Source organism: Pseudophryne corroboree, chromosome 4 (assembly GCF_028390025.1).
Source record: "Pseudophryne corroboree isolate aPseCor3 chromosome 4, aPseCor3.hap2, whole genome shotgun sequence".
In the NCBI taxonomy this organism is placed as follows: domain Eukaryota; kingdom Metazoa; phylum Chordata; class Amphibia; order Anura; family Myobatrachidae; genus Pseudophryne; species Pseudophryne corroboree.
In genome coordinates this window covers 812,156,176-812,444,533 of record NC_086447.1, presented here as the reverse complement: position 1 = coordinate 812,444,533, position 288,358 = coordinate 812,156,176, and the positions used below count along the sequence as shown (strand labels likewise).

At 46.2% G+C, this 288,358-nt stretch overlaps 2 protein-coding genes across 3 annotated transcripts; one reads left to right on the top strand and one right to left on the bottom strand.

Annotated features, from left to right (window-relative positions):
• Positions 1-69,476: 69,476 nt before the first annotated feature.
• On the bottom strand, positions 69,477-95,867 carry SYS1 (SYS1 golgi trafficking protein). Its single transcript, XM_063918436.1, has 3 exons — positions 95,481-95,867; positions 92,163-92,204; positions 69,477-72,648 (listed from the first exon to the last, which is right to left on the bottom strand). Exon 3 carries the CDS (start codon positions 72,596-72,598, stop codon positions 72,122-72,124), a length of 477 nt encoding a protein of 158 aa, XP_063774506.1. The 5' UTR covers positions 72,599-72,648; positions 92,163-92,204; positions 95,481-95,867; the 3' UTR covers positions 69,477-72,121.
• Positions 95,868-95,910: 43 nt separating this feature from the next.
• Positions 95,911-226,927, top strand: AFTPH (aftiphilin). 2 transcript variants are annotated; one of them, XM_063918433.1, is made up of 10 exons: positions 95,911-96,270; positions 161,994-163,729; positions 178,648-178,796; positions 180,171-180,306; positions 181,077-181,133; positions 191,853-191,975; positions 194,240-194,300; positions 196,441-196,524; positions 201,163-201,286; positions 225,736-226,927. In XM_063918433.1, the coding sequence occupies exons 2-10, from the start codon at positions 162,029-162,031 to the stop codon at positions 225,878-225,880; spliced, it is 2,580 nt and encodes an 859-aa protein (XP_063774503.1). In that variant the 5' UTR covers positions 95,911-96,270; positions 161,994-162,028; the 3' UTR covers positions 225,881-226,927. The 2 variants fall into 2 exon arrangements, with proteins under 2 accessions (XP_063774503.1, XP_063774504.1); XM_063918434.1 differs by lacking the exon at positions 196,441-196,524.
• The last annotated feature ends 61,431 nt before the right edge of the window (positions 226,928-288,358 follow it).

The window sequence follows — 288,358 nt, the reverse complement described above, 5'->3', positions numbered from 1 at the left end:
CTACAACATTACCTGCTTCCAGCTCAGCTTCCAGCAGAGTACAGCTTCCCTTAAAGGGCCGGTGTCCTTTCTACACTTTACCACTCTCCACCAGTATTATTATTTCTCCGCTCTCAAGTTCTACATTTCAGTTCATATTTCATCGCTCCCAAGTTCATTTATTATTTAACTGGTTCCAGCCAGTATCCACTCCGTGCTAACAACAGTCTGGTTCCAGCCAGTATCCACAGCAGCTGTTTTATCTTCAGCAACCCAGCTTTTCCTGGAACACCAGCTGGCACAATCCTGGGTTATCTCCATTGCTACAGTCGGGCCTGGTAAGGACTTTCCATCTAGAAGATCATAAGAACTATCTCACACTACCAGTGCCCTGTGGCTCCTGCCATCCTGTAGTACCCAGGAACTGTATTTATTCTTTGCTGACTTTTACGTTTTCTTTTACTGCTGCTGTGTTGCGGAGTTGTCATAATAAACATCATTGACTTTTATCCAAGTTGTCGTGGTCACGCCTTCGGGCAGTTATTATTCATGTTACTTACATGTCCAGGGGTCTGATACAACCTCCCAGGTTCCGGTACATCTCAGCCCCTACAACTGAGGCTGCCTCCCGTCAGCTCAGGCCCTCAGTTGTGACAGTAAGCACTGACCTAATGAATCCAGCCGGAGACCAGGATCAAGCGGCCAGGCCGATGCAAGAACTGGCAGCCCGACTAGAACATCAGGAGGCTGCACAGGGCCACATCATCCGCTGTCTCCAGGATCTCTCTACTCGGCTGGATGGGATTCAGACAACTCTCCGTGGATCAGGCGCGTCTGGTGCGTCAACCACAGTGACTCCAGCTATAACCCCACCCACCTTACCCATTTCTGCTCCACGTCTTCATCTTCCAACGCCAGCAAAATTTGACGGATCTCCAAGATTCTGCAGGGGATTTCTCAACCAGTGTGAGATTCAGTTTGAGCTACAACCTGGCAATTTTCCCAGTGACCGTACAAAAATTGCCTACATTATTTCTCTTCTCAGTGGCTCAGCCCTTGATTGGGCATCACCGTTATGGGAGAGGTCCGACACCCTGCTATCTTCCTACACTGCCTTCGTGTCAACATTCAGGCGCATCTTCGACGAGCCAGGCCGGGTAACCTCAGCTTCATCCGAGATTCTCCGTTTACGCCAGGGGCCACGTACTGTAGGACAATATCTGATACAGTTCCAGATCCTGGCATCCGAACTGGCATGGAACGACGAGGCCCTGTATGCTGCATTCTGGCATGGCTTATCTGAGCGTATTAAAGATGAGTTAGCTACCAGAGACTTACCTTCTAAGTTAGATGAGCTAATCTCACTCTGCACGAAAGTTGATTTACGTTTCAGAGAGAGAGCAACTGAGCGTGGAAGATCATCTGCTCCAAAATCTTCTGCTCCTCCTCCTCGTCAGCTGTCACCATCTAAAGATGAGCCCATGCAACTTGGCCGTTCCCGTTTAACTCCTGCTGAGCGCCGAAGACGTCTCTCCGAGTTTCTCTGTCTCTATTGTGCAGCTCCGTCTCACACCATTAATGCCTGTCCCAAACGTCCGGGAAACTCCAAATCCTAGCTCGCCAAGGAGAGGGCCGGCTAGGAGTAATGATCTCCTCTCCATCTCCTCAAGATTGTAATCTCCCAGTCTCGCTTCAAGTTGCTCAACGTTATCGGAACGTCATTGCCCTCCTTGATTCCGGAGCAGCTGGGAACTTTATTACCGAAGCCTATGTTAAACGGTGGTCCCTACCCACCGAGAGACTTCCTTCGTCCATTTCTTTAACTGCCGTGGATGGCAGCAAAATTTTTGATGCAGTTATTTCTTTAAGGACTCTACCAGTTCGTCTGAGAGTGGGAGTTCTTCATTCCGAACTTATTTCTTTTTTAGTGATTCCAAGAGCCACACATCCTGTGGTCCTGGGCCTTCCATGGCTCCGTCTTCACAATCCTACAATTGATTGGACGACTACGCAAATCCTGGCATGGGGTTCCTCCTGTGCTGAGACATGTTTGTTTAAAGTATTGCCTGTCTGTTCTTCCTCCCCCGGGTCGTCTGATGTTCCACCTCCTCCATATCAAGATTTCACGGATGTGTTCAGTAAAGCTTCTGCTGATATCCTTCCTCCTCATAGAGAATGGGACTGTCCGATTGATCTCGTTCCAGGGAAGGTTCCACCTCGAGGCCGAACTTATCCGTTGTCTCTGCCTGAGACGCATTCTATGGAGGAATATATTAAAGAGAACCTAGCAAAGGGGTTCATTCGACCTTCTTCTTCTCCAGCCGGCGCAGGCTTCTTTTTTGTAAAAAAGAAAGATGGTGGTCTGCGGCCGTGCATCGACTACAGAGGTTTGAACGACATTACCATCAAGAACCGTTATCCTTTACCCCTGATTACTGAGCACTTTGACAGAGTTAGCGGAGCTACCATCTTTACAAAGCTGGACTTGCGAGGTGCATACAATCTCATCCGGATCCGTGAGGGTGACGAGTGGAAGACCGCCTTTAACACCCGTGACGGACATTATGAGTACCTCGTCATGCCCTTCGGATTGAGCAATGCTCCAGCTGTCTTCCAGCATTTTGTCAATGAGATCTTCAGAGACATTCTATACCGTCATGTCGTGGTCTATCTAGACGATATCCTCATTTTTGCCAACGATTTAGAGGAACATCGTTTTTGGGTTAAAGAGGTTCTGTCCCGTCTCCGTGTCAATCATCTCTATTGCAAATTAGAAAAATGCGTCTTTGAAGTCAAATCCATTCCGTTTCTAGGGTACATTGTGTCCGGTTCCGGACTAGAGATGGATCCTGAGAAACTACAAGCAATCCAAAATTGGCCGGTACCCTTAACCCTCAAAGGGGTCCAGAGGTTCTTAGGGTTCGCCAACTATTACCGAAAGTTTATACGAGACTTTTCCACCATTGTGGCGCCTATTACTGCTTTCACTAAGAAGGGTGCTAACCCGTCCAAGTGGTCTGAAGAAGCCATGCAAGCATTTCATCTTTTAAAACAAAGGTTCATCTCTGCGCCTGTTCTGAAACAGCCTGACATCGACTCTCCTTTCATCTTAGAGGTGGATGCCTCCTCCGTTGGAGTAGGAGCGGTGTTATCTCAGAGGGCTAAAGATGGCCATTTACACCCTTGCAGTTTCTTCTCCCGGAAGTTCTCCCCAGCTGAGCGCAACTATGCCATTGGCGACCAGGAGTTGCTAGCCATCAAGCTCGCTCTAGAAGAGTGGAGGTATCTGTTGGAGGGAGCTTCTCATTCAATCACCATACTTACAGACCACAAGAACCTTTTATACCTGAAGGGCGCACAATGTCTCAACCCTCGTCAGGCCAGATGGGCACTTTTCTTTTCCAGGTTCGACTTTAAACTCCAGTTCTGTCCGGGCTCTCAGAATCGCAAGGCCGATGCCCTTTCCCGCTCATGGGAGCAAGAAAATGAGTCAGAGTCTTCAGACAAGCATCCTATTATAAATCCGTTGGCATTCTCCACGGTAGGGATGGACTCTACGCCCCCATCAGGGAAAAGTTTTGTGAAGCCGATGCTAAGGAAGAAGCTCATGCATTGGGCCCATGCTTCCCGTTTTGCCGGACATACAGGTATCCAAAAAACCCTGGAGTTTATCTCTAGGTCCTATTGGTGGCCAACTCTGAAAAAGGACGTCTTGGAGTTTATTGCATCTTGCCCAAAGTGTGCCCAACATAAAGTATCCCGCCAGTCGCCTGCGGGGCAACTGGTTCCACTATCCGTTCCCCGTCGACCATGGACCCACTTGTCGATGGATTTCATTACAGACTTACCCATGTGCAACAAGTTCAATACCATCTGGGTGGTAGTTGACCGGTTCACCAAGATGGCACACTTCATTCCTCTCACCGGTCTTCCGTCAGCTTCCAAGTTGGCTCAAGTATTCATACAAGAGATCTTCCGACTCCACGGTCTTCCTGAAGAAATTATCTCAGATCGAGGAGTTCAATTCACAGCCAAATTCTGGCGAAGTTTATGTCAAGTCCTCCAAGTCAAGCTAAAGTTTTCCACGGCTTACCATCCTCAGACCAATGGTCAAACGAGAGGGTGAATCAGGACTTGGAGGCCTTCCTCCGCATCTATGTGTCCTCCTCTCAAGATGACTGGGTTCAATTACTTCCCTGGGCCGAGTTCTGTCATAACAACCAGTATCATTCTTCATCTGCTTCAACACCATTCTTCACTAACTTTGGATTCCACCCTAAAGTCCCTGAGTTCCAACCGCTTCCAGCAACTTCTGTTCCCGCAGTGGATATCACCTTGCATCAGTTTGCCAATATCTGGAAGAGCGTACGATCAGCTCTGCTCAAGGCATCGTTCAGGTACAAGAAGTTTGCGGATAAGAAGCGTCGAGCAGTTCCTGCTCTCAAGGTGGGTGATCGGGTATGGTTATCCACGAAGAATTTGAGGTTAAGAGTTCCCAGTATGAAGTTTGCACCTCGCTATATCGGTCCTTTCAAGATTGAACAAGTCATCAATCCTGTTGCTTACAGACTCCAGTTGCCTCCCTTCTTAAAAATACCCAGGACATTCCATGTTTCCCTGTTGAAACCGCTGATCTTGAATCGGTTTCATTCCTCACTTCCTCCAACTCCGAAAGTCCAAACTCAACGAGGCGTTGAGTATGAAGTGGCCAAGATCCTGGACTCACGTCACCGTTACGGTCAACTACAATATCTTATTGACTGGAAGGGTTATGGTCCTGAGGAACGTTCATGGACCAATGCTTCTGATGTCCATGCTCCTGCCTTGGTCCGGAGATTCCATTCCAAGTTTCCTCAAAAGCCAAAGAAGTGTCCTGGGGCCACTCCTAAAGGGGGGGGTGCTGTCACGATCCGGGTATCTGGACGCCATTTCTTACCCATCAGATGCCTCCTAAGGCTGGCTCAGCGCTCCAGGACCGGATCCCATCTGTTATCCTGATGTGTACATTCCTGTATCCTCTCCTGTCACTCTGGGACGCTGTCACAGTAAACGCCATATTACACCTGGCATGGCGTCTCCCGCGGCCTCCGCCGCCGTCCCTGAACTTCTGCATGCAGAGTGTCTGAGTGGCGATTACGTCAGCCGCGGCCTCCGCTGTGTCCGCGTGGTTGGATGTGCATCTGTCAGCCTGGCGCCTCCTGTCTCCGGTGGCCGGCGCCGCCATTACTGTTTTCATTACCACATGGATTACAAACCAAACTTCCCTCCAAGTGTCTGCATGGGCGCAGCCATCTTGAATTCTGTCAGCTGATCATTTCCACCAATCTGTTCTCAGTATTGATAATCTGCATAATTGCCTAGCCAATCCCTTCCTTGCTGCAGGTATAAATACACTGTGCCTGAGCAAGGAAGGCGTCAGTGCTTTGGTTGTCAAACCTAGTTCCTGTTTGTCTCTCTCCTGTGATTGTCTTCCAGGTTCCAGCTCCTGTCTCAAGACTTCCACCATAGAGACCCGCACCAGCATTCCACCTGCGGTGTAGCCTGACTCTCCAATCCATTGTGGATTCATCTGTTTCCAGCTACAACATTACCTGCTTCCAGCTCAGCTTCCAGCAGAGTACAGCTTCCCTTAAAGGGCCGGTGTCCTTTCTACACTTTACCACTCTCCACCAGTATTATTATTTCTCCGCTCTCAAGTTCTACATTTCAGTTCATATTTCATCGCTCCCAAGTTCATTTATTATTTAACTGGTTCCAGCCAGTATCCACTCCGTGCTAACAACAGTCTGGTTCCAGCCAGTATCCACAGCAGCTGTTTTATCTTCAGCAACCCAGCTTTTCCTGGAACACCAGCTGGCACAATCCTGGGTTATCTCCATTGCTACAGTCGGGCCTGGTAAGGACTTTCCATCTAGAAGATCATAAGAACTATCTCACACTACCAGTGCCCTGTGGCTCCTGCCATCCTGTAGTACCCAGGAACTGTATTTATTCTTTGCTGACTTTTACGTTTTCTTTTACTGCTGCTGTGTTGCGGAGTTGTCATAATAAACATCATTGACTTTTATCCAAGTTGTCGTAGTCACGCCTTCGGGCAGTTATTATTCATGTTACTTACATGTCCAGGGGTCTGATACAACCTCCCAGGTTCCGGTACATCTCAGCCCCTACAACTGAGGCTGCCTCCCGTCAGCTCAGGCCCTCAGTTGTGACACACAGAAGTGATTTGTGTAAAGTAGAAGGAATTTTTCACTGACTTTCTCTCAGGAAATATTCCTGGTGGAAGTCCATAGGAAGGCTTGGTGACGTTTCCGAGGCGGAATTCCTGTGGGAAGAAACCACAAAGAACAGGCTGATTTTTAACCTCCACTGAAAAAGGTGGCATATTGATTTATTGCTGTTAATACGTCAATACTTACAGTGCAGAGGGGCCTGGTAGGGATCCTCACTGGGTACGCGGTGGTCACTATTGGAGTGAGTCGTGGTACTGCCAGCGGAAAAGTAGTTGGTGAGAGAACTCAGAGGACTTTCACCGTTTGCTCGCTTTGTCCATTTGGTGATCATGTAAAAGAAAGCCCATGATGGGAGCCAAGTGTACAAGCGAGAAACGTTCGGTAGCCAGGGTGGAGAGTTGAGACCAAGTGGGTCCGCTCGGTTGATAATGTGTGGAAAGTATGGTCCACACGGAGAGGCTTTTTGTGATGAATGGGTGCGAATGACAGTGGATGATAGGGCATCATTTCCTAGAGTTGGTGGTTTTGATCCTGAGGTATTGCAAGTAGCATGTTTAAACAAAGTCATATAAGACAAGAACGAAAATAAGAACTGTTTGAACTTGTAGCAACAATAAATAAGTAGAAAAGAGAGAAAGCAAGTACACCGCCATATTTATTTATTTATTTATTTATTAACAGTTTCTTATATAGCGCAGCATATTCCGTTGCGCTTTACAATTGGAACAGTAATAGAACAAAACTGGGTAAAAACAGACAGAGGTAGGAAGGCCCTGCTCGCAAGCTTACAATCTATAGGGAAATAGTGGATGTGGAAGCAGTTACAGTCAGCATACAAACTATAGAATATAACAGGATTTTAATACCTACCAGTAAATCCTTTTCTCCTAGTCCGTAGAGGATGCTGGGGTCCACTTATTGACCATGGGGTATAGACAGTTCCGCAGGAGCCATGGGCACTCACAAGACTTTCAATGGGTGTGAACTGGCTCCTCCCTCTATGCCCCTCCTCCAGACTTCAGTTAGGAACTGTGCCCAGGGAGACGGACATTTCGAGGAAAGGATTTACTATAATACTAGTGGTGAGATACATACCAGCTCGCATCTCAACCATGCCGCACACATGGCAATCAACATAACACACGCCAACAGGCACGAATCAATTGCAGCAACAAGCTGAAACTAACATAACACAACTTGTGTATAACTAAACTGCAGGTAAAGTACGCACTGGGACGGGCAACCAGCATCCTCTACGGACCAGAAGAAAAGGATTTACCGGTAGGTATTAAAATCCTGTTTTCTCATACAACCTAGAGGATGCTGGAGTCAACTTATTGACCATGAGGTTTATTTCAATGCTCCAGTACGGGCGGGAGAGTGCGGATGACCCTGCAGCACCGATTGACCAAACTTGAGGTTTTCATCGGCCAAGGTATCAAACTTGTAGAATTTTGCAAACGTGTTTGACCCCGACCAAGTAGCTGCTCGGCAAAGTTGTAATGCCGAGACCCCCCGGGCAGCCACCCAGGATGAGCCCACCTGCAACGGCAATCCAGCCATAGTATGAGCTTGCTGAATCGTACTTCTGGTCCAACATGCAATAGTCTGCTTGGAAGCAGGACACCCAATCTTGTTGGGAGCATACAGGACAAACAAAGACTCTGTTTTCCGAATTCGAGCTGTTCTAGCGACATAAATAATCAAAGCTCTAACCACATCTAGAGACTTTCTGGGGTATTCAATTTGGCCCGGGTGCCGGGTGCTAAGTATCGGCCGGCGGGGTCTATTTAATTGGCCCCGATAAGCCGGCGCGTGCCGCGGCTTATCGGGGGTTTTGCTTCACCTGCCTCCGGCAGGCGAAGCAAAATGCCCGATAACAGCCCCGTTTTCATCCGAAAACGGGGCTATTTCACCCGAAAACACACAGGTTTCACTGAACCGGTGTGTTTTCGGGTGTTAGAAGACTTGTTACCAGCCGAGCAAATTAAATAGCCCGACCGCAGCACCCGAAGAAACATCGGGGGTTTTTACTCCCGATGTCTCTTTGGGCCAAATTTAATATCCCCCTTTGACTCAGTGAACGTGTCAGTAACCACTGGCACCACAATAGGTTGGTTTATGTGGAAAGAAGAAACCACCTTTGGAAGAAAATGTTGGCGAGTTCGCAACTTTGCCCTATCTTCATCTTGAGACAAGGCCCCCAATTCAGACACCCGCCGTGCGGATGCCAATGCCAAAAAGCATCACCACTTTCCAAGAGAGAAACTTCAACTCTATCTCTCGTAGAGGCTCAAACCAATCCGATTTAAGGAACTGCAACACCACATTAAGGTCCCATGGTGACACTGGAGGCACAAAAGGAGGCTGGATGTGCAGAACGCCTTTCACGAAGGTCTGAACCTCTGGAAGAGAGGCCAATTGTTTTTGGAAGAACACTGACAAGGCCGAAATCTGGACCTTGATTGACCCCAATCGGAGGCCCGCCTCCACACCAGCCTGCAGAAAATGGAGAAAACGTCCCAAGTGAAACTCTTCCGTAGGAGCCTTCTTGGATTCACACCAAGACACATACTTTCTCCAAATACGGTGGTAATGTTTCGATGTTACTCCTTTCCTGGCCTGAATAAGTGTGGGAATGACTTCTTTCGGAATACCCTTACAGGCTAGGATCCGGCGCTCAACAGCCATGCCGTCAAACGTAGCCGCGGTAAGTCCTGATACACGCACGGCCCCTGCTGCAGCAGGTCCTCGCAAAGAGGAAGAGGTCGAGGATCTTCTATGAGCAACTCCTGAAGATCTGGGTACCAAGCCCTCCTTGGCCAGTCTGGGGCAATGAAGATTGCTCGAACCCTTGTTCTTCTTAGGATCCTGAGAACTTTTGAGATCAGCGGAAGTGGAGGGAAGACATACACTGACTGGAATACCCACTGGGTCACTAACGCATCCACTGCTATTGCTTGAGGGTCTCTTGTCCTGGAATAATATTTCTGAAGCTTCTTGTTGAGACGAGATGCCATCATGTCTTCTTGAGGAACTCCCCAAAGACTTGTCACCTCTGCGAAGACTTCTTGGTGGAGGGCCCACTCTCCTGGATGGAGATCGTGTCTGCTGAGGAAGTCTGCTTCCCAATTGTCCACTCCCGGAATGAAAATTGCTGACCGAGCTTTTGCATGCCTTTCTGCCCAGAGGAGGATCTTTGTCACCTCTGCCATTGTTGCTCTGCTTTTCGTTCCACCCTGCCTGTTTATGTACGCGACTGCTGTTACATTGTCCGACTGGATCTGCATGGGATGATCTTGAAGATGTACCGCTTGTCGGAGGCCGTTGTAAATGCTCTCAATTCCAGCACGTTTATGTGAAGGCAGGCTTCCTGACTTGACCATTTTCCTTGGAAGCTTTCCCCCTGAGTGACAGCTCCCCAGCCTCGGAGACTTGCATCCGTGGTTACCAGGACCCAGTCCCGAATCCCGAATCTGCGTCCCTCTAGTAGGTGCGGACTGTGTAGCCACCACAGGAGTGAAATCCTGGCTTTTGACGACAGGACTATTTTTCGGTGCATGTGAAGGTGGGATCCCGACCACTTGTCCAACAGGCCCCACTGGAATACTCTGGCATGGAACCTGCCAAACTGTATGGCCTCGTAGGCCGCCACCATCTTCCCCAACAACCGAATGCACTGATGGATCGACACACTGGATGGTTTCAATAATTGTTTTACCATTTTCTGGATTTCCAGAGCCTTTTCCACCGGAAGAAATACTCTCTGAACTTCCGTGTCCAGAATCATCCAGAGAAAAAACAGTCTTGTCGTTGGTTCCAATTGTGACTTTGGATAATTTATGATCCAACCGTGTTGTTGGAGTATCGACAGGGAGAGCGTGATGTTTTGTAACAGCTGCTCCCTGGATCTCGCCTTTATCAGGAGATCATCCAGATAAGGAATTATATTGACTCCTTTTTGACGAAGGAGGACCATCATCTCCGCCATCACCTTGATGAATACCCTCGGCGCCGTGGAGAGACCGAAAGGTAACTTCTGGAACTGGTAATGGCAATCCTGAAGCGCAAATCTCAGATAGGCCTGGTGAGGAGGATAAATGGGAACATGCAGGTAAGCATCCTTGATGTCTACCGACACCATATAATCCCCCCTCCTCCAGACTGGAAACCACTGCCCGGAGTGATTCCATCTTGAACTTGAATCGTTTCAAGTAGAGATTCAAATTTTTTAGGTTCAGGATCGGTGTGACTGAGCCGTCCGGCTTCGGAACTACAAAGAGGCTTGAATAAAACCCCTCCCCTTGTTGTGGCAAAGGCACCAGGACTACGACCTGGTCCTGACATAATTTTTGGATTGCTGCTGTTACTGCTTCTCTTTCTGGAAGAGAAGCTGGCAAGGTTGATTTGAAAAATCGGCATGGGGGAACGTCTTGAATCTCCAGCTTGTATCCCTGGGATACTATTTGCAATACCCAGGGATCCAGGCCAGACAGAATCCAACCTTGGCTGAACAGTTTGAGACGTGCCCCCACCCGAGCGGCCTCCCGCAAGGGAGTTCCAGCGTCATGCTGAAGATTTGACAGAAGTAGGGGTAGACCTCTGCTCCTGGGAACCTGGAGCAGCTGTGGGCTTCTTTCCCCTTCCTCTTCCCCTTCCTGCAAAGAAGGGGGAACCTCTCGCTCTTTTGTATTTATTGGGCCGAAAGGTCTGCATGTGTGTGTGATAGGTCTTTTTGCCGGTGCAGGTGCAGAGGGCAAAAACGTTGACTTACCTGCGGTAGCCGCCGAGACTAACGCATCCAGACCATTGCCAAATAAGGTCTCATCTTTATATGGGAGAGCCTCCATGTTTCTTTTGGAATCCGCATCTGCGTTCCACTGGCGAATCCACAATGCCTGCCTAGCTGATACCGCCATGGTAGCGGCTTGTGAACTCAAGAGTCCAATATCTTTCATCGCTTCTAGCATGTAGGCGGCAGCGTCTTTGATATACCCTAACTTAAGGAGTATCTCATCTTTATCAACCGTGTCAATTTCTGATGACACGCTGTCTGACCATTTTTCAATAGCGCAACTGACCCACACGCAGGCAATAGTGGGTCTGAGCAGTGTACCATTGGCAACATAAATGGATTTCAATGTAGTTTCCATCTTACAGTCAGCCAGCTCTTTTAGTGAAGCCGTGCCAGGTGCAGGGAGAATAACCTTCTTTGTCAACCTGGATAGTGCACTGTCTAACACAGGGGGCGAGTCCCATTTTTTCCTGTCCTCTGCTGGGTAAGGGTAAGCTACCTGAATCCGCTTAGGAATATGAAATTTTTCCTCAGGATTCACCCACATCCCTGCAAAGAGAGCATTTAGCTCATGGGAAGGAGGGAACGTGACTTTGGATTTCTTTTCCTTACATAAATAAGCCTTCTCCTGAGGTACAGGTGAGGCTTCTGTAACTTCCAACACGTCCCTTATAGCCACAATCATATATTGTATATTTCTCTAACGTCCTAGAGGATGCTGGGACTCCGTAAGGACCATGGGGATAGACGGGCTCCGCAGGAGACATGGGCACTTTAAGAAAGACTTTGACTCTGGGTGTGCACTGGCTCCTCCCTCTATGCTCCTCCTCCAGACCTCAGTTTGATACTGTGCCCAGTGGAGACTGGGTGCATTTCAGGAGCTCTCCTGAGTTTCCTGTAAGAAAACATTTTTGTTAGTTTTTTTATTTTCAGGGAGCCTGCTGGCAACAGACTCCCTGCATCGAGGGACTGAGGAGAGAGAAACAGACCCACTTCTCTGAGTTTCAGGGCTCTGTTTCTTAGGCTACTGGACACCACTAGCTCCAGAGGGATCGGTACGCAGGTCTCACCCTCGCCGTCCATCCCAGAGCCGCGCCGCCGTCCTCCTCGCAGAGCCGGAAGAAAAAAGCCGGGTGAGTATGTGAGGAAAAGACCATCTGAGGCGGCAGAAGACATTTGAATCTTCACTGAGGTAGCGCACAGCACTGCAGCTGTGCGCCATTGCTCCCCTTCACCTCACACACTTCGGTCACTGTAAGGGTGCAGGGCGCAGGGGGGGGCGCCCTGGGCAGCAATATAAACCTCTCTTATGGCAAAGATAGATATATACATGTACAGCTGGGCACTGTACATGTATATAAAGAGCCCCCGCCATGTATTGAAAAATTTGAGCGGGACAGAAGCCCGCCGCCGAGGGGGCGGGGCTTCTCCCTCAGCACTCACCAGCACCATTTTTCTCCACAGCACCGCTGAGAGGAAGCTCCCCGGACTCTCCCCTGCTTGACACACGGTGACAGAGGGTTTTAAAGTAGAAGGGGGGGCACATAATTGGCGCATATACACAAAACAGCGCTACTGGGTAAACATACGGTGTTTTTTCCAGGGTCATATAGCACTGGGGTGTGTGCTGGCATACTCTCTCTCTGTCTCTCCAAAGGGCCTGGTGGGGAACCTGTCTTCAGAAAAGAGCTTCCCTGTGTATGTGTGGTGTGTCGGTACGTGTGTGTCGACATGTCTGAGGTTGAGGGCTCACCTAAGGAGGAGGGGGAGTTTATGAATGTTAGATCTCCGTCGGCGGTGCCGACGCCGGACTGGATGGATATGTGGAATGTTTTAAGTGCAAATGTTAATTTATTGCACAAAAGGCTAGACAAAGCCGAAGCTGGGGCACAGTCAGGGAGTCAACCCATGCCTGTCCCTATGTTGCCGGGACCTTCGGGGTCTCAGAAGCGCCCACTATCCCAAATAGTTGACACAGATACCAACACGGATTCAGACTCCAGTGTCGATTACGATGTGTCACACGCCATAGGCGGCGTTCACCGCGCTTACCCCTGCGTGCCTGCTGGTCTGTGTTGCGGGGAGCAGGTGACGTCATCAGACTGTTCCGCCAATCCAGCGGAGGCGGGAGATTCAAAGGCAGACGCCGGGGAGAGCCTCGGCGCCTGAGTATCGTCTTTTCCCCTGAAGTGGATGCCAGTGCTCTTGTTCCCGGCGAATCTCTCTGCAGTCGTACCACAGTGTCTCCGGCACTTCCAGGTGCCAGTTGCTGCACAGTTCCAGCGTATACAGCGGCTGGTGTGTTCCTCTGCAATCCAGTCAACAGTGCTTCTTGGAGTCAGCGTGGGCTGCGGGCTAAACACCGCTCTCAAGTTCTACAAGTCATCAGTGTCTTTAAACACCGCTCTCAAGTTCTACAAGTCATCAGTGTCTTTAAACACCGTTCTCAAATTCTAAAAGTCATCAGTGTCTTTAACCACCGCTCCCAAGTTTTGCAAGTTACCAGTGTCTTTAACCACCGCTCCCAAGTTTTGCAAGTTACCAGTGTCTTTAACCACCGCTCTCAAATCATACAAGTCATCAGTGTCTTTAACCACCGCTCTCAAATTCTATAAATCATCAGTATCTTTAGTCACCGCTCTCAAGTCATACAAATCATCAGAGTCTTTAACCACCGTTCACCAGTTCTTCAAATCATCAGTATCTTTAAAAACATCACTCCCAAGTTCTTCAGTCACTATTATCTTGTACCAACACTCACAAGTACTTCTTTTCCCGGAATCTTTAACATTGCTTACAAGTTCTCCTATAGGCCTGGACATTCCCCCCATACGTTCCTTCTCTGCTTTGTGACATTGTGTTGCTCCCTTCCTGCAATAAAGTTCTTTAATATTTTCACCAAGCTTTACTGTCTGAGTCCTGTATGAGGAAGACCTATATCAAGCCATCCCTGTTCCGACCCAACTGTGGTTCCTCTCCCCTACCATCGGGAGAACCCCCGAGTTCACAACACCCCCAACCTAGGTCAGTGACAGTATACTCAGGCCTCATGGACCCGGGGGATCGGAGCCCAGAGGCAAGTACCATCCAGGGGCAATATTTACTAATATTCGTGTTTGAGTCGGTTTGTGTAGTGTTTAAACTCGTTTTGTATCGGGTGCATTTTCATGCAACTTTTTGAATCCATATACGCAAAGTTACGAAGCAGTCGACTTTATGGTTGTCGTGTTTTCCGATGTCGATGGCAGTCGTTTTTTTTTGCCACATTTACGGCCGTCATTGTCGTTTGCGTACGTGTTTTTGTTGTATTTGCTGTTTTTTTTCCTAAGTTAAACGCGGCAGGGTTTTTTTTTTCCCGCGGCCGCATTTTCACTTTCAGTTTCGATTTTCATCCCCGTTCGTGATTGGTTGTGTTTCAGATGGTAGGAGTGTCTGTGCGCAACCATATGAATATGCCCCAAACCGTCCGCACCTCGTGGGTTTAGTTAGTGGTGAGGAGGAGGGAGGTTGCGCTGTGGAGGTAGGTGAATTTGTTGTTTGGTGAGGAGTGTTGGTAGCGATTTCTGAGTGTGGTATTGTGTTTGAAAGTCGTCTTGTCATTCTTGTTGTCTAGTATTTTGTGGTTTTGTCTCATTTTTAGTCCAAGTTATTTTTCTTTATAGTCCCTTGTCAGTGTGTGTGTGTGTGTGTGTGTGTGTGTGTGTGTGTGAGTTGTGTAGTGGTAGTGGAGGAGTGTGTTTGTCTTTTTTTCCCCCTGTGTTAACTGTTTAGACACACAATGATGTGTGACTCAGAAGTGGGTGAGGTGGAGGGTGTGAGTGAGCGGGAGGAGGTTGGTCAGGTGGAGGAGGTGAGTGTTAGTGAGGTTAGTGAGGTGGAGGAGGTGGGTGAGGTTGCTGCAGCAGCCTCAAGTGATAGTGACAGTCAGAGTGCTCCGCAGCCACGCACCACTACTAAGACTGGGCGGAATGTAAAGTTTAGTTTTGCTGAAAATGTGGCATTGGTGCGTGAGCTGATGAAGTATCAGAGGCAGCTATTTGGCCCTGAGTCCGCCAAGGTGCCAACACGGAGGAAGACGGTGTTGTGGGCGAAAGTTGTTGCTGCTGTCAATAGTGAGGGGGTGGTCAAGCGGACAGAGGACACGTGCCGCAAATGGTACTATGACATAAAGCGACGTGTCAAGTCCAAAATGGCCAAGGAGGTTCGGAAAACCGGTGGTGGGCAGCCCTATATTGCAAGATATCTATAGTATGAGGAGCCCATGCGGAGTGTAATCCCTCCAGAAGTTGTCTCTGCAACCCATGTCCGGGATTCAGATAGGAAGAATGGTGAGCATGTGTATTTGCATTTACATTCTATGCTTTTTTTTTTTAAATGTGTGTCATGTGACGTTGCATATTACTCCCATCTTCAAGTGTGTGTCAGCAAATACATTGTTTTGGTTAATGTTTTATACAAAAGCCAATGTAACATCTTACTTTATTGTATGTCATGTGTTTTTCTGACAGATATTTTGCATGTGTAGTTTGGACTTAGCGTGTCTCTGAATTGTCCTGCAATAATGTTTTCCTTTTGGCCGTTTTTTAATTTAAAATTGTGACTATGTTTTATATTTAAGTGATCCATGTCCAATGTTTTAAAAACAGTGGTTGTCATGTTAGAGGCTGGAGTACTGGAAAGTGGTTTGGAAACCACTTACATGTGTAATGTCATTATTAGATAATGTTAATTATTTAATTAAAATAACACTTTTTTTGTTATTTTTTTGCTTGTATTTGTACCGTGACACCACACTGCAGTGTAATTTTTTTTTAAATTGCTACATTTTGTTTTGGCTCATATAGTGGTAATGTGTCTTTGGAGTGCCACATCACAGAGCAATTTATATATTGCATCTGTAATATTTATCCTTTCAATACAAAATTAAGTTGTGTGTGTTTTTCTTTTTGTTTTTTTTTCTTTAACTTGTGGCCTATGTCAGTGTCCTGTACATGTTTTCCTGTGTTTTTGTTGCCATAGTGCATGTGTGTTTTGGTCAATGTTTTTAGTTTTTAGTTTTTTATTTTTGTATTTCTGGTCCTTATGTTTTTTTATAAATAAAAACCAAGCATTTCTAAAAGAATAAATGTTTATAAGCATAATGGGTGGATGTATACACAATAGCATGATACATTTTTTTTTATTAATTTTATACAGTCTTAGAAAAAAGCAGTACTACTCGTCGGCCAGTAACTCCTATCACATCTGATGATGATGACGCTGCGGAAGCAGGTAAAGTGTCCATTGTAGTATAGGGTATGCTTGTAAAGGAATGGCCATAACAAAATTGCACTTTCATTAAAAGGTCCATCAAAAGAAGTATGGAGCAGCAGAAGTGGCACTTCTGTAAGACATCACCACAAAAAACCTGTGGCCGAAAAGAAAGCAAGGTCGTATGTCCCGGGCCAAACACAGCAGGCTACCCCGCCACGAAGATTATCGTCCGTATATTCTGTCCCCCCACTCCAAATTTTGGATACACCTCCAAGACGTCATCCACACTCCCCTCATCTTGACTGTGAGTATCAAACTGAAATAAATGTGTAAAATTTCAGAACGTAATCAAAATATTTCATAACCGCATTAAGTCAAAACATATCAAAAACTTAAATACTTACCGCAGTAAGTAAAAGCTGAAATGGAATCCAAGCTAAATGGCCTTGTCCACATCCAGTAAAGATATGTATGTCCACTTGAGCCATACAGTATGACATTGTGTGTAAGATGCTGCAACAAAAAAGCATGTTGGTTTTTTAGCAAAAAGTAAGGTTGTTTTTCCAAATTTCACATGTGTGTTTGAGGTAACATTGCAAAATACATATAAAAACATTACTATGTTTGTTTGAACAAAGCTATAAGGTAACACATTATGTATTCCAATGTGTTTTTATGATGGAGTATGTGTGAGCTACAATAAAACTAAAGTGTTTGCTTTCACAATTAAGTAACCAGACACATTTGCCACAAACAGGCATATGTATGTATTTAAGCTATGAGTGATGATGTTGCTAGGCAGAATAGTTGAAAGCAACAGTGAATGACATGTGTTCCATGTGTAGTGATTTGTTTACATTTCTCAAACATATGGATAGCTAACGGAGATTTGTTTAACATTTCAGCTTCGGGTCCTGGGAACAGCATCCCTCCGCAACAGCAACACAGTGACATGGAGGAGACAAACATCTTAGAAATGCAGCCATTAATGCAAGGAATGACCCCCCCAGCACCTGTGAGTACACCACCACAGCAAAGCACACCACCACCACAACACAGCCCAACAACACCAGGAACAGAAGGCCCTGATCAGGTGTTTTGGTCTATTTGGGCTAGACAGCAGGCCACTAATGAAGATTGCCTGCGTAAGCAGACACAAATGTTTGCAAGCCTACCATCTCACCTCAGAAGAATATCAAGAAATCTGAGTAGACAAAATGAACAAACAACCAGAATAGGCAATACCATGGAACTCATGCGTACAGACATTACACAGGTCATGGGCAACTTACAGCGCATAATGGAAGAACAGCACAGACAACAGCAAAGTTATATGAGCATTTTTCAAAACAACCAAAAGATTAATGAAAGTTTATTCCGAATAGTAGACAATCAAAATGCTGCTACACGTGAACTCAATGCCACCCTCACTAACCTGAATGAAACACTCAGATGCATGCACCAACAGCAAACAAGCAGCAGTTCTGGTACAACTACTCCAAATATCACGCCAGTCCCATCACCACCAAGACGCTCCACCAGAGCACGACAACATGACAGTGCTAAAGGCAAAGGGCAGGACAAGCAGACACCAAAAAAAAACGTGAAAAAAATACAAGTTAGACATTTGTGATAAGTAACTCAAAATAGTTAGTAGGTGTATTTTTGGCAAAAAATATATAACACTTAGCTCCTTGACACATTTTTCAACATCATTAATTATAAGTGGTACAAACAAAACCATAAAATTTGTACGCACATTTATTCTTTACCATTTTTTTTGGTATTGGAGGAGGGAAATGTTGAAGGAGCCACACATACATGTTAGCAGGAAGTAAACGGACCACTTGATTTTTTTCTAATCATTACGCTTTCTAGATTCCAATCATTCTCTTTTCCTGCAGACAATCCAAATTACAATGTTATTGATACATATTTTAGCTTTCTTCTCTATACAACATTACAAGAAAAACACAATTGAGTTGCGTAAAAAGCTTGTAATATGTTGGCTTTGTTTTGTTTTAAAAACATTGTCAAAATGAATGTCAGTATTGTTGGGACATGTTTGTGTGTGTTAAAAATTAGTAAGAATGTTTTTACACATGATGCTGAAACAAACAAATATGTACTTTTACTACAAAAATCAAAGAATGTGTATAATAATGTATATGTGTGGCAAACTGTGTATTTACTTACACATCATCAAGTTTACAGCATCAAACATTCGGAAATAAATTATTCCTGATTACAGTAAGTTTGTGTGTCTTAAATATGATGGTGCATCACACATAGGGACACATGTATTCCTCAAGGCTAACATATCATATGTTGAGGAGTGTTTTTTGGGAACACAGGTTCTCAAACTCGGCCCTCAGGAACCCACACAGTGCATGTTTTGCAGGTCTCCTCACAGAATCACAAGTGACATAATTAGCTCCACCTGTGAACCTTTTAACATATGTCTGTGAGTAATTCATACACCTGTGCTTCTACTGGGTTACGTGAAAAACATGCACTGTGTGTGGTCCTGAGGGCCGAGTTTGTGAACCTGTGCATTAGGACGTTACACACAATGATAAAGTGAAATACTAAATGGATTATGTGGGCTTGTAAGAAATTAGCACTGCAAGTTTACGATCACTTATCCAGACTTAATGCATGCCACTCATAATCTGTTGTTTTGAGAATAAAAAGACACACAATACACATGCGACATTTGTTTTTCATAAAGCGAGGGTATGTTTGTATGTGTCAAGGAGACAGACACATTCTGAGTAATGGTTTTGGGGAAAAAAAAGCAAAACATCTATTTATGATTACACAACAAATGAAATAAGCAAACCAAACTTACCTTAGAAATAGCGATTGATGATCTCTTGCCTAACCTGCCTCCCTACACCTGTACTCCAAGTATCACCAGATGTCTCTAATTCCTCTGCTTGCTGGCTGCTTTCTTCCTCCTCCTCCTCCTCAACATGTGGCAGATGTTGTTGCAAACACATGTTATGAAGAAAGCAGCAGCAGAACACAGTTTGAGTCACCTTGGAGGGACTATACAACAAAAGGCCACCAGACTTATCCAGACACCGAAACCTAGATTTCAGCACACCAAAACATCTTTCTATCACATTCCGCGTGGACTTATGTGCATGATTGTAATTGTGTTCAGCAGGGGTATCAGGTTGGGACAATGGAGTTAGAAGCCAAGAGAAACGGCCATATCCTCCATCACCTAAAAGACAGATATAGTAACGTGATTCATGTTAAGATACAGCAAAACATAAGTAACACACTGTGGGGTAGATGTATTAACCTGTAGAAGGCATAAGGAAGTGAAAAACCAGTGATATGTGCAAGGTAATAAAGGCAGCAGACAATCTGTTCCTAAATGTTCATTTACATATTGGAGCTGATTGGCTGGTGCCTTTATCATCTTGCACATATCACTGGTTTCTCCCTTCCTTATGCCTTCTACAGGTTAATACATCTGCACCTGTATTTGGACAAAGTATACGCAGTAACAAGAAAAAAGAACCAAAACGTGCGCAAAGGGAAGAGCCAAACAAAAAAATATAAAATCGGATTAATCAATTTTGTTTTTATTATATATTAATTAATTGTAATTATTAGCAAATAATTTAATTGTAAATATGTTCCTTGGAGTGATCACAATAAAATATTGAAAATAATATTAAAAATGAATAAAATAACATAATCATGAAATATATAACCATCTAATTAATTACTCATATATATGGTTAGTATTCCAAAAGACCAATAATGGATACAAATATATAAAATCCTGAAGAACACTGGCTGGCCAGCCTTAATTAATACTAAATAAATTGTGCACAAACAGAATGTAACAAAAAGATCAATAGAATATACAGATGGAAGATAAATTGTCTATAGGATATCATATGATTGCATAGACAATAAGAGCTCAGGATTCTTCCAACAACGATCTTAAACTAATAGTGGTTAACCATTATACATGTATCCAAAAAGTCTCGTATAGCTCATTAGCACCTAACCTCGTACGGCTGCTGATGTAAATGCTAAATGTTGGAGCAAATGAATAGACACCAATCCCGTCCTTTTGACCAAATACTATTAAAAAGTCTCGATAAAGGCACCTAGCCTTAGGCAGCCGTTAGTGTGGGCAGCCAATGCCGTAGTATTACTGTCCCGTAACAAGATGATTGATATGAATAAATAAAATTACTAATACTGAAACATAGTCCCGAATGGCTCAAATAGCCCCTAGCCTAATGAGGCCATAGATGTGGGTGGCTATAATGACGGGATAATGTATGAATGAATAAAACCCCGTCTTACTCGTAGCAATCTCACCCGTGCCAGTGAATGCAATAGCCGTCCGTCCGGCCGGATGTTCACCGGACCTCCGCCGTTTCCAATCCACAAGCCGTTCTGTGCTGCGCTGCCTGGGTGCTCCTCCGACAGTGCAGCTGGATAATCCTTTAGGCTGGGATGTAAAAGGTGGAAATAGCTGTGGCGGTTTGAGGCGGGTTAGGGCTGTCGGTGATGTCCGTTCGTCTCCAAATAGCAGAGAGATGCACTTCCTCTGATGAAACGACCAGTGCCTACGGTCGAGAAACGCGTTAGGTTGAACGGCTCTGGAGTGATCCACGGATATATACCATCTCTCTGCTATTTGGAGACGAACGGACATCACCGACAGCCCTAACCCGCCTCAAACCGCCACAGCTATTTCCACCTTTTACATCCCAGCCTAAAGGATTATCCAGCTGCACTGTCGGAGGAGCACCCAGGCAGCGCAGCACAGAACGGCTTGTGGATTGGAAACGGCGGAGGTCCGGTGAACATCCGGCCGGACGGACGGCTATTGCATTCACTGGCACGGGTGAGATTGCTACGAGTAAGACGGGGTTTTATTCATTCATACATTATCCCGTCATTATAGCCACCCACATCTATGGCCTCATTAGGCTAGGGGCTATTTGAGCCATTCGGGACTATGTTTCAGTATTAGTAATTTTATTTATTCATATCAATCATCTTGTTACGGGACAGTAATACTACGGCATTGGCTGCCCACACTAACGGCTGCCTAAGGCTAGGTGCCTTTATCGAGACTTTTTAATAGTATTTGGTCAAAAGGACGGGATTGGTGTCTATTCATTTGCTCCAACATTTAGCATTTACATCAGCAGCCGTACGAGGTTAGGTGCTAATGAGCTATACGAGACTTTTTGGATACATGTATAACGGTTAACCACTATTAGTTTAAGATCGTTGTTGGAAGAATCCTGAGCTCTTATTGTCTATGCAATCATATGATATCCTATAGACAATTTATCTTCCATCTGTATATTCTATTGATCTTTTTGTTACATTCTGTTTGTGCACAATTTATTTAGTATTAATTAAGGCTGGCCAGCCAGTGTTCTTCAGGATTTTATATATTTGTATCCATTATTGGTCTTTTGGAATACTAACCATATATATGAGTAATTAATTAGATGGTTATATATTTCATGATTATGTTATTTTATTCATTTTTAATATTATTTTCAATATTTTATTGTGATCACTCCAAGGAACATATTTACAATTAAATTATTTGCTAATAATTACAATTAATTAATATATAATAAAAACAAAATTGATTAATCCGATTTTATATTTTTTTGTTTGGCTCTTCCCTTTGCGCACGTTTTGGTTCTTTTTTCTTGTTACTGTTATTTTTTGGGGATTGACAGCTTCCCCATTTTTCCATATTGTGCGGCATCTGGAAGTTCCCCAAGGTTGTAAGGTACGGGCGCCTCTCCTTCTTCTTTTTTCGTGAAAGTATACGCAGGCCTACACATATCAAATTACATACCCAGCAGCCATCCATCTGGCATTTGTCCATCCTCAAACTTATCAAAGAGGGATGACTGACTGAGGATGAAGGAGTCATGGCAGCCCCCAGGGTAACCAGCAACAACACTCATTATTTTGAGATTTGCATCACAAACCACCTGCACATTTGTGGAGTGTTCGAAATGGCGGTTTGTATATATGTGCTGCCTGCCCCTAGGTGGTCTCAGCTGAATGTGTGTGCAATCTATGACTCCAAGCACATTGGGCATGCCAGCCAGCTCATAGAAATCTACCCTGACGGCATGCCACTGAGACTCCTGGGTAGGGAAGCAGATTGAGGCCTCGATGTGGGGCTGCAAAACAACCAACACCTGTGTGTATATTTTAAAGAACAATAAACATGAGATTTTAGGACAGAACTGGCCACCGAGAAATTAAAACAAACACAAAACAGAAGAGGTAGTTAGGTATACATCACCTGTGTAAAGATTCTGGAAAATGAGGGCTGTGAGATTCCTATGACATCCCCAGACACAGCCTGAAAGCTGCCAGTAGCCAGAAAGTGCAACACAGCCAGGAGTTTGTGCAGGCCTGAGACAGAGCGAGAGCGTGCTGGCTCAGGGTCTAGGCCCAGTTTGACAAGGTCATACAGACGGAAAATGTTGTTACGATTTAGACAGAACATCTGTATGACCTTATCATCGGACAATGCGTTCAAGTTTAAATGCCCCCTAAAAAAACGAGGCCTGCGCAGCCTCCGCGGAACCTGTACAACCTGCTGACCATGTTCAGTTTCTTGGCCCTGGTTACTTACAGGCTGATGTCTGAGTCTGAGGAATCCCACAGCACACAAAAGATCACTGGCCCACAGTCCTGCTGCCATTTCTGAGTGTAGGTGTATTGAAATGGGCCTAACATCCTTTTATAGGCATCCTAATTCAGGTGTGAGTGATTTTTTAATTGCAACACATGTAAACACAACTGAAAAAAGCAGGTCTATTTTTTTGCAGCTTTTTTTTACAAATCGCAAAAAAATACGACCGCATTTGAGCACTCAGAGACTAACACCCAAATTCGAATGAATAGTGAATTCCCGTATTCTATGTAATAACAGCCGCATTTGACCGATGGTCTATTCATTCGTATTTGTGAACGTTGTCATTCAAACCATTACGAATAGTCCAAACACTGCCGAAATTTGTGCTTAGTGAATTCCCGGATTGGGACTTAGAAAAAAAACACAAATCGGACAAACTCGGATTCTTAGTAAATACTGGCCCAGGACTTGATTTCTCGAGTACAAAGTCAGGAAGCAGCACAGGGACAGGTGATGCATTATCTCCAGGAATTATCTGGCCGGCTGGATCAAATTCAGACTTCTCTGGCTTCAGTAGTACCGGCCCCAGCTCCAGTACCCGCTCCAGTGGTTGTCTCTAGTAATGTTCCATCCTCCTCTGGAACCAGGTCACGCCTTCAGCTCCCTAATCCAAAGAATTGCCGTGGTTTTCTCAATCAGTGCGAGGTACATTTTGAACTTCTTTCACATAACTTCCCTACTGATCGGTCCAAGGTGGCATACATTATTTCTTTGCTCGAGGGTTCAGCGTTGGATTGGGTGTCTCCGTTATGGGAGCGATCTGATCCATTGGTTTCTAGTTACACCAATTTCATTACGTCATTCCGGAGGATCTTTGATGAGCCCGGCAGGACGACCGCTGCCTCTGCAGACTTGCTTCGTGTCCGACAAGGCTCTCGTTCAGTGGGACAGTATGTGATTAATTTTCAGACCATAGCCTCAGAACTGCGCTGGAATAATGATGCTCTTCGGGATGCCTTTTGGAACGGGCTCTCCGATCGTCTAAAGGACGAGTTGGTCACTAGAGATTTGCCGGATTCTTTAGAACAGTTGATCTCGCTCTGTGTAAAGGTGGATCTTCGCATGCAGGAACGAGGTAGCGAACGTAGTCGGTCAGATCGATCAAGGATCTGATCTCTTCCGTCTAAGCAAACGGTTATTCCAAGTCCTGATGAACCCATGCAGATTAATCGTTCTCGGCTGTCCCCAGAAGAAAGTCAGCGTCGTCGTGAGGGTAGACTCTGCCTCTACTGTGGAGCCGCGGATCACTTTCTCAAGTTTTGCAAGTCTCGCCCGGGAAACGGGCAGTCCTAGCTTGTTCCGGAGGAGTCGAGCTAGGGGTTTCTTCTAAACCTTCTCCGCCAGTGGACTGTTTACTCTCCGTGTCTCTGTTCTCCGAGTCAATAGCCAAACCCGTTAAGGCTCTGCTGGACTCGGGGGCTGCAGGGAATTTTATTTCCCTTTCCTGTGCCCAGGATCTGGGTTTTCGTCGGTCGAACGACCTATTACGTTGACTGCTATCAATGGCACCCAAATTTCTAACGGTCTGATTTCAAGTTGTACAGTACCAATCAAACTGCAAGTGGGAGCTCTGCATCAAGAACACCTGGAGTTCCTAGTGATTCGGGAGATGCCCCATGATCTGGTTCTTGGCCTTCCTTGGCTTAAACTTCACAACCCTCACGTCGACTGGAGTTCGACACAAATAACATCTTGGAGTTCTTTTTGTCATTCAAATTGTCTCACCCCTGTCTATACGCTACGTGTATCTTCCAAGTCAGATGAAGGGCTCATTCCGGAGGCCTCTCGGGAGTTTTCTGACGTGTTCTCGGAGCAAGCGGCCAATCAGCTACCACCGCATAGACCCTGGGACTGCCCCATTGAGCTCATTCCGGGGAAAATGCCACCTCGGGGTCGCACTTATCCCTTAGCATTGCCCGAGACCCAAGCTATGTCGGACTATATCAAGTCTAATCTGCAGAAAGGATTCATCCGCCCCTCTACCTCCCCGGCGGGGGCGGGTTTCTTTTTTGTGAAGAAGGACGGAGGGCAGAGACCATGTATTGACTATCGTGGTCTAAATGATGTCACCATTAAGAATAAGTATCCTTTGCCGCTCATTACGGAGCTTTTTGATAGAGTTCGCGGAGCCCGAGTTTTCACCAAGCTTAATTTAAGGGGAGCTTAAAATTTGATACGTATCCGACAGGGGGACGAATGGAAGACAGCCTTCAATACCAGGGACGGGCATTACGAGTATCTGGTAATGCCGTTTGGCCTCAGCAACGCCCCTGCCGTCTTCCAGGAATTCATTAACGAAGTCTTTCGGGATATGCTATAGCTAAGTGTAGTGGTATATTTGGATGACATTCTGATATTTTCTAAAAATCTCACAGAGCACAGAATACAGGTCAAAGAGGTACTTCTTCGATTGCGAGAGAATCATCTTTATGGCAAAATTTCCAAATGTACTTTTGAGGTTCCTACTATTCCATTTCTTGGTTACATCATTTCCGGCAACGAGCTTCGTATGGATCCAGAGAAACTCACTGCTATCCGGGACTGGACTCAGCCTCTTTCTTTGAAAGCGGTACAACGATTTCTGGGTTTTGCAAATTACTACCGGAAATTCATAAAGGGATTCTCTACCATCGTGGCACCTATTACTGCCCTAACCAAGAAGGGTTCTGACCCAAGTCATTGGTCCTCCGAAGCTGTAGCAGCATTCGCTCAGTTAAAGGCAGCCTTTATGTCCGCTCCAGTACTTCAACAACCAAATTTTTCAAAACCATTCTTTTTGGAGGTTGATGCTTCCACGGTAGGCATAGGTGCCGTGCTTTCGCAGTACGCTCCAGATGGGAAGTTACATTCATGTGGTTTCCATTCTCGCAAATTCTCTCCTGCGGAACATAATTACACCATTGGAGACAAAGAGCTTTTGGCAATAAAATCTGCCTTGGAGGAATGGAGATATCTTTTGGAAGGTGCTAAACACCTAATTACAATTTTCACTGATCATAAGAATTTGCTGTACCTCAAGACGGCCCAGTGCTTGAATCCCCGTCAAGCTAGATGGGCGCTCTTCTTTACTCGGTTTTCGTTTGTTATTAAGTACCGGGCTGGGACTTTTAACACCAAGGCTGATGCTTTATCCCGTTCCTTAACAGCTTCGGATGAGGAGAATTCCGTTGAGAAGGCTTTGATTCTCAGTCCAGTTTCTATGTCAGCGGCTACCACCGCTCTGGGTCCTCCTCCTGGGAGAATGTCTGTGCCAGCTAAATTTCGACCAAGGTTGTTGCAGTGGGCTCATATTTCCAAGTTTTCCGGTCATCCTGGAGTTCAAAAGATGTGGGAGTTTCTACGAAGGTCTTACTGGTGGGACACAATGAAGAAGGATATTCAAGATTATGTCAACTCATGTCCTCAGTGTGCTCAGCACAAAATTCTTCGTTTGCCTCCTGCGGGGTTGTTGCATCCACTGTCCATTCCTCAGAGGCCTTGGACCCATATCTCTATGGACTTTGTCACCGAATTGCCCCTCTCCAAGGGTCACAATACTGTCTGGGTAATTATCGCCTGTTTCTCTAAGATGGCACATTTTGTACCTTTGACCGGGTTACCATCAGCTCCCAAGTTGGCTTTGTTATTTATCCGAGAACATTTCCGCCTGCACGGCTTACCTCAGGAAATCGTCTCTGACCGGGGGGTACAATTCACTGCAAGATTCTGGAGAGCTCTCTGTACGGCCTTACAAATAAAACTCAAGTTTTCATCCTCTTACCATCCACAAACCAATAGGCAAACTGAACGTGTCAATCAAGATTTAGAGACTATTCTCCGTGTTTATCTTTCTCCCTCGCAAGATGATTGGGTGGAACTGTTGCCATGGGCCGAGTTTGCCCATAAGCAACTGTACCACTCTTCGACTGGTGAGTCTCCATTTTTCATTAATTATGGGTTCCATCCTCAAGTTCCTGAATTACCCATTTGTCCTCCGGAGGATGTTCCTGCTGCAGCCTCTACTCTTCGGCACTTCAGCCAAATTTGGAGTCGAGTTCATGCTAATCTCAAGAGAGTCTCCGGCCGCTATAAGTTCTTTGCGGATAGGAAGCGACGAGCAGCTCCCCAATACAAGGTTGGTGACAGGGTATGGCTTTCCACCCGCAACCTCCGGTTAAGGGTGCCCACTATGAAGTTCGCCCCAAAGTTTATTGGTCCTTATCCAGTGTTACAAGTCCTGAACCCGGTTGTCTGCAAATTGGGATTGCCTTCCCACCTCCGGAAACCAAACTCTTTTCATGTCTCTCTCCTTCGCCCCCTTATTTTAAACCGGTTCCATTTAAAGTCCCCGAGGCCAACCTCTGCAGAGTCTGAAGCTGGAACGGACTTTGAAATCAAAGCTATTCTTGACTCTCGTTATCTTCACAAGAATCTACAGTATTTGGTGGAGTGGAAAGGTTTTGGCCCCGAGGAGAGGAGCTGGGTCAAGGCTACTGAAGTTATGGCTCCCCGACTGGTGCGGATTTTCCATTCCAGACATCCAACAAAACCTGGAAAGTGTCCGGGGGCCACTCCTGGAGGAGGGGGTACTGTCACACGCCATAGGCGGCGTTCACCGCGCTTACCCCTGCGTGCCTGCTGGTCTGTGTTGCGGCCTCCGCCTTCGATGGTCCACGGGCTCCAGCGTCTGGCTGGCGCGGCTCCCGGCGGTTCCCCGGGGCAGGGGCGCCGCCATGACACCCGGCATCACGTGGGCGGGGAGCAGGTGACGTCATCAGACTGTTCCGCCAATCCAGCGGAGGTGGGAGATTCAAAGGCAGACGCCGGGCAGGGCCTCGGCGCCTGAGTATCATCTTTTCCCCTGAAGTGGATGCCAGTGCTCTTGTTCCCAGCGAATCTCTCTGCAGTCGTACCCCAGTGTCTCCGGGACTTCCAGGTGCCAGTTGCTGCACAGTTCCAGCGTATACAGCGGCTGGTGTGTTCCTCTGCAATCCAGTCACCAGTGCTTCTTGGAGTCAGCGTGGGCTGCGGGCTAAACACCGCTCTCAAGTTCTACAAGTCATCAGTGTCTTTAAACACCGCTCTCAAGTTCTACAAGTTACCAGTGTCTTTAACCACCGCTCCCAAGTTTTGCAAGTTACCAGTGTCTTTAACCACCGCTCTCAAGTCATACAAATCATCAGTGTCTTTAACCACCGCTCTCAAGTTCTATAAATCATCAGTATCTTTAGTCACCGCTCTCAAGTGTTTCAAATCATCAGTCTTTAACCACCGTTCACCAGTTCTTCAAATCATCAGTATCTTTAAAAACATCACTCACAAGTTCTTCAGTCACTATTATCTTGTACCAACACTCACAAGTACTTCTTTTCCCGGAATCTTTAACATTGCTTACAAGTTCTCCTATAGGCCTGGACATTCCCCCCATATGTTCCTTCTCTGCTATGTGACATTGTGTTGCTCCCTTCCTGCAATAAAGTTCTTTAATATTTTCACCAAGCTTTACTGTCAGAGTCCTGTATGAGGAAGACCTATATCAAGCCATCCCTGTTCCGACCCAACTGTGGTTCCTCTCCCCTACCATCGGGAGAACCCCCGAGTTCACAACACCCCCAACCTAGGTCAGTGACACGATGATACAAAATTACAGCCAAAGGTGGCTAAATGTATTCGATATATGATTATCTCAATAAAAGATGTGTTGCATATCACTGAGGAACCCCCTGTCCCTGACACGATGGTACACATGTATAAGGGAAAGAAACCTGAGGTCTCCTTTACCTCCTCACATGAGCTGAACGAATTATGTGAAAAGGCGTAGGCGTGGGAAACTCCAGACAAAAAACTGCAGATTCCCAAAAGGATCCTAACAGCGTATCCTTTCCCGTCGCAGGACAGGATACGGTGGGAATCCTCCCCTAGGGTGGACAAGGCCTTGACGCGCTTATCAAAAAAGATAGCGCTTCCATCCCAAGATACGGCTACCCTCAAGGATTCTGCTGACCGCAAGCAGGAGGTTACCTTGAAGTCCATTTACACACATTCTGGTACGTTACTCAGACCAGCTATTGCGTCGGCCTGGGTTTGTAGTGCTGTAGCAGCATGGACAGATTCCTTATCAACGGATATTGAGACTCTTGATAAGGATACCATTTTACTGACCCTAGGGAATATAAGAGATGCTGTCTTGTATATGAGGGATGCTCAAAGAGACATTAGTTTACTGGGTTCCAGGATAAACGCTATGTCTATTTCTGCTAGGCGTGTCTTATGGACCCGACAGTGGTCTGGTGATGCCGACTCCAAGAGACATATGGAGTTGTTGCCTTACAAGTGTGAGGAATAGTTTGGAGAGGGACTCTCATACCTAGTCTCCACGGCTACGGCAGGTAAATCAAATTTTTTGCCATATATTCCCTCACAATCTAAGTAAGCGCCTCATTATCAAATGCAATCCTTTCGTTCCAATAAAAGCAAGAGAGCACGTGGATCGTCCTTTCTTGCCAGAGGTAAGGGCAGAGGGAAAAAGCTGCACAACACAGCTAGTTCCCAGGAACAGAAGTCCTCCCCGGCCTCTGCAAAATCCACCGCATGACGCTGGGGCTCCCCTGAGGAAGTCCACTCCTGTGGGGGCACGTCTTCGACTGTTCAGCCACGTCTGGGTCCACTCACAGGTGGATCCATGGGCAATAGAAATTGTTTCCCAGGGTTACAAGCTGGAATTCGAAGAGGTGCCTCCTCGCCGGTTTTTCAAATCGGCCCTACCGAAACACCCCCTGGAAAGGGAGATAGTGTTACATGCGATTCACAAATTGTGTCTTCAACAAGTGGTGGTAGAGGTTCCCCTGCTTCAAAGAGGGCAGGGGTACTACTCAACTCTGTTTGTGGTCCCGAAACCGGACAGTTCGGTCAGACCCATTTTAAATTTAAAATCCCTGAACCTTTACTTAAAACGGTTCAAGTTCAAGATGGAATCGCTCAGGGCGGTCATCGCCAGCCTAGAAGGGGGAGATTTTGTGGTATCTCTGGACATAAAGGATGCATACCTGTATGTTCCCATATATCCTCCTCATCAGGCGTACCTGAGATTTGCGGTACAGGATTGTCATTACCAATTTCAGACGTTGCCGTTTGGGCTTTCCACGGCCCCGAGAATTTTCACCAAGGTAATGGCAGAAATGATGGTGCTCCTACGCAAGCAGGGTGTCACAATTATCCCGTACTTGGACGATCTCCTCATAAAAGCGAGATCACGGGAGAAGTTGCTGAACAGCGTATCACTTTCACTGAATGTGTTACAGCGACACGGCTGGATTCTCAATATTCCAAAGTCGCAGCTGAATCCTACAACTCGTCTGCCCTTCTTGGGCATGATTCTGGACACAGACCAGAAGAGGGTTTTTCTTCCGACGGAAAAAGCGCAGGAACTCATGACTCTAGTCATGAACCTGTTGAAACCAAAACAAGTGTCAGTACATCATTGCACTCAAGTTCTGGGAAAGATGGTGGCAACATTCGAAGCCATTCCATACGGCAGATTCCATGCAAGGACCTTCCAATGGGACCTATTGGACAAATGGTCCGGGTCGCATCTGCACCTGCATCAGCGGATCACCCTGTCCCCCAGGGCAAGAGTATCTCTCCTGTGGTGGCTAAACAGTGCTCACCTTCTAGAGGGCCGCAGGTTCGGCATTCAGGACTGGATCCTGGTGACCACGGACGCGAGCCTCCGAGGTTGGGGAGCAGTCACACAGGGAAGAAATTTCCAAGGACTTTGGTCAAGTCAAGAGACTTGTCTTCACATCAACATCCTGGAACTAAAGGCCATATACAACGCCCTACATCAAGCGGAGATCTTACTTCGCAATCGACCAGTTCTGATCCAGTCAGACAACATCACTACAGTAGCTTATGTAAACCTCCAAGGCGGCACAAGGAGCAGAGTGGCAATGGCGGAAGCCACCAGAATTCTTTGCTGGGCGGAGAATCATGTAAGCACTCTGTCAGCAGTGTTCATTCCGGGAGTGGACAACTGGGAAGCAGACTTCCTCAGCAGACACGATCTGCATCCGGGAGAGTGGGGACTTCATCAGGAAGTCTTCGCGCAGATTGCAAGTCGGTGGTGACTACCCCAAATAGACATGATGGCATCCAGTCTCTACAAAAAGCTACAAAGGTATTGCGCCAGGTCAAGAGACCCTCAGGCGGTAGCTGTGGACACCCTAGTGACACCGTGGGTGTTCCAGGCGATATATGTGATTCCTCATCTTCCTCTCATACCCAAGGTGTTGAGGATAATAAGAGAAAGAGGAGTGAGAACAATTCTCATTGTTCCAGATTGGCCACGGATATCCGGATCTGCAAGAAATGCTCACAGAAGATCCGTGGCCTCTTCCTCTAAGGCTGGACCTGTTACAACAAGGTCCCTGTCTGTTCCAAGACTTACCGCGGCTGCGTTTGACGGCATGGCGGTTAAACGCCGGATCCTAGCGGAAAATGGTATTCCGGATGAGGTCATTCCTACGCTAATAAAGGCTAGGAAGGCAGTGACGTCTAAACATTATCACCAAATATGGCGAAATTATGTTTCTTGGTGTGAGGCCAGGAATGCTCCTACGGAGGAATTCCATCTAGGCCGTTTTCTTCACTTCCTACAAACTGGAGTGAATTTGGGCCTAAAATTAGGCTCCATTAAAGTTCAAATTTCGGCCTTATCCATTTTCTTTCAAAAGGAATTGGCCTCTTTACCTGAAGTACAGACTTTTGTGAAGGGATTACTGCATATTTAGCCTCCTTTTGTACCTCCGGTGGCGCCTTGGGACCTTAACGTGGTGTTAAGTTTCCTTAAGTCTCATTTGTGTGAACCACTGAAAACAGTGGAGTTGAAATATCTCACTTGGTAGGTATTCATGTTGTTGTCCTTGGCTTCGGCTAGGCGAGTTTCGGAATTGGCGGCTTTATCACATAAAAGCCCCTATCTGGCTTTCCATATGGATAGAGCGGAGTTGCGGACCCGTCCTCAATTCCTGCCTAAGGTGGTCTCATCCTTTCATATGAACCAATCTATTGTCGTGCCTGTGGCTACTCGTAACTTGGAGGATTCCGAGTCCCTTGATGTGGTCAGGGCTTTGAAAATTTACGTGGCCAGAACGGCTAGGATCAGAAAAACAGAAGCGCTGTTTGTCCTGTATGCAGCCAACAAAGTTGGCGGACCTGCTTCAAAGCAGACTATTGCTCGCTGGATCTGTAACACGATCCAGCAGGCACATTCTACGGCTGGATTGCCGTTGCCAAAATCGGTTAAGGCCCATTCCACTAGGAAGGTGGGCTCGTCTTGGGCGGCTGCCCGAGGGGTCTCGGCACTACAGCTGTGTCGAGCTGCTACTTGGTCGGGGTCAAACACCTTTGCAAAGTTTTATAAGTTTGATACCCTGGCTGAGGAGGACCTCCTGTTTGCTCAATCGGTGCTGCAGAGTCATCCGCACTCTCCCGCCCGTTTGGGAGCTTTGGTATAATCCCCATGGTCCTTACGGAGTCCCAGCATCCTCTAGGACGTTAGAGAAAATAAGATTTTAAACCTACCGGTAAATCTTTTTCTCGTAGTCCGTAGAGGATGCTGGGCGCCCGTCCCAAGTGCGGACTACTTCTGCAAGACTTGTATATAGTTATTGCTTACATAAGGGTTATGTTATAGTTTCATCGGTCTTGGACTGATGCTATGTTGGTTTTTCATGCTGTTAACTGGGTAGTATATCACAAGTTATACGGTGTGATTGGTGTGGCTGGTATGAATCTTGCCCATGGATTACAAAAATCCTTTCCTTGTACTGTCCATCTCCTCTGGGCACAGTTTCTCTAACTGAGGTCTGGAGGAGGGGCATAAAGGGAGGAGCCAGTGCACACCCAGAGTCAAAGTCTTTCTTAAAGTGCACATGTCTCCTGCGGAGCCCGTCTATCCCCATGGTCCTTACGGAGTCCCAGCATCCTCTACGGACTACGAGAAAAAGATTTACCGGTAGGTTTAAAATCTTATTTTCTCTAGAGTCACTATCGTCGACACAAGAATCAGAGTCTGTGTCGGTATCAGTATTCACAAATGGTCTCTTATGTGACCCAGAGGGGCTGCCTGCAGAAGGAAGAACTGAGTCCTGAAAAATCACATCTTCCACAGATTTTCTCCAGCATTCAGCCTGAGATTCAGACTTATCTAACCTCCTGTTAATAAGATGCATACTGTCACGTATTTCTTTCACCCATGCAGGCTCTTGGTGTGCCGGCAGCACCACCACATTACAACTCTGTGTCCCTAAAATGCCTTCCTCCGGGGAGGAACTCCCTGCTTCAGACATGCCTTACACGTGTACCGCACACACTCACAGACACACTGGGACTTATAAGGGGACAGATCCACAGCAAAATCTGTCAGAGGGACACAGTATAGGAGCAGCCAGTTCACAACCCCAGCGCCAGTATGTAATGTCTGTGAACAAAGAATGCCCACAGACAACAGCGCTTTTACACAGTAATTCACACTAGTAATGAACCACCAAACGCTTTGTGCCCCCCTTATTTGCACCCTGTACTTGTTGCCAGAAGTGAAGGAAAGGACCAGCGTTGTCTCTGCAGCTGAAGAGAGAGGAAATGGCGCTGGGCAGTGTGCTGGCTGCCTGAGGAAGAAGCTCCGTCCCCGCAAATGGCGCATTTTTCACTCAGCAAGGTCTGTTAATATTTATATTGGCGGGGGTAGGGCTGTGCCAGCGGCATCTTATGCCCCCTTTGCGCCAGTTTAAGGTAATATTTTGCTGCCCAGGGCGCCCCCACGCACCCTGCAGTGCTGTGTGTGAGCAGCAATGGCGCACTGCGCTCACACCAGCTGTGCTGTACCTCAGCCATCACTTTAGTTGCTAGAAGATCTATCTTCTCATACTCACCTGTCTTCAGACTTCTGGCTCTGCGAGGGGGGTGAGGGCGTGCTGTGGGAGTGAGCACCTAGGCACAGGGCCGGTGCAAGGTTTCTCGGCACCCTAGGCAAAATTTCTGCATACTGCCCCTTCCCCCTACCAGCCCTTCAGGTGAAAGGCATGCTGCTGCTCTCCCGCACCCCCAGTCTGTTGCATGGCTGCTCTCTTCTCCCCATCTCCTCAGTCTGTATGGGTGCCTGCTACTCTCACCCCCCCTACACTCTGTTAAATGTCTGCTGTTCTATCTCCCCCACCATCTGTGTGCATGCCCCCCCCCCCCCCCCCCCAGACTGCTGCTCTCCCCCTCTTTCCTTATCAAATGCAGAAAGTGCGCTGTACAGCCACCTTACCTGCAAGCTGCGATGCAGAGTGGTCTGTGAAAGAGCCTGAAATGAAGAGCAGCACCACATGTCAACCCCAGCCAGGACATCAGGAGCTGTCAAAGTTACTGCCTGTGCCAGGTGAAGACAGAGCTGGAGGCTGCAATACGGGAGCTTGGCAGTTGCGGCTACTGTAAGATATGAGTGCCGGGGGGATTGTGGCGGCTGTGAGAGGTAGGACCACGCTACTTTTTCCAGGCAGCTTTAGCAGGCCGCCCCCTCAGGTTCCGGCGCCCCTAGGCAGCTGCCTAAAGCTGCCTAGTGGAAGCTCCGGCCCTGCCTAGGCACAGCTAGCATTCAGTACCCTTCAGGAGCTAATGGTGTCCTGTCAGCCAGAAGCAGAGCCATGAAACTCTTCAGGAAGTTGGTTCTGCTTCTGCCCCATCAGTCCCACGAAGCAGGGAGTCTGTTGCCAGCAGTTCTCCCTGAAAATAAAAAACCTAACATAAATCTTTTTCAGAGAAACTCAGTAGAGCTCCTCAGAGTGCATCCAGTCTCCTGGGCACATTTCTAAAACTGAAGTCTGGAGGAGGGGCATAGAGGGAGGAGCCAGTTCACAACCATTGAAAAGTCTTGAGAGTGCCCATGGCTCATCGTCTATACCCCATGGTCAATAAGCGGACCCCAGCATCCTCTAGGACGTATGAGAAAATAAAAATATGAAAAATGTGAATGTAACCTATATATGTACTAATGAATGTCAAAGTTTTATTTAGGAGGAGAAGGCAACCTGATTTGTTTCAGCCATTTCTCATGCACTCAGAGGAGTATCCAACCGGTAAAAGAGGAGCAGTAGCCTGCAGGGGAAGTGGCTGAGACCAGTGGAACTGGTAAGTATGGAGTCATTCATGTACATATATAGTAAACCCCCCCCAAAAAAAACACAAGAAAGTAACGTCATAAATGGAGAATATCCTGTCCGCACATTAGTATTTACCAGTAGGAAAGCGGACAGAGATAGGGTAGCCCCCGGGTATTTATTTTAGTTACCACATGAGAAGTATTCATTTCTAGTAATGCCCCTAGTCAAGATAAGCTCGGAAATGTTTGTTGGACCATGTACAGACCCTTAATACAGGATGAGAAGGATTGAATGAATACTTCGCATGACCTAGAAGCTTGTTGTTTTTTTCTTTTCTTTTGCAGTACTAGAAAATTCTGTCTGGATAAGATCACTGGTAAACACTAATTCGGCAAATGGGAGGAACGAGAGAAGTGCAACATTACTCTTTGACAAAACCTGCTGAAGTTACGATTGGGCCACCATGATGCCAAACCCTTTCTTTTTTTTTCCTAGCAGCAGTGGCCCCTGACTAACTTAATCGACAGAGATTTTGTTATGTAAATTGAAATGTGAAATACATATATTGTACTCCCGCTCAGGAAGTACAAGGTATGTTAGATACCATCAAAGACTAATGTTGCATTCCACTGTTCTAGATTCAGGTCCATCACAGGTAGAGGAAATTATCTCACAGATACCGGATTCCCTATTAACTTAGGATGGACAGGACACTGGATTGATGGCTGAGGTAGTCCCAGTAGTGACACAGCAAGCACAAGCTTTAAGGGGGGTAGACCAAGTAGTTAATCAATTCCCCGTAGTGCCCAATCCAGTTGTCATTTTAATAAAATCCTCTCCACCTCTACAAACTTATCTGTCACCAACCTCTGTTCTGTTTTTCTTCACAGTTTCCTCTTCATCTTTTGCGTCCCGAAAGGGAGTACAATACATGAACCCGACTCTCCCAAGGTTTCGAGTGACAGCCTGAGTATTGTCTCCCAAGCCCTACATGACTGTTCACAGTCCTTTCAGCCTGAGAATGGGTCGGTGCTGATACAATATGTTGATGACTTGTTGTTGTGCGCTGATTCATTTGAGTCGTCCCTGGCAGATACTAAATAGTTTGTTTTATCTTTTCCAGACAGGACACCAGGTCTCAAGTGATAAACTACAGTTGTGTGGGACAAGGGTCAAATACCTGGGACATAGTACTGGTACTTGATTTGACAGTTCATACACCACATGCCGTATTGGTCCTTCAAAGTTCTGCCCGAACTCGGTATGTCTCATCAGCACGATGGCACCAGTATTACTGCAGTGTGCCTTGTCATGCACAAAGGGTGGAGGATGAGAATACTGGTGAAGGGACATTTTGTATAGACACTTATATGCATGATGGTATGGAATATCTGAATCAGACCTTTACTACGAGACCAGTCATAAGTGACAGCCCGTTGGTGAATTGGTGAATGCAGACCTGATATTTTTCTTCTTCGTTTTCTCCTCTAGAGATGTTTTTTTTTTTTTTTTTTTCGAGTGATGCTCATTGAGATGCAAATTTGTGTTCCCTACAGGACAAGGAGGTCTGGAAGGTGAAGGGGTATGGTCAGGAGTCCTCAGGACTCTGGAGAGATGGACAAGGTAAGCCAGGGGCCCCCGGGACGTATCTCCCTGGCCTAGCTGAAGCGGCACATGGTCTGACTCACCTAGGGTAGGGAAGGTATGTGCAAATTGGAAAAACTTACTGGCGTGCACCAGGGTTCTCTTCTCAGGCAAGCAGGAAAGCAATGACCTGTCTCACTTGCATGAGGAAGAACATTTGGTAAGGTAGTACCAACAGAGCCTTCCCATACTCCTTCTGCAGACGGACCTTTTTCAGGTAACACAAATCGACTTCGTACAGTTAACACCCTGCAGGAATTTGAATTATGTATTGGTGTGCACTGATGTTTTCTCAAACTGGGTAGAGGCATTTCCTGCTGCCACAAATACTGCCTTGTTTACCGCAAAGAAAATTGTGCAGAAATTTGTGTGTAGATATGGTATCCTTAGGAGTAGGAGCAAAGTGATAGCTTGAAACTGGACTATTGTGGTCATAGACACTGCCACTATTGTTACGTCGCATCGGAACCACTCCCAGATCCCCACTTAATGAATCACCCTCTTTGAAAAAATGTTTTGTTTTTTTGGAAGACAACCTCATGTCATGATCGATCCGCACAATGATCAGAAATACACCAATGAAATGACAGTATAGTACCTTATTGAGATGAGCCAGCATTTGAGAACTTAACAAAAGAACTTGAAACTGTTGATTCCTGGTATGCCAACTACTAACTGTCTTGATTTTGAACCAAGAGACTGTGTGATTGTTCTTACGCTCAGGTTGCCTAATAGACAGGTGGAAAGGACCGTACCAAATTTTGTTGACAGCACAATCCCAGTGAAAGTAGCCGAGAGAGACTTGGGTCCACGATTCCCATCGCAGGAAAGTCTGTAGTCTGGAAAGAACTCGTAAATGGAGTGAGATCGCAGAAGTATCCGAGAGTCTGTCCCGTGAAGACTGAGAGGCGGCACTGTTGAACACTACCTGAGCATACTAAATGATTACAGAAAGACCAGTCGTTGTAATTAATTTGCTATGGACAAGATTTGTTTTGTTCTTTCTTTTTTTCCCGTTGACAAACACTTTTTTTCAGTACATTCAATTTTTGTGAGGTTTTTCATGATGAGTCGAGTGTGGGACTGGAACTGGTTCTGAAGAAAGGAGTGATGTCTTTATAGGATCCCAGGATCAGCCTATCACTTTGTTAAAGCCAGAGAAAATCAAAGGTCCAGTAGTTACGGAGTTCGGAGGTAACGTGATAGGCTATTGTCTGAGGAATACTGTATTTTTGTAGTTATTGTGACCCCATAATTGAAGATTAGTGCATTCAGAGATGTCAGTCTAGCAATAAGGCAGCATTTGACATACATCCCTTGAGTGATTACCACTCGCTAGTGGGTAAGGTCTTAAACCAAATGGAATGTTGGATGTGCTCACAGGTACCTCTAAGACCAAATAATGCAGGATTAGTGCCATATTCTTTAGAGTTAGATGAGGTACTTGAATGACACGAAAGGGGGGGGACGACCGGTGGACAAGGAATATAATACAATTAGACCCCCTAGTCTTAAGATCCACCAGTACCATAGATAAATCCCTGGTATGTTTAAATCTCACCAATTTCAGGAAACCAGGAAATTGGGAGATAATCAGGAACAATCAGACAATGGCTATTCACATATAGCAGATAAAGAGCTCATTAATATAGGTGGAAGAAAGGTTTATGAATGGCTCTCACCGAACTCCGAAGGTTCATGTTATTTAGGAAGGACACTACTAATAACCCTTGTTCAATGATGAAACAGACCTAGCATACGTTCCAGAAATGGAAACAATGTTCAGAGAGTGATAGGAATATATACCATGAAAATTTTATATGTCTCTTTCACGATTTGTTTGTGTTTTCTCCCTCTACCCAGAAAAACCTCTATCGAATCCGAACATCAGTGTGCAAAGTCGTAGGTACATGTATGTGTGAAACGTTCGTTCAAATCAGACATCATAGGCCATAGCACTGTCCCAGCATACTCTATAGGTTGAATGTTGTCCCACACCCAACCAGTGGTCCCGTGCATATAGACGATGTCTCGTCCTCCTCCCTGTCTTCCCCAAATATAGTCAATGTCTGATTTGCAAAATGAAAACATACGTGTGTCTAGGTCCCCGATTATTGTTTGAAATATTTTTCTTCTGTTAATAATTTATGGCAGTTATTGTTTACTGCCAAAGGGTGGACTGTCAAAGTCAAAAATATTACATATAGAAAACATACAAACTCCACACGGGTGAGTTGCTGTGCGTGCGAATACGCGCAGCGATATATGGTAGCATACGCACTCACACAGACACGCCACAAAGATATATTCAACACATATTTCATACCACACATAAATTAAACATGTCAAACACCAGACATTATGTTTTAAATTATATAATGGAGTATAACATCATGTATAGGTTTTAATGGAACGGAACAAGATAAACATGTCATGCTTGGTGTCAAAATAATCAGAGGACTGAGTAAGTTAGTTTGATACCTGTGAATAGATTGTAGCACATTGTAATGAGTAGTTCTGATTGAATGTAGGAATATGAAGCCACGATTCGAATGACAACAAAGAACTTCCTGGAAGACAGCATGCATGCAGAAAGGATCCAGTTAGCCTGTAATTACACCATCAAATTGGACGTTGCTTGCATATGAACTGACCAATAACACATCATGAATGAGAAAGTTCCCTCCCCTGGACCAATAACAGAAGGCTCAGTCACAGACCTGTACTCCCCCAATATACATAGTATATAGGTGATTCGAGTGAGACAAGAAGCTCTGTTTTGCAAGGTTGAAGTTCCGGTTGCTGTTTGTTTTTGCTGAGATATAGAGATATGGGGGTAATTCCAAGTTGATCGCAGCAGGAAAGATTTTAGCAGTTGGGCAAAACCATGGCCCTCATTCCGAGTTGTTCGCTCGCAAGCGGATTTTAGCAGATTTGCTCATGCTAAGCCGCCGCCTACTGGGAGTGAATCTTAGCATCTTAAAAATGCGAACGATGTATTCGCAATATTGCGATTACACACCTCGTAGCAGTTTCTGAGTAGCTCCAGACTTACTCGGCATCTGCGATCAGTTCAGTGCTTGTCGTCCCTGGTTTGACGTCACAAACACACCCAGCGTTCACCCAGACACTCCTCCGTTTCTCCGGCCACTCCTGCGTTTTTTCCGGAAACGGTAGCGTTTTTTCCCACACGCCCATAAAACGGCCTGTTTCCGCCCAGTAACACCCATTTCCTGTCAATCACATTACGATCGCCAGAATGATGAAAAAACCGTAGGTAAAAATCCTAACTGCATAGCAAATTTACTTGGCGCAGTCGCAGTGCGGACATTGCGCATGCGCATTAAGCGGAAAATCGCTGTGATGCGAAGATTTTTACCGAGCGAACAACTCGGAATGAGGGCCCATGGCCCTCATTCCGAGTTGTTCGCTCGCAAGCGGATTTTAGCAGATTTGCTCATGCTAAGCCGCCGCCTACTGGGAGTGAATCTTAGCATCTTAAAATTGCGAACGATGTATTCGCAATATTGCGATTACACACCTCGTAGCAGTTTCTGAGTAGCTCCAGACTTACTCGGCATCTGCGATCATTTCAGTGCTTGTCGTTCCTGGTTTGACGTCACAAACACACCCAGCGTTCGCCCAGACACTCCTCCGTTTCTCCGGCCACTCCTGCGTTTTTTCCGGAAATGGTAGCGTTTTTTCCCACACGCCCATAAAACGGCCTGTTTCCGCCCAGTAACACCCATTTCCTGTCAATCACATTACGATCGCCAGAACGATGAAAAAGCCGTGAGTAAAATTACTAACTGCATAGCAAATTTACTTGGCGCAGTGCGGACATTGCGCATGCGCATTAAGCGGAAAATCGCTGCGATGCGAAGATTTTTACCGAGCGAACAACTCGGAATGAGGGCCCATGTGCACTGCAGGGGGGGCAGATATAACATGTGCAGAGAGAGATAGAATTGGGTGTGGTGAGTTCAATCTGCAATCTAAATTGCAATGTAAAAATAAAGCAGCCAGTATTTACCCTGCACAGAAACAAAATAACCCACCCAAATCTAACTCTCTGCAAATGTTATATCTGCTAAAAACAAAAACACAGAGGACTCGTGGACACTTGCTCAGGTCCCGCACAAGCTCTGTGTATTGTCCCCTTATATATTTGTAGATGTTGATCATGTCCCCTCTTAGTCTCTCTTTTCCAGTGTAGACATGCCTAGTCTTGCAAGCCTTTCCTCATATTCCAGCGTCTCCATGCCCTTAGGTTTGGTCGCCCGCCTCTGAACATTTTCTAGCTCCAGGATATCCTTTTCGTAGTATGGTGCCCAGAATTGCACACAGTATTCAAGGTGTGGCCTCACTAGTGATTTATATAACGGGAGTATAACACCTTCGTCCCTTGCATCAATTCCCCGTTTTATGCATGCTAATATCTTATTAGCCTTCTTTGCTGCAATCCTACATTGGGTACTACTGCTTAGTTTGCTATCTATGAGAACACCCAAGTCCTTTTCCAGTACAGCATCCCCTAATTTTACCCCATTCAGTATGTAGGTGTTATTTTTGTTCTTGCTACCACAGTCCATTACCTTACACTTGTCTGTATTGAAGCGCATTCTCTATTTGGCTGCCCATGCTTCTAATTTAACGAAGTCGTTCTGAAGAGACTCAGCATCCTCCTCCGTATTTATAGCCTTCCACAATTTGGTATCATCTGCAAAAATTTGACACCATGCTCTTTAGACCTTCTGTTAGGTCATTAATGAAAATGTTGAACAATAGCGGTCCTAATACCGAGCCTTGTGGCATACCACTTAACACTTCAGTCCAATTTGAAAAAGATCCATTTACCACAACGCGCTGCTCCCTATTATCTAACCAATTTCTGACCCAAGTGCATATTGTGCTTCCTAGCTCTATTTCTTGTAGCTTGTAGATAAGTCGCATGTGTGGTACTGTGTTGAAAGCTTTGGCAAAGTCTAAAAAGATTACATCCACCTCTTTACCCTGATCGAGGTTTGCACTTACTGTTTCATAAAAGCCAAGTAAGTTGGTTTGACAGGATCTGTCCTTCAAAAATCCATGTTGATTCCTTTTAATGACTTTATTGGCTTCAAGGAACTTCTGAATACTATCCCTTAGAATACCTTCCAGTACTTTCCCCACTATAGATGTAAGACTAACTGGTCTATAATTACCCGGTTCAGCTTTACTTCCCTTTTTGAATATAGGCACTACTTCCGCTATACGCCAGTCTTTGGTAACCATACCTGATATAACTGAAACCTTAAAAGATCAAAAATAGCGGTTTTGCAAGTTCAGAGTGAAGCTCCATTAGAACCCATGGGTGAATTCCATCAGGACCCAGTGACTTATTAATCTTTAAATGTTTTAATCAGTCACAGACTACCTCCTCACTTAAATAAGTACCTATCAGTGGGATATTCTCATTATTGAGATTGTGTGTTAGTCCCTGAATTGGGTCCTCTCTAGTAAATACTGTTGAAAAAAATGAATTTAGTGTGTCTGCTATGTCATTATCATTTTTGATTAAGACTCCCAACTTGTGTTTTAAAGGGCCTATACTCTCCTTTAATCTCTTGCTATTAATGTAATTAAAGAATTTTTTGGGATTCGCTTTGCTTTCTTTTGCTACTAGTTTTTCAGTTTCTACTTTAGCCGCTCTTATTTATTTTTTGCATATTTTGTTACAGTCCTTATAGTGCTGGAATGATTCCTCATTCCCGTCAGATTTGTATTTTTTAAATGCTCGCCTTTTCTTGCCCATAAAGTTCCTTTATCTTTTTACTAAGCCACATCGGTTTATGATTTTTATTCCTTTTTTTGCTGCTAGTAGGAACAAATTAGAGTATTTTTAGCTAGCAGTGATTTTAATACATCCCATTTCACTGTAGTATTTTTTCTTAGAAACAAACCTTCCGGGGGGCGTGGCTTGGACGTTGCACTGGGAGGACGTGCTGTGCAAGAGCTCTTGCATATTCAGGGTTAAAGCCTCCACTAACTGCTTTACCCTGCAATTAAACCAGCCCTACCAGACTCTACCCACGGCCGTGGGCAACACCCTGGGCGCGGGGATCCCGCCGGGAGGCAGCTGCATTATTTATGAGCTTGGGGCCTACAACAGCACCTGAGACCGGGGCCTCGAGTTTCCTGTCTGCCCGATTTTGAGCTCCGGCCCGGACCGCGGCCGGAACGGGACCCGTAGCGCCGTCAGTCTCCGCCTGTCTCTTACCACATCGCTCCCCAGCCTGCCCCAGGGCACCCACTGGACGAGGTACCGCTGCTCCTAGACCACGGGAGCTGTACTTATCGTGCACTTCCCCAGCCTATGCACCCGCCGGCGGCCATCTTGGGGCCTCCGGCTGAACTACTGTGAGCCTCCCAGGAAGATTGCCGAGTGCCCCGCTGGGAGCCCAGACGAGATGGGGGAGACAGGGACCCCGGAACTCACGGCCCACACCCGCTGACACCACCAATGATCTCAGGGTACTCGAGGCACCAATATACCAGAGGCCTGTGACTGGAAGCTGGAGGCGCCATCTTGATTGCTGGCAAATAGCCAGTACTGCGGTCTTACCTATATCTCACACCTTTTCTGCAAAATAAACCGGCATCTCTGTGCCTCTACATATGAGGTAGGCCCGGTGCACACTCACTCCCTGATGCTCAAATCTGCCTACACAGGGAAAAGTCAGACATACTTATAAGAACAGTTCATCCCCGCTGATACCCGGTAACTGGATGCCGTGGGGAGATTTACCTCTTGCCAAGCCGTTCTGATGTGATCTCCAGCGCGATGTATGGAACTCCCCCCCGCTCCTGAAGAAGTAAAGCTGCCTGGGCATGCATATTGAGCCGACATAGGCTTATCTCTCCCCCTCCTGGGTCCGATTTCTCTTGTCTACGACAACCGTGAGAGGGTTCTTACATTGGAACTATGCCGCCTAAACGCCAGAAAGACCCGACTCCAACCCGCCAGGTCGCCTTTTTTAAACAGTCCCCATCTTCCCAAAGCCGGAAACACTCTGTCATACTGGACTCCTTGACTAAACAACCCCGGAGTGGCGATGACATATCCGTGACCTCTCGGGTGAATCAAACAAAACTCTCTCCTCAACTCAATGATGATGCACCCCTCACACTAGGGTCTATGCGGCAACTTCTGGCTTCCTTTAAAGATGATATCACGATGGAAGTTAAGACAGCGCTTCAAAGCTGCCAACAGTCGGTCGACGCTATAGGCCAACGCACGGATCATCTTGAAAATAAGTGTGAGGAGGTGGTGAAGTCACATAACGAGGTGATTACCCAACTTGAAGAGCTACAGGCCGAAGTCGCGGATCTACGGCGGAAGACCTGTGACCTTGAGGACAGGTCACGCCGTAATAATATAAAGCTCCGGGGCATCCCAGAAACCGTCACCAACGCAGAGCTCACCCAATTTGCGACGGATCTCTTCATGGTGCTTCTCCCAACCAACTCTATTGATGACTTTCTTATCGACCGCATCCATCGCCTACCGAAGGCTAGAAATGCCCCAAAGGACGCTCCGAGAGACACTCTAATGAGGATGCATTACTTCCATATCAAGGAACAAATCCTGCGGGCGGCGATGCGCCCGGACCTACCAGCCAGGACCCTGGGAGATGTACAAGTCTACGGAGACCTCTCGGCAGCCACCCTAGCCATGAGACGTTCGTTCTACCCGGTGACTTCAGCGCTCAGGAAAGCCGATATCCTATACCGATGGGGGTTCCCGACGAAATTGTTGGTTAGACGTAACGGTGTTATGCACGCGATAATCACACCAGAAGCGGGTCAGAAATTACTGGATTCCTGGAGGAGAGAAGATACATCTGAAAAGGCACCGGCAACTCTCAAGCTGACCCAGGAGTGGACATTAGAGACTGATTTCCTCAACCAGGTTGTATGTCATTATCGAGCATGATCTTGTTTTTCCTGCATCCCTTTATGTCACTGCGTGCCGCTGCTATGCCCACCCGGATAAGCATGAAGTAGTAATTTTTCCCTATCCATTTGGGCGGCACCAGTTTAACTAAGGATGTTTATTGTGTAATGTATTCACTATATTCCTGTTGACCATGCTTAACCTTGCACCTCTAAACGGGACAATTCTGCTCCTCTTGATGTTATATATGTTATTAGTGGAGTTCCCTGAGAGGAGGCATGTGCCCTGTGGCCCCTTGCAGTTATTCATTTTTTAGGTTGAATGTTTTAGGAGTAGGGGGGAGATAACTCCCCGCACCTCGCCCCGACCCCATGTGTTGACTTGCTAGGCAACCCTATTTGGCATCCCTGAGGTGCCCGCTCTATGTCCCCTTCTTACTGTTTCTTCCACCCTCCCTGTTCTTCCCATCTCTCCAAGTTCTAACACACACACACACACACACACACACACACTCTAGCAGTCCCTGTTACATAATTTTTATATGCAACCTGATATTAGCACGGCTCTCAGATAAGCCTAATGGTTAATGTACTATCCTTAAATGTAAAGGGGCTGAATTCACCGAACAAACAACGTTTAGCCCTGCGTCACTTTGCAAAATGTAAGGCGCAAATAGTGGCCTTACAGGAGACCCACTTCATGCTTTCGTCACCCCCCCCCCCCCTCTTAGGGATAATAAATTCCCCATTGGCTATATGTCCAATGGCCCGAAAAAGAGAGCAGGAGTGGCAATATTATTCTCAAATTCTTGTGATTTCTCTCTACAGTGTCAGATATCAGACCAAGAAGGCAGGTACCTTATACTGACAGGTAAATTGGAAGACAGGCCGGTCACTATAGCTACGCTATATGCCCCCAATACCAAACAAATACCTTTCCTCAGGAAATTTTTCACAATCCTCCAGAAGCACCTATCGGGTGCTTTGCTACTGTTGGGTGATTTTAACATGGTCCTTGACCCAACGGTAGACAGATCCCAAGCCTGCCCATCTCCCAAGGGAGAGTCGCAATGTGACAGCTCCCATGCCTTTAGAAATACACTGCATGAATATGACCTCTATGACGTTTGGAGGGCTAAGAACCCGACTTGTAGGGATTATTTGTTCTTCTCCCCAGTCCATGGCTCTTATTCTAGGATCGATCTAGTGATATCCGATAAGTGGACACTCCAACAGGTTTCGAAGGCTTCTATCCTGCCAGTATCGTGGTCAGATCACTCTGCCCTCTCTGTCCGTTGGAACCACCGCCAAGTGAGGTCCTCTCCTACCCTATGGCGCCTTAGGGACTATCTTCTTTTAAACGCGGACGCCCATCGGTCTCTTGCACAGGCCCTCTCCCTATATATTGAAACTAACATCCCAGCAGACACGTCCGTATTTACACATTGGTGCGCCCTCAAAGCGGTAGTTAGGGGAGCGTCAATTCAAGCGGCTGCTTATATACGCAGGACCTCCCAGGAAAAACAGGTAGAACTCGAAGCCAGTCTTAAAGATTTAGATGCTCTGCTTAAGCTGAATCCCTCTAATAAGAAAATATATCGAGATTTGACCCGGGTCAGGGATGAGCTGAATAAAGTAGAATTAACGGAGGTCCGTAAAAATCTTTTCCGACTGCGGCAAAAGTTCTATATGCAAGGAGATAGGGCGGGTAGAATGCTTGCTCGCAAATTGCGGGGGAAAAATGCTAAGGAGATGGTGAAATATATCTTCAATTCAAAAAATATCAAGATAACAGACCCATCAGATATAGCTAACTCCTTTGCCTCTTATTACTCCTCCCTATATAATCTAAAAGACGATATCTCTATCCCACAACCTACACCAGCTAATATAGCAGCCTTTTTGAAAGATGTTAATCTCCCCTCCATTGACCTAGATACTTTGCAGACTTTAAACCAACCATGGTCCCAGAAGGAAATCACTCAAGCCATAGACTCACTCCCATTAGACAAAGCTCCAGGCCCTGATGGGTTTATAAACAATTTCTACAAATGTTTTAAAGACATTCTGGTCCCTGTCCTAGACTGAGTTTTTAATCACTCCTCCTCCGTAGGGAACTTTCCAGTGGAGATGCTAGAAGCCCGCGTAGTAGCTTTTCCTAAACCGGGGAAGAATTCTGCCATGATGCCCAACTATCGCCCCATAGCCTTATTAAATACCGATTTGAAAATCTACGCTAAGTTAGTGGCTAACAGGCTTAATCCTCTACTTCCCTCTATCATCCACGGTGACCAGGTGGGCTTTGTCCCCGGCAGACAGTCCCCCGACAACACCAGGCTAGTGGAAAATGTATTGGACGCCCTCTCTAAATCAGAATCTCCTTTATTATTGCTCTCGCTGGACGCGGAGAAGGCGTTCGACCGCCTTCACTGGGGATACCTGCAAGCGGTTCTTAGAAAGTTTGGCCTCACTGGTAGGGTCCTATCATCCATTATGGCTTTATACTCTCTCCCTTCGGCGAGGGTGTGTGTGAACGGACTGCTCTCATCATCCTTTTCCATTACGAACGGCTTTCGCCAAGGATGCCCCCTATCCCCACTAGTTTTTGCTATGGCAATGGAACCATTGGCCGAGAAAATTCGATCCTCGCCCTCGATTAAAGGTGTGGAATTCTCGGGTCATTCTCATAAGATATGTCTTTTTGCAGACGATGTCCTTTTGACACTCACTAACCCTTCCTCCTCCCTGAGAGCGCTGCACACACTCCTGTCCGAATATTCAGCAGTATCCTACTATAAACTTAATAACACTAAGACAGAGGGCACTCCCTATTAATTTTACGCCCCCTCTCTTGTCCGAACTGAAGGCTTCCAACTCGTACTCCTGGCAGGATAGAAGCCTCAAATATCTGGGAATCCATATCACCAAGAAGCTAGACGATCTGATATCCGCTAACTCCCCCCCCCCTCTTGCGAAAATCCGCAACTCTAGTCTCAGACTGGATGATGCAACATGTATCATGGCTGGGGAGAATAGCCGCACTGAAAATGACGATCCTTCCCAGACTTATGTACCTGTTCCGGGCCATCCCCCTTATCGTACCCAACTCCCTTCTATCCAAATTTAACGCGATATTTAACTCTTATGTCTGGAAAGGCAAGAAACCAAGGTTAGCCAGGAAAACAATGACTCGACCCAAACGAGACGGGGGCTTGGCATATCCAGATTTGCACTCATACCAACTGGCTTGCCGTCTAGCACAGATAGGAGCATGGTATACCCAACCCACGTACCAATCGTGGGTACAACTTGAACAAGGTCTTATAGCCCCATTACCCTTGACCGATGTATTGTTACTCCCTAAATCGGAGGACACAGTATTAATCAATCGGTCCCTCTCTGTCCAATCTACTAGGAAAGCTCGGCTAGAGAGAGTGCGCAGTGGGAATGACATAACTCTCCCCACTACGGCCATATCATTGACAGGAGTAGCCTCCTTGATCCCTGACTTGAGATTTGATTACTGGATATCACAGGGAATCTGGTCTTTACAGGATATAATGGCGCATAGTGCTCTTCTTTTGCCCAGATCCAGGAAAAATTCCTACTACCACATTGGGAATTTTATAAATATTTGCAGCTTAGACATTGGCTCCACAGAGTCTCGACACCCACTATCCCCCCTCCCTACTTGCCTAAACTTGTTCAAAAATTCCTGGAGACTGGGGGAGGTAGAGGAGGTATTACCAAATGGTATAACTACATTAATAATCCCCAACCGCTACAGAAAGCCCCCTTCCAGATGAAATGGGAGGTAGATCTTAGATGCTCAATCTCAGAGGAGGAATGGGAAATGATATATAGATCCTGCTATACAGTCTCTAAATGTACATCACATATAGAACTATCATATAAACTTCTTCACCGCCTGTATTTCACCCCATCCCGCCTCCATGCGATGCAATCCACATCCAAAATGTGTTGGCGAAACTGTGGTAAGGTCGGTACTTTAATGCATGTCTTTTGGGATTGCCCAGTACTTACCCCGTTGTGGACATCGGTCTTCCACCTCATAGAATCAGTGCTAGGCCACCATATTTCCCCCCCACCCACGACTGGCCCTTCTACATCTACACTATGGCGATTTAACGCCAGGTGACCGCTATATCCTAGGCCATATCCTTATCTCAACAAAACTTTTAATCGCTCGCCATTGGCGTTCCACCGAGGCTCCCTATATCTCTGCAATACAAATGGCCGTACAGTCGCACTACGAATTCGAGACAGCGGGAGTGGCGTATGCCTCTACCCCAACATTCCCACTGCTCCGATGGTATCCCTGGTCCACCTATTGGCATAGTCGCTCACCGAACCCCACGCCCCCTCCTGACGCTTAGGTATATCCGCTATTAGATTAGTATGAATGCTATGATGGCATGATTTACTCTTGCATTGCTCCCTTTTTTTTTGTACAATGTTTTGTATAATACTCTTTGTTTCTGTGTATTATGCTGACTGTTGTGTGTACTACCCCTCCCCCTCCCTTTTTCTTTTCTGTATCCCTTCCCCAATTGCTTTGTTTACCCGCAAAATAATAAAAAATTAATATTGAAGAAAAAAAAAAAAGAAACAAACCTTCCCATTCAATATCCCTCAAAATTTCCCTCATCATTTCAAAGTTGGCTTTGCTAAAGTTTAGAGTCCTAGTTGAGCCAGTATAGGACTGTTTATGAAAACTTATATTGAATGTGACCATACTGTGGTCGCTGTTTCCTATGAGCTCCCCTACTATAATACCTGATACCAATTCCCCATTGTTTGTTAATACCAGGTCTAAGATTGCATTGTACCTGGTAGATTTCTCAATTAGTTGAACTAAGTAGTTATCATTAAGTGTGTTTAAAAACATATTACCCCTAGCAGGGTCACTTGAATCGTTTTTCCAGTTTATCTCTGGATAGTTAAAATCTCCCATCACTATGTCACCTACTCCTACTGCTCTTTCAATTTGCTTCAGCAACAATTCCTCATCAGATACATTAATACCAGGCGGCCTGTAGCATACACCCAATACTAACTTTTTCATTCCTTTTTCCCCCGCATGCAATTTCTACCCATAACGTCTCAACAGTGTCTACAATCCCCTCCTGCATATTTTCCCGTATATCAGGTTTTAAAAATGGTTTTACGTAAAGACACACCCCTCCCCCCTTTTATTTAGTCTGTCTCTCCTAAACAGCGTATAGCCCTCTAGATTGACTGTCCAAACATGAGATTCGTCCCACCAAGTTTCAGTAATGCTTATAATATCATACTCTTTGCTTGCTGCAAGTATTTCTAGTTCGCCCTTTTTACCAAGGCTTCTAGTGTTCACATACATACAACTAAGTATTTCACCTTGCGTTAAGGACATCATTCACCTTATGCAGCAACAATGACCCATAATAGTTATAAGTTAGTGCTTTGGTAAAACCTCTTTTAGTACCCATGTTAATACCCTTGCCAGCTGCTCTCATCCCCCCCCCCCCCATTTCGTTTACTACCGCCATCCCCACTATTCTCACTGCATGACCCGTAGTTTCTAGCTAAACCCTCCCCCCAGGCTCCCAGTTTAAAATCTCCTCCAACCTTCTAACCATCCTTCCCCCCAGCACCACTGCCCCCTCCTCATTCAGGTGAATCCATCACGACAAAAAAACGAGTTTTATGGTAAGAACTTACCTTTGTTAAAACTCTTTCTGCGAGGTACACTGGGCTCCACTAGTCTGGACAATGGGGTGTAGAGTAGGATCTTGATCCGAGGCACCAACAGACTCAAAGCTTTGATTGTTCCCAGAATGCACAGCGCCGCCTCCTATATCACCCCGCCTCCCAGCACAGGAGCTCAGTTTTAGTTAACCAGCCCAATGCAGTAGAAGGAAAAGAGACGACAACGGTTAGTAGCCACATATACCACACTCTCATGACAAGAGAAGTGTCAGCGGCTAATGCCATATCAACCCAAAGAAGCTAAGTGCGTCAGGGTGGGCGCCTTGTGGAGCCCAGTGTACCTCGCAGAAAGTTTTAACAAAGGTAAGTTCTTACCATAAAACTCGTTTTCTGCTGCGGGGTACACGGGGCTCCACAAGTCTGGACAATGGGGATGTCCTAAAGCAGTTCCTTATGGGAGGGGACGCACTGTAGCGGGCACAAGAACCCGGCGTCCAAAGGAAGCATCCTGGGAAGCGGCAGTATCGAAGGCATAGAACCTTATGAATGTGTTCCCGGAGGATCACGTAGCCGCCTTGCACAATTGATCAATCAAGGGTCGCACCACGGTGGGCCGCCCAAGAAGGTCCAACAGACCGAGTAGAATGGGCCGTAATGTGAGCAGGAGCTGACAGACCAGCCTTCACATAAGCATGTGCAATCACCATTCTAATCCATCTGGCCAGGTTCTGCTTGTGAGCAGGCCAGCCACGTTTGTGAAATCCAAACAAAACAAAGAGAGAATCAGATTTTCGAATAGAAGCAGTTCTCTTCACATAGATACTGAGAGCCTGTACCACATCCAAAGACCGCTCTTTGGGAGACAAATCAGGAGAGACAAAGGCTGGAACCACAATCTCCTGATTAAGGTGGAACGAAGAAACCACCTTAGGTAAATATCCGTGACGAGTCCTAAGAACCGCCCGGTCATGGTGAAAAATCAGATATGGGGAACTACAAGACAAGGCACCCAGATCCGACACTCTTCTAGCAGAGGCAATAGCCAGCAAGAACACCACCTTAAGGGAAAGCCACTTAAGGTCAGCTGAACCAAGAGGTTCAAGTGGAGGCTCCTGCAACGCCTCCAAAACCACCGACAAGTCCCAAGGAACCACAGGCGGGACATAGGGAAGTTGGATACGCAACACACCCTGAGTGAAAGTATGAACATCAGGTAAAGTCGTAATTTTTCTCTGAAACCACACCGACAAGGCAGAAATATGACCCTTGAGGGAGGCCAGACGCAGGCCTAAATCTAGGCCCTGCTGCAGAAAAGCCAAAAGTTTGGCTGAACTAAACTTGGAAGCGTCATCATTGTTAAATGCGCACCAAACAAAGTATGAATGCCAGACCCTATGGTAAATCCGAGCAGAAGCCGTTTTCCAGGCCCGCAACATAGTTTTAATGACCTCTTCAGAAAAACCCTTAGCCCTCAAGACGGAAGCTTCAAGAGCCACGCCGTAAAAGATAGCCGGGCTAGGTCCTGGTAGACACAAGGGCCCTGAACGAGGAGGTCTGGGCGTTGTGGAAGTAGAAGTGGACGCTCTGACGACAGGCCTTGCAGGTCTGAGAACCAGTGCCGTCTGGGCCACGCCGGAGCTATGAGAAGCAGATTTCCTTTTTCTTGCTTAAACTTCCGAATTACCCTGGGCAGGAGTGACACCGGAGGGAACACGTATGGCAACCGAAACCTCCACGGCACCGCCAGCGCATCCACGAATGCTGCTTGAGGTCCCTTGCCCTTGCTCCGAAGACCGGAACCTTGTGATTGTGTCGAGACGCCATCAGATCCACATCTGGAAGACCCCACCTTTCCATGAGGAGTTGAAACACTTCTGGATGGAGGCCCCACTCGCCGGCATGCACGTCCTGACGACTGAGAAAGTCCGCTTCCCAATTCAGGACTCCCGGAATGAATATTGCCGGTAGATGGCGTTCTGCCCACTGTAGAATCCGTGAGGCTTCCTTCATTGCCAAACGGCTTCAAGTGCCGCCTTGATGATTTATGTAAGCCACTGTGGTGGCCTTGTCCAACTGTACTTGAACAGGACGGTTCTGAATGAAATGCTGGGCCAGGTTCAACGCATTGAAGACCGCCCGCAACTCCAGAATGTTGATCAAGAGGAGAGATTCCTCCTTGGTCCACCGACCCTTTAAGGAGTGCTGCTCCAGCACCGCGCCCCAACCTTTTAGACTGGCATCTGTCATCAACAGGACCCAGTTGGATATCCAGAAGGGATGGCCCCTGCCACAATTGTTGGTCCTGGAGCCACCAGAGCAGCGACAGACGGACCTCCGGAGTCAATGAGATCATGTGAGACCTGATCCGGTGAGGCAGGCCGTCCCACTTGGCTAGAATCAGCTTCTGGAGGGGGGCGAGAAAGGAATTGAGCATACTCCACCATGTCGAATGCTGACACCATGAGGCCCAGCACCTGCATAGCCGAATGTATCGACACTTGCGGACGAGAAAGGAAGCAACAAATCCTGTCCTGAAGCTTCAGGACTTTCTCCTGAGACAAGAACAACCTCTGGTTGTGAGTGTCTAACAGCGCTCCCAGGTGCACCATGCTCTGAGCAGGGACCAGGGAGGATTTCTTCCAGTTGATGAGCCACCCGTGGGCTTTTAGAAACCAGACCGTCATATCCAGATGACACAGGAGAAGATCTGGGGAATTTGCCAGGATTAACAAGTCGTCCAGATACGGCAGTATACTGACCCCTTGACAGCTGAGTACCACCGTCAGAACCGCCATAACTTTGGTGAAGACTCGCGGAGCCGTTGTTAAACCAAAAAGGTAACGCCCAAAACTGGTAATGGATGTTGCCAATAGCAAACCTCAGGTATTGTTGATGTGACACTGCTATAGGAATATGCAGGTAAGCATCCTGTATGTCCAAGGAGACCATGAAGTCCCCAGGTTCCAAGGCCAGAACTATAGAGCGAAGGGTTTCCATACGGAACTTGGAAATCTTCACAAACCTGTTCAATGCCTTGAGGTTGAGAATGGGCCGGGAGGACCCATTCGGTTTGGGGACTAGAAACAGCAGAGAATAGTACCCCCGGCCCCTCTGAGCAAGAGGCACCTGTACTACGACTCGTGTATCCAGGAGGGTTTGTACAAACGAATGTAGAGTTTTTGCCTTTGTCCAGTCCAAAGGGACGTCTGTCTGGCAAAATCGATGAGGGGGTCTGTTTTTGAAGGCAATGGCGTAACCTCGAGTGACGACTTCCCGTACCCAGGCATCTGAAGTGGTCTTCAACCATTCCTGGGTATACCCTAGAAGCCGGCCTCCCACCCTGGGATCCCCCAGGGGGAGGCCCGCCCCGTCATGCGGCAGGCTTATCGTCTTGGCAGCTGGCTGACGGGCAGCCCAGGCTCTTTTGGGCTTTGGCTTACCAGGTTTGGAAGTGCGGGCCTGCTTATGGTACGCCTGACCTTTTGCTTTACCTGAAGGACGAAAGGGTCGAAAGGACGTACCTTTAGCCTTCGACACAGAAGGAGCGGTATTAGGTAGACTGGCTGTAGCCAAGTCAGCCACTATCTTATTTAAGTCCTCCCCAAACAGAATATCTCCCTTGAAAGGGAGTACCTCCAGTGTTTTTTCTAGAGTCCAGATCCACAGACCAGGATCTCAGCCACAATATCCGGCGAGCCAGGACTGATGTAGTAGAAGCCTTGGCTGCCAGGAGACCGTCATCAGAAGCCACCTCTTTAATATATCGAGAAGCTGTGACAATATATGACAAGCATTGTCTAGCATGGACAGAGGAGATTTCAGCTTCTAACTCCAAGGCCCATGCTTCAATAGCCTCAGCAGCCCATGAAGCTGCAATAGTAGGCCTCTGTGCAGCACCCGTGAGGGTGTAAATCGCTTTTAGACAACCCTCCACACATTTATCCGTAGGCTCTTTCAGAGACGTGACGGTAGTGACAGGTAGAGCTGAGGAAACCACCATCCTAGCCACATGTGAGTCCACTGGAGGTGTTTCCTAATTCTTAGAGAGCTCTGGCGCGAGGGGATAGCAAGCCAGCATCCTCTTTTGAGGCACAAACTTCATACCCGGGTTTTCCCAGGGTTCCTGACGTATATCCACTAGGTGATCAGAGTGAGGTAAAACCTGTTTAACCACCTTCTGGCGCTTGAACCTATCTGGTTTCTTAGGAAGCACGGATGGCTCGGGATCATCCGTAATCTGCAGAATTAACTTAATAGCCTCCAAAAGGTCAGGAACATCCACATGTGAACTACCCTCCCCATCAGCCGTATCTGAGTCAGAACCTGTGGGGTCAGTGTAAGTACCGTCCTCATCAGATGAGGTGTCAGTGACAGCAGTGGATTATGAGTAGACGAGCGCTCGCTTAGAGGACCTCTTGGACTTAGGCGAGCGTTGGTCAGACTTTTTAGTAGTCAAGGACTGGATCAACTTCTTTAATTGAGCAGATAAATCGCCCGCCCACGGCGGGTTAGCTGCAGGGCCCACATATGGTTGTACCGGCATTGGGGGTCCCATAGGGGGTGTTAGTTTATGAACTAGCGTATGCAGAAGCGTGGACAAAGCGGCCCACGGTAGGTCACTATGTGCCTCCGTCCCACTGGGGGGCAAGTAGCCCCCAGAACCAGAGTCCACAGCTGCTATATTCTCCTCATATGTGCCTGTGGCTTCAGCAACACCAGCAGTGTGTTCCGCCCCAGAACCATTACCCTCAGAAGCAGACATGATATAACTTGCAAAGAAGTGAATACCCTAGGGTGCTCAGGCGCTTTAGGTAGGAGATGCTTCACCAAGCGGCAGTCTCTGGAATAAGGGAAGTCACTCCCGTTTACAGTGCAAAAAAAGTGGGGTGAGACCGCGCTAAATTTGATGGATACAACAAGTAGTGTAAATAAAAACACAATTTATTCCTAAAATCAAATGCAATCGGTTTCAGTTAAAAACTAAGTACATATAAGACAAATGCATGTGAGATACAGTTGGTATATAGTCTAAATTTCATAAGACAATTCTATGGGGTTACCCAATACGCCAGGTTTGTATTGTTTGAAATTTGGAAGTTTTGAGGTGACCGTTCCGGATTGTTTTCCCCTTCAAATCTACAGTCCAGCATAAACCACAGTCTCAGAGATAAGCAATATCCAATAGATAGGTAGTTTACCGTTAGAGGGTAGTATGCTCCAGAATCTTTTTAGTGGAGAGCTCCTCATGCATTACGGTTGATGCAGTCCTTTTGTGCGGTTATTGCTAATTGTAGTCTCAGAGTTTGGATGGATCGTCTGGACGAAGTTTAGGGGATGGTTCGGTCCTCCTTCAGAACAACTCCTGGCGGGGGTCCCTGGTACACCTGACGCGTTTCGCTGCAGTCAGCTTGCAGCTTTATCAAAGGTATCCATGATTGAGACATGTGGGGTTTATATACCCCTTCCAATATGGTGGCTAATTAGCCCTTGATAGCACCTGATTGCATAATTACATGATCACTTAGAATGTATGTTTAAAACTAGAGCAAACTTACATGATAGACAGACCTACTTTGGATGGGATGTAGTGTACATAAAATCAAACAAATTCTTAGACAATTCAATGATAAAAACCAATAAATTTATAAACGTTCAACTAGTCAGTATAGATAAGCAGGACACGATAGCCAATCGGTGGATTTGTTATGGCTAGTGTTGTCATGGATACAGCATTGTGTTCCTTTATTATTGGTGGGGGACATAGTATAGAGCAGTACTAAGATTACGTATTTCCTAATGAAAGTTCCGATCATGTGACCCACATATCACGTGATCGGAACTTTGGTAGTATACTTCCGCGTTGCGGGGGGAGAACGGTTGCTAAGTAACCTGATAAGGCAGCTGTCTGTAAGGAATATCAGCTGTGGAGGCCGTGGATCGTAGCGGCTCTTCCGCCTTGGTCGATGTAATGCGGGACACGTGACCGCGTCAACACACGTGACTTGTTTTAGATCGTCGTGTGCGGCGCTTCCGCCCGCCAATGTGTAGATGTTGTGGCGCTTCCGCCAACCAGCCACTCAGATGATTAGGTGTTTTAAGAAGACGGAACAGTGTCCGTTCGGAGAGATTAGGAGTTTTACATAAACAAACCAATATCAGACTTAGATAAGAGGAATTCAGAGTTTAAATGATAGATCACAAGTATAGTGGCTACAATGATGTTACATTTATTATTATTGTTATTATGTATAGGAGATGGGGGATAGATTCCCTAGGAGCAGGAGAGGTAATATTCTACATATTCATTTAATATTCGATTCGTTACCTTTATTTAAATATCATCATAAGAAGTGTGATAGTGGGGAAATTATACATAAATCCCCATATATGATTTATTCGTAGTAGGGTTCAGGGGGATCAGTAGAACACTATTAAGGTGATCCACTCGTCCCACCGAAGTCCATTTACTTACGTATAGAGAAGTGGTATATTTGTAAGAGTACTGTATAGCCTATATAGAGTCAGGATATAGCGGAATAGGGGAGTTAGATGGTATTCATATTATATTATAGTATTTAGTTCTACAGCCTCATTGAGGCCCCCTGGATAAATTGAGCCCATTCTGAACATCCAATAGGCTTCCTGTTGGCATAATTTTTTATATCGGTCCCCTCCCCTGTTGGTTGATGGAATATGTTCTACACCAACTAGTTTAAGGCAGTTGGGATTGCCGTGATGGAACTCATGGAAGTGTTGGGAGACACTATGAGATGTCAGTCTCTTAATAATGTTCCTTCGATGTTCAAGAAACCTTATTTTTAACTTTCTAGTGGTACGTCCTACGTATTTCAGTCCACATTCACATGAGAGGATGTATATAACGTAGGAAGAGTTACAGTTGATGAAGTGTTTAATTTCATATAGTACCTCACTATTTTCAGTTTTGATGGATTTAGTTCTATTGTCTATATGGTTACAAGTAATGCATCTCGTTGCTCCACACTTAAAAAAAACCTTTGGTTTTAGATGGAAGCCAGGAGTCTGATTGGGCCATGGGTTTCGAGTCTGATTTCAAGAAGCTCGGCGCTAATGTATTTCGAAGTGATCTATTCTTCCGAAAAATAAAGACTGGATCAACTGGTAATATAGGAGCTATTAGGTAATCCTGTTTGAGAATGTTATGATTTTTTTCTTATAATCTGTTTAATTTTGGTACAATGGTTATTGTAAGTGGAAATAAATGCTACTGGTTTTTCTTCTCCTGGTGTGTTGACTCTTACCTCCTTTTGGGATAATAAAGTGTTTCTATCTATTTTCCTGACCTCCTCAAGTGCCCTGTTTAAGAGTGCTTCGGGATAACCTCTCTGTTCGAATGATTTTAGCATCTCTAGTGCTTGAGTTTCAAAGGATACTGTATCAGAACAATTACGTCTAAGACGTATGAGCTGTCCCCTAGGAATGCTTCTCTTCCAGGGGGGGTAGTGGGTACTTGAATAGTGCAAATATGCATTAGTGCCCACTTCCTTGGCATAATTGGTGGTACATATTTTACCATCTTTAGCTTCTAAAGACACATACAGAAAATTAATACGTATAGTATAGAAACCTTTTATAAAGTCACCTTAGATGACTTCAAGACAATGTGTACAGACATTGATCTCTATCCCCAAAAAAGTAAAAGTAAATCTAACTTGTCCAGACAAGAGAAGAGGGCTATAAACATTCTAACAAAAGATAAATCTATAATTATCAAGGAAGCATTTAAGGGGGGTGGGTTAGTGATACAGAATAAGGACGACTACATATTGGAGGCCATGAGACAGTTAGAAAACCCTCAGTTTTATACCAAATTGACTAGCGACCCCACACAGGACTTTCTCCGGGAGCTTGCGACTCTTCTGGGGGGGGGGCCTTGGACGCTGAAGTCATATCCAGAGAGGAATATCACTTCCTTTATTCAGCACATCCTGTCACTCCTGTTTATTATCACCTACCAAAAATACACAAGTCCCTCACTTCACCCCCCGGGTGACCCATCATTTCAGGCATCCACTCCCTCACCTCCAATTTAGCCTTTTATGTAGATTCATATTTACAACCTCGTGTACCTACACTCAGGTCCCACATCAAAGATACTCAAATATACCACACGAAAAGGGTCTATCTTCAATATCCAAACGACTCAATCAAGATGGGGACCTGAGTGAGATCCACAGGAAATTCATTATAGATTCTATTTCGAGCCTGGTCCTGTATGGCAGATACATTGACGATTTATTTATTCTTTGGGATGGGGATTCACATTCGGCACAATTATTCGTTGACACTCTCAATTCTAACACCTATGATTTAGTTTTCACGCACCAATATCACTCACAACGTATTAATTTTCTGTATGTGTCTTTAGAAGCTAAAGATGGTAAAATATGTACCACCAATTATGCCAAGGAAGTGGGCACTAATGCATATTTGCACTATTCAAGTGCCCACTACCCCCCCTGGAAGAGAAGCATTCCTAGGGGACAGCTCATACGTCTTAGACGTAATTGTTCTGATACAGTATCCTTTGAAACTCAAGCACTAGAGATGCTAAAATCATTCGAACAGAGAGGTTATCCCGAAGCACTCTTAAACAGGGCACTTGAGGAGGTCAGGAAAATAGATAGAAACACTTTATTATCCCAAAAGGAGGTAAGAGTCAACACACCAGGAGAAGAAAAACCAGTAGCATTTATTTCCACTTACAATAACCATTGTACCAAAATTAAACAGATTATAAGAAAAAATCATAACATTCTCAAACAGGATTACCTAATAGCTCCTATATTACCAGTTGATCCAGTCTTTATTTTTCGGAAGAATAGATCACTTCGAAATACATTAGCGCCGAGCTTCTTGAAATCAGACTCGAAACCCATGGCCCAATCAGACTCCTGGCTTCCATCTAAAACCAAAGGTTTTTTTTTTAAGTGTGGAGCAACGAGATGCATTACTTGTAACCATATAGACAATAGAACTAAATCCATCAAAACTGAAAATAGTGAGGTACTATATGAAATTAAACACTTCATCAACTGTAACTCTTCCTACGTTATATACATCCTCTCATGTGAATGTGGACTGAAATACGTAGGACGTACCACTAGAAAGTTAAAAAATAAGAATTTACTTACCGATAATTCTATTTCTCATAGTCCGTAGTGGATGCTGGGAACTCCGTAAGGACCATGGGGAATAGCGGCTCCGCAGGAGACTGGGCACAAATAGAAAGCTTTAGTACTACCTGGTGTGCACTGGCTCCTCCCCCTATGACCCTCCTCCAAGCCTCAGTTAGGATACTGTGCCCGGACGAGCGTACACAATAAGGAAGGATTTTGAATCCCGGGTAAGACTCATACCAGCCACACCAATCACACCGTATAACTTGTGATCTAAACCCAGTTTACAGTATGATAAACAGAGGAGCCTCTAGAAAAGATGGCTCACTACAACAATAACCCGATTTAGTTAACAATAACTATGTACAAGTAGTGCAGACAATCCGCACTTGGGATGGGCGCCCAGCATCCACTACGGACTATGAGAAATAGAATTATCGGTAAGTAAATTCTTATTTTCTCTGACGTCCTAGTGGATGCTGGGAACTCCGTAAGGACCATGGGGATTATACCAAAGCTCCCAAACGGGCGGGAGAGTGCGGATGACTCTGCAGCACCGAATGAGAGAACTCCAGGTCCTCCTCAGCCAGGGTATCAAATTTGTAGAATTTAGCAAACGTGTTTGCCCCTGACCAAGTAGCTGCTCGGCAAAGTTGTAAAGCCGAGACCCCTCGGGCGGCCGCCCAAGATGAGCCCACTTTCCGTGTGGAATGGGCTTTTACAGATTTTGGCTGTGGCAAGCCTGCCACAGAATGTGCAAGCTGAATTGTACTACAAATCCAACGAGCAATAGTCTGCTTAGGAGCAGGAGCACCCAGCTTGTTGGGTGCATACAGGATAAACAGCGAGTCAGATTTTCTGACTCCAGCCGTCCTGGAAACGTATATTTTCAGGGCCCTAAATACGTCCAGCAACTTGGAGTCCTCCAAGTCCCTAGTAGCCGCAGGTACCACAATAGGCTGATTCAGGTGAAACGCTGAAACCACCTTAGGGAGAAACTGAGGACGAGTCCTCAATTCTGCCCTATCCGTATGAAAAATTAGGTAAGGGCTTTTATAGGATAAAGCCGCCAATTCTGACACGCGCCTGGCTGAAGCCAGGGCCAATAGCATTACCACTTTCCATGTGAGATATTTTAAGTCCACAGTGGTGAGTGGTTCAAACCAATGTGATTTTAGGAACCCCAAAACCACATTGAGATCCCAAGGTGCCACTGGAGGCACAAAAGGAGGCTGTATATGCAGCACCCCTTTGACAAACGTCTGAACTTCAAGAACTGAAGCCAGTTCTTTTTGGAAGAAGATCGACAGGGCCGAAATTTGAACCTTAATGGACCCTAATTTTAGGCCCATAGACAGTCCTGTTTGCAGGAAATGCAGGAAACGACCCAGTTGAAATTCCTCTGTAGGGGCCTTCCTGGCCTCGCACCACGCAACATATTTACGCCAAATACGGTGATAATGCTGCACGGTTACATCCTTCCTGGCTTTGATCAGGGTAGGGATGACTTCATCCGGAATGCCTTTTTCCTTCAGGATCCGGCGTTCAACCGCCATGCCGTCAAACGCAGCCGCGGTAAGTCTTGGAACAGACAGGGTCCCTGCTGGAGCAGGTCCCGTCGTAGAGGTAGAGGCCACGGGTCCTCCGTGAGCATCTATTGAAGTTCCGGGTACCAAGTCCTTCTTGGCCAATCCGGAGCCACGAGTATAGTCCTTACTCCTCTCCTTCTTATGATTCTCAGTACCTTGGGTATGAGAGGCAGAGGAGGGAACACATACCAGCGCGTCCACAGCTATTGCCTGAGGGTCCCGTGACCTGGCGCAATACCTGTCTAGTTTTTTGTTGAGGCGTGACGCCATCATGTCCAACTTTGGTTTTTCCCAACGGTTCACAATCATGTGGAAGACTTCTGGGTGAAGTCCCCACTCTCCCGGGTGGAGGTCGTGCCTGCTGAGGAAGTCTGCTTCCCAGTTGTCCACTCCCGGAATGAACACTGCTGACAGTGCTATCACATGATTTTCCGCCCAGCGAAGAATCCTTGCAACTTCTGCCATTGCCCTCCTGCTTCTTGTGCCGCCCTGTCTGTTTACGTGGGCGACTGCCGTGATGTTGTCTGACTGAATCAGCACCGGCTGACCTTGAAGCAGAGGTCGTGCTAGGCTTAGAGCATTGTAGATGGCCCTTAGCTCCAGGATATTTATGTGAAGTGATGTCTCCAGGCTTGACCACAAGCCCTGGAAATTTCTTCCTTGTGTGACTGCTCCCCAGCCTCTCAGGCTGGCATCCGTGGTCACCAGGACCCAGTCCTGAATGCCGAATCTGCGGCCCTCTAGAAGATGAGCACTCTGCAACCACCACAGAAGAGACACCCTTGTCCTTGGGGACAGGGTTATCCGTTGATGCATCTGAAGATGCGATCCGGACCATTTGTCCAGCAGATCCCACTGGAACGTTCTTGCGTGGAATCTGCCGAATGGAATCGCTTCGTAGGAAGCTACCATCTTTCCCAAGACTCTTGTGCATTGATGCACTGAGACTTGCCCTGGTTTCAGGAGGTTTCTGACCAGTTCGGATAACTCCCCGGCTTTCTCCTCCGGAAGGAACACCTTTTTCTGGACTGTGTCCAGAATCATCCCTAGGAACAGAAGACGTGTTGTCGGAATCAGCTGCGATTTTGGGATATTTAGAATCCAGCCGTGCTGCCGTAGCACTACTTGAGATAGGGCTACTCCGACTACTAACTGTTCTCTGGATCTTGCTCTTATCAGGAGATCGTCCAAGTAAGGGATAATTAAAACGCCTTTTCTTCGAAGAAGAATCATCATTTCGGCCATTACCTTGGTAAAGACCCGAGGTGCCGTGGATAATCCAAACGGCAGCGTCTGAAACTGATAGTGACAGTTTTGTACCACAAACCTGAGGTACCCTTGATGAGAAGGGTAAATGGGGACATGGAGGTAGGCATCTTTGATGTCCAGAGACACCATATAGTCCCCCTCTTCCAGGTTCGCGATCACTGCCCTGAGTGACTCCATCTTGAATTTGAACCTCTGTATGTAAGTGTTCAAAGACTTCAGATTTAAAATTGGTCTCACCGAGCCGTCCGGCTTCGGTACCACAAACAGCGTGGAATAATACCCCTTCCCTTGTTGCAGGAGGGGTACCTTGATTATCACCTGCTGGGAATACAGCTTGTGAACTGCCTCCAATACTGCCTCCCTGTCGGAGGGAGACGTTGGTAAAGCAGACTTCAGGAACCGGCGAGGGGGAGACGTCTCGAACTCCAATTTGTACCCCTGAGATACTACTTGCAGGATCCAGGGGTCCACTTGCGAGTGAGCCCACTGCGCGCTGAAATTCTTGAGACGGGCCCCCACCGTGCCTGAGTCCGCTTGTAAGGCCCCAGTGTCATGCTGAGGACTTGGCAGAAGCGAGGGAGGGCTTTTGTTCCTGGGAAGTGGCTGTCTGTTGCAGTCTTTTTCCCCTTCCTCTGCCCCGGGGCAGAAAAGAGGAACCTTTTGCCCGCTTGCCCTTATGGGGACGAAAGGACTGAGCCGGATAAGACGGCGTCTTTTTATGTTGAGAGGCTACCTGGGGTAAAAATGTGGATTTCCCAGCAGTTGCCGTGGCCACCGGGTCCGATAGACCGACCCCAAATAACTCCTCCCCTTTATAAGGCAATATTTCCATATGCCGTTTAGAGTCCGCATCACCTGACCACTGTCGCGTCCATAATCCTCTTCTGGCAGAAATGGACAGCGCACTCACTCTTGAAGCCAGAGTGGAAATATCCCTCTGTGCATCTCGCATATATAGAAATGCATCTTTTAAATGCTCTATAGTCAACAATATACTGTCCCTATCCAGGGTATCAATATTTTCAGTCAGGGAATCCGACCAAGCCACCCCAGCGCTGCACATCCAGGCTGAGGCGATTGCTGGTCGCAGTATAACACCAGTATGTGTGTATATACTTTTAAGGATATTCTCCAGTTTTCTGTCACCTGGTTCCTTGAGGGCGGCCGTATCAGGAGACGGTAACGCCACTTGTTTTGATAAGCGTGTGAGCGCTTTATCCACTCTAGGGGGTGTTTCCCAACGCGCCCTAACCTCTGGCGGGAAAGGGTATAATGCCAATAACTTTTTAGAAATTATCAGTTTTTTATCGGTGGAAACCCACGCTTCATCACACACCTCATTTAATTCGTCTGATTCAGGAAAAACTACAGGTAGTTTTTTCACACCCCACATAATACCCTTTTTAGTGGTACTTGCAGTATCAGAAATGTTTAACACCTCTCTCATTGCCGTGATCATGTAGCGTGTGGCCCTACTGGAAGTCACGTTTGTCTCCTCACCGTCGACACTGGAGTCAGTATCCGTGTCGACGTCAGTATCCACCACCTGAGGTAACGGCCTTTTTAGAGACCCTGATGGTTTTTGAGACGCCTGGACAGGGACTAGCTGATTAGTCGGCTGTCTCATGTCATCAACCGTCTTTTGTAAGGAGCTGACACTGTCACGTAAATCCTTCCATAAAGCCATCCACTCAGGTGTCGACTCCTTAGGGGGTGACATCTCTATTATAGGCAATTGCCCCGCCTCCACATCATTTTCCTCCTCATACATGTCGACACAAACGTACCGACACACAGCACACGCACAGGGAATGCTCTGATAGAGGACAGGACCCCACTAGCCCGTTGGGGAGACAAAGGGAGAGTATGCCAGCACACACCGGAGCGCTATATATAGATATAGGGACAACCTTATATAAGTGTTTCTCCCTTATAGCTGCTGTATTGTTAATAACCCGCCAATTAGTGCCCCCCTCTCTTTTTTACCCTGTTTCTGTAGTGCAGGACTGCAGGGGAGAGTCAGGGAGACGTCCTTCCAGCGGAGCTGTGAGGGAAAATGGCGCCTGTGTGCTGAGGAGATAGGCTCCGCCCCCTTCTCGGCGGCCTTTCTCCCGCTTTTTGTGAAAATCTGGCAGGGGTTAAAATTCATCCATATAGCCCAGGAGCTATATGTGATGTATTTTTAGCCAGCCAAGGTGTTTCTATTGCTGCTCAGGGCGCCCCCCCCTAGCGCCCTGCACCCTCAGTGACCGGAGTGTGAAGTGTGCTGAGAAGCAATGGCGCACAGCTGCAGTGCTGTGCGCTACCTTGTGGAAGACATGATGTCTTCTGCCGCCGATTTGCCGGACTCTTCTTGCTTCTGGCTCTGTAAGGGGGCCGGCGGCGCGGCTCTGGGACCGAGCTCCAAGGCTGGGCCTGTGAGCGGTCCCTCTGGAGCTAATGGTGTCCAGTAGCCAAGAAGCCCAATCCACTCTGCACGCAGGTGAGTTCGCTTCTTCTCCCCTTAGTCCCTCGATGCAGTGAGCCTGTTGCCAGCAGGTCTCACTGAAAATAAAAAACCTAAACTAAAACTTTCACTAAGAAGCTCAGGAGAGCCCCTAGTGTGCACCCTTCTCGTTCGGGCACAAAAATCTAACTGAGGCTTGGAGGAGGGTCATAGGGGGAGGAGCCAGTGCACACCAGGTAGTACTAAAGCTTTCTATTTGTACCCAGTCTCCTGCGGAGCCGCTATTCCCCATGGTCCTTACGGAGTCCCCAGCATCCACTAGGACATCAGAGAAATAAGGTTTCTTGAACATCGAAGGAACATTATTAAGAGACTGACATCTCATAGTGTCTCCCAACACTTCCATGAGTTCCATCACGGCAATCCCAACTGCCTTAAACTAGTTGGTGTAGAACATATTCCATCAACCAACAGGGGAGGGGACCGATATAAAAAATTATGCCAACAGGAAGCCTATTGGATGTTCAGAATGGGCTCAATTTATCCAGGGGGCCTCAATGAGGCTGTAGAACTAAATACTATAATATAATATGAATACCATCTAACTCCCCTATTCCGCTATATCCTGACTCTATATAGGCTATACAGTACTCTTACAAATACACCACTTCTCTATACGTAAGTAAATGGACTTCGGTGGGACGAGTGGATCACCTTAATAGTGTTCTACTGATCCCCCTGAACCCTACTACGAATAAATCATATATGGGGATTTATGTATAATTTCCCCACTATCACACTTCTTATGATGATATTTAAATAAAGGTAACGAATCGAATATTAAATGAATATGTAGAATATTACCTCTCCTGCTCCTAGGGAATCTATCCCCCATCTCCTATACATAATAACAATAATAATAATAATAAATGTAACATCATTGTAGCCACTATACTTGTGATCTATCATTTAAACTCTGAATTCCTCTTATCTAAGTCTGATATTGGTTTGTTTATGTAAAACTCCTAATCTCTCCGAACGGACACTGTTCCGTCTTCTTAAAACACCTAATCATCTGAGTGGCTGGTTGGCGGAAGCGCCACAACATCTACACATTGGCGGGCGGAAGCGCCGCACACGACGATCTAAAACAAGTCACGTGTGTTGACGCGGTCACGTGTCCCGCATTACATCGACCAAGGCGGAAGAGCCGCTACGATCCACGGCCTCCACAGCTGATATTCCTTACAGACAGCTGCCTTATCAGGTTACTTAGCAACCGTTCTCCCCCCGCAACGCGGAAGTATACTACCAAAGTTCCGATCACGTGATATGTGGGTCACATGATCGGAACTTTCATTAGGAAATACGTAATCTTAGTACTGCTCTATACTATGTCCCCCACCAATAATAAAGGAACACAATGCTGTATCCATGACAACACTAGCCATAACAAATTCACCGATTGGCTATCGTGTCCTGCTTATCTATACTGACTAGTTGAAAGTTTATAAATTTATTGGTTTTTATCATTGAATTGTCTAAGAATTTGTTTGATTTTATGTACACTACATCCCATCCAAAGTTGGTCTGTCTATCATGTAAGTTTGCTCTAGTTTTAAACATACATTCTAAGTGATCATGTAATTATGCAATCAGGTGCTATCAAGGGCTAATTAGCCACCATATTGGAAGGGGTATATAAACCCCACGTCTCAATCATGGATACCTTTGATAAAGCTGCAAGCTGACTGCAGCGAAACGCGTCAGCTGTACCAGGGACCCCCGCCAGGAGTTGTTCTGAAGTAGGACCGAACCATCCCCTAAACTTCGTCCAGACGATCCATCCAAACTCTGAGACTACAATTAGCAATAACCGCACAAAAGGACTGCATCAACCGTAATGCATGAGGAGCTCTCCACTAAAAAGATTCTGGAGCATACTACCCTCTAACGGTAAACTACCTATCTATTGGATATTGCTTATCTCTGAGACTGTGGTTTATGCTGGACTGTAGATTTGAAGGGGAAAACAATCCGGAACGGTCACCTCAAAACTTCCAAATTTCAAACCTGGCGTATTGGGTAACCCATAGAATTGTCTTATGAAATTTAGACTATATACCAACTGTATCTGACATGCATTTGTCTTATATGTACTTAGTTTTTAACTGAAACCGATTGCATTTGATTTTAGGAATAAATTGTGTTTTTATTTACACTACTTGTTGTATCCATCAAATTTAGCGCGGTCTCACCCCACTTTTTTTGCATGATATAACTTGCAGTATGAGGTAACACAGTACAATTATCAGCAGCACAATATCCCAAACCCAAACCCCTGCGCAGTGTAGTCAGCACTAGCAGAGATAAAGGAGAGATATGGTGACCAAATCACAGAGAAAAATACGTAATACAGTATAGATTTGTGAAAATCCTGTATTAGATAACACCTGACGCACCAAGCCCCCTCAAGTTATAGAATATAGGGATAGCAAGTTGAGTGAAAGACACGAGATGGACAACACTCAGCTATCAAATGCACACACAGAAGGTCACAGTTTGTACAATGCAGAGGTTATTACAGACAATAATACTGCACTGGACTAGCTTACACAGCTATATAACAGTAGATATAACACTACACAGTAAGAACTGGATGTATATCACAGGGTAATTGTACTATAAAACCCTGACTAAATGCACTCTTTCTTAACTATCACTGTCTAAAAAGGCAGGTAGAATACTTAAGTGTCATGTAAAGGCACAGCGCTGACAACCAGGCGGCTTTACATAGGAGGATTTGCCCAAGCAGTCCCAGGAACAGTGAGCTGAGAGATAATGGCGCCGCAGACACTGACTGGGAGTGAGGAAAAGACAGAAATGCAGCTCCAGGGCGGGAACATTTGCGGGAAATGGCGCCCTGGGGCTGGGGGAGGGGCTTCAGGTCTAAGCCTTATCCCCCTTGCTGGCAAAACCACCGAGTACTGTGGGCGATATAAGAAGTGGTTTAGAGAGAAAACCCGACCTGCCCCCATGCCCTGGTGATCTAGTGGGATCGCCTGTACTACCACAGTGTCCACCGCCAGCGCGCGCGGCCCGCCTCCCACTGACCGCGTCGGATCGCAATAAAGACCGGGTCCCGCGAGCGGGACCCACTTACCACCTCCCGAAGCGCGGCCACGCGATCCTGGAGAGCCCCAGCCGTGTGCTTCTAACATGAACAAAACTGGAGCCTCCGCTGTAGGTACCCGGCAACCAGGGCTCGGGAGTGTACAGCACCGCTGGGGAGAGCTGGAGCTGCAGCAGTGAATGTCACAAGACATTTACCACCGCTGCTGCCCTTGAAGTCTTCACTTTTTACCTCATAAAAAGCTTTTCTCAGGGCTGCTTGGAGCAGCCCCTCTGTTAAGCGCCTGCTTACTGCAGCACCAACTGACAAACTGAGCTCCTGTGCTGGGAGGCGGGGTGATATAGGAGGCGGCGCTGTGCATTCTGGGAACAGTCAAAGCTTTGAGTCTGTTGGTGCCTCGGATCAAGATCCTACTCTACACCCCATTGTCCAGACTTGTGGAGCCCAGTGTACCCCGCAGCAGAAAAGATGGCGCCTGACTGAGAAGTCCGCCCAGTGTTCCAGGAACACAAACCCCTCTTTCCTGCACCAATCCGTAAGCCACACATTTACCGCCCTAATCTCCCTCTGCATCCCTGGACTAGCGCGTGGCATACATTACCAGATTTTCATTCCAACCAGCCAGTCCAGACAGATAATCTTAAAATGTGGAGGCATTTTCTAGAGGCTTTCACCTAAAGCAAATGGTTTCCTTTATAGAGCACTATATGTCCCCAGATCTTATGCTACCATTAGTACAGTTTATAATTTAAGATATAGCCTGAGAGACTGAAATGGTTGGGACAGTATAAGACAACAAATGAACAGTGATTTGGTATCTGAACTGATATATATATATATATATATATACACATACATACATACATACATACATACACATATGTACATATATCTAGGGAGAGAACAATGTGCACTAACTTTGATTGGTTTCAGGTGAAGAATACTGATGAAGAATCCAGAGACATTCAATACACATGGCAAACAGGGAAAGTGCAAACGATTCAGGATCAGGTTGGCAGCAGATAAACTTGATCGATATACATTCCAAGTCAGGGCAGGCAGCAGACAAAACTTGGTTGTTACACAGTCTTAGGTCAGAGCAGGCAACAGAGTATCAAGAAACAGGCCGTGATAAAGGGTTAGAGAAAGCAACGGGGTAAAGTACAATCCGAATCAGCAATAGTTAATTCAATGTAGTAAAGCAGGCTTAGCAAGGCACAAGTAACAGGCAATATAACTGGCACTGGAGTGAGGGTAGAATGGCTATTTAACAAGCCAAGGACCAATAGGCTGTGAGTACCGAGTACCCTCTTGCCTCCTAATTAATGGATGCGGCAGTTAGGGAAAGCAGGAAGCCCAGGACAGAATAGATTCTCTTCGTAAATGTGTGTCTTGCAATGGGGCTCTGAACACATATATACATAGAAAAACAATGGAGTAATAGACTTCTATACCACAATTTACACCTAAGCACTAACACTCTGCTGTTAATATACTTTATCAATTTATTAAAGTGGCCGGAGCCCACATAATGACATTAACACATCAGACAGGACATGACCAAAATTTATTCAGAACAAAATATAAGGTCAGGAGCAATTACCAAAAAAAAGGAATAGGAAGGAGAAAAAAAATAAAATCGTTGGAACCCTAACAATTGGAAAATGTAAATATGATGTCAGTAAGCACTTTATAAATAAAAACTACAATGGAAGTGGTACAAAATTCATATCAAGAATAAACTTTATGCATAATCAGATTATTGACAACGTACAACTAAATGTTTCCATTCTCTTCAAATCTAATTTGCTGAACCTTGCATTTATGACATTTTATTATAGAACAACTGTAAAAGGGTTTGTACAATCCACTTACAGTAAAGGCCCATACACACTGGGCGATTTTGAGCTGAATGCAGGTCACTTTTGGTGTGTTGAGCTGCTTTCAGCTCAAAGCCGCCCAGTGTGTATGCCCCGGCGATGAGCGCTGATACGTGCTCCCGCTTCATCGCCGGCGGCCGCCGTTCATCTGCTGGTATTACCACTAGATAAACGGCAAGGTGAACGGCTTTCCATAACGTCCTGCTATGGAAAGCCATTCAGCCCCGCTGACATCACTGGGCAGGGGGGGAAAATCGCTCAGTGTGTATACACTGAGTAATTTTCAGCCCAGCGACGTCAGCCATCATCGCTGTGCATACACGCTGGGCAAAAACGCCCAATGTGTATGCACCTCAACAAGCAGACTGTCAGCAGATATTTACTTTTAAAATGATGGTACAAGAAAAACAAACAGTTCCAAAAAGAGACCTTTTATAGTCATGTCTGGCTTCATCACTGCGCAAAGATATGGTCTGGTACGACATGCATCTGGTGATTATCATCTGCCGTTATTGACTGAATGCAAAAGCTTATGTTTTTTTTAAATAAAATCAAAACAAGTGACTGTTTAAAAGGGCAACCACACTTCTTGTTTATAAAACGGACTTATTCTTCTTTATTAGTTATTTGTGGAAGGAACCTTCACTGGGTTTCTGCTCTTCAGTATTTCGCTGAAAGAAATTACTAGTATGCAGCATTTTTCATACCTCCCCAAAAATACTTTCACATATAAAGAGTAATGGCGGAGTACCAGTGGAGGAACCACACCCAAAACATATACAGGTTGAGTATCCCATATCCAAATATTCCGAAATACGGAATTTTTTGAGCGAGACTGAGATAATGAAACCTTTGTTTTCGGATGGCTCAATGTACACAAACTTTGTTTAATGCACAAAGTTATTAAAAATATTGACCACAATTACCTTCAGGCTGTGTGTATAAGGTGTATATGTAACATAAATGTATTCTGTGCTTAGACTTAGGACCCATCGCCATGATATCTCATTATGGTGTGCAATTATTCCAAAATACGGAAATATCCGATATCCAAAATACTTCTGGTCCCAAGCAATTTGGATAAGGGATACTCAACCTGTAATAAATAGGGATAAGTCAATTTTATAAAATATTACGTGTATTTGTCTTTCAATTTTGTGAAAAAAAAAAATATATATACATACATACATATATATATATACATACACACATATATATATATATATACTATTATATATATATATATATATATATATATATATATATATATACTATAAAAAAAAAAAAAAATCAAACCCAGTGGTGAAAACATAGCTACAAGATTTGACAAAAACATCTTATTATGTATTTTGCTTAGACCCTAATTAAGCCACTTTATTATTTGAGCGGGTTTCATCTCATCCCTTTGGTGGGTATATGGTGCGGAAGGGGGAGCCTTAACTCAAAGCTTCTTAGAATAAAAATAAAATAAAAACTTTACGAGAATGGATAAGACATGGCTTTCCTTAAATTCAATAACCCCAAAATGTGTGTGTGTGCACAAATATATATATATATATATATATATATATATATATATATATATATATATATATATATATATATATATATTTATTTATTTATTTTGTATCTTGCCAAGGTCAGACAAGAGATTGGGTTGTAATTCTTCAGAGTACCATTTACCTAAAATGTAACATTAAATAAATATTGTTCCACATCAAAATTGCTTTGATTTTTAATATTAATGTCCTTTTTATCTCCAATATTAAATATATTAATGCAGGCAATGAGAAAATAGTAAAATAAAAAAAACAAAAAACAAACAAACTGGGAGTTGGTTCTGTTCTGAAATGACTACTCTAAATAATGCTCCAAGATGTCTCATGAGTGTACCATTCCAGCTTACTGATAACCAGATGTGCTCAGTAATGCTACAGTCCTATTTAATGCTCAAATTGCAGAATTGCCTTCGCTCCACTAACCAATAGTATTATCAAACCAAAGACGTCAGTAGTTATTACATTTAGTAGGTAATATAAACAAAATATTAAGCTTGTGATGGAAGTGTTGAATGTCTAAAAGGACGTAGTCGTACTTGCTCACAGTCTGTGTACTTCCTTCTTCTCTTCCTTAGAGGCATTACTCTAGAAGCAGTTTTTGCCAGACTCCAGAAACCATTAGCAATCTAACAGCGTGGAGGATAAATACTGAAGTGTTGGGAACATCTGGGAGGTATGCTGGGTTTGAACAGTCTACACGTTAGATTTGGGCGCAGAGTTGAGGGGTATCTCATTGAGTTCAGTCCGCAGGCAGAGATACTCCCCAGTCACCGCCATTAAACCAATGCATACCACGATCAGCAGCCACCAAGTGATTGTGCTGGGGAATTGGGAGTTATAAATCCAACATCCAAGCAGATGAAAAAGGTGGACTGTTACAGTGAAATCTAAGCACTGCTTACCTCTGCGTATAAAGTAGAGTAAGCCCAGAGAACAGGTTAAAGAGTTCAAGATGAAAGCCACCATGGTGACTCTCCCGTGTACAGAAGAAAACCCCAAAATCTCATAATGAAATATCTGGTCGAATGAAGGGCTGTAGTGAATCAGCAAGTCCAGTGCTGCAATCCAGAGGCCCAGCGAGCTGTAGAAGATGAACTGCATCAACGAAATCTGGGAAATGATAAGAACTGGATCCCATACATAGCTGCGGAACTGTCCAGCCATTATCATGGTTCAGTCTATCAGCTACAACACAGGAGAACACCTACAGGCAGATAGTGCTGTACAGGGAAGGGAAGAAAAAAAATGATTGTGATTAAGGGTCTATCAATTGGACTACACAGATACCCATTAGTAATGGAGAATGTTTAATTGTAAATTCTACCACTAAAACCCTACAATCAAAAGGGATAAGCATTTTCCCAAATAACACAGCCATCAACTGGTTTGTAAGTAGGAAGTGTAATTATTATCCAGTGTCTTGGGCACCATGCATGTGCTGAAAACAAAAACATGAATGAAATAAATGAGGTTTCATTTTGATTTCTACAGGTGCTCTCCCGGGTGAAAGCAATATATGTTAATTACTAGACCTAAAGTCTTATTTACTCAACGGTGGCTCTTTCGAGCCACGGATTATCAGCACTTTTGTAGTCAGAAATTAAAACCGTGCCAAACACACCTGGCACTGTACTTTGTATCAGTCAATTTGCAAAGCTGACGTTTAGTAAATATCACCCCCCTGTCTCTGAGTCATGTTTCCTATGCACTTTGCTCTCTCTTTCTCACCATACATCTGAGATCTAGGTCTAGTGAGTCAGGGGAATTATACTTCCTATAGTTAGGAAGCAGGGTTCTCCTACCTCTCTCTCGGTTTATTAATCCCCAGTCTTGATTTATTACTATTTTGCTAATTATAAATTAAAATAAGCTTATAAAACTTTATATATTTTATAAGCATATGGTGTATGCTAGTAGCATGCAAAAAATAGGATTATAATTACCTACCGGTAAATCCTTTTCTCGTAGCCCATAGAGGATACTGGGGTCCACATTAGTACCATGGGGTATAGATGGAGCCATGGAAACTTTAAGAATTTGATAGTGTGGACTGGCTCCTCCCTCTATGCCCCTCCTACCAGACTCAGTCTAGGAAACTGTGCCCGAGGAGACGGACATACTTTGAGAAAAGGATAGAAAAGACAGTGGTGAGATTCTGAACCAGCGCACACAAACCAGAGGAAAGCCAAGCTAACCAAACTTTAAACCAGGAACAGCAACCGCTGAACCAACAATACTTAACCAAGTAACAGTTCAGGAATAAACAAAGCACTGGGCGGGCGCACAGTATCCTCTATGGACTACGAGAAAAGAATTTATCGGTAGGTAATTAAAATCCTATTTTCTCTTACGTCCTAGAGGATACTGGGGTCCACATTAGTACCATGGGGATGTACCAACGCTCCCAAACCGGGTGGGAGAGTGCTGAAGTTCCTACAGAACTGATTGGCCTCTGAGGACCTTCAGTTTGGTCAAAGTATCGAACTTGTAGAACTTAGCAAACGTGTTCGAACCTGACCAAGTAGCTGCTCGGCAGAGCTGTAAAGCAGAGACACACCGGGCAGCCGCCCAGGAAGAACCCACTGACCTAATAGAGTGGGCCTGTACAGATTTTGGACATGGCAAACCTGCCGTGGAATAAGCATGCTGGATAGTAAGCCTGATCCAGCGTGCAATTGTCTGCTTTGAAGCAGGACACCAAATTTTATTGGGATCATAGAGAATAAACAGCGAGTCAGATTTTCTGTGACGAGCTGTCTGCTTCACATAGATCTTCAAAGCCCTCACAACAGCCAAGGACTTTGAAGTAGCAGAGGTATCCGTAACCACAATAGCTTGGTTGATCTGAAACGCAGACACCAACTTTGGAAGAAATTGCTGACAACTTCTGAGTTCAGCTCTATCTTCATGAAAAATCAAATATGGGCTTTTGTGAGACAACGCCCCCAGCTCCGACACACGCCTTCATGAAGCCAAGGCCAACAGTGTGACGGCCTTCCACGTAAGAAACTTGACGTCAAGTCCTGTAAAGGCTCAAACCATCCCAATTGCAGCAACTGCAACACCACGTTGAGATCCCAAGGTGCCGTAGGAGGAACAAAGGGCAGTTGGATGTGCAGAAACCCCTTCAAAAAATGTCTGAACCTCGGGGAGAGAAGCCAATTGTTTCTGGAAGAAAATGGATAAGGCTGAAATCTGGACTTTTATGGAGCCCAAACGTAGGCCCACATCCCCACCTGCTTGCAGAAAAAAGGAGAAAACGTTCCAGTTGAAATTCTACCGCAGGAAATTTCCTGTTCTCACACCATGACACGTATTTTTTTCAAAATACGGTGGTAATATTTAGACGTTACCCCCTTTCTGGTTTGGATCAGGGTTGGAATAACCCTATCTGGGATCCCTTTCCGGGCTAGAATTTGACGCTCAACCTCCACGCCGTCAAACGTAGCCGTGGTAAGTCTTGATAGACGAATGGCCCCTGTTGTAGAAGGTCCTCGCTAAGAAGGAGAGGCCACGGGTCCTCCAAGGAGCATCTCCAGTAAATCCGCGTACCAGGCCCTTCTTGGCCAGTCCGGAGCAATGAGGATTGCTTGAACCTTTTCCCTTTTTATTCTTTTGAGAATTTTGGGGATCAATGGAAGTGGTGGAAACACGTACACAATCTGGTAGACCCATGGAGTCACCAGAGCATCCACCGCCACTGCTTGTGGGTCTCTCGACCTGGAACAATACCGCTTGAGCTTCTTGTTGAGACGAGAGGCCATCATGTCAATTTGTGGCATTCCCCACTAACGTGTCAAGCACCCGAACACCTCCGGTTGAAGGCCTCACTCTCCTGGGTGGAGGTCGTGTCTGCTGACGAAGTCTGCTTTCCAGTTGTCTACTCCCGGGATGAAGATTGCCGACAATGCCACAGCGTGTCTTTCCGCCCAGAGGAGAATCCTTGTCACCTCTGACATTGCTGCTCCGCTCTTCGTTCCTCCCTGATGGTTTATGTAAGTTACCGCTGTCACATTGTCCGACTGAACCTGAATGGCGTGACCTTGAAGGAGATGTGATGTCTGTAGAAGGGCGTTGTATATGGCCCTTAGTTCCAGAATGTTGATTGGAAGGATGGTTTCCTGACTTGACCATTTTCCTTGGAACTGTTACCCTTGGTTGACTGCTCCCCAACCTCTGAGGCTTGCGTCTGTGGTTAGCAGAATCCAATTTTGAATCCCGAACCTTCGGCCCTTGGTCAGGTGTGAAGTCTGAAGCCGCCACAGAAGAGAAATTCTGGCTTTTGGTGACAGATGGATCCTCTGCTGCATGTGAAGATGCGATCCGGACCATTTGTCCAACAGATCCAGCTGGAAGGACCTTGCGTGTAAAATTCCGTACTGCAGTGCCTCGTAAGAAGCTACCATCTAGGCGAATGTATAGATGCACCGATATCCGGGTTGGTTTTAGAACATCACGTACCATCAACTTGATTACCAATGCCTTGTCTAAAGGAAGGAATACCTTCTGTACCTCCGTATCCAGTATCATCCCCAGGAACGGAAGCCTCCGTGTTGGTTCCAGATGAGATTTTGGTAGGTTCAGAATCCACCCATGATCCTGGAGGGTTGAGAGGGCAATGTTGTCCAACAACCTCTCTCTGGGTGGTGCTTTTATCAGCAGATCGTCCAGGTACGGTATTATGTTCCCTCCTTGTTTGCGGAGGAGAAACATAATCTGTCATTACCTTGGGGAACACCCTCGGTGCCGTAGAGAGGCCAAATGGCAGGGCCTGGAACTGGTAGCGACAGTCCTGTAATGCAAACCTTAGATAAGCCTGATGAGGCGGCCAAATCGGAATATGAAGGTATGCACCCTTGATATCTAGAGACACCAAGAATTCCCCCTACTGAACTTGAACACCCGTAAGTACGGGTTCAACGACTTGAGGTTTAAAATGGGCCTTACTGAACCATACTGTTTCGGTACCACAAACAGGTAGAAATAATAACCTTTGTTTTGCAGTTGACGTGGAGCTGGAACAATGACCTGAGTCTGGACCAGTTTTTGAATTGCTTTCTGTAAAGTCATACTTGCTTCTTGAGAAGCTGGTAAACCTGATTTGAAGAATCTGTGAGGTGGAAGTTCCTGAAACTTCAGTCTGTAGCCCTGGGCGATAAGATCTTTGACCCAGGGATCCTGGCATGATGTTGCCCATATGTGACTGAAATATCTTAATCGGGATCACACCTGCCTGTCTCCCAGGCAGTGCAGACCACCGTCGCGCTGAAGGCTTAGAGGAAGCAGAACCGGGGTTCTGTTCCTGGGAACCAGCAGTTGCTGGTTTTCTGGGTTTAGCTCTATTGCCTTTGAAAGCCATAGAAGAACCTTTGGTTTTATTTTTAAATTTTGCCGTCCGAAAAGACTGCAGCGTTGGAGCAGAGTAGGATTTCCTAGCTGGGGGAGCTGCGGAAGGAAGGTATGTAGACTTACCCGCCGTAGCCTTGGAAATCCACGTATCCAGTTCAGCTCCAAACAGGGCCTCACCTGTAAATGGCAGGTTTTCCACGCCTTTCCTGGAATCCGCGTCCGTAGTCCACTGGCGTAGCCATAGGCCCCTGCGTGCTGACACTGCCATGGCGGTGTTGCGTGCATTGAGCAATCCTATTTCTTTTATGGCTTCTACCATAAAATTTGCAGAGTCTTGTATATGCTGTAGGAGTAAAACTATCTCCCCCCTGGATAAGGAATCTAACTCGTCAATTAGATTTCCTGACCATTTTGCAATGGCCCTAGTGATCCATGCACAAGCAATAGTGGGTCTCTGGGCTACCCCAGCAGCTGTGTACAGGGATTTGAGTGTTCTCAATTTTGCGGTCAGCCGTGTCCTTTAAGGAGGCTGCCCCAGGGACAGGTAAGACTAGATGTGTCAACAATCGGTGGGTTTTCACATTTTTTCCAATCATCCTGAGGGAAAGGGAAGGATGTCATTTCTCAGGGATCTGAAACTTTTTATCAGGATTAACCCAGGTTTCCTCAAACAGAGAATTCAACTCTTTTGATGCAGGAAAAGTAGCCGAGGATTTATTTTTAACATTAAAATAAGACACCTCATCCTCCTGTCACCTTATCAGGAATTTGCAGAACGTCTGTAATAGCTTCTATCAGAGCCTGTAGTCCCTGCGACAGAACTGCACCCCCCCTCCCCCTCCCCAACTGAGTCCACCTCACCCTCCTCTGCGTCTGACACGTCGTCAACAGGGTCAGTCTGCAGGATCTGGACCAGTGTACGCTTTTGTGGACAAATGGCAGGGGTCTGAGATGCTGGTATGGGAACTGAATCTCTATTCATCAGGTCATCCACAGACTGTCTTAAGTATTGCATCTCTCATATTCTGGGATAATATATTCAAAATATTCGAGATCATCCTTTTTAGAGAATCCAACCATGCTGGTTCGGAAGCACTAGCCTGAGAATGAGTACTATCCTGAGTACATTGTAGTGATCCCCCTGGGGAAGAAACTCTGCCGTGCATGAAACACACTCCTTAGGCATTGTAATGTGAGATACACACACACACACACACACACGAGAAAAAAGGTTAAGCCCAGTTAACCCACATAGAGCCCTTCTAGGGAGATACAGAGTAAGATGGAGCCAGACACACAGCGCACTTCTGCTAAAGCTTAAGCCTAGCTGGGTCGCAGACTAAGTACTCTTAATAGGGTATCAGTACTCTTATACTGCTCCCCCCCACCCCTTGCTATGATCCCCTGGTACCGCTGAGGTATGGAGTCCTTGTGGAGGAGTTGCGCTTCTCTAGTAGTCTGCACAGCGAGAGCTGTAGAGGGAAAATGGCGCTGATAAGCCGCTTGATCCACTCGTAGTGAAGCCCCACACCCTTACTGGCACGCGGTCTTCCCTTTTTTCTATACTAGCTAAGTTTTATAATGTGCTTTACAGTGGGTTAGAACCCCTGTAAGCTGCTGTCAGTGTGGGTATTTTGTATTTTAAGGCTTCAGCTCGCCCCTCACAGCAGAACACACATAGTATGCGTCTGAAACCTGGAGCCGCAGCCTGTCTGCCAGCGTTGCGTCTCCATACCCTTATTCCGCCATCACTGCCGGCGACGCCGGCATTCTACTCAGCACTCTTCTCACTTCTGGCTCTGTTAGGGGTGGCGGCGTGCTGCGGGAATATATGCTCGCCGTGGTGGGGCTTGCGAATAGTTCTCTCAGGAGCTCAGTTTCCTGTCAGCATTAACCCCATGGGAAGTTGAGCCGTTCCCCTTCCCTAAGTCCAACGAAGCAGGCAGGCTGGTGCCAACCAGACCTGCCTGAAAATAACAAATCGAAAAATAAATGCAGAAAACTCTTCAGGAGCTTCCTTAAGCGTGACCGGCTCCTCCGGGCACATTTTCTAAACTGGGTCTGTTAGGAGGGGCATAGAGGGAGGAGCCAGCCCATACTATCAAATTCTTAAAGTGCCCATGGCCCCTAGTGGACCAGTCTATACCCCATGGTACTCATTTGGACCCCAGTGTCCTCTAGGACGTAAGAGAAAATAAGATTTTACCTTCCGATAATAAGAATTTACTTACCGATAATTCTATTTCTCATAGTCCGTAGTGGATGCTGGGGACTCCGTCAGGACCATGGGGAATAGCGGCTCCGCAGGAGACAGGGCACATCTAAAGAAAGCTTTTAGGATCACATGGTGTGTACTGGCTCCTCCCCCCATGACCCTCCTCCAAGCCTCAGTTAGGTACTGTGCCCGGACGAGCGTACACAATAAGGAAGGATCTTGAATCCCGGGTAAGACTCATACCAGCCACACCAATCACACTGTACAACTTGTGATCTGAACCCAGTTAACAGTATGATAACAAACGAAGTAGCCTCTGAAAAGATGGCTCACAACAATAATAATAATAACCCGATTTTTGTAACAATAACTATGTACAAGTATTGCAGACAATCCGCACTTGGGATGGGCGCCCAGCATCCACTACGGACTATGAGAAATAGAATTATCGGTAAGTAAATTCTTATTTTCTCTAACGTCCTAGTGGATGCTGGGGACTCCGTCAGGACCATGGGGATTATACCAAAGCTCCCAAACGGGCGGGAGAGTGCGGATGACTCTGCAGCACCGAATGAGAGAACTCCAGGTCCTCCTTAGCCAGAGTATCAAATTTGTAAAATTTTACAAACGTGTTCTCCCCTGACCACGTAGCTGCTCGGCAAAGTTGTAATGCCGAGACCCCTCGGGCGGCCGCCCAAGATGAGCCCACCTTCCTTGTGGAGTGGGCCTTTACAGATTTAGGCTGTGGCAGGCCTGCCACAGAATGTGCAAGTTGGATTGTGCTACAGATCCAACGCGCAATCGTCTGCTTAGACGCAGGAGCACCCATCTTGTTGGGTGCATACAATATAAACAACGAGTCAGATTTTCTGACTCCAGCTGTCCTTGAAATATATATTTTTAATGCTCTGACAACGTCCAGTAACTTGGAGTCCTCCAAGTCGCTAGTAGCCGCAGGCACCACAATAGGCTGGTTCAAGTGAAAAGCCGAAACCACCTTAGGGAGAAAATGAGGACGTGTCCGCAGTTCTGCCCTGTCCGAATGGAAAATCAGATATGGGCTTTTGTACGATAAAGCCGCCAACTCTGAAACTCTCCTGGCTGAAGCCAGGGCCAGTAGCATGGTTACTTTCCATGTAAGATACTTCAAATCTACAGATTTGAGAGGCTCAAACCAATGAGATTTGAGAAAATCCAAAACTACGTTTAGATCCCACGGTGCCACTGGGGGCACAATCGGGGGCTGTATATGTAGTACACCCTTGACAAAAGTTTGTACTTCAGGCACTGAAGCCAATTCCTTCTGGAAGAAGATTGATAAGGCCGAAATTTGAACTTTAATAGACCCCAATTTGAGGCCCATAGACAATCCTGCCTGCAGGAAATGTAAGAATCGACCCAATTGAAATTCTTCCGTTGGGGCCTTCTTGGCTTCACACCACGCAACATATTTTCTCCAAATGCGGTGATAATGTTGTGCGGTCACTTCCTTCCTAGCCTTAATCAAGGTAGGAATAACTTCCTCTGGAATGCCCTTTTCTTTTAGAATCCGGCGTTCAACCGCCATGCCGTCAAACGCAGTCGCGGTAAGTCTTGGAACATACAAGGTCCCTGCTGAAGCAGATCCCTTTTTAGAGGTAGAGGCCACGGATCCTCCGTGAGCATCTCTTGAAGTTCCGGATACCAAGTTCTTCTTGGCCAATCCGGAGCCACTAGTATTGTTCTTACTCCCCTTTTCCGAATAATTCTCAGTACCTTTGGTATGAGAGGCAGAGGAGGAAACACATACACTGACTGGTACACCCATGGTGTTACCAGAGCGTCCACAGCTATTGCCTGAGGGTCTCTTGACCTGGCGCAATATCTGTCCAGTTTTTTGTTGAGGCGAGACGCCATCATATCCACCTTTGGTTTTTCCCAACGGTTCACAATCATGTGGAAAACTTCCGGATGAAGTCCCCACTCTCCCGGGTGAAGGTCGTGTCTGCTGAGGAAGTCTGCTTCCCAGTTGTCCACTCCCGGGATGAACACTGCTGACAGTGCTATGACATGATTTTCCGCCCAGCGAAGAATCCTTGCAGCTTCTGTCATTGCTCTTCTGCTTCTCGTGCCGCCTTGTCTGTTTACGTGGGCGACTGCCGTGATGTTGTCCGACTGGATCAACACCGGCTGACCCTGAAGCAGCGGTTTTGCCAAGCTTAGAGCATTGTATATCGCTCTTAGCTCCAGTATATTTATGTGAAGAGACGTCTCCAGGTCTGACCATACACCCTGGAAGTTTCTTCCCTGTGTGACTGCTCCCCAGCCCCGTAGGCTGGCATCCGTAGTCACCAGGACCCAGTCCTGTATGCCGAACCTGCGGCCCTCTAACAGATGGGCACTCTGCAACCACCACAGGAGAGACAACCTTGTTCTTGGTGACAGTGTTATCCGCTGATGCATGTGCAGATGCGATCCGGACCATTTGTCCAGCAGATCCCACTGAAATGTTCGTGCATGGAATCTGCCGAATGGAATTGCTTCGTAAGAAGCCACCATCTTTCCCAGGACTCTTGTGCATTGATGTACTGACACAGTTCCTGGTTTTAGGAGGTTCCTGACCAGTTCGGATAACTCCCTTGCTTTCTCCTCCGGGAGAAACACCTTTTTCTGAACCGTGTCCAGAATCATTCCCAGGAACAGCAGACGTGTTGTCGGGGTCAATTGAGATTTTGGAAGATTCAGAATCCACCCGTGTTGCTGAAGCACTACTTGGGTTAGTGCTACACCGACTTCCAGCTGTTCTCTGGACTTTGCCCTTATCAGGAGATCGTCCAAGTAAGGGATAATTAATACGCCTTTTCTTCGTAGAAGAACCATCATTTCGGTCATTACCTTGGTAAAGACCCGAGGGGCCGTGGACAAACCAAACGGCAGCGTTTGAAACTGATAATGACAGTCTTGTATCACGAACCTGAGATACCCTTGGTGTGAGGGGTAAATTGGGACATGCAGATAAGCATCTTTTATGTCCAGGGACACCATGAAGTCCCCTTCTTCCAGATTCGCTATCACTGCTCTGAGTGACTCCATCTTGAACTTGAATTTCTGTATGTACAGGTTCAAGGATTTCAGATTTAGAATAGGTCTTACCGAACCGTCCGGCTTCGGTACCACAAATAGTGTGGAATAATACCCTTTTCCCTGTTGTAGATGGGGTACCTTGACTATCACCTGCTGAGAATACAGCTTGTGAATGGCTTCCAATACCGTCGTCCTTTCTGAGGGAGACGTTGGTAAAGCAGACTTTAGGAACCGGCGAGGGGGGAGACCTTTCGAACTCCAACATGTAACCCTGAGATACTATCTGCAGGATCCACGGGTCCACCTGTGAGCGAGCCCACTGATTGCTGAAAATCTTTAGTCGACCCCCCACCGCTCCTGAGTCCGCTTGTAAAGCCCCAGCGTCATGCTGATGGCTTTGTAGAACCAGGGGCGGGCTTCTGGTCCTGGGCAGGGGCTGCTTGCTGCCCTCTCTTACCCTTTCCTCTGCCTCGCGGCAGATAAGACTGTCCTTTTGCTCGCTTGTTTTTATAGGAGCGAAAGGACTGCGGCTGAAAAGACGGTGTCTTTTTCTGTTGGGAGGGGGTCTGAGGTAAAAAAGTGGATTTGCCGGCAGTTGCCGTGGCCACCAGATCCGATAGACCGACCCCAAATAATTCCTCTCCTTTATATGGCAACACTTCCATATGCCTTTTGGAATCCGCATCACCTGACCACTGTCGCGTCCATAAACGTCTTCTGGCAGATATGGACATCGCACGTACTCTTGATGCTAGAGTACAAATATCCCTCTGAGCATCTCGCATATAAAGAAACGCATCCTTTAATTGCTCTAGAGTCAATAAAATACTGTCCCTATCCAGGGTATCAATATTTTCAGTCAGGGAATCCAACCACACTACCCCAGCACTGCACATCCAGGCTGAGGCTATTGCCGGTCGCAGTATAACACCAGTATGAGTGTATATACTTTTCAGGTTAGTTTCCAGCCTCCTATCCGCTGGATCCTTGAGGGCGGCCGTATCAGGAGACGGCAACGCCACTTGCTTTGATAAACGTGTGAGCGCCTTATCCACCCTAGGGGGTGTTTCCCAGCGCGTCCTAACCTCTGGTGGGAAAGGGTATAATGCCAATAACTTCTTAGAAATTAGCAGTTTTCTATCTGGGTTAACCCACGCTTCATCACACACGTCATTCAATTCCTCTGATTCTGGAAAAGCTACAGGTAGTTTTTTCACCCCCCACATAATACCCCTTTTTGAGGTACCAGCAGTATCAGAGATCTGCAAAGCCTCCTTCATTGCCGTGATCATATAACGTGTGGCCCTGTTGGAAAATACGTTTGTTTCTTCACCGTCGACACTAGATTCATATGTGTCAGTACCCGTGTCGACTGACTGAGGTAAGGGACGTTTTACAGCCCCTGACGGTGTCTGAGACGCCTGAGCAGGTACTGACTGGTTTTCCGGCCGTCTCATTTCGTCTACTGACTTTTGTAATGTACTAACATTATCACGTAATTCCATAACTAAAGCCATCCATTCCGGTGTCGACTCCCTAGGGGGTGACATCACCATTACCGGCAATTGCTCTGCCTCCACACCAACATCGTCCTCATACATGTCGACACACACGTACCGACACACAGCAGCCACACAGGGAATGCTCTAATCGAAGACAGGACCCCCTTAGCCCTTTGGGGAGACAGAGGGAGAGTTTGCCAGCACACACCAAAAGCGCTATAAATGTATATAAACAACCCTAAAAGGTGTTGTTTTTGTTATAAGCGCTTTTAATATATAAATATCGCCAATTTATGCCCCCCTTCTCTTTGTTACCCTGTTTCTGTAGTGCAGTGCAGGGGAGAGTCCTGGGAGCCTTCCTCACAGCGGAGCTGAGCAGGAAAATGGCGCTGAGTGCTGAGGAGAATAAGCTCCGCCCCTTTTCCGGCGGGCTTTTCTCCCGGGTTTTGAGAAATCTGGCCTGGGTTAAATACATACATATAGCCTTAATGGCTATATGTGATGTATTCTTTGCCACTAAAGGTATTTAATATTGCTGCCCAGGGCGCCCCCAGCAGCGCCCTGCACCCTCCGTGACTGGTCAGTGAGAAGTGTGTAGCAACAATGGCGCACAGCTGCCGTGCTGTGCGCTACCTTCATGAAGACTGAAGAGTCTTCTGCCGCCTGTTTCCGGACCTCCGATCTTCAGCATCTGTAAGGGGGGTCGGCGGCGCGGCTCCGGGACGAACCCCAGGATGACCTGTGTTCCGACTCCCTCTGAAGCTATGTCCAGTAGCCTAAGACTCCAATCCATCCTGCACGCAGGTGAGTTGAAAATCTCTCCCCTAAGTCCCTCGATGCAGTGAGCCTGTTGCCAGCAGGACTCACTGAGATTTAAAACCTAAAAAAACTTTTTCTAAGCAGCTCTTTAGGAGAGCCACCTAGATTGCACCCTGCTCGGACGGGCACAAAAACCTAACTGAGGCTTGGAGGAGGGTCATGGGGGGAGGAGCCAGTACACACCATGTGATCCTAAAAGCTTTCTTTAGATGTGCCCTGTCTCCTGCGGAGCCGCTATTCCCCATGGTCCTGACGGAGTCCCCAGCATCCACTAGGACGTTAGAGAAAAATCTATTTCTCGTAGTCCGTAGTGGATGCTGGGGACTCCGTCAGGACCATGGGGATTAGCGGCTCCGCAGGAGACAGGGCACAAAAATAAAGCTTTAGGATCAGGTGGTGTGCACTGGCTCCTCCCCCTATGACCCTCCTCCAAGCCTCAGTTAGGATACTGTGCCCGGACGAGCGTACACAATAAGGAAGGATTTTGAATCCCGGGTAAGACTCATACCAGCCACACCAATCACACCGTACAACTTGTGATCTGAACCCAGTTAACAGTATGACAACGTAGGAGCCTCTGAACAGACGGCTCACAACAAGAACAACCCGATTTTTTTGTAACAATAACTATGTACAAGTATTGCAGACAATCCGCACTTGGGATGGGCGCCCAGCATCCACTACGGACTACGAGAAATAGATTTATCGGTAAGTAAAATCTTATTTTCTCTAACGTCCTAGTGGATGCTGGGGACTCCGTCAGGACCATGGGGATTATACCAAAGCTCCCAAACGGGCGGGAGTGCGCGGATGACTCTGCAGCACCGAATGAGAGAACTCCAGGTCCTCTTTAGCCAGGGTATCAAACTTGTAGAATTTTACAAACGTGTTCTCCCCCGACCACGTAGCTGCTCGGCAGAGTTGTAATGCCGAGACCCCTCGGGCAGCCGCCCAGGATGAGCCCACCTTCCTTGTGGAATGGGCCTTGACAGATTTAGGCTGTGGCAGGCCTGCCACAGAATGTGCAAGTTGAATTGTGCTACAAATCCAACGAGCAATCGTCTGCTTAGAAGCAGGAGCACCCAGCTTGTTGGGTGCATACAGTATAAACAGCGAGTCAGATTTTCTGACTCCAGCCGTCCTTGAAATATATATTTTCAATGCCCTGACAACGTCCAGCAACTTGGAATCCTCCAAATCGCTAGTAGCCGCAGGCACCACAATAGGCTGGTTCAGGTGAAACGCTGACACCACCTTAGGCAGAAAATGAGGACGCGTCCGCAGTTCTGCCCTGTCCGAATGGAAAATCAGATATGGGCTTTTATACGATAAAGCCGCCAATTCTGACACTCTCCTGGCTGAAGCCAGGGCCAGTAGCATGGTTACTTTCCATGTAAGATATTTCAAATCCGCCGATTTGAGTGGCTCAAACCAATGGGATTTGAGAAAATCCAAAACTACATTAAGGTCCCACGGAGCCACTGGGGGCACAACCGGGGGCTGTATATGTAGTACTCCTTTTACAAAAGTCTGGACTTAAGGAACTGAAGCCAATTCTTTCTGGAAGAAAATCGACAGGGCCGAAATTTGAACCTTAATGGACCCCAACTTGAGGCCCATAGACAATCCTGTTTGCAGGAAATGTAGGAATCGACCCAATTGAAATTCCTCCGTGGGGGCCTTCCTGGCCTCACACCTTGCAACATATTTTCTCCAAATGCGGTGATAATGTTGTGCAGTCACCTCCTTCCTGGCTTTAACCAGTGTAGGAATGACCTCTTCTGGAATGCCTTTTTCCCTTAGAATTCGGCGTTCAACCGCCACGCCGTCAAACGCAGCCGCGGTAAGTCTTGGAATAGACACGGTCCCTGCTGAATCAGGTCCCGTCTTAGAGGTAGAGGCCACGGATTTTCCGTGAGCATCTCCTGAAGTTCCAGGTACCAAGTTCTTCTTGGCCAATCCGGAGCCACGAGTATCGTTCTTACTCCCCTTTGCCGTATAATTCTCAGTACTTGAGGTATGAGAGGCAGAGGAGGAAACACATACACTGACTGGAACACCCACGGTGTTACCAGAGCGTCCACAGCTATTGCCTGAGGGTCTCTTGACCTGGCGCAATACCTGTCCAGTTTTTTGTTGAGGCGAGACGCCATCATATCCACCTTTGGTTTTTCCCAACGGTTCACAATCATGTGGAAGACTTCTGGATGAAGTCCCCACTCTCCCGGGTGTAGATCGTGTCTGCTGAGGAAGTCTGCTTCCCAGTTGTCCACTCCCGGAATGAACACTGCTGACAGTGCTATCACATGATCTTCCGCCCAGCGAAGAATCCTTGCAGCTTCTGCCATTGCTCTCCTGCTTCTTGTGCCGCCCTGTCTGTTTACGTGGGCGACTGCCGTGATGTTGTCCGACTGGATCAACACCGGTTGACCCTGAAGCAGGGGTTTTGCCAGGCTTAGAGCATTGTAAATCGCTCTTAGCTCCAGTATATTTATGTGAAGAGACATCTCCAGGCTTGACCATACTCCCTGGAAGTTTCTTCCCTGTGTGACCGCTCCCCAGCCTCTCAGACTGGCATCCGTGGTCACCAGGACCCAGTCCTGTATGCCGAATCTGCGGCCTTCTAACAGATGAGCACTCTGCAACCACCACAGAAGAGACACCCTTGTCCGTGGCGATAAGGTTATCCGCTGATGCATCTGCAGATGCGATCCGGACCATTTGTCCAGCAGATCCCACTGAAAAGTTTGTGCGTGGAATCTGCCGAATGGGATTGCTTCGTAAGAAGCCACCATCTTTCCCAGGACTCTTGTGCATTGATGCACAGACACTTTTCCTGGTTTTAGGAAGTTCCTGACAAGTTCGGATAACTCCTTGGCTTTCTCCTCCGGAAGAAACACCTTTTTCTGAACCGTGTCCAGAATCATTCCCAGGAACAGCAAACGTGTTGTCGGGGTCAACTGAGATTTTGGAAAATTCAGAATCCACCCGTGTTGTTGCAGCACTACTTGGGTTAGTGCTACTCCGTCCTCCAGCTGTTCTCTGGACCTTGCCCTTATCAGGAGATCGTCCAAGTAAGGGATAATTAATACGCCTCTTCTTCGCAGAAGAATCATCATTTCGGCCATTACCTTGGTAAAGACCCGAGGTGCCGTGGACAATCCAAATGGCAGCGTCTGAAACTGATAATGACAGTTTTGCACCACGAACCTGAGGTACCCTTGATGTGAAGGGCAAATTGGGACATGCAGGTAAGCATCTTTTATGTCCAGGGACACCATAAAGTCCCCTTCTTCCAGATTCGCTATCACTGCTCTGAGTGATTCCATCTTGAACTTGAATTTTTGTATGTACAGGTTCAAAGATTTCAGATTTAGAATAGGTCTTACCGAGCCGTCCGGCTTCGGTACCACAAATAGCGTGGAGCAATACCCCTTTTCCTGTTGTAGGAGGGGTACCTTGACTATCACCTGCTGAGAAAACAGCTTGTGAATGGCTTCCAATACCGTCGCCCTGTCTGAGGGAGACGTTGGCAAAGCAGACTTTAGGAACCGGCGAGGGGGAGACTTCTCGAATTCCAACCTGTAACCCTGAGATACTACCTGCAGGATCCAGGGGTCCACCTGTGAGCAAGCCCACTGCGCGCTGAAATTCTTGAGTCGACCCCCCACCGTTCCTGAGTCCGCTTGTAAAGCCCCAGCGTCATGCTGAGGGCTTTGCAGAACCCGCGGAGGGCTTCTGTTCCTGGGAAGGAGCTGCTTGCTGCCCTCTCTTACCCTTTCCTCTGCCTCGGGGCAGATATGACTGTCCTTTTGCCTGCTTCTTATAGGACCGAAAGGACTGCGGCTGAAAAGACGGTGTCTTTTTCTGTTGGGAGGGGGTCTGAGGTAAAAAGGTGGATTTCCCGGCAGTTGCCGTGGCCACCAAATCCGATAGACCGACGCCAAATAATTCCTCCCCTTTATACGGCAATACTTCCATATGCCGTTTGGAATCCGCATCACCTGACCACTGTCGTGTCCATAAACTTCTTCTGGCAGATATGGACATCGCACTTACTCTCGATGCCAGAGTGCAAATATCCCTCTGAGCATCTCGCATATAAAGAAAAGCATCCTTTAATTGCTCTAAAGTCTGTAAAATACTGTCCCTATCCAGGGTATCAATATTTTCAGTCAGGGAATCCGACCAGACCACCCCAGCACTGCACATCCAGGCTGAGGCGATGGCTGGTCGCAGTATAACACCAGTATGTGTGTATATACTTTTTAGGGTAGTTTCCAGCCTCCTATCAGCTGGATCCTTGAGGGCGGCCGTATCAGGAGACGGTAACGCCACTTGTTTTGATAAGCGAGTGAGCGCCTTATCCACCTTAGGGGGTGTTTCCCAGCGCGCCCTAACCTCTGGCGGGAAAGGGTATAATGCCAATAACTTTTTTGAAATTAGCACTTTTCTATCTGGGTTAACCCACGCTTCATCACATACATCATTCAATTCCTCTGATTCAGGAAAAACTACAGGTAGTTTTTTCACCCCCCACATAATACCCCTTTTTGTGGTACTTGTAGTATCAGAGATATGCAAAGCCTCCTTCATTGCCGTGATCATATAACGTGTGGCCCTACTGGAAAATACGTTTGTTTCTTCACCGTCGACACTAGATTCAGTGTCCGTGTCTGGGTCTGTGTCGACCGACTGAGGTAAAGGGCGTTTTACAGCCCCTGACGGTGTCTGAGACGCCTGGGCAGGTACTAACTGGTTTTCCGGCCGTCTCATGTCGTCAACTGATTTTTGTAATGTGCTGACATTATCACGTAATTCCATAAACAAAGCCATCCATTCCGGTGTCGACTCCCTGGGGGGTGACATCACCATTACCGGCAATTGCTCTGCCTCCACACCAACATCGTCCTCATACATGTCGACACACACGTACCGACACACAGCAGACACACAGGGAATGCTCTATTGAAGACAGGACCCCACTAGCCCTTTGGGGAGACAGAGGGAGAGTTTGCCAGCACACACCCAAGCGCTATAATATATATGGGAACAACCCTATATAAGTGTTGTATCCTTATAGCAGCTTAAATATAGTAATATCGCCAAAAAAAGTGCCCCCCCTCTCTGTTTTACCCTGTTTCTGTAGTGCAGTGCAGGGGAGAGTCCTGGGAGCCTTCCTCACAGCGGAGCTGAGCAGGAAAATGGCGCTGTGTGCTGAGGAGAATAAGCCCCGCCCCCTATTTCGGCGGGCTCTTCTCCGGAGTTTGTGAGATCTGGCAGGGGTTAAATACATCCATATAGCCTCAAGGGCTATATGTGATGTATTTTTTAGCCATAAAAAGGTATTATACATTGCTGCCCAGGACGCCCCCCCAGCGCCCTGCACCCTCCGTGACCGCTGTGTGAAGTGTGTGACAACAATGGCGCACAGCTGCAGTGCTGTGCGCTACCTCAGGAAGACTGAAAAGTCTTCTGCCGCCTGCTTCTGGACCTCTTCCATCTTCGGCATCTGCAAGGGGGGTCGGCGGCGCGGCTCCGGGACCGGACTCCATGGCTGGGCCTGTGTTCGATCCCTCTGGAGCTAATGGTGTCCAGTAGCCTAAGAAGCCAATCCATCCTGCACGCAGGTGAGTTGACTTCTCTCCCCTAAGTCCCTCGATGCAGTGAGCCTGTTGCCAGCAGGACTCACTGAAAATAAAAAACCTAAAAACTTTTTCTAAGCAGCTCTTTAGGAGAGCCACCTAGATTGCACCCTGCTCGGACGGGCACAAAAACCTAACTGAGGCTTGGAGGAGGGTCATAGGGGGAGGAGCCAGTGCACACCACCTGATCCTAAAGCTTTATTTTTGTGCCCTGTCTCCTGCGGAGCCGCTAATCCCCATGGTCCTGACGGAGTCCCCAGCATCCACTAGGACGTTAGAGAAATAATAATAATAATAAATCCAGTACAGGAGAGATTACGGTGTAGCATGGTGCCGGAGTCCAAACCAGTATCAGCAGCAGTAGAATTTATGTCAATCAATGCAGAGCCATTTACAACTCACAGAACAGTGTCGTTTTGAAAGTTTATTGTCCAAGAATGTTATTTATGGGCTCTATTCATTCCAGAAAAGAAACCATAAATTTAGCACTGTTAATAGATTTGCTGAAACTTTTCAAAAATATATACATAAAAATGGTACAATAATGCGGGAAAGCTCTGGTTTGAAAGATCAACCACTGTTCAAACATTTGTTAAAATTGTGATTGACATCTATGAAACATGTCAGACAAATATGTAATGGAGATGGAATGAATTAATCGTACATGTAGCACATTTGAACCCCAGTTGCCATTTCAAATTCAGTTCTAAGAAACTTAGACGGAGGTTGGAATACAGACCGCCTGCTTCTGCCAGAGTGTCTATAAGGGTGTGTACACAAGGTGAGATTTTTTCTTCTGATTCTGAATATATATAGTCAAAATCGGAAGAAAAGTTAGTGCAAATCGCAAGGTGACAGTCACCTTGCGATCCCGATTCGATGCGCGGTCGGCATCGAAAGAATAGATAGACTGTGCAGGCAAGTCAATTTTGACTATTTCTATAGAAGAGATAGTCAAAATTGACACTTAGCCCAAATCGCACATAGCCAGTATCGCAAGCACACTCATTATATGCTTGCGATACTGACTATGTGCTGACCCGGCCCCTGTCGCATAGTGAGAATCGGGCATAGCCCGAATCTCACCATGTGTACACACCCTAAGAATAGGCACCTGATGGTACAAATCAATTGTTGCTCTGTACGGGCGCCCAGTAGTATTGACGCGCCCAAAAGCACTGGGTTTAGCCGTGGCTAAACCCGTCTAAAGCAGTGCATAGGTGCCCAAATGGACAAAGACATTTATTCTCGCACCTCAGGACACTGCGAGAAGAAATGTCTCCCCATGGCTAACAGGCATCTAACTGTAGCAACAATTATATTGCTCCGCTTTGCGCCCCTTAATGGAAGCTGTGGAAAGAAACAATTGAATCGCCCCATGTGTATGAGAAGCTCACCGCACAAGCATCATAAATAGTCGGCAAGGCACCAGTGGGAAGATTTAATTGTTTTGGGCGTATAAAAATCCAGTCTAAACGGGAATATTTAGATGCTCAAACAGCTGCCACTATTTAAACCCGTCTAAACGCCCTTCTTAGGATGTCCAAACTGCTGAGTTTCCACACATTTTATCGCACCTCTGGAGGCTGCGAGAACAAAATGCCAGCGTTAACATGACACATTCAGTCCTCCTTGTAGCTCTTCACCCATCCACAAGCCTCACACTGATGAGATGAAGTCACTGATGAGAAACAGTCTGGTACTGGCAGTGAACCAGGATGAATCAGCTGCGTTCTGATTCACTGCCAGACTGACACTCCTAGGACAAGGTAGGGGAAGTGATTAAAATACCGCTAGATGGGATCCTGGCGGTCACAATACCGAAATACCGACTAGCGATTAAATCCCGCCGCCAGAATACCGGCGCCATAGGCTATTCTCCCTCTGTGGGTGTCCAAGACACCCATAGAGGGAAAATATAACCTACCTGCAGAGTGGCGAGCGCATTGAGCCCGCAAAGGGCTTTTTAGCGTCTGCCCTGCTGCCGGCATACTGGTGGCCGGGATGCCGCTGTCGGTATACGGCCGGCCGGCATCCCGGTCTCTGGTAATTCATACCGAACCCCAAGGTAGACATGTTCCACAGCATCTCATGATATAATAGGTGAATAGGTGTTGGAAAAGGAGTCTGCTTTCTCTTACCTGTCATTAATTTTGAAAATATCCATTAGATATGTAATGGACCTAAAAGAAAGAAGACACAGAGTAAATGTCAACAGCATCCCACCAAACACTGTGGGATAAATTTACTAAGATGAGCATTCTATTTAAGATGGGATGTTGTCCATAGCAACCAATCAAATTCCAGGTATTATCTTCTAAAAGGTGCTAGATAAATGAGAAGTAGAAACTGATTGGTTGCTATGGGCAACATCCCATCTTAAATAGATCTTCCATCTTCGTAAATTTACCCCTGTGTGTGCACCTGCATTTTCTCTTTTTTGTAAGCAGCAGCCCACCAAAAACTATGAGGCAGAGTCAATTGTTTTCGGCATCTACAAATCCCGTCTAAACGGGACTGTATAGACGTCCCAAAAATTGTCACAATTCAATTGATGTTTGGGTGCCCATACATATTGTGCTTGTTGCGCCCAAACAGACAGGGTAAAACGGCTAAACCTGTCTAAAGTACCGACTTAACACATTTTTTTCTCACACCTCAGGAGTATGCGAGAAGAAATGTCAGCCCCGTGGCTACTGGTTGTCTAAACAGAACAACAATTGAATTACTCCGTTTTGCGCCCCCTAGTGGTAGCTGCGTGGTAAAACAATTGAATCAGCCCCTATATGGTAAGCAGCAGCCCACCAAAACACTACGTGGTATTCAATCCACCAAATACTATGTGGTTAACAGCAGCCCACCAAATACTATGGGGTCGATAAAATTCGGCAACTTATGAATAGCGCCGGGAATTAGCTCCCGACGCTATTCAATTAAGCTGCTATTTACCCGCAATTGTCGGGAATTCTTCTCTCATTCCCGGGGGGTGAGAGAAGAAAACCGACAAAAGTGCTGCCACGAGGCTGATTCTGTCGGGAATCAGCATCGCCGCGGGTAGTTAAGTCAGAAAATGCCTGTTCTCCCGACAAAACTACCTGTTTAGTCGGCGAGAACGGGTATTCGCCGACTTAACTTTAGCTGAATTGAATAGCGTCGGGAGCTAATTCCCGGCGCTATTCATAAGTTGCCGAATTGAATCGACCCCTATGTCGTTAACAGCAGCCCACCAAATACTATGGGGTCAATTCTATTCTCCGACAGATGAATAGCGCCGGGAGTTTGCTCCCGACGCTATTCAATTCAGCTCCAGTTAAGTCGGCGATGGGCCGTTCTCGCCGACTTAACAGGTAGTTTTGTCGGGAGAACGGGCATTCTCCGACTTAACTACCCGCGGCGATGCTGATACCCGACAGAATCAGCCTCGCGCCGGCCGCGCGGCAGCACTTTTGTCGAGTTTCTTCTCTCATCCCCCGGGGATGAGAGAAGAATTCCCGACAATTGAGGGTCAGTCGTCGTTGCCGAATTGAATCGACCACTTTGTGGTTAACAGCAGCCCACCAAACACTATGTGGTTAACAGCAGCCCACCAAATACTATGTGGTTAACAGCAGCTATGGGGTCAATTCAATTCTGCGCAGATTGAATAGCACCGGGAATTAGCTCCCGATGCTATTCAATTCAACACACTTATGTCGGAGAAGGTCGGTTCTCGCAGAATAAACAGGGTGTTTTGTTACGAGAACCAGCATTCTCTGACTTAAGTGCCAGACAATCACCAAACACTATGTGGTAAGAAGAAACCCACCAAAAACTATAGGGGCAATTCAACTGTTTTGTGGGTGCCCACCTGAGCTTTCAACTACTTCTTGGGAGTAATAGGATAACAAAGTTACAGTCAGTGACTGCACATAAGCAAAGTACTGCAAATCGCTAAGAAAATGCGGAAAATAAACACCACAGAGCTACACAGAAGCTAATAATAGCATGTAAGAGGTCACACAAGCTGGGTACATACTGGACGATATATTGTCCATACCATTGAATGGATGATATATGGTTTGCTGATAGGTGGGTGTGTACACCCTATAGGTCTCAGAATGATGATAGTCACAGGCATATCGCATTGGCCATGTAGCACAGCACATGCCCGATATACACTGGCTGCAGGAAGTAAATGAAATGCCCCAGTTGTGATGTACGTACCAACATATCGAGCGGCTCATTGGTTAGTGCAGTGGTTCTCAAACACGCACGGGTGCCTTGGATTGCTGGTCCAGGACCAATTCAAATTATTTATGGTCAATGTAATAGGCAAAACCAGTGCTGGTGGCTGCCAATTATAAAATATGTGGACAAACAGAAGCAAATCTTGTCCCTCACCACACAACTGAACCCAAGGATGACATAAAAACAACAATTTACTTAATTTAATATTTGTTTTTAAATTTCTCAATAAGAAACTTTTGGCCTAGGGGTGCCGTGAAAAAAAATTCTGATACTCTAGGGCGCTGTGATTAGAAAAGTTTGAAAATCACTGGGTTAGAGCAGGCATTCCCAACCACGGTCCTCAAGGCACACCAACAGTGCAGGTTTTAGTGATATCCAGGCTTCAGCACAGGTGACTTAATTAGTAGCTCAGTTATTTTGATTTAACCATCTGTGCTGCAGCCTGGATATCACTAAAACCTGAACTGTTGGTGTGCCTTGAGGACCGTGGTTGGGAATGCCTGGGTTAGAGTGTGTATAGATTTACGAATTGGCTTCACGGACGGCGAGTCGGGAAACAAGTCGCTCCAGTGTGTACCCAGCTTAATACTACGGGGCAGATGTATCAAAGTATGGCTAGGGATACAGGGCAGGATCTACTATAGCGGCATGAGTGATCCCTGTCAGAGCCCACAGCGCATCAGCCTAGTGATGCGTCGTGTCTTACTGCCCTGCTGGCAGTACAGTGGCTGAGAATGGAGCAACGACACCCGCAGTGCAGCAGTTGGAGCAGTCAGTACACCGCATTGTACATCGGCACGCTACAATGTAAATAGCAGCGCTGATAATGACGGGGGCGATATTCACAGATTCTTACATGGGGGGTATACTGGTAAGTGCTGCACATAGCGTGCGTAGTTACCTGAAAACCCCACAGCGCCAATTCATACACCTGCCCCAAAGCACCAGCCAATCAGCTCCTAACTGCCCTGTTACAGGCTGGGTTTGAAGATGACAGTGAGGAGCTGGTTGGCTGGTAGTTTATCTCTCTCACGGTTTGATACATCTGCCCCCCCAGTCTGGGGGATGCTGAATATTAGTAACAGTTACTTATACAACGCCCCAGGTAACGGGAGGCAGATCTGTGCTTCACCAGCACTGGTGAACTACAAGTCACAACATGCCCTGTCAGCCATAGCATTAGACTACATGCAGCGAGCAGGGCCGCCGCCGGCACACGTAGTGTGTCTTACCGCATGGTGATCTCGCACAGCCGGCGCGTCCCCGGTCAGCGGCGATCCCGAACTCCACCGTCGCCAGCAGCCATCATCACACCGGCCGCCCCAGTGCTACGTCACTTCCTACACTGAGCTACCGTAGCGGAAGTTGCGCCACATCTGTACACATCACACACCGCGGTAACCTCCTGCGGCTAATGCGTCACACGCGTCGTGTCATGTAGCACGCACACACAGAACCGTGTTATGGCGTTCACGGTGCGGGACTCGTCTCCAAGAAGTAGTTGAGAGACCGGCAAACGAGTCCTGGCAAGCACGATTTTACTGCCCTGGGTCAGTCATCACTTCCGCCCTCACTAGCTGTCACTTCCGCCCCCAGTATGCTGTCACTTCCGCCACCAGTACGCCGTCACTTCGACTGTCACTGTCCTGTCACTTCCGCCCTCAGTGCGTTTTCTCTTCCGCCCTCACTGTGCTTTCATTTCCGCCCATCGCCTGCGCAGCGACTTGTTCCATCATCCACCTTCTGACGGCCGGACGGCGCGGTGGCTGACGGGAAGGTGAATCCGGGAGACTGACTGAGCGCTGAGCCGGGGCAGGAGGCTGTGTGTGTGTTTGGCCGTTCTCTCAGCCCGGGGTTACCAGCAGTCGTAGGCAGCGCAGCTGGGGTGCGGTGTCCCCAGGAGTGACCGGCGGGGGAGTGCGCCCCGGGCGGAGACACCTGAGCTAGGGGCGGAACCGTACCGGGGATCGACATGAGCGGCACACCCGAGCTCTGCGGCCCGGGATAAGGGGACGAGCAGAGGTAAGACCTGTCTGTCTGCCAGCTATTGCCTATGGCCGGTCCCACTTCCCTTTCCCCTGCAGCCTACATACAGGGATCACTTCCACATTGTCCCCGGGGCTGTATGTGCTGGCCAGCTGCTGGCTGTCCTATCCCCTGGCCCCGGGGAGCCAGCTGCCACTGTGCACACTCTGCACCACCATCACCTGGCTGTCACACTGCTTCCTCCATTCATGTGTGCAGTGCATGTTACCTGTGTCATGTATGTTACCTCTCTATATTGCATGCAGTCACAGCAGCTGCTCTGTCCTGTAATTGTCGCATCCAGACAATTTCCTTCTAGCTTTATTTTTTTTGTTTGTTGCTGATTGCTATGTTTAATAACCCATTGACGTTGTGGTTGGTTTTGTCTCCATGTGCAACAAATAAAAACAAAACAGAGGGGATAGTAGGTGTGTTAGGGCACATACAGGTATTGGGTGGAAAAACAAAGCAATAGTTGAAACCTAGACCAATCATTTTGTCCGCTCTTTAGCGTTGGACGTGCATTTATGTGTGTACGCATGTCGTGGCTCACTGTTGTACGCATTATATGTGTAGCTCACTCAGTTTGTTTTTGGTTTTCACCATGTCAACAATCACAGTTGACATTTAGGTTATGAGGTTGATGTGGTTAAAATGTCCATGCTAGGGTTACCAAAAAAATGGCTTTTCAATGGTGAGTGTTTATATACTGTAATATACTGAGCCCATTTTAATGTTGACTTCCCATATACGGAGCTTAGTACATTTGCATCACCTAATAACTCAAAGATAACGTGTTGGAAAGATTTCCTGCCAAATGGTGTGTGTAGTACGCGTTTATGGTGCCCATACACTTGTGAGATAATCAGTGCTAACCTTCGAATGTCGCGTCTCAAGATACTATGTGCTGCACTTAATATCTCGCGCATCGCAGTGCGATCGCATTTGGTTTTAAAACCACATAAGATATATCGCACTGCGATGGGCACCCGCCTCTGGCTGCTCCCACTCGGCAGTGACGTGCCCATCACATGATTACCATGCGATCTATAGCATGATCACATGGTAATCACTTTGGCAGTTCAGGTGCGATTTCAACACACCTGAACTGCCGATGCGATGCCCCGCGATGTCGGGTTGCGGGGTATCACACAAGTGTATGGGCACCATTAGTGTTCCTGTGTGATTCCATTGTAACTCAGTAAGTGCTAACACTTTGCAATACTTCAGGCAACTTCAGATTTGTCTCCCAGCGAATGCTTGTCAGATGATGTTTGTGCGCAGGTCAGTTTCTGCACTTTGTTGGACTATAAGCATGAAAGCGAGTGCAGTATGCACTGAGAATGTCTATTACATAAGCTTAACAGCCTTATATCCAAGGCCATAGTGTGGGGTGAATGGATCATATTTGTACCTAATCTCTCACTAGGGTACTACTATTGGTGCAGTATGGTAACTAAATATACGTGTACTTATGTTTGATTAAACTAGATGTGTAAATTGGTAATTTATGATTTAAGCTCCTGCTGAGTGAGGATATCGCGTATTTATTCGAGATACAAGATAAATAAATGAAATAGTGCACTGTTTTGTTATTGGACAATCAAAACATCTTATGGCTCATGACCACTTCTGTTTTTTAATTCGTTATTATAAAATAATATACGTACACTTTTATATAAGTATATATACTTCTGTGTGTGTGTGTGTGTACCCAGTGTTGCTGTACCTGTGTATGTGTACATGCAGTGCTGCTGTACCTGTGTGTTTGTGTGTGTGTATATACAGTGCTGCTGTACCTGTGTATGTGTACATGCAGTGCTGCTGTACCTGTGTGTTTGTGTGTGTGTATATACAGTGCTGCTGTACCTGTGTGTGTGTGTGTACACATGCAGTGCTGCTGTACCTTTGTCTACGTAGGTACATATACAGTGCTGCTGTGTGTATTGTGTTGCTCTACCTGTGTGAATGAGTGTACACACAGTTTTTTTTACGTGTATTTGATTGTGTGTACATGCAGTGCTGCTGTACCTGTATCTGTGTGGGTATGTACGCAATGCTGCTGTATGTGTGTGTGTGTACAGTGTTACTGTACCTGTGTGTGTGTGTGTGTGTATCCAGTGTTGCTGTACGTGTGTGTGTACAGTGCTGCTGTACCTGTGTGTGTGTGCCTGAGTGGGATTACTGTGGCTCATTGTGAGAGGTATGACTAGCAGGTGACACGTGATCCTTTCTTATAATACATTCAGTAGACCTGTACTTGTTCTCCAGTATCTGACTCTGGAAAAGTACAAGAACTTGATCTGTTGCATTCTAAGTCCATGGGAGCTTTGTTCCTGGTAGATGACTGCAGTAAATTCACCTATCATAGGGGTCTATGGGCATTGTCCAGCTCTAACTCTCACGGTCGATTTTTCTTTTCACACCCCTAACTCTTATGCGTACTGGGTGCTTACTGACAATTTTTTTTTTTTTTCCCCCGGTTAGGGTACTGTATATAAATGAAAGCTATTTAAACAAGTTGAGGGTAAGGTTACTGAGTGAGCTTGTAAATGGTTAATGATTGGCAAGAAAGCTAGCTGCCTTTGGGTGGATGACCCACTAATTGCAGGAGGCTTCACTCTAATGCTACTTTTTGTGCTGTATGTCCAAGTCTGACTTGGGAAACGGAAATGCAATTTGTCTGTATGTATTTGTGTATATAGATAGATAGCATTCAGGCGCTTGTCTGTGAGATTGCAGAGCCAGCAGTAACTATTAAGGATGGTGTGCATACATTGACATAAAGATGACTCCCAAAATGTAAATTCAACTGTCATTGTTTTAGGAATATTGGCAGCTTGGCTTCTGGAAGTCGTCCAGCTCTGTCATATAATGACACATTTGTGTATCGAGAAAATTTGGCTATTCCTAATCTGGATCCTGAACAGTTAGCTAGACAGTAATGTTTATGGAAAGTCTAAATTAATTGTGTGTGTGAGACCTCCCAGTGTCTCAAATATCCAGGGATATAAAAGCGTCATCAGAACCCAAGAACTGATGCTGGTGCTTCCGAGGCATCCAGGAAAGCTGCATTTGCTGCTACTATTTGTGACCCATCATTAAAGTGTCTCTCTCCCACTCTATGTGCTGTCCCAGTCCATACCCCCTAGCCTAAGGTAATGGCACCTCCAGGATCGGGACCATCTGCTGCTGCTCTCCTCAACTGCCTCTTCCCTCAACTGCCTCTCCATAGCTGTGTGCCGGGGCATGGAGTTCCTCGCTGACTGAAGCCAGACTTCCACGGGAACTGTGGGTGCAGGGATCCAGGTGAAAGTGCTGCCGCCTCACAGTGGGAGATCCTCTCTGCGTCAGGTTCGCTGGGATCAGCGGCCACATTATGGCATCATTTCTATCCGGGTTCAGGTTTATTGTAGAGATACTTACTCACACACACTAGACTATTAGGAGTATTATGAGATTGCTAGACAAACCATTTTTGAACCATCACTAATATAATTATACCTGAATCATTAGGGCACATTTTTGCATATCATTTAATTACATGAATGCTTAGCAGGTCCATAAATTAATCGCCATCACTAAGCACGGAAGTGTAGAGAAAATTACTTCTCCCATGGTTTTGGAAGTGATACAGTATGCCATATTAGCGTAAAGGAACGGTGTTCCCCCTATTCCACAGAAAATGCTTGTGGGCCTGTGTGTGGGAAGGGAGGAGTGTGTGTGTGTGTGGTGGTGGGTGGGTGGGTGGGGGTTACTTGAAACTGATGATTGCCAGTCCTACACAATTGCTTTTGCTAGTGAAAATAAAAAAAAACTGTCTTATTGATCGAGATTCCAAGTAGAACTGGTATGCTATATATCTAGCGCTACACAGTATCCTACTAAGACCATGTAATAGGAAATAAACAATAAACCGTATTTTTCTGGGATATTTGAGGAATTCCCTCTTAAGAGCAGAGACTGGGCCGGCTTGATAGTAGAACGGCTATTGATTTGTATGTTGAGCCATCATTACGCTACAGAAAACAAAGGAACAGCTCTTGTATTCCAACCAGCCACTACCCTTTATTTCTGCAGTTTACCATGTCTCAGGAGATCAGTTGTGTAAACAGAACAGTCATTGAATTGGCTTTGCAGCCACACAGTAATTCTCCTGCATAACCTGCTAGTCAGGGAAAATGGCACTTATACCATAACCTGATTAGGCGACGACTGCTTTTCTGCAACGTCCAACATAAAGTGAGATCTATGCTGAGAGTTGTAGTTCAGTAACTGTATTTATGCTTGTACCGCACTAGGGAATTATAACGCCTCTCTTTCTGAGTCTTGGACAACTCCTCTGTCATCTGTTATGGATGGAAATGTCTCTCATCACTAGAAGTTAATTTGGTTGGGCGAGAGTTGTAAAACTTATAAAAAATGCAGCGGGGATTGCATTTCCGTGCCTATCGGCTTACTCAGATCATTCGCCTGACGTGATGGAAATTACTATTTTGTTTCTGTGTTTGGTTTCAAAGGGTGATGTTTTCTTTGACGAAGAGTTTGTTGCATTTTATTATGGCAAAAGTTTATTCATGGTTGCTTTTGACAAATGCATGAAATTATCATTGAAATACTCAAAATACATGTTTGTGTTTATATTTGTGTCTCGTGTTACCCATGATTTAGTTTGCTTTTACAAATACATGCAGCATACTTTGTTATTGCCTATAATGTGTTAATGGGACATCAAATGTGTGCATCAAAAGACCTATAAAAATAATCCCAAAACATGTATGCAAAAGTTTAATTGCAGCCAAACTGGATACTTATATATTGGATTTCCAGTGCTGGAAAATGTAAAAGTAAAATAATGCCTTCTGGGCTGCTGGCAGCTGTCACTGCTGGGCGCCTGACACAGTAATTCAATTGTGGCTCTGTCCAGGTGGGATCAGCTGGCAGCCCCTGGGGGTGGCGAGCTGAAATGTGCGAAAAGTGACCAATTTTTGTGCCCAAGCGGCACTTTTCGCCTTGCGCCCATTAGTTTAGTAAGATTTAGCAGCTTTTCATGGCTAAATCCGGACTGTGTTGGACGCAATGCGTAAAAATAAATAAAATAAAAATTGATAACCACCCCAGATCTTGCGTCACTTTAGATGGGAGATTGGGCACAATCCGTCACCCGACACACAGAGACCCGTGCTTAATTTCTAAGCATAGTCAGATTGCTTAGAATTTAAGCACTGATCTCTCCGTGTGTACCCCCCCCCCCCCCCTTAACCTTTTTAATTCTTATTGCAGGGATGTAGTTGACTGCACCTTGAGCCCCAGGCATTTGTCGTGGTAACCTTGCTTAAGGGGAGTACACACGGAGAGGTCCGTGCTTAATTTCTAAGCAATGTGACTAGATTGCTTAGAAATTAAGCATGGATCTCTGTGTGTATGCCCCATAGCGATATCGCCAGTACTAGATTGGCCTCTAGTTACAATGCTCACTTCACCGCTAGATGAAGTGAGCGTCCGCGTCCCTGTCCACTCCCCTCACTCGGCACACATCGCGCTGTGTGCTGAGCGGGGAGAGAGATGTGTGCTGAGCGGTCTGTGATAGATCGCTAAGCACACATCTACCCGTGTGTACCCCCCTTTAGACTTAGGGAGGAATTCAGTTTTTTTTTTCTTCCTGCTGGCAGATCACGCCCAACGGTGCAATTAAATTGTTGCTCAATTCAGACGCGATGGCAGCCGCAATTTCAGCTTCCACCCCCCGGTTGTGGCGAGCTGAAATCCACAAAAAGTGACCCGTCTGGGAGCCCAAATGGGACTTTTTGCGTTGCGCCCATTAGTTTTGTCTTGTTTTGCCGCTTTACGCAGATAAACTGACTGCTATGGGTGCTATATGTGCGATAAAATCTATTAAATATCACCCCGCGATCTCCCATCACTTTACATGGGAGATCGGGCGCGATAAAACTGTTGAATTTCACCCTTAGATTTAATTGTCGTTAGCGCCAGTAGGGATAGCTTGCCGGCACTGTGACTGCCAAAGGCAGGGAATCATTAATAATCGCTCGCCACTGGGATCGGTTTAGGTCGGCTTGCTTGGTATCATCAATATAGAAGGTTGAAGGTCCTGGGCAATCTGCTTTAGCCGTGTATTATTTGGCGCATCACATGCTATTTTCCATCCATCCGGGCGTGTTATTTAGGCACTGGTATGGTAGGCTTTAAGGCTCCATTCTGCAGACATGTCAGAACCACTTTAAACGCTGTCTAATATAGGATTTAATTGTGGGTTGGTCTTGGCATAGTTTTCGGATGTTTTCATTTCTACAGCGGTGTGTTAGTTTTACTTGTCGTAAGCCCTTCATTTTCCAGCCTTGTTAGGTCGTTTTTAAGGATTGGCAATGATTCAGAACCATAAAGTAATATTGTTCTGATGCGTTGAGTTTCTTAATTTCTCTTACGTCCTAGAGGATGCTGGGGACTCCATAAGGACCATGGGGTATAGACTGGCTCCGCAGGAGATATGGGCACTCTAAAGAACTTTTAGTATGGGTGTGCACTGGCTCCTCCCTCTATGCCCCTCCTCCAGACCTCAGTTAGATTCTGTGCCCAGAGGAGAATGGGTGCACTACAGGGGAGCTCTACTGAGTTTCTCTGATAACAGAATTTTGTTAGGTTTTTTATTTTCAGGGAGCACTGCTGGCAACAGGCTCCCTGCATCATGGGACTGAGGGGAGAGAAGCAGACCTACTTAAATGATAGGCTCTGCTTCTTAGGCAACTGGACACCATTAGCTCCAGAGGGATCGGAACGCAGGTCTCCCCCTGCCGTTCGTCTCAGAGCCGCACCGCCGTCCTCCTCGCAGAGCCGGAAGATAGAAGCCGGGTGAGTATAAGAAGAAAGAAGACTTCTAAGGCGGCAGAAGACTTCAGATCTTCCCTGAGGTAAGCGCGCAGCGGTAATGCTGCGCGCCATTGCTCCCACACGTTACACACACGGACAGGCACTGATGGGTGCAGGGCGCAGGGGGGGCGCCCTGGGCAGCAATATATACTTCTGTTTTGGCATGTTATGACACATATGGGCTGTAGAGTCAGTGGATATGTTCATCCCCCGCCATTAATTGTGAATTTGAGCGGGACCGAAGCCCGCCACTAGAGGGGGCGGAGCTTGGTCGCACAGCACTAACCAGCGCCATTTTCTCCACAGTGTGCTGAAGAGAAGCTGGCTCCCTGGACTCTCCCCTGCAGAACGGTGATACAGGGCTGAAAAAGAGGGGGGCACATTTTGGCGCAGTGAGTGTATTACACGATTGACATATATATAAAAGCGCTATATCTGGGAATTGTTTCCAGTGTCAGTTGGCGCTGGGTGTGTGCTGGCATACTCTCTCTCTGTCTCTCCAAAGGGCCTTGTTGGGGAACTGTCCCCTTATAGATATATCCGTGTGTGTGTGTGTGTGTGTGTGTGTGTGTCGGTACGCGTGTGTCGACATGTCTGAAGCGGAAGGCTCATCCAAGGAGGAGGTAGAGCAGATGATTGTGGTATCTCCGTCGGCAACGCCGACTCATGATTGGTATGATATGTGGAATATTTTAAATGCTAATGTGACCTTATTACATAAGAGAATGGACAAAGCTGAGTCCAAGGAAACAGCAGGGAGTCAATCCGCGGATTTGACTGGATCACAGGGCCCGTCAGGGTCTCAAAAGCGTCCCTTATCACAAATTGTAGACACTGATACCGACACGGATTCTGACTCTAGTGTCGACTATGATGAGGCAAGGTTGCACCCTAAGGTGACCAAAAGTATTCATTATATGATTATGGCAATAAAAGATGTTTTGCAGGGGATTTTATGGTGTCGCTGGATGTGAAGGATACCTAACTTCATGTCCCCATATTTCCTCTTCATCAAGAATACCTGCGTTTCGCGGTACAGGACTGTCATTACCAGTTTCAGACGTTGCCGTTTGGGCTTTCCACGGACCCGAGTATTTTCACCAGGGTAATGGCGGAAATGATGGTGCTCCTGCGCAAGCAGGGGGGGCCAAAATTATCCCGTACTTGGACGATCTCCTGATAAAGGCGAGATCGAGGGATCAATTGCTGAAAAGCGTGTCACTCTCCCTGAGAGTGTTACATCAACACGGTTGGATTCTCAATCTGCCAAAGTCTCAGTTGCTTCCAACGACTCGACTATCATTCCTAGGCATGATTCTGGACACGGAACAGAAGAAGGTTTTTCTACCAATAGAAAAAGCCCAGGACATCCAGAACATGGTCAGGGACCTGCTAAAACCAAAAAGAGTGTCTGTTCATCAATGTACTCGAGTTCTGAGAAAAATGGTGGCAGCCTACGAGGCCATCCCCTTCGGCAGGTTCCATGCGAGGACGTTTCAGTGGGACCTTCTCGACAAATGTTCGGGGTCCCATCTACACCTTCATCAAAAGATAAGCCTGTCCCCCAGGGCAAGGGTGTCTCTCCTGTGGTGGCTGCAGATTGCTCACCTTCTAGAGGGTTGCAGGTTCGGCATTCAAGACTGGGTTCTGGTGACCACGGACGCGAGCCTCCGAGGATGGGGAGCAGTCACAAGAGGAAGAAATTTTCAGGGAATATGGTCAAGCCAGGAGGCTTGTCTACACATCAACGTACTGGAATTGAGGGCCATATACAACGGCCTACGATAAGCGGAGTATCTTCTTCGCGACCTGCCGGTTCTGATTCAATCAGACAGCGTCACAGCAGTGGCTCATGTAAACCGCCAAGGTGGGGCAAGGAGCAGAGTGGCAATGGCGGAAGCCACCAGAATTCTGCGCTTTGCAGAAAATCAAGTAAGTGTTATGTCAGCAGTCTTCATACCGGGAGCGGACAACTGGGAAGCAGATTTCCTCAGCAGACACGATCTCCATCCAGGAGAGTGGGGACTTCATCAAGAGGTCTTTGCAGAGATAGCAAGTCTTTGGGGACTTCCTCAAATAGACATGATGGAGTCGCACCTCAACAAAAAGCTTCGGCGGTATTGTTCCAGGTCAAGGGCCCTCAGGCAGTAGCGGTAGACGCCCTAGTGACACCATGGGTGTTTCAGTCGGTCTATGTGTTCCCTCCTCTACCTCTCATCTCAAAAGTGTTGAGAATCATAAGACGAAACAGAGTACAAGCAATACTCATGGTTCCAGATTGGCCTCAAAGGGCCTGGTATTCGGATCTTCAGGAAGTGATCACAGAAGATCCGTGGCCTCTTCCTCTCAGGGAAGACCTGTTACAGCAGGAGCCTTGCATGTTCCAAGACTTACCGCGGTTGCGTTTGACGGCATGGCGGTTGAACACCGAATCCTAGCACAGAGAGGTATTCCGGAGGAAGTTATCCCTACTCTGATAAAGGCTAGGAAGGAAGTAACGGCGAAGCATTATCACCGTATCTGAAGGAAGTATGTATCTTGGTGTGAAACCAAGAATGCTCCTACGGAAGATTTCCATCTGGGCCGTTTTCTCCACTTCCTACAGACGGGAGTGGATATGGGCCTAAAATTAGGCTCCATTAAGGTACAGATTTCGGCCCTACCTATATTTTTTCAAAAGGAATTGGCTTCTCTCCCAGAAGTCCAAACTTTCTTAAAGGGAGTGCTGCACATCCAGCCTCCTTTTGTGCCACCGTGGGACCTTAACGTGGTGTTACAGTTCCTTAAATCACACTGGTTTGAACCTCTTCAAACGGTGGAATTAAAATTTCTCACCTGGAAGGTGGTATGTTATTAGCCTTGGCATCTGCACGGCGGGTGTCAGAGTTGGCGGCCTTGTCTTCTTCATGTGGATAGAGCAGAATTGAGGACTCAATTTCTGCCTAAGGTGGTCTCTTCTTTTCATATGAACCAACCTATTGTGGTGCCTGTGGCTACGGGTGACTTGGAGGACTGCAAGTCCCTGGATGTGGTCAGGGCCTTAAAAATTTACATAGCCAGGACGGCTAGGGTTAGGAAAACAGAGGCTCTGTTTGTCCTGTATGCTGCCAACAAGATTGGCGCGCCTGCTTCTAAACAGACTATTGCTCGCTGGATCTGTAACAAGATTCAGCAGGCTCATTCTACGGCTGGATTGCCGGTACCAAATTCGGTTAAGGCCCATTCTACTAGGAAGGTGGGCTCTTCTTGGGCGGCTGCCCGAGGCGTCTCGGCATTACAGTTGTGCCGAGCAGCTACTTGGTCGGGTTCAAACACTTTTGCAAAATTCTACAAGTTTGATACCCTGGCTGATGAGGACCTCGCGTTTGCTCAATCGGTGCTGCAGAGTCATCCGCATTTCCCCCGCCCGGTTTGGAGCTTTGGTATAAACCCCATGGTCCTTACGGAGTCCCCAGCATCCTCTAGGACGTTAGAGAAAATAAGATTTTAAACCTACCGGTAAATCTTTTTCTCCTAGTCCGTAGAGGATGCTGGGCGCCCGTCCCAGTGCGGACTAAATCTGCAAGACTTGTATATAGTTGTTGCTTAAATAAGGGTTATGTTACATTTAGAATCTGTCTTTGACTGATACTGTTTTTTCGTTCATACTGTTAACTGATTGCGTATGTTCTAAGTTATATGGTATGATTGGTGTGGGCTGGTATGAATCTTGCCCTTAGATTTACAAAATCCTTTCCTCATATTGTCCATCTCCTCTGGGCACAGTTTCTCTAACTGAGGTCTGGAGGAGGGACATAGAGGGAGGAGCCAGTGCACACCTATACTAAAAGTTTTTTAGAGTGCCCATATCTCCTGCGGAGCCCGTCTATACCCCATGGTCCTTACGGAGTCCCCAGCATCCTCTACGGACTAGGAGAAAAAGATTTACCGGTAGGTTTAAAATCTTATTTTTTGTGGCAATGGTAATGTCCTGTTGGTTCCAGAGGCCTTTTTTTTTTTCAGAGATGCAAAGACAGCTATAGCACACGCTATACGACCTGTGATGTTGCTTGTAGCAGCATTCTGTTTACCATTGATAGTTGAGCCCCAGTAAGGGGGCCATGCAAATGTTCTCTATGCCTCCTGTTGGGCGTCTTGTCAGAGCAGTTCAATTGTTGCTCCAATCAGGTGCCCATTAGTAGTTCCACCTGGCAGCTCTGGGTTTAACCGTGCAAAGTCGCTAAACCCATCTAAAATCTTGATTGGGCATCTAAAGTCCTGCTTAAACTACAGAATTTTCACACCTTTTTCCCCACACCTCTGGAGCATGCAAGAAAAAATGTGACTGTCGCATCTGACCATAACAAAAACAATTAAATTGCTCTGATAGATGCTCAGCAAGGGGCGCTCAGAACATGTGAATCTCCCCCTAAGTGTCACTGTGCCTCAGTACATGACTACTAACACCATATCTTTACTCTTTCCTTTACATCGATACAACATTTTTATAACATTGAAACATCAAAATAAATAATGAACAAGTGGCCATATCAGGCAGACCACTCACAAGCCGCCCTACCACAATATGAACTAATTTATTCAGTATCCAAAACGCAATTAAGTAAACGTTCTTGGGACACAAATCTGGTGCCCGTGCTTAAACACAACGTGTATTGTACGCACTTACTAAATTTACTTGATAGACATAATGAATGGGGTCTCACACTTACACATACACGCACCCACACACACACTATAGAAAACCACTCCATACTGCCTCAATCACCATTTTCTAATTTACTGATCCTTTGGGAAAAGTCTTTTTCGGGCCATGTTGGCATGCTGGTATTTCCTGGGGGGAAAACACCGACTTAAATGTCAGAGTTGCTTCTATTGGAAGTTCATCGCAAATGACATGTCTATAGCAGACTCTGCCATAGGAATGAAAGGAAGTACAAAGCAGCTCCCACGCTCAAATTACCTGTTGCTGTAATGAGTCTGTCACAGACACGGCATCTTGTATTGCTGCACTGAAGAACACTCTGTGTTGCAGGGGTGGTGCGCTCGTGTCACCGCAGACATGCATGTGATCATCACCGTGCACACGACTTGCAGGAGCTAGGTCCGCCCTTTCCATGCAAGCAGGGTAATGCACTTCCTTCCACTTTCCTCTGCTTTCAGCAGTGATCAGGAGGGGATGTACTATAGTTGGCATTCCGATGCTGTGGATGTCTGCGGGCGAAGACCGACGCCAGAATCCCGACCGTTAGCATCCTGAACGTAAGTATGCCCAGAAGGGTTAGGCTGCAGAAAGGGAGGGTTAGGAATAGGCTGTGGGTAGGGCAACTTACCTTTAGAAAGTGTCTGGGTTCTGCCTGTCTGGATCCCATACCCAATCCATAGTTGGCTTGCTGTATATCTTGCACACTATTGTTAGGTGGCAAGCTTTCAGATGAACAAATGAAAGTACTTACTATTATGATACCTTACATGTCTGTTTTGGCCGATTCGGAGTTGGGATCAAAGGAAAAGCAAAAGTAACTTGTATCTGGAGCAAACCGTGTTGCAATGCAAGAGGTGCAAGTACATTTGTTTTCTTTGCCTTCAGGGTAAATACTGGCTGCTTCTGCATGTAGCCCACAAATACTGCCCAGCTTTATTTTTACACTGCGATTTACATTTGAGTTTAGACACGCCCCTCCCATATCCAAGGCTCGGTACACACATGGCAATATGCACCGATATATCGTCCAATCCGGTGGATCAGATGATATATCGTTCACATCATCCAGTGTGTGTCATCGCTAACTATGCGTGCTCCTGCAGGTCGTTAACTATGTACAATATCTTTAGTTTTTATCTTGAAATCTATAGATATTGTACAATACTGGATGTGGCCGGGCACTGTCACTGATGATAAGTAAATGATATAATTCAGTGGGCACGATTCAATTCGATGACAGTTGAATAGCGCTGGGAATTAGCTTCCGGAGCTATTCAATACAGCGCCCTGTAACACCAAACGACCCCAGAGGCATGCTAGAGGAAATCCGACAAAAGTGCTGGCACAATGCTGATTTCTGGCCTTAGCACGGTGCCGGGCACTTAAGTCTGAGAATGCTGGTTCTCCCGACAAAGCACCCTGTTTAGTACGGGAGACCGGGCATTCACTGACTTACCACTGCGATGTATTGAATAGCCCCGGTAGCTTATTCCCAGCGCCATTCAACGGTCATCAAATTGAATTGTTCCAATGTGTATGAACGATATCATTTGTGTGGGGGTGGGGGAGTGAATCTTGCACAATGTGACATCTGATGTGGATTGGCAAGTGTGTACCCAGCCTAAACCTCTCTGCACAATTCACATCTGTCCCACCTGCAGTACAACTTGGTTTTGCCAAGGTACAAAGTAATTTGCTTTTTCTCTGACGTCCTAGTGGATGCTGGGAACTCCGTAAGGACCATGGGGAATAGCGGCTCCGCAGGAGACTGGGCACAAAAAGAAAGCTTTAGGACTACCTGGTGTGCACTGGCTCCTCCCCCTATGACCCTCCTCCAAGCCTCAGTTAGATTTTTGTGCCCGACCGAGCAGGGTGCAATCTAGGGGGCTCTCCTGAGCTTCTTAGATAAAAGTTAGTTTTAGGTTTTTTATTTTCAGTGAGACCTGCTGGCAACAGGCTCACTGCATCGAGGGACTAAGGGGAGAAGAAGCGAACCTGCCTGCTTGCAGCCAGCTTGGGCTTCTTAGGCTACTGGACACCATTAGCTCCAGAGGGATCGAACACAGGCCCAGCCTCGGAGTCCGGTCCCAGAGCCGCGCCGCCGGCCCCCTTACAGAGCCAGAAGCAAGAAGAGGTCCGGAAAATCGGCGGCAGAAGATATCAGTCTTCATCAAGGTAGCGCACAGCACTGCAGCTGTGCGCCATTGCTCCTCATGCACACCTCACACTGCGGTCACTGATGGGTGCAGGGCGCTGGGGGGGGGCGCCCTGAGCAGCAATATTAACACCTTGGCTGGCAAAAATACATCACATATAACCCCCAGGGCTATATGGATGTACATTAACCCCTGCCAGAATCCATAAAAATGCGGGAGAAAAGTCCGCGAAAAAGGGGCGGAGCTATCTCCTTCAGCACACTGGCGCCATTTTTCCCTCACAGCTCCGTTGGAGGGAAGCTCCCTGGCTCTCCCCTGCAGTTAATACACTACAGAAAGGGTTAAAAAGAGAGGGGGGGGGGCACAATTTAGGCGCAGTATACAATATATATGCAGCTATAAGGGAAAACACTTTTTTATAGGTGCTATCCCTGTGATATATAGCGCCCTGGTGTGTGCTGGCATACTCTCCCTCTGTCTCCCCAAAGGGCTTTGTGGGGTCCTGTCCTCTATCAGAGCATTCCCTGTGTGTGTGCTGTGTGTCGGTACGGCTGTGTCGACAGGTATGTGGAGGATAATGAGGTGGAGGCGGAGCGAATGCCTGTAAATATGTTGTCACCCCCTGCGGGGTCGACACCGGTGTGGTTGAACTTATGGAAGGATTACGTGAAAGTGTCAACTCCTTACATAAAAGGTCGACGACACGGAACAGCCGGCTACTCAGCTTGTGCCTGTTCCAGTGTCTCAAATGTCATGGGGGGCTCTAAAATCGCCCGCTACCTCAGATAACAGACACAGATGTCGACACGGATACTGACTCCAGTGTCGACATCGATGAGACTGGTGTACCCTCCAAATAGGTCCACCCGTTACAGGATTGAGGCAATGAAAAAATGTATTACACATTTATGATTATACCCCAGGTACCACATAAAAGGGTATTGTGTTTGGTGAGAGAAAACTATTAGTAGTTTTTCCTGCATCTGAGAAATTAAATGAGGTGTGTGAGGAAGAGTGGTCTTCCCCCGGTAAGAAATTGATAATTTCTACAACGGTTATTGGCAGCGTACCCTTTCCCGCCAGAGGATAGGTCACGCGGGGAAACACCCCATAGGGTAGATACAGCGCTTACACGCTTATCAGAAAAGGTGGCACTACCGTCTCCGGATACGGCCGCCCTGAAGGAACCTGCTGATAGAAAGCAGGAGGTTACCCTATAAGATATGGTCACACACTGGGGCATTATATTGCGACCAGCCGTTGCTTCGGCATGGATGTGCAGTGCTCCCGCTGCGTGGTCAGATTCCCTGTCGGAAAATAACTATGGATAGGGACAATATTTTGCTGAAAATAGAGCATATAAAAGACGTGGTCTTATACATGCGTGATGCACAGAGGGATATTTGCCGGCTGGCATCAAAAATAAGCGCTAGGTCCATTGCCGCCAGACGGGGGTTATGGACTTGGCAATGGTCAGGCGATGCCGACTTGAATCGGCACATGGAAGTTGCCCTATAAGGGGGTAAAACTGTTTGGGGATAGTTTTTCAGACCTCGTTTCCACAGCTACTGCTGGGAAAATAATTTTTTTGCCACAGGCTACCCCACAACAAAAGAAAGCACCGTATCATCAAGTACAGTCCTTTCGGCCCCAGAAAAGCAAGAGGGCTAGAGGCTCATCCTTTCTGCCGAGAGGCAAAGGTAGAGTAAAAAGCTGCAACACACAGCTAGTTCCCAAGAGCAGAAGTCCTCCCTGCGTCCAGTAGGTCCACAGCATGGTGCTGGGGCTGCTCAGGCGGACCCGGGTACGGTGGGGGCCCGTCTCAGATATTTCAGCGGACAGTGGGCTCTCTCACATGGATCCCTGGGTCCTTCAAGTAGTATCTCAGGGGTACAGGCTGGAGTTCGAGACGTTCTTCCCCCCGCCGTTTCCTAAAATCTGCCTTACCGGCACCTCCCTCTGCCAGGGAGACGGTGTTGGTGGATATTCAACACTATAATCACAACAAGTGATTGTCAAGGTGCCCCTCCTTCAGCAAGGAAGGGGTTACTATTCCACAGTGGTTGTGGTACCGAAACGGTTCGGTGAGACCCATCTTGAAATTAAAATACTTGAACTTTTATATCAGAAGATTCAAGTTCAAGATGGAATCGCTCAGGGCGGTTATTACGAGCCTGGACGAGGGGGATTACAGGGTCTCCCTGGACATCAAGGATGCGTACCTACATGTCCCCATTTACCCCCCTCACCAGGAGTACCTCAGATATGTGGTACAGGACTGTCACTATCAGTTCCAGACGCGGCCGTTGGAGTTGTCCACGGCACCGAAGGTCTTTACCTAGGTAATGGCCGAAGTGACGATACTCCTTCGCAAGAAGGAAGTTTTTATTATTCCGTACTTGGACGATCTCCTGATAAAGGCGAGGTCCAAAGAACAGTTGGTAGTGGGGGTAGCACTCTCTCGGGAAGTGCTACAACAGCACGACTGGATTCTCAATATTCCAAAGTCACAGCTGGTCCCGACGACACGTCTTCTGTTCCTGGGAATGTTTCTGAACGCAGACCAGAAAAGAGTGTTTCTTCCAGTGGAAAAAGCAGAGGAGTTGTCATCTCTAGTCAGAGACATCCTAAAACCAGGACAGGTGTCGGTACATCAATGCACACGAGTCCTGGGAAAAATGGTAGCTTCGTACGAAGCATAATTCCATTCGGAAGACTCCACGCAAGGACGTTCCAGTGGGACCTGTGGGACTAATGGTCCGGGTCCCATCTACAGATACAACAGCGGATAACCCTGTCAGCAAGAAACAGGGTGTCGCTGCTGTGGTGGCTGCAGAGGGCTCATCTACTAGAGGGCCGCAGATTCGGAATACAGGACTGGGTCCTGGTGACCACGGATGCCAGCCTTCGGGGCTGGGGTGCAGTCACACAGGGAAGAAATTTCCAAGGAGATTTCGCTTCACATAAATATTCTGCAGCTAAGGGCCATTTACAATGCCCTAAGCCAATGGATAAAGGAAAACAGACTTCAGAAAATAGTGCGCAACAAAACCAAAAAGCTGCTAAAAAACGTACAGGCGTGCGCATCCAAATACACACACAATAGACAAAATGGTAGAAAAATTGCACATCAATAATAGCGCTGATTGGAAGTCATGTATTATATTATATACACCACTGTGTGAAAAGGTGAGCATAAGTATGCCAATTCACCATGGACTGAGGAAGGTGTCCTCACAGTTCTCTCTTATGTGTACAAAGTTCTCCTCCTTCTATGAGTTCATCAAGAGGCAGCTGCATATGATCTCGAATCTGAAAAATAAGTGACACCTCTCCCCTTCTATGTGAGGGAATATATTTGAGGGACACTTTAAACAAAATGGATCATGGTGCAGTATGTCTTAGAAGCAGAACATTTATTTTACACGAAATGCTCACCTTTTCACACAGTGGTGTATATAATATAATACATGACTTCCAATCAGCACTATTATTGAATGCCCTAAGCCAAGCAAGGCCCCTGCTTTAGAACCAGCCGGTACTGATCCAATCAGACGACATCACGGCGGTCGCCCATGTAAACAGACAGGGCGGCACAAGAAGCAGGATGGCGATGGCAGAAGCCACAAGGATTCTCCGATGGGCGACCTACACCCAGGAGAATGGGGACTTCATCCAGAAGTTTTCCAAATGCGGGTAAACCGTTGGGAATGACCACGGGTGGACATGATGGCGTCCCGCCTCAACAAGAAGTTGAAAAGATATTGCGCCAGGTCAAGGGACCCTCAGGCGATCGCTGGGGACACTCTAGTGACACCGTGGGTGTACCAGTCGGTTTGTGTCTCCTCCTCTACCTCTCATACCCAAGGTACTGAGAATAATAAGAAGGCGAGGAGTGAAAACCATACTCGGGGTTCCGGATTGGCCATGAAGAGCTTGGTACCCGGAACTTCAAGAGATGCTGGCAGAGGACCCTTGGCCTCTGCCGCTCAGACAAGACCTGCTGCAGCAGGGACCCTGTCTGTTCCAAGACTTACCGCGGCTGCGTTTGACGACATGGCGGTAGAACACCGGATCCTAAAGGAAAAGGGTATTCCGAAGGAAGTCATCCCTACCCTGATCATAGCCAGGAAGGATGTCACCGCAAGACATTATCGCCGCGTTTGGCGAAAATTTGTTGCTTGGTGGGAGGCCATGAAGGCCCCGACGGAGGAATTTCAACTATGTCGATTCCTGCACTTCCTGCAAGCAGGGGTGACGTTTGGGCCTCAAATTGGGGTCCATCAAGGTCCAGATTTCGGCTCTGTCGATTTTCTTCCAGAAAGAACTGGCTTCACTGCCTGAAGTTCAGACTTTGGTTAAAGGAGTACTACATATTCAGCCTCCTTTTGTGCCTCCTGTGACACTTTTTGGATCTCAACGTGGTGTTGGATTTCCTAAAGTCGCATGGGTTGAGCCACTTAAAACCATGGAGCTAAAGTATCTCGCGTGGAAAGTGGTCATGCTGTTGGCCTTGGCCTTGGCCAGGCGTGTGTCAGAATTGGCGGCTTTGTCATGTAAAAGGCCTTATCTGATTTTCTGTATGGATAGGGCAGAGTTGAGGACTCGTCCTCAGTTTCTCCCGAAGGTGGTCTCAGGTTTTCACTTGAACCAACCTATTGTGGTGCCTGCGGCTACTGGGGACTTGGAGGATTCCAAGTTGCTGGACGTAGTCGGGGCCCTGAAAATTTTATTTTTCCAGGACGGCTGGAGTCAGGAAAACTGACTCGCTGTTTATCCTGATGGCACCCAACAAGCTGGGTGCTCCTGCTTCTAAGCAGTCTATTGCGCGCTGGATTTGTAGCACTATTCAGCGGGCGCAATCTGCGGTAGGATTACCGCAGCCTAAATCAATAAAAGCCCATTCCACAAGGACGGTGGGCTCATCTTGGGCGGCTGCCCGAGGGGTCTCGGCTTTACAACTTTGCCGAGCAGCTACTTGGTCAGGGGCAAACACGTTTGCAAAATTCTATGAATTTGATACCCTGGCTGAGGAGGACCTGGAGTTCTCTCATTCGGTGCTGCAGAGTCATCCGCACTCTCCCGCCCATTTGGGAGCTTTGGTATAATCCCCATGGTCCTTACGGAGTTCCCAGCATCCACTAGGAAGTCAGAGAAAATAAGAATTTACTTACCGATAATTCTATTTCTCGTAGTCCGTAGTGGATACTGGGCGCCCATCCCAAGTGCGGATTGTCTGCAATACTTGTACATAGTTATTGTTAACTAATCGGGTTCTTGTTGTGAGCCATCTATTCAGAGGCTCCTCTGTTATCATGCTGTTAACTGGGTTTCATATCACAAGTTGTACGGTGTGATTGGTGTGGCTGGTATGAGTCTTACCCGGGATTCAAAATCCTTCCTTATTGTGTACGCTCGTCCGGGCACAGTATCCTAACTGAGGCTTGGAGGAGGGTCATAGGGGGAGGAGCCAGTGCACACCAGGTAGTCCTAAAGCTTTCTTTTTGTGCCCAGTCTCCTGCGGAGCCGCTATTCCCCATGGTCCTTACGGAGTTCCCAGCATCCACTACGGACTACGAGAAATAGAATTATCGGTAAGTAAATTCTTATTTTCTCTTACGTCCTAGAGGATGCTGGGGACTCCGTAAGGACCATGGGGTATAGACGGGCTCCGCAGGAGACATGGGCACTCTAAGACTTTAAATGGGTGTGAACTGGCTCCTCCCTCTATGCCCCTCCTCCAGACCTCAGTTAGATCCTGTGCCCAGAGGAGACTGGATGCACTGCAGGGGAGCTCTACTGAGTTTCTCGGAAAAGACTTTCGTTAGGTTTTTTATTTTCAGGGAGCACTGCTGGCAACAGGTTCCCTGCATCGTGGGACTGAGGGGAGAGAAGCAGACCCACTTTCCTGGACTGATGGGCTCTACTTCTTAGGCTACTGGACACCATTAGCTCCAGAGGGTCGGAACACAGGTGTCGTTCTTGCTGTTCGTCCCAGAGCCGCGACGCCGTCCTCCTCACAGAGCCGGAAGATTGAAGCCGGGTAAGTATAGGAAGCAAGAAGACTTCAAAGGCGGCAGAAGACTTCAGATCTTCATGTGCTCCCACAACACACACAGGCACAGCAAGGGTGCAGGGCGCAGGGGGGGGCGCCCTGGGCAGCAATTTTTACCTCACATAAGACTGGCACACGTATATAGATACTGCGGAGGCAGTATATAATAAATCCCCTGCCAGTATAATAAAAATAGTGGGACCGAAGGCCGCCGTCGAGGGGGCGGAGCTTGATCTTCCAGCACTAACCAGCGCCATTTTCTCCACAGCATGCTGCAGAGAAGCTGCTCCCGGACTCTCCCCTGCTGAACAAGTAACGGGGCAAAAACGAGGGGGGGGGGGGGGCACATTTATTTGGTGCTAATTCTATATATAAAGCGCTGTACAGGCTGGGACTTTGTTTCAGTATCTAGTGGCACTGGGTGTGTGCTGGCATTCTCTCTCTCTGTCTCTCCAAAGGGCCTTATTGTGGGTCTGTCCCTATATTCATATATCCCAGTGTGTGTGGGGTGTCAGTACGTGTGTGTCAACATGTCTGAAGTGGAAGGCTCGTCTAGGGAAGAAGCAGAACAGATGATGGTGGTGGTGTCTCCGTCGGCATAGCCGACACCTGATTGGTTGGACATGTGGAATGTTTCAAATGCTAATGTGGCTTTATTACATAAGAGATTGGACAAAGCAGAGTCCAAGGACAAAGCAGGGAGTCAATACATGGCTGTTACTGTGTCACAAGACCCTTCAGGGTCCCATAAACGTCCCTTTACCCAGATAGCAGACACTGATACCAACACTGATTCCGACTCCAGTGTCGACTATGATGATGCAAGGTTGCACCCAAGAGTGGCCAAGAGTATTCAATATAGGATTATTGCAATAAAAGATGTTTTGCATATCACAGAGGACCCCTCTGTCCCTGACACGAGGGTCTGAATGTTTAAGGAAAAGAAACCTGAGGTAACGTTTCCCCCATCTCATGAGCTGAATGCTTTATTTGAAAAGGCTTGGGGAAACTCCAGACAAGAGACTGCAGGTTCCCAAGAGAATTATTATGGCGTATCCTTTCCCCTCAAAGGACAGGTTACGGTGGGAATTCTCGCCCACGGTGGACAAGGCCTTGACGCGCTTGTCCAAAAAGGTGGCACAACCATCCCTGGACACAGCGGCCCTAAAGGATCCTGCGGATCGCAGGCAGGAAACTACCTTAAAATCAATTTATGCGACTACGGGAGCCCTGCTCAGACCTGCAGTAGCGTCGGCATGGGTGGGTAGCGCAATTGCAGCTTGGGCAGATAACTTGTCATCTGACATTGACACCCTAGATAAAGATAGTATTTTGTTGACCTTGGGTCACATCAAGGACGCAGCGTTATATATGAGAGAGGCTGCGAGAGATATTGGGCTTTTGGGTTCAAGAGCCAATGCCATGGCAGTTTCTGCTAGAAGGTCCCTGTGGACCCGCCAATGGACAGGTGATGCTGACTCAAAGAGACATATGGAGGCTTTGCCTTAAAAAGGTGAAGTTTTATTTGGGGAGGGCCTCGCGTTCCTGGTTTCCAAAGCTACCGCTGGTAAGTCTTCTTTTTTGCCTTATGTTCCCCCACAGCAGAAGAAAACACCTCAATACCAGATGCAGTCCTTTCGGTCTCATAAGTTCAGAAAGGGGCATGGCTCTTCCTTCCTCGCCAGAGGTAGAGGGAAAAGAACACCAGCTACGGCTAGTTCCCAGGAACAAAAATCCTCCCCGGCCTCTACAAAATCCACCGCATGACGCTGGGGCTCCGCTACGGGAGTCCGCACCGGTGGGGGCACGTCTTCGACTCTTCAGCCAGGTCTGGGTTCAGTCGGATTTGGATCCTTGGGTGGTTGAAATTGTATCCCAAGGCTACAAGCTGGAGTTCAAAGATGTGCCTCCACACCGATTTTTCAAATCAGCCTTGCCAGCTTCTCCCTCAGAGAGGGAAATAGTTTCAGCTGCCATACAAACGCTGTGTCAACAGCAAGTGATTATCAGGGTTCCCCTAGTGCAACAGGGGAAAGGGTTTTATTCAACCCTATTTGTGGTCCCGAAGCCGGATGGCTCAGTCAGACCAATTCTGAATCTAAAATCCCTAAACCTATATTTGAAGAGGTTCAAATTCAAGATGGAATCTCTCCGGGCAGTGATCTCCAGCATGGAAGGGGGGCATTTTATGGTGTCACTAGACATAAAGGATGCATACCTTCATGTCTCCATATATCCTCATCAGGCGTACCTGAGATTCGCTGTACAGGATTGTCATTACCAGTTTCAGACGTTGCCGTTTGGGCTTTCCACGGCCCCGAGTATTTTCACCAGGGTAATGGCGGAAATGATGGTGCTCTTGCGCAAGCAGGCGGTCACAATTATCCCATACTTGGACGATCTCCTGATAAAGGCAAGATCAAGAGATCAGTTACTAAAAAGCGTTTCTCTCTCCCTGAGAGTACTACAACAACACGGCTGGATTCTAAATCTACCAAAGACGCAGTTGGTTCCGACAACTCGGCTGTCATTTTTGGGCATGATTCTGGACACGGAAAAAAAGAGGGTTTTTTCTCCCAATGGAAAAAGCCCAGGAACTCCAGAACATGGTCAAGGACCTGCTGAAACCAAAAAGAGTGTCAGTTCATCAATGCACTCGAGTCTTGGGAAAGATGGTTGCGGCCTACGAGGCCATTCCGTTCGGCGGGTTCCATGCGAGAACTTTTCAGTGGGACCTTCTGGACAAGTGGTCAGGGTCCCATCTACAGATGCATCGGAGGATAAGCCTGTCCCCCAGGGCCATTGTCTCTCTCCTGTGGTGGCTCCAGAGTGCTCACCTTCTAGAGGTTCGCAGGTTCGCCATTCAAGATTGGGTTCTTGTGACCACGGACGCGAGCCTCCGAGGATGGGGAGCAGTCACACAAGGAAAACATTTTTTCAGGGAATATGGTCAAGCCAGGAGGCTTGTCTACACTTCAATGTGCTGGAATTTAGGGCCATATACGACGGCCTGCAACAGGCGGAGAATCTTCTTCGCAACCTACCCGTCCTGATCCAGTCAGACAACGTCACAGCCGTGGCGCATGTAAACCGCCAGGGCGGGACAAGGAGCAGAGCAGCAATGGGAGAAGCCACCAGGATTCTTCGCTGGGCGGAAAATCATGTAAGCGCTCTGTCAGCGGTCTTCATTCCGGGAGTACACAACTGGGAGGCAGACTTCCTCAGCAGGCACGATCTCCATCCAAGAGAGTGGGGACTTCATCAAGAGGTCTTTGCAGAGGTAACAAGTCGTTGTGGACTTCCTCAAATAGACATGATGGCGTCACGCCTCAACAGAAAGCTTTGGACGTATTGTTCCAGGTCGCGGGACCCACAGGCAGTGGCGGTGGACGCCCTGGTGACACCGTGTGTGTTTCAGTCGGTCTATGTGTTCCCTCCGCTTCCACTTATCTCAAAAATATTGAGAATCAGAAGACGAACAAGAGTGCAGACAATACTCATTGTCCCAGATTGGCCTCGAAGGGCCTGGTATTCAGATCTTCAGGAAATGATCACAGAAGATCCGTGGCATCTTCCTGCCAGGGAGGACCTGTTGCAACAGGGGCCCTGTGTGTTCCAAGACTTACCGCGGTTACTTTTGACGGCATGGCGGTTGAACACCAAATCCTAGCTAGGGAAAGGTATTCCGGGGGAAGTCATCCCTACTCTAATCAAAGCTAGGAAGGAGGTAACGGCAAAGCACTATCACCGTATCTGGAGGAAATATGTATCTTGGTGTAAAGCCAAGAATGCTCCTTACGGAAGATTTTCAGCTGGTTCGTTTTCTCCATTTTCTACAGACAGGAGTGGATATGGGCCTAAAGTTAGGCTCCATTAAGGTGCAGATTTCGGCCTTATCTATATTCTTTCAGAAGGAATTGGCTTCTCTCCCAGAAGTCCAGACTTTCGTAAAGGGAGTGCTGCACATCCAACCTCCTTTTGTGCCCCCAGTGGCACCGTGGGACCTTAACGTGGTGTTACAGTTCCTTGTTTGAACCTCTTCAAACAGTTGAATTAAAAATTTTCACTTGGAAAGTGGTCATGTTGTTGGCCTTGGCATCTGCGAGGCGGGTGTCCGAATCGGCGGCTTTGTCTCACAAGAGCCCCTATCTGATTTTCCATGTGGATCGAGCAGAGTTGAGGACTCGTCTTTAATTTCTGCCTAAAGTGGTTTCGTCGTTTCATATGAACCAACCTATTGTGGTGCCTGTGGCTACACGAGATTTGGAGCATTCTGAGTCCCTTGATGTAGTCAGGGCTTTGAAAATTTATGTGGCCAGAATGGCTAGAGTCGGGAAAACGGAAGCACTGTTCGTCCTATATGCAGCCAACAAGGTTGGCGCCCCTGCTTCGAAGCAGACTATTGCTCGCTGGATCTGTAATACGATCCAGCAGGCGCATTCTACGGCTGGATTGCCGTTACCAAAATCGGTCAAGGCCCATTCCACTAGGAAGGTGGGCTCGTCTTGGACAGCTGCCCGAGTGGTCTCGGCACTACAACTGTGCCGAGCTGCTACTTGGTCGGGTTCAAACACCTTTGCAAAGTTCTATAAGTTTGATACCCTGGCTGAGGAGGACCTCCTGTTTGCTCATTCGGTGGTGCAGAGTCATCCGCACCCTCCTGCCCGTTTGGGAGCTTTGGTATAATCCCCATGGTCCTTACGGAGTCCCCTAGGACGTTAGAGAAAATAAGATTTTAAACCTACCGGTAAATCTTTTTCTCGTAGTCTGTAGAGGATGCTGGGCGCCCGTCCCAAGTGCGGACTACTTCTGCGAGACTTGTATATAGTTTTGCTTACATAAGGGTTATGTTATAGTTCCATCAAGTTGGACTGATGCTACGTTATTTTTTCATACTGTTAACTGTTTAATTGATACACAACTTATACGGTGTGATTGGTGTAGCTGGTATGAATCTTGCCCTTGGATTAACAAAAATCCTTTCCTCGTACTGTCCATCTCCTCTGGGCACAGTTTCTCTAACTGAGGTCTAGAGGAGGGGCATAGAGGGAGGAGCCAGTGCACACCCAGACCAAAAGTCTTTCTTAAAGTGCCCATGTCTTCTGCGGAGCCCGTCTATCCCCATGGTCCTTACGGAGTCCCCAGCATCCTCTACGGACTACGAGAAAAAGATTTACTGGTAGGTTTAAAATCTTATTATTTTTATTGCTTTGCTCTCCGTTCAGAATTAACCCCAGTGGGGATGATTTAATGGTTTGTGGGTTTTGTACCTCCATGTAATGTGCCGGGTAGCTATACAGTTGTTTTGACTGACCTGCCCCAAGGCTGCACTTAATTCCTGAGATGGCTCATTTCTCACATGCGAAGCCTCGTTAAGCAGCTGTTCCTGTGCGAAGTGCCGGGTATGTTGCAGTTATGAAACGTCTGGCATTCGCGTCCAGCCTCAAAGTCCTACATAGGGGTCTACTCTAGTCAATTATTGACGGATCCTCTCCGACGGAGAGGATCCGACACTTCACTATTCAATTTGCCGTAAATTCGACAAAACACGTGGATTCACAGCTAATCTGCCGATTCACGTGTTTTCCAACAAGTCGGGAAAATGGCACTTGACTTGAATAGGTCGAATGCAGTTTTTCCGACTTGTCGGGAATTCTGACAATAATTGAATAGACCTCTTAGTGCGGATTACTTCTCACAGCTCTAGGGTGTTTACAAGCAGAAATTTGCAATAAATGCAACCTCGGGGGGCTTGTCACGTAAAACAATTGAATGGCTCCCAGACACTTTAGACAGGAACTTCAATACCCACAGACCATAAATGTGCCCCTTCACTCCAGGCTTCCAGTGTTTACAGAACTGTTAGGACAATTGACTGGCCTTTGGCGGAATATTAAAAAAGCCATATTGTAACCTCTTTGTTAAAGAGGATCTGTCAGGCAGTGTTGATAAATATGCTTATTCGTACAGCTTGAGTAAACTTTTATTGTCATGTAGTTGGCATACATTCCATAGGCAACAAGTGATACTTTAAAGATTTTGCTGGGCTGTGTATGAAACCGTTGTTGATGATAATAATAATACAGGTCGGGTATCTGTTATCCGCATAGCCGAAAACTGAAATATTCCGAAAATCAGAATATTTTGGCCCTGTAGTGACCTCCTGGCCACTGAAGCCGGCGCCCAATCAGACAGGTGGGGTAGTGGCTTTGCAGCCATTCCCTCGCCGTCGCTGCTACCAGGACCTGCCGCGGGCCCCCCTTTTCCACCAATGCGGCAGAGATCATCTGATCTCCAAGCGTCACCCCCACATGCGTCACCGCCCCGAAATATGCCGGGCTGGGGACAGCTGTGGGAAAGGGGCCTGAGGCGGGTTGCACCTGGGAAGCACCGGTGTATGGCTGCTGGGTGCGATCCGCCATATGCGGTGTAACTTACCTTGACTAGGTGCATAATGATGCGGAGGTTAATTTGAAAAAAAACTAGAAAGGCTGTTTAACGTGACTGCAGCAAGGATGTAGGATGACACATCTGCATGTCATGCTGTAGTATGTACATTTAGTGTTCATTCTAGCACCATGCACCAGTGCAGTTCCTGTTTCCTGACTGGGGTGTCGTTCTCTGCTTTGGTGCTTCTGGTCTGTATCTTAGCACTCCGGGTTCCGGTATGAATGGTCGACCATGTTATGGTCGACATGAACACATGGTCGACATATGAAAAGGTCGACATGAGTTTTTTAACTTTTTTTGGTGTCGTTTTTAGCGTAAAGTGACTGGGAACCCCAATTAGTGCACCGCGTCCCGTCGCATGGCTCGCTTCACTCGCCATGCTTCGGGCATGGTGCCTTCGCTCCGCTACCGCTACACTTTACCGTTCCAATCGTAGTCCATGTGGATCGTAAAGTATGGAAAAGTTCCCCAAAAGTAAAAAAAGTAAAAAAACTCATGTCGACCTTTCATGTGTCGACCATTTTCACGTGTCGACCATGTGTCCATGTCGACCATGTCAATGTCGACCAATAGTGGTCGACCTAATGACTGTCGACCATAACATGGTCGACCATGTGAAAACGGATACCGCACTCCGATACAGAACTATGTTAGAAGCACCACAGCAGAGAATGACACCCCAGGCAGGAAAGAGGAACTGCACGGGTTTTGAAAGGTGCAGATTGCTAGAATGAACACTGTACACTTAATACCTATTGCAGATGGCTCTGGTGTCTGTGCCACCAAAGGAGATAATTCCATGTGCTGGGGCTGGAGAATCATTGTTGCGCGTCCGATGGCAGCTATTAAATTGTTGCTGTTGATGGGGGTGATAACCTTTCTGTTGGCCTCTTCCTGAGGTGATGAGCATAAATTGTCCAAAAGTCCTTGTTTGGGCACCCCAACTACTGTTTGGGCATGCTAACCAGGACTTGAGACTGATTTAGCCTATTTGGGTGCAAACCTCCCCCCTTCTCCCAATTGACTATCAGACTATCACCCTGCTTTTTTTAGACAGGGGGGGGGGGGGGGGATAAGGCTCCATAATTGAATCACCCAATAATGCGCTCTACGCGGTTGTAGAAACTTATGTTTGAATATATGGACTGCACTCGTGTAGAAGGGTATTTTAGCATGTTTGATATTATAAGGCTTTACCAAACCATATGGGTATAGCTTGTTATTGGGACATCTCACAGTAGGAAGTGTTAATAACTGTATCCTGAGATCAGCAAAGCCTAATGTTACTTTAATCAGCTCCATGTGGTCTCCTGTGTGTCTTTGTGTAAATCGTAGTCCGTGCTAGACAGTAAATACTTTTAGGAAAAGCAGTTTACTGTGTTTTTTATTTTAGTTTTTTTTTGTTTTTTGTTTTTTTAGAATTTCCTGTATATTTGAGGAAGTAATATGGTAATTATTTTACAGCTCAACACGCATAGATCATTTTTGTTTCTGTGTGGCAAATGCAAGATTGAATACAACCAATTCCTGTCGACTGACGAGGTATATTTAATTTTTGGAGACTGTTTCCTGATTTGTGTACTAGTCCTATAACCCCACCTCCAGGCACTGGAGCTCAGTTTTGTAAGTTGGTGCTTGCAGAGCAGGTCACTAATGGGGGGCTGCGCTAGGCAGCCCCGAAAAGAGATTTTTTAAGAAGACTTCAAGGGTCGCAGCACTGTTTGTCATTCTGACATTCTGCGCTGAGGCTCCATCACCTATTCAGCAGCACTGCATACTCCCGCGGCCTGGTTCTCGGGTACTTGCAGCTCAGGCGCACTGGTCATCAGGCACACCACCGCTGAAGCTCTCCAGGATCGCGTGCCCGCACATCAGGTAGGAGGTAAGAGGGTCCCCCAGGTGAGACACGCCGGTAAATCGTGGTCTCAGGAGACGGACCACTCCACTGGCTTGGACACAGGGATCCCACTATATCCACCAGGGCAGGGAGCACAGGTCAGATTTACTAAAATCCGTTTTATATAGACTCCACAGTACCCGGTGGTGAGGACCAGCATAGGGAATAAGGTCTGACCTGTAGCCCCTCCCCCAGCTCCTGGTGCCATCTACTGCTGGTGTTCCCGCCTGGAGCTGCATTTCACTCTCCCTCACTCCCTGACAGATTTTGGCACCATCTTTACACAAGTAGCTGAGCTGATCTCCGGGACTGCAGGGCACTGTCTCCTCTGTAAAGCCGCCTGTCATCAGCGCTGTGCATTTACAGGCACTTAAGTATTATTATACGTGTCATTTTAGACCGTGCTAGTTAAGAACAAGTGTACTGCTATCTGAAGTACAAGTATTCTGTGATATACATCCAGTATCTACTGTGCATTGTTATATCTCTATTCATACATATTTATATGTAGTTTTACTAGTCCAGTGCAGTTTTGTTATTTATCTGTAATAACTTCTGCATTGTACATGTGACTGAGTGTGCCTGTGTCTGCTGTGTGGATTTCATTCTCCTGTCTCACACTTATTGCTATCACTATATTCTGTACAATATATATATATATATTTCTGCTGCGGGGTACACTGGGCTCCACAAGGAATGGACAATGGGGTGTAGAGTAGGATCTTGATCCGAGGCACCAACAGGCTCAAAGCTTTGACTGTTCCCAGAATGCGTAGCGCCGCCTCCTATATCACCCCGCCTCCCTGCACAGGATCTCAGTTTTGTAGTTGGTGCTGCAGTAGCAGGCACTTAACAGAGGGGCTGCTCCAGGCAGCCCTGAGATGAGCTATTTTTCTGAGGAAAAAAGTGAAGACTTCAAGGGCAGCAGCAGTGTTACATGTCAGTGGACATTCACGGCTGCAGCTCCGGCTCTCCCCAGCGGTGCTGTACACTCCCGAGCCCTGGTTGCCGGGTAACTACAGCTGGAGGCTCCGGTTTTCTTCTTGTCAGGCACACACGACGGGGGCTCTCCGGGATCGCATGGCCGCGCTTTGGAAGGTGGTAAGTGGGTCCTGCTTGCAGGACTGGTCTTTATCGCGATCCGGCGCGGTCAGTGGGAGGCGGGCCGCGCGCGCTGGCGGTGAACACTGTGGCAGAACAGGCGATCCCACTAGATCACCAGGGCATGGGACAGGTCAGGTTTTCTCTATAAACCGTTTTATTAGTACCCGGTGGTTTTGCCAGCAGGGGGATAGAGTTTGGACCTGAAGCCCCTCCCCCAGCCCCAGGGCGCCATTTTCTGCAAATGTTCCCGCCCTGGAGCTGCATATCTGTCTCTCCCTCACTCCCTGGCAGTGTCTGCGACGCCATTATCCCTCAGCTCACTGTTCCTGGGAATGCTTGGGCAAATCCTCCTATGTAAAGCCGCCTGGTTGTCAGTGCTGTGACTTTACAAGACACTTAAGTATTCTACCTGCCTTTTTTAGTCAGTGTTAGTTAAGAGAGTGCATTTAGTCAGGGTTTCCTAGTACAATTACCCTGTGATATACATCCAGTTCTTACTATGTACTGTTATATCTATTGTTATATAGCTGTGTAAGCTAGTCCAGTGCAGTATTATTGTTAGTAATAACCTCTGCATTGTACAAACTGTGACTATTTGTGTGTGCATTTGATAGCTGAGCGGTGTCCATTTCGTGTCTTTCACTCAACCTGCTATCCCTATATTCCATAACCTGAAGGGGCTTGGTGCGTCAGGTTTTATCTAGTATAGGATTTTCACAAAGATATACTGTTTTACATATTTTTCTCTGTAATTTAGTCACCATATCTCTCCTTTATCTCTGCTGGTGCCGACTACACTGCGCAGGGGTTTGGGCTAGAGGTATCATGCTGCTGACAAATTGTACTGTGTTTCCTGATACTGCAAGTTATATCATGTCTGCTTCTGAGGGTAACGGTTCTGGGGCTGAACACACTGCCGGTGTTGCTGAAGCCGCAGATACCTATGAGGAGAATATAGCATCTTTGGGCTCTGGTTCTGGGGGTTCCTTGTCCCCCAGTGGGACGGTGGCAACGGGGGCAAATAATGACCCACCGTGGGCCGCTTTTTCCCCGCTTCTGCATACGCTAGTTCATAAACTAACACTCCCTATGGGACCCCCAATGCCGGTACAACCGTTTGTGGTCCCTGCAGCTAACCCGCCGTGGGCGTACGAATTATCTGCTCAAATAAAGAAGTTGAACCAGTCCCTGGCTACTAAAAAGTCTGACCGTCGCTCGCCTACGTCCAAGGGGTCCTCTAAGCGAGCGCTTGTCTCCTCACAATCCACTGTTGTCACTGACACCTCGTCGGATGAAGACTGCACTTACACTGACCCCACAGGTTCTGACTCAGATACGGCTGATGGGGAAGGTGGTTCACATGTGGATGTTCCTGATCTCTTGGAGGCTATTAAGTTAATTTTACAGATTACGGATGATCCCGAGCCATCCGTTCCTCCTAAGAAACCAGATAGGTTCAAGCGTCAGAAGGTGATTAAACAAGTTTTACCTCACTCTGACCACCTAATTGATATACGTCAGGAACCCTGGGAAAACCCAGGTACGAAGTTTGTGCCTCAAAAGAAGATGCTGGCTCGCTATCCCCTCGCGCCGGAGCTGTCTAAGAATTGGGAAACTCCTCCTCCAGTGGACTCGCATGTGGCTAGGATGGTGGTTTTTTCAGCTCTACCGGTCACCACCGTCACGTCTCTAAAAGAGCCTACGGATAAACGTGTGGAGGGTTGTCTGAAAGCGATTTACACCCTCACGGGTGCTGCACAAAGGCCCACTATTGCAGCTACTTGGGCTGCAGAGGCCATTGAAGCATGGGCCTTGGAGTTAGATGCTGAAATCTCCTCTGACCATGCTAGACAATGCTTGTCTTATATTGTCACAGCTTCTCGTTATATTAAAGAGGCGGCTTCTGATGCCAGTATCCTGGCAGCCAAGGCCTCTACTATATCCGTCCTGGCTCGTCGGATATTGTGGCTGAGATCCTGGTCTGTGGATCTGGACTCTAGAAAAACCCTAGAGGTACTCCCTTTTAAGGGAGATATTCTGTTTGGGGAGGATTTAAATAAGATTGTGGCTGACTTGGCTACTGCCAAAACTGCCTGTCTGCCAAGTACTGCTCCTTCTATGTCGAAGGCTAAAGGTACTTCCTTTCGCCCCTTTCGTCCTTCAGGTAAAGCAAAAGGTCAGGCGTACAACAAGCAGGCACGCACTTCCAAACCTGGTAAGCCTAAGGCCAAAAGAGCCTGGGCCGCCCGTCAGCCAGCTTCCAAGACAGATAAGCCTGCCGCATGACGGGGCGGGCCTCCCTCTGGGGGATCCTAGGGTGGGGGGCCGGCTTCTAGGGTATACCCAGGAATGGTTGAAGACCACTTCAGATGCCTGGGTACGGGAAGTCGTCACTCGAGGTTACGCCATAGCCTTCAAAAACCGCCCCCCTCATCGATTTTGCCAGACAGATGTCCCGTTGGACAAGACAAAGGCAAACACTCTACACTCGGTGGTACAGACCCTCCTGGATACAGGAGTTGTAGTACAGGTGCCTCTTGCGCAGAGGGGCCGGGGGTACTATTCTCCGCTGTTTCTAGGCCCGAAACCGAATGGGTCCTCCCGGCCCATTCTCAACCTCAAGGCATTGAACAGGTTTGTGAAGGTTTCCAAGTTCCGTATGGAAACCCTTCGCTCTATAGTTCTGGCCTTGAAACCTGGGGACTTCATGGTCTCCCTGGATATACAGGATGCTTACCTGCATGTTCCTATAGCAGGGTCTCATCAGCAATACCTGAGATTTGCGATTGGCAACTGCCATTACCAGTTACTCCGCGAGTCTTTACAAAAGTCGTGGCGGTGATGACGGTGGTACTCCGCCGTCAAGGGGTCAGGATACTGCCGTATTTGGACGACTTGTTAATCCTGGCAAATTCCCCAGAACTTCTCCTGCGTCATCTAGATGTGACGGTCCGGTTTCTGCAAGCCCACTAGTGGCTCATCAACTGGAAGAAGTCATCCCTGATCCCTGCTCAGAGCATGGTGCATCTGGGAGCACTATTGGACACTCACAACCAGCGGTTGTTCCTGTCTCAGGAGAAAGTCCTGAAACTTCAGGACAGGATTCGTTGCTTCCTATCTCGTCCGCAAGTGTCGATACATTCGGCGATGCAGGTGCTAGGCCTCATGGTGTCAGCATTCGACATGGTAGAGTACGCTCAATTTCATTCTCGCCCTCTCTAGAGGCTGATTCTAGCCAAATGGGACGGCCTGCCTCACCGGATCAGGTCTCAAATGATCTCATTGACTCCGGAGGTCCGTCTGTCGCTGCTCTGGTGGCTCCGGGACCAACAACTGTGCAGGGGCCGTCCGTTCTGGATATCCGACTGTGTCCTGTTGACGACAGATGCCAGTCTAAGAGGTTGGGGCGTGGTGCCTGAGCAACACTCCCTTCAGGGTCGGTGGACCAAGGAGGAGTCCCTCCTCTCGATCAATATTCTGGAGATGCGGGCGGTCTTCAATGCCTTGAACCTAGCCCAGCATTTAATTCAGAACCGTCCTGTTCAAATACAGTCGGACAACGCCACCACAGTGGCTTACATAAATCATCAAGGCGGCACTCGAAGCCGCCTAGCAATGAAGGAAGTCTCACAGGTTCTACAGTGGGCAGAACGCCATCTACCGGCCATATCGGCAATATTCATTCCAGGAATCCTGAATTGGGAAGCAGACTTTCTCAGTCGTCAGGACGTGCATACCGGCGAGTGGGGCCTCCATCCAGAAGTGTTTCAACTCCTAGTGGAAAGGTGGGGCTTTCCAGACGTAGATCTGATAGCGTCTCGACACAATCACAAGGTTCCGGTCTTCGGAGCAAGGACAAGGGATCCTCAAGCAGCATTCATGGATGCGCTGGCGGTACCGTGGAGGTTTCGGCTGCCGTACGTGTTCCCTGAGGTGTCACTCCTGCCCATGGTAATTCGGAAGTTCAAGCAAGAAAAAGGAATTCTGCTTCTCATAGCTCCAGCGTGGCCCAGACGGCACTGGTTCTCAGACCTGCAAGGCCTATCGTCAGAGCGTCCAATTCTACTTCCACAACGCCCAGACCTCCTCGTTCAGGGCCCCTGTGTCTACCAGGACCTAGCCCGGCTGTCTTTGACGGCGTGGCTCTTGAAGCTTCCGTCTTAAGGGCTAAAGGGTTTTCTGAGGCGGTCATTCAAACTATGTTGCGGGCCCGGAAACCGGCTTCGGCTCGGATTTACTATAGGGTCTGGCATTCTTACTTTGTTTGTTGCGCATCTAACGATTATGACGCTTCCAAGTTTAGTATAGCCCAGTTGTTGGCTTTTCTTCAGCAGGGCCTGTACTTAGGCCTGCGTCTGGCCTCCCTCAAGGTTCAAATATCTGCCTTGTCGGTATGGTTTCAGAGAAAAATTGCGACCTTACCTGATGTGCATACCTTTACTCAGGGCGTGTTGCGTATCCAACCTCCCTATGTCCCTCCTGTGGCTCCTTGGGACTTGTCGGTGGTTTTGGAGGCGTTGCAGGAACCTCCATTTGAACCTCTTAGTTCAGCTGACATTAAGTGGCTTTCCCTTAAGGTGGTGTTTCTGCTGGCTATTGCTTCAGCTAGAAGAGCGTCGGATTTGGGTGCCTTGTCCTGTAGTTCCCCATATCTGATATTTCACCGTGACCGGGCGGTTCTTAGGACTCGTCCCGGCTATCTACCTAAGGTGGTTTCTTCGTTCCACCTTAATCAGGAAATTGTAGTTCCGGCACTTGTTTCTCCTGATCTGTCTCCCAAAGAGCGGTCTTTGGATGTGGTACGGGCTCTCCGTATCTATGTGAAGAGAACTTCTCCTATTAGGAAATCGGATTCTCTTTTTGTTGTGTTTGGGTTTCACAAACGTGGCTGGCCTGCTCACAAGCAAACTCTGGCCAGATGGATTAGAATGGTGATTGCACATGCTTATGTGAAGGCTGGTCTCTCTGCTCCTGATCACATTAAGGCCCATTCTGTTCGGTCTGTTGGACCTTCTTGGGCGGCCCAACGTGGTGCGACCCTTGAACAATTGTGCAAGGCGGCTACGTGGTCCTCTGTGAACACGTTCATAAGGTTCTATGCCTTCGACACTGCCGCTTCCCAGGATGCTTCCCTTGGACGCCGGGTTCTTGTGCCCGCTACAGTGCGTCCCCTCCCATAAGGAACTGCTTTAGGACATCCCCATTGTCCATTCCTTGTGGAGCCCAGTGTACCCCGCAGCAGAAAACGAGTTTTATGGTAAGAACTTACCTTTGTTAAAACTTTCTGCGAGGTACACTGGGCTCCACAAGGAATGGTTAATGGGGGTGGGGGGGGGTGTATATATATGTGTATATGTATATATGTATGTGTATGTATATATGTATGTGTATGTATATGTGTGTATATATATATATATATATATATATATATATATATTTATTTATTGTATCCTGACGATAGTGCAATAAAGCACTGAAACGTTGTAAGACCTGACTGGTTTATTGCTTATTTATCAAGCCGAGTGCCACACCATTGCGGGACTATATTTATACATGGGTATATGTGGAGGCACCGGCGCAGCTATCTGTATTTTCCGTGGAGTGCCGGTCTGACATTGTTATATATATATATATATATATATATATATATATATATATATATATATATATATATATATATATATATATATATATATGTGTGTGTATATGTATGTGTGTGTATATATATAGAAATCTTGAAAAGAGTGCACTCACCAGACGAATCACATGACCAATCAGGGTTTAATGTGGCATAGACATGATAATCACACCGACGTTTCGGTCCTTACTGGACCTTTTTCAAGGTTCAAATGATACACACATAGTTCACCCATTTATAGCCACAGTAATAATTATAGTGTAACATATAAAACCCGGAATACCCATGTATAGCATCACATGATAAAAAACAGACAGGTATATAATATATAGAGAACCCCTACCTATTACCCCGTGTTCACGTCTCCAAATCCATTCCATCCAATACATAATTTTATCTACTTTTATCTAACATACCCAGCCGCGCTGCCGTCCGCCGCCACTGGTGACACGCACGCCGGCGGAAGCGGAAGTATCAGCTCGGCATCAGTGGAACGCAGACACGTGTAAAGTCACGTGGTTTGCTTATCCAGTCATCGCGGAGATATAAGATCTACGTGGCAACTAAACAGACAAACAAGGACGTATCACACGGCTCTCGGTGTCTTAGCAACCATATAAATATTATGACACCATATCCATAGTTGGAATAACAAAACCGTATTCATTTAAAACATCAATACTGCCTAGTAATAATTGGTATAGGGTAATCAGACTAAAATTGAGTCGAATGATTAGAAAACATAACGCACCCTATATACTTAAATATTACAATGTTATAGCATACAAGTAATATATGGATCGTATAACAGGATTGGTCTCACCGATCAGAACACACTACCAAAAAATGAAAAATAGGTATATAAATATACAGAATAGAGCCCATTAGTGGAACCACCACGAAATATATATTATGTAGTTCACAAAAAGATACTTAGATGCACTGAATCATTTAGGCCCTTGGGATGAACAGTCTCCAGCCTATGGATCCAATAAGCTTCCCGGCGTAGTAGAATCTTCGCTCGATCGCCGCCTCTGGGCAATGGTGGTACTCTGTCAATCACCATATAGCGTAAAGCCGTTAATTGGTGTTTGTGCTGCACAAAGTGTCGTGCCACTGGTTTATCAGACCCGCCTGTTTTCAATGCCTGTCTGATATTAGAGCGGTGGTTAGAGATCCGTTCACGAAAGGACCTGATAGTTTTGCCCACATAAACTAGTGAGCAAGGGCATGTCAGTATATAAATGACATAATCAGACGTACATGTCAGACGATGCTGTATAGATATCCGTTTTCCATCATGTGGGTGTGGGAAGGAATTACCCGTTAGCATACCCCTACATGTCGTACAATTTGGGCATTTATAGCACCCAAGTTTCTTTGGGGGTAGCCACCCTTCCACCTCCTTCCCCACTGATTGGTCCGGACGCATCAACATATTTCGTAGATTTGGTCCACGTCTGTAGGCTATTAATGGTTGTTTAGGGAGTACATCTTTGAGAGTATTGTCCGTTGCCACAATCCCCCAATTCTTTTTCATAGCAGCTCTCGTGGCGAAGCTACCTGTATCATAGGTCGTCAGGAACACAAACGGTTTTTCCATCCTGTTTGTGGTTTTTTTATCACCTTTGAAGCGAACTTCTGCTTTACGTAGGCATTTTTCAACCACATTGGGGTGGTATCCCCTATCGAGGAACCGATGTTGCATCTCCACCAATTGTTCATTAAGGATCTGAGTGTCCGAATTGTTCCGCATGACCCTAATAAATTGGGAAATAGGTAAACTTTCCTTAAGTGGTTTTGGGTGGTAGCTGCTATAATGTAGCAGTGTGTTCCGATCAGTGACCTTCCTGTATAACTTAAATCCATAGCCCCTGTCAGTGGTGAATACAGTCACGTCTAGAAAATTAATACTATCGAGATCACATTCCATAGTAAAACGAATCGGTGTGTCTAATTGATTGAGGTGCATCACCATACTCTCCAAGGCAGTTTTGGTTCCAGACCATAATAAAAACACGTCATCTATGAAACGTTTATAATAACCGATACTACCCCCAAACATCAGGAATATATATTGTTGTTCATACTCATCCATATATAGATTAGCGTACGCCGGGGCTATATTACTTCCCATCGCGGTCCCAGATGTTTGGAGGTAGTATCGGTCACCAAATTTGAAGTAATTACACGTAAGTGTCATCTCCAATAGTTCCAGCAGAAACTCAATGGGTGGATGACAATGGTGACTACTCAGCAGTGCTCTTCTGACCGCGGCCATACCCGCCTGATGAGGTATGACCGTATACAATGAAGATACATCCATTGTGACTAACAAATAGCCTTTAGTGTCGACCATAATAGATTTTAACTCATTTATGAAATCACCAGTATCCTTGATATAACTTTTTATTTTTTTCACACATGGTTGGAGGTGGGTGTCAAGATATCGTGCAACTGGTTGGAATAATGACCCACGGGCAGAGATGATAGGTCTGCCCGGGGGGGTTTTCATGTTCTTGTGTATTTTCGGCAGTGTATATATAATTGGGCATATAGGGAAATCTGTATGTAAAAAAGATGACACAGTTTCAGTAATAATGCCCATATTTAATGCACCCTCTACCACCATATCCAACTTCCTTTTGAATATTAACGTAGGATCATTGTCAAGTATCCTATATGTATGATCGTCACTAAGTTGGCGTATAATTTCATCATTGTACACCGTTGTATCTTGAAGCACCACAGCCCCACCCTTGTCTGCTGGACGTATAGTGATGGTGAAATTTTATTTTAGTTGTTTCAGAGCCATATTTTCTGCCTTGCTGAGATTAGGCCTACCTCTGGTGGTATTTTTCATACAATCAGTGACCGTTTGATCCATCATACGAGAAATGGTTTTTATATTAATATTATTAGATGATGGATCATAGGTACTTTTCTTTCTGAACTGGGAATCGGTCATCTCACGTTTACTGGCCACAAATTTTTCTTTAAGTCTAAGATTACGAGCCAAACAATAATTATCAATCCTCCACCTCATAGGATCAAAGTGTACAGTGGGGATAAAAGACAAACCACGTGAGAGAACCTTTTCCTGGTCCGAACTAAGAGTAACTGAAGATAAATTAATTACTTCGCCCGTGGATTTTTGGGGGGTTTTTTTGTTGTATTTTTTATAGGACCCCCTCCTTGGGTGGGGCCTTTTGTGTCTATTTGTACAGGGTCTAGTTGTGACCGTGTAGCCACCCGAGAAAAAGGTTGACGTTGATAGTTTCTGGAGTCAGAGTTTTCTCTCTCAGAACTGGAGGCAGTAGAATATTGATCAAATTGATATTGACCTCTCCTAGATCTAAAATCTCTTGTTTTGCGAGGAGGAAAGTCGTTACCTACTAGCCATCCATATACCCTATGATCCCTGTAGTCTTTTTCTACTTTCTCCAGTTTACTTCGTTTGAAGTTAATTAGATCGGTTTTATATTTGTCAATCTGTGTATTTAGCTTAAGAAGCCAATCCTCAGATTTATCAGTAAGGAGTACACTCTCCAATTGTTCTTTATTAGTACTGAGGTCATTTCTAACTTTTTTGAGTTCAACTCCAACCTCCTCAATCACTAATAATAGCAAATCCAGTGAGCATTTGCTCAGAACTCCACACCATCGGCTACAAAACACAGGATTATTGCGGCCGATGGTGGGGATATTCCGAACACGAAACCCACGCGGGATCTGCTTCTTACGAAAATAATCAGACAGAAACTGTCCATGTAATAATAAGTCAGTTTCACGCTTCTTAAGATTCAGTAATTTATAATATACGTCAATCGCTTTTTCTCCCGGTATGGCATTAAAATCAGCGAAATTAAAGAGAAGGCGTTCTGCATCATCATCAGTATACGACACCTGACCATACTCCGCATTAGACAATAATTCTGGATTGACAAGGTTTTCCATCACTGGACCCTGCCTAAATAGCTAGACGTGAGTGTATCAACCAGAGACTTATGGGAAAAAAAGGACTAATACAAAAAACATGTAACTACAGAAAATATTAAAATATAGTAAAAAGAATGAAAAAAAATGAAAAAAATATATAGTATCAGTCCTGGCAGGTACCTTGATGTTCACCAATCATAGAACAAACAGTAAGTATCCAAAAACTATAAGAGCAATAGCAGCATCCTTAGGGCAAAAGGAGTAAAACCAGCTTAAATCGGGGTGCACAGCAAAAAAAATCCAAATGACCTCCACTAGGGAGTGTACATGAGGAAATAATTACGAATCAAAGGTTGTTTGCACTCTCCATATCACATACACTTGCTGGGGTGTCACTCAAAGTTCATTGAGTCAAGGGTAAAAGTCTCTCCTCCATGAATGTATAGAAATCTTGAAAAGAGTGCACTCACCAGACGAATCACATGACCAATCAGGGTTTAATGTGGCATAGACATGATAATCACACCGACGTTTCGGTCCTTACTGGACCTTTTTCAAGGTTCAAATGATACACACATAGTTCACCCATTTATAGCCACAGTAATAATTATAGTGTAACATATAAAACCCGGAATACCCATGTATAGCATCACATGATAAAAAACAGACAGGTATATAATATATAGAGAACCCCTACCTATTACCCCGTGTTCACGTCTCCAAATCCTTTCCATCCAATACATAATTTTATCTACTTTTATCTAACATACCCAGCCTCGCTGCCGTCCGCCGCCACTGGTGACACGCACGCCGGCGGAAGCGGAAGTATCAGCTCGGCATCAGTGGAACGCAGACACGTGTAAAGTCACGTGGTTTGCTTATCCAGTCATCGCGGAGATATAAGATCTACGTGGCAACTAAACAGACAAACAAGGACGTATCACACGGCTCTCGGTGTCTTAGCAACCATATAAATATTATGACACCATATCCATAGTTGGAATAACAAAACCGTATTCATTTAAAACATCAATACTGCCTAGTAATAATTGGTATAGGGTAATCAGACTAAAATTGAGTCGAATGATTAGAAAACATAACGCACCCTATATACTTAAATATTACAATGTTATAGCATACAAGTAATATATGGATCGTATAACAGGATTGGTCTCACCGATCAGAACACACTACCAAAAAATGGAAAGTTTACCTATTTCCCAATTTATTAGGGTCATGCGGAACAATTCGGACACTCAGATCCTTAATGAACAATTGGTGGAGATGCAACATCGGTTCCTCGATAGGGGATACCACCCCAATGTGGTTGAAAAATGCCTACGTAAAGCAGAAGTTCGCTTTAAAGGTGATAAAAAAACCACAAACAGGATGGAAAAACCGTTTGTGTTCCTGACGACCTATGATACAGGTAGCTTCGCCACGAGAGCTGCTATGAAAAAGAATTGGGGGATTGTGGCAACGGACAATACTCTCAAAGATGTACTCCCTAAACAACCATTAATAGCCTACAGACGTGGACCAAATCTACGAAATATGTTGATGCGTCCGGACCAATCAGTGGGGAAGGAGGTGGAAGGGTGGCTACCCCCAAAGAAACTTGGGTGCTATAAATGCCCAAATTGTACGACATGTAGGGGTATGCTAACGGGTAATTACTTCTAACACCCACATGATGGAAAACGGATATCTATACAGCATCGTCTGACATGTACGTCTGATTATGTCATTTATATACTGACATGCCCTTGCTCACTAGTTTATGTGGGCAAAACTATCAGGTCCTTTCGTGAACGGATCTCTAACCACCGCTCTAATATCAGACAGGCATTGAAAACAGGCGGGTCTGATAAACCAGTGGCACGACACTTTGTGCAGCACAAACACCAATTAACGGCTTTACGCTATATGGTGATTGACAGAGTACCACCATTGCCCAGAGGCGGCGATCGAGCGAAGATTCTACTACGCCGGGAAGCTTATTGGATCCATAGGCTGGAGACTGTTCATCCCAAGGGCCTAAATGATTCAGTGCATCTAAGTATCTTTTTGTGAACTACATAATATATATTTCGTGGTGGTTCCACTAATGGGCTCTATTCTGTATATTTATATACCTATTTTTCATTTTTTGGTAGTGTGTTCTGATCGGTGAGACCAATCCTGTTATACGATCCATATATTACTTGTATGCTATAACATTGTAATATTTAAGTATATAGGGTGCGTTATGTTTTCTAATCATTCGACTCAATTTTAGTCTGATTACCCTATACCAATTATTACTAGGCAGTATTGATGTTTTAAATGAATACGGTTTTGTTATTCCAACTATGGATATGGTGTCATAATATTTATATGGTTGCTAAGACACCGAGAGCCGTGTGATATGTCCTTGTTTGTCTGTTTAGTTGCCACGTAGATCTTATATCTCCGCGATGACTGGATAAGCAAACCACGTGACTTTACACGTGTCTGCGTTCCACTGATGCCGAGCTGATACTTCCGCTTCCGCCGGCGTGCGTGTCACCAGTGGCGGCGGACGGCAGCGCGGCTGGGTATGTTAGATAAAAGTAGATAAAATTATGTATTGGATGGAATGGATTTGGAGACGTGAACACGGGGTGATAGGTAGGGGTTCTCTATATATTATATACCTGTCTGTTTTTTATCATGTGATGCTATACATGGGTATTCCGGGTTTTATATGTTACACTATAATTATTACTGTGGCTATAAATGGGTGAACTATGTGTGTATCATTTGAACCTTGAAAAAGGTCCAGTAAGGACCGAAACGTCGGTGTGATTATCATGTCTATGCCACATTAAACCCTGATTGGTCATGTGATTCGTCTGGTGAGTGCACTCTTTTCAAGATTTCTATACATTCATGGAGGAGAGACTTTTACCCTTGACTCAATGAACTTTGAGTGACACCCCAGCAAGTGTATGTGATATGGAGAGTGCAAACAACCTTTGATTCGTGTATATATATATATATATATATATATGTGTGTATATATATATATATATATATATATATATATATATATATATATTCTCTAACGTCCTAGTGGATGCTGGGGACTCCGTAAGGACCATGGGGAATAGACGGGCTCCGCAGGAGATAGGGCACTTTAAGAAAGCTTTGGATTCTGGGTGTGCACTGGCTCCTCCCTCTATGTCCCTCCTCTAAACCTCAGTTAGATCCTGTGCCCAGAGGATGAAGGGCGCACTGCAGGGAGCTCTCTTGAGTTCTTTGCTACAGAAAGCATTTTTGTTTTGGATTTTTACTTTTTTACAGGGAGCACCTCTGGCAACAGGCTCCCTGCATCGAGGGACTGTGGAGAGAGGGGCAGACCTACTTAATTGATAGGATCTGCTGCCTCGGCTACTGAACACCATTAGCTTCAGAGGGGGTGAACACAGGTACGTCCTGGGCGTCCACACCCGGAGCCGCGCCGCCGTTCTCCTCATAGAGCCAGAAGAGCAGAAGCAAGAAGACGTCTCAGGCGGCAGAAGCCTTCAGCCTTCAGCTTCACAGAGGTATCACAGCACTGCAGCTGTGCGTCATTGCTCCACATCACCTCACACACTCCAGTCACTGTATTGGTGCAGGGGGGAGCGCCCTGGGCAGCAATAGTAACAGCTCTTGGATGGCAAATAGGTATATACATGTACAGCTGGGCACTGTACATGTATATAATTGAGCCCCCGCCATTTTTTCACGATTTTGAGCGGGATAGAAGCCCGCCGCCGAGGGGGCGGGGCTTCTCCCTCAGCACTCACCAGCGCCATTTCTCTCTCCACAGAACGCTGAGAGGAAGCTCCCCAGACTCTCCCCTGCTTACACACGGTGAAGGTTTAAAAAGAGAGGGGGGGCACATAATTGGCGGATACAATATAATACAGCGCTGCTGGGGAAAAACATTCTGTGTTGGTCTCCAGGTTGTTGCGCTGGGGTGTGTGCTGGCATACTCTCTCTCTGTCTCTCCAAAGGGCCTTTCAGGGGATACTGTCTTCAGAAAAAGTTTCCCTGGGTGTGTGCAGTGTGTCGGTACGGGTGTGTCAGGTCGCCGTCGGCAACGCCGACACCGGACTGGGTGGATATGCTAAATGTCTTGAATGCAAATGTAAATCTTCTGCATAAAAGATTAGACAAGGCTGAAGCTAGGGATCAGTCAGGTAGCCAGCCCGTGCCTGTCCCTGGGGAGCCAGGACCTTCAGAGTCTCAAAAGCGCCCCATATCCCAGGTCGCTGACACAGATACTGACTCTAGTGTCGACTATGAGGATGCAAAATTACAGCCGAAGGTGGCAAAAGGTATTAGGTACATGATTATTGCCATAAAGGAGGTTTTGCATATCACGGAAGAACCCCCTGTCCCTGACACGTGGGTTCACATGTATAAAGGGAAAAGGCCTGAGGTCACGTTTCCGTCCTCATTTGAGCTAAGCAAAGTATGCGAAAAGGCTTGGTCTCCAGATCGGAGACTACAGGTTGCCAAAAGGATTCTCATGGCGTATTCCTTTCCACAGAAGGATCGGATACGATGGGAATCTGCGCCTAAAGTAGACAAGGTGCTGACACACTTATCCAAGAGGGTGGCACTGCCTTCTCCGGATACAGCTTCCCTCAAGGATCCTGCTGATCGCAAGCAGGAAATCACCCTGAAGCACATTTACACACATTCAGGAACTATAGTTAGGCCGGCCATGGCGTCGGCCTGGGTTGGTAGTGCTGTCGTGGCATGGGCAGACTCCTTATCTACGGAGATGAACACCTTAGATAGGGATACCATCCAAATGACCATGGAGCATATCAGAGATGCTGCCTTGTATATGAGGGATGCTCAGAGAGACATTTGTTTACTAAGCTCTAGAATAAATGTTATGTCTATTTCTGCTAGGCGGCTCTTGTGGACCCGACAGTGGACGGGAGACGCCGACTCGAAGCGGCATATGGAGTCATTGCCGTACAAGGGAGAGGAATTGTTTGGAGAAGGCCTCTCGGACCTAGTCTCTACTGCTACGGCCGGTAAATCGAATTTTTTACCTTATGTTCCCCCGCAGCATTCTAAGAAGGTACCAGATTATCAAATGCAGTCCTTTCGTTCCAATAAACACAAGAAGGTACGAGGATCGTCCTTCGTTGCCAGAGGTAAAGGTAAGGGAAAACGGCTGCACTCGGCTAGTTCCCAGGAGCAGAAGTCCTCCCCTGCTTCCGCAAAGTCCACAGCATGACGCTGGGGCTTTCCGGGGGGAGTCAGATCAAGTGGGGGCACGTCTTCGTCTTTTCAGCCACGTCTGGGTTCAATCACAGGTGGATCCCTGGGCAATAGAGATTGTTTTCCAGGGATACAGACTGGAATTCGAAGACATGCCCCCTCGCCGGTTTTTCAAATTGGCTCTGCCAGCTTCCCCGTCAGAGAGGGAGCTAGTGTTAGCGGCAATTCACAAATTGTACATTCAACAGGTGATAATCAAGGTTCCTCATCTCCAGCAAGGAGAGGGTTATTATTCATCCCTGTTCGTGGTACCGAAACCGGACGGTTCGGTCAGACCCATTCTAAATCTAAAATCCCTGAACCTGTACTTGAAGAGGTTCAAGTTCAAGATGGAATCGCTCAGAATGGTCATCGCCAGCCTGGAGGGAGGGGATTGGATGGTGTCCCTGGACATAAAGGATGCGTACCTTCATGTTCCGATTTTCCCCCCTCACCAGGCGTTTCTGAGATTTGCAGTACAGGATTGTCACTACCAATTTCAGACGTTGCCGTTTGGTCTTTCCACGGCCCCGAGAATTTTCACCAAGGTAATCGCGGAAATGATGGTGCTCTTGCGCAAGCAGGGGGTCACAATTATCCCGTACTTGGACGATCTCCTTATAAAGGCGAGATCTCGGGAGAAGTTGCTGGACAGCGTGTCTCTGTCCGTGAAGACGTTGCAGAGGCACGGTTGGATTCTCAATTTACCGAAATCCCAGCTAGTGCCTGCAACGCGTCTGACCTTTTTGGGCCTGATTCTAGACACAGACCAAAAAAGAGTTTTTCTTCCGGTGGAGAAGGCTCAGGAGCTCATAGCCCTGGTCAGGAACCTTTTAAAGAAATATTACACTTGAAAATTAGCGCTCATCAAAATTATCATGTAAAATAACTGGTAAATTTTTCATTCACCCTTGTTAGTAGGTAGATCCTCATGAGATGGTGAAACAGTTTTCTCTCTAGACGTTCCTCAAATCACCAATAATTCAAACACAATAAGTAAGTGTCCCAAGAGACCTGCAATGATAGATGCCTCTTTCTCCAATTGAATGGAATTAGGATAGCTGAAGATGGTTGTGTCCAAAATGTCCAAGGATCAATTCAGATTAAAAGCAAGAGCCACGCTTAACGCGTATCGGACCAGGTGTCCTTCATCAGAAGCGTGGTTGTACTGGCTCAAGGAAGTGCTTTTAAACCCCATGAGGTAATGAACACAGCTGTATCCAATGAGTATCTGTTTACTGTGCTCCAGGACGCGCCCCTCCGCGATCGTAACCGGAAACCATCTTCCGCTATCCTGCATGCTACTGGACTTTTGGAGAGATAGTGCACGTCTTCCATTGCCACCTGCTGGGGCTGCAGTGATTTCCTGGGTGATATACCATCTGTGTTGTCCTATGGATTATATTACATGCTTATGTTCTTTTAATTTCTTGTAAGTTTTATCGGTGTATTAAAACCAGTGCGTGTTTTTAAAAAATACTACACCATGGTCGTTGTTTAATGCTGCCTCGTATTTCCTAATTCCATTCAATTGGAGAAAGAGGCATCTATCATTGCAGGTCTCTTGGGACACTTATTGTGTTTGAATTATTGGTGATTTGAGGAACGTCTAGAGTGCAAACTGTTTCACCATCTCATGAGGATCTACCTACTAACAAGGGTGAATGAAAAATTTACCAGTTATTTTACATGATAATTTTGATGAGCGCTAATTTTCCAGTGTAATATTTCTTTTTCACTATTGTTCATTCTTGAAGTGTGGGGTCACTTCTATTTACACTAGATATAGCTGCACTTCAAGTTTTATTGCGCATATCATTGGATACAACTGTTACAATATTGCAGGAACCTTTTAAAGCCAAAAAAGGTTTCTGTGCATCATTGCACAAAAGTTCTGGGGAAGATGGTGGCTTCATACGAGGCCATCCCCTTCGGCAGGTTCCATGCGAGGACCTTCCAATGGGACCTATTGGACAAATGGTCCGGGTCCCATCTACATTTGCAGAAACGGATCACCCTGTCTCCCAGGGCCAGGGTATCTCTCCTGTGGTGGCTGCACAGTGCTCACCTCCTAGAGGGTCGAAGGTTCGGCATTCAGGACTGGATCCTGGTGACAACGGACGCGAGCCTCCGAGGTTGGGGAGCGGTCGCACTGGGATGAAATTTCCAAGGTCTCTGGTCAAGCCTAGAGACTTGTCTCCACATCAATGTCCTGGAGTTAAGGGCCATTTACAACGCCCTACGCCAGGCGGAGAAATGGCTTCAGAGCAAACCGGTTCTGATTCAGTCGGACAATGTCACGGCAGTGGCTCATGTAAACCGCCAGGGCGGCACAAGGAGCAGAGTGGCCATGGCAGAGGCGTCCAGGGTTCTGCGCTGGGCGGAAGACCATGTAAGCGCGCTATCAGCAGTGTTCATCCCGGGGGTGGACAACTGGGAGGCGGACTTCCTCAGCAGGCACGACCTGCATCCGGGTGAGTGGGGACTTCATCAAGAAGTCTTCACACAGATCGTGGAACGGTGGGAACTGCCTCAAATAGACATGATGGCGTCCCGTCTCAACAAAAAGCTAAAGAGGTATTGCGCCAGGTCAAGAGACTCTCAGGCGGTAGCGGTAGACGCTCTGGTGACACCATGGATGTTCAGATCGGTCTATGTGTTTCCTCCTCTGCCTCTCATACCCAAGGTGTTGAGATTAATAAGACTAAGAAGGGTCAGAGCAATTCTCATTGTTCCAGATTGGCCAAGGAGGACTTGGTATCCGGATCTGCAAGAGTTGCTCACAGAAGATCCGTGGCCTCTTCCTCTAAGGCAGGACCTGCTGCAGCAGGAGCCCTGTCTGTTCCAAGACTTACCGCGGCTGCGTTTGACGGCATGGCGGTTGAATGCCGGATCCTAGCGGAAAAAGGGATTCCGGAGGAGGTCATTCCTACCCTGATCAAGGCTAGGAAGGATGTGACATCGAAACATTATCACCGTATATGGCGGAAATATGTTTCTTGGTGTGGGGCCAGAGCTGCTCCTACGGAGGAGTTCCATTTGGGCCGTATGCTTCACTTCCTTCAAACGGGAGTGAATTTGGGCCTAAAATTAGGGTCCATAAAGGTCCAAATTTCGGCCTTATCCATTTTCTTTCAAAGAGAATTGGCTTCTCTTCCTGAAGTACAGACTTTTGTGAAGGGCGTGCTGCATATTCAGCCTCCCTTTGTGCCTCCGGTGGTGCCTTGGGATCTTAACGTGGTATTAAGTTTCCTCAAGTCACCTTGGTTTGAACCACTCAAAACAGTGGAGTTGAAATACCTCACTTGGAAAGTGGTCATGTTGTTGGCCTTAGCTTCTGCAAGGCGTGTTTCGGAATTAGCGGCTTTATCATACAAAAGCTTATACCTGATTTTTCACATGGATAGGGCAGAGTTGAGGACTCTGCCTCAATTTCTGCCCAAGGTGGTCTCATCTTTTCATATGAACCAACCTATTGTCGTGCCTGTGGCTACACGGGACTTGGAGGATTCTGAGTCCCTGGATGTGGTCAGGGATTTGAAGATTTATGTGACCAGAACAGCTAGGATCCGGAAGACGGAAGCTCTGTTTGTTCTGTATGCGGCCAACAAGGTTGGCGCTCCTGCTTCAAAGCAGACTATTGCTCGCTGGATCTGTAACACGATTCAGCAGGCGCATTCTACGGCAGGATTGCCATTACCTAAATCGGTTAAGGCCCATTCCACTAGGAAGGTGAGCTGTTCTTGGGCGGCTGCCCGAGGGGTCTCGGCATTACAGCTTTGCCGAGCGGCTACTTGGTCAGGTTCCAACACTTTTGCGAAGTTCTATAAGTTTGATACCCTGGCTGAGGAGGACCTTGCGTTTGCTCAATCGGTGCTGCAGAGTCATCCGCACTCTTGCCCGTTTGGGAGCTTTGGTATAATCCCCATGGTCCTTACGGAGTCCACAGCATCCACTAGGACGTTAGAGAAAATAAGATTTTACTTACCGGTAAATCTATTTCTCGTAGTCCCATAGTGGATGCTGGGCGCCCGTCCCAAGTGCGGACTTCTTCTGCAAGACTTGTATATAGTTATTGCTTCAAAAAGGGTTATATTATAGTTGGTCGGTCTTGAACCGAGGCTATGTTAATAGTTCATACTGTTAACTGGGTAGTTTATCACAAGTTATACGGTGTGATTGGTGTGGCTGGTATGAATCTCGCCCTTAGATTGCAAAAATCCTTTCCTCGTACTGTTCATATGCTCTGGGCACAGTTTCTCTAACTGAGGTCTAGAGGAGGGACATAGAGGGAGGAGCCAGTGCACACCCAGAATCCAAAGCTTTCTTAAAGTGCCCTATCTCCTGCGGAGCCCGTCTATTCCCCATGGTCCTTACGGAGTCCCCAGCATCCACTACGGACAAGGAGAAGTAGATTTACCGGTAAGTAAAATCATATACATATATATATATATATATATATATATATATATATATATATATATATATATATATATATATATATATATGTAGACCAGGGTGCGGCACTCCGTCAAATAAATCAATGCAGTCAGTTTGATAGAAAATCAACGTTTCAATGTTAATACATTTTCGTCAGGATTGTATTAACATTGAAACGTTGATTTTCTATCAAACTGACTGCATTGATTTATTTGACGGAGTGCCGCACCCTGGTCTACAAATGTAAGTGTGAGGATTCAGATTGCACTGGTGAGGGCACCCGCAACAGTTTTCTATTGTTAATGGAGTGCCGAACACCACTGTTGTTTATATATATATATATATATATATATATATATATATATATATATATATATATATATATATATATATATATATATATATATATATATATACACATATACACACAAACAGAGAACCCAGCACTCACCAAAGTAAACTCATTTATCATTTATCCTCAACAATTCAATAAATAAATGATGGGGGTTTAGTTGGTGGATTGGCCAATGCACGGAAGCCTGTATACCGATTCAAGGTACCCCACCTTCATACAGGTCCTACACTATCACAGAGTCTTAAAACCTGACTACCACACTGCTGCATCATCTGCCTGCTAGATGTAATGTGTACCTGCCACAGACTTTATGGCTTTTAAAGGCACACTAGTCACCTATTGCACTGGCTCAAAGATGATTGCTAAAAAACAGCTGAGACAGGTTCAGGATAATAAAGTCCACACAGGGGTGCATGAGAAAGCTAGTGGCCACAGTTAATAAGAGCTAACCATATATATATTTAATCTCCTCCGTTATCTTGACTGGCTGTGGCGTTGGTCCCGATCAGGCATACGCAGCGCGCCTAGTCACAGAGAGGCGTGCCCAATCGCACGGAGGCAGACAGAGCATTTGGCGTTACCTTTACATGTAATACCTGCGATCATCCACCAGATGTCGCTTTTTACAATCACCACTGCGCATGCGTGTGGTCTCCCGTAAAATACAATACTGAAATATATAGTAAGGACTACTTTACTAATGCGTCTCATTACGCTGCATACAGTAAATATAGTCTCATTATGCTGCATTATTTAATACAGTATATACAGTACAGACGCAAATAGTACAGCATATATGATCCATTTACAGTAATTTAGGAATATGTGAGCGTCCAAGTTCCGCAGACAAAACAATATAAAACCAGTAGTGTACACTGACGCAAATGGACGTGTTATAAATTCACTATTGCCTATTGAGATTAGGAATATTGTACAGTATGTTAGCGTCCTAATCCCGTAGACATTATGGCATAATCAAAACCAATGGATTACTTCATCTGTCTGCGGCGAAGTGGTGAAGTGTTCCGCTTCCTATATTCAGAGTCCCGGGTTCGATTCCTAAAGTACGAATGCATGTTCGTTTTTTCCAGACACTATTATTTTTTTTTATTCACATAAAGCAGGGCAAAGCTGCAGGAGCGGTTCTACTGTTAAGGTTCTATGCACCGTACGGTACACATACAATTCTGTAGCAGGGCAGACTCAATTGAAATGGCTACCACCTGTGACTCCTTGCCCCATGGAGGCCCTCGGCTACGGAGCAAGTAACAGCACAGATTTTGCAGGCTATGGGGCAATGCTGAAGGAGCGTCACAATCCCCTAGCTAAAATATATATTTAAAATATAGGGGGTAGGCGCACCAAAATTGGTTGATGGTGCTGGGGAAGGGGTGCAGGGTTAGAGGTGGAACTAGCACTAGTTAGTTGCGTCAGAATACACTCATTTATACTCATTACCTGCAGATTTACTCTAATTTATGTGAAACTTGTGTGCACCCTTCCATTGACTGTCTTACAAAGAAAAAAAAATATGCACTGTAAGTGAATGTCACGGGAACACATAAAATAAAATAAAAAAGGCACTTCAGGACTCGAACCCTGGACCCCCAGCGTGGGAGGTGGGAGCCTTCATCGCTAGCCCACGACGCCTCATGAGAGATTCACAATTTCATGTGTAAAAGTACTGCAAAGAGCGACCCCTCCCCATTGGTGTTGGTTTATGCCTTAGGGGACTCGGACGCTCATACGTGCATTTCAAAAGCACGGTATTTTCCACCATCCCCATTATGCCTTAGGGAACGACGCTCATGTACATGTATTTCAAAAGCACGGTGTTTATGCATTGTACATTCTTCCTTTGCCACAATTAGTTGGGTCTCCATACACAAACTTGCGTCTGCATACACAAGTGTTTTAACATGTTCGTTTGTGTCTGTATAAACTACAGTATTTACAGTATATTGAGAACTCTCACCGTCTGACCATTAGTCACCATCCATTAACATTACAGTCGTCACTGACCAATTGCCAGAGCTGTAGATAAGTCCGCCGCTATACGATCGAAAGTACTGGATTAGTGGAGCATTAGCCACCCAGTGGTGGAGATGTGTAATGCATGCTGAGTATCTATCTAGTATCGCCTCAACGTGCCTGCCCGTGATTAAACTCAGCAAGCTAAGCTATCGCCTTAGCGTGACTAAACGTCCGTCTAGGCAGAGAAACAGTCAAGATAACGGAGGCTACATCTGTGCATATATGTATGTGTGTATGTATGTGTATGTATGTATGTATGTGTGTGTATATATATATATATATATATATATATATATATATATATATATATATATATATTAAAATCTATCTTGTATTTTTCACTGTGTATTTCAGTCACCTCATACCGCTTCAATCCTCGGTTTGTGTCCTGTATTTATTGTCACATAACACAGGGGGTTATTTGCAGTTGTTGAGTTTGTCTGGCTATATTGTACTGTTACGCTCTAAGGCTACATTCCCTATAATGGGGTATATGCAATTGCTGTCTAATTCCGGCTGGAATTCGACCGTTTTTAAATTCGACACAATTAGACAGTCACTTACCCTCCCGCCGGGACCCGAATTCGACATATTCAATAAAAAACGGATTCGACAGTTCCGCTGTCGAAAAACGGACCAATTGACGGATAGTGTGCGTCCTGTATTCGACTTTTTGGACGGCACAAAAATGGTTAAAAAACCCTGCAAAAAATTGCGTGGGGTCCCCCCTCCTAAGCATAACCAGCCTCGGGCTCTTTGAGCCGGCCCTGGTTGTAAAAATACGGGGGGGGGGGGGGGGGGGGGGGGAAATGACAGAGGATCCCCCGTATTTTTAGAACCAGCACCGGGGCTCTGCGTCCGGTCCTGGTGCAAAAAATACGGGGGACAAAAGACGTAGGGGTCCCCCGTATTTTTAACACCAGCAGCGGGCTCCACTAGCTGGAGAGATAATGCCACAGCCGGGGGATACTTTTATACAGGTCCCTGCGGTCGTGGCATTAAATCCCCAACTAGTCACCCCTGGCCGGGGTACCCTGGAGGAGTGGGGACCCCTTAAATCAAGGGGTCCCCCCCCCCCTCCAGCCACCCAAGGGCCAGGGATGAAGCCCGAGGCTGTTCCCCCCCCCCCCCCCCCCGCCCCCCCCCCCATCCAAGGGCTGCGGATGGGGGGCTGATAGCCTTGTGTCAAATAAAAGAATATTGTTTTTTGCAGCAGAACTACAAGTCCCAGCAAGCCTCCCCTGCAAGCTGGTACTTGGAGAACCACAAGTACCAGCATGCGGGGGGGGGGGGGGGGGGGGGGCCCGCTGGTACCTGTAGTTCTACTGCAAAAAAAAAATACCCAAATAAAAACAGTACACGCACACTGTGATAGTAAAACTTTTACATACATGCCGACACACACATGCTTACCTATGTTCACACGCCGACTCTGTCCACGTCTCCAAGATGAATCCATGGGGTACCTGAAAATAAAATTATACTCACCAAAATCCATTGTAGCATCTCTCGTCTTCTTTTTTGTAATCCACATACTTGGCAAAAAAACAAACCGCATTACCCGGACCACGCACTGAAAGGGGTCCCATGTTTACACATGGGACCCCTTTCCCCGAATGCTGAGACCCCCCGTGACTCCTGTCACAGAGGGTCCCTTCAGCCAATCAGGGAGCGCCACGTCGGGGAAAGGGGTCCCATGGGTAAACATGGGACCCCTTTCAGTGCGTGGTCCGGGTAATGCTAAGTACGTGGATTACAAAAAAGAACAGGACACAGCTACACTGGATTTTGGTGAGTATCCTTTTATTTTCAGGTACCCCATGGATTCTACTTGGAGAAGTGGACAGAGGTCGGCGTGTGAACATAGTTAAGTATGTGTGTGTCGGCATGTATGTAATAAAGTTTTACTATCACGGTGTCCATGTACTGTTTTTATTTGGGTATTTTTTTGCAGTAGAACTACAGGTACCAGCGGGCCTGTTTCCCCCCTGCATGCTGGTACTTGTGGTTCTCCAAGTACCAGCTTGCGGGGGAGGCTTGCTGGGACTTGTAGTTCTGCTGCAAAAAACAATATTATTTTGTTTGACACAAGGCTATCAGCCCCCCATCCGCAGCCCTTGGATGGGGGTAACAGCCTCGGGCTTAACCCCTGGCCCTTGGGTGGCTGGAGGGGGGGAACCCTTGATTTAAGGGGTCCCCACTCCTCCAGGGTTCCCCGGCCGGAGGTGACTAGTTGGGGATTTAATGCCACGGCCGCAGGGAGTGATATAAAAGTGTCCCCCGGCTGTGGCATTATATCTCCAGCTAGTGGAGCCCGGTGCTGGTGTTAAAAATACGGGGGACCCCTACGTCTTTTGACCCCCGTATTTTTTGCACCAGGACCGGACGCAGAGCCCGGTGCTGGTTCTAAAAATACGGGGGATCCCCTGTCAATTCCCCCCCCCGTATTTTTACAACCAGGACCGGCTCAAAGAGCCCGAGGCTGGTTATGCTTAGGAGGGGGGACCCCACGCATTTTTTTTCCTTGATTTTAACCCATTCCCACCCCTTCCCACTGAAAACCATGCTCTCTCTATTTTAGTCAGTTAAAAAAAAAAATATTCTTTTAAAAAATATATAAATAATACTTGTGCCTCCTAATAGACAAACCAAGTAGATAATCCCTTCTAACATAAATAGATATGCTATTAGCAACAACAAAAAACACCAAAAAAAAATATGTTTTTTAAAAAATTTTATGGATTCCGCCAGCAAAGTCAGGCGGAATGAAATTGATGAAATTACTGTCGAAAAGCACTGTTGTCAAATCGACATTCTTCAATTGAATATACTTTTGTCGAAAAGCCGCATTTTTAACATTGCAGACGTGGAATTTGAGTAAATGTCGAATTGCAAAAAGTCGAATCTGAAACGGCAGGTTTTTTGTCAAAGTACTGTATTGCATTGTCGAATCCAATTCGACATGTTTTTTTGGTCGAAAATGCCCCGTTTTTTTACTTTTGCTGCAATTTGACCGCAATTGTATATACCCCATTGTCTGCCACACAGGGCGGGAAGTCCGCGGACGCTTCTGCATCATGCAGTGCTGGCACCACGGATTTACCTGAGGGGGGAAGTTTTAGCTGCTGGTTCAGACGCTGGGTGCCATACATCTCCCAGTCAACCCGCAGCACCTATGGCTAATCAGGACCCACCTTGAGGACGCTGCCCAAGTATGCGGAAACACTTGTAACACGTCTTACGCCCCCTGTGGGACCTTCTGTACCATTACAGCCACATGTCCCTGTAGTTAATCCGCCCTGGGCAGACACTCTGTCTACCCAATTACAACAATTAAATCAATCTTCAGTTAGACAAAAGTCTACCCCATGTCCCTCTGGGGCCAAGGGGTCATCTAAGCGGGCCATTTCTTCCAAACAATCCACTAATAGTTTGGATATTTCTTCCTATGAGGATGGGAAATATACTTATCCTTCAGAAACTGATACAGTTGCTTCTGATGAGGAATCTACAACCCAGGTTGATGTGCCTGACCTAATGGAGGCTATTATGCTGATTCTCCAAAAAGATGATGAGATAGAGCCTACTACTGCGTCTAAGAAAACTGATAAGTTCAAACGTCAGAAGGTTGCTAAAGTATTCTTACCACATTCTGACCATTTAATTGACATACGTTCGGAATCCTGGTCGTCTCCATGAAAGAAATTTTCAGTGTCTAAAAAGATGCTAGCTCATTATCCTATCCCTGCGGAGTTGATTAACAAGTGGAAAACTCCACCGCCCGTGGACTCTCATGTCGCCTGTCTTGTGATGTCATCTACTCTGCCTGTCATCGCTGTTGTCATCCTGAAGAAACCGACTGATAAGCGCGTAGAGGGTTGCCTGAAGTCTATTTACTCCCTTACCGGTGCGGTACATAGAGCCACTATGGCAGCCTCCTGGGCTGCAATAGGAATTGAAGCATGGGTTCAGGCAATTGAGGATGAGCTGCCTCAGGAATTTTCTGACACTGCCAGACAATATCGGTCTTATATTACCACAGTCTCCCACTATATTCAGGAGGCGTCCTCTGATGCAGGTGTAATGGCGGCCAAGGCATCTACTTCATCGATCCTGGCTAGCCGAACTCTGTGGTTGAGGTCCTGGAAGGTGGACCTGGACTCCAAAAAGACCTTGGAGGTGCTCCCTTTTAAGGGATACATTCTTTCTGGGAAAGATCTGAACAAGATTGTGCCTGACTTGGCGACTGCCAAGACTGCGTTTCTCCCAAGTACTAATCCTTCTGCTCTGAAAGTTAAGAGTACCACTTTTCGTTCCTTTCGACCTCCAGGGAAATCAAAAGGCCAGACGTACCCGAGACAGGCTCGTGCTTTCAAAACCACTTAGCCCAAATTGAAACAATCCTGGGCCGTCCGTCAGCCTGCTACCAAACAAGACAAGCCTGCTGCATGACGGGGCGGGCCTCCCCCTGGGGGACCCCAGGGTGGGAGGCCGGCTTCTGCAGTTCGCCCAGGCCTGGTTAAGGACCACTTCGGACGCCCGGGTGCGGGAAGTTGTCTTTCACAGGTACACAGTCTCTTTCAAGAGACGTCCCCCTCACCAGTTTTGCACAATGGCTAACACTCCGGATCCGTTAAAAGCGCAAGCTCTACACTTGGTTGTACAATCCCTCCTGGACACAGAAGTGGTAGTGCCGGTACCTCTGTCTCAGAGAGGCAGAGGATACTATTCGACCCTGTTTCTAGTTCCGAAACCAAATGGGTCCTTCCGGCCTATTCTCAAACTCAAATCATTGAACAAATTTGTGAGAGTATCCAAATTCCGTATGGAAACTATGCGCTCTATTGTGCTGGCCGTGCAACTCGAAGACTATATGGTATCCCTGGACATAGAGGATGCTTACCTGCACATACCTATTGCCATGTCGCATCAGCAATATCTAAGGTTTGCTATTGGCAACCTACATTATCAATTCCAGGCCCTGCCATTTGTACCAGCCACTGCCCCTCGGATCTTCACCAAGGTCATGGCCGTGATGACGGCTCTTTTCCGCCGTCAGGAAATCGGGATTCTGCCGTGTCTGGACGATTTGCTGATCCTGGCGAACCCCAAGATATCCTCCTCAGTCATCTGGAACTGACGGTCCAATTCCTACAAGCCCACGGCTGGCTCATCAACTGGAAAAAGTCTTCACTGGTCCAGCCTGGGGGCGCTGTTAGACACACACAGCCAAAGATTGTTTCTGTCTCCCAGAGAAAGTCCTGAAACTTCAGGACAAGATCAGATACTTCCTCTCTCGCCCAAGAGTGTCGATACACTCGGCGATGCAAGTACTAGGCTTCATGGTGTCGGCTTTTTGACATGGTAGAGTCCGCTCAATATCATTCCCGCCCTCTGCAGCGGTTAATCCTTTCCAAATGGGACGGCCTGCCTCATCGGATCAGGTCTCAAATGATCTCCTTGACTCTGGAGGAATACTACTTCTAGTCGCTCCAGCGTGGCCCAGACGGCATTAGTTCTCAGACCTGCAGGGTCTATCGATAGAGTGTCCTCTTCTACTTCCTCAATGCCCAGACCTCCTCGTTCAGGGCCCTTGTGTCTGTCCGGACCTGGCCAGACTGGCTTTGACGGGGTGGCTCTTGAAGCTTCACTCCTGAGGGCCAAAGGATTCTCTGAGGCGGTTATTTAAACTATGTTGAAGGCCCGCAAACCGGCTCCTGCACGGATTTATTACAGGGGCTGGAATTCTTACTTCTCATGGTGTGCTGCTACGAATTACCATCTTCCGGGTCCCGGGTAGTGCTATTCAATTGTTTTTGCCGTTGTCTGCTAGCATCCTCCAAAGTCATGCGTTTGGGTGCCCAAATGCGGTGCACCCAGTAGTTTGTATGGGTTTAGCTGTTTTACGAATCTAAATCTAGTATCTGAATATCGCCCCCCAATATCTCGTCACTTTAGACGGGTGATTGCCCGCGATAAAACAAATTCTCAAATTACTCAAAATATAATCGTGGATGAATTTAGTTGATTTTCTTGCCTTTTACAATAAAATGGTTCTACCATTTATATAAAGTACTTCAATACCCTAGCATTTTGTGTTTGCTTTGTTTATATGCCAAACATAACAGGTGTGTGTTATAAAATACCAGCAGCAAGCCCATCAGCCAGTTTTGCAGTAGGCAGAACACCCAGGTATCACATTGTTTGTGACTAAGAAAAGAAACAATATTGATGCTTTATCTCATGGGCCCTGATTCGCCAAGTTGAACTAACACCAGAATGTGATTGGTCCTCCCAGTAACACCATCCTTTGCTTCGTCATAGTTTGCAAGGATGTTGAGTATATTTGTTTAGAACTTTGTCATTGGTAACTTAAGGCCCATACACACTTGCCGATAAAATTAGTGACGTCTATCATTTTCCCTCTCCCTGAGCGACGTCGCTCTTTTTATCTGCAAGTGTGTATGCTGCTAGCGACGACCTATGCGCGGCCCTGTGGGTCGGTAACGACCGTCGCTGTCGGCAGTGCATGCATGCTCTATCTGGACGGTCGTCACTGAGCGATGTGAGCAGTCATATCACTCCGTGTGTACAGGCGGCCGCCGACCGGCCGGCCCAGGAGGGGGAAACACTAGACGACGTCGCTCACAGAGTGACATCGTCTAATGTGTATGGACCTTTAGTCACGTATCATACTATACGTAATGCAGAACTGACTGATTCACTAGGTAACACACATTTTTTACCTATCTTCTATCCAGTAGGTGCTGTGCGATAGGCCTCTGCTGTCTGTGTTCGCACAAGATCTATGCAGTGTGTCACCACAGTGACAGGCTGGGAACACATGCTTTGTCTGCAGTGCTGGTTACTCTGTGTCTTATGTTCAGGTTTACTATTTGCTCCTATAAAAGCCTTGTGTTGATGTAGTCTGGATCCTAGACACAGTACTTTGTGCTACTTTAACCCTTTGAATCTGAAGGTAGAGGTGGTTTTACCTCCGCAGACCATTCCCGTTTTATTTGTTTTGCATTTCCCTAGTATTTTGGTTTCCCTAGTATTTATGCTTATTTGCTCATTCAACTCAAGGAAATATAATGTTCATTTGCGACCGAATGGCGATTTGTTTGCTAACGTAGAAATGGATCACTTTTTATTCTATATCCATTAGCTAGGAAAAACAGCAGAAAACCCCCAAATATATATTTTTCTATTTTTACCATGGCTTTTTCTGCTTATTCAGAGCAGTCCCAGATAACTATCCTGAAATGTATTTCTCTAGGTCTGGATCTATTAATAACTACAGTTGCACTTAATAATTATGTCATGGATTTGTCTATCCCAGCTTCCCTTGCAAGGACCCAGTTCCTGCTGCCGAGAAGTCAATCCCTAGTGACAGTAGTGGGACATGCTGTTACCCGTCAGCATGTTTGTCAGTACTCGTGTAAATAGTTACTAGTGAATATAGGGGCTAATTCAGACCTGATCGTAGTGCACGGCTACGATCAGCCACCCTGACATGCGGGGGTACGCCCAGCACAGGGCTAGTCCGCCCCGCATGTCTGCCCTCCCCCGCTGCACAGGAGCGATAGCATCGCACAGTGGCGATGCTATGGTACCCGGTAAGTAAGTCCCTACCTGCACAGCATTGCTGCGCTGGTAGGCGACTTTTTGCCGCGTCCCAGGTCGCAGCGGCTGCGTGTGATGTCTTGCAGCCACCGTGGCCCGCCCCCTGCACAGTCCGGGCACGCCTGCGTTGCCCGGCCCGCGCCCCCAAAATGGCGGCGGCCCGCTCCCTCCCGCCCAGCGAACGCCTAGGCAGAGGCGATCGCTGGGCTGAGATGCCGATCGCATCTCGGCCATGCGCACTGCGGTGCATGCGCAGTTTAGATCTGATCGCCCACTGTGCGAAAACACACAGCAGCGATCAGGTCTGAATTAGCCCCATAGACCGGACAGGTTGGGCTGCCTGACTTGTATTGTGACAGGCGCACCTAAAAGCTAGCTACGTCTGTGTATTGGAGCACATTGGAACTTTATCATAAGGCGCTAAAATAGACTGGCAAATGTAGAATTAGTTATTTAAATGTTACTCTGGACCATGTAGGTTACGTGTAGAACTTCAGCTGCTGTGGTACTACACACCCCAGCATGACCTTCCACAGTTTTGCTGTTAGGGCATTCTAAACCTGTGACTGCATGCTGGGATGTATAGTTCCATAGCAGCTTGAGCGCCACACATTCCCTACCCTTGATCTGCCTAACCATTGTGTTGCTGACAGAGATGGGCCTATGAGCTGCATAGCTGAATTATTGTTCTGTTAACACACTTGTACACAGAAACAGTTGTTCAGTATCCCTGCTAGCAACTGTTACAATGGAAGCAACACAAAAAAATACAGCAATTTACAGCAGTTTTTCTCCTCCGCTGTCGTACTGAGCTGACCAAGCTGTCCATACTAAAATCTGATATAAAAGCTCTTGTGCGCGATGGCTTTCTGTCACGCTGTTTCGCATAAAGCCAATAAAGTTATTGGTGTAACAACACACAGCCTGGGATTTAACCAGCACTGCTTTTCCCCGGTACACAAGCTGAAAGGTGCAGCTGCACGGCCACAGCGTAGATGGGACTGCGGAGCCTTGTCTTTTATTGCAAAACAAATGTAAGTGCTGAGCCTGTCTCCGTCCAGTCACCGCACAGAAGGTGGGCATATTTACAGTCTGCCAAGTGCTCATGACTGGATGGCATTCTTCAGATGTAGTCGTTGGCACCTAAGAACAATTACCGTAGGTTCTTCTTGTGACCTGCAATAACCTACAGTTTTTAAAAACAAAAATTAAACACAGATTGTATTAAAAATAAAAAGTTGAAAATAAAATATGGTTATGATCTAACCTCCCTTTTCAACTCTGTATTTTTGTCCATTCCGATTGTGAGGATCCTGTCTGTCCACAGGAAGGCTGCAGTCCGTTTAATTGAATGTTCTGTAAGATTTTGGTTTCCCATTAAATGTTATTGTGGTGGTTGGTCACCGTGGCAACCTTTGCTAATATATGGGAGGGATCCTCCACCTGCCGAGGCATTTTTATTTACTTTCTTTACAGATTGCTTGTGGGTTTTTTATTCACTTTCTTTCTTTACAGATTGCTTGGGGGTTTTTATTCACTTTCTTTCTTTACAGATTGCTTGGGGGTTTGTTATTTTCTACTTTCCCCTTTCATTCATATTAACTTAAGACAACATATGAAATGCTATGTAAAGTTTTTTTTTTTTTTTTTTTTTTCTAAACCTATGGTGTGCTGTATACACAGGGAGGTTATGATGGCTTGGTTGCTCGTTAAAATAATAGTTTAATCCCTTCAATGAACACTGTTCTCATAATGGGTCTCAAAAACCCAAAGGCTAAATATAGTATCAAGGGTACTATAATGGAAACTACTGAGGAGGAAAGAGATTTAGGAGTCACTATTTCAAGTGACTTGAAGGCAGGAAAGCAATGCAACAAAGCAATGAGAAAGGCAAGTCAGATGCTTGGTTGCATAGGGAGAGGAATCAGTAGCAGGAAAAAAGAAGTGATAATGCCACTGTATAGGTCATTGGTACGGCCCCATCTGGAATACTGTGTCCAGTTCTGGAGACCCTATCTCCAGAAGGATATAAATACATTAGAGAGTGTACAAAGAAGGGCAACTAAAATGGTGCATGGCCTACATAACAAAACTTACCCGGAAAGGCTAAAAGATCTTAACATGTATAGTTTGGAGGGAAAGGGGGGACATGATAGAAACTTTCAAATATATCAAGGGTTTTAACAAAGTTCAGGAGGGAAACATTCTTCAAAGGAAAAGAAGCATTAGAACTCGAGGGCATACATTGAGAATGGAGGGGGGGAGGTTCAGGGGAAATTTAAGGAAAAATGACTTCACAGAAAGGGTAGTGGATAAGTGGAATAGTCTCCCATCAGAGGTGGTAGAGGCTAAGACTGTAGGGCAATTTAAACATGCTTGGGACAGGCATATGAATATCCTTACAAAGAATTAAGGTTAAAAAAGGGTTGAGATTGCCTAAAGGATAAAATAAAAAAGGGGCAGACTAGATGGGCCAAGTGGTTCTTATCTGCCGTCAAATTCTATGTTTCTATGTAAACCAGTTTTACCAAATGGTGGATCAACCATGCATGCAGTTTGTAGAACACATGGGTTAGGCTGGTGTGGGTTATTACTCGCATTGTCCTACAATCTCATCTCAGTACAACGTATATCGGAGGACGATCTTCTGATCATGTGGAAGGCAGTGACCTGTACACTCGTGTGATTGTGGGAGGGCAGGTCTGCAGTGCTGTGATGTGTAGGAATAAAGGAAAGTGGTAATTCAGTGGGGTTAATTCAATCTGCCGACAGTTGAACAGCACCGCGAATTAGCTACTGGCACTATTCAATACAGCACCATGTGACCCTTAATTGTCAGGAATTCTTCTCTCTCTCCCCCGGGGGCTGCGAGCAGAAATCCAACAAAAGTTCTGGCGCGAGGCTGATTCTGTCGGGAATCTGCATCGCACCGGGTAGTTAAGTCGGAGAATGCCCGTTTTCCCGACAAATCAACCTCTTAAGTCCAGGAGAACAGGCATTCGCCGACTTAACATGAGCAGAATTGAATAGCGACGGCAGCTAATTCCCGACGCTATTCAACTGTTGGCAAATTTAATTGACCCCAATGACTGAAAGATGGGTAGTGGAGGCAACTGGGTTCCCTCCTGTTCCAATAGCAAGCATTAAATCTTCCTGCAGAAATTTGACCGAATCGGATGACCTGAATGTTCACAGCAGCACCGACTATGTAAGGTGATGAGTGTTAGATATTGTAGGATGCAGCAAGTGAGGGCAAAGTGGGAATCGGTAGACAAGTTCGTTTTCGGGTAAAGGAAAAGTGACATCCAGCAGCGCATAGCAGTAGTGTTGGCTGTTGTCTAACCGTGGCGATGCAGGGATAATATCATGTCACACACCTCCCGGCATCCATGTCCTTACATCCAGCTGTTTTCTGCCTACACTAATTCTCAGTCCGTTTAGAATTCCCTTGCAAACTTTCCTTCAAAATTAAAAAATAGATGATAAAATATTTTCCTTTTGCATTTGTGGCTTCATGACTGACGTCAGTTGATAGTGGATTAGTAAAGTTTTATAAGAAACAGGTTTTGTTTTTTCCCTCTTTGTTTTATGGGGATGAGTACACTGTTACTAGAATGCACTTTTCATATCTTGCATAGAAAGAATTTGAAGTATGTGGACATAAACTACAGATGTTGTATTACTTTTATCAGCAGATAAGTGAATCTTGTATTAACCTTCTCCTACTCGTACAGCCATTGCTGTCTTTCTGCCTCACTCCTGTGAGTCTGTACACGGCCACTCCATGCCAATAACTCCAGACACCCCCATGGAATATGCAGTGGAGGCAGACTGGTTGTGGAGCAGCAGAGAAGTGCGCCTGGCACTGATGTTGCCAAGCTGCCTACATCACCTCTGTACAGAGTGGTCTAGAGGAATCCAGACAGGGAACATATTTCAGTAGAGGGCAGGTCATGATTGGCTATCCCTGCTTTAAACCCAGGTGGATGCGTGCATTGTTCATGTGTGTCCGCTTGAAGAGGTTTGACATAATTTAACATCGCGGTCGGTGGACATTATTGCCAGGCATCTGAAAGTCTAATGGGGAGTATATTATCTATTCATCTCTTACATAAAGGTTCTGCTGCTGTACCTGACCTCTTCCTCTAGCTGAATCTGGGCTCCAGAAACACAGTTCCCAGATCTCTGAACAGTGGTCTCTGTCTGCTGTTCCAGAGCCCTCCGGGCTTCTAGAATGGTAATCCACAGGCAATGACTCCCAGACTGCTCTGCACCTCTCTAGTTAATTCAAACTCTGGAGGCAGCATGTTAAATCCTTCCAGCAGCTTACTGACTGTAGGTGCCACCAGGTGTCTCTGTGAGTGGCTGTTTTATGCCTTTGCTAGAATTGGAGGGTGTGGTGTCTACTGCTGTAGCCCCCTTTATTTTCCACTTGGGTTGGAAAATTAAGGAACCCTCTTCCCAGCACCACAGAGCTCTGTTCCCGAGTCAATACATGTGGAGTGGTCCAGCCCTGGTTGCTTGACCATTTAAAAAATATATACGGTATATACCGTATATACTCGAGTATAAGTCGACCCGAATATAAGCCGTGGCACCTAATTTTACCACAAAAACCTGGGAAAACTTATTGACTCGAATATAAGCCTAGGGTGGGAAATGCAGCTCTAGCTGTACACAGACCTCACAGTGCCAGATATGCCCCACAGTGCCAGATGTGCCCACAGTGCCAGATGTGCCCCGCAGTGCTAGATACTTGCCCTCCGTCGCTCCCGCGCTGTCTTCTGAAGGAGGGACACTGAGCGCAGCGCGCGGCTCTCCTGTGTCCCTCCTGCGTCTCAGGCGGTAGCGGTGTTTGTTAAAGGAAGAGCCGGTTCGTGCACTTCCTTTAACACACACACGCCGCTGCCGCCGGAGATGCAGGAGGGACACAGGAGAGCCGCGCGCTGTGCTCTCCGTGTCCCTCCTAACGCTGACTCGAGTATAAGCCGAGGTGGCTTTTTCAGCACAAAAAAAAGTGCTGAAAAAGTCGGCTTATACTCGAGTATATACGGTATATGTTTTGTGTGTGATGACCCTTGTAACTTAGTAGTCAGAAACCACCTTTTTATTTACCTTCATATGAAGATGGCGCAATTTTTGTATCATGGCGTATGACCTTTTTCACTATTGCGGACACTTGGGGTAAATGCAATATCTCGCCTCAGAGAAGTCATAGATAGTTTGGATAAAAATCATTATTTTCAGCACATGTCAAGCTACATTTTTCTCATAACTGTTTCCCTACCTCACTTTCTTATGACTGAAATTTAAAGCCAAAGTTAGTTGCGCATGGGAACAGGCTGAAACTAGCATTTGCATATTATTGCTTCCGCGACTCCACCCACAGTCACAAGAGTGGATACTGCATCGGCCACCTCTGTACAAGGCTCAGTGTGCCAAGTGTTCCCTTTGGCCAGCACATCAGGGCCCAGTAGCTACTGCATGTGGCTTTTATTATTTTGGCTGGGAACAGATAAAATACCAGCTCATGAAACATTCGGTCTGTGCCTCTGATCACTTCTCTTCCTACGGCTCTCTTATCTCTTACAGAAACTGCTCTGCATAGGTCCCATGATATCATAAAGATGCAAAACATACTGTAAGTAAAGCAATTAGCGAGCAGTACAGTAATATGCCCCAGTTAGTCATGCAAGGGAAGGAAATATGTTCTGCATTTCTTTCCGCTTTTACCTTCTTTTTGCAGCTACAGTAGGGTTTTGTTTTGAGTAGTACAATAGCTATTTTGATAGAACTAGTCACTATGTTAAGTGAGTAATTAAAGTTACATCTTGCTACGTCTAGGCTTTGTCACGGAACCGGTTACAAATTCTTGGGGATTCTTTGCACATCTAGCTGCCTGTTGTCTAGCATATTCGTTTATGATTTGTGGTTGATCAGACATCTGCCAATTTTCCACTGCTTGGTTTACACAATTAAGCTTGCCAAGCTGCTGTTACACGTAGTTCCTCTATGTGAGCCGGCGAAGTGTAACCTGAAATATCACTGTAAATGCAGATCTACCTGCTCGTTGCTGTCAGCCAAGACCGGCTGTACTTTCCATAGCACTCTAAAAGGGGCAGAGGAAAAACAAAGAAAGATAAAAGGCTGTGGATTTATATTGACACAATGTCTAGTAAAGAAACTAGCTGTGTACACAAGAAAATGGAAATTTCAGCAACGCGTTCAATAGTTTAGATCAGTGGTTTCCAGTCTGAGTGCCTCGGGTTGGTGGTCCAGGACCAACTTCTAATTATTTATGGTCAATGTAATAGTCAATACCAGTGCTTGTCACTGCCAATCATAAAATATGTGGACAAACAGAAGCAATTCCTGTCCCTCACCACACAACTCAACCTAAGGATAACCTATAAACACAATTTATACAATTTTTTTTCTGAATTTCTTTCAAACAAACTTTTGACCTAGGGCTGCCGTGAAAAAACATTCTGATACTCTATGGTGCCATGACCCAAAAATATTTGGGAACCACTGGTTTAGAAGGGTTTAGCTACTTAACGCATCTTAACCTGTTGCATTTGTGCACAACATTCTGTAAATGCTAGGGGCGCCCAGTTGCTTATGCACAATCAGCAAACCAATTGAATATCGTCCGTCACTTTATACAGGAAATTAAGCGCTAGAGGGCACATAGAAACCAAATGAATTTCCCCACTAAATCTCTCTGCACGTTACATCTGACCTTCTCCCTGCAGTGCCATCTAGTTTTGCCAAGGTGCAAATTGTTTTTTTTTGTCTTTTTTTGTTTTGTTTTTTTTTTTGCCACTACTATAAGTACGAATCAGGCCCTGTATGGAGACCACAACCAGTGTTCCACGGATTTTGTCCATTGTACCTAGTGCAATAGCAATTAGAAGGAAAATTTTCTTACAATTGATTATTACTTGTGTGATAATGTACTTTGTTAGCCCATTACAGGTAGCCAGTGTAGCGAAGCCATACAGTTGTGGTCACCTTTTTATATCATGAAATGAATTCCAAGCTCCGTTGTACTTTTATTCTAACAATTGTTGCTTTTTACACGTGTGCATAAACTTTTACGTCTCCCTAAAAAACTAATGACCTTTCCTTTTGTCTCTTTGCTTTGTAGGTGTACTTATCCATCCTTAATCAAGACTATACAGTATGGAACCTGAAATTATTCGAATGTATTCTTCATCCCCACCTCCTCTCGACAGTGTTGCGGATGATGATGAAGATGATGAATTCGGAGAGTTTGGTGGCTTTGCTGAAGTCAACAACTCTGGAATTAGTTTTTCTGATTTCGACGCAGTCGGTTACCCTAAATCTCGGGAGGAGTTTATCCCGTCAAACCACTTTTTACCGATACATGATTACTCGGATAATGTAAATAATTTCACTAGCCTTACCTCTATTAAAGCCAATGAGAACATTTCTGAGATAAGTAGCTCTAAGAAGGGACATTGTTCTGTTTTCGAGACAAATATCGCCCATTTTAATGATGCTGCACTTGATAATAAAGGGACCTCAGGGGAGAACACAACATATTTAAATTCGGAAACCCATCATAGTTGTGTTGACAATGCAGATGTAATAAGTAGGAGTCAGGATCGAATAGGTAGCACTTGTAATGGAGATAAAATACATAGTCTGGAAAATCTAACTAATGGGTTTGCCGTGATCGATTCTGACAGCCCTCAGGGATTACAAGATTTGGACAGTATGGGACATTCAAAGGGATTTAAATCCATCAGTTCTCATAGTACAGATTTAAGCATAGACTTTTCGCCTCCAAGCCCTGGTGATGACTTTGCTGACTTTGCCACGTTTTCAAGGAAAGATTCTGTACACTTGGATGACACAGACCAGCAAGCACACAAGGTGTTGCCTGAAAGACAGGCTCAAAGTGTTAAACCTATCACTGGATTGAGTAGATATGAAGAAGGCAGCAGCTCTTCTACAGAAGTACTAAAAGACCCAGTCCCTCAAACTGTAGAAGAAACACATTATGTCGCTTCAGAAAGTGATACACTAGCAACTGACAGTGTTCCTTCTCAGGAGACCGTCACACCTATATTAGAAACCAATTTATCTGATAGTATGCAAGCAGTGGATACCAAAAGAAGTCCTGATATTATACATAGTAGAATGGAGGAAGTGTTACAGACTGTTGGTGAAATGCGTTGTACTACACCTGAAAAGTCACTGGAAAGATCGGAGGATGTTAAGAAGGTAGAACTTGATTCACAAGATGGACATACCAACAGTTTCAATGTTTCTCCTGATCAGTCACAATATGATAGTACAGTTGGAGATTTAGATGCTGCTAGTGAAAAGACACCTCAAACTCTGACTGACCACAGCAAGTCAGATAAGATGCACTTACATGAACCATTAGAACTGGATTCAGATGTAAAGGAATTGAATAGTTTTGATGATTTTGAGGATACAAACAACCTTGCTTTTCAGGAGAAGCAGGCAGACCCTTCAGAGACGCTGGAGTTGCACGATGAGACTGACAAATGTTCTCAGCTGAGGCCTTGCGAGGAACCTTCCTTGACCACAACTGAGGAATGCAACATTGTAGAAGTCTCTGATGATTTTGCCGACTTCAGTACGGCAGGCAATATTGAGCAGCCTGCAGAGTGGAATGCCTTTGAAGATGATGAGGGAGAAAGTCCTTCCTGGGCTGCCTTTGGAGAACAGAAGACAGACTCTCCTGCAGAGTCTGACTGGCAGTCATTTAGGACAGATATGCCCTCTGGAAATGATGAAAAGGTTTTGAACACACAAAGTGTTGAGTTGCCGGCGTTTCATGAATCTGGATCCACGTTCATTTGTGAAGATCCAACTTTTGCCTTTCAGGTAATGGCTAAATGTTTTTATTCACATTCTTAGAGATTATTAATAGTATGTATGTGTATAGAGGAATACATAATCCTGCAATTGTGTACAATGTGGGAAGAGCATAAATTAATGATTATATAAAGAAACACACAGAAGTCATAGATTGGTATAGGGCCGTACACACTGGGCGTTTCGTTCCACTAGGCCTCTCCCAGGTTGGGCCGCTGACGGTCTGCATACACACTGTGATATCGCAGCGTGACGTCATGCCACGGCCAGCCCGAATATGCAGCATTTGACGATATTATGTGAGCTGCATGTACAGACAACAGAGGGCTCGTAAGCGCATATCTGCTATCATCACAATATTGCTCAGGAGGGAAAAATTGAGCGATATCGCTTACAAAGTCGCCTAGTGTGTACAGACCTTAAGGTTACGAAAAGCTATGAGATAATTGAGTGGATGAGATGCTTGATGGTGTTGGGGATAAGGAAAGGTCTTATTTTTATGATGATGATGATGATTGGAAGGTGAAATCTTCTAGTGGTAGAAGGACTGAATGTTGGGATCGAAGGAGGGGGAGGAGTCAAGGATGACATCCAGGGTGTGGACTTGCAGAACAGAAGATAAGCATAGCATGATGTGCCACTGTTAAGAGAGTGTTAGGTGAACTCTAGAAGGGGAAGCAAGCAGAGGAGTTCAGTTTTGGATTTGTGGACTTTTAGAAAGTATTAAAGTGATAACTGCTTCAAATAGTAATAAAATGTATTATGAAAAACAGAAGAGAGTTACAGAATGAGCCTTATTAGAGTCTCGGCTTAGGCGGCACATTCCCAGAGGTTTCAGTCCGAAAACCTATACATCTCTCAACTTACTCAATACTTATTCCCTTCAAACTATCAAAGCTAATACATATTCAGAATTATTCATAGTATGTCACTTCAATTCCGTTACTTCAAAATATATCGGTCTTTTAAAGGGGAGAGTTTTAATTTTGATTGTCTATAAGGACTCATTATGAAACCCTTTCTGTGATTGGAGTTCAGGTTTCACCTTTCCTGGAAATGGACAGTCAGCTCATCACATATTAAATTATTTCTTCTTAGTACCAACTTTCAGTGTTCCCAACCTTGGGCCTTACCGCTACCTGCATGCTTGACAATAACATATTCAGTAACTTGGATTCCAGAAAGATCACATTCTAATTGGTTGGAGAAGTAGACCGATTGTTAAAATTCCATAACCATTCATAAGCTAAATGTTAATACAAAAAGTATACGTGTTCTTCTAATTCTAGTCATATTTTTGTAAATACGTAATAGGTTTCCTTTACGCTCCTATAATGATTATATCTTAATCAGCTCTTATATCCAAATTTTATATTGACTTTTCTCTATCGTCCTAGTGGATGCTGGGGTTCCTGAAAGGACCATGGGGAATAGCGGCTCCGCAGGAGACAGGGCACAAAAAGTAAAGCTTTAGGATCAGGTGGTGTGCACTGGCTCCTCCCCCTATGACCCTCCTCCAAGCCTCAGTTAGATTTTTGTGCCCGGCCGAGAAGGGTGCAATCTAGGTGGCTCTCCTAAAGAGCTGCTTAGAAAAGTTTAGCTTAAGTTGTTTATTTTACAGTGAGTCCTGCTGGCAACAGGATCACTGCAACGAGGGACTTAGGGGAGAAGAAGTGAACTCACCTGCGTGCAGGATGGATTGGCTTCTTGGCTACTGGACATTAGCTCCAGAGGGACGATCACAGGTACAGCCTGGATGGTCACCGGAGCCTCGCCGCCGGCCCCCTTGCAGATGCTGAAACGAGAAGAGGTCCAGAATCGGCGGCAGAAGACTCCTCAGTCTTCTTAAGGTAGCGCACAGCACTGCAGCTGTGCGCCATTTTCCTCTCAGCACACTTCACACGGCAGTCACTGAGGGTGCAGGGCGCTGGGAGGGGGGCGCCCTGGGAGGCAAATGAAAACCTTTTTTGGCTAAAAATACCTCACATATAGCCTCCGGGGGCTATATGGAGATATTTAACCCCTGCCAGAATCCGTTAAGAGCGGGAGACGAGGCCGCCGAAAAAGGGGCGGGGCCTATCTCCTCAGCACACAGCGCCATTTTCCCTCACAGAAAGGCTGGAGGGAAGGCTCCCAGGCTCTCCCCTGCACTGCACTACAGAAACAGGGTTAAAACAGAGAGGGGGGGCACTAATTTGGCGTTAGAAATATATAAAAAAGATGCTATAAGGGAAAACACTTATATAAGGTTGTCCCTATATAATTATAGCGTTTTTGGTGTGTGCTGGCAAACTCTCCCTCTGTCTCTCCAAAGGGCTAGTAGGTCCTGTCCTCTATCAGAGCATTCCCTGTGTGTGTGCTGTGTGTCGGTACGTGTGTGTCGACATGTATGAGGACGATGTTGGTGAGGAGGCGGAGCAATTGCCTGTAATGGTGATGTCACTCTCTAGGGAGTCGACACCGGAATGGATGGCTTATTTAGGGAATTACGTGATAATGTCAACACGCGCCAAGGTCGGTTGACGACATGAGACGGCCGACAAACAATTAGTACCGGTCCAGACGTCTCAAAAACACCGTCAGGGGTTTTAAAACGCCCGTTTACTTTAGTCGGTCGACACAGACACAGACAGGGACACTGAATCCAGTGTCGACGGTGAATAAACAAACGTATTCCTTATTAGGGCCACACGTTAAGGGCAATGAAGGAGGTGTTACATATTTCTGATACTACAAGTACCACAAAAGAGGGTATTATGTGGGATGTGAAAAAACTACCGTAGTTTTTCCTGAATCAGATAAATTAAATGAAGTGTGTGATGATGCGTGGGTTCCCCCCGATAGAAAATATGGGCGGTATACCCTTTCCCGCCAGAAGTTAGGGCGCGTTGGGAAACACCCCTTAGGGTGGATAAGGCGCTCACACGCTTATCAGAACAAGTTGCGGTACCGTCTATAGATAGGGCCGTCCTCAAGGAGCCAGCTGACAGGAGGCTGGAAAAATATCATAAAGAGTATATACACACATACTGGTGTTATACTGCGACCAGCGATCGCCTCAGCCTGGATGTGCAGAGCTGGGGTGGCTTGGTCGGATTCCCTGACTAAAAATATTGATACCCTTGACATGGACAGTATTTTATTGACTATAGAGCATTTAAAGGATGTATTTCTATATATGCGAGATGCACAGAGGGATATTTGCACTCTGGCATCAAGAGTAAGTGCGATGTCCATATCTGCCAGAAGATGTTTATGGACACGACAGTGGTCAGGTGATGCAGATTCCAAACGGCACAAAGGTGTATTGCCGTATAAAGGAAGAGGAGTTATTTGGGGTCGGTCCATCGGACCTGGTGGCCACGGCAACTGCTGGAAAATCCACCGTTTTTACCCTAAGTCACATCTCTGCAGAAAAAGACACCGTCTTTTCAGCTTCAGTCCTTTCGTCCCTATAAGAGTCATATCTGCCCAGGGATAGAGGAAAGGGAAGAAGACTGCAGCAGGCAGCCCATTCCCAGGAACAGAAGCGTTCCACCGCTTCTGACAAGCTCTCAGCATGACGCTGAGACCGTACAGGACCCCTGGATCCTACAAGTAGTATCCCAGGGGTACAGTTTGGAATGTCGAGACGTTTCCCCTGCGCAGGCTCCTGAAGTCTGCTTTACCAAGGTCTCCCTCCGACAAGGAGGCAGTATGGGAAAAAATTCACGAGCTGTATTCCCAGCAGGTGATAATTAAATTACCCCTCCTACAACAAGAAAAGGGGGTATTATTCCACACTATATTGTGGTACTGAAGCCAGAAGGCTAGGTGAGACCTATTCTAAATCTAAAAAAAAAAAAATTTGAACACTTACAAAGGTTCAAATCAAGATGGAGTCACTCAGAGCAGTGATAACGAACCGGGAAGAAGGGGACTATCTGGTGTCCCGAGACATCAGGGATGCTTACCTCCATGTCCCAAATTTGCCCTTATCACTAAGGGTACCTCAGGTTCGTGGTACAGAACTGTCACTATCAGTTTCAGACGCTGCCGTTTGGATTGTCTACGGCACCCCGGGTCTTTACCAAGGTAATGGCCGAAATGATGGTTCTTCTTCGAAGAAAAGGCGTCTTAATTATCCCTTACTTGGACGATCTCCTGATAAGGGCAAAGTCCAGGGAACAGTTGGAGGTCGGAGTAGCACTATCTCGGATACTGTTACAACAGCAGGGGTGGATTCTAAATATTCCAAAATCGCAGCTGATCCCGACAACAAGTCTCCTGTGCTTAGGGATGATTCTGGACACAGTCCAGAAAAAGGTGTTTCTCCCGGAAGAGAAAGCCAGGGAGTTATCCGAGCTAGTCAGGAACCTCCTAAAATCAGTGCATCATTGCACAAGGGCCATGGTAAAAAAATGGTGACTTCCTTCGAAGCAATTCCAGTCGGCAGATTTCATGCAAGAACTTTTCAGTGGGATCTGCTGGACAAATGGTCCGGATCGCATCTTCAGATGCATCAGCGGATAACCCTATATCCAAGGACAAGGGTGTCTCTCCTGTGGTGGTTACAGAGTGCTCATCTTCTAGAGGGCCGCAGATTCGGCATTCAGTTTTGGATGTTGGTGACCACGGAGGCCAGCCCGAGAGGCTGGGGAGCAGTCACACAAGGAAAAAATTTCCAGGGAGTGTTATCAAGTCTGGAGATTTTTCTCCACATAAATATAGCTAAGGGTAAATTTATAATGCTCTAAGCTTAGCAAAACCTCTGCTTCAAGGTCAGCCGGTATTGATCCAGTGGGATAAAACATCACGGCAGTCGCCCACGTAAATAGACAGGACGGCACAAGAAGCAGGAGGGCAGTGGCAAAAACTGCAAGGACTTTTCGCTGGGCGGAAAATCATGTGATAGCACTGTCAGCAGTGTTTCATTCCGGGAATGGAAACTGGGAAGCAGACTTCCTCAGTAGGCACGACCTCCACCCGGCAGAGTGGGAACTTCATGGGGAAGTTTTCCACATAATTGTAAACCGTTGGGAATTACCAAAGGTGGACATGATGGCGTCCCGTCTGAACAAAAAACGGGACAGGTATTGCGCCAGGTTAAGAGACCCTCAGGCAATAGCTGTGGACGTTCTGGTAACACCGTGGGTGTACCAGTCGGTGTATGTGTTCCATCCTCTGCTTTTCATACCTAAGGTACTGAGAATTATAAGACGTAGAGGAGTAAGAACTATACTCATGGCTCCGGATTGGCCAAGAAGGACTTGGTACCCGGAACTTCAAGAGATGCTCACAGAGGACTTATGGCCTCTGCCGCTAAGAAGGGACTTGTTTCAGCAAGTACCATGTCTGTTCCAAGACTTACCGCAGCTGCGTTTGACGGCATGGCGGTGGAACGCCGGATCCTAAGGGAAAAGGCATTCAGGAAGAGGTCATTCCTACCCTTGTCAAAGCCAGAAAGGAGGTGACCGCACAACATTATCACCACATGTGGCGAAAATATGTTGCGTGGTGTGAGGCCAGGAAGGCCCCACGAAGAAATTTCAACTCGGTCGATTCCTGCATTTCTTGCAAACAGGAGTGTCTATGGGCCTCAAATTGGGGTCCATTAAGGTTCAAATTTCGGCCCTGTCGATTTTTCTTCCAGAAAGAATTGGCTTCAGTTCCTGAAGTCCAGAAGTTTGTCAAGGGAGTATTGCATATACAACCCCCTTTTGTGCCTCCAGTGGCACTGTGGGATCTCAACGTAGTTCTGGGATTCCTCAAAACACATTGGTTTAAAACCAGTCAAATCTGTGGATTTGAAGCATCTCACATGAAAAGTGAACATGCTCTTGGACCTGGCCTGGACCAGGCGAGTGTCAAATTGGTGGGTTTTTTTTCTCAAAAAAAGCCCATATCTGTTTGTCCATTCGGACAGGGCAGAGCTGCGGACTCGTCCCCAGTTCTCTCCCTAAGGTGGTGTCAGTGTTTCACCTGAACCAGCTTATTGTGGTGTCTTGCGCCTACTAGGGACTTGGAGGACTCCAAGTTGCTAGATGTGGTCAGGGCCCTGAAAATATAGGTTCCAGGACGGCTGGAGTCAGGAAAACTGACTTGCTGTTATCCTGTATGCACCCAACAAACTGGGTGCTCTTGCTTTTACGCAGACTTTTGCTAGTTGGATGTGTAATACAATTCAGCTTGCACATTCTGTGGCAGGCCTGCCACAGCCAAAATATGTAAATGCCCATTCCACAAGGAAGGTGGGCTCATCTTGGGCGGCTGCCCGAGGGGTCTCGGCTTTACAACTTTGCCGAGCGGCTATTTAGTCAGGGGCAAACACGTTTGTAAAATCCTACAAATTTGATACCCTGGCTAAGGAGGACCTGGAGTTCTCTCATTCGGTGCTGCAGAGTCATCCGCACTCTCCCGCCCGTTTGGGAGCTTTGGTATAATCCCCATGGTCCTTTCAGGAACCCCAGCATCCACTAGGACGATAGAGAAAATAAGAATTTACTTACCGATAATTCTATTTCTCGGAGTCCGTAGTGGATGCTGGGCGCCCATCCCAAGTGCGGATTATCTGCATTACTTGTACATAGTTACAAAAATCGGGTTATTATTGTTGTGAGCCATCTTTTCAGAGGCTCCGCTGTTATCATACTGTTAACTGGGTTCAGATCACAGGTTGTACAGTGTGATTGGTGTGGCTGGTATGAGTCTTACCCGGGATTCATAAATCCTTCCTTATTGTGTACGCTCGTCCGGGCACAGTACCTAACTGAGGCTTGGAGGAGGGTCATAGGGGGAGGAGCCAGTGCACACCACCTGATCCTAAAGCTTTACTTTTTGTGCCCTGTCTCCTGCGGAGCCGCTATTCCCCATGGTCCTTTCAGGAACCCCAGCATCCACTACGGACTCCGAGAAATAGAATTATCGGTAAGTAAATTCTTATTTTAATAGCCTTTTTTTTTTTCTTCTCATTTGGTTTGATACCAATTTGTTTCTAGCTGTCAACAGCTTAATTACATAGCTAAAGACTGTTTATTCTGTGAATGTGAAAGATCACAGCACCTGCTGTTGATATCAGCAAACTAGACCAGACAACTATGAGACTATCGGAAATAAAGCTGGGAGCTGAAATGTGCCCGATAGGAGCAACAATAGTGGCAGCCGGGGCAACCAACAATTGATTTGGCCCCCTGGTGTATACTGTATATAGAAATAGTGGGATAGTTCCTGCAATGTTTGTTAGTAAATATCAGTATCTCATAGCAGCACAATTATGAAGTCCAAAATGTAGTAATTTACAGTATTTTAAATTGCTTCAATAAATATTCTGATGGCACAGTCATTTATGAGTATAACAAGCAGCCCATTAATAGATCTTCTAATGAAATTAGGAGAAAATCTCATGATGTATTGAGAGCAGTCCTGTGAAGAGGTGTTATGTAACTCAGCTGGAGCTGGCTCCTATTTCTCTTTCCCAGGTAGACAAACAGATGTGTCCCACTGAGGAGAATACTTGAGTGTACTGACTGCTTGGGGCTATATATAATGAAGACAGCTTTGAGGGCTGTCTGCTCTTTATTAGCCCTTGTTATGAAAGTGAGTGAGGAGCTGATTACAACAGCTCAATGTCAAACCCCCGAGAGGTATAGGAACCAGCAATTAGTCCAGTCATATTCTGTAGCTTCTGTGCGCTGAGTGCTTGTCAGAGGAAAGTCCTGGTACTCCATGTTGTAATGTTGTTGTATAGTGCCCATTAATCTTGCTCAGATTGCTCAATGTCCCGAAGCAGGGCCGCCTTAACAGCAGTGTAGGCCCCGGGGAACAGCAATGCACTGGGCTCCCTACCCATCCTCCAGTGATAGGGGTGGGGGGTGGTTATCAGCAGCAGTTTTGATATCATGCATGCGGTAGGGGGTGTTCTATCTTCCGCTCAGGATGTAGGACCTGGAGGGAGGGAGAACACTAAACTGTAGAAGAGGCAATGAGATGAATGAAGGGGCCTCGGTACATGACTTCCAGGGTGGTAGGGGGTGTGTAATACGTAGGGGAGGAGTGGATAGTGGAGGGGGCTTTATATTCATCATTTTCCAGTGGGAGGGCAGCTTGCTTGACTGCAGATATCTCCAGTTCCTGGAAAAAGATTTCTTAGCTTTGAATGTGATTAAAAACTAGAGAGTCCCACATTTCAGGAGGTACTGGGAACTTGGGGATGAGAGTTTAGGAGCCAGAGCAATCCACTGGTGAAAATATAAAACTGCAAACCAGATGTGTGGAGCTAGAGCAGGGACCAGCTTCTTGAAGGCTGATATCTCCGGTTCTGGGCATAGTAGAGACAAGCTGCCGTGTCCACAGAAAGGGGGGAGTCTCATCTTTTGGAGACTACCCTCATATAAACTCTAAGTCAGACAGAACCCAAGATATCTGGCTAGATGGGGACCACTGCTTCAAAGTCAGATATCTACGGTTTCCCAGGGCCGATTTTCAAAAATCTGGTACCTCTAGAAAGAGTGGACCCTCTGCTATCATCGTGGGGCCCTTGGGCAAGTGCCCATTGAGCCCATACGAAAAGATGGCCCTGTCCTGAAGGTCGTGTCCACAATCGGAAAGAAGTTCCATCAAGTGGAGCATACGGACCTTCAATATAGCAATGATCTGTATACTGCAGCAGGAATACTATTACCAGGCTGCTTGTTTTATTTAGTAGTGACTGTGCCATCAGAATATTTATTTGGGTATTTGGTGAGGTGATTGTAGATGGGCTGCTGAAATAATTTGGAGGCAAAGGAGTGGAGAGTGATTGGGTGTAATTGGAAAGCGATGCAGGGTCAGAAGAGAGTTTTCCAAGGATGGTTGAGATGAAATGTTTGAAGGAAGAGGGGAAAATGCCAGCGGAGAGGGACAAGTTGATGAGGCATGTCAAAGGAAATATCTGATGGCGCAGTATGGGAAAGGATAAAGAAAATTGATGCAATGTGGGTTGAGATGAAAGAAGAGTTTGATGGGGTCAGTTAGCAAGGGATTAAGGGAGTATTTCAGGTATCGGTGAGGAAAAGAATAAACAATTTTCAATTTGATTCATGAGGTATGTCCTATGAAGCAGTGAAGAAGAATTGATAATGGCAGTTTCTGATGATGGATTGTCCAATGGTACATAGGAAAAGAGTAAAGGGACTATTGAATGGAGCAGATGGGTAGTAATAAAACTAAAAAAAGAATACATGATCAATGACTGAAGGGATAATGGGAATATGTTAAAGCAAAGTTGTCAGAAAAGGAACATTTGAGTTGTCTGTGTGAAACGTGAGAGCATGGAATATGTGAAAGGTGGCTTTGATAGAACAGATGTATTGTACGTTGCAGCCCATGCGCTGAAATGTAAGAATGTTTAAAGTCACCAGGGCTTTCCATTATTATACACATTTTACCCTAGGGACTGCACAATTTCATATAATACATGAACTGTTGTTTGGGCAATTAAATATATCTGCTTGTAGTCTTTATTACTATTTTGTGTTTTTAAATACTTAGGGGGCGATTCAGTTTTACCCTGCGGCTACCACTAGAATGTTCAAAACGGAGCAATTCAATTGTTGCTCAGTTTAGCTGCCCAGTAGCCGCGGGGCTGACATCTGTGTGTTAAGTCTGCACTCGTTTAGACGCTCAAAGCAGAAAGGTTTAGTCTATTTACATGGCTAAACCCTGTCTGTTTGGACGCGGTGGGCACGGTCACCCAAACATAAATTGAGTTTGACCTTTTAGACAGGATTTTTAGATTCCCTAAACAACTGAATATGCTCCTATAGGGGGGAGGGGGGGAGGGAGGGGAGGGAGTCAGTTGTTCCGTACGTCTGTAGCTCCAGTCTAAAATGACTATAGTTTAGATAAGCAACTAATATCCTAGTATAAAGGGAAAACCACTTCCTTACTTGCCCTATAAATGTATGGGATTTTTTTTTTTTTTTGTATTTGGTATATTTAATTGCGAAGTACTTGAATTCAAGTAAGGCTAGATATATCATTCTTTAGTCTGTTTTGGTTCCATGACTTTGGGGACCTTACCTGAAGAGTTGCTGTATCAGGGATAACGTGTTTATTTTAATTGCACGAAGAGGAATCTAATCTGTGAGGTCAGAGGCAAGCCTTTTTATAGTTCCATCTTGTGCAGTAAACACAGAAATTGTCATTTTTGGATTTTCTGTATTAAGCAAAAAAAGTATAAAAACACACTGATAAAATACTCCTTCTCTCCAAGGACATAAATGTGGCAGTTTCACATTACTGTTGAATTGTGCACATGTTTCGGTTGTCTCCCACTTATAGATAAGAAACACGTTCTCCATGTATACTCCCCAACTCTGATCTGGATAGCTGGTCCACACTACTCGATAAACGCTCCAATCAAAATAAGGAAGTTTGGTCTGCAACTTCTGTCTATGTTCGCAGGAACTTGCTAGTTTTTAGTGTTCCTTCCTTCTTTAGGGGCGATTCAGTTGTTTTCCTCCACCACAGCTACCACTAGGGGGCGCAAAACGGAGCAATTAAGTTGTTCTGTTTAGACGCCTGTTAGCTGCAGGGTTGACATTTCTTCTTGCAGCCTCCTGAGGTGCAAGAAGAAATTTGTACACAGTCGTGTTTGGTCGCCCTAACCAGGACAATAGACTGGATTAGCTTCTATTCGCGGCTGATCCCTGTCTGTTTGGGCGCGTATAAAGCAATGGGTGCCTGATCAGAGCAACAATTTAATTGCTCTGATGAGCGTCCATAAAAACATTTGAATCACCCCCTGTTGCCTGTTGTGTATGCGGGGAATGGGTGAGAAGCTGGGATCCCTGGTTCACTTTCAGACATCTCCCCCTACCCCCTCATATGTCTCCTCTGGTTGGGAAGCTCCATCAGCAGTTCATGAAACCTGAAACACCTGTGTCTCTGCCTGCACTACACACTGTCTCCTGCCCACATTCTGGCTTCCATATTCTTCCTATTGCTGCTGCACAAGAGGGAGAGCAGGTGAAGTCAGTGGGCTCTGGTTGGGAGGGGGGGCTGGGACACGGTGTTTCCTGCACCACTCCCTTAATCCGGCTCTGCCCTAATCCCTACCCTTGACCCTCCCGCTGCAGCCTAACCCTAATGTTGACATTCTGACAATGTTGACATTATTGTCGACCTTTTGGCTACACCCTGCCAGTGAGAGTCACATAGTGTATTCAGCAGTGCAGTATTAACTTCTGGGTGAGCCTGTGAAGGAGTACACTGATGGCTGCATGAGTACTGCAGTCTTTGATTTGCAAGAAAATCCAGTTAAATTAACGTGCGATAACAGCATGTATCGAATATATAGTTTTGACAATGTTAATGAGGATTAGGCCTCATTAACATTTAAAAAGAGTGGTCAATAATCATGAAAATAAAAATAATTGTCAGTTTTACTGAGCATCATGGGCCCCAAGACTTCTAGTTTATTGTGCAATTTTATTGGCTCCATCTAAACCAGCTGATAAGTCCTTTAAGTGTTTTGAGGAGATTTTAGAGTACTTTTAAATCCAAAGCCATCAGTGATTGCTGGGAGTTTCTGGTTTTATGGACTCTGTGTGCACCAGGGTGAATCCATAACAAAATATGTGACAGAACTAACAGACACCTGAGGCTGGGTACACACTACAACGATCTAGGGGCCTAATTCAGATCTGATCGTGGCAGCAAATGTGTTAGCAGATGGGCAAGACCATGTGCACTGCAGGGGGGGGGGTGGGCAGATATAACGTGTTTAGATTTGGGTGGGTTATTTTGTTTCGGTGCAGGGTAAATACTGACTGCTTTATTTTTATACTGCAATGTAGATTTTAGTTAGAACACACCCCACCCAAATCTAACTCTCTCTGAACATGTTAGATCTGCCCGCATCCCCCCCCCCCCCCCCCCCCCCCGCAGTGCACATGGTTTTGCCCATCTAATAAATTTGCTGCTACGATCAGGTCTGAATTAGGCCCTAGGATCGTGACCAACAGCACAACCAATAGGACGAGGTGTTGGCCGCCATGGCGGAAGCGCGTGGTAGTGAGTACACACTACCCGATGTGCACGATATGTCGGTCCGAGCTGCCAAGTGTTCAATATCACCAAGTGTTTTCTCAGCCTTGGAGACTAATTAGTACATAAGCTTACTCTAGACCGGGCCCTGTCCCTAGCTTTTCTATGGAAACGGCTGTTAGGGATACAGCTGAACTACAGCAGAAAAGTGTGCTGATGCTACTCTTTCCATGCTTAAACTTCCCTTCTACTCCATACTTCCGTTCCTTCCAACTTTATCAATATTGCGCCACTCCTGTCGCTCTCCCTTTTCTTTTGCACTCTTGAATGCATTCTTTTTGTATTAAATGCTCATCCACCCATGGTCCCTTAACCTCATTGCCATAACAAACCTGAAGTACATCCATTCACCTTATGTACACTGCAAGTCTCTTCTGTGAAGGCCTATCCTTCAGCCATCCCCCCACAGCCTAGAGACTGACATAGTGGCTGTATAGACATCTCCCTTTCACCTTGCTGAATGTCTCAAATTGTACCCCAGAGACTGCAAACCAACTATCTCTGCTTTGCTTCACTTTCATATTCCTGCCATAAGTGGCTCCTCATGTCCAGTCTCCCAACTTCTGCCCGCCTCACATACTTGCTTTAATTTGATATCCATTCTCATTCTAGGATATTTCAACATTCACGCGGACAAGAGCCTGGTCTCTTCTGCCAAAAAAGTCTGTTACCCCCCCCCCCCCCCGAATTGTGTTGGACACTCCCTTGTTTTCCTTTCCATATCTATTTTCTCCAATTCAGTCTCTATGGTTTCCACCTAGAGGACTCCTTATCTTGTTCCCACTGATTACATATCCACATACACAGTGACCACTTACTTCTTTCAGCCCCATCATCTTCTCACATTCACTAAACCTCTCTCCTATATCTGTTCTGTCCTGCCGTAGCTTGGTTGCCTTCAAATAGCCGTTCACTGAACTTAATTTATAAACACCCCAAAATAACCACTGCACTGCAATAGCACATCCTAAAATGCCCCCTCATACCACTCAAACCTTTCCCCACATGTCCTATTGACCACTCTGGAACCCACAGGGTAAGGAGGGAGGTGCCATGCAAAATACACTGCACTCCTCCCTCCCTCCTGCTGGTTGGACGTGTTGGGTGACCTCATTGCATTTTGCTTAGGCAGTCACATGACTAGATGAGTTGGCTGCTCCCATTCTGTCCTGTCTTCTTGTTTATAAGAAGGCAGAGCATAAATCCGATCATGTACATACTGTACATACTGTATATACTGTCTCGTCATTTGCATTAGTGTATATACTGTAACAAACATTTATGCTCCGCAAACAAATGTCTGTCAGACCGACAAACATTTTATCAGACAAGCTGAACCCATCGAATATCGTGGCCATATGCTGTGATTAAATCTCCCATAAAAAAAACAAAAAACACTTTTTGTGTGTGAAAACCTGTGTGTATTCACCGCCGCAGCTCCAAAAAGCCAGCACTTATCTGGGATTTTGCTTCGCCTGCCAGAGGCAGTTGAAACAAAATACCCGTTTAGCTGCAGCTCGTGCCAGTTTATCGGGACTAATAAAATATCCCCCAGCGAAGCGGTTGCACGCGGCCAATGACCACGGGTAATTTGAAAATGCCAATAGAATTTAATGCCATGCAAGAACCACTTGTCCCCCTCTAGTGTGCCCCACATACATACACACACACACACACACACACACACACACACACTATTACACAGGGATGGTATAGGGGTCCCGGCACTCGGGATGCCGGCGGTCAGAATACCCTCCCCTGCAGCCTAGCCCTAACCAACCTGGGTGGCCTCCATTTTCCTGCAGCGAAGTAGGAGCAATGCATTACTTTTACCGGGTTCCAGTCAACATTCAGAATTTTAGCAATGAAAATGTCAACAATTGTGAATGTTGACAGGAACAATATCGACTCATGCAATTAGGGGCAGGTTGCAAATTAGGATTTGCTTTTTAGCAAAAAATAGTACTGTCAACATTAGATGTTGAATTGTTATCTGTTGACATTTTTAACTTTTATAGACCTGCTGAATGTCGACATTCTTAACATGTTGACACATCATACCCAAGTCTTTGTACCTGTAGCCTCTAAAGGGATTTGTTTCCGGTCAGATTACACACTGATTACACTATATGGAAATAAACAGAACTATAAGCAGGTCCTTACGCTTTGTCTTATTCTATGCAGGAAGAATGTACCAGTCTAGCAGTCGTCTTGAAGCCGCACACCTCCCCCAGTGTGCTGCATCTCCTTGTTGGAGTATTGTAATTCAGTTACAGCACAGGCATCTTTTCCCTGTAGAGATGATATTGCATTATGTCCACAGTCATCTATATATACTGTGTGTGCGTGATCCTTCTAAATTCTTCTTGGGGGCGGCACGGACAGTGTAATGGTTAGCATTACTGCCTCACAGCACTGAGGTCATAGGTTAAAACTGTGTGGAGTTTGTATATTCTCCCCGTACTTGCATGGGTTTCCTCCGGGTACTCCGATTTCCTCCCACAATCCAAAAATATACAGGTAGGTTAATTGGCTCCCAACAAAATTAACCCTAACATGAATGTGTCTGTGTACATGTGGTAGGGAATATAGATTGTAAGCTCCACCGGGGCAGGGACTGATGTGAATGGCCAAATATTCTCTCTGTAAAGTGCTGCGAAATATGTGTGCGCTATATAATAACGATGCAAAGCGATGACCCATGTGGCTGAGATATACAGAAATAACTTCTGGCATATAGTGACATTACTCTGCCTATATATAACCGAGCAGAAATCATGTTTGTAGAGAACTAGTTTTGTTCAATGAAACTTTCCATAAATGTGTATTCTTCTATAAACCAGTGGTTTTCTCTCCTGTAGCATTCATTGTTGAGCCGTCTAGAGCGAGTTATCCAGGCCTGTTTTCCTCCTCCTCCTGTTACCGATATAGAAGAGAAGATATGTTCATTGGATGTTCTGCTGTGCCCGGAGCAGCGGGAGGACACTTCACAGTCCCTGCCTCGTGCCAGGTAGGGGAACGATGGCCCCATTTCCCGGTCTTCTCTTCTGCGATGGATTTGTGTTTGTAGTCCTTCATGTGTACTGAAAACCTATATTGTTTTTTGCTATGTGGATTAAATGCAGTATATGTTCATTTGTGTACATTTCCTAGCGTTTTTTTTTCTTTTCTTATACTGTTAGCAGTATTTTGGTGTTTTGATTTAATTGGACTGTAAAGGAAAAATAGGCCATTTCATTATTTGTATCACTTTTGATTTTCCCCACCTACAGTATATTTATATGTTGGATAACTGGACCTGATTACAAGGTAAGTTTAAAAGGGTGTAAGTGTTGGACCCATTGTATCCGATTAGTCATCATAATAACAGGGATGATACGACACAGCACTAGATCAGAGGCCAGCGTATAGCAAATACATGAGGCTTCCTATACGCAAACTGCACATTAGCCGAGTCAAGTTCATTTTCTTGTACTTAAGCAGATCAGTCGGTTACAAAGTATCTTTTTAAATACATTGAAAATACAGGTATTTGTGATCTCACCTGAGCGTTTGGCAGCTTAGTGTAGTTTTGATACAGTACTTTGTTAATAGCTTGTATATTTTACCCCTTCCAGACTGCCTGTGGTAGGTCGCACCACGGGAACCTGACACCGGAGCTCCAGCGTGCGACCCGCCTCAGGCTCCCCGCCGCCACTTACTGCAACCCGACATATTGCCAGGTTCGTGACGTCAGCGGTGACGCAGCGGGGGCGGCGCTTGGAGATCACATGATCTCCAAGCGCCGTCCGTACACAGAGAGTGAATGGGAAACGGGTCACATTGACTTGGCTCCCGTTCACACCACACAGTGAGCCGGGGTTGAAGACATGTTCAACCCTGCTCACGACCAGGGTTGAAATACCGGGTTACTCGACCCTGTATTTCAACCCTTGCACCTTTCAGACCGCACATGAACATTGGTTATGCGCACTCGTGCAAGTAACCCGTGTTCAGAGGTGGGGGTCTGAAAGGGGTTTAAATTTCATCTGACTCAAAAGTAGTAGTTAATGTTTATCAGATGTCTGTGTGCACACGTCAGAGGAGCAACGTGATTGGTGTACATGGAGATGCCCAGAACATACTGTACCATGCTATGCGGGTGATTGTAGGTTTCATCTACTATGTAAATGTTTTATAGTTTGTCGGACATTTGTTATATTGTTTTTCTATGAAATTGTTTGGGAATGCTGATAAAGGTTCATTATTATGCGCAGTGCCAGAGTAAAGATGAGTGTTCTGTGGTCAGGACACCGCAGAGCAGTGGTGTGATTGGCAGGCGATGTATATAGTGATTAGAGCTGGACAAGCAGTGGGAGCTCGCTAACACATTCATTTTCCACAGCTTGCACACAGAAGTGTTGGACATATGGACTGAGCTGCAGGATATTCATGATGCCTACGGACTGAAGTATCAATGGGGAGGATCGCATAGCAACAAAAAGCTCCTGTGCAGCCTTGGAATCGACACAAGGAACATAGTATGTCCGTTCTACCAGCGCTATTGTCAGTTTGTGAAAGCCACAGGACAGGATAAAGACTCTGTAGGAGAGGAGCAAGCCGCTTCAGTGACCCTGTAAACTAGCAATACCTGGCAGACCGCATGTGCTTAGAGGCAACGCTCTGGTTCAGGAATTCTTGCCTTAATACCATTTTCTTCCCCAGAGGGTCCAGTAAAATGTTAGCTAGCAGAGGGGGAGATGTATCAAGCCTTGAAGAATGCTAAAGTGGGGAGGAATAAAGTACCAACCAATCAGCTTCTGCCATTTTTTAGCACGGACTGTAAAATTACAGAAGCTAATTGGTTTGTATTTTATCTCTCTCTGATGCTTGGTACATGTGACTAGAACAGCCTCTCTTAGGGATCAGTATGAGATCCCGGCCGTCGGTCAATTGACTGCTTCCCCTCTCCAGCTGTCTACGTTTATACTTGGATAAAGGCGGCTTCTTTGTTCCCCACTGGGTTCTGCAGCTGACGACACTGTCTTACAGAATAATCTTCACCCCTGTTAATGTTGGCACCAGCTCTGTAGCAAACCAACATATTACCAAGGATAAGTGCCCATAAAGAAAATCCCTTTATATTAATGGATATGCTAGAAATATAAGGCAGTGCTTGCTGTTCCTTAGATAGCTGCCAGTCAGTCACTTTATCACATAGTTTGTTTTTCTAGATAAATGAATGTGCTACAAGTATGTTTGCATGTGCTATGCAGCGGTGTGTACAGTAATCACTTTATTCTTTTTATAGCTTTATACAGGCAACAAGAAGCAGCCTGTCATTGTCCCCATGTATGCAGCTGGCCTGGTAAGCTCTGCTTGTTTCCCCCATTTAGCTATAGGCATTATCTCTCCTGATTCATTTTGCATAGAGGATAAAGAGGATAAGGGATGCACAACCTTTTATCAGCTGTTTGTCCATGACAAAAGCAGCCATGGACCTCTGTGTTGGTATGCCAGCCACGCCTTCGGGATCCTGCTGTCTTCTGACTGTCTGGATCCTGACTGCTGGGAATTCATACCCAACTCATAGGTAGATACCCACTTCGTGTCAGCTATGTAGTCTTTGTTCTGCAGGTACATAAATCACTGTGTGATTGATTCCTTGGTAGGGATAAAGATAAAAATGATAAAATACATTAATAATAAAATGTGTCTCTACTCCCCCCCCCCCCCCCCCCCCCCGTACAGCTACATAAACATCCCCAATCACTGTATGGCAATCGCACATGCTGTAACATAAAATGGGCGTCACCCAACTACTTACCAATTGCTGATGAATTCATCATGATCGGTTTTCCATTCCCAGTCTCAGCGTATTTCCTCTCCAAGGATTTTTTTTTTAATTAGGACTTCATTTATTCATAAGGAATCACTGAGATTAGGGGAGGATTGCATTCAGATGCTACACATTTTTCTGCCCATTGCGGTAGACTGATTCTGGTCACACCCCCATAGGCTGCCAAATGGAAGAAGCCTTCTGGAGTTAACGTGTACTAGCGGATTCCACGCGTAATTGAATCTGTCCCATAAAAAATAGATTATTTATTTTAGGCAGGACGCTCACCAGATTTCTGTGCATCGGAAAGATTTGAATACTTAAATACCATATTGTAGGATGATCATATAACAGACGACATTTCAGTACTTCTGAAAATGGAGTTTGGGATGTCCTCTGCCATGATTAAACTCCTAAACAGGACCAAAACGTCGGCTGTTATCTGATCATCCCACAATATGGTATTTATGTATTCTAATCTTTGCTACCCATAAGGTTGGTAAGTAAGTGCCGTCTTTTTTTTTTTTTATTTGTCTATGCTGGAGAAATGGTTCATTCTGCCTTCTTTATGTAGTACGCGCCCCGCAAATTGAACATTTGACTGAGAGTCCGTTATTTGCAAAGCTGACGGCATCCAATATCGTTGCCATAAATAGGTGTTGTCAACATGTCGATTATTGGTCTGTCGGCCTCACAGACATTTTAATCTTAAGGTGGATGCCCAGCAATAAGGGGTAAAAGTGGGAGTTGGAATAAGAATAGCCAAGAGAGAAGAAAGGGGAGCTGTTGGGCTATAATGAACTGATTCGTTTTCAGGGCACGTCTGAATCCCTGCAAGCTAGTAGACACTACGATATGGCAGCGGAGTGAGTCGGCATATTATGAAGGCAAACAAAATCAAAAACATTTAAAAATTTAAATGCGTGCTTTTGTCCTTGGACCCTATATTTAGTGTCCGACGGTATAAGGCGCACACATTAATACATTGTTTAGATGAAAAAAAAGTAATTCCATATAAAATGGGTACATCCGCAGAACGGGAGGTCCAAAAGGGGGAGGAGGGGGGTGCAATCTATCCAGTAATGACATTGTTAAAACTGTTGTCTCTTTCTCTTACGTCCTAGAGGATGCTGGGGACTCCGTAAGGACCATGGGGTATAGACGGGCTCCGCAGGAGACATGGGCACCTATAAAGAACTTTTAGTATGGGTGTGCACTGGCTCCTCCCTCTATGCCCCTCCTCCAGACCTCAGTTAGATCTTGTGCCCAGAGGAGAAGGGTGCACTGCAGAGAGCTCTCCTAAGTTTTCTGTAGAAAAAAGAATTTTGATAGGTTTTTTATTTTCAGGGAGAGCTGCTGGCAACAGGCTCCCTGCATCGTGGGACTGAGGGGAGAGGAGCAGACCTACTTAAATGATAGGCTCTGCTTCTTAGGCTACTGGACACCATTAGCCCCAGAGGGAGTCGGAACACAGGTCTCACCCTGGGGTTCGTCCTGGAGCCGCGCCGCCGTCCTCCTCACAGAGCCGGAACATAGAAGCCGAGTGAGTATGAGAAGCAAGAAGACGTCAAAGGCGGCAGAAGACTTCAGATCTTCGTGAGGTAAAGCGCGCAGCGGTAAGCTGCGCGCCATTGCTCCCACACACAGAAAGCACTGATGGGCGCAGGGGGGGCGCCCTGCGCAGCAATAAACCTTGTTTTTGGGCAAAAAAGGTCACATTAGGCTGCGGAGGCAGCAAATAGATGATCCCCCGCCATTTTATTAAAATTGAAGAGGGACCGTAGCCCGCAGCTGGAGGGGGCGGAGCTTGATACCTCAGCACTAACCAGCGCCATTTTCTCCACAGAGGCTGCAGAGAACGCTGGCTCCCCGGGCTCTCCCCTGCTGAACACTTCAGAGGGCTGAAAAAGAGGAGGGGGGCACATTGGAGCGCAGTGAGTGGGAAGATTGGCATTATATAATAATATTAAAGCGCTGTCTTGATTTTCCAGTGTCAGTTTGGCGCTGGGTGTGTGCTGGCATACTCTCTCTCTGTCTCTCCTAAGGGCCTGGTTGGGGATTTGTCCCCTTATAGGTATATCCCTGTGTGTGTGGGGTGTCGGTACGTGCGTGTCGGCATGTCTGAAGCGGAAGGCTTCTCCAAGGAGGAGGTGGAGCAGATGAGTGGTGTGTCCCCGTCGGTAGTGCCGACTCAGGAATGGGTGGACATGTGGCGTATGTTGAATGCAAGTGTGGCATCTTTACATAAGAGGCTAGATAAAGCTGAATCCAAGGAGGCATCAGGGGGTCAATCCTCGGATTGGACCGACACACAGGGCCCGTCGGGGTCTCAAAAGCGTCCCTTGTCACTAATTGTGGACACAGATACTGACACGGACTCTGATTCCAGGGTCTACTATGATGAAGCTAGATTGCACCCTAAGGTGACAGAGTATTCAGTATATGATTATTGCAATAAGAGATGTGTTGCATATTGCTGATAAACCCTCTGTTCCAGACACGAGGGTACACATGTTTAAGGGAAAGAAACAGATAATAAACTTTCCCCCATCTCATGAACTTAACGAGTTATTTGAAAAAGCTTGGGAGACTCCAGATAAGAGGCTGCAGATTCCCAAAAGAATTAATATGGCATACCCTTTCCCTACACAGGACAGGGTACGTTGGGAATCCTCTCCCACTGTGGACAAGGCTTTAACACGCCTGTCTAAGAAAGTGGCGCTGCCGTCTCCAGACACAGCGGCCCTCAAGGACCCTGCGGACCGCAGGCAGGAGATTACATTAAAGTCAATTTATTCACATACTGGTGCTTTGCTCAGAACGGCAATTGCGTCGGCATGGGTATGTAGCGCAGTTGCAGCTTGGACAGATACCCTGTCGGCTGACCTTGATACCCTAGATAGGGATGCTATTTTGTTAACTCTAGCCCATATTAAAGACGCAGTCTTGTATATGAGAGACGCTCAAAGGGACGTTGGGTTGCTGGGTTCCAGAGCCAATGCCATGGCTATTTCAGGGAGACGATCCTTATGGACCCGCCAATGGACGGGTGATGCGGATTCGAAAAAGCATATGGGGGTTTTACCCTATAAGGGTGACGTGTTGTTTGGGGATGGGCTCGCGGACCTGGTTTCCACAGCTACCGCGGGTAAATCTACCTTTTTACCTTTTATTCCCCAACAGCAAAAGAAAACTCCACAATATCACATGCAGTCCTTTTGGTCGCAAAAGTCCAGAAGAGGTAGGGGATCCTCCTTCCTTGCCAGAGGTAAGGGTAGATGAAAGAGAACACCTGCTTCGGCTGGTGCCCAGGAACAGAAGTCCTCCCCAGCTTCTACAAAACCCACTGCATGACGCTGCGGCTCCCCTGCGGGAGTCCGCACCAGTGGGGGCACACCTTCGACTCTTCAGCCAGGTCTTGGTCAGGTCAGACGTGAATCCTTGGGCGTTGGAAATAGTTTCCCAAGGCTACAAACTGGAATTCGAAGAGGTGCCCCCACGCCGATTTTTCAAGTCGGCCTTACCAACTTCTACCCCAGAGCGGGATGTAGTGTTAGCTGCAATTCAAACGCTGTGTCAACAGCAAGTAATTATCAGGGTTCCCCTGAACCAACAGTGAAAAGGGTACTATTCGACCCTCTTTGTGGTCCCGAAGCCGGATGGTTCGGTCAGACCCATTTTAAATCTAAAATCCCTAAACCTGTACTTGAAAAGATTCAAATTCAAGATGGAATCGCTCCGAGCGGTAATAGCCAGCCTGGAGGGGGGGGTGGGGGGGATTTTATGGTGTCACTGGACATAAAGGATGCTTACCTTCATGTCCCCATATATCCCTCTCATCAGGAGTACCTGAGATTCGCTGTACAGGATTGTCATTACCAGTTTCAGACGTTGCCGTTTGGGCTTTCCACGGCCCCGAGGATTTTCACCAAGATAATGGCGGAAATGATGGTGGTCCTGCGCAAGCAAGGAGTCACAATTATCCCATACTTGGACGATCTCCTGATAAAGGCGAGATCAAAAGAGCAATTGCTGAGAAACGTGTCACTCTCTCTGTCACTCAGCAACACGGTTGGATTCTCAATCTACCGAAGTCACAGTTGGTTCCAACAACTCGACTAGCGTTCCTAGGTATGATACTGGACATGGAACAAAAGAAGGTTTTTCTCCCGTTGGAAAAAGCCCAGGACCTCCAGAACATGGTCAGAGACCTGCTAAAGCCAAAAAGAGTGTCAGTTCATCAATGCACTCGTGTTCTGGGGAAAATGGTGGCAGCCTACGAGGCCATCCACTTCGGCAGGTTCCATTCGAGGACGTTTTAATGGGACCTTCTGGACAAATGGTCCGGGTCCCATCTACAATTACATCAAAAGATAACACTGTCCCCCAGGGCCAGGGTGTCTCTTCTATGGTGGCTGCAAAGTGCTCACCTCCTAGAGGGTCGCAGATTCGGCATTCAGGACTGGGTTCTGGTAACCACGGACGCGAGCCTACGAGGATGGGGAGCAGTCACCCAAGGAAGAAATTTTCAAGGACTATGGACAAGCCAGGAGTCCTGCCTGCACATCAACGTGTTGGAATTAAGGGCCATATACCACGGCCTTCGACAAGCGGAGAGTCTTCTTCGAAACTTATCGGTGCTGATTCAATCGGACAATGTCACAGCAGTGGCTCATGTGAATCGTCAAGGCGGGACAAGGAGCAGAGTCGCGATGGCAGAAGCCACTAGGATTCTTCACTGGGCGGAAAATCACGTTAGCGCTCTGTCAGCTGTCTTCATTCCGGGTGTGGACAACTGGGAGGCAGACTTCCTCAGCAGACACGATCTCCATCCAGGAGAGTGGGGACTTCATCAAGAAGTCTTTGCAGAGATGACGGGTCTTTGGGGAGTTCCTCAAATAGACATGATGGCGTCATGACCTCAACAAGAAGCTTCGGAGGTATTGTGCCAGGTCCCGGGACCCTCAGGCAATAGCAGTAGACGCTCTGGTAACGCCATGGGTGTTCCAATCTGTCTGTGTTTCCTCCTCTTCCTCTCATCACAAAGGTGTTGAGGATCATAAGGCGAAAAGAGTACAGACAATACTCATTGTTCCAGACTGGCCTCGAAGGGCCTGGTACTCAGATCTTCAGGAGATGCTCACAGAAGATCCTTGGCCTCTTCCTCTAAGGGAGGACCTGTTGCAGCAGGGGCCCTGCATGTTCCAAGACTTACCGCGGTTACGTTTGACGGCATGGCGGTTGAACGCCGGATCCTAGCTGAGAAGGGTATTCCGGAAGAGGTCATACCTACTCTAATAAAGGCTAGGAAGGACGTGACGGCAAAACATTATCACTGTATCTGGCGGAAATATGTCTCTTGGTGTGAAACCAAGAATGCTACTACGGAAGATTTCCATTTGGGTCGTTTTCTCCACTTCCTACAGACAGGAGTGGATATGGGCCTAAAATTAGGCTCTGTTAAGGTACAGATTTCGGCTCTGTCGATATTCTTTCAGAAGGAATTGGCTTCTCTTCCAGAAGTCCAGACTTTTGTAAAGGGAGTGCTACACATCCAGCCTCCTTTTGTGCCACCAGTTGCACCATGGGACCTGAACGTGGTGTTGCAGTTCCTAAAATCACACTGGTTTGAACCCCTTAACACGGTTGAGTTGAAATTTCTCACTTGGAAGGTGGTCATGTTATTGGCCTTGGCATCTGCAAGGCAGGTGTCAGAATTAGCGGCCTTGTCTCACAAGAGCCCCTACTTGATTTTTCATGTTGATAGAGCGGAATTGGGGATTCGTCCACAATTTTTACCTAAGGTGGTTTCTTCATTCCATATAAACCAACCTATTGTGGTGCCTGTGACTACGAGTGACTTGGAGGATTCCAGGTCCCTGGATGTAGTCAGGGCCTTAAAGATTTATGTAGCCAGGACGGCTAGAATTAGGAAAACAGAGGCTCTGTTTGTTCTGTATGCAGCCAACAAGATTGGCGCGCCTGCTTCGAAGCAGACTATTGCTCGCTGGATCTGTAACACGATTCAGCAGGCTTATGTTACGGCTGGATTGCCGTTACCACATTCAGTAGAGGCCCATTCCACTAGGAAGGTGGGCTCTTCTTGGGCGGCTGCCCGAGGCGTCTCGGCATTACAGCTTTGCCGAGCAGCGACTTGGTCGGGGTCAAACACTTTTGCTAAATTCTACAAGTTTGATACCCTGGCTGATGAGGACCTAGCATTTGCTCAGTCTGTGTTGCAGAGTCATCCGCACTCTCCCGCCCGATTGGGAGCTTTGGTATGAACCCCATGGTCCATACGGAGTACCCAGCATCCTCTAGGACGTAAGAGAAAATAAGATTTTAAACCTACCGGTAAATCTATTTCTCCTAGTCCGTAGAGGATACTGGGCGCCCGTCCCAGTGCGGAAAATCTGCAAGACTTGTATATGGTTATTGCTTACATAAGGGTTATGTTACAGTTGGAATCGGTCTTGGACAGTTGCTGTTGTTTGTTCATACTGTTAACTGGTTATGTGTATTCCAGGTTATATGGTATGATTGGTGTGGGCTGGTATGAATCTTGCCCTTAGATTTACAAAATCCTTTCCTCGTATTGTCCATCTCCTCTGTGCACAGTTCTCTAGCTGAGGTCTGGAGGAGGGGCATAGAGGGAGGAGCCAGTGCACACCCATACTAAAAGTTCTTTATAGGTGCCCATGTCTCCTGCGGAGCCCGTCTATACCCCATGGTCCTTACGGAGTCCCCAGCATCCTCTACGGACTAGGAGAAATAGATTTACCGGTAGGTTTAAAATCTTATTTTTTCTCTGACCGGCGGAGGGCATTGTGTAGTGCAAGTATTCAAGTAACTGAAACCTAACCTAGAACCAGGCAGTCTTGTCTATAGAATTATATTCAGTTTCTGAAGTGTTGGGTCTCCTTTAGGTTTGTTTCTTGTGCACGGGACTTGAGAACATGGGCTGGTAGTGGACTAGGTTAATGTGAGCAATGTGTGTGACAGGTCTGTAGTACCAAAACAAATTATTAAATGTAAGCTTTACTAAAATCTAAGCACTATGACAATGCCTCATTTTTTGTGTAAAGACGCTTACTGTGTAAATGATAAATTTAGCCTGCTATGCATTGTATGACCAGTATTGTGGTAATGAGCCAAATGACATGCAAATGCAATGATCAAATGTTCTTCCGAGAAGTTTCTGTTTTGCTAAATAGCTGTAAAATTATAATGAGGAACTAATAATGATACTAAGGGGTATATGCAATTCACGGCGAATCGCGGCAAATTATCGCCGTTTTTAAATTCGACACAATTCGACAGGTGAATTCTGGCAGGTGGCTGCCGGAATTCACCATATTCAATGCAAAACGGATTCGACAGTCCCGCGGGCGAAAATCGGCCGATTTGGCGGATTTTGCCGCGATTTTAAAAAACGGGAAAAAGCCTGAAAAAAAAATGGCGTGGGGTCCCCCCTCCAAAGCATAACCAGCCTCGGGCTCTTCGAGCTGGTCCTGGTTCTAAAAATGCGGGGGAAAATTGGGCAGGGATCCCCCGTATTTTTAAAACCAGCACCGGGCTCTGCGCCTGGTGCTGGTGCCAAAAATACGGGGGACAAAAAGAGTAGGGGTCCCCCGTATTTTTAACACCAGCATCGGGCTCCACTAGCTGGACAGATAATGCCACAGCCGGGGGTCACTTTTATGCCGTGCCCTGCGGCCGTGGCATTAACTACCCAACTAGTCACCCCTGGCCGGGGTACCCTGGGGGAGTGGGGACCCCTTCAATCAAGGGGTCCCCCCCCCCCAGCCACCCAAGGGCCAGGGGTGAAGCCCGAGGCTGTCCCCCCCCCATCCAATGGGCTGCGGATGGGGGGGCTGATAGCCTTTTGTGATAATAAAAAGATATTGTTTTTTCCAGTAGTACTACAAGTCCCAGCAAGCCTCCCCCGCAAGCTGGTACTTGGAGAACCACAAGTACCAGCATGCGGGAGAAAAACGGGCCCGCTGGTACCTGTAGTACTACTGGGAAAAAAATACCCAAATAAAAACAGTACACAGACACCTTGATAGTAAAACTTTATTACACACTACCGACACACACATACTTAACCTATGTTGACACGCCGACTGCCACGGTCTCCGACGATCCGAGGGTACCTGTGAAAAAATTATACTCACCTTCCAGCGTCCAGAGGTACATCCACGTCCAGATATAAATCCACGTACTTGTTAAAAAAACAAACCGAACACCCGCTCCATGCCGTACTGAAAGGGGTCCCATGCTTTCACATCAGACCCCTTTCTCCCAAATGCCGGGACATCACGTGACTCCTGTCACTGAAGTCCCTTCAGCCAATCAGGAAGCGCTACTTCCGTGGCGCTCACCTGATTGGCTGTGCGCTGTCTGTGCTGTGACAGCGCATCGCAAAGCCGCTCCATTAGTTTCAATGGTGGGAACTTTGCTGTCTGCGGTGGGGTTACCCGCGGTCAGCCGCTGACCGGCTGGTGACCTCACCGCTAGCCGCTAAATTCCCACCATTGAATATAATGGACGGGGCTGTGCGATGCGCTGTCTGAGTTCAGACAGCGCACAGCCAATCAGGTGAGCGCAACGAAGTTGCGCTTCCTGATTGGCTTTAGAGACCTTTGTGTGACAGCTGTCACTGACAGGTCTCATTCGTGGAAAGGGGTCTCATGTGTCAGCATGGGACCCCTTTCAGTCCGGTGGCCCGTGTGTTCGTTTTCTTTTTTTGACAAGTACGTGGATGTATCTCTGGACCATGGCTGAGGTGAGTATATTGATCTTTTATTTTCAGGTATCCGTGGATTCTACATGGAGAAGAGGACCGATGTCGGCATGTGAACTTAGGTAAGTATGTGTGTGTCGACGTATTAAATAAAGTTTTACTGTCACGGTGTGCGTTTCCTGTTTTTATTTGGGTATTTTTTTTCCAGTAGTACTACAGGTACCAGCGGGCCTGTTTTTCTCCCGCATGCTGGTACTTGTGGTTCTCCAAGTACCAGCTTGCGGGGTAGGCTTGCTGGGACTTGTAGTACTGCTGGAAAAAACAATATTCTTTTCATTATCACAAAAGGCTATCAGCCCCCCCATCCGCAGCCCATTGGATGGGGGGGGGACAGCCTCGGGCTTCACCCCTGGCCCTTGGGTGGCTGGGGGGGGGGACCCCTTGATTGAAGGGGTCCCCACTCCCCCAGGGTACCCCGGCCAGGGGTGACTAGTTGGATATTTAATGCCACGGCCGCAGGGCACGGCATAAAAGTGACCCCCGGCTGTGGCATTATCTGTCCAGCTAGTGGAGCCCGATGCTGGTGTGAAAAATACGGGGGACCCCTGCTCGTTTTGTCCCCCGTATTTTTTTGCACCAGGCGCAGAGCCCGGTGCTGGTTTTAAAAATACGGGGGATCCCCTGTCAATTTTTCCCCCGCATTTTTAGAACCAGGACCAGCTCGAAGAGCCCGAGGCTGGTTATGCTTTGGAGGGGGGACCCCACGCCATTTTTTTAAAGGATTTTACCGTTCCAGCAATAAAAAAATTTTTAAAAAAAATATTTTAAAAAATATATAAATAATATTTGTGCCTCCAAAAAAAAAAAAAAAAAGTACCTAATCCCTTCTAATATAAATAGATATGCTATTCCTAAAAAAAAAAAACACCAAAAAAAACATGTTTTAAATTTTTTTTATTGTTTTCACCCTCCAAAGTGTGGCGGATTGAAAATTACGAATTTGCTGTCTAAAAGCACTGCTGTCGAATTTCCAAACTTGAATTGAATATGCTTTGGTCGAATTGCAGCACTTGTATCATTGCAGAAAAGTCGAATTTGCAAAAATTCGAATTTTGAAAGTCCGTTTTTTGGTCGGAAAGCACTGAATTGCATTGGCGAATTTTTTTTTTTGGGCGAAAATGACCCGAAATTCGACAATTTCGGGAATTCGACCGCAATTGCATATACCCCTTAGAGAGGATGCAGTCCCACTTTAGCCGTCATAGGAAAGGTCTGATCTGTCCTGTAATCCCTACAATGGACGGTGCTATAATGGGAAACTGTTGCAGCAGTCTTTACTGCCTGCGCTGTTGCTTATTCTGTTGGCCACAAGGGGGCATTAGGAATCTTGTTTTACAAAATGCTTCTGTAATGTAATGCTAACATATTATGTGGTTTTATGTCATGTTTTAGTAATTCTGGATGTATTTTATTTTATTTTTTATCTCTGGATGCATGTGTAGGGTATGCTGGAACCAACTAAGGAACCTCTAAAGCCTTTATCTGCTGCCGAAAAAATAGCATCAATAGGGCTGTCTTCTCCTGTTCCTCCAGATGATGGCGTTTGTTCTCCTGATCAGTTGCAGGTACATTGTTATACAAGTCCTCCCCCTACTCCTGTGAGAGCTACACAATGGGCCAGCTTGGCCTCCGTAACAGGCTTCACTGCGGGTGCTAGGCAGGAGTGATGGAAGCTAGGACATGGAATGTAGACTGTGCTCCAGATAGTATTCCTTAGACATAGGTATTTAGGATGATGCAAATCCATAATGTTGTACAAGCCGCCTACACACAGTGTGATGCAGGCTAATAGCCGATATTGACTATATCATGAACCTCCAATATAGTCAGTATTAGCCCGGTCTGCGCACTCTGTTTTTCCTTGCGATGCTGACCCCCTTGGACCGCACATTGGCATCACAAGGTGTTTCCACACGGTGCGATATGTACTGTGTTTTCTACTGATATGGACTATATAGTTCATATCGGTAGATATATAGTGTGTATGCCAGTGGTTGCCAAACTTTTTTTGAATCATGGCGCCCTAGAGTATCAGAATTTTTTTCACGGCACCCCTAGGCCAAAAGTTTGTTATTGAGAGATTTAGAATAAATAGTAAATGAAGTAAATTGTGTTTATATGTCATCCTTAGGTTCAATTGTGTGGTGTGGGACAGGGATTGATTATGTTTGTTCACATATTTTATGATTGGCAGCCACCAGCGCTGGTTTTGCCTATTACATTGATCATAAATAATTTAAATTGGTCCTGGATCACCAATCCAAGACACCCCTGCAAGTGTCCCGAGGCACCCCAGGGAACCACTGGTGTATGCCCTTTTAGACTGATTACTAATCCTTCACCCAAGATTCTACTGACCTGACCTGAACCAATATCTGGGTGCAATATATAGAGCTTTGGAGATGGATAAAATTGAGTAGTTGCCCAAAGCAACCATTACTAGTTAGTAAGAAGCTGGCTGCTATGGGCCACTTCTCCACTTTATCTCTCTCCGAAGCTTGATACATATCCCTCTCAGTCTATTTACATGAACCACAAGGGATCTGAATGATACATTCATCTGTGATGTTAGCAATACATTTGTTTATTGTGCATCCACAACTTTCCTCTGGGGGAAAAATGTAATACTCCATGTATGATAAATGGGTCATCTGTGTATCAGGATAGTCTGTAAATGGGGGTCGTTCCTCTCCTCCATCTTGCCTCACTCCCAGGCAGTGTGGAAACATGAATCTAATGGGCGGGCTTGCCAAACAACGCTGATGAACAGATATAATTTGCATCCATGTCTCATCCATCTACTTGATGGAAATATTTGAAAAGTGCAGGAAAATCCCGTGAAGATTAACAAACATTTAAAAGGAGAAAATGTAGAAGTCTCACAGAATAATCTGATGGTGGAAGACTCCTATTACAGAAAAGCACCAGAAAGGTTGTTGAATGGTCCCTCATCACCATTACACATGGCCAGAGATGTCACTGCAAATTTGAAGGGAAATAACCAAAAGCAGCAGTGTCGGCTAATTGTAATAAACTTACAGTGTGAAGTGTCTTGAACAGACAGAATAAGGTCTATTAGCATTATATGTCCTATTAGAGAAGTGTTTCCACTCAAAGCCATTGTCCTCGAAATATAACTTTGCATTGTGCCGTGTTTTTCTGCTACAAGTGTATCTCCAGATTTACTTATTCAATCATTCTTGAATGATTAAAAACCTAAAAATGGTGTATTTTCCATGCCTACAAATGATAGAGGCCTATTCTTACACCCTAAGGGGGTGATTTAATTGATATTACAGCCGCAACAATTAGTGGGTGAGCGGCGGAGCAAATCAGTTGTTCCGAATGCCCATTATGTATTGTCGTGCCTAATTAAACAGGGTTTAGCTGCATATAGTGGCTAAACCTGTCTAACCTCCTGGTTAGGCGTGCCCAAACCACAATGTTTTCACACATTTCTGCTTGCCACCTCAGGAGAATGCGAGTAGAAAGGAACCCCCCTTCCCCCGCCTTGAAATGCCCGCTAAGCGTCTGTATTATTGGAATAAAATAGAGGAAATACAGGACTGGCCACCTGTTCACATACCACCCTCATTTTTACCTGACCCACTGAGCTATATATAGAAGAGTTGTTGGCTGTGGATAGCAGCAGGGATGATTTGAGGTCTGGGCTGACCCCCTGGTTTGTTATGTGGAAGAAGGCGGGTAAAAATAAGGTGCGATCATACAAAGTGGACTACTCGTGTTAACATCTATACAGCAATTAAATACTGTACATTGGCTGTAAAATACATTTAACGATCCTCTGCATTCTCTGTTCCTTTTCTAGGAATCCCTCCCACCTGTCCAGTTTGACTGGAGTAGCAGTGGCCTTACCAACCCTTTAGATGGTACGTCTCTCCGTAGAGCCTCTAGCAACAAAGCTAGGCATAAGAAAGCTTCCGAGTCCAAACCGTCTTCTCTCTGCTGACCTTCTACTCTGTCTTTGTTCGTGTTCTCTTGGAAAATTCAGGCTTTCTTTCCTCTTACCTTTCTGAGCAAGAGCAGTTTGGCTGGCCTAGTGATTTACTAACCGAAACGAACGACAATAAGTCATCGTTGTGAGAAGTAGTTCTCTTTCACAGATTTATGTAGCTTAGTGTAAATATTGCTATTATAATTTATTTCCTATGAAATATTAACTTTAGTCCATTTATAACATAATATATATGCTGGCAGCTAAAATAACCCTTTTGGTTCATATTTACATTGTTATTTATTTGTTTATTGACTTATTACCAGTTGAAGAACAAGGTATGTTTTGTTTAGTTTGGTTCTTTTCAGTATTTTATGTACAATCTGTTTGCTATATATCTTACGCTGTCCTAAATTTTCTCTTTAGTCTACTGCTGAAGGACTAATTTACTTAGCAGTGCCAAATTGTTTGGCATCTTCTGGTTCATTCAAACTGTGTGCCACTAAATGATATGACTGTATCTGCAGCGGCCTGTGCCATCCGCGTGCTTCTGGAGACCATATAACTTTCCACCACTTGCCTCTATTCAGTAACATAATAATATGGAATAGTCCAGTTTCATGGACTGCATGTCTGTCCCAAATAGATTTTGAAATGATGCGTAGCGGCTGATTACATTGAATGCAGATGTGCTTATTAAAGTAGACGTCAATGTTGCAACTTGTCATTTTGTTGGACTTGGAAGTTCCGGAACCACAAATGGCAGACATTGCGTTTCATTTAACCAGACCTGTAATATTACATAAACCTTACTAGAACTGGAATAGTAGAAAAAATATATTTTTTTGACTATACCTTTTTCATTTTTCTACTGTACTTTATTAAGTGTCAATATTAATTGTGACTGTGGAGTATATTTACTAAGTCTTGGATGGAGATAAAGTGCCAGCCAATCAGATCCTAACTGCCACGTTACAGGCTGTGTTTGAAAAATGACAGTTAAGAGCTGGTTGGTTGGGATTTTAACTCTGGCTACTTTATTTCCATCCAAAGCTTAGTAAACAGACCCCTGTTATTGGTTTCCTCCATACAGTGCTCTGCAGGACACAGTCCCTTGTATGTCGGTCAATGAAGGAAAGCCTGAATGCACAGATTCATTTCTTTCTTTCTCTGTTATCTGGTGTCTGGTCTTTCAGCCAACCCATCTTGCTTCTCTTTTCAGAATTGATTTTGTTCTTCAACTTTATTTTAGGTTGTTGACGGGAAACAGTTCAGTTTTTTTGACCATTTTGCTAAACCTAGGATTACATTTGTTTAAGTAATTGCATTTTGATAGGTTCAAAACCTTTCTTTGTATTTTAAAACCACAATTGAGAACCAATTAAATGGTGCAATAGAAACACAAACAGAAGTATAGATAAATTCTTTGCTCAATTACAGAACATTCGTTTGCACCAGAACAGTTCTCAAGAGTTTTGTGCCGTATTTTATCCATATAAAGCAGCGGTTGCTTATAAGACAGCCATTTTGTTATCTTACAGCACATTCAGGAGAATTTAGCCTATATACTAGGAACGAGTGACATTATTGAAGTATTAAGAGCAAGTTACATCATCACCGCATGCCACAGTGATGTTACTGGCTTGATGATGTCACTTCTAGTGAATTTACAGGCTTGCATGCTCATTGACCTAAAAGTCTAGCTCCCGCGTGTAGGCTACAACTAAAATAAGCACTAATTACAAACTATGAACATTTCTCTTTATATAAAGTGCATAAAAGCTGGCTTGTTTCCCCTGAAACCGTATTCTTGTGTTTCCTCTTATAAAATGTTTCCCATTAAGCGCTTTGTATCTGCTGGATAACTGTGCTATGACTTTGAATTCTAAACTGTGAATTTCCTCAATTATTGCCAATAACCATATATGCTGTAGGTCTGTTCTCACTGTGGAATATATATTAGTGATAACATGCATGTTTAAGTGTGTGTCTTACCCCCTTTTTACACACAACTCCCCCATCCCCTGGCTTACCTTCTATACGGCTGAATACCAACACGGTCACTGAATTTCAAGCTAGTGGAGGTTCCACTCTTCTGAATCTTGATTTCTTTGGACCCGTGGATGACAGTGGCTATAGCAGCACCGCCACCATGCCAGGTCAGCTGAGTGTCGGTTTCCTTAGAGAGCATGAGCACTGTGGCTTTCCTACAAACAAGACACCTGCCCACCATTTTCTCTCTCGTGTGTTGTAAATATTATCTCTGTATGTCGCGCCTTACCAGGACTCTGCCTTGCCCTGCTCTTATTACCGCGGCCGAACAAATTTATAAAATCATGGCTATTGTCCTGTGGAACGGAGTAAATATCCATTTTTGTAACGTAACGGGGGCTTATAAATTTCCAGCGACAAGGAGCATTCATGATGTCTGCAGAAAATACTTATTATATGCAATTCACTTGTTCTAAATTCTACTCTATATACATTTTGATCAAACCTTAAATAAAGTCATGCAAACAAAATATCCTGATTGCCATACTGTAATTCATTGCTATCAGACAGTGACTGTGGTTTTGCATGCTCCTGTTCCCCCCCCCCTCACCCCCTCCCCTTTATGGTAATTTCTTACTTCTGGAAAAAGTTTTATGGTGATGGGGGGGGGGGATTTTTTATTTATTTATTTATTTTTATTTTTTTTCTTTTTTTTTTTGCTGCAATAATCTATCTGAGCCGTTATCTTGTATACTTATTTTTGGGACCCTTTGAAGGTGCAGATTCATCTTTAGATTTGCTATCACTCTAGAGCAGCAATGAGGAACCTTTGGCCCTTCAGCTGTTGTTGAACTACACGTCCCAGCATGACCTGCTACAGTTCTGCTATTTGGTCATGCTTAAACTGTAGCAGGGCATGCTGGGATGTGTAGTTCAACAACAGCTGGAGGGCCAAAGGTTCCCCATCACTGCTCTAGAGCACATGTTCTAAAACTGTAGTGTCTAATAATTAGATTAGGCAAAATTTACTCTCAATCACTAAAGGGGGGTACTCACGGAGCGATCGCTGCTTAAAATCTAAGCAATATGACTAGATTGCTTAGATTTTAAGCAGCGATCACTCCGTGTGTGCCCCTCACAGCGATAGCGACGCGCAGCCCCGCGCATCGCTATCGCTGGTGCTAGATTGGCCTGCATGCAGGCCAAGCTAGCAGGTCGCTCACTTCACCAGCTGGTTGAAATGAGCGCCCCCCCCGTCTCCCCCCGCACGATCAGCACACATCGCGCTGTACTGAGCGGGGGGAGTGATGTGTGCTGAGCGAACACATCTCTTCCCAAATCGGCCCGTGAATACGGCCCTTTAGGCCCATTACATTTTAACAACAGCAATCCTGGCAGCGTGTCGTAAAATATTCACTGTCCCTTTTAAACCTGGATTAAAACCTTTCCCATTTTAATCATGAAAATCTCTTGTGGTCTCACTAGATATAAAAACAAAAGAATCAAATTGAATAAAACTAGTAGTCTTATGTACAAAAGCAGGTATACTACAATACTGCATCTTTTTTTGTTGTTTTCCCCTGGTCTGTAGTTTAAGGAATCCAGTATATGCTGCCGATGGGAGTCATTTACATAACACAATATCAACGCAAATATTTCATAGCTATAAACACGTAACACAATTTTTAGAAACTTTGATTTCGGAGAATTCTCTCTTAAACAGAAGAATTTCCTCTGCAGTTGTTTAGCTCACTTTCTGTTACCTTGTGTACTATATTTATTTAAGAGTACTGTAAAATCTGAAAGTCTGCAATCGTGGGAGGAAGAAGAGATGGTCAGAAGATGGGAATGGAGTAGGGCTGTACAGCTGTTTGCTAAATCACAACGAGCATACAAGTAAACAGTTATACACTGTATTGGATGAATGCTCTCAACCAGAGCTCACAAGTAAAATACTGCAGATTATAGGGATCAATTAATCCCTAGTCTGAATTTGACAAAAGATGCCTATATGTTCTTGAGTGTCTGATGTCGGGATTCCGGGGTCAGTATCCTGACTGCCGGGATCCCGACAGCTGGCAAATTGATTGCCTCCCATTTGTACTATAGTGAGATAATGATTTCCTACAACACCTGCTCCGAAACCACCAGTTCATTTTCAAATAAGCATATTGATCACATTGGTTAAAAGAAAATCATTAATTGCTGTAGTGGTTATTCTAATAAGTGTTGCCCTACTGGTACAGTTCCCGGAGAGGTGCCTTTGCCATTACTAACCTGTTTACTAATGCATTGTCTATTCATATCTCCAAAAACTTCTAGCCACTTTGACACTACCTAAAAAAATCTTCAGTCTTGGTTAGATCAGAAACCTTTTTAATGACAGATGAGATCTTGTCCGATCCAGAAATAATAGGTTATAAGGCAGTGGCTTCCACACTAACCCCATAACACAACTTGTTTCTGGGAAAGTCATGTGTCGGAGCTTGCTGAACTTTGGGAGCGGTTTGTTTTGGTTTTCTGTTTTTTGGTGTTTGTTTTTTTTGGTGTTAAAATGACCATGCCTGGGAACTCGCAGGTTGACAAACAATTCCCATTGTCTACTGGTACATATACGGGGAGTAAAGTGCTGGATCACTCACCTGATTGTAGTAGTTTACGCCATGCAGCAGAGGGCATTCTGTGTGTTTTAATAGCAGTATAAAAAGTGTCCTAGTCTCACAGAAGCAGATACATTACAAATGCATACATATAAACAGCTTAGTGCGGATCTTCAACAGCCGGTAATACCTATACAAGTGGGAATTTGTTTACGCTGCTCAGCTTGTTATGGAAGTTCCCAGGCATGCAACAGTAGCTGTGTAGCAGTGCTTTGGTTGCTGTCCAACATAGCTACATGTTTGAAGTCTGTGCTTTGTACAGCTGGGTTTTAATGGCTTTGCTGGTGAAGGGTCTTTTAATCTATTAACATCCTTGGCCTACTCATCTAGAACCAGGAAGATCAGACTGTCAGCCAGCTATGGTTTTCCCACTCAGAGCAGTTATGTCATGTTATCACTGCAGCATGCAAACAAAAGTAATATGGGAACTTGCTCAGATTGTAATCTCTTGGCTAGCTGGTTATATACACCTCATATACAGGATGTGTTAATTGTATTTAGATTAGAACAACACCTTAAATTCAGCTGACATAATAAATTACAGTGCAATCCACCTAGTTAAAGGTCCCATCATTGATTGGTTCATAGACTCATAGTTCTGCCTTCTTCCATGTTTAAAATAAATGCAGCTGAAAGAATAGATTACAATACACCTAGACAAAGGTCCCATCATTGATTGGTTCTGAGGGGCAGATGTATTAAGGCTAGAGAAGTGATAAAGCAGTGATAAGTGGAAGATGATAACGCACCAGCCAATCAGCTCCAAACCACCGATTTACATATTGGATCTGATTGGCTGGTGCTTTATCACCTTGCACTTATCATTGATTTATAACTTCTCCAGGCTTAATACATCTGCCATTTAGTCTCTCATAGTTCTCTTCTTCCATGCTTAGTCTCTATGTCCTACTAGAGCTAATTTGCTTTATTAATAAACAACTTCCACCTGGACTCAACCACCAAATGGAATCCGAACCTGGGAGTACTGTATGTAGCATTAGTGGTCCTTTAGTAAAATACTGTAGCCACAATCGTCACTTGTTTTCTGATCCTCCGAAGAAACCTCTGTTCAGAAACACTTGATTACCAGTCTGTTAATTTGTTGGTGTCCTCAATGCTTCAGCAAGCTTATATAGTGGATATTATTACATATATAATGGAGTGGTGTAGTTTGTGTTTATTTTCTACCTCTGTAAATATCGGAGTGTGATAAGTGCATATGTATTGGGGTGTTCCTTAGCTTGTCAATGTTAAGATGCATAACAGACTGTTTTCAAACAGTTGTATCATCTTAACAAATGACTAAACCTATCCTGTTTTACTTGATTAGTGTAACAGTCACACTTGTAATGTATGCAAGTATAAAATAGTCATGCCTAATTAGTCTCTGGTGTTATAAATTTATGTAAGTACATATATAAAATAACATTTCTCTGTTAGCAGAATGCAAGGTATTTCTAACCATGTATGTCTGCGTTTATTGGCTTTGAGTGGCGTCCATTTATAGGGGCAGACTCAATTAGCTGTAGGACTTAAAGACTTACCACGCGGCTGGTGTAAACATGCGCTAACTCGTAGCTCCAGGGGGATGCAATTAATTTGCCGGCTGTCGGGATCTCAGCTGTCAGGATACAGACGCCGGAATCCCAACATCCGACAATGCTGGAATCCCGGTGCACAGGGGCTATTACCACTCATAGGTATCCACGGCACCCATAGAGTGGGAATAGAACCTGTGGCGAGCGCAGCGATCCACCGGGACTCTTTCCACTCGCCCCACTGCCGGCATTCTGATGGCCGAGATGCCGCTGTCACTGCCCATCCGCCGGGAATACCTATGTATTTCCTCCCAGGTTAAGTGCCCAGAACTGTGGAATTACTTTGTGTGGTAAGCTGCAGAGGGTGCACTTAACTTGAGTCTTTCCACACTGCTCCTGAGGCTGCAAGGAAAACTCGCCACCCACTGGGGCTTACCACGCGGAGCTACAGCCACCTGATAAGTCACTGTAATTGATGATAAGGATTCATCGCAAACCCTGATACTAAGTAACGAAAGCACTCCGATATTTAAAGTGTGAGGTGTATGTGTGGTTAGTTGAGGTAACTAATCTTTGCCATCACTGATTTATCATTTTATACTACAAGGTGTGGATCCCGAGTTGTACGCATTGACGACATCAAAAGTGGAATCATCCAGCGCCAGCAGCAAGGTGACTGATGCGTTTGCAAGACTCATGTCTACAGCGGAAGCCACAAGCACATCTGCAAGGTAACTGTAGAGCTCTCTAGATCGCTAGTAGCTGGCGTGCAACTAATCTTTCAAGTGTCCTATTTAAAAGATCCAACATGGGCTTGACTTGTTGAAATTATGTAAAATAAATACTCTATTGTTTGTACGGCTTCGTTCCTCAACATAAAGTGACACGCCTGAGGACTGTATTTGTAGTAACTGATAAAATAGAGCAGTCGTGTCGCTTACACAGAACAAACAGCAGGATTTAGTTCACAATTGTGACATCGATGGCTACAGGACAAGATATGGGTGCAGCCAGGAGCCTGATACGATCACAGATGTTTTAGTGTCAGAATATCTGCAACTTTTGTCTTATTCCCCATCCTACACATACATTCTAATAAGGGTATCCAATTACCTGAGAGGAAACATCTGGTGTGAAAAGCTGAATCCCCCCCCCCCCCACTCTTACTCTTTACCCGTACTCTTTTACAGGCTATACAATTAAAATTTGGCTATACAAATTATATAATTTGGTCGCTTGTAAAAGAAAAAAAAAATTCTCACGAAAACAGACTGGTTCAGTGCAACCTATTTGTTTTTCGGTAGAAACAGACCCATTTTCTGGGATTTGGTTTCGCCTGCCTGAGGCAGGTGAAACAAAATCCCAGATGAGCCGCGGCTCGCGCCGGTTTCTTGGGGAAAATAGGATAGCCCCCGGCCAAACAGCTGTGGTAATTGACTGTGGCTAATTGGATACCCCCCTAAGTAGCAAAGTAAGTGAAAGTTAACTATTGGCAAATAAAAGTAATATTTCAGAAACAAAGTTAAGAATGATGTATAGATAAATTATTATGTACTGTTGAATTAAGAAATCTTTATTCTAGACCCAGATTAATGTGGGATGATTTGAGGACTCTTGTTCATTATCTCTGAGATCCATTTCCACAGATAACAGCGATGACATTGCAATATAAAGCCTTTACTTGGATCTGTACTCGGACCAGTGCTTTTTAATATCTTTATTGGTGACCTAGCAAATGGCATTAAAGGGAAAGTATGCCTTTTTGCAGATGACACAAAGGTATGCAACAGGGTAGACGCACCGGGTGGGGTAAAACAAATGATTGAGGATCTAGGTAGACTAGAGGAATGGTCAAGAGCATGGCAATTACAGTTTCTCTGACGTCCTAGTGGATGCTGGGAACTCCGTAAGGACCATGGGAAATAGACGGGCTCTGCAGGAGACTGGGCACTCTAAAAGAAAGATTAGGTACTATCTGGTGTGCACTGGCTCCTCCCTCTATGCCCCTCCTCCAGACCTGAGTTAGAATCTGTGCCCGGCCAGAGCTGGATGCACTTAGTGGGCTCTCCAGAGCTCACTAGAAAAGAAAGTATTTGTTAGGTTTTTTATTTTCAGTGAGATCTGCTGGCAACAGACTCACTGCTACGAGGGACTGAGGGGAGAGTAGCAAACCTACCTGCTTGCAGCTAGCTTGTGCTTCTAAGGCTACTGGACACCATTAGCTCCAGAGGGATCGAACACAGGGCCCGACCTCGATCGTCTGTTCCCGGAGCCGCACCGCCGTCCCCCTTGCAGAGCCAGAAGACGGAAAATAAAGATGAAAAACGGCGGCTGAAGACTCCTGTCTTCATTAAGGTAGCGCACAGCACTGCAGCTGTGCGCCATTGCTCCCATAGCACACCACACACTCCGGTCACTGTTGGGTGCAGGGCGCTGGGGGGGGGGCGCCCTGGGCAGCAATTAGTTTACCTTTTGGCACAAATTGCACATAATACAGTGTATAACACTGTATATGTGCAAAAACCCCCGCCATTAACATTATAAAAAGCGGGAGAAGCCCGCCGCTGAAGGGGCGGGGCTATCTTCCTCAGCACAGCCAGCGCCATTTTCTCTTCACAGCTCCGCTGGAAGGACGCTCCCCAGGCTCTCCCCTGCAGTATTCAGTACAACAAGGGTAAAAAAGAGAGGGGGGGCACATAAATTTAGGCGCAAATTGGTCTTAATAAGCAGCTATTGGGAAAAATCACTCAGTATAGTGACAATCCCTGTGTTATATAGCGCTGTGGTGTGTGCTGGCATACTCTCTCTCTCTGTCTCCCCAAAGGACTTTGTGGGGTCCTGTCCTCAGTCAGAGCATTCCCTGTGTGTGTGCGGTGTGTCGGTACGGCTGTGTCGACATGTTTGATGTGGAGGGCTACGTGGAGGCGGAGCAGGAGCCGATAAGTGTGATGTCGCCCCCTACTGGGCCGACACCGGAGTGGATGGATATGTGGAAGGTATTAACAGACAGTGTCAACTCTTTACATAAAAGGTTTGATGACGTAACAGCCTTGGGACAGCCGGCATCTCAGCCCGTGCCTGCCCAGGCGTCTCAGAGGCCATCAGGGGCTCAAAAACGCCCGCTACCTCAGATGGCAGACACAGATGTCGACACGGAGTCTGACTCCAGTGTAGACGAGGATGAGACAAATGTACAGTCCACAAGGGCCATCCGATGCATGATTACGGCAATGAAAAATGTGTTGCACATTTCTGACATTAACCCGGTTACCACTAAAAAGGGTATTAGGTTTGGGGAGAAAAAGCAGCCAGTGACTTTTCCCCCATCTGATGAATTAAATGAATTGTGTGAAGAAGCGTGGTGTTCCCCTGATAAGAAACTAGGGATTTCTAAGAGGTTACTGATGGCGTACCCTTTCCCGCCAACGGATAGGTTACGCTGGGAGACATCCCCTAGGGTGGACAAGGCACTCACACGATTATCTAAAAGGGTGGCACTGCCGTCTCAGGATACGGCCGCCTTAAAGGAGCCTGCAGATAGAAAGCAGGAGGCTATCCTGAAGTCTGTATATACACACTCAGGTACTATACTGAGACCTGCTATTGCTTCAGCATGGATGTGTAGTGCTGCAGCAGCATGGTCTGATACCCTGTCAGACAACATTGATACCCTCGACAGGGATGCTATTTTGCTAACCATAGAGCATATAAAGGACGTTGTCTTGTATATGAGGGATGCACAGAGGGACATTTGCCGGCTGGCATCTAGAATTAATGCAATGTCCATTTCTGCCAGGAGAGTATTATGGACTCGGCAGTGGACAGGTGATGCTGATTCTAAAAGGCACATGGAGGTTTTGCCTTATAAGGGTGAGGAATTGTTTGGGGACGGTCTCTCGGACCTCGTATCCACAGCAACAGCTGGGAAGTCGACTTTTTTACCTCAGGTTTCCTCACAGCCTAAGAAAGCACCGTATTATCAAGTACAGTCCTTTCGGCCTCAGAAAGGCAAGCGGGTCAGAGGCGCATCCTTTCTGCCCAGAGGCAGGGGTAGAGGGAAAAAGCTGCACCAGACAGCCAGTTCCCAGGAACAAAAATCCTCCCCTGCTTCCACTAAGTCCACCGCATGACGCTGGGGCTCCACAGGTGGAGCCAGGTGCGGTGGGGGCGCGTCTCCGGAACTTCAGCGACCAGTGGGTTCGCTCACAGGTGGATCTCTGGGTTCTACAAGTGGTATCTCAGGGATACATGCTGAAGTTCGAGGCGACTCCCCCTCGCCGTTACCTCAAATCAGCCTTGCCAGCGGCTCCCAGGGAAAGGGAGGTAGTGCTGGCGGCTATTCACAAGCTGTACCTTCAGCAGGTGATAATCAAGGTTCCCCTCCTTCAACGGGGACGGGGTTACTATTCCACAATGTTTGTGGTACCGAAACCAGACGGTTCGGTGAGACCCATTCTAAATTTTAAATCCTTGAACACTTATGTAAGGAAGTTCAAGTTCAAAATGGAATCGCTCAGGGCGGTTCTTGCAAGCCTGGAAGAGGGGATTTTATGGTGTCGCTGGACATCAAGGACGCTTATCTGCATGTCCCCATTTACCCACCTCACCAGGAGTACCTCAGGTTTGTGGTACAGGACTGTCATTACCAATTCCAGACGTTGCCGTTTGGTCTGTCCACGGCACCGAGGGTATTTACCAAGGTAATGGCCGAAATGATGATACTCCTTCGGAAGAAGGGAGTTATAATTATCCCGTACTTGGACGATCTCCTTATAAAGGCGAGGTCCAAGGAGCAGTTGTTAGTCAACGTAGCACTATCTCGGGAAGTGCTGCAACAGCACGGCTGGATTCTGAATATCCCAAAGTCGCAGCTGATTCCTGCGACGCGTCTGCTGTTCTTGGGCATGATTCTGGACACAGAACAGAAGAAGGTGTTTCTCCCAGTGGAGAAGGCCCAGGAATTGTCATCTCTGGTCAGGGACCTCCTGAAACCAAAACAGGTGTCGGTGCATCACTGCACGCGAGTCCTGGGAAAGATGGTAGCTTCTTACGAAGCAATTCCCTTCGGCAGGTTCCATGCAAGGATCTTTCAGTGGGATCTATTAGACAAGTGGTCCGGATCGCATCTTCAGATGCATCGGCTGCTCACCCTGTCCCCGAGGGCCAGGGTGTCTCTGCTGTGGTGGCTGCAGAAGGCTCATCTTCTCGAGGGCCGCAGATTCGGCATACAGGACTGGGTCCTGGTGACCACGGATGCAAGCCTCCGAGGTTGGGGGGCAGGCACTCAGGGAAGGAACTTCCAAGGAATGTGGTCAAGTCAGGAGACTTCCCTTCACATAAATATTCTGGAACTAAGGGCCATTTACAACGCCCTGAGTCAAGCAGAACCCCTGCTTCAAAACCAACCGGTGCTGATTCAGTCAGACGACAACATCACGGCGGTCGCCCATGTAAACCGACAGGGCGGCACAAGAAGCAGGACGGCGATGGCAGAAGCCACAAGGATTCTCCGATGGGCGGAAATCACATGCTAGCACTGTCAGCAGTGTTCTTTCCGGGAGTGGACAACTGGGAAGCAGACTTCCTCAGCAGGCACGACCTCCACCCGGGAGAGTGGGGACTTCATCCAGAAGTCTTCACACTGATTGTTAATCGTTGGGAACGGCCACAGGTAGACATGATGGCGTCCCGTCTCAACAAAAAGCTAAAAAAATATTGCGCCAGGTCAAGGGACCCTCAGGCGATAGCTGTGGACGCACTAGTGACACCGTGGGTGTACCTGTCGGTTTATGTGTTCCCTCCTCTTCCTCTCATACCCAAGGTACTGAGGATTGTAAGAAAGAGAGGAGTAAGAACTATACTCATCGTTCCGGATTGGCCAAGAAGAACTTCGTACCCAGAATTACAAGAAATGATCTCAGAGGACCCATGGCCTCTGCCTCTCAGACAGGACCTGTTACAACAGGGGCCCTGTCTGTTCCAAGACTTACCGCGGCTGCGTTTGACGGCATGGCGGTTGAACGCCAGATCCTAACGGAAAAGGGCATTCCAGATGAAGTGATTCCTACGCTGATAAAGGCTAGGAAAGACGTGACAGCACAACATTATTATCACCGTATATGGCGAAAATATGTTGCTTGGTGTGAGGCCAGGAAGGCCCCTATGGAAGAATTCCAGCTGGGTCGAATCCTGCACTTCCTACAGTCACGAGTGACTATGGGCCTAAAATTAGGATCCATAAAGGTCCAGATTTCGGCCCTATCTATTTTCTTTCAAAAAGAACTGGCTTCACTGCCTGAAGTTCAGACATTTGTTAAGGGAGTGCTGCATATTCAGCCCCCTTTTGTGCCTCCAGTGGCACCTTGGGATCTTAACGTTGTGTTGGATTTCCTGAAATCCCACTGGTTTGAGCCACTTAAGACCGTGGAGCTAAAATATCTCACGTGGAAAGTGGTCATGCTATTGGCCTTAGCTTCGGCTAGGCGTGTGTCAGAATTGGCGGCTTTGTCGTGTAAAAGCCCTTATCTGATCTTCCATATGGACAGGGCAGAATTGAGGACTCGTCCCCAATTTCTCCCTAAGGTGGTATCAGCGTTTCATTTGAACCAACCTATTGTGGTACCTGCGGCTACTAGGGACTTGGAGGACTCCAAGTTACTAGATGTAGTCAGGGCTTTGAAAATATATATAGCCAGGACGGCTGGAGTCAGGAAAACTGACTCGCTGTTTATCCTGCATGTGCCCAACAAGCTGGGTGCTCCTGCTTCAAAGCAAACAATTGCGCGCTGGATCTGTAGCACGATTCAGCAAGCTCATTCTGCCTGCCGCATCCTAAATCAGTAAAAGCCCATTCCACAAGTAAGGTGGGCTCTTCTTGGGCGGCTGCCCGAGGGGTCTCGGCTTTACAGCTTTGCCGAGCTGCTACTTGGTCGGGTTCAAACACATTTGCCAAGTTCTACAAGTTTGATACCCTGGCTGAGGAGGACCTTGCCTTTGCTCATTCGGTGCTGCAGAGTCATCCGCACTCTCCCGCCCGTTTGGGAGCTTTGGTATAATCCCCATGGTCCTTACGGAGTTCCCAGCATCCACTAGGACATCAGAGAAAATAAGAATTTACTCACCGGTAATTCTATTTCTCGTAGTCCGTAGTGGATGCTGGGCGCCCGTCCCAAGTGCGGACTCTCTGCAATACAAGTATGTAGTTATTGCTTAACTAAAGGGTTATTGTTATGAGCCATCTGTTACTGAGGCTCAGTTGTTGTTCATACTGTTAACTGGGTATGGTTATCACTAGTTGTACAGTGTGATTGGTGTGGCTGGTATGAGTCTTACCCTGGATTCCAAATCCTTTCCTGGTAATGTCAGCTCTTCCGGGCACAGTTTCCCTAACTGAGGTCTGGAGGAGGGGCATAGAGGGAGGAGCCAGTGCACACCAGATATAGTACCTAATCTTTCTTTTAAGAGTGCCCAGTCTCCTGCGGAGCCCGTCTATTCCCCATGGTCTTTACGGAGTTCCCAGCATCCACTACGGACTACGAGAAGTAGAATTACCGGTGAGTAAATTCTTATTTTAATGCCAAAAAATGCAAAATCATGCACTTGAGTCTCAAAAATCCAAAGGCTAAATATAGTATTAATGGCACTATACTGGAAACTACTGAGGAGGAAAGGGATCTAGGAGTCACTCTTTCAGATGACTTAAAGGCAGGTAAGCAATGTAACAAAGCAATGAGGTAGGCTAGTCAGATGCTTGGCTGCATTGGGAGAGGAATCAGCAGCAGAAAGAAGTAATAATGCCACTGTATAGGTCATTGGTACGGCCTCATCTAGAATACTGTGTTCAGTTCTGGAGGCCATATCTTCAAAAGGATATTAATACATTAGAAACTGTACAAAGAAGGGCAACTAAAATGGTGCATGGCCTACATCACAAAACATATCCAGAAAGACTAAGAAATCTCAATATGTATAGTTTGGAGCAGAGAAGGGAAAGGGGGGACGTGATAGAAACTTTCAAATATATCAAGGGTTTTAACAAAGTCCAGGAGGGAAACATTCTCCAAATGAAGAGAAGCAATAGGACACGAGGACATGCACTGAGACTGGAGGGGGGGAGGTTCAGGGGAAATTTGAGGAAAAATTACTTCACAGAAAGGGTAGTGGACAAGTGGAATAGCCTCCCATCAGAGGTGGTAGAGGCTAAGACAGTAGAGCAATTTAAACATGCATGGGATAGACATAAGGATATCCTTACAAAGAAATAAGGATCAAATAAGGTTAGAGAAAAAATATGGGCCAAGTAATTCTTATCTGCCGACAAATTCTATGTTTCTATGTTACTTTTGTTTGCTCCATTTAATATAAGATGATATTGTTAGATTTTGTATTTGTGATTTTCCATCTTTATACTGCAGCTGTTCTGTTACTGCAGTGCTCAAGCAGATGTAGTTTTTATACAACAGTGCTGTAAGGGCAAGCCTGTGTACAAAAGCTGGCACCATTCAGTAGTAGCTGGCTTTCTTCCTTCCACTGTCCTATGTATATTTCGGTGTTCTACGTGTGTTGCTTCCTGTTATGTAGTAACATAAGATACTATAAACTGCAGAGTTTGAAAGGGATGTCGTATGCACATTTTTATTTATTTTCTCTTACATCCATAAGGGACGCTGAGCTAGCTAGTTACAGTGTAAAATTTGCTTTTTATTTGACTAGAAAACCAACTATTTATTGATTTTCACCAGTTTGTGTTTAATTGATTGCCTGGAACTGCTATCTGGGAAGCCTATGGCCAAGAGTGGGACCGCTGTAGTCATTTAGAGCATTTTAATATTGGTCAAGGATAATGTACTGAGGAATGTCCGTACACGGCCACTGTAGTGAAGAACGTTATTGTCCTGCATGACTGGTGTTAAGGATACATTTATTGTATATACATATAGTCACACCACCCATATATTATACATCACATTTCTTGTTATACGATCTGGATATTCAGGATAATATCTGGATATTCTGGAACGTTGTATCTAGGGATCTAGAATAGCTGTCCCATGTACAGTAGTAACCTTCAGGAAGGTGCTACCATGTGAAACACATTCTTTGTCGTCATTCTGTTTGTCACACAGGCTTGGGAGAGTAATTCTGTCCTAATGTTAGAAAGGCTTTTTAGTGCCAGGTTTGCAGCATTTCCTTAATACTGTGTTGGGCATTAAATGTACTAATGTGACCTACTGTAGGCCATTAATTGTTTTATGGTGTGAATGAGTGGTCACCATGCATACCGCACAGTGAATACCCTATTATGGTTGTCTTTCAAGGGGCTGTGCGTTATATCCTCATTGCACGGTCCATACCTAAAACAGGTCCATACCTAAAACAGCCTAGTTGTTTGTCTACATGGCAACCCAGAGAAAGCGTGTCTGCAGCCTTGGCTCCGCCTCGTATGTCTGCGGGATCCTGCTGCTGATGTCTCTGTACAGGGATCGCTGCTGATGCAAGCTACCTGAGGCTCTGGTTCAGTTTCACCTGTTGTTTCTCTGACGTCCTAAGTGGATGCTGGGGACTCCGTCAGGACCATGGGGAATAGCGGCTCCGCAGGAGACAGGGCACAAAAGTAAAAGCTTTAGGATCAGGTGGTGTGCACTGGCTCTTCCCCCTATGACCCTCCTCCAAGCCTCAGTTAGGTTTTTGTGCCCGGCCGAGAAGGGTGCAATCTAGGTGGCTCTCCTAAAGAGCTGCTTAGAGTAAAAGTTTTATTAGGTTTTCTCTGACATCCTAAGTGGATGCTGGGGACTCCGTCAGGACCATGGGGATTAGCGGCTCCGCAGGAGACAGGGCACAAAACTAAAGCTTTAGGATCAGGTGGTGTGTACTGGCTCCTCCCCCTATGACCCTCCTCCAAGCCTCAGTTAGGTTTTTGTGCCCGTCCGAGCAGGGTGCAATCTAGGTGGCTCTCTTAAGGAGCTGCTTAGAAAAAGTTTTTAGGTTTATTATTTTCAGTGAGTCCTGCTGGCAACAGGCTCACTGCATCGAGGGACTTAGGGGAGAGAAGTTCAACTCACCTGCGTGCAGGATGGATTGGCTTCTTAGGCTACTGGACACCATTAGCTCCAGAGGGAGTCGGAACACAGGTCTCACCCTGGGGTTCGTCCCGGAGCCGCGCCGCCGACCCCCCTTGCAGATGCTGAAGATTGAAGGTCCAGAAACCGGCGGCAGAAGGCTCTTCAGTCTTCTTGAAGGTAGCGCACAGCACTGCAGCTGTGCGCCATTGTTTGTCACACACTTCTCACCAACGGTCACAGAGGGTGCAGGGCGCTGCTGGGGGCGCCCTGGGCAGCAATGTAAATACCTTTTATGGCTAAAAAATACATCACATATAGCCCTTGAGGCTATATGGATGTATTTAACCCCTGCCAGATATTACAAACTACGGGAGAAAAGCCCGCCGGAATAGGGGGCGGGGCTTATTCTCCTCAGCACACAGCGCCATTTTCCTGCTCAGCTCCGCTGTGAGGAAGGCTCCCAGGACTCTCCCCTGCACTGCACTACAGAAACAGGGTAAAACAGAGAGGGGGGGCACTTTTTATGGCGATATTTTATATATTTAAGCTGCTATAAGGATACAACACTTATATAAGGTTGTTCCCATATATATTATAGCGCTTGGGTGTGTGCTGGCAAACTCTCCCTCTGTCTCCCCAAAGGGCTAGTGGGGTCCTGTCTTCGATAAGAGCATTCCCTGTGTGTCTGCTGTGTGTCGGTACGTGTGTGTCGACATGTATGAGGACGATGTTGGTGTGGAGGCAGAGCAATTGCCGGTAATGGTGATGTCACCCCCCAGGGAGTCGACACCGGAATGGATGGCTTTGTTTATGGAATTACGTGATAATGTCAGCACATTACAAAAATCAGTTGACGACATGAGACGGCCGGAAAACCAGTTGGTACCTGCCCAGGCGTCTCAGACACCGTCAGGGGCTGTAAAACGCCCTTTACCTCAGTCGGTCGACACAGACCCGGACACGGACACTGAATCTAGTGTCGACGGTGAAGAAACAAACGTATTTTCAAGTAGAGCCACACGTTATATGATCACGGCAATGAAGGAGGCTTTGCATATCTCTGATACTGCAAGTACCACAAAAAGGGGTATTATGTGGGGGGTGAAAAAACTACCTGTAGTTTTTCCTGAATCAGAGGAATTGAATGATGTATGTGATGAAGCGTGGGTTAACCCAGATAGAAAAGTGCGAATTTCAAAAAAGTTATTGGCATTATACCCTTTCCCGCCAGAGGTTAGGGCGCGCTGGGAAACACCCCCTAGGGTGGATAAGGCGCTCACACGCTTATCAAAACAAGTGGCGTTACCGTCTCCTGTTACGGCCGCCCTCAAGGATCCAGCTGATAGGAGGCTGGAAACTACCCTAAAGAGTATATACACACATACTGGTGTTATACTGCGACCAGCCATCGCCTCAGCCTGGATGTGCAGTGCTGGGGTGGTCTGGTCGGATTCCCTGACTGAAAATATTGATACCCTGGATAGGGACAGTATTTTATTGACTATAGAGCAATTAAAGGATGCTTTTCTTTATATGCGAGATGCTCAGAGGGATATTTGCACTCTAGCATCGAGAGTAAGTGCGATGTCCATATCTGCCAGAAGAAGTTTATGGACGCGACAGTGGTCAGGTGATGCGGATTCCAAACGGCATATGGAAGTATTGCCGTATAAAGGGGAGGAATTATTTGGCGTAGGTCTATCGGATCTGGTGGCCACGGCAACTGCCGGAAAATCCACCTTTTTACCTCAGACCCCCTCCCAACAGAAAAAGACACCGTCTTTTCAGCCGCAGTCCTTTCGGTCCTATAAGAACAAGAGGGCAAAAGGACAGTCATATCTGCCCCGGGGCAGAGGAAGGGGTAAGAGAGGGCAGCAAGCAGCCCCTGCCCAGGAACAGAAGCCCTCCCAGGGTTCTGCAAAGCCCTCAGCATGACGCTGGGGCTGTACAAGCGGACTCAGGAGCGGTGGGGGGTCGACTCAGGAATTTCAGCGCACAGTGGGCTTGCTCACAGGTGGACCCTTGGATCCTGCAGGTAGTATCTCAGGGTTACAGGTTGGAATTCGAGAAGTCTCCCCCTCGCCGGTTCCTAAAGTCTGCTTTGCCAACGTCTCCCTCAGACAGGGCGACGGTATTGGAAGCCATTCACAAGCTGTTTTCTCAGCAGGTGATAGTCAAGGTACCCCTCCTACAACAGGGAAAGGGGTATTACTCCACGCTATTTGTGGTACCGAAGCCGGACGGCTCGGTAAGACCTATTCTAAATCTGAAATCTTTGAACCTGTACATACAAAAATTCAAGTTCAAGATGGAATCACTCAGAGCAGTGATAGCGAATCTGGAAGAAGGGGACTTTATGGTGTCCCTGGACAAAAAGGATGCTTACCTGCATGTCCCAATTTGCCCTTCACATCAAGGGTACCTCAGGTTCGTGGTGCAAAACTGTCATTATCAGTTTCAGACGCTGCCGTTTGGATTGTCCACGGCACCTCGGGTCTTTACCAAGGTAATGGCCGAAATGATGATTCTTCTGCGAAGAAGAGGCGTATTAATTATCCCTTACTTGGACGATCTCCTGATAAGGGCAAGGTCCAGAGAACAGCTGGAGGACGGAGTAGCACTAACCCAAGTAGTGCTGCAACAACACGGGTGGATTCTGAATTTTCCAAAATCTCAGTTGACCCCGACAACACGTCTGCTGTTCCTGGGAATGATTCTGGACACGGTTCAGAAAAAGGTGTTTCTTCCGGAGGAGAAAGCCAAGGAGTTATCCGAACTTGTCAGGAACCTCCTAAAACCAGGAAAAGTGTCTGTGCATCAATGCACAAGAGTCCTGGGAAAGATGGTGGCTTCTTACGAAGCAATTCCATTCGGCAGATTCCACGCACGAACTTTTCAGTGGGATCTGCTGGACAAATGGTCCGGATCGCATCTGCAGATGCATCAGCGGATAACCTTATCGCCAGGGACAAGGGTGTCTCTTCTGTGGTGGTTGCAGAGTGCTCATCTGTTAGAGGGCCGCAGATTCGGCATACAGGACTGGGTCCTGGTGACCACGGATGCCAGTCTGAGAGGCTGGGGAGCGGTCACACAGGGAAGAAACTTCCAGGGAGTATGGTCAAGCCTGGAGATGTCTCTTCATATAAATATACTGGAGCTAAGAGCAATTTACAATGCTCTTAGCCTGGCAAAACCCCTGCTTCAGGGTCAGCCGGTGTTGATCCAGTCGGACAACATCACGGCAGTCGCCCACGTAAACAGACAGGGCGGCACAAGAAGCAGGAGAGCAATGGCAGAAGCTGCAAGGATCCTTCGCTGGGCGGAAGATCATGTGATAGCACTGTCAGCAGTGTTCATTCCGGGAGTAGACAACTGGGAAGCAGACTTCCTCAGCAGACACGATCTACACCCGGGAGAGTGGGGACTTCATCCAGAAGTCTTCCACATGATTGTGAACCGTTGGGAAAAACCAAAGGTGGATATGATGGCGTCTCGCCTCAACAAAAAACTGGACAGGTATTGCGCCAGGTCAAGAGACCCTCAGGCAATAGCTGTGGACGCTCTGGTAACACCGTGGGTGTACCAGTCAGTGTATGTGTTTCCTCCTCTGCCTCTCATACCCAAAGTACTGAGAATTATACGGCAAAGGGGAGTAAGAACGATACTCGTGGCTCCGGATTGGCCAAGAAGAACTTGGTACCCGGAACTTCAGGAGATGCTCACGGAAAATCCGTGGCCTCTACCTCTAAGACGGGACCTGATTCAGCAGGGACCGTGTCTATTCCAAGACTTACCGCGGCTGCGTTTGACGGCATGGTGGTTGAACGCCGAATTCTAAAGGAAAAAGGCATTCCAGAAGAGGTCATTCCTACACTGGTTAAAGCCAGGAAGAAGGTGACTGCACAACATTATCACCGCATTTGGAGAAAATATGTTGCGTGGTGTGAGGCCAGGAAGGCCCCCACGGAGGAATTTCAACTGGGTCGATTCCTACATTTCCTGCAAACAGGATTGTCTATGGGCCTCAAATTGGGGTCCATTAAGGTTCAAATTTCGGCCCTGTCGATTTTCTTCCAGAAAGAATTGGCTTCAGTTCCTGAAGTCCAGACTTTTGTAAAAGGAGTACTACATATACAGCCCCCGGTTGTGCCCCCAGTGGCTCCGTGGGACCTGAATGTAGTTTTGGATTTTCTCAAATCCCATTGGTTTGAGCCACTCAAATCGGTGGATTTGAAATATCTTACATGGAAAGTAACCATGCTACTGGCCCTGGCTTCAGCCAGGAGAGTATCAGAATTGGCGGCTTTATCGTATAAGAGCCCATATCTGATTTTCCATTCGGACAGGGCAGAACTGCGGACGCGTCCTCAGTTTCTGCCTAAGGTGGTGTCAGCGTTTCACCTGAACCAGCCTATTGTGGTGCCTGCGGCTACTAGCGATTTGGAAGATTCCAAGTTGCTGGACGTTGTCAGGGCATTGAAAATATACATTTCAAGGATGGCTGGAGTCAGAAAATCTGACTCGCTGTTTATACTGTATGCACCCAACAAGCTGGGTGCTCCTGCTTCTAAGCAGACGATTGCTCGTTGGATTTGTAGCACAATTCAACTTGCACATTCTGTGGCAGGCCTGCCACAGCCTAAATCTGTCAAGGCCCATTCCACAAGGAAGGTGGGCTCATCCTGGGCGGCTGCCCGAGGGGTCTCGGCATTACAACTCTGCCGAGCAGCTACGTGGTCGGGGGAGAACACGTTTGTAAAATTCTACAAATTTGATACCCTGGCTAAAGAGGACCTGGAGTTCTCTCATTCGGTGCTGCAGAGTCATCCGCACTCTCCCGCCCGTTTGGGAGCTTTGGTATAATCCCCATGGTCCTGACGGAGTCCCCAGCATCCACTTAGGACGTCAGAGAAAATAAGATTTTACTTACCGATAAATCTATTTCTCGTAGTCCGTAGTGGATGCTGGGCGCCCATCCCAAGTGCGGATTGTCTGCAATACTTGTACATAGTTATTGTTACAAAAAAATCGGGTTGTTATTTGTTGTGAGCCGTCTGTTCAGAGGCTCCTACGTTTGTCATACTGTTAACTGGGTTTAGATCACAAGTTATACGGTGTGATTGGTGTGGCTGGTATGAGTCTTACCCGGGATTCAATATCCTTCCTTATTGTGTACGCTCGTCCGGGCACAGTATCCTAACTGAGGCTTGGAGGAGGGTCATAGGGGGAGGAGCCAGTACACACCACCTGATCCTAAAGCTTTAGTTTTGTGCCCTGTCTCCTGCGGAGCCGCTAATCCCCATGGTCCTGACGGAGTCCCCAGCATCCACTACGGACTACGAGAAATAGATTTATCTGTAAGTAAAATCTTATTTTTTATTTTCAGTGAGTCCTGCTGGCAACAGGCTCACTGCAACGAGGGACTTAGGGGAGAAGAAGTGAACTCACCTGCGTGCAGGATGGATTGGCTTCTTAGGCTACTGGACACTAGCTCCAGAGGGACGATCACAGGTACAGCCTGGATGGGTCACCGGAGCCGCGCCGCCGACCCCCTTGCAGATGCTGAAGAGAGAAGAGGTCCAGAAATCGGCGGCTGAAGACTTCTCAGTCTTCATGAGGTAGCGCACAGCACTGCAGCTGTGCGCCATTGCTCTCAGCACACTTCACACCAACGGTCACTGAGGGTGCAGGGCGCTGGGGGGGGCGCCCTGGGCAGCAATGAAAATACCTATACTGGCTAAAAATACATCACATATAGCCTCTGGGGCTATATGGATGTATTTAACCCCTGCCAGGTTGTCAGAAAAACGGAGAAGAAGCCCGCCGAAAAGGGGGCGGGGCCTATTCTCCTCAGCACACAGCGCCATTTTCCCTCACAGAACTGCTGGTGGGTTGCCACTAAGTTTGAGTCTTGGCCGTGTGCCCTCTCCAATGGGAGAAGGGAAGAAGTGGAGGATGTGCGTGTGGCTTTTACATTGCATTGTATTCTTGATGACTGGTTCATTCAGATGCCAACACAACAATACATCTGTCTACTACATACCTTTTAGGTAGCATCTAACCTACTTGTACTGTTTTGTCAATGAACCATCCCCTATCTATAAAGGCAGTTAAGTAGAATAAATCTTGTGTGTAGCGCTAGTTTTCTCCCCTTGATATTTTTATTTCCATTATAATATATTATAAGGAGATGTACACATGTAGGCTCAGGATGCAGTCAGCATGTCGATGATGACAAAATGTTGACATCACATATGTCACCATCTGGACAGTGTTGACATGGACAGAGTGTTGACATACGATATTTGCATTACACTTGGAGTAAGGGTCAGCGTTGGGGTTCAATTTATGCTTAGGGTTAAACTCGCATTAAAAAGTTCACATTCTGACAGTGTCAACATTACATCATTGTCAGTGATGTACGTACGTCTAAGTGGCCTCTGTCTAATCTCTATCATAGTTAATGCATTTTAGTGTCCTGTGTGCTGCCTTTTCTCCCCATCTCTTTCCAGGGTACTGTAACATATAGAAGCCCTGCCCCCCTTCATCATTACAAGTTATCTCTGCTTTGAAAAGGACACAGAATCGGCGATAAGGAAGGAAGAAGTGGCAGAGGATCGCTTGAAAATTATAAATCTGTCCAACATGAAACTCACGGAAGCACATACCTCCGTATTAGGTAAAGGTCTTTCTTTCTCTCCTGTCAGGAATTTTGACAGATTTAAATGGGAGAGGGACCTTCACTTGTTTGGACGGAAGGTATTACTTAATAAATTCTATTCTCTCAAGAAACGTAACACCAATATGGACCAACAAGAGATCAGCACCACTGAGGGATTTACAGATGAAGATCTACATGTCATTGAAATGTTAGAAGAATTAGCCAATGAAGATAATCCTGCAACATCAAATATGAGACCAATCTGTAAAAAGAAAGGAACATTTTTCCCACAGGGGAATATCTGTCCGAATGTAGGCATCTTCATGGAATTGGTGTCCAAAGAATTAGACACACTTGGTAAAATCGATAAGAAGTACTTACGTAAAATGGACAACCTCACTAAAGAGGAAAGGGATGCCCTGAATGAAATTAAAACCTGGGACAATGTCCAAATTAAACCTTCTGATAAAGGAGGGAATGTTGTCATTTGGGATAAACAAATGTATCATAAAGAGGCAATGGCACAGTTGAATGATCCAGGGTGCTATAAACGCCTTCCATCTAATCCCATGGAAATCTTCAAGAAACAGTACGATCGGATAATAACATCAGCCCATGATAATGGCATTATTAATAAAACGGAATATGCATTTTTGGAGGTAGAGGAACCAAAGACACCCACGTTCTATCTACTTCCGAAGGTTCGTAAAAATGAGAAAGTCCCCCCTGGGCGTCCGATCGTCTCAGAAATAGATGGTTTGACTGAGCAAGCGAGCAAGTTCCTGGACACTCATCTTAGGAAATTTGTGACGAGTCTACCATCTTATGTTAAGGACACCACAGATGTACTGTGTAAATTGGATGAGATACATGTGAACGAACAAGTCCTGCTGGTCACATGCGATGTTGAATCGCTCTATACGAGCATTCAACACGACAGGGGCATAGCGTCAGTAGACTACTTCCTCCAAAAAAGAAGGGGGAACAGCATTTGGGGAATTTCTTCTTAGGCTCCTCACATTTGTACTTCAAAAGAACTTCTTCATATTTGATGACAAATACTATCTGCAGGTGAGGGGCACGGCTATGGGGGCGGCATGTGCCCCCACCTATGCTAATATATACCTCGGGTGGTGGGAGGAGACAGTTGTCTTTCACGACATGATGGAACAATATACTCAACATATATTGATATGGATGAGATATATTGATGACCTGATAATACTCTGGGACGGTCCTCGTGAGAAACTGATTGAATTCATCGAATTACTTAATACCAACAGCCTTAATTTAAAACTTACCTATGAGGTGAGTGAAACAGAAGTTACTTTTTTGGATTTGAAAGTGAGAAAGATGGATGACGGACGGATTGCAACAGATCTTCACAGGAAACACACAGCTACAAACAGTGTACTACATAGATCAAGTGCACACTTTCCTCCTGTGTTGAAAGGTATCCCAAAAGGGGAGTTCCTTAGAATGAGAAGGAACTGCTCGGATCTGGCACAATTTGAACAGAGAGCTACGGAATTGGGCGAGAGACTCCTCAAAAGAGGGTATTCTAAGAGGGCCATAAAGAAGGCCAAATACGCAGCCCAACAAGTAGACAGGAACCAACTCCTACACCCTAATAAGATCAGAACAACAAAACAATGTCACAACTGAGGGCCTGAGCTGACGGGAGGCAGCCTCAGTTGTAGGGGCTGAGATGTACCGGAACCTGGGAGGTTGTATCAGACCCCTGGACATGTAAGTAACATGAATAATAACTGCCCGAAGGCGTGACCACGACAACTTGGATAAAAGTCAATGATGTTTATTATGACAACTCCGCAACACAGCAGCAGTAAAAGAAAACGTAAAAGTCAGCAAAGAATAAATACAGTTCCTGGGTACTACAGGATGGCAGGAGCCACAGGGCACTGGTAGTGTGAGATAGTTCTTATGATCTTCTAGATGGAAAGTCCTTACCAGGCCCGACTGTAGCAATGGAGATAACCCAGGATTGTGCCAGCTGGTGTTCCAGGAAAAGCTGGGTTGCTGAAGATAAAACAGCTGCTGTGGATACTGGCTGGAACCAGACTGTTGTTAGCACGGAGTGGATACTGGCTGGAACCAGTTAAATAATAAATGAACTTGGGAGCGATGAAATATGAACTGAAATGTAGAACTTGAGAGCGGAGAAATAATAATACCGGTGGAGAGTGGTAAAGTGTAGAAAGGACACCGGCCCTTTAAGGGAAGCTGTACTCTGCTGGAAGCTGAGCTGGAAGCAGGTAATGTTGTAGCTGGAAACAGATGAATCCACAATGGATTGGAGAGTCAGGCTACACCGCAGGTGGAATGCTGGTGCGGGTCTCTATGATGGAAGTCTTGAGACAGGAGCTGGAACCTGGAAGACAATCACAGGAGAGAGACAAACAGGAACTAGGTTTGACAACCAAAGCACTGACGCCTTCCTTGCTCAGGCACAGTGTATTTATACCTGCAGCAAGGAAGGGATTGGCTAGGCAATTATGCAGATTATCAATACTGAGAACAGATTGGTGGAAATGATCAGCTGACAGAATCCAAGATGGCTGCGCCCATGCAGACACTTGGAGGGAAGTTTGGTTTGTAATCCATGTGGTAATGAAAACAGTAATGGCGGCGCCGGAGACAGGAGGCGCCAGGCTGACAGATGCACATCCAACCACGCGGACACGGCGGAGGCCGCGGCTGACGTAATAGCCACTCAGACACTCTGCATGCAGAAGTTCAGGGACGGCGGCGGAGGCCGCGGGAGACGCCATGCCAGGTGTAATATGGCGTTTACTGTGACAGCGTCCCAGAGTGACAGGAGAGGATACAGGAATGTACACATCAGGATAACAGATGGGATCCGGTCCTGGAGCGCTGAGCCAGCCTTAGGAGGCATCTGATGGGTAAGAAATGGCGTCCAGATACCCGGATCGTGACAAACAATCTAACATTATCAGATTTGTGGGTGATTATTGTGCCGAATGGGAGGAAATTCAAAGAATCCTCAACAAACACTGGTCAGTACTTACCGTGGATCAGGATCTAACTGAGAAACTAGGCCCAAGACCATCAATTAGTTGGAGGCGGGCTACCAACTTACGAGATAATTTGGTTCATAGCCACTATAGTTCAATTAAGCAGAAAAAGAAAACCATTATAGGATCACATAAATGTGGGGAGTGTAAGGCATGTGACTACATGAAGAGGACAATGGAATTTAAGGATAAATTTAATAAAACACATGAGATCAAGGACTATATAAATTGCAAAACCTCCGGTGTGATCTATTGCCTTATATGCACATGCTCAAAAAGATATATTGGCATGACAACGAGACCTTTAAAACAAAGGATATTAGAACACGTAGGATCAATTAGAAACTGTAAAAAAGATTACAGTAAATTCAAACAGTTGACAACAGTGGCTAAACACTTCTACGATGAACATGCTGGTAGACCTACTGACCTGAAGGTGTTCGGTATCGAACAAGTACGGTTAGGAATAAGAGGTGGAAACCTTACGCAAGAATTGTTGAGGAGAGAGAGTCGATGGACTTTTCTTCTCAATGGTTTGCAGCCACATGGATTAAATGAACACATTAACTTTGGAGTTTTCCTATAATAACAACATTAGGCAGTAACATGAAGGAACATAGACCATAGGAAGATTTGGATGAAAAGATTAAATCTTTTTATTTATCTTTGACTCTACCCCACTATTAAACACCAGTACACCTATATTTCACTTTGTTTTGCCCACACAAATTGGTTTTGATTTTTACATCACGAATGGTTTGTCACATGTTCTGTGACATTTTTTGTTAATTTTTCACCATCAAATATGACCTTGGTAGTTGAATAGTCTACTTAATTTCTGGATTACACTGATCACAAGCACATGCATATGTGTATGTAAATGTACACACACTGGATAACAAATTCATCACTATTTAATTGAGGGATGGTACTCTATTTTAGTCACGGTTAAGACTAACACTTCAGATTTTGTGAATGTGGGGTACAGAGAGGCTTTCATAATCAATATACATTGGAAGGAATAATTTGATTACATCCCAATATATATGGTTCAATATGACATTCTTAACACGGATTTATTTTTATTTTTATGCTATTGGCAATAAGAAAATTTCTAAGGTCTCTATAATAAAAGGAATGAAAATATCAACTCCTCCATCCATATCACATTTGGGTATCATAATTAATGTACCCATGAATTTTGTTACATTTAGTACGATCCATTCAGTTGAATAATATGGATTTAGGTCAGCTCCTTTGCTCAGGATATGTGTATTACAGTCATTTTTGTGTGTTTGAATATCATTTATGAACCATTAAAAACCTAAACCACAAACTAGAATCCTGATTGGTTTAATCACCCATCAATCAAGATACACAACCAATGAGGACTATAGGCAGGCTATTAAACTCCTTTCCGCCCGTAGTTCGGGTTTCCTATGATTAAGCTGTAATGCGAAACGATCGTTAGGCAGGACGCTTCACGTTCTACACGTGTCCGTCCTTCAGTTAGCTTAACCACTGCTTTTATGGGCATTTAAGCCCTCAGTATTGATTAAATGTCTAAGTGTGTATGATATATGTGAAACCGCTGCTTTATCTTTACAGTGAGACTCTCACTATCAGCTGCAGTGTGTGGGACGTGCTTGCTAGCAGCACGGCTACACTACGAGCGGCTGCACACCGCTAATTGACATCTGATCACAGGATCTGTATGGTTGCGGACTACGCTCACTAAACACAACACAGCCCGGGCATATCTGGTCTGACCGGGAGACGCCGGCCGCGGTCAGCCGGATTATTGCTAACACACAACCCATCTCTTTATATATCTTTCACAGTGGCAGCTGGAGAATGCCGGCTGCAATCTATAAGATCAAACTGCTAGGGGATATTTTATATCTATATTAAAACTGTCAGTACTGGGAGACGCTGCTGCTATTAGCTTAACATCAGACGTCAGGGTATATTATATTATATATTGGAGACAGCGGATGCTGGTTATTGCCACTTTATCATTAGATCATCACTGTTAGGGCATATTAACCAGCCTGCTCTCCAAAACGTGGGTGCAGGTTAAATATTTGCTGTGCCTAGTGAGATTTTCGATACCCACTATTTGAATATATTCCCAGTATAGACCAGATACTATATGTGTTATCTCAGCCACTTGGCAATACACCTGCACTATACTGTTCAGCCCAATAGAAAGTGAATCTATTGGGTTATTTTCTATATGTCCCCTATATAATTACTTAAGGATATATAATGGACTTTGGATTCTTTATATCCAAGTATTAATATTGATGGGAATGTTTAATATTAGAAATACATAGGACCTCTGTGTACTAAAAGTGAAGTCTCACCATCCAATATTGAATAATTGATAGCAGCAGTTTATTCATTTATTTATTTATTTATTACTTTTTCTGTGTGTGTATATGTATTAAACAATTTAAATACACAATTGTAATATATAAGATTATGTTAGGAGATGGATATGTGCTATGCCTCAATGATATTTAGATACCGCATATACTCCATGCTACTATGTGAGGAGAGTCAGGCATAAAGGAATGAGGTCATCATAGCTAATTGTAACAAACTCACTCTCTCCCTAACATAAGTTGCTACAGTATTGTAACAACTGCAGCAACATCTGATGGAACCACAGAAATAAATGATACAATACCAGACACTAGACACATTCACAGTGGTTTAGCTTTTTAATATCACAGATATTTAGTACACTTTATTTTTATTTATTTTTGTCATTATTTATTATTATTTTTTCACTTGCACATATTTCGTGAGCTTTAACGTATACCAATAAAAGTTATATTTTAATCTACTATTGGTCACCCCCCCTGGTGGGGCGTTGACTTTAAGTAAATAATAGTATATTTGTTTCTGAGTGTGCCCTAGCAAGGAATACTTTCTCTCTCTTTTGTTATACTATATCTCTGCTTTCACTGCCAGGATAGAACTCCAGTGTTCTCCACTGAAAATTTTGACAGCCACATGGCATTAAGAAGTAGCCGGGCGGGGGCAATCTATGCTGGCTGGATTCTGATATAATGATTTTTTTAAGACTTTTTCTTGCAGATATTTGCCCATTTGTTGGCTGGACACCGATATGGTTGTGTCCAGCAATGCACACCGAGACACAGTACTGTACAGTGAGAGATGCACGCTCCACTACCCTCTCTGCAATGTTCCAGTGTGCAAAATGCACCCTGCCTCTTAGAGATGGGGTAGGGATCTGTTACTGTGCCAGTCACCGTAAAATAAGATCTGCGCAACTTTAGTTTTGGCCGTCGTCGGACTCCTGGAGCAGAATAGTGCTGAGTGGCATGTAAAAAAAAAACAAAAAAAAAACACCTAGACGGAGAGCCCGGGAAATTGATCCCGGGGAGAACACTGAACTCCTAATGGGCAAAGCAGGATTTCCGTGTAAATGATGCGGCTGTTTCTTGCGGCTTTTTGTTCTAAAGTAATCTATTTAGTAGCACTAGTACTACAAGTCTAAGCTAAATATGGCGACAACCATTCTTACCACATATAACTCTGTTTCAAACTATTTTGTAGTATCTCTATTAGTGTAAATGTAAGATATATGGCTCTTCAGGTTCTTATCAGGACATAGGGCCTGATTCAAGTTTGTAAAAAAAGCATAACTGGGCAAAGCCATGCTGCCCTGCAGGTGGGGCAGAGGTAACATGTGCAGAGAGAGTTAGATTTGGGTAGGGCGTGTTCAAACTGAAATCTAAATTGTAGTGTAAAAATAAAGCAACCAGAAAAAATATAACCCTCCCAAATCTAAATCTCTCTGCACATGTTACATCTGCCCCGCCTGCAGTGCAATATGGTTTTGCCCAGTTGCTTGCTATTTGGCTTTACTTACAAACCTGAATCGGGCCCAAACTCTGGAAGATTAAGGGATTGTTGCCTCATAGGCAGTTTTGTGAAATGCCCAAGGAATGTGGCAGACATCATTGATCCCTGTGATAATTTCTGCAGCATAGAAGTATAGACTTATCTTCAAGACACAATGAACAGCTGGATCTGTCAGGTAACAAATGCTTGTGCACATGGCCATAGTCCAATCACATCTATCATCTGTTGGCTCCACATCAGATATAACTCAGGTTCAGCGTTTTGTTCCCATTGGCACAGTGCGTTTCACCCAGATAGTTGGAAAACTTCTGAGCTGCAGCCCACATGACTGGGTGTGTGGGCACCTGAAGTCATTTTTATATAGATCAGGGAGTTCTTGGCCATCTAAGTCCATTGGTCTGAAGAGAATTTAGATCTTCTCCAGTTGATCAGTAAAGCTGGGAAATACTATACAGTTATCTGGCAGATCATCTACCATATCTGGCTGGTTGGAATGAAAATCTGGTAATTGATGAGAGCAAATGATGATCAACCATTTGCTCCCAAACACTGGAAAACTGACAGAAACTGTTGTTCATACCAGTTGGTTAAACCCGTGATTTAACCAATTTGTCTGAACGACGGGTATTGTCTATATTTTTCAGAGCTGTACGTACAGATGTAGTTAATGCTCATCGTGGCAACATCTTGCTGCGATCGCGCCTTGTTAAGCACAACCACGTGCACATCGGGAATACCTGTTTAGGGCAGGTGTAGCCACGATGCGCATGGCTACATCTGTAAACCTGATGGTTTATGTACATCTCCAGTGTTAGGTTCTGTGCATGTGTAGAACGAGTCCTGCGTGCTTGCTCACAGTCCCTCCATGATTGACATGCTGTTGTGTTTGGGGGGGCGGAGTGGTGGTGGCGAGGGGGACCGTTCTACAAAACGTGGGTGTTTCACCCCGTTTTGTAGCAGTGCCGAGGTCAGGCTCTCTGTGTTTGGAGGCAGATTTTCTGGCCTGCAGAGGCGTTCCAGCACTGAGGCTTACTCAGATGACAAATGGCTGTGACCACCGTGATGGTGATCGATGCTGCGTGTTTGGACGCAGCACTTAGATCAGTGCTGCATACAGGAGGCCCCTTTCCTACAGATGCCTTCTGAGGCATTACAATATTTGAGCATCGCTGCTGCCCCCATCTCTGGATCAGTCTCGTAGTGTAATACAGTCTGCACATGCGCTTAAATTCTCACAGGATAATGAGATGTACGTGCAAAATTAAAATCCATCCAGTCTCTTATCTGACATCCATATAAGGTGATCAGGAGCCAAATTGGTGATACAGGGTATGCCCACTCGGCGCATGTCATCAGAAGGTGGTAAATTCAGTGTCTTCATCAGGAGTGATCTGGGTGAATCGAATATGCAGGAATAATGTATTTGTTTTGTTCCAGCTATAAATGCTAGATGCGTGTTCTGTTTGATTAACACACATTCTGCTTTCACTTTGTCTTCTTCACAGGAAACCTAGAAGGGACGAGAACCTTAGTGAAGAGGCTGCGAAAGTCATCGCCAGCCTACCCGACTTATCTTTCATGCATGCAAAGGTGTTGATGTTTCCAGTCTCACTAACACCTTCAACAAGTTCACAACACAAGGTAGACTGATTACACAAAAATGAGGAAGGAAACTGCAAAAAAAAAAAAAAAAAAAATCCAAATTGCAATGGGTGTTATATATCCAAACTTTTTAAAGTGGATTAAAGTGTTCTTGCTGTGACATAAAATCACTTCAGCTGATTTGTTGGTGAGCAACACTATAAAGCGTAAATACATTCTGATGTATATTTCAACACTGAATACTCCATTTATATGAGAAATCTTCAACTTAATTTGTATATAATAGCGACGGGAACTTTTTTTTTTTTTTTTATGTGCTGGGGGTACATACACTGGTGGATCCTTTTTTACAAAATTAAAAAAGAAATTGAAGAGACAAAAGTGAACATGCTAAACCTTCACTGCCTGTGAGCCTGTCCCGGTGACTTTTTTTATTTTATTTTTTATTTCTCCTTTCTCCCAGTTGTATTGAAATTATTGTACTGTTACATTTAAATGTTCAGTGTTTGTTCATTTTGTGTTAATTTAAATTCTAACCTATGCTGAGCTGAAACTGCAAAATCAGTTTAATCCATTTTCTGATGGCGTCCGCGTTGCTGGCAGTGGACGGGTTAGGGAAACACAGCCAGGGCAAGTTGTACTGCAGGGTTTTTACAATCATATCAGTTCACGTCCATCCGGGTGTCTTTCCTGCTTAGTAACCTTTTCTGTGTGTGGGCAATAAAATTGCAGGTGATTTGGGGACTTAATCGACTAGATTTTGGGTTAAGAAGGACCAAAATAACATGATTGTGACTATGAAGAATTTGATTACTGTTCTCGTTTAGTTTGTTTGCGTCTGTTGTCGTACCACTATCCTTCTGATTTGCACAGTGTAAAAAATAAAAAAATGAGCATAATCATAGGTTGCTATGGTTTAGGCTGTACATATGTTGAAGACTTTGGGATGTAAATTAATGGGAAAATTCCTATGGAAAAAAAACAAATTTGATCTGTAGCAGCAAGGTCCATGTGCATGCCCAAGTTCTTTTGAAATGTAAGCGTGTACATTCTCTTTTAGCTTACACAAGAATAAATAAAAAAAACAATTTTAAATTGTCTTGGATTTTTTTATTTACATGTAGTTCTGTTTCTTATCTTGAACATTTTTTTTTTCCTCCTAGAAGTTTTTTTTTTGTTTGTTTTGTTTGTTTGGATAGATTACAGCATTTACAATAAGGTAAATATTTATTCATTACTGGTGGTTCTTGCAGTGCCATTTGACGGCACATCGCGCCCTTCGTGGCTAATTGGATTGACCCCTAAGAGAAAAGTGTCCAATATACACCTAAACTACAAACGTTACACAAGCTAAGAATGCGTTGTTGTTTTTTATTTTTTTATTTGTTTAATAATTATTCTTCATAAAGCCTATGGAGAATGACATTGTCCAGAGCAGCGATTCCCAACATTGGTCCTCAAGGCATACGAACAGTAAGGCTTTAGTGATTATCCATTCTTGAGCACAGATGGTTAAGTCAAAATAACTGCGGTACTAATTAAGTCACCTGTGCTATCCTCAAAACCTGGACTGTTTAGTATGACTTGAGGACAAGTCGAATCAGAACAAGGAGTTAAAAAAAATAGATGAATGGAGCATTGAGGATAGAGGAAGACTAGAGAGTAGGAGCTTACAGTAAACCACGGCTTGGCTATGTGAGAGAAGATAATATTGAGAAGGTTCCTAAGAATGTTGGTCTGAAGCTAAAATGTTTAGCCTGGTCTGAAAGTTAGATACACTAAACAATTATTGGGGCGATTTTCCAGTAATTGGATGATCGGTCTGTCTTATTCTATAGTGTGTAGGCATAAGTGTTTTGGCAAAAACGCCAATAAAAAGCAGTCGACAAATGGCCAGAAACGTTCTGCTCTGTTTATTTGAACGGTCAGCCTTGACAAAAGAGATTCGCCAAAAGATCCCAATTTTGTACTGTAAGGGCATTCTCAAGAATCTGACCATATTTTCTATGGTTTATTCTGATTCTCATCCTACTTGTGGGCTGACCTATACAAATTCAGTGTGGTGTGGCAGAAAATCTGTAACTTTAGTGTGTAGTGCCACAGCCAGAAAAATTGTGTCGATTGTCCGTGCAACCGAAAAAATCACATTAGCGTGAACCTAATTTTACACTTGGGTTATCCCATGACAAGTCACTTAAACTGCCCAGTGAGAAGTCCCACATGGAAACCAAATGACCAAGTATTTGACTTCACAAGAACGGGGAGAAGCAGCCTGGACATTTATATGTTTGCACATTGTGTCACCGGACACGTGGAATTGGGAGTTATTCCTTATTAGAAAAACATTTATTTTTTTTTGTTTTGTTACTTCATACTTCTTAGTGTTATACTTTCTCCCAGCCTGCAAGTGTCACTGTTGCTGCCTATGAAGTGACTGTACCATCTGTAAGCTGCATTGCTGTAGTAGTAAAACCTAGGGTGCCATCTGCAGGCTTTAATGCAGGGATGGGGAACCTTCGGCCCTCCAGCTGTTGTTGAACTACACATACCAGCATGCCTTGCTACATTTTTGCTATTTGGTCATGCTAAAACTGTTGCAGGGCATGCTGGGATGTGTAGTTCAACAGCAGCTGGAGAACCGAAGGTTCCCCATCCCTGCTTTAATGGATACTAGGGTTCCATTTAGTACCATGGGGGTATAGACGGGTCCACTAGGAGCCATGGGCACTTTAAGAATTTGATAGTGTGGGCTGGCTCCTCCCTCTATGCCCCTCCTACCAGACTCGGTTTAGAAAATGTGACCGGAGGAGCCGGTCACGCTTATGGAAGTTCCTGAAGAGTTTTCTGTATTTATTTTATATGTTTGTTATTTTCAGGCAGGGCTGGTTGGCACCAGCCTGCCTGCTTCATGGGACTTAGGGAGAGGGGGGATGCCCAACCTCCTTGAAGGGTTAATGGTCCCGTTCCCCCGCTGACAGGACTCTGAGCTCCTGAGGGAACTATTCGCAAGCACCACCACGGCGAGCGTACATTCCCGCAGCACGCCGTCACCTCTAACAGAGCCAGAAGAAAGAAGAGGAGTACTAAGCCGGCGTCCCGACTAGTGGGTCGCCGGCCATTATAGCGTCATGAGGTTATGGAGACGCACGGCTTCTAACCGGGGCTGAATGCTTCTCCAGACACAGTACAAAGCTGCTTCTCAGTACACTGTACACAGAGTGCCCACACTGGCAAAAATAACCTTAAAACGATTTTCTCTCCATTTTAAGAACCAGATTACCCCAGCCAGTATAAAAAAAGAAGGAAGACCCCGTGCCATTAAAGGGGCAGGGCCTTCCCTCTGCAGTGGACACAGACGCTGACTGACAGGGACGCTCAGCTCCTTCTGGAGAGACTCCAGATTACCTCAGTGGTACCAGGGGGTCTTAGCAGCGTGGGAGCGATTCTTAGTGTACTAAATCCCCTATCAGGGTACTTAGTCTGCGACCTGGCTAATCTTGGCATTAGCGATAAGGGCGCGATGGAGGCTTGCTCCAAATAACTCTGTGTCTCCCTGAAGGGCTCTTTGTGGGTTAATTGTGCTTAACCTTTTCCTCTGTGTGTGCTGTCACATTTACATTGTTAGGCAAAGAGTGTGTTTCTTGTACAGCGGAGTGTTCCTCTAGGGGGCTCACGACTGGGTACTTAGGGCAGTGCACCTTCCCACTATAGCAGGGCTGAACCATATTGGGTTACTTCCATTAAGGGAATGATCTCAAATATTTCTACAAAGCTATCCCGCAATGAGAAAGAGACGCAATACTTAAGACCGACTGTGGATGAGTTTATGAATAGAGACTCAGTCCCCAAACCAGCGTCTCAATCCTCTCTCATTTGTCCACAAAATCGATCTCTTGGCCCATATCCTGCAGTCTGACTCTGACGGGTCAGACATGGAGGAGGGTGAGGTGGATTTGGAGCGGGGGGATTCTACTCTCACATGGAATAGAGGCTCTTATAGATGCTAACAGAGATGTTCTGCAAATTCCTGATAAGGTGTCAGAGGAGTGTGAGGAATCTTATTTTAATGTAAAAAAAGAAGTCCTCGGTAACTTTTACTTCGTCAAAGGAATTGAATACCCTGTTTGAAGAACCGTGGGTTAATCCTGATAAGAAATTTGAAATCCCTAAAAGGTTGCTCTCATCTTTTCCTTTTCCCCTAGAGCAGGGGTGGGGAATCTTTTTACTACCAATTGCCATTTGGATATTTATAAAATCCTCTGGGGGCCATACAAAAATTATCAACTTAAAAATTACCCTGTCCCCCAGTAGTTATGCCCCCAGTGGTACTGAGTGTGCTCGCCGAAGGCAAAATGGGTGTGGCCAATTAAAATTGGACGTGATACACACATGCCCCTAATAGTGCAGTGCCAGATACACAAATGCCCTCCGCAGTGCCAGATACACAAATGCCCCCACAGTGCCAGATACACACATGCCAACACCACCCCGTTGTGCTGCTCACTGCTGCAGATATGTCAGGGAAGGGGAGGAGAGTGCAGCGTGCGCCTCTCCTGCTTCTTAGTGCTTCGTCCGGCGGCTGCTGTGTGTCTAAGCTGTCAGGGGATCAGGGCAGGTCGGAGAGCATGGCTATGTCGGGTGGTGGCGGTATGTAGGACCACAAACCAGCGGCCGGTTCATGAGCCAATCAGAGCTCGCGGACCGGAAGCGGCGGCTCCTGATTGGCTGCCGGTTCGTGAGCGCTGAATGGCTCATGAACCGGCGGCTGGTTTGAGATCCTACCCGCCGCTGCTGCTGGACATAGCTGCGCTCTCCTCGTTGCCCTGACAGCTGAGACACGCTGCCGCCGGACTGAGCGGCGGCGTGTCTCGCTGACACATAGCAGCGGGTGGGCCAGACCAAACGGCTTTGCGGGCCTTATACGTCCCGCGGGCCGGAGGTTCCCCACCCCTGCCCTAGAGGATAGGAAAAAATGGGAAAATCAACCGATAGTGGACGCATCAGTCTCTAGGCTGTCACGTAACGTATTGCCTGTCCCTGGTGCAGCCTCCCTAAAAGATACGGCTGATTGTAAAATTGAGACTACACTCAAATCACTGTACACAGCTGCTGGGGTGGCCCAAAGACCCACTATTGCGTGGAAGGCCTGCCATTCACAGGAGAGACCTTGTTTGGAGACTAACTAGACAAATGGATCTCCAAAGCTACTGCAGGTAAGTATATGTATCTTCCTTCCGCAGCTCCACCAGCCAGGAAAGCTTATTCAGCTTCAAATTTACAGTCCTTTCGGACAGCCAAGTTTAAGTGAAAATCCAGAGGCACTTCTAAGTCTTACAGAGGTGCAAGAGGTAAACCACGCAAACCAGCAGCTGCAGGTGCTCAGGAACAGAGCTCAGGCTCTGCTTCCTCAAAGCCTTCAGCATGACAGTGGACCGCGAGGCCTGGAGGGCTGCCAGGTGGGAGCCCGACTAAAATTCTTCAGTCACACCTAGTCAAGTTCGTGCCAGGATTCCTGGGTCATAGATCTTATTTCCCAGGGATACAGACTGGAGTTCCAAGACCTCCCACCTCACAGATTCTTCAAATCAGGCTTACCAGCTTCACAAAAGGCAAGTATAACTTTACAGCAGGCCATCCAAAAACTGGTACAGACTCGAGTCATTGTTCCAGTTCCACCTCATCTGCACAACAAGGGATACTAAATCGGTACGACCAAATCTGAACCTCAAGTCCTTGAATCCGTTCTTAAAAGTGTTCAAGTTCAAGATGGAGTCTGAGAGCGGTGATCTCAGGTATGGAGGAAGGGGAATTCCTGGTGTCTCTGGATATCAAGGATGCATACCTTCACAATCCGATCTAGCAGCCTCATCAGGCTTATCTACGGTTTGCACTACAGGACTGTCACTACCAGTTCCAGGCCCTGCCATTTGGTCTCTCCACGGCACCGAGGGTATTCACCAAAGTGATGGCAGAGATGATGTTTCTCCTTCGCAAGCAGGGAGTGAACATAATTCCGTACCTGGACTACCTTCTGATAAAGGCGCTGTCCAGGGAGATGCTGCTGGACAGCATTGGCCTCTCAACCAAACGTCTCCAGGATCACGGGTGTATTCTGAACCTTCCGAAATCTCACCCAGAGCCAACATGGAGACTCCCATTCCTGGGAATGATACTGGACATGGAGTCGCAGAAAGTGTTCTTCCCATTGGAAAAGGTATTGGTAATCCAGTTGATGGTTCGGGATGTCCTGAAGCCAACCCGGATATCGGTGCATCTATGCATTCGACTTCTGGGGGAAATGGTGGCCTCTTACAAGGCGCTTCAATGTGGAAGGTTTCACACAAGACCCTTCCAGCTCGATATGTTGGACAAATGGTCCAGATCGCCTCTTCACATGCAGCAGAGGATCCGTCTATCGCCAAAAGCCAGGATCTCCCTTCTGTGGTGGCTACAGATTTCTCACCTCATCGAGGGTCGGAGGTTCGGAATTCAGGACTGGATCCTGTTAACCACTGACGCAAGCCTCAGAGGTTGGGGAGCAGTCACCCAGGGGGTGCAGTTCCAAGGAAGATGGTCAAGTCAGGAAGTCACCCTTCCAATCAACATTCTGGAACTCAGGGCCATATACAACGACCTTCTGCAGGCCTCTTATCTTCTTCAGGATTGGGCCATTCAGGTCCAGTCAGACAATGTGACGGCAGTGATGTACATAAACCAACAGGGCGGAACGAAAAGCAGAGCAGCAATGTCAGAGGTGTCAAGAATTCTTCTGTGGGCAGAGATAAATGCTGTGGCGTTGTCGGCGGTCTTCATTCCGGGAGTAGACAACTGGGAAGCAGACTTCCTCAGTAGACACGACCTGCACCCAGGGGAGTGGGGCCTTCACCCGGAGGTGTTCAGGTGCTTGACATGTTGGTGGAGATATCCACACATCAACATGATGGCCTTTCGTCTCAACAAGAAGCTCAAGCGGTATTGTTCCAGGTCAAGAGACCCACAGACAGTGGCGGTAGACGCTCTGACGTCTGCATGGGTCTATCAGATGGTGTACGTGTTTCCTCCGCTTCCTCTGATCCCAAGAATTCTGAAAAGAATAAAAAGGGAAAAGGTTCAAGCAATTCTCATTGCTCCGGACTGGCCAAGAAGGGCCTGGTACGCGGACCTTCTGGAGACGCTCCTCGAAGATCCGTGGCCTTTACCTCTTTGCGAGGATCTTCTGCAACAGGGCCCGTTCATCTATCATGACTTGACACGGCTAAGTTTTACTGCATGGAATTTGAATGGCTGATTCTAGCCAGAGGAGGGATCCCTAACAAAGTTATCCCGACTATGATCCAAGACAGGAAGGGGGTAACATCTAACCATTACCACCGTATTTGGAATAAATACGTCTTAGTGTGAGGGGAGAAAATATTCTGCTGTAGAATTTCACCTGGGACGTTTTTTGCTTTTTCTGCAGGCAGGTGTGGATGTGGGCCTACGTCTGGGCACCATAAAAGTCCAGATTTCGGCCTTGTCCATTTTCTTTCAAAAACAATTGGCTTCTCTCCCTCAGGTCCAGACCTTTTTGAATGGTGTTCTGCGCATCCAACCTCCCTCTGTGCCTCCCACGGCACCTTCAGATCTCAATTTGGTGCTGCAGTTCCTCCAATCGGACTGGTTTGAACCGTTACAGGAGGTTGACGTAAAGTACCTTACATGGAAGACCGTCACACTGTTGTCCTTGGCTTCAGCAAGACGTGTGTTGGAGCTAGGGGCATTGTCTCACAAGAGTCCCTACTTAATTTTTCATGAGGACAGAGCTGAACTCAGAACTCATCAGCAGTTTCTACCTAAGGTGGTGTCCGCATTTCGCATCAAGAAAACTAATGTGGTTCCGGCTGTTACGGACACCTCTGCTACTTCAAAGTCTTTGGATGTTGTGAGGGCTTTGAAGGTGTATATAAAGAGTACAGCTCGTCACAGGAAATCTGACTCGCTGTTCGTTCTCTATGCTTCAAAGCAGACAATTGCACGCTGGATCCGGTTCACTATCCAGCATGCTTATTCCACGGCAGGTTTGCCGGTTCTGAAATCTGTAAAGGCCCACTCTACTAGGTCGGTGGGTTCTTCCTGGGCGGCTGCCTGGGGTGTCTCAGCTTTACAGCTCTGCCGAGAAGTTACTTGGTCAGGTTCGAACACGTTTGCTAAGTTCTACAAGTTCGATACTTTGACCAAACTGAAGGTCCTCAGAGGCCAATCAGTTCTGACGAGCCTCAGCACTCTCCCACCCGGTTTGGGAGCTTTGGTACATCCTTATGGTACTAAATGGAACCCCAGTATCCTCTAGGACGTAAGAGAAAATAGGATTTTAATTTCCTACCGGTAAATCCTTTTCTCGTAGTCTGTAGAGGATACTGGGCGCCCGCCTGGTGCTTCGTTCTTCCTGCACTGTTACTTGGTTAAGTATTTTGTTCAGCTGTTGCTGTTCTTGTTTAAAGTTGGGTTAGCATAGCTTTCCTCTGTTTGTGTGTGCTGGTTCGGAATCTCACCACTATCTTTATTTATCCTTCTCTCAAAGTATGTCCGTCCCCTCGGGCACAGTTTCCTAGACTGAGTCTGGTAGGAGGGGCATAGAGGGAGGAGCCAGCCCACACTATAAAATTCTTAAAGTTCCCATGGCTCCCAGTGGACCCGTCTATACCCCCATGGTACTAAATGGAACCCTAGTATCCTCTACGGACTACGAGAAAAGGATTTAACGGTAGGTAATTAAAATACTATTTTTAGTGGTTAAACAATACATATTTAAGTTAGTTATAATTAATATGGTTTTAAAGTGCAGCTTGAGGATATTCTCATCCAAATTGGAGGAAGTGTTTAAGAATTACAGATATTTAATATGTTGCCCCGTCGTTTTCAAGGAGCAAAAGTAATTAGACAATTGACTTCAAAGCATGGACGTGTCAAGGCTGTTTCTTTTGTATTTCTTCAGCCATTAAGCAGGCAAAATGTCTGGAGTTGATTCCAAGTGTGACATTGGCATTTGGAAGCTGCTTCTGTGAACCCACAACACGCTCTCTCAATGCAAGTGAAACAGGCCATCTTTATGCTACAAAAACAAAACAAATCCACCAGAGTGTTAGCGGGAACCTAAGGAGTGATGGTCAGCAAGGCACCCTAATGGTCCCAGTTTCAAGTATGTTCATTCTTGGCCATAGGTGACTTTATTAATACCTCTTTCAATTTGATTTAAGCATTTGTGGTGAACCATGGATATACCGAAAACCTGGACTGTTGGGGTGCCTTGAGGACCGCGTTTGAGAACCTCTGAATTTAGTGACATTTGGTCTGAACTTTGACCCCCCCCATCCAGTATCAGTGATGTCACTTCCACAGAGTTCCAACATAACACACATCTGCAGTCTCCAAACACTTCTATTATTTACCAAACTTTCCCATAACATACCACCTAATGGTGAAAACACAGGCGCTACTCAAAATCACCCAATAACATCCCAAATTCTCTACAACTAAAAATATATAACAGTAAGGAAAAAGGCGCAAAGTGACACACCCGCTACATACAGAAAGATAAAAACAATCTGTAGAGGATAAAAAAGGCGGGAAGGTTCCAAAAAGTACAACTGTAAGGATGAAATTAGAGGGTAATGCGAAGGATAGTAAATAATAATAATTAAAAAAAAAATATATATATATATATATATATATATCAACAACTCTAATCCATACAGCGGCACTCGGAGGCTTGTTAAAATTGCAGAAGGTGCTTTTAATGGATCATGGTTACAATTTGCATTGTAACCATGATCCATTAAAAGCACCTTCTGCAATTTTAACAAGCCTCCGAGTGCCGCTGTATGGATTAGAGTTGTTGATAAAAATGGTTTTCCAGATGGCACCGGAGCATGATATCACCAGCTAGGTGAGTGCCGATCCGCTTGCAGCAGCTATATATATATATATAATTAGAACGAACGGTGCGGCACTCCAATGATTACAATACCAGATTAATCGTCCATTGTAAACACTGGAGTGCCGCACCGTTCGTTCTAATTGTGTATTTATCCGTGAGGGCACCCAGTGTACTACTGTCTCTAAGTGGCTGTGCCGGACCCCTGCCTCTGCATATATATATATATATATATATATATATATATATATATATATATATATATAATAAAACCACGTACTGATGAGAGAAATTAATAGATGATGAGGAAGAGAAGAGAGTGGAGAGAGTGCTGACGATAGCCCATAGAGAGAGGGGGAAAACACAATCCATGTGGAGGACAACATCTATATTTCTATTAAAACAATAAGATGGCTTTGTCTGTACTTTCTATATAATTTCAAAAAGTAGTTTACGTTATCCATTTTAGTAATATCTGCTTAATAAAAAAATAAAAAAAACTTGTGTACATTGCAACAAGTATATTTTTTAACAGGATTTTAATGTTTTAACTTTTGAAAAGCCACTTATATTATGTTAGGTTTTTTTTGGTGTGCCATATTAGTTCATACATTTTAACCTGCATAGCTTAAAAATTGTGCATGCATATATATATATATATATATATATATATATATAATAGTAGAATAGTTGTGGAAATAAAAATACGTATGCCTCTGCTACTTCAAAGTCTTTGGATGTTGTGAGGGCTTTGAAGGTGTATATACGTATGACAACTAATAGACCCCCTTAGGGTGATGTTTAAGCAATGTAAAACGGAAAAGGAAGTGTGTGTAGTTGACAAATTGTGTAAAGAACTTGTAGTTGTTTCTGTAACTGGTTCTTTACACCTAGAAGTGTGTATATGACAGATAAGAAGTTTCTTGCTAAGTGTGCTAAACCTCGTCTTTTTTTTCTTTTTTAACTCAATATTTTTATGAAAGTTTTTTTGCATTACAGATCATATGTGGTAGTGATTGGGAATGCACAACAAAAACATTACATATTGGTGGTCATTCCAAGTTCATCGCTAGCTGCATTTGTTCGCAGTGCAGCGATCAGGCTAAAAAATGGCAGTTCTGCGTACGCGCGACGTACGACCACAACGAACGATGCAGTTTTGAACAGGGTCTAGCGATGCATTTCAGTCGCACTGGTTGCCGCAGAGTGATTGACATGAAGTGAGCGTTTCTGGGTGGCAACTGACCGTTTTCAGGAAATGTTTGGAAAAACACAGGCGTGCCAGGGAAAACACAGGCGTGGCTGGGTGAACGCTGGGCGGGTGTGTGACGGCAAATCCGGAACTGAATAGTCTGAAGTGATCGCAAGCGCTGAGTAGGTTTTGAGCTACTCTGAAACTACCCAAAAATTTTTGAAGACGCTCTCAAACACAAACCGTTCGCACTTCTGTTAAGCTAAAATACACTCCCAGTGGGCGGCGGCATAGTGTTTGCACGGCTGCTAAAAACTGCTAGCGAGCGATCAACTTGGAATGACCCCCATAATGTATAATTTTACAAAACACTGCAATAAAAACACAGAAAATTATACTAAAGACAAAAATAAAGCAAAAATACAAATGAATAAGAGAAGGGAAAGGAGGAAAATTAAAATGAAATGCTTAGGAGAATAAGGGGGGGGGGGGAGAAAAGACTGGTAATTGTACACACGCCTACTGAGGCACAAAGTATCACAAAGGTGATTAAATGCACACTTTGTATAATTATTTGGGAACAATAGCTTCAAAAACATCCACCACAATTTCCCATCCCATCTATGATAAAGCAGAAACATAAGCCAATACATAAAGTTGAGAAGTTACCACTTAATCAATGGAGATGAAGAGGATGTTGAGTATTTAAACCCAATAGTTTCCATTTCAAAGCTACGCTGAATATTAGAGATAATTTTTGATAGAAGAGGGGTGTCCACTCTTTTCCAAAATTGGATAGATAGGGGGAAGAACTGTAAAAGGGCAACTTCTGGAAGCTGGGGAAGAGATTCTTCAGTAACTTGGTTAATTAACCTACAGGCATCTTTCCATAGAAAACTAATTATTGGGCAGAATCAGAAAGTGTGTACTAATGTGCCCTCCAGACTGCATTTTTGCCAACAAAATTTAGAGCTTTCAGGCCATTGCGCTAAACTTTTAAACTTTTATTTGTATGTAGTTATGATTTTTCTTTTTTTGTAACTGTATAGCATACCTCCCAGTATATGCCAATGGTTAATTTTTTAAACTATTACTATTTTCCATTATTTATATGGGGCCACAAGGGATCTGCAGCGCCCAATTGCAGAGTACATAAATAAGCAAAACAAGAAAATGGTGTCTTACAATTCAAGACATTACAGGACAAGTACAGGCTATATAAACATAGCTGCGTCAGCAGACGACACTGAAACAAATATCAGGGGCCATGGCAGAAAACCCGAGAGATATGGTGGCGTCAAATTCCATAGAAAGGGAGCTGCACGTGCAAAATCTTGGAGGTTGGAGTGGAGGGAGGTAATCCGTATGCAGGAGAGCTGGTGTGCATTAGCAGAGCGAAGAGGACGGGTGGGAGTGTAAAGGGAGATGAGGTCAGAGATGTAAATGGGGGAGGAGTGGGTGAGAGCTTTGTAAGTGAGTGCTTTGTAAGTGAGTGTGAGAAGCTTTAAATGGATTCTGAAATGGAAGGGGAGCCAGTGAGGGGCTTGTAAGAGACGGGAGGTGGGTGTAGTGCATTTGGTGAGGAAAATTAGCCGGGCAGCAGCACTGAGTATAGATGGGAGTGGAAAGAGGCATTTGTCAAGGATGCCAGTCAGGAAGAGATTACAGTAGTCCAGTCTGGAGATGACCAGTGAGAGGATGAGGATCTTTGAGATGAAAACGGCAAGTTTGTGAGAGAACGCACTGGGGGGGCTAGAGAAGACAGTAGTGCCAGCAGTAGACCATGAAATTGTAGGAGGTGAGGTTCTGCGGGATGGTAGGAAGAGGATCAGCTCAGTCTTGAGGTGCATACACACAGTGCGATTTTCCATGCGATATGGACCTTTAAAGGACAGATTACGGATCCCAAGGTGTCTGTTGGTGGAACATCTGGACAGCCGAGACTTTTACATACTACTTCAGTTCCAGCAGTCTTTCTGGAGAGACGTTTTGTTAACTGATATACCAACTGCTGTTTTTGAGAACTGTCTAAAACCAGTTCTCTTACATGCTGCTAATTATTCTGGCTGTCTACTTTCAACAGTTCCTTTGGGAGAATTTTTATGTAACTTTAGGCATCTGTGTGATATGTGTTAGTGTGTACTATTAAATTGTGACTGTACTACACATGAATTGATTTTTCTTTTGCATATTGCTCTGCATTTGTGAGAAACCAATAAGGAAAGACGGACTCCGCTTGTCATCTGGATGCCACCTGTGAATTGAGGAATGTATTATTCTTTCCCTATTATTATATTGGTTTAATATGATGAGCGCCTGAGGGATTACCCTTTTCCATTATCTAGTTTTTCTTTGTCACATCATAATGGCATTTTCACATGAAGCCCCCATTTTTATGGACATGCCTCCTAACTAGAGATGAGTGGATTCGGTTTTACTCGGATTTACTCTGTTCTCAAAACGCCATCTTATTGGCTCACTGATGTCACATGTTTTGGATAGCCAATCAGATGCCGTTTTGAGAACCGAGTAAAACCGAATCCGCTCATCTCTACTCCTAACCTACCACAAACAGAAATTGTCCCTAGAAATTGGGATTTTTGGACAGTATGTTATTACCAATTTGTCACTGTGCAGATTTCCTTACATACAAGTATCTCTGTTAGAATTCTTCTAAGGTTTATAGACGTCTGCCAGGATAAGCTAGTTTTGCTGATAGTTACTATAGGTCACAGTTGTGGGGCAGAGGGCATGTGAAGAGCTGCTACACATTTGGGCACATGGCGGAGCTGCAGTATGCTCTATGAGCTATGTCAATTTTGGGTCTGGAAATCAGAAGGTAAAGAGTATAGTGTAAGTGCAGTGCAAGTCTTGTTATCAACGTGAAGTATTAATATTAAAATTTTGTTCTCACAAATGTTATTGGCCTGTACACAACACCCTTACACTTTGGCTAAATGCATTGACTCTTTAGTTTTTTTACCCAAATACAAAGTTTTATTGTTTTAGAAATTTTCAGTGCAGGAGTGGTGTATCCAGGAGCAACAAATATTAACAGCACTGTCTTGTGTCACAAACACAAGGCTGAAATGTACAGGAGGAAGCTAGAAGGAAAAAGCTGTGGGACGGGTACATAGACACAACTATATAAAAGTACTCTAAGGTAAAAACCTTTTTTAAGTTGCTTTATGAAAAGATTAATGGTTTCCACTATAAGAAATGTAAAAATGTGAAGCATTACAGACCCCAGCGAGAGGGTGTGGGAAATGGAGGAAAATCTCATCAACAACATTTTTAAACATCTTAATCGATAAATGGTCAATGATGTAATCCTCCTATGGATTATATTTATAATCTGGGTTACTGGGTTAAAAAACAAAACAAAATCAGTAATCGATATGGTTGCCTTATAATAAATCCCCCTATTTCTCCTTCATCCACTAGGGGCCACTGGAGCGTAGTTACGGTGAGTACAATCTCCCCCCTCCTCCAGACTGATTTATATTTATACTGTCAGTTTTAGTGACCCCTATACTCCCCAGTCATAGACAGGCTGGAGGGTATCAAAGGCGCATTTTGTATGTTTTACACATTAGGGAAGCTTCAGCCCGCTCTGTAAGCGGGCTCAGCGCTCTCCGCTCCCCGGCTGCAGCATACAGGCAGCCAGGTGATACAGTCCTGTCACAGATTTAGCAAGTGTCTTCACAGCTGCTAGAGAACTTATGGCGGGTTATTGTGAGACTTGTAGTTCCACAGTAACTGGTATCTACAAGATCAAAATATTTTTTTTCCCACTTATTTTTTTTACAACAGCATGTTGAAAATTTGAAGGGAGGGGGCGGAGCTAACTCCCGCTCCGTGCAGCGGGCTAGGCGCTCCCCGACCGCAGCATACAGGCGGCCGGGGAGATACAGGGCGCTTCCCGCTTACTTACACTGCAGCGGGTTTCATTTTCAAATTGGGCGCCGAAGTGGAGGGGCGGAGCTAACTCCCGCTCTGTACAGCGGGCTCAGCGCTCTCCGCCCCCCGGCCGCTACAGCACCTCCGCTCCCCGGCCGCTGCAGCAGCGCATACAGGTCGATCCCCGGCCGCTTCAACACTGCCGCTCTCCGGGCTGTTACAACAGCGCTTACAGGTCCCCCGCTCCCCGGGCCGCTGTAAGGCAGTTATTTTACAGGTAACGGTGGGGGTGAAGCTCATTCCCGCTTTGCTCAGCGGGCTCCCGGCGGCGGTTCACAGCGCTCAGGGTCAGGCAACATAGCCTGTCTTAGGGGGATTTTAGTTTTCTCTGTGGGCTACATTCCTCCCTGCAGAGGAGTGCTTTGCCAGGCATATTATAAAGGCTGTAGATCAGGGAGCCTGCTCTATAACAGGAGCTGGGGCTCAGTTCATTAATGATTGAAATCGCTCCTGTGGAATCGGAGAAAGGGATTTATCGGTAAGTACCAAAATCCTGATTTTTTTATTTTTTTTTATTTTTTTACTTGAGGTTTCTCGTGATTATCCCTGGATGATATTTTACATAATATCACATCATTATGCAGTGTGTGTGTTTTTTTTTTTTTATTAAACTTTATTGCTACATTTTCAAGTACATTAGATAAGGAAGGAGACAATAGGAGGACTTAGAACACAGGGCAAGACCAAACAATGTAAAAAAAGTAACGTAACTATCCAAAGATGGAGAGACTGACCAACAAGCCCCAAATGAGTATATCCACTCAGAGGCCATGAGACTAAGGAGAGGAAACTGTGATGATCCAGCTAGCCGGTCCCGATTGCAGAATATTATTATGCAGTATCTTTTTATGATGGTGGGTGGGGTGCTGCAGCTCAGAACTTTAACTGGGATCATTTTCTAGAATCACAATGGCAATATACAGTACATGATGGTCTCTCAGGACAACACACTGAAGATGCTATATGCCAGGTCAAACTGCTAACTCATCTATGATCTATTGATTTGGAGCATTTATCCTATATAGGCCTAAGTGACTGTATAATTGCCATGAAGATCAACCTCTTTATTTCTGCTCAACTACTGCTCCGTAGCAGATCAGAAGGGAAGCCTGGGCTGAACACCTGCACGCTAACGTTCCTGTTTCTCTTACGTCCTAGAGGATGCTGGGGACTCCGTAAGGACCATGGGGTATAGACGGGCTCCGCAGGAGACGTGGGCACTCTAAAGACTTTAGGATAGAATGGGTGTGCACTGGCTCCTCCCTCCATGCCCCTCCTCCAGACCCCAGTTAGATCCTGTGCCCAGAGGCAACTGGATGCACTGCAGGGGAGCTCTCCTGAGTTTCTCTGAAAAAGACTTTTGTTAGGTTTTTTATTTTCAGGGAGCACTGCTGGCAACAGGCTCCCTGCATCGTGGGACTGAGGGGGAGAGAAGCAGACCTACTTAAATGATAGGCTCTGCTTCTTAGGCTACTGGACACCATTAGCTCCAGAGGGAGTTGGAACGCAGGTCTCACCCTCGCCGTTTGTCCCGGAGCCGCTCCGCCGTCCTCACAGAGTCGGAAGATAGAAGCCAGGTGAGTATGAGAAGAAAGAAGACTTCAAAGGCGGCAGAAGACTTCATGATCTTCACTGAGGTAATGCGTAGCGGTAATGCGTAGCGGTAACGCTGCGCGCCATTGCTCCCACACACAACAGGCACTGTACTGGTGCAGGGCGCAGGGGGGGCGCTCTGGGCAGCATTATTAACCTCAGGGGACACTGGCATATAAAATAGATACTGCAGAGGCAGTATATTAATAAACCCCCGCCAGTATAAATAATTTGAGCGGGACCGAAGCCCGCTGGTGAGGGGGCGGGGCTTGATCCTTCCAGCACGAACCAGCACCATTTTCTCCACAGCACACTGCAGAAGCTGGCTCCCCGGACTCTCCCCTGCTGAACACGGTTACAGAGGGCATAAAAGAGGGGGGGGCACATGTAATTGGCGCACTGAAGTGTATTTATATATACAGGTTGAGTATCCCTTATCCAAAATGCTTGGGACCAGACGTATTTTGGATATCGGATTTTTCCGTATTTCGGAATAATTGCGTACCATAATGAGATATCATGGTGATGGGACCTAAATCTAAGCACAGAATGCATTTATAATTCATTTACACCTTATACACACAGCCTGAAGGTAATTTTAGCCAATATTTTTTATAACTTTGTGCATTAAACAAAGTGTGTGTACATTCACACAATTCATTAATGTTTCATATACACCTTATACACACAGCCAGAAGGTCATTTAATACAATATTTTTAATAACTTTGTGTATTAAACAAAGTTTGTGTACATTGAGTGATCGAAAAACAAAGGTTTCTCTATCTCACTCAAAAAAGTCTGTATTTCAGAATATTCCGTATTTCGGAATATTTGGATATGGGATACTCAACCTGTATGTATGTATGTATGTATGTATATATATATATATGTGTGTATATATATATATATATATATATATATATATATATATATATATATATTACACTATAAAAGCGCTGTACTACTGGGATTTTATTCCAGTCTGGTGGCTCTGGGTGTGTGCTGGCATAGGGGGTCATTCCGAGTTGTTCGCTCGTTATTTTTTTCTCGCAACGGAGCGATTAGTCGCTAATGCGCATGCGCAATGTCCGCAGTGCGACTGCGCCAAGTAAATTTGCTATGCAGTTAGGTATTTTACTCACGGCATTACAAGGTTTTTTCTTCGTTCTGGTGATCGTAGTGTGATTGACAGGAAGTGGGTGTTTCTGGGCGGAAACTGGCCGTTTTATGGGTGTGTGTGAAAAAACGCTACCGTTTCTGGGAAAAACGCGGGAGTGGCTGGAGAAACGGAGGAGTGTCTGGGCGAACGCTGGGTGTGTTTGTGACGTCAAACCAGGAACGACAAACACTGAACTGATCGCAGATGCCGAGTAAGTCTGGAGCTACTCAGAAACTGCTAAGAACTGTTTATTCGCAATTCTGCTAATCTTTCGTTCGCAATTTTGATAAGCTAAGATTCACTCCCAGTAGGCGGCGGCTTAGCGTGTGCAAAGCTGCTAAAAGCAGCTTGCGAGCGAACAACTCGGAATGACCCCCATAATCTCTCTCTATCTCTCCAAAGGGCCTTATTGGGGGAACTGTCTCCATATAGATATATCCCTGAGTGTGTGGGGGTGTCGGTACGTGTGTGTCGGCATGTCTGAAGCGGAAGGCTCATCTAAGGAGGAGGTGGAGCAGATGATTGTGGTGTCTCTGTCTGCAACGCCGGCACCTGATTGGTTGGACATGTGGAATGTTTTAAATGCAAATGTGACTTTATTACATAAAAGATTGGACAAAGTAGAGTCCAGGGAAAAAGCAGGGAGTCAATCCATAGCTTTAACTGTGTCAGAGGGCCCTTCAGGCTCTCAAAAACGTCCCCTATCCCAAATAGCAGACACTGATACCGACACGGATTCTGACTCCAGTGTCGACTACGATGATGCAAGGTTACACCCAAGGGTGGCCAAAAGTATTCATTATATGATTATTGCAATAAAAGATGTTTTGCATATCACAGATGACCCCTCTGCCCCTGACACGAGGGTACACATGTTTAAGGAAAAGAAACCTGAGGTAACATTTCCCCCATCTCATGAGCTGAACGCATTATTTGAAAAAGCTTGGGAAACTCCAGACAAAAAACTGCAGATTCCCAAAAGAATTCTTATGGCGTATCCTTTCCCTGCACAGGACAGGGTACGGTGGGAATCCTCACCCAGGGTGGACAAGGCTTTAACGCGCTTATCCAAGAAGGTGGCGTTACCGTCTCCAATACACACAGATACCTTGTCAGCTGATATTGATACCCTAGAGAGGGATACCATGTTGTTGACCTTAGGTCACATCAAAGACGCAGTCTTATATATGAGAGACGCTCAGAGAGACGTCGGGCTACTAGGTTCAAGGGCCAACGCCATGGCGATCTCGGCTAGGCGAGCACTGTGGACCCGCCAATGGACGGGTGATGACGACTCAAAGAGGCATATGGAAGTTTTACCTTACACGGGTGAGGTTTTTATTTGGGGAAGGTCTCGCTGACCTGGTTTCCATAGCTACCGCTGGTAAATCTAATTTTTTGCCTTATGTTCCCCCACAGCAAAAGAAAACCACAGTATCAGATGCAGTCCTTTTGGTCGCATAAGTCCAGAAGGGGTGGCCTTCAGTATGCCGGCTGTCGGGATCCCGGCGCACACTATACCGGCGCCAGCATACCGACACTTATTCTCCCTCGTGGGGGTCCACGACCCCCCTGGAGGGAGAATAAAATAGCGTGCCGTGCCCGTAGCGTGTCGAGCGCAGCGAGCCTGCAAGGGGCTCATTTGCGCTCGCCACACTGTCGGTAAGCCGGCGGTCGGGTTCCCGGCGCCGGTATGCTGGTCGTCGGGAGCCCGACCGCCGGCATACCGTAGTGAACCCGTCCAGAAGCGGTCAGGGCTCTTCCTTCCTCGCCAGAGGTAAGAGTAGAGGGAAAAGAATGCCTGCTACGGCCAGTTCCCAGGAACAGAAGTCCTTCCCGGCTTCTACTAAATCCACCGCATGACACTGGGGCTCCACTGAGGGAGTCCGCACCGGTGGGGGCACGTCTTCGACTCTTCAGCCACGTCTGGGGTCAGTCGGACGTGGATCCTTGGGCAATGGAAATAGTATCCCAAGGCTACAAGCTGGAATTCGAAGACGTGCCTCCTCGCCGATTCTTCAAATCGGCTTTATCAGCTTCTCCCCCAGAGAGGGAGATAGTTTTAGCTGCAATTCAAAAGCTGTGTCAACTGCACGTGATTATCAAGGTTCCCCTAATACATCAGGGAAAAGGGTACTATTCCAACCCTATTTGTGGTCCCGAAACCGGATGGCTCGGTCAGACCCATTCTAAATTTAAAATCCCTGAACCTGTACTTAAAAAGGTTCAAGTTCAAGATGGAATCGCTCAGGGCAGTTATCTCCAGCCGGGAAGGCCCCCCCTTTTATGGTGTCACTAGACATAAAGGATGCATACCTTCACTTACCCATATATCCTCCTCATCAGGCATACCTGAGATTTGCTGTACAGGACTGTCATTACCAGTTTCAGACGTTGCCGTTTGGGCTTTCCACGGCCCCGAGGGTGTTCACCAAGATAATGGCGGAAATGATGGTGCTCCTGCGCAGGCAAGGAGTCACAATTATCCCGTACTTGGACGATCTCCTGATAAAAACGAGATCAAAGGAACAGTTGCAGAAAAGCGTGTCGCTCTCCCTGAGAGTACTACAGCAACATGGCTGGATTCTAATTCTACCAAAGTCACAGTTGGTTCCAACGACTTGGCTGTTTTTCTTAGGCATGATTCTGGACACAGAACAAAAGAGGGTTTTTCTCCTGATGGAAAAAGCCCAGGAACTCGAGAACATGGTCAGAGACCTGTTAAAACCGAAAAAGTGTGTCAGTCCATCAATGCACTCGAGTACTGGGGAAAATGGTGGCGACCTACGAGGCCATCCCCTTCGGCAGGTTTCATGCAAGAACTTTTCAGTGGGACCTTCTGGACAAGTGGTCCGGGTCCCACCTTCAAATTCATCAGAAAATAACCCTGTCCCCCAGGGCCAGGGTGTCTCTCCTGTGGTGGCTGCAGAGTGCTCACCTTCTAGAGGGTCGCAGGTTCGGCATTCAGGACTGGGTTCTGGTGACCACGGACGCGAGCCTCTGAGGATGGGGAGCAGTCACACAAGGAAGGAATTTTCAGGGACTGTGGTCAAGCCAGGAGGCTTGTCTACACATCAACATACGGAAATTGAGGGCCATATACAACGGCCTACGACAAGCAGAGAATATTCTTTGCGACCTACCGGTTCTGATTCAATCAGACAACGTCACAGCCGTGGCTCATGTAAATCGCCAAGGCGGGACAAGGAGCAGAGTGGCAATGGCGCAAGTCACCTGGATATTGCGCTGGGCAGAAAATCACGTAAGCGCTCTGTCAGCAGTATTCATTTCGGGAGTGACCAACTGGGAAGCAGACTTCCTCAGCAGACACGATCTCCATCCAAGAGGTGGGGACTTCATCAAGAAGTTTTTACAGAAATAACAAGTCTTTGGGGACTTCCTCAAATAGACATGATGACGTCACGCCTCAACCAGAAGCTTCGGAGGTATTGTGCCAGGTCAAGGGACGCTCAGGCAGTAGCGGTGGACGCCCTGGTGACACCATGGGTGTTTCAGTCGGTCTATGTGTTCCCTCCTCTTCCTCTCATCGCAAAAATATTGAGAATCATAAGATGGAACAGAGTGCAGACAATACTCATTGTTCCAGATTGGCCTCGAAGGGCCTGGTATTCAGATCTTCAGGAACTGCTCACAGAAGATCCATGGCATCTTCCTCTCAGGGAGGACCTGTTGCAGCAGGGGTCCTGCGTGTTCCAAGACTTACCGCGGTTACGTTTGACGGCATGGCGGTGAACACCGAATCCTAGCTGGGAAGGGTATTCCGGAAGATATCATCCCTACTCTGATAAAGGCTAGGAAGGAGGTGACGGCGAAACATCACCGTATCTGGAGGAAGTATGTTTCTTGGTGTGAAGCCAAGAGTGCTTCTACAAAAGATTTCCATTTGGGCCGGTTTCTCCACTTTCTACAGACAGGAGTGGATATGGGCCTAAAGTTAGGCTCCATTAAGGTACAGATTTCGGCCCTATCTATATTCTTCCAGAAAGAATTGGCTTCTCTCCCAGAAGTCCAGACTTTTGTAAAGGGAGTGCTACACATCCACTCCCCTTTTGTGCCCCCAGTGGCACCATGGGACCTTAACGTGGTGTTACAGTTCCTAAATCTCACTGGTTTTGAGCCTCTTCAAACGGTTGAATTAAAGTTTCTCACTTGGAAGGTGGTCATGTTGTTGGCCTTGGCATCTGCAAGGCGGGTGTCCGAATTGGCGGCCTTGTCTTATAAGAGCCCCTATCTCATTTTCCATGTGGATAGATCAGAGTTGAGGACTTGTCCTCAATTTTTACCTAAGTTGGTGTCATCGTTTCATATTAACCAACCTATTGTGGTGCCTGTGGCTACGGGAGACTTGGAGGATTCCAAATCCCTTGATGTAGTCAGGACCTTACAAATTTACGTAGCCAGGACGGCTCGGATTAGGAAAACAGAAGTTCTGTTTGTCCTGTATGCGGCCAACAAGGTTTGCGCTCCTGCTTCTAAGCAGACTATTGCTCGCTGGATCTGTAACACGATTCAGCAGGCTCATTCTACGGCTGGATTGCCGGTACCAAATTCGGTAAAGGCCCATTCCACTAAGAAGGTGGGCTCTTCTTGGGCGGCTGCCCGAGGCGTCTCGGCTTTCCAACTTTGCCGAGCGGCTACTTGGTCGGGTTCACACACTTTTGCAAAATTCTACAAGTTTGATACCCTGGCTGATGAGGACCTCATGTTTGCTCAATCGGTGCTGCAGAGTCATCCGCACTCTCCCGCCCGGTTTGGAGCTTTGGTATAATCCCCATGGTCCTTACGGAGTACCCAGCATCCTCTAGGACGTAAGAGAAAATAAGATTTTAAACCTACCGGTAAATCTTTTTCTCCTAGTCCGTAGAGGATGCTGGGCGCCCGTCCCAGTGCGGACAAAATTCTGCAAGACTTGTATATAGTTGTTGCTTACATAAGGGTTATGTTACAGTTAAGATCAGTCGTTGGCTGATACTGTTTTGTTCATACTGTTAACTGGTTACGTATATTCCAGGTTATACGGTGTGGATGGTGTGGGCTGGTATGAATCTTGACCTTAGATTAACAAAAATCCTGTCCGTCTCCTCTGGGCACAGTTTCTCTAACTGAGGTCTGGAGGAGGGGCATGGAGGGAGGAGCCAGTGAACACCCATTCTATCCTAAAGTCTTTAGAGTGCCCATGTCTCCTGCGGAGCCCGTCTATACCCCATGGTCCTTACGGAGTCCCCAGCATCCTCTAAGGACTAGGAGAAAAAGATTTATTGGTAGGTTTAAAATCTTATTTTTTCTGCTGTTCAAAGCAAAGTGTGTGTGTGTGTGTGTGTGTGTGTGTGTGTGTGTGTGTGTGTGTGTTTGCAAAGATGAGGTTTTTGCCTTGTCTTGTGCCCCACGATTTGCCCTAGCCCTCTGGTTACCAGCCGCTCTCCAATAAGCAGTCCAGGTTAACATGGGTCCCCTGTGCTTCTTTCTGCAGTCACTGTTGTGGGATGAGACCAGGGAAGTAGAGGAAGAATTCTCTCTTACCTCCCCATACTCCACTCACATTGGCTGCTGCTATGCTATTTGTGTTGGTGGGAGGAGGGGGTGTTGTGACAAGCGCTGCACTCAGTCACCAGAAATTGGGGAAATGCTCCTGTGAGGATCCGTCTCCATTCTCAATAACGCCCCTCATTAGATACAAAAGAGGATTAATAAACGCCGCTAACGTCCTAATTATTAGAGATGTGTGGCAGGCACTTTTCGTGTTTTGGTTCTAATTCCACTTTCGTGTTTTGGTTTTGGCTTGGTTTTGCCAAAACCACCCTTTCATGTTTTGGTTTTAGATCTGGAAGATTTTTGAAAAAAACAAAAATCACAGAATTTGGGGGTCATTTTGCTCCTACGGTATTATTAACCTCAATAACATTCATTTCCAGTCTATTCTGAACACCTCACAATATTGTTTTTAGGCCTAAAAGTTGCACAGAGGTGGCTGTATGGTTAAGCTAAGCGACACAAGTGTGCGGCACAAACACCTGGCCCATCTAGGAGTGGCACTGCAATTGCAGACAAGATGGCACTATTCAAAAACTAGTGCCCAAACAGCACATGATGCAAAGAAGAAAAAGAGGTGCAATGAGGTAGCTGGATGGCCAAGCTAAGCGACACAAGTGTGCAGCACAAACACCTGGCCCATCTAGGAGTGGCACTGCAGTTAGGATTGCACACAAAAAAACTAGTCCCCTAACTGCATATGATGCAAAGAAGAAAAAGAGGTGCAAGATGGAATTGTCCTTGGGCCCTCCCACCCGCCCTTATGTTGTATAAACAGGACATGCACATTTTAACAAACCAATCATTTCAGTAACAGGGTCTGCCACATGACTGTGGCTGAAATGGCTGGTTTGTTTGGGCTTCCACCAAAAAAGAAGCAATCAATCTCTCCTTGCACAAACTGGCTCTACAGAGGCAAGATGTCCACCTCATCCTCCAATTCCTCACCCCTTTCACACTGTGTACATCCTTCTCAGAGAGTATTAATTCGTCCCCACTGGAATCCACCATCACAGGTCCCTGTGTACTTTCTGGAGGCAATTGCTGGTAAAGGTCTTCCCAGAGGAATTTATAATTCATTTTGATGAACATCATCTCCACATTTGGTGGAAGTAACCTCTTACGACGTTCACTGACAAGGTTACCGGCTGCACTAAACACTCTTTCGGAGTACACACTGGAGGGGAGGGCAACTTAGGTAAAATAAAACCAGTTTGTGCAAGGGCCCCCAAATTGCCTCTTTTTCCTGCCAGTATACATACGGACTGTCTGACATGCCTACTTGGATGCTGTCACTTATATGATCCTCCACCATTCTTTCAATGGTGACAGAATCATATGCAGTGACAGTAGACATATCAGTAATCGTTGGCAGGTCCTTCAGTCCGTACCAGATGTCGGCTTTCGTTTCTGACTGCCCTGCATCACCGCCACCGGGCGGGCTAGGAAATCTTATCCTTTTCCTTGCAGCCTCAGTGGCGGGAGAAATTGAAGGACGAGCTGTTGACGGGTCACGTTCTGCTTGAGTTGACAATTTACTAACCAGCAGGTTTTTGCACCTCTGCACACTTGTATCTGCTGGAAAGAGATACAATGTAGGCTTTAAACCTAGGATCGAGCACGGTGGCCAAAATGTAGTGCTCTGATTTCAACAGATTGACCACCCTTGAATCCTGGCAAAGCGAATGAAGGGCTCCATCCACAAGTCCCACATACTTTGTGGAATCGCTCCGTCTTAGCTCCTCCTTCAATTTATCTAGCTGCTTCTGCAAAAGCCTGATGAGGGAAATGACCTGACTCAAGCTGGCAGTGTCTGAACTGACGTCACGTGTGGCAAGTTCGAAGGGTTGGAGAACCTTGCACAAGACTGAAATCATTCTCCACTGCGCTTGAGTCAGGTGCATTACCCCTCCTTTGCCTATATCGTAGGTGGATGTATAGGCTTGAATGGCCTTTTGCTGCTCCTCCATCCTCTGAAGCATATAGAGTGTTGAATTCCACCTCATTACCACCTCTTGCTTCAGTTGATGGCGGGGCAGGTTCAGGAGTGTTTGTTGGCGCTCCAGTCTTCGGCACGCAGTGGCAGAATGCCGAAAGTGGCCCGCAAATTTTTCGGGCCACCGACAGCATCTCCTGCACACCCCTCTCATTTTTCAAAAAATTCTGCACCACCAAATTAATTGTATGTGCAAAACATGGGACATGCTGGAATTTGCCCAGATGTAATGCATATTGGTGGCGTTGTCCGATGTCACAAATCCCCAGGAGAGTCCAATTGGGGTAAGCCATTCTGCGATGATCCTCAGTTTCCGTAAGAGGTTGTCAGCTGTGAGCCTCTTAAGGAAAGCGGTGATACATAGCGTAGCCTGCCTAGGAACGAGTTGGCGTTTTGCGAGATGCTGCTACTGGTGTCGCTGCTGTTGTTGCTGCGGGAGGCCATACATCTACCCAGTGGGCTGTTACAGTCATATAGTCCTTAGTCTGCCCTGTTCCACTTGTCCACATGTTTGTGGTTAAGTGGGCACTGGATACAACCACATTTTGTAGGACACTTTTTCTGACATCTGTGTACATTCTTGGTATCGCCTGCCTAGAGAAGTGGAACCTAGATGGGATTTGATACCGGGGACACAGTACCTCAAACAATTCTCTAAGTCCCACTGAACTAATGGTGGATACCGGATGCACGTCTAACACCAACATAGCTGTCAAGGCCTCAGTTATCCGCTTTGCAAAGGGATGACTGCTGTCATATTTCATCTTCCTCACAAAGGACTGTTGGACAGTCAATTGCTTACTGGAAGTAGTACAAGTGGTCTTCCGACTTCCCCTCTGGGATGACGATCGACTGCCAGCGGCAGCAACAGCAGGCGTACCACTCAAGGATCCTACGGAGGAATCCCAGTTAGGAGAGGACTCCTCAGTCATGACAGTGACATGGCCTGCAGGACTACTGACGTTCCTGACTGAGGAGGAAGTTGACGTTGAGGAAGTTGGTGGTGTGGCTTGCAGGAGCTTGGGTACAGGAGGAAGAAGGGATTTAGGTGTCAGTGGACTGCTTACACTCTTACCCAAAGTTTCACAACTTGACACTGACTTCTGATGAATGCGCAGCAGGTGACATATAAGGGAGGATGTTCCTAGGTGGTTAACATCCTTACCCCTACTTATTACAGATTGACAGAGGCAACAGATGGCTTGACACCTGTTGTCCGGATTTGTGGAGAAATAATTCCACACCGAAGAGGTGGCTTTTTTGGTAGTTTGCCCAGGCATCACAATGGGCTTCAATGGGTGTCTCCCCCGGTGCCTGACTTAAACAAACCACATCACCATCAGAATCCTCATCGTCAACTTCCTCCTCCGCGCCAGCAACACCCATATCCTCATCCTGGTGTACTTCAACAGTGACATCTTTAATTTCAATATCAGGAACTGGACTGTGGGTGCTCCTTCTAGCACTTGCAGGGGGCGTGCAAATGGTGGAAGGAGCCACCTCTTCCCGTCAAATGTTGGGAAGGTCAGGCATCGCAACCGCCGACACACTAGGACTCTCCTTGGGGATTTGTGATACCATCTCAGAAAGCACAGTTCTTTTCTGTGCTCTTTCCAGCTTAACTCTTTTTTTATTTTTCTAGTGGGAGGATGAGGGCTTCCATCGTCATGTGAAGCTGAACCACTAGCCATGAGCATAGGCCAGGGCCTCAGCCGTTCCTTGCCACTCCGTGTCGTAAATGGCATATTGGCAAGTTTACGTTTCTCCTCAGATAATTTAAATTTCTTTTTTAGGTTCTTTTTACTGAACTTTGGCTTTTTGGATTTTACATGCCCTCTACTATCACATTGGGCATCGGCCTTGGCAGACGACATTGATGACATTTCATTTTCTATGTCATGGCTAGTGGCAGCAGCTTCAGCACTAGGAGGAAGTGGTTCTTCTTGATCTTTCCCTATTTTATCCTCAATTTTTGTTCTCCATTATTTTTTGGGAGTTATATGAGACAATATGCGGCACAGGAATGACTGATGGACAGGGCACTACCACTGGTCTGATGCAGCACAACACAACAACACTTTATACAGCTACACTGGATATATGGCAGCAGAGAACACCAACACTGTGACTGGCTGGACTGATGCAGCACAATACATTGACTACACTGGACTGGACAGCACAACACAGCACCACCATATACAGCTACACTGGATATATGGCAGCAGAGAACACCAACACTGTGACTGGCTGGACTGATGCAGCACAATACACTGACTACAATGGACTGGACAGCACCACTTTATAAAGCTACACTGGCAGGAAAGGACACCAACACTGTGACAGGCTGGACTGATGCAGCACAATACACTGACTACACTGGGATGGACTGAGCAGCACAACACAGCACAAGACTCGCCACCCCACTTTCCCACCCCCACACAGACACTGAACACTGAGGACACGTCCTCTCAATACACTCTCCGAGACTGGAGTGAAAATGGCCGCAACGCGCGGCTCCTATTATGGATGCCAAATCCCGCGAGAATCCGACAGCGGGATGATGACGTTTTGCCGCATTCGGGTTTCCGAGTCAGGCGGGAAAACCTAAGCCTGGCTCGGAACCGAACTCGGAAGGCAAAGTCCGGTAGGAACCCGCTCATCTCTACTAATTATTAGCTTGTCTATCAACAGTATTACTAATGCCCATATGTCTAGATGGCTCTTTGGAGCTGTCTTATCAGACCTAGACCCTATACTGTATGTCATGACTTTACAATTGTCTGTAATACAGACTATTTGTTGACCTTTATAAGAAACTCGGGACCAAACTAATATGCAAAATTAAAAAGGAGAATAAGTCCCACCTAAAGGGGGGGTACTCACGGACCGATATTCTAAGCAATCTGACTAGATTGCTTAGAATTTCAGCATTATCACTCGGTGTGTATCCCCTACAGCGATAGCGATGCGCTATCGCTGCTGCTAGATTGGGTGTATGTATGCCTGTATGCAAAATGAGGAACATCGAGGCTAACGGTTGGTCTGTGGCTACGCAGACTGGACACAGAAGTATCGACTCAGGTGCCATGTTTTTGCATGTACAGGCTTGCAGCTGTCAGCAGGTACATGTCCCGAAACGGCCATGACACGCCTGCGTTTTCCTAAACACTACTTTAACACCTTCAAATGGTCACTTCCTGTCTATCACTTCTCCATGAACTCTTCATTACGAGCAAGATCGTAGTGACCCCTTTGTGCACTGCGATGGCAGCACATGCACAGTCTGCAGATAATCGCCCCATTGCATAATAATTGGTTATTGCATACAAACATGAATTAGGCCCTGAGTTTGGTTGTGTGGCACAAACTTCCATTATTTTAGCTGATTGGTATTTACTTTATCTCTCTACAAGCTTTGATAAATCTCCCCGTCCCTCTTCTGCCTAACTGACTGAGCTGTAACATAGATGGTCATTCCGAGTTGATCGCAGCCAGCAACTTTTTGCTGCTGCTGCGATCAACTAGTCCACGCCTATGGGGAAGTGTATTTTAGCTTAGCAGGGCTGCGATCGCTTGTGCAGCCCTGCTAAGCTAAAAAAATATCAAGCAGAACAAGACTAGCCCTGGACATACTTACCCTGTGCAACGATCTCTGCGATGCTGGAGCCGGCTTTGATGTCAGACATCTGCCCTCCGTTCTCCTGTACACGCCTGCGTTTTCTTCTCCACTCCCCGAAAACGGCAGCCAACGGTCCGGAGCCACCCAGGAACGCCTTCTTTCTGTCAATCTTCTTGCGGTCGTCTCTGTGACCGCTTTCTTTGTTGAGCGCGACGTAACGCCGGGTAACTACACGCGCGCAGTGCAGCTGCCGCGCATGCGCATTCCAGACCCGTTCGCACCGCAGCGACAAACCGATGCGTGCGAACGGGTCGGAATGACCCCCATAGTCTGCTGACTTCGTGTAGAAAGCAGCTGGATCTCTCTCTCTGATATGCTGCTTGATTCTGCACAACCAACCCCAGTAGCATCATGCACCTTAAGAGACAAACATAGTAACATAGTATTTGAGGTTGAATAGAGGCAAATTGCCCATCGTGTTCAACCTGCTGCCATGGATTCCTGGCTTTTCCCTGCCTACGGACTGTTACCTTCAGGAGGTTGTTGCCAATTACCAGCTGCCAGACCTATATTTGTGAGTAGTCCAATCTTATTTTGCTCAGTCTGGGGGCACAGGTGGCATAAAATGTGAACGGAGGGCACTACGGTGTTGCACATAATGTGAACGGAGGGCACTACTATTGAAACCTCTTTAGGATAAAAGAGCAAGTTTCTAGAGGAGGATAGCGGGAAGATGTCAAGCTTTTACAGTGCCAGAGTATCAGGTCTTTAACTTAGTTCCAGTTTCAGCACATAACATTATTGTTTCTCCCAAACCTTCACCTGCTTTACCGTCTCTGAACCTTGCCGGTGCCTCTGACCCTTTGGCCTGTCATCCGTTACTGAACCATTGCATTTGACCATGGGCTTTGTCTGACTCCTCTTTTGTGTATCACATTTTGGCTTTGACATGTCCAATCTGTCTACCTGTCGACTTCTTACCAGCCTTTCACACTAGGGACCAACTCAAGAGTTTCAACTTGCATACCAGGGTCCCTGGTGAACACTACCAATACGTTTTGATATTGTCGATATTATCTTAGACCGAAAAGCTATACCTCTAGATACACTATTACCGTGGAGCCGCTATGGCCGCTAAACTGAATACACATGCTACGCACTTTGTACGCTATTTGCGTACAGAGTCCCGCACGTGGTACGTACTTGGCGTACACACGCCGCGCTGAGTGTACAGAGTACGCTCAGCGTGCGCACACACAATGGGTAACCTTTAAACCTTGTTAATGATACAATGTAATGATATGCTTACACTTTAAACCCTTAACAGCAAAGTACTGCAATGATGTAATACCTTTAAACCTTAAGTAGCGCTGGCGGTACAAAGTACCCGCAGTGCGTACACCTTATCAATACTTATACACCTTATACAGATTAATACACTATAAAGACCTTGCAGGAAAGTGAAAACACAACACTGATTTGTAGTTGCAACCACAGGGTTCTAAGGCCACAGTGGATTAATTCCAAAAGGTAAAACAATACAAATCATACACTACAGGCTAACAAGTAAATCTAAACAGAATAATGGCTACAGAGAATGTACATACGTGAGAATGTTCGCAAGCGCAACCCGGCCGGTCCTCCGCTGGTCATACAGATAGCGTTCAGAGTCTTCTGACCGGCCAGGCAACAATGGGCTTTTTATACACAGCATGCATACACAATACAATGGTCACTGTAATCTCATTGTCCATTGGACACAGGGATGTGTCTTTACATTACAGAAGAGGTCATAGGTGGATTTGAATAGGTGGGCGATGTCTTTCCCCAACTGCTCTTGTGGGTGGTATCCTCTGGATTCCCGCCGCATACATAATATACAGTAAATACAGTTAATGTTCATATTCTACTTTTGCACATAACTATACGCAGGAACAAGCGATCTTTCATGAATATACCTATAATTTATAATTCCTCTGGCGGTACGGGTGATATCTAACGCGAGTAGGAATTGAATCCCGGTGGATTCGTGGATCAAATCAGGCTGCGTGCTCTGTCCTATCTATAAGGTGTCTCAACGATGTGTTCATAGTGAGTGTGAGTGTAAGGAGCTTGAGCATTGCGGTGAACGTCTTTCATCTTATTATGGGTTATGGTCATAACTTCTGGCAACACTCTTCCAATGTAACACAATCCCTCTGAGTTTGGGGCAAGCCACTTATACGCCTTCCTCCCGCATATGAAATATGCATCATCGGGGAGAACATATGGGACAGAATATGACATTACCATATTGCAAACCTTCCAAGTGAAAAATCCTATCCCTAACTCTCTCATCTGTTCAGTACACGTATCAGGCTGTATGATATGCGCACAGTACCCTGGTGATACTTCTCCAACCCGCATGGTCCTACTTCCTAGAGTATACCTGTACCGAAAATACCTTCCACCGTCGGCTATTTGGCGTATAAGTTCAGTGTCTACGGGCATTTTGTCGGCTCTGTGTGAAAATGCCATGGTTTGGTTATTCCATGTCACTTCCCAATTTCCCTGCTTTCGGGAATTGGAAATGTTGAAACATACTAAGGATCTATCCACATGATATTGGTGGACCTTCAAACTAGGGGGCCTAGAAATATTAAATTTCTTGTCCACCGGTCTCCCACCCCTTAATTCAAGTACCTCATCTATTGTTAAAGGATACGGTACTAGTCCTGACTTGCTCTGACCTTGAGGTACTTGTGAGCACACCCAGCATTCTGTTTGGTTTAAAACCTTACCCACTAATGAGTGATAATCACTCAATGGATGACGGTCCATATTGATATTAAGGCTGGACTGACATCTCTGGATGCACCCGTCCTCAACTATGTTTTCACAGTTTCTACAAATACAATCTTCCTCAGCCAATAACCCTTCACAGTGCCTCCTAGTTTCTTGACTACCAGATCGTTTTCTGATACTCGCCTTTGCTCGATGGATGTGTTGCTCTTGGAATTCTACAAATCCGTCCTTGCCATCAGAACCCATTCCAGATCCTTTCTCGACCTCTCTGGTACTCTCACCGAAACAGACTGCTCTGGTCAACAACAGGGTCAACAGGAAAACCCGGAATGCAGTCTCTTGGGGTAAGTCCATCTTGCTAAGGGGAGAGAAAAAGGAGCAAGGAAGGGGGGAAAGGAGGGTAATGGGAGATGGAGAAAATAATAAAAAGGAAAATGAAGTTTGGTGCGACAACCGCCTCTGGTCTTGTAGTTCTCTGTGCTCAGGTGCTGTGACAACAGTCCTGCCTCTCAACCTTCCCGGAACAGGCACTCCAGTTATACGATTTCCTCTACACTCTGCTCTTTGTCACGGGCTTTCTCTGGGTTAGCGACCTTCTAACAGTGGGACGAGTGGACCCAAGTCTCTCTCTCGGTAACCTTCAATGCTGTCGTGCTGGTTAGTAAGACTTGGTACGGTCCTTCCCACCGGTCAATAATGCAACCTGAGCGTAGAAAATTTCGAATCATTACATAATCCCCAGGTTCAATGTCATGACAATTACTGTTTGGTAGGTCAGGAATCACCAGCTTTAGATTTCTGTTTTGATTTCTCAACTGCCGGCTCATCTTAACCATATTTCTCTAACGTCCTAAGTGGATGCTGGGGACTCCGTAAGGACCATGGGGGATAGCGGCTCCGCAGGAGACTGGGCACATCTAAAGAAAGCTTTAGGACTATCTGGTGTGCACTGGCTCCTCCCCCTATGACCCTCCTCCAAGCCTCAGTTAGATCTCTGTGCCCGAACGAGAAGGGTGCACACTAGGGGCTCTCCTGAGCTTAGTGAAAGTTTTAGTTTAGGTTTTTTATTTTCAGTGAGACCTGCTGGCAACAGGCTCACTGCATCGAGGGACTAAGGGGAGAAGAAGCGAACTCACCTGCGTGCAGAGTGGATTGGGCTTCTTAGGCTACTGGACATTAGCTCCAGAGGGACGATCACAGGCCCAGCTTGGATGGGTCCCAGAGCCGTGCCGCCAGCCCCCTTACAGAGCCAGAAGGCAGAAGAGGTCCTGTCTTCAACAAGGTAGCGCACAGCACTGCAGCTGTGCGCCATTGCTCTCAGCACACTTCACACTTCGGTCACTGAGGGTGCAGGGCGCTGGGGGGGGGCGCCCTGAGACGCAATAAAAACACCTTGGATGGCAAAAAATGCATCACATATAGCTCCTGGGCTATATGGATGCATTTAACCCCTGCCAGAATCCATAAAAAAGCAGGAGAAAAGTCCGCGAAAAAGGGGCGGAGCCTATCTCCTCAGCACACTGGCGCCATTTTCCCTCACAGCTCCGTTGGAGGGAAGCTCCCCTGGCTCTCCCCTGCAGTCACTACACTACAGAAAGGGTTAAAAAAGAGAGGGGGGCACTAATTAGGCGCAGTATTAACTATACAGCAGCTATAAGGGGAAAAACACTTATATAAGGTTATCCCTGTATTTATATAGCGCTCTGGTTTGTGCTGGCAAACTCTCCCTCTGTCTCCCCAAAGGGCTAGTGGGGTCCTGTCCTCTATCAGAGCATTCCCTGTGTGTGTGCTGTATGTCGGTACTTTTGTGTCGACATGTATGAGGAGAAAAATGATGTGGAGACGGAGCAGATTGCCTGTAATAGTGATGTCACCCCCTAGGGGGTCGACACCTGAGTGGATGAACTGTTGGAAGGAATTACGTGACAGTGTCAGCTCTGTATAAAAGACAGTGGTTGACATGAGACAGCCGGCTACTCAGCTTGTGCCTGTCCAGACGTCTCATAGGCCGTCAGGGGCTCTAAAGCGCCCGTTACCTCAGATGGCAGATATAGACGCCGACACGGATACTGACTCCAGTGTCGACGGTGAAGAGACGAATGTGACTTCCAGTAGGGCCACACGTTACATGATTGAGGCAATGAAAAAATGTTTTACACATTTCTGATAATACGAGTACCACCAAAAAAGGGGTATTATGTTCGGTGAGGAAAAACTACCTGTAGTTTTCCTGAATCTGAGAAATTAAATGAGGTGTGTGATGATGCGTGGGTTTCCCCCGATAACAACTGATAATTTCTAAAATGTTATTGGCATTATATCCTTTCCAGCCAGAGGTTAGGGTGCGTTGGGAAACACCCCCTAGGGTGGATAAAGCGCTCACACGCTTGTAAGGGCTCTACCTTCGCCTGAGATGGCTGCCCTTAAGGATCCTGCTGATAGAAAGCAGGAGGGTATCCTAAAAGGTATTTACACACATACTGGTGTTATACTGCGACCAGCAATCGCCTCAGCCTGGATGTGCAGTGCTGGGTTGGCGTGGTTGGATTCCCTGACTGAAAATATTGATACCCTAGATAGGGACAGTATATTTTTGCCTATAGAGCATTTAAAAGATGCATTTCTATATATGCGTGATGCACAGCGGAATATTTGCCGACTGGCATCAAGTCTAAGCGCGTTGTCCATTTCTACCAGTAGAGGGTTATGGACACGTCAGTGGTCAGGTGATGCGTATTCCAAACGGCATTTGGAAGTATTGCTTTATTAAGGGAGGAGTTATTTGGGGTCGGTCTTTCAGACCTGGTGGCCACGGCAACAGCTGGGAAATCCACGTTTGTACCCCAGGTCGCCTCTCAACATAAGAAGACGCCGTATTATCAGGCGCAGTCCTTTCGTGGACAAGCGGGCAAAAGGTTCCTCATTTCTACCCCGTGACAGAGGGAGAGGAAAAAGGAATATACGCTGGGGCTTTACAAGCAGAATCAGGCACGGTGGGGGGCCCGTCTCAATGAATTTCAGCGCGCAGTGGGCTCACTCGCAAGTAGACCCCTGGATCCTTCAGGTGATATCTCAGGGGTACAAATTAGAATTCGAGACGTCTCCCCCTCGCCGTTTCCTAAAGTCGGCTTTACCGATGTCTCCTTCTGACAGGGAGACAGTTTTGGAAGCCATTCACAAGCTGTATTCCCAGCAGGTGATAATCAAGATACCCCTCCTGCAAGGAACGGGGTATTATTCCACACTGTTGTGGTACTGTAGCCGGACGGCTCGGTGAGACCGATTCTAAATCTAAAATCTTTGAACACTTACGTACAGAGGTTCAAATTCAAGATTGAGTCACTCAGAGCAGTGATTGCGAACCTGGAAGAAGGGGACTACATGATGTCTCGGGACATCAAGGATGCTTACCTTCATGTCAAAATTTACCCTTCTCACCAAGGGTACCTCAGGTTTATGGTACAGAACTGTCACTATCAGTTCAGACGCTGCCGTATGGATGGTACACTGCACCCCGAGTCTTTACCAAGGTAATGGCCGAAATGATGATATTCCTTCGAAGGAAGTGAATTTAAGTTATCCCTTACTTGGACAATTCCCTGATAAGGGTAAGATCCAGGGAACAGTTGGAGGTCGGTGTAGCACTATCTCAGGTAGTGTGGCGGCAGCACGATTGGATTCTCAATATTCCAAAATCGCACCTGGTTCCGACGACGTGTCTTCTGTTCCTAGGGATGATCCTGGACACAGTCCAGAAAAAGGTGTTTCTCCCGGAGGAGAAAGCCAGGGAGTTATCCGAGCTAGTCAGGAACCTCCTAAAACCGAGCCAAGTCTCAGTGCATCAATGCACAAGGGTTCTGGGTAAAATGGTGGCTTCCTACGAAGCAATCCCATTCGGCAGATTCCACGCAAGAACTTTCCAGTGGGACCTGCTGGACAAATGGTCCGGGTCGCATCTTCAGATGCATCAGCGGATAACCCTGTCACCAAGGACAAGGGTGTCCCTCCTGTGGTGGTTGCAGAGTGCTCATCTTCTAGAGGGCCGCAGATTAGGCATTCAGGACTGGGTCCGGGTGACCACGGATGCCAGCCTGCGAGGCTGGGGAGCAGTCACACAGGGAAGGAATATCCAGGGCTTATGGTCAAGCCTGGAGACATCACTTCACATAAATATCCTGAAGCTAAGGGACATTTACAATGCTCTAAGCTTAGCAAGACCTCTGCTTCAAGGTCAGCCGGTGTTGATCCAGTCGGACAACATCACGGCAGTCACCCACGTAAACAGACAGGGTGGCACAAGAAGCAGGAGGGCAATTGCAGAAGCTGCAAGGATTCTTCGCTGGGCGGAAAATCATGTGATAGCACTGTCAGCAGTATTCATTCCGGGAGTGGACAACTGGGAAGCAGACTTCCTCAGCACGACCTCCACCCGGGAGAGTGGGGACTTCACTCAGAAGTCTTCCACATGATTAAAAACTCGACAGGTATTGCGCCAGGTCCAGGGACCCTCAGGCAATAAGCTGTAGACGCTCTGGTAACACCGTGGGTGTACCAGTCAGGGTATGTGTTCCCTCCTCTGCCTCTCATACCCAAGGTACTGAGATTGATAAGATGGAGAGGAGTAAGCACTATATTCGTGGTTCCGGATTGGCCAAGAAGGACTTGGTAACCGGAACTTCAAGAGATGCTCACGGAGGATCCGTGGCCTCTACCTCTAAGAAGGGACCTGCTCCAGCAAGGACCCTGTCTGTTCCAAGACTTACCGCGGCTGCGTTTGACGGCATGGCGGTTGAACGCCGGATCCTGAAGGAAAAAAGGCATTCCGGATGAAGTCATCCCTATCCTGATCAAAGCCAGGAAGGATGTAACCGCAAAAACATTATCACCGCAATTGGCGAAAATATGTTGCGTGGTGCGAGGCCAGTAAGGCCCGACGGAGGAAATTCAACTGGGTCGATTCCTACATTTCCTGCAAACAGGAGTGTCTATGGGCCTGAAATTGGGGTCCATTAAGGTTCAAATTTCGGCCCTGTCAATTTTCTTCCAAAAAGAACTAGCTTCAGTCCCTGAAGTTCAGACGTTTGTAAAAGGGGTACTGCATATACAGCCTCCTTTTGTGCCTCCAGTGGCACTTTGGGATCTCAATGTAGTTTTGGGTTCCAAAAGTCACATTGGTTTGAACCACTTAAATCTGTGGAGTTAAAATATCTCACATGGAAAGTGGTCATGCTGTTGGCCCTGGCCTGGGCCAGGCGCGTGTCAGAATTGGCGGCTTTATCCTGAAAAAGCCCTTATCTGATTTTCCATTCGGACAGGGCGGAATTGAGGACTCGTCCTCAGTTTCTCCCCAAGGTGGTTTCAGCGTTTCACCTGAACCAACCTATTGGTGGTGCCTGCGGCTACTAGGGACTTGGAGGCCTCCAAGTTGCTAGACGTTGTCAGTGCCCTGAAAATATATGTTTCCAGGACGGCTGGAGTCAGGAAATCTGACTCGCTGTTTATCCTGTATGCACCCAACAAGCTGGGTGCTCCTGCTTCTAAGCAGACTATTGCTCGTTGGATTTGTAGTACAATTCAGCTTGCACATTCTGTGGCAGGCCTGCCACAGCCAAAAATCTGTAAATGCCCACTCCACAAGGAAGGTGGGCTCATCTTGGGCGGCTGTCCGAGGGGTCTCGGCTTTACAACTTTGCCGAGCAGCTACTTGGTCAGGAGCAAATACGTTTGTAAAATTCTACAATATTGATATCCTGGCTGAAAAGGACCTGGAGTTCTCTCATTTGGTGCTGCAGAGTCATCCGCACTCTCCCGCCCATTTGGGAGCTTTGGTATAATCCCCATGGTCCTTACGGAGTCCCCAGCATCCACTTAGGACGTTAGAGAAAATAAGAATTTACTTACCGATAATTCTATTTCTCATAGTCCGTAGTGGATGCTGGGCGCCCATCCCAAGTGCGGATTGTCTGCAATACTTGTACATAGTTATTGTTACAAAAATTGGGTTATTATTGTTGTGAGCCATCTTTCAGAGGCTCCTCTGTTATCATGCTGTTAACTGGGTTCAGATCACAGGTTATACGGTGTGATTGGTGTGGCTGGTATGAGTCTTACCCGGGATTCAAAATCCTTCCTTATTGTGTACGCTCGTCCGGGCACAGTATCCTAACTGAGGCTTGGAGGAGGGTCATAGGGGGAGGAGCCAGTGCACACCAGATAGTCCTAAAGCTTTCTTTAGATGTGCCCAGTCTCCTGCGGAGCCGCTATCCCTCATGGTCCTTACGGAGTCCCCAGCATCCACTACGGACTATGAGAAATAGAATTATCGGTAAGTAAATTCTTATTATTTTACAGTCACCTCATTATTGCATTTCAAATCATCCTGGGGGTCAATCATTACATGAGGTTGTCGACCAAAAAGAATCTCAAAGGGTGATAGGTTAAGGGGGGACCTGGGAGTGGTTCTGATGCTGTACAATACAAGTGGCAAAGCTTCTGGCCATAACAATCCAGTTTCAGCCATCACTTTGCTCAGCTTGTTCTTAATAGTGCTGTTTACTCTTTCCACTTTCGCACTCGCCTGTGGGCGGTACGGAGTATGCAGCTTACTATTAATTCCCATCAGTTTGCACATAACCTGAAAGACTTCACCTGTAAAATGGGTACCCCTATCGCTTTCAATTATCCTAGGGATACCATATCTGCACACAAATTCCTGCACCATTTTCTTTGCAGTGAACGTAGCAGTATTTGTGGCAGCGGGGAATGCTTCTACCCAATTTGAAAACACGTCAATACAAACTAACACATACTTTAAATTTCTGCATGGTGGCAACTGTATGAAATCAATTTGTATTACCTGAAAAGGGCCGTCTGTTGGCGGGATATGCGATGGTTCTGTTGGTATTGACTTTCCAATATTCTTCCTCAAGCAGGTAAGACATGTTATTGCTCTCTTACCCGCATGAGAAGAGAATCCTGGCGCACACCAGTAGGCTCTCACCAGCTTACACATACCCTCTTTGCCCAGATGAGTCAGACCGTGTGCCGCCTCAGCTAAACTTGGAAGATATGCTCTGGGGGCTACTGGCTTACCTTGTCCATCTGTCCTGAGGACTCCTGGCCATATCCTTTTGACCTCCAGACTGCCTTTTCCTGTGGAGAACACAAATTTTGCATTTCACTTAATTTTTGTGTGTTGACGGTATTGAATACCATCAGTTGTGTGATATCTGTCTGTATGGAGGTGCTGGCTGCTGATTTAGCAGCTTCGTCTGCCCGGCTGTTACCAAGTGACACTGGGTCTTGACTGTAAGTGTGGGCTTTGCACTTGATAACAGCCATTCTGTCAGGTTCCTGTATCGCTGTTAGAAGCCTTTTTATATGGGATGCATGCGCTACAGGTGTGCCAGCTGCCGTCATGAAATTTCTGAGGCGCCATAGGGCCCCGAAATCATGCACTACTCCAAAGGCATACCTAGAATCTGTATAAATATTGTCTGACTTACCCTTAGCCAATTCACACGCTCTGGTTAGGGCGACCAGCTCAGCAACTTGTGCTGAGTGCGGTGGGCCCAGGGGTTCAGCTTCTATGATACCTTTGTCATCTACGACTGCGTATCCAGTACACAAGTCTCCCGAGTCCGTCTGTCTGGCAACTACCGTCAGTGTAAAAAGTAAAATCTACGCCTTCCAGTGGGTTGTCACTAATGTCGGGTCTTGCAGTGAAAGTTTGGTTCAGATATTCCATACAATCATGTGTGTCAGTGTCTGTACTAAATCCTCCTTCACCATCACTCTCATCCTCCAACCTTTGTGCCTGTCCAGGCATACCCGGGAGGTAAGTTGCAGGATTTAGTGCGCTGCATCTCTTTATGGTGATGTTTACAGGGGCCATTAGTGCTAATTCCCACCTTGTAAACCGTGCTGATGTGACATGTCTGGTTTGAGCAGAGTTCAGTAAGGCTGATACTGCATGAGGTGTATGGATGGTCAGGTTGTGTCCCAACACTACATCTTCGCTTTTACTCACTAGCAATGCTATCACTGCAACACTTCGCAAGCATGTGGGGAGAGATCGTGCTACGGTGTCCAACTGTGCACTGTAGTAAGCTACCGGCCTGCTGGCATCACCATGTCTCTGGGTTAGGACACCTGCCGCACACCCAGCACTTTCCGTACCGTACAACTCAAAAGGTTTCCCATAATCTGGCATGCCTAATGCAGGTGCCTGTGATAGACATTGTTTAAGTCTCTCAAATGCCAGTTCAGACTCATCTGTGTGAGAGATCCGATCTGGTTTGTTCGAGGAGACCATTTCCTGCAAAGGTAAAGCCAGTATGGAGAACACTGGGATCCAGTTTCAGCAGTACCCACACATTCCAAGTAAAGTGCGGATCTGCTGCTGGGTTTGTGGCAGAGTCATATCGCGAATCACCTGTATTCTATCAGCGGTGAGGTGTCTCAGTCCTTGTGTCAAGCAATGTCCCAAATATTTCACCTTGGTCTGGCACAACTGTAACTTATCCTTTGAAACCTTGTGTCCCGTATTAGAAAGGTGAAACAGAAGCTGTTTCGTGTCTTTCAAGGATGCTTCGAGTGAATCTGAACACAGTAGTAAGTCATCTACATACTGTATTAATACTGATCCGCTCTCAGGTTGAAAGGATTGTAAACAGTCATGCAAAGCCTGGGAGAAAATACTTGGGCTGTCAATGAAACCTTGGGGGAGATGAGTCCAAGTGTACTGTACTCCTCTGTATGTAAATGCAACAAATATTGACTGTCAGGGTGCAGAGGGACCAAAAAGAAAGCAGAACAGAGGTCAATGACAGTGAAAAACTTTGCAGTAGGGGGAATTTGCATGAGGATGACATCTGGATTTGGCACTACAGGGAATTGGCTCTCAACTATCTTGTTTATCCCCCTTAGATCCTGCACTAGCCTGTAACCCCTCCCCCCACTCTTTTTCACAGGGAAGATGGGACTATTTGCAGTGCTGGACGTCCTAACTAGGATGCCCTGTTGTAGCAAGCGCTCTATGACTGGGTACACTCCTAATTCCACCTCTGGCTTCAGAGGATACTGTGGGATTTTTGGAGCTATCCTACCATCTTTTACTTGCACTACTACAGGAGCTACATTTGCCATCAGTCCAGTGTCTTGTCCATCTTTGGTCCAGAGGGATTCCGGTATCTGGGAGATCATTTCCTCTACCTTGGATGGACACCTGTCTATAACAGCAGAGTGTGGCATTAACCTTTGTGGGATGTCTAACATATCCTGCACTTCCTGAACGTGATTCTCGGGTATATCTAAGAAGACACCCTCAGGAGTACAATATATGACACACCTCATCTTGCACAATAAATCTCCACCAAGTAGATTAGTCGGAGCCGATGCAGCTAGCAAAAAGGAATGCTTGGTCTGCAAAGGCCCTATCGTAATCTCTGCTGGTCTATTTAAGGGATAGTGTTGCACTACTCCTGTTACCCCATTGCTGAAATTGTTTTACCCGTTGTTTTCATACCTACCGTTGAATTTAACACTGACCTGGCCGCCCCTGTATCTACAAGGAAAGGTAGTGATCTACCAGCTACGTCAACTGTAACCTCGGGTTCATTTCCAAGGCTAGCAATCAACTTCACTGGCTGCAAACTACAGGTGTGGCCTAACCCCTATTGTATGTTGTGACCCTCCCACAGCGCGCTGGCAGCTACAATATGTGAGGGGGGTAGCTGAGAATTTCCAGAGGTCTGCCAGTCCCTCCTAGGTGGGTACCTCCTTGTTTCCCCTGCATGTGGCTCATAATTCCTCCTATGCGGTCCCTGATCCCAATTACGTGTGTTATGCTGTGAGTCATGTTCTGGTCTAGGGGGTCGATATACGTTGCTTTTATAATTACAGTTCCGTGAGTAATGTCCTTCCCTCTGGCAATTATAAAATTTTACTACATACGACTTACCATCAGGGGTCTGGGGTTTAGGCTGATGTGGCTTCGTTGTCAGGGCTTTGATACTTACGGTCATCAGCTTATCCCCCTGTGACTCCCTGTGCTTAATGATGTTCCGATCGTGCTCGATAGCGGACTCTCTTAATGCAGCAACCGAAATACCTCTCCAGTTAGGTTGAGTGGTTTGTACCCTTGTTCTCAACGTTTCTTTCAAGCCGTCCATTAATACGGACACAGCTACCTCTCTATGATGTACATTTTTCTTAATGTCCTCGACCCCAGTGTATCTAGCCATTTCCTGCAGTGCTCGATGGAAATATTCAGAAGCAGCTTCACCTTCTTTTTGTCTTATAGAAAAGATTTTATTCCACTTGACAACAGTAGGGAAATATACTCCTAACTGCAGATTGATCTGTCGTACATTCTCCTGAGTGTACTCATCAGTGAGAGGTACAAACATGCCCGTAGCACTGTCCGCCAATCTTTGTTTGTGGGTTCGGTGGCGTTACCTAGTTTTCTAATAAACCTCTGACATGCGGCTAGATCTTTTCTGGGATCGGGAAATTCAGACATAATTGTCCTCAATTCTGTCCGGGACCAAGGACAATGAATAGCAATGTTCCTGACCGGAGTGATTCCCTGAGCGTCAGTCTTCCCATTGGGGACTGCGATCACCCTGACAGGATTTAGTTCAATTACATCATTCTGGGTTGCTTCTACAATGTGAGGTGCAATTGTCTCTGCATAATGTACTGTACCGTACTTACCTGTGGACACGACCTCACCTGTCCCTCCGCTAGGGGCCTTTGCTACTGTTCTTACTGGTTGGGCCGTGCCCACTTGTGTGTCTTGTATGGTGGCTGCTAGAGAGAGTGCCGATATCGTGCTGGTCTCATCTTCTTGGTCGCAGTCCTGAGGAAAGTTTAAGATGGGATACAACTTGCACGGGTTAGCATTAATACATTTATCAAGTTCACTCTTATCATATATTAGTATGCCATTCTCTGTAGCCACTTTCTCCCCTGTAATATACGGTGGTGGTGGTGCAGTTGCAATCAGTTTCCTGCTAGGGTTGGAACCAGCTGCGTGAGCTAGTTCCCTTTGCATATCACTCTCTCGTTGCCATAAATGTAAACAGTTTGAGTGTCTGATCCTTTCTTTTCGGGATTTTAACAGACATATCCTAATCCTTAAATTCTGCAACACCTCTGAATTAAAACTGCCTACCTTAGGGAATGGTTCCATATCTTCCGCAGTCATACGTTCCCATTCATTGCATAAAACCTCTGTGTGTGAGCCATATTTCTCACACATTATGTACCTCGCCGACCCCTTGGGCCGTGGAATATCAACCTGAACCCTGGTTGATCGTCCCTTACTTGAGCAACTGGCCCCCATCTTTTGCAGGTATTGCCTTCTCCGCAAATTCCTACAAAAAAAAACAAAATACTCAGTGATAAGGCAACGGTGAAAGTTCTCCGAGCGCTCTCACCCACTCACGCCCACGTTGGCCAATACACCTAAACACTGTCGTCAGCGCCGGTCGTACCCAACCTAGGGCCCCTGTGTAACCCTTATTTACTGAGAGTGTGTGGGAGTGACTTACCCTTCCCAGTAGATATTGGTCGTTGGAGATTTCCCGAGTGACCAGCGAAACTCCCTTAAAACAAAAAAATTGTTACACAAATCACGTTGCGTGTGCTACACTTAGCGCCAATGATCCCGCGATTTTTACGCACAACTCGTAAAAGGGTATCGCGGTGGGCTAAGTATTGCACTCAATACAATGGTCACTGTAATCTCATTGTCCATTGGACACAGGGATGTGTCTTTACATTACAGAAGAGGTCATAGGTGGATTTGAATAGGTGGATGATGTCTTTCCCCAACTGCTCTTGTTGGTGGTATCCTCTGGATTCCCGCCGCATACATAATATACAGTAAATACAGTTAATGTTCATATTCTACTTTTGCACATAACTATACGCAGGAACAAGCGATCTTTCTCTAACCAACACCGGAATGTTACCCTCAAAATACCCTACAGCTGGATACTAGACATCACCTTCCAACCTTTATCTGACCCTTCCTATCATGCAAAGGTGAATCTCTTAGTCCAGGAACTGTTTAAACTATTAATACTCGCTGACATGGTGCAAGGGAACTATGGGTACAAAATGCACTATTTGGGTTAAATATGTAATGTTCTAATAACCCTCTATGCGTTCACAAACTCTACCGTAAATGCGCATACCACTTCGCTAAGGCGCATGGCCGTGAAAAGCTCCGTTACGCAAATTGCGGATATGTGCACGCACGGCAGACTGAGTGCACGCGCAGCGGGCATGTGCCTGGGGTTAGTACGTGGGGCTTGCATTACAATATTTTTCGACTTTGACAGTTTAGACTCCACGCCCTTGTTATTAGTTGTGCCCATCCTAGTTGGTATGACAATTAGGTATACAGCTGGTTCCCTCCAGACGGATGCCTCCTAAGTGCCAAGAGACAAAATCTCATTACAATTTGGCCACAAACATGCCTCAGGCCTCTGTTCTGTCACTGGTTTTGGTTTTCTACACCTTACTATGTTCTAGGCAATATGACAAAATTACCCATAAGTGATCGGCCCCACACAAGCAATTATCTAAACTTCTGTAAACCACTCCAGGCAAATTTAAGGGTCATTGAATTTTTTTTTTTTTTTTTTGCGGTTTCTTATGCTGTAACGTAACTCAACAACTAAGTTTAAAAACAAATTAAATTTGATTTGCACCCAAGCTCAATGCCAGGAACATATATGTTAAATATTTTTGCAGCTATCGCATTTTTAATTGGATTTATGTTTAGCCTTACAATTCCCCTCCCCCAGAAAACCCCCCCAAAAAATCCTATATCTACAGCAACTAGTCTTCAGAAGTGCACGCATCATAACTTACCCAAAGTATATCTATAACTAGAGACATTCATAGAAAACAACAGTGTATGAGGTCTATCCCCTCCCATCATCACTAAACATGACTCCTTCAATCATGTATACGATGCTCTGCTTCTGGACTTCCCTGTTAATTTAAGATTACCGTCACCTGTGTCGAAACACCTTTCTCATCAATGAACTAGTTTAATATAGAGATGAGCGGTTCAGATTTACTCGGTTCTGTTTGCCAAACTTGCAAGTTCGGATTTAGCTAATTGGCTATCCACATGAGCCGGATAGCTAATAAGATGCCGTTTTGGTATCTGAACATAACTGAGTAGATCCGAATCGCTCATCTCTAGTTCAATACAGTTGACCGCAATCATGAATTAAGAGAGAAGTCCATGACCGGAGCATTTTGTACGCTATAGAAAAAAAAAATGGAAGGGATTTATAATACTGTAGTTGACATGAGGTCACTATCTTATACAGATGAGATTTCTCAGTGCATGTGGGGGTGATGTTATTCTCTCTAGTGCCACCCATCAGTTACTATAGAAGCGACTGTGGCCCAAATTATGGTGTCAATTTATAATTGGTCATTATGGAGGAGAAGCCTTATCAGCGCACGTTATGTGCACCGATACCGCTTCTCTCCCGTGGATTACTGCGTCGGAGCAGGAAAGATAGCAGGCCGATATGAGGGGGCAATGTATGAATGGTCAGCGTCGATTTCGACAGCTGCAGGTGGCGATGACTTATCCCCACAGCAGGGACAGAGCTGTCCCTGTCTGTGGCGGGTGCTAGCTCCGCACTGCGAAGGGGATTTCTTGTGAGTAGCTTTTCTCTTACCTTTTTGGTTCCTTTACCACAAATTATAATTTGACTGAAGACTGATATATTCTTCCTAGACTGAGCGATGAACTGAGGCTTGCCAGAAAATCTGGCTCCCGTGTCCACTATTGGTTAGAGTACATTTTGGTTGGAGCCTACACAAATTATTCTTTCTGCATATAAAATTCAGAGGTAACTGCATAATGACTTAGGTGATGGAAGTTGACAAAAGTTACCTCCCACCACATGTTTTCTTCATGTAAGTTATTCTGAAGAACCCAATTCGCTCACCAGTGGATCCCCTGGGTTTCGGTATGAATGGTCGACAATGTTAAGGTCGACACTCATTAGGTTGACCACTATTGGTCGACATGGACTGATGGTCGACACGTGAAAATGGTTGACCCATTAAAAGGTCGACATGTGGGGGGTTTTTTTACTTTTTTTGGTGTCGTTTTCTGCGGAAAGTGACGGGGAACCCCAATTAGTGCATCGCGTCCCCTCACGCTCGACACAAGTTACCGTTCCCAAATGTAGTCCACGTGGATCGTAAAGTATGAAAATTTCCAAAAAAGGGAAAAACTCATGTTGACCTTTCATGTGTTGCCCATTTGTCCACGTCGACCATGTCAATGTTGACCAATAGTGGTCGACCTAATGAGTGTCGACCTTAACATTGTCGACCATCTCCGGTAACTTTAATGGCCAGTTAGAGGAAGGCTATACTGTTTACAACCACCTGTGGCCATCACATCTGCTCATTTACTATTTAAAGCCCAACACTCTGGAAATACTGGATATATGTTGGAAAAAGGTCTGAACTTTTTTTTATAATCAAAAGAACATGGAACACTTGGTCTGCCTTTAATGTCAACAGGAGCTTGGATTTTAATGCACTGAATGGGTGAGGTGTGGGAAATGTGGTGACCAGGGGAGCTAAGGAGGGGGTGGGGTTAACAGCCTAGAAGGTGTAGCCACACCCCAGTATTGTTTGGCTTTGTTCCATTCACTTTGCAGAAGGGCAACATACTGTATGCACAATGACACACCTCTTAAAAGCACAGGGACCCTTAACTTTTCATGGGGTCTCTATAATGGCCAAGTATAAGACAACACATTTTTTAAAAGGTTGTGTATGTGGTCAGCACAGTATTACAAAATGTTTCAGACAAGGGTTTATGATTTGTTTGCCTGACAGGATCAACAAGAGAGGCTTTTAAAATATTATGTTTCCATTTATGAGCACCTTAAAAAGCTTTAAAAGCTAAATAACTTGTAAAATATCAGCTACTATTAGGAAAAATGAAATGTTACATTTTATGGCAGCAGTAAAATAACACATCATAAAGGGAATTCATCAGCAAAGATAGATACAAAAGGCGTTTTATGTAGTTCCTTCATGTCTTTTACATTTTTGTTTGACTTCACTTTAATGGTTTGTGACATAATTATTGACTATTTTTTGTAATCCTAATTATTTATTAACCTATCCTTGTATACTTATATTAAATGCTCTGCCTTACAGAGAAATGTTTAATCAGTCACAGTTACTGCCTCAGTGGAGCTTACAATCTAAGGCCCATATAGACGGGCCGATGCAGGAGAGATGTGTGCTGAGCGAATCACTCAGCACACATCTCTCCCGCCGCTCAGCACAGCGCGATGTGTGCTGAGCGTGCGGGGGCAGACGGGGGGGGCGCTCACTTCACCCAGCGGGTGAAGTGAGCGACCCACTAGATCAGTGATTTTCAACCTTTTTCAACTCGCGGCACACCGGCAAGACTTTAAAATTGCCAAGGCACACCATCAGTGCCACACGGGGGGAAAAAAACATTGGCCCCCATAGTAATTAAACAGACACACTGGCCACCACAGTAGCACAAACACATTGGCCCCCAAAGTAATACAAATACATTGGGTACTGCGGTAATAAAAAAAAAAAATGCTTCCACCCCCACAGATTTATAATAATGGGATGCAGTTAAAATACCGGCTGTCGGGATTCCGGCATTCAGGAGACCGAAGCCGGAATACCGACAGCCAGTGAAAGTGGAAAAAGTGGAATCCCGACCTCTTCAGGGTATTCCCACTCGGGTTGGTGGGTCCACGCCATAAACTGAGTGGGAATATAACCTGTGGTGAGCTAAGCAAGCCACCGGGCTTGAAGTGTGGTGAGCGCAGCGAGCCCGCGAGGGTACTCACTGCTGGGATTCCAACAGACGGGAAGCCGCTGTCGGTATACTTACAGCCAGCATCCCGTTTGTCGATAAAACATAAAACATATCAATTTTATAATAATGGTACACACTTCTCCCCCAGTAATTCCACATGCTGCTCCACATAGTAATTCCACTCCCTGCCCCCATAATAATTCCACTCCCTGCCCCATAATAATTGCACTCCCTGCCCCATAATAATTCCACTCCCTGCCCCATAATAATTCCACTCCCTGCCCCATAATAATTCCACTCACTGCCCCCATAATAATTCCACTCACTGCCTGTCCGCGCCCCCCGTATTTTCTGACATTGTACTTGCATCCAAACACCTACAGTAATTCCACACACAAATTCATGTTTGTTTGTTTTTAAATATATACTGTATATCTGCAACTACGATGAGCGCTGAGAAGGCAGCACGGATTGACGAGCAGCACTGACCAGTAGGCGGGCGGGCACTCCAGGAAGGAATGCGACGTGGCCTGCGTGATCTATGAGTCACAATAGGTCACAGGCCGCTCGCGGAAGTGCACAGCGCTGGCTGCGCTGCCTGAGCCGGCTATTGATTGCGGCGGGTGGCGGGCGGCTGGCTGGTCTCTCTGGCTAGTGGCAGCGGATCTCCCTGGCGGGCGGCGGCACACCTAGAGACCGCTCACGGCACACTAGTGTGCCGCGGCACAGCGGTTGAAAATAGCTGCACTAGATTGTCCTGCATGCAGGCCAATCTAGCAGCAGCTATAGCGATGCGCGGGGCTGCGCATCGCTATCGCTGTAGGGGGTACACACGGAGCGATAATGCTGAAATTCTACGCAATCTAGTCAGATTGCTTAGAATATCGCTCGGTGAGTACCCTCCTTTAAGGATTGCAGTTTCTGCTAAAAAGCAGTTGCTGCAATCAAATAGTTGCCACCCAGAAATTGAAAAAACCTCCAGTTATAATTTGGGCTGATCGCAAAACCATACGAAATTACCGGACGATCAAAGGTTTTCCTATCTGCGCCATGCAAGGTCATCCACAATTTTTGCTACACAAGAAGCTGGAAGTGGTTATCGCTGACGTCAGAGGCCCTCCTTAAAAACACTTGGGCACGCCTGCGTTTTTTCAGATACACCCAGAAAACTGCGGTTTCCGTCCAAAAACGCAAGCTTCATGTCAGCCAAACAGCGGCTGCATTGTGATCACAATTTGCACACACTTGTAGTCACTATTTTTGCTAGCACGTGTGCAATGTGAATGCAAGCACAAAATTTGATTTTGTCATTTGATAATCGCCCGGATTGCGATTTGCAAATTTTGCAATCCTTACTGAATGAGTTCCTAAGGCACCTGTTTCCAGAACATATTGTCATTTCCAGTGGTAATAACAAAAAAGTTACATACTGTATAACTGCAATGTAATCAAAAATATTTCTGTATTGTGATTTTTTTTTTTTAACTTTTATTAATTTCAAAATTGTAGTAGATTGCAGTAACAACAGGTTTGTTAAACACACATGGTAAAGCACAGGTGACCCTTCGCTGGGGAGTCCCACCACTGGCAGACGTTATTACCAGCTGTTATTGCTGGCGCCAACCCTTTCATGTGTAGCACAAAACAAAGTCTCTTTGGCCCCAGTCACTTAACCCCATGTGTCTACAGGCTGTAGAAGAATTTTACCTTCTTGTCAGTTTGTTAAGAACCAGTCTTATTTCATTACTCTCTTTGTTCCCAATTGGTAATCACTGCAGAGTATTATGGTGATATGGAAAGAAATCCTGAAATAAAATGATTATAAATAGATGTAAGTTATAACTATTTTCAGGCATCACTGACATGTAAAACACAACTTGTCAGATGTGTGGATACAAACTAAATACACACAACTACAACCAACGATGATACATTATGTCAGAGCCAAAGGAACATAAAACATGTGCCTAACTGAAGCTTCCACATATAGTCATGTGAGTAGACAGCACACGCTGTCACAGGAATAGGTATCAGGTGACGTCCCGTGTGGGACATGGTGGCACTGTAAGCAGCAGCAGCCAAGTGCAAAATAGACTATACAGTAACAAAATATATCCCAGCTTATCCAGCCCACATAACAGTATTGTCTCTAATTTTGGGGTAACGTATGAAGTTGCAATGAACCCTTTTTTCTGCATGGTTGCTGATAAAGGGGTTTAGTACCACTTATCTAGATTGTATGAAAAGACAGACGGTTGAGAAATCAGATTTCTGCAGCGGGGTACACTGTGTTCCACAGGGAATACATTGAGGTGTAGAGATGGATCTTGATCCAGATGCACCAACAGGCTAAAGCTTTAGACTGTCCTAGGATGCATTTCGGGGCCTCCAGGCACTGTGAGCTCAGTTTTAGAGTTGGTGCCTGCATAAGCAGGTCACTTAACAGGGGGGGCTGCGCTAGGCAGCCCTGAAAAAGCCAGAAGACTTCAAGGGCTGCAGCACTTCATATGTCAGTGTGACATACTGTGCTGCGGCTCCCATCACCTCCCAAGCGGCATTTCATACTCCAGCTGGCTCTGTTACTGGGTACTTGTGACGGAGGCACTCCGGTTTTCGGTTTCTAGGCACACCACCGCAGACGCTCTCCTGGATTGGGTGGCTGCTTCTAAGAGAGGAGGTAAGAGGAACCCCCAGATGGGACCTGCCATTAAATCGCGTTCCAGTTGCGGTATCAGGAGACGGACCGCGACGCTGGCGTGGACACAGGGGCCATGCAAGGACCCCACTATATCTACCAGGGCAGGGGAGCACAGATCGGATAATACATTATCCACGTTTAATAAGGCTCCATAGGACCCGGTGGTGAGGACCAGCATAGGGGATAAGGCGCTTGACCTGTAGCCCTTCCCCCAGCTCCAGGCGCCATCTACTGCTGGTGTTCCCACCCTGGAGCTACCTCACACTTTCCATCACTCCCTTACTGAGACTTTGGGAGCCATCTTCTCACAGTAGCTGCGACTGGTCTCCGGGACTGCAGGACAAGGTCTCCTCTGTAAATCTGCCTAATTTATCAGCTCTGTGATTCTACAGACACTTAAGTATTCTACATGTCATTTTAAGGCAGTGTTAGTTAAAAACAAGTGTACCTCTACCAGAATATATTGTACAAGTATTCTGATATATCCATCCGGTCTCAGACCGCGCATTGTGTTATATATATATATATATATATATGTGTGTGTGTGTGTATAAATATAATATACACTAGTCCAGTGCAGTGTTGTTGTCTGACTAAAATAATTATCTGCATTGCCACTGTGACTGTGTGTGCCTGTATCTGCTGTGTGAATTTCACTTTCAGTGTATCATAAGCTATAGCTATCACTGTATTCTGTACCCTAAAGGACTAGGTTCGTCAGGGTCTCATATATAGTGCTGCACAGTATTTACTGTTAAGTGTATTTTACTGTGTTCTAAGTCACATCATACTGGATTTATTCGCCGGTGTTGTACTCTGTCTGGCTGTATCTTACTCATACGCTCTGCGGTTACATTCACTAAAATGCCTAACACAAAGGGCAGAAAATCCATGGACGCTCCTGTATCATACAGCGCATGCGCTTGGGATTTACCTGAGGGGGAAGCTTTGAATGATGGTCTGTGTAATATGGGCCATACATCTCCCAGTCAGTCCGCAGCTCCTGTAACCAATCAGGACCCACCTTGGGCGGCATTCTCAAATATGCTTAATACATTGGCGACAGGCCCTACGCCCCCTATGGGACCTCCTGTGCCGTTGCAGCCACATATTGTCCCCATGGTAAATCCGCCCTGGGCGGACACTCTGTCTACCCAGATACAACAATTGAATCAATCTTTGGTTAGACAAAAACCTACTCCACGTCCCTCTGCGGTCAAGGGGTCATCTAAGCAGGCCGCCTCCTCCTCACAATCCCCTAATATCTCAGATGATACTTCTGATGAGGATGGGGAGTATACTGATCCGTCAGACACTGATACAGTCGTTTCTGATGAGGAAACTACAACACAAGTTGATGTCCCTGATCTAGTGGAAGCTATTAAGCGGATTCTACAAATCGATGATGATGTAGATCCCACTACTGCGTCTAAGAAGCCTGATAAATTTAAATGTCAGAAGGTAACTAAAGTTACCACATTCTGATCATTTGGTAGACATACGTCAGGAACCCTGGTCTTCTCCAGGAAAGAAATTCTCCCTGTCTAAAAAGATGCTAGCTCGTTATCCTTTCTCTGCTGAGTTGTGTAACAAGTGGGAAAATCCACCACCAGTGGATTCCCATGTCACCCGTCTTGTGGTGTCATCTACTCTGCCTGTCACCACTGTCACCTCACTGAAGGAACCGACAGATAAGTATGTTGATGGATGCCTGAAGTCTATTTACTCCCTTACAGGTGCTGTACATAGACCCACTATAGCAGCCTCCTGGGCTGCAAAAGGAATTGAAGCATGGGTTCAGGCATTACAGGAATAGCTGCCTCAGGATATATCTGACACGGCCAGACAATATCTGTCTCAAATTGCCACCGCCTCCAACTACATTCAGGAGGTGTCCTCTGCGGCAGGTGTAATGGCAGCCAAGGCGTCGACTACGTCCATCCTGGCTCGCCAAATTCTGTGGTTTAGGTCATGGAAGGAGGACCTGGACTTCAAAAAGACCTTGGAGGTACTCCCTTTTAAGGTAGACATCCTATTTGGGGAGGATCTGAACAAGATTGTAACTGACTGACTGCGTTTCTCCCAAATACCAATCCTTCTGCACAGAAGGCAAAAAGTACCACTTCTCGTTCCTTTCGACCTCAAGGGAAAGCAAAACGTCAGGCATACCCGAAACAAACTCATGCTCCCAAAACCACTAAGCCCAAAGCAAAACAATCCTGGGCTGGTCGTCAGCCTGCTTCCAAACAAGACAAGCCTGCTGCATGGTGCTGCGGGCCTCCCCCTGGGGGATCTCAGGGTGGGAGGCCAACTTCTGCAATTCACCCAGGTCTGTTTAAAGACCACTTCAGACGCATGGGTGCGAGAAGTAGTCTCTCACGGGAACGCAGTCTCTTTCAAGAGACGTCCCCCTCGTCCGTTCCGAACGACGGTAATACCTTGAGACCCGTTGAAGGCGCAAGCTCTGCACCTGGTTGTGCGTTCCCTCCTTGATACAGGAGTGGTTGTGACGGTACCCCTGTCTCAGAGAGGTGGAGGATACTACTCAACCCTGTTTCTAGTTCCGAAACCCAATGGGTCTTTCTGGCCTATACTCAACCTCAAATCACTGAACAAATTTGTGAGAGCGTCCAAGTTCCATATGGAAACGCTGCTCTCAATTGTACTGGCCATGGAACCCGGAGATTATATGGTGTCTCTGGATATACAAGATGCTTATCTGCATATACCTATTGCCATATCGCATCAGCAGTATCTGCGGTTTGCTATTGGCAACCTTCACTATCAGTGTCAGGCTCTGCCGTTTGGACTGGCCACAGCCCCTCGGATCTTCACCAAGGTTATCTCCGTCATCTGGGAATCAGGATCCTGGATCTGAACAACTTGCTGATCCTGGCAAACTCCCCAGATGTCCTCTTCAGTTATCTGCAACTGACTGTACACTTCCTACAAGCCCATGGGTGGCTCGTCAACTGGAAGAAGTCCTTGCTGGTCCCTGCTTGGAGCATGGTGCTCTTGGGGGCACTGCTGGACACACACAGCCAAAGACTGTTTCTGTCTCCAGAGAAAGTCCTGAAACTCCAGGACAGGATAAGATATTTCCTATTTCGCCCAAGAGTGTCGGTACACTCGGCGATGCAAGTACTAGGCCTCACGGTGTTGGCGTTCGACATGGTAGAGTATGCTCAATTTCATTCCCACCCTCTACAGAGGTTAATCTTTTCCAAGTGAGATAGGCTGCCTCATCGGATCAGGTTTCAAATGATCTCCTTGACTCCGGAGGTTCGTCTGTCACTAAACTGGTGGCTACAGGATCAACAGGTGAGCAGGGGCCGTCCCTTGTGGATCCCCAAATGGGTCCTACTGACTACAGACACCAGTCTGAGGGGTTGGGGCGCGGTGCTGGAGCAACACTCTCTCCAGGGTCCACCGACCAACACTCTCTCCAGGGTCGGTGGACCAGAATCGGTTTATCTCCTCCCGATAAACCGATTCTGGCATTGCAGGTAGTGTTCAATGCTTTGACTCTGGCCCTGCCTCTGATACAGACCAGGCCTCTTCAAGTACAATCAGACAACACCACCACGGTGGCTTACATAAATTATCAAGGCGGCACTCAAAGCCGGCTGGCAATGATGGAAGTGTCAAAAATCCTACGTTGGGCGGAACGCCATCTGCCATCAATATCGGCAGTGTTCATTCTGGGAGTCCTCAACTGGGAAGCAGACTTCCTCAGTCGTCAGGACGTGGACGTGCCGGAGAGTGGAGTCTTCATCCAGAAGTCTTTCAACTCCTAGTGGACAAGTGGGGCCTACCAGATGTAGACCTGATGGCGTCTCGACACAATCACAAAGTTTCGGTCTTCGGATCACGAACAGTGGCTGCCCTATGTGTTCCCTCCTGCCCAGGGTACTACGGAAGTTCAAGCAAGAAGGTGGAATACTAATTGTAGTCGCTCTAGTGTGGCCCAGACGGCATTAGTTCTCAGACCTTCAGGGTCTATCGATAGAGCGTCCTCTTCTACTTCCTCAGCGCCCAGACCTCCTTGTTCAGGGCCCTTGTGTCTACCCAGACCTGGCCAGACTGACTTTGATGGCGTGGCTCTTGAAGCTTCACTCCTGAGGGCCAAAGGATTCTCCGAGGTGGTTATCCAAACTATGTTAAAGGCCCGCAAACTGGCTTCTGCATGGATTTATTATAGGGTCTGGAATTCTTACTTCACCTGGTGTGCTGCTAAGAATTACGAGGCTTCCAAGTTTAGTACTTCCAGACTTCTGGCTGTTATGCAACAAGGCCTGGATTTAGGACTTCATCTGGCCTCCTTCAAGGTTCACATATCTGCCTTGTAGGTGTGGTTTCAGTGAAAAATTGTGTCTATACGTGACGTTCATTTATTCACTCAGGGCGTACTGCAGATTCAGCGTCCCTATGTCTCTCCTGTGGCTCCATGGGATTTGTCTGTTGTCCTGAATGCCCTGCAAAAGTCTCCATTTGAACCTCTTGAGTCAGTGGACCTTAAATGGCTTACAGCCAAGGTCATTTTCTTATTGGCTATTGCCTCTGCCAGAAGGGTATCGGACTTAGGTGCTTTTGTCCTGTCATCCACCCTTTTTGATATTTCATCGTGACCGCTCAGTTCTCCAAACTCGTCCCGGTTATTTGCCTAGGGTGGTGTCCTCTTTTCACCTTAACCAAGAGATTGTGGTTCTGGCCTTCATCTCTTCTGACTTGTCCTCCAAAGAGCGGTCTTTGGATGTGGTAAGGGCTCTCCATGTTTATGTGCAGAGGACTGCCTCTATCAGGAGGTCAGATTCCCTCTTTGTACTTTTTGGTTTCCACAAACGTGGCTGGCATGTGAATAAGCAAACTTTAGATGGATTAGAATGTTGATTGCACAAGCTTGTGCGCAGGCTGGGCTCCCAGCTCCTGCTGCTATTAAGGCCCATTCTACTCGGTCTGTTGAACCTTCTTGGGCAGCCCGCCGTGGCGCATCCGTAGAACAATTGTGCAAGGCAGCTACGTGGTCCTCAGTGAACACGTTCCTTAGGTTCTATGCTTTTGATACTTCCGCCTCCCAGGATGCTCCCTTTGGACGCCGGGTTCTCATACCCGCTAAGGTGTGTCCCCCTCCCTTGAGGAACTGCTTTAGGACATCCCCGATGTGTTCCCTATGGAACACTGGCCCTCATTCCGAGTTGTTCGCTCGTTAGCTGCTTTTAGCAGCCGTGCAAACGCTAAGCCGCCGCCCTCTGGGAGTGTATCTTAGCTTAGCAGAAGTGCAAACGGAAGGATCGCAGCGCAGCTACAAAAAATTTTTAGAGCAGGTTCTGAGTAGCTCCAGACCTACCCCTAGCTTGCGATAAATTCATACTATTTAGTTCCTGTTTTGACGTCATGAACACGCCCTGTGTTCGGCAAGACACTCCCCCGTTTCCCCAGGCACGCCTGCTTTTGTATCTGACACGCCTGCGTTTTTCAGCACACTCCCTGAAAACGGTCAGTTACCTCCCAGAAACGCCCAATTCCTGTCAACCACTCAGCGATCAGCAGTGCGACTGAAAAGCGTCGATTGACCTTGTGTGAAACTGCATCGGCTTTTGTGAAAGTACGTCGCGCGTGCGCACTGTGCCGCATACGCATACGCATGCGCAGAAGTGCTGATTTTTAGCCTGATCGCTGCGCTGCGACCAACGGCAGCTAGCGATCAACTCGGAATGACCCCCACAGTGTACCCCGCTGCAGAAAAGGAGATTTATGGTAGACTTACCATAGTTAAATCTCTTTCTGTGAGGTACACTGGGTTCCACAAGGCGCCCACCCTGACGCACTTAGCTTCTTTGGGTTTGTATGGCATTGGCTGCTAGTCCTATCGTGAGAACGTGGTTCTATGTGACTAACATCTGCCTTCTCTTTTACCTGCTTCTGCATTGGACTGGTTAACTAAAACTTAGCTCACAGTGCCTGGAGGCGGGGTTATATAGAGGAGGCCCCGCAATGCATTTTGTTGGTGCCTCTGGATCAAGATCCATCTCTACATGCCGATGTATTCCCTATGGAACCCAGTATACCTCGCAGAAAGAGATTTAACTATGGTAAGTCTACCATAAATCTCCTTTTCTCCAGGGGCTCCTTCATCTTCTGTTACTAACGCTGCCGTCATAACGAGCCATGGTGGCAAAGCATTACACACCATTTGTCTCATGCCCACTACCACACAGAGTCATCTGATGATGGCGCTATGTGTTACCAATTCTGCTGCCACCGGACATATTGGCACATTTGCCGGCGGTCCTGAATAAGTTTTGGCCTGCACGGACCCATTCCCTATGGCATCAGCACTAGTCTGATTCAATACAGGCAGGACAGAGGTTGCCGGAGGGATGACTGACCGTAACATCTCTCTGACTACTCTCTTTGTAATGCATTTCAATGCTAAGACATCCTGTATTGATGTGGTAAGCAGTGATGTTGTATGTCTATAAGCACCGAGGCTAGGGCACAGTTAGTGCATTGGCCACATCCAATTCTTAGACCAGTAATACTTTGTGGACAAAGAGGTTTTCAATTAGGACCGTTTTTTCACCCAGGCGAAAAAGCGTCACCTTTCGCTATTTTTAGGGTGAATGGGGATTCACCCTATTCAATAGCATTTTTTTGCCTACTGTAGGCGAAAAATTCGTTAGGAGTGAAGAACATGTGGACCGTGAATCCATGTGGTTTCACACCTGCCCCGGCGAAAACTTGGGCTGTTTTTGCAGATTTTGAGGCATTTTTTTGCCAATGCCTTTTCGCAAAAAAAAAGTGAAAAGGCATTGGCGAAAATGCCTTAAAAATGGGCAAAAACAGCCCGCTATTGAATATGCAGGGGGGTAAATTCAATAGCTGCGAAATTATCAGAGCTAATTGAATACCCCCATAGCGTTTTCCAGAATTGTTTGGACATTTTCTGTTAGGACTTCTTACTAAATAAGGGGGTCATTCTGCGCTGATCGCACGCTGCCGATTTTCACTGCGCTGCGATCAGGTCTCTACTGCGCATGCATCGCAATGCGCACGCACGTCGTACGGGTACAATGCGGATCGTTGCTGAGCTATGGATTTAGCGAAGAATCCATTCGCACAGCCGATCGCAAGGAGATTGACAGAAAGAGGGCGTTTGTGGGTGGCAACTGACCATTTTCTGGGAGTGGTAGGGAAAACGCAGGCGTGTCCAGGCGTTTGGAGGGCGGGTGTGTGACGTCAATTCCGGCACCAAAAAGACTGAAGTGATCACAAGGGCTGAGTAAGTTCAGACCTACTCTGAAAGTGCACAAAATGTTATTGCAGAGCTCGGCTGCGCAGGTGTTCACACACTTGCAAAGCGAAAATACACTCCCTCGTGGGCGGCGACTATGCGTTTGCACGGCTGCTAAAAACAGTGTGCGATCAACTCGGAATGACCCCCTAAGGCTCTACAGACCAGCTTCACCATCAGCTGGGTAACATTTAGCCACTAACTGGCAGATATATCGGAACTGTTTACTCTGTTGTACCCTGTCATCTATTTGCTGGTGCTGACTGACTGTGCTTTAAATGAACGAACAGCAGTATTTATATCAGGGATAGCAACTGCTTACTTCACAGGGCCAAGTGCATTACCGAGGGCTGCAATTGTTTTTATTACACCCTGAGTGCATGACTGTTCTGCCCATGTATTTTATTGCTATTTCTACATTTTTTTTTATATTTAAAAGTTAATTATGGGCCTAATTCAAGATTGATTGCAAAATAAAATGTTACTCTAATGGGCAAAACCATGGGGGTCATTCCGAGTTGTTCGCTCTTTGCCGATTTTCGCTATGCTGCGATTAGTCGCTAACTGCGCATATTACGCAGAGCGCATGCGCTTAGTTATTTTACACAAAACTTAGCTGTTTTGCTGTAGCGTCTACAGCGCTTTTCAGTTGCACTGGTGTTCGGTAAATGATTGACAGGAAAGGGGCGTTTCTGGGCGGCAACTCAGCGTTTTCCCGGCGTTTGCTAAAAAACGCAGGCGTGTCAGGGGAAAACGCGGGAGTGTCTGCAGAAACGGGGGAGTGGCTGGCCGAACGCAGGGCGTGTTTGTGACGTCAAACCAGGAACGAAATGGGCTGAGCTGATCGCAGTGTAGGAGTAAGTCTCGAGCTACTCAGAAACTGCTAAGAATTATTTATTCGCAATTCTGCTAATCTTTCGTTCGCAATTTTACTATGCTAAGATACACTCCAAGAGGGCGGCGGCCTAGCGTGTGCGATGCTGCTAAAAGCAGCTAGCGAGCAAACAACTCGAAATGAGGGCTCATGTGCAGTGCAAGTGGGGCAGATATAACATGTGCAGAGAGAGTTAGATTTGGGTGGAGTGTGTTCAAACTGAAATCTAAATTGCAGTGTAAAAATAAAGCAGCCAGTTTTTACTAGAGATGTGCGGTGGGCACTTTTCGTGTTTTGGTTCTGGTTCCATGCTCCTGTTTTGGATCTGGATTGGTTTTGCCAAAACCACCCTTTCGTGTTTTGGTTTTGGATCTGGATAATTTAAAAAAAAAAACATAAAAACAGTTAAAATCACAGAATTTGGGGGTAATTTTGCTCCTACGGTATTATTAACCCCAATAACATTCATTTCCACTCATTTCCACTCTATTCTGAACACCTCACAATATTGTTTTTAGGCCAAAAGGTTGCACCGAGGTGGCTGTATGACTTAGCTAAGCGACACAAGTGGGCAGCACAAACATCTGGCCCATCTAGGAGTGCACTGCAGTGTCAGACAGGATGGCAGATTTAAAAAATAGGCCCAAAACAGCACATGATGCAAAGAAGAAAAAGAGGTGCAATGAGGTAGCTGACTAAGTTAAGTGACACAAGTGTGCGGCACAAACACCTGATCCATCTAGGAGTGGCACTGCAGTGAGAGACAGGATGGCACTTGAAAAAAAAAAAATAGTCTCCAAACAGCACATCATGCAAAGAAGTAAAGAGATGCAATGAGGTAGCTGGAAGACTAAGCTAAGCGACACAAGTGTGTGGCACAAACACCTGGCCCATCTAGGAGTGGCACTGCAATGGCAGACAGGATGGCACTTAAAAAAAAAAACTAGTCCCCAAACAGCACATCATGCAAAGAAGTAAAAGAGGTGCAATGAGGTAGCTGTATGACTAAGCTAAGCAACACAAGTGTGTGGCACAAACACCTGCCCCATCTAGGAGTGGCACTGCAGTCCCACTGCACTAATGGTGGATACCGGACGCACGCCTAACACCAGCATAGTTGTTATGGTCTCAGTAATCCGCTTTGCAACAGGGTATATATAACACTGGAATATACGGCAGTACCACTGGAATATACGGCAGTATCACTGGACTGGATTTATACAGCAGTACCACTGGACATATACGGCAGTATCGCTGGACATATACGGCAGTATCACTGGACTGGATTTATATGGCAGTACCACTGGGTTTATACGCCAGTACCACTGGACTGGATTTATACGGCAGTATCACTGGACTGGATTTATACGCCAGTACCATTGGACTTATACGGCAGTATCACTGGATTTATACGGCAGTATCACTGGACATATACGGCAGTATCACTGGACTGGATATATACGCCACTACCACTGGATTTATATGGCAGTACCACTGGACATATACGGCAGTATCACTGGAATTATATGGCAGTACCACTGGACATATACGGCAGTATCACTGGACATATACGGCAGTATCACTGGACATATACGGCAGTACCAATGGACATATATGGCAGTATCACTGGACATATACGGCAGTACCACTGGACATATATGACAGTACCACTGGACATATAAGGCCGTACCACTGGACATAAACAGCAGCACAGGGACACCACCACTGTACTAATGCAGGAGAACACAGCACCACTGCAATGGACTGGACTTATACAGCAGCACTGGACATATGGCAGCAGAGGACACCATCACTGTGACTGGACTGATGCAGCACAACACAGCACCACTGGACTGGACTTATACAGCAGCACTGGACATATGGCAGCAGAGGACACCACCACTGTGACTGGACTGATGCAGGACACTGAGGACGGAGGCATGTCCTCTCGCTACACTCTCCAATGCCGGAGTGAAAATGGCGGTGACGCGCGGCTCCTTATATGGAATCCAAACCCCGCAAAAATACGACAACGGGAAAACCCGAGTCGGACTCTGATCACACAGTCACTATATATTTTAGACTTTGGGGTCTATTCATGAAGCAGTGATAAGAGTGGAGAAGTGAGCCTGTGAAGAAGTTGCCCATGGCAACCAATCAGCTGCTCCATACACTTGTATAGTATGCAAATTATAAATGTTACGTCATTGCTGATTGATTGCCATGGGCAACTTCTCCACTGGCTCACTTCTCCACTCTTTTCACTGCTTCATGAATAGACCCCTATGGGTGAGATTTATTAATCCTTGAGAGATAAAGGGGGGTATTCAATCAGCTTTGACAATATCAGAGATAACAAATTCACCACCCTGCATATTCAATTGCGGGCCGTTTTCTCCCGTTTTTAAGGCATTTTCGCCAATGCCTTTTCACTTTTTATTTTTTTTTAAAGCAAAAAGGCATTGGCAAAAAATGCCTCAAAATCTGGTGCAGGTGTAAAAATCTGCTGGTGCAGGTGTAAAAACACATATATTTGCTGACCCACGTGTCTTCCGTTCCTGCCGAATTTTTCACCTAGGCGACAAAACGGCCTAGCTATTAAATAGGGCAGGTCCCCATTTGCCCTAAATAAAAAAAATAAAAAAATTGCGAAAAGTGACTTTTTTCTACCTAAGTGAAAAAAACTTTTTTCTACCTACGGACTACGAGAAAACGATTTAACGGTAGGTACCAAAATCCTATTTTCTCTTACATCCTATAGGATGCTGGGGTCCACATTAGTACCATGGGGATGTACCAAAGCTCCCAGAACGGGAGGGAGAGCGCGGAGGATCTTTCAGAACTGATTGACCAAACTTCAGATCATCAGAGGCCAAAGTATCAAAATTGTAGAACTTTGCAAACGTGTTCGACCCAGACCAAGTTGCCGCTCGGCAAAGCTGCGTTGCCGAGACACCCCGGGCAGCCTCACAAGAAGACCCCACCTTACGAGTAGAGTGGGCCTTAACAGTTTTTGGGACATGGCAGTCCTGCTGTAGAATAGGCATGCTGGATAGTGAACCTAATCCAGCGAGAAATAGACTGCTTAGAAGCAGGACACCCAATTTTCTTGGAATCGTATAGGACAAACAAAAAGAGTCCGACTTCCTGTGACGAGAAGTTCTCGTCAGATAAATCTTCAGAGCCCTCACAACATTCAAGGACTTTGAAGTAATCGAGGAGTCAGTAGCCACTGGCACCACAATAGGTTGGTTGATATGAAATGCCGACACAACCTTTGGAAGGAACTGCTGACGAGTCCGAAGCTCAGCTGTATCCTCATGGAAGATCAAGTAAGGGCTTTTGCATGACAAAACCCCCAGCTCAGAGACACGGGTTCACTACGGCTGGCCGGCGGTCGGGCTCCCGGCGACCAGCATCCCGGCGCCGGGAGCCCGACCGCCGGCTTACCGACAGCTTGGCGAGCGCAAATGAGCCCCTTGCGGGCTCGCTGCGCTCGCCACGCTACGGGGACGGTGGCGCGCTACGCGCGCCACACTATTTTATTCTCCCTCTATGGGGGTCGTGGACCCCCACGAGGGAAAATAATTGTCGGTATGCCGGCTGTCGGGCTCCCGGCGCCGGTATACTGAGCGCCGGGAGCCCGACCGCCGGCAAACAGAAGACCACCCCAGAGACACGCCTAGCAGAAGCTAAGGCCAACAAAGTGACCACCTTCCATGTAAGAAATTTGAGCCCCACCTCCTGTAGAGGCTCAAACCAATCTGACTGGAGAAACTGCAACACCACGTTAAGATCCCAAGGCGCCGTAGGCGGTACAAAGGGAGGTTGGATATGCAGAACTCCCTTCAAAAAGGTCTGAACCTCAGGGAGGGCAGCCAATTGTTTCTGAAAGAAAATGGACAGGGCTGAAATCTGGACCTTCACAGATCCCAATCTCAGTCCCATATCCACTCCTGCCTGCAGAAAGAGGAGGAAACGTCCCAGTTGAAATTCCACCGCAGGAAACTTCTTGGACTCGCACC

Coding starts and splice junctions, on each gene's coding strand:
- SYS1 (XM_063918436.1), bottom strand. CDS start 72,598: ATGATAATGGCTGGACAGTTCCGCAGCTATGTATGGGATCCAGTTCTT.
- AFTPH (XM_063918433.1), top strand. CDS start 162,029: ATGGAACCTGAAATTATTCGAATGTATTCTTCATCCCCACCTCCTCTC. Junction 180,307..181,076: donor GAATCGACACAAGGAACATA/GTATGTCCGTTC, acceptor TTCTTTTTATAG/CTTTATACAGGCAACAAGAA. Junction 201,287..225,735: donor GCCACAAGCACATCTGCAAG/GTAACTGTAGAG, acceptor TCTTCTTCACAG/GAAACCTAGAAGGGACGAGA.